General features: G+C 41.5%; 13 protein-coding genes and 2 long non-coding RNA genes across 26 annotated transcripts; 6 read left to right on the top strand and 9 right to left on the bottom strand.

Moving 5' to 3' along the window:
- The first annotated feature begins 5,669 nt into the window (after positions 1-5,669).
- Positions 5,670-23,625, top strand: LOC147200371 (uncharacterized). Its single transcript, XR_015101882.1, has 3 exons — positions 5,670-5,868; positions 9,749-9,822; positions 23,329-23,625. It is a non-coding gene; the product is annotated as an uncharacterized LOC147200371 (long non-coding RNA).
- Positions 23,626-39,220: 15,595 nt separating this feature from the next.
- LOC147200370 (sphingosine kinase 1-like) lies at positions 39,221-55,252 on the top strand. The gene is made up of 5 exons (XM_086121009.1): positions 39,221-39,755; positions 47,106-47,255; positions 50,407-50,501; positions 51,138-51,253; positions 53,706-55,252. The coding sequence occupies exons 1-5, from the start codon at positions 39,263-39,265 to the stop codon at positions 54,547-54,549; spliced, it is 1,698 nt and encodes a 565-aa protein (XP_085977135.1). The 5' UTR covers positions 39,221-39,262; the 3' UTR covers positions 54,550-55,252.
- A 3,320-nt stretch (positions 55,253-58,572) lies between these two features.
- ube2o (ubiquitin-conjugating enzyme E2O) lies at positions 58,573-79,690 on the bottom strand. Of its 5 annotated transcripts, none has more exons than XM_086120259.1 (23): positions 79,106-79,690; positions 72,819-72,878; positions 72,113-72,223; positions 71,866-71,963; positions 71,732-71,795; positions 70,512-70,655; positions 69,320-69,429; positions 69,043-69,193; positions 68,823-68,880; positions 68,189-68,402; positions 67,494-67,649; positions 67,060-67,214; positions 66,707-66,819; positions 66,439-66,567; positions 65,499-65,588; positions 65,117-65,429; positions 64,284-64,633; positions 64,016-64,196; positions 63,048-63,184; positions 62,416-62,619; positions 62,226-62,283; positions 60,665-61,400; positions 58,573-60,454 (listed from the first exon to the last, which is right to left on the bottom strand). In XM_086120259.1, the coding sequence occupies exons 1-23, from the start codon at positions 79,619-79,621 to the stop codon at positions 60,445-60,447; spliced, it is 4,158 nt and encodes a 1,385-aa protein (XP_085976385.1). In that variant the 5' UTR covers positions 79,622-79,690; the 3' UTR covers positions 58,573-60,444. The 5 variants fall into 5 exon arrangements, with proteins under 5 accessions (XP_085976385.1, XP_085976386.1, XP_085976388.1 ...); XM_086120260.1 differs by having other exon boundaries at positions 64,284-64,630; XM_086120262.1 differs by having other exon boundaries at positions 68,246-68,402.
- Positions 79,691-81,303: 1,613 nt separating this feature from the next.
- Positions 81,304-84,085, top strand: aanat1 (arylalkylamine N-acetyltransferase 1). Its single transcript, XM_086119771.1, has 3 exons — positions 81,304-81,872; positions 83,072-83,226; positions 83,419-84,085. Exons 1-3 carry the CDS (start codon positions 81,725-81,727, stop codon positions 83,722-83,724), a joined length of 609 nt encoding a protein of 202 aa, XP_085975897.1. The 5' UTR covers positions 81,304-81,724; the 3' UTR covers positions 83,725-84,085.
- Positions 84,086-84,563: 478 nt separating this feature from the next.
- Positions 84,564-107,934, bottom strand: LOC147200367 (inactive rhomboid protein 2-like). 2 transcript variants are annotated; one of them, XM_086119770.1, is made up of 19 exons: positions 107,785-107,928; positions 101,930-102,022; positions 96,746-96,895; positions 95,001-95,152; positions 94,715-94,898; positions 94,339-94,539; positions 93,732-93,860; positions 92,873-92,982; positions 92,160-92,378; positions 91,873-91,984; positions 91,666-91,740; positions 91,420-91,581; positions 91,064-91,149; positions 90,854-90,917; positions 90,656-90,750; positions 90,469-90,544; positions 90,299-90,399; positions 89,665-89,818; positions 84,564-86,317 (listed from the first exon to the last, which is right to left on the bottom strand). In XM_086119770.1, the coding sequence occupies exons 3-19, from the start codon at positions 96,881-96,883 to the stop codon at positions 85,886-85,888; spliced, it is 2,490 nt and encodes an 829-aa protein (XP_085975896.1). In that variant the 5' UTR covers positions 96,884-96,895; positions 101,930-102,022; positions 107,785-107,928; the 3' UTR covers positions 84,564-85,885. The 2 variants fall into 2 exon arrangements, with proteins under 2 accessions (XP_085975896.1, XP_085975895.1); XM_086119769.1 differs by lacking the exon at positions 101,930-102,022 and having other exon boundaries at positions 107,785-107,934.
- Positions 107,935-108,407: 473 nt separating this feature from the next.
- acox1 (acyl-CoA oxidase 1, palmitoyl) lies at positions 108,408-121,418 on the bottom strand. 3 transcript variants are annotated; one of them, XM_086120721.1, is made up of 14 exons: positions 121,188-121,418; positions 119,515-119,674; positions 118,547-118,707; positions 114,977-115,084; positions 114,710-114,829; positions 114,510-114,625; positions 113,584-113,753; positions 113,287-113,449; positions 112,900-113,090; positions 112,531-112,710; positions 112,342-112,447; positions 111,975-112,118; positions 110,649-110,855; positions 108,408-110,549 (listed from the first exon to the last, which is right to left on the bottom strand). In XM_086120721.1, exons 1-14 carry the CDS (start codon positions 121,294-121,296, stop codon positions 110,499-110,501), a joined length of 1,986 nt encoding a protein of 661 aa, XP_085976847.1. In that variant the 5' UTR covers positions 121,297-121,418; the 3' UTR covers positions 108,408-110,498. The 3 variants fall into 3 exon arrangements, with proteins under 3 accessions (XP_085976847.1, XP_085976848.1, XP_085976849.1); XM_086120722.1 differs by lacking the exon at positions 118,547-118,707 and adding an exon at positions 116,382-116,542; XM_086120723.1 differs by lacking the exons at positions 119,515-119,674; positions 121,188-121,418 and adding an exon at positions 116,382-116,542 and having other exon boundaries at positions 118,547-118,639.
- Positions 121,419-121,434: 16 nt separating this feature from the next.
- Positions 121,435-122,893, top strand: ten1 (TEN1 subunit of CST complex). The gene is made up of 3 exons (XM_086120724.1): positions 121,435-121,665; positions 122,294-122,451; positions 122,573-122,893. The coding sequence occupies exons 1-3, from the start codon at positions 121,577-121,579 to the stop codon at positions 122,728-122,730; spliced, it is 405 nt and encodes a 134-aa protein (XP_085976850.1). The 5' UTR covers positions 121,435-121,576; the 3' UTR covers positions 122,731-122,893.
- On the bottom strand, positions 122,894-138,161 carry evpla (envoplakin a). The gene is made up of 22 exons (XM_086120720.1): positions 137,984-138,161; positions 134,135-134,234; positions 133,898-134,052; positions 133,580-133,703; positions 133,359-133,490; positions 133,195-133,236; positions 132,495-132,656; positions 132,304-132,411; positions 131,427-131,522; positions 131,211-131,321; positions 130,256-130,402; positions 129,593-129,747; positions 129,414-129,511; positions 129,155-129,327; positions 128,623-128,795; positions 128,326-128,464; positions 128,042-128,235; positions 127,803-127,953; positions 127,197-127,280; positions 126,988-127,095; positions 126,812-126,904; positions 122,894-126,722 (listed from the first exon to the last, which is right to left on the bottom strand). The coding sequence occupies exons 1-22, from the start codon at positions 138,016-138,018 to the stop codon at positions 123,333-123,335; spliced, it is 5,970 nt and encodes a 1,989-aa protein (XP_085976846.1). The 5' UTR covers positions 138,019-138,161; the 3' UTR covers positions 122,894-123,332.
- Positions 138,162-143,364: 5,203 nt separating this feature from the next.
- srp68 (signal recognition particle 68) lies at positions 143,365-155,288 on the bottom strand. The gene is made up of 16 exons (XM_086120581.1): positions 155,120-155,288; positions 154,652-154,718; positions 154,431-154,544; positions 153,981-154,176; positions 153,160-153,242; positions 152,947-153,056; positions 152,760-152,839; positions 152,537-152,677; positions 148,640-148,738; positions 148,444-148,508; positions 147,032-147,185; positions 146,847-146,941; positions 146,649-146,775; positions 146,470-146,545; positions 146,338-146,390; positions 143,365-145,814 (listed from the first exon to the last, which is right to left on the bottom strand). The coding sequence occupies exons 1-16, from the start codon at positions 155,205-155,207 to the stop codon at positions 145,587-145,589; spliced, it is 1,776 nt and encodes a 591-aa protein (XP_085976707.1). The 5' UTR covers positions 155,208-155,288; the 3' UTR covers positions 143,365-145,586.
- A 2,038-nt stretch (positions 155,289-157,326) lies between these two features.
- Positions 157,327-161,902, bottom strand: polg2 (polymerase (DNA directed), gamma 2, accessory subunit). 3 transcript variants are annotated; one of them, XM_086119403.1, is made up of 8 exons: positions 160,982-161,902; positions 160,697-160,795; positions 159,783-159,883; positions 159,508-159,693; positions 158,810-158,947; positions 158,637-158,717; positions 158,461-158,561; positions 157,327-157,658 (listed from the first exon to the last, which is right to left on the bottom strand). In XM_086119403.1, the coding sequence occupies exons 1-8, from the start codon at positions 161,457-161,459 to the stop codon at positions 157,493-157,495; spliced, it is 1,350 nt and encodes a 449-aa protein (XP_085975529.1). In that variant the 5' UTR covers positions 161,460-161,902; the 3' UTR covers positions 157,327-157,492. The 3 variants fall into 3 exon arrangements, with proteins under 3 accessions (XP_085975529.1, XP_085975528.1, XP_085975530.1); XM_086119402.1 differs by having other exon boundaries at positions 159,783-159,888; positions 160,687-160,795; positions 160,982-161,901; XM_086119404.1 differs by having other exon boundaries at positions 159,783-159,880; positions 160,982-161,901.
- A 1,140-nt stretch (positions 161,903-163,042) lies between these two features.
- LOC147200361 (putative ATP-dependent RNA helicase DDX5) lies at positions 163,043-172,327 on the bottom strand. The gene is made up of 13 exons (XM_086119401.1): positions 172,159-172,327; positions 170,526-170,706; positions 170,053-170,149; positions 169,252-169,385; positions 168,935-169,000; positions 168,035-168,176; positions 167,366-167,526; positions 167,086-167,258; positions 166,885-166,995; positions 165,943-166,004; positions 165,571-165,630; positions 163,927-164,148; positions 163,043-163,841 (listed from the first exon to the last, which is right to left on the bottom strand). Exons 1-13 carry the CDS (start codon positions 172,197-172,199, stop codon positions 163,381-163,383), a joined length of 1,911 nt encoding a protein of 636 aa, XP_085975527.1. The 5' UTR covers positions 172,200-172,327; the 3' UTR covers positions 163,043-163,380.
- Positions 172,328-172,567: 240 nt separating this feature from the next.
- On the bottom strand, positions 172,568-175,636 carry LOC147200360 (uncharacterized). The gene is made up of 3 exons (XR_015101835.1): positions 175,516-175,636; positions 175,205-175,294; positions 172,568-173,940 (listed from the first exon to the last, which is right to left on the bottom strand). It is a non-coding gene; the product is annotated as an uncharacterized LOC147200360 (long non-coding RNA).
- A 1,548-nt stretch (positions 175,637-177,184) lies between these two features.
- LOC147200359 (C-type lectin domain family 4 member M-like) lies at positions 177,185-181,242 on the top strand. The gene is made up of 6 exons (XM_086120236.1): positions 177,185-177,431; positions 179,013-179,102; positions 179,548-179,646; positions 179,782-179,924; positions 180,021-180,115; positions 180,884-181,242. Exons 1-6 carry the CDS (start codon positions 177,338-177,340, stop codon positions 181,023-181,025), a joined length of 663 nt encoding a protein of 220 aa, XP_085976362.1. The 5' UTR covers positions 177,185-177,337; the 3' UTR covers positions 181,026-181,242.
- A 610-nt stretch (positions 181,243-181,852) lies between these two features.
- LOC147200358 (centrosomal protein of 95 kDa-like) lies at positions 181,853-193,895 on the top strand. 2 transcript variants are annotated; one of them, XM_086119243.1, is made up of 21 exons: positions 181,853-182,046; positions 182,684-182,812; positions 183,754-183,861; positions 184,018-184,128; positions 184,553-184,676; positions 184,946-185,064; positions 185,841-186,061; positions 186,138-186,195; positions 186,289-186,350; positions 186,438-186,634; positions 186,728-186,875; positions 187,443-187,560; positions 187,643-187,845; positions 187,952-188,047; positions 188,139-188,277; positions 189,013-189,182; positions 189,263-189,337; positions 189,423-189,575; positions 189,677-189,823; positions 192,524-192,595; positions 192,673-193,895. In XM_086119243.1, the coding sequence occupies exons 1-21, from the start codon at positions 182,022-182,024 to the stop codon at positions 192,847-192,849; spliced, it is 2,652 nt and encodes an 883-aa protein (XP_085975369.1). In that variant the 5' UTR covers positions 181,853-182,021; the 3' UTR covers positions 192,850-193,895. The 2 variants fall into 2 exon arrangements, with proteins under 2 accessions (XP_085975369.1, XP_085975368.1); XM_086119242.1 differs by having other exon boundaries at positions 185,769-186,061.
- Positions 193,896-194,038: 143 nt separating this feature from the next.
- LOC147200357 (E3 ubiquitin-protein ligase SMURF2-like) lies at positions 194,039-240,396 on the bottom strand. Of its 2 annotated transcripts, none has more exons than XM_086119245.1 (20): positions 240,010-240,396; positions 220,140-220,178; positions 219,032-219,140; positions 215,557-215,690; positions 213,539-213,604; positions 213,299-213,383; positions 212,902-212,985; positions 211,269-211,480; positions 209,949-210,033; positions 208,344-208,502; positions 206,867-206,923; positions 201,276-201,489; positions 199,732-199,835; positions 199,518-199,632; positions 199,237-199,415; positions 198,211-198,348; positions 197,570-197,690; positions 197,268-197,469; positions 197,056-197,131; positions 194,039-196,547 (listed from the first exon to the last, which is right to left on the bottom strand). In XM_086119245.1, the coding sequence occupies exons 1-20, from the start codon at positions 240,059-240,061 to the stop codon at positions 196,448-196,450; spliced, it is 2,331 nt and encodes a 776-aa protein (XP_085975371.1). In that variant the 5' UTR covers positions 240,062-240,396; the 3' UTR covers positions 194,039-196,447. The 2 variants fall into 2 exon arrangements, with proteins under 2 accessions (XP_085975371.1, XP_085975372.1); XM_086119246.1 differs by having other exon boundaries at positions 206,867-206,920.
- Positions 240,397-241,737: the final 1,341 nt, after the last annotated feature.

Raw genomic sequence — 241,737 nt, 5'->3', positions numbered from 1 at the left:
CCTCACCGTCATTTAAATGCAGAAACGAGTCAAGCGCTTCACCGTTCACATTGATTGCACGGCACGGAGCACGACACGGTGACATAAGTGCAGAGGGAGGATTACTGTGTACTTGAGGTGAGTCGCTTTGCCGTAAGGCGTAAGCCGTTAACCCTCCATGCAGAAGTGAATAAGGAATGTTGACGTAACTGCTCACCATTATATATGCACATGTGCCACTTCTCGATGTTTCACAAAGCTTCATTTCCAGTTGTTCAGTCCTTACCGTATTTCTACCTCTTCGCAATTACTGGTACCCTACTGTGGTCGAATCATAAAACACGCACGCACACACACACACACACATATCCATCCATCCATTTTCCGAACCGCTTGATCGTCACTAGGGTCGCTGGAGCCTATCCCAGCCGTCTTCGGGCAGTAGGCGGGGACACCCTGAATCAGTTGCCAGCCAATCGCAGGGCGCACAGAGACGAACAACCATTCACGCCCACACTCGCACCTAGGGACAATTTAGAGCGTCCAATCAGCCTGCCATGCATGTTTTTGGAATGTGGGAGGAAACCGGAGCACCCGGAGAAAACCCACGCAGGCCTGTGGAGAATATGCAAACTCCACACAGGGAGGCCGGAGCTGGAATTGAACCCGGTACCTCTGCACTGTGAAGCCAACGTGCTAACCACTGGACTACCGGGCCGCACACACACATATATTTAGTGAAATACTCCCCACTTGGCTGTTTATGTTTTGGCCAAAGCCCCGTCTAATACCAAAGTATGGCTTTGGCGCCATCTTGGAAATACGTTAAAGAGAGCGCAGGAGCTTCATTTAGTCAATCCTTTGTGCTGTCGAATAGGAAATAAGTATTTTGTCACCAAGATGTTGGCAAATGACCTATATAGTCAATAAACTTGTTTTTTTTCTCTGTGCGGAGGGTAATAATTTACTCACAGATTTTCGCTGCTCAAGACAGGGCTCCGTCCTTACCTCCCAGTACAGACGGGGAACATTGAGCACATAATCTGGCCAAAATATAAAGATTCTGGGATACTGGTGACAAAGTCACTGGGATGACACAAGCAGAGAGCTGGAGAAGACAAAATGATGTAAAAGGAGCTGATTGGCGGACACAAGGGAAACTGCCCCCACACCGAGTTTTTCTGCCCATGACTTTCAGCTAGGTTGGCCATTTCCAAGTCACGGTAGGAGCGCACTAAAGATGAAGAGGAAAAGCACATAACATCTGTTTTATCACACTGCAGTTAAAATTTTGTGTCTCATGGAAATGCTGACTATGCCCGCAGCACAAAACAAGTGTAATTCGATGGCGATGGGTGGTGATGAAGTGTTTCCACCACAAATTAAAACCGAATCATATTTCTCTGAGCTTTATGAGACAATATGGTCAAATGTATGGAGTAAACTTCTACTCTGGAGTCAGTTGAAGAGTCTCCATGAGACTCTAATACTGCTTTTGCTTTTTTTCTCCATCGCAAGGCGTGCTGTCGGCTTTTCGGAAAATTGATTGCTTTTCGGTGCGCCTTAAAGTGCGGAAAATACGGTATTTGGGTCTTACCTTGTGATTCCATTTAACTTTGAAAATAATGAATTGCTTGCTTGTATGCATGTAATGCAAAATGTGGTCGAAGGTTCCGACAGGAAAGTATTCACAAGAAAACTCTCAAGAAGTGGATGATTGGGACAAAATATTAGTCTCATGAAACAAAACAGTTATAAATCTTCTCTCCTCATTAACGTTGAATGTTTGCCCATTTTCCGCTTGATGCTGTAAGCGAGCGGTCTAGTGGGAGGTTCATCCAGGGATAAATACTTTGATTTTTATCATCGGCCTCGTATACAAGAGCCCGAGGCATTTATTTTAGAGAATTATTTCGTTTTTAGTATGCATTTGCTCAAGTGCCTGACAAAAGTTGTGGTGGCACAATTTTGAGCAATACTACATAGCAATGTGAGCATTTTGTATTGATTATGTGCATGTTATTTCTTGGAATGAATGTCTTTTAGAAACATTCATTTTAAGTTTAGTTTTTTTTCTTGTAGAAGACGCTGATGCGGTTCCATAACGGTTAGCACATCTACCGTTCTGCCTCTCAGCCAAAGTCAGCTGGGACAGGCATCAGCACAACCTGGACCCTAATGAGTATAAGCGCTATAGAAAATGGATGGCTTGATGGAGTCATACGAAGAGGTGAGGCTGGTAAACGGCAATACAGCAGTCAGAAAATAGAGCAATTTACCAATGAAGGCTTAAATCAGGCGTGCTGCTCGACCGTACGCTAAACTGTTACCATGGCAACATACTTCCCATCACCTGATATTGTAATTCCAGGGGCGCGCTGCTAACAGGGTATGCGCATACCACATGAGACTGATGCACAAGTGACACAACAAAGTCAGTCTTTACAATGAGAGGGAAAAACAAATGCGCTGTTCACACAATTGCAACGTTTTGGTGTCATGCTGCTTATTGAACTGCTTACATTTTTTGACGTCTGAGACAATGATTCAGCTGCAGGACACCTTGTAAACAGTGGCTTTGTCAACATCTCCATCAATTAATTTTTATAATACCGAGCCCATTCTGGGTCACGGGGAAGCCAAAGTCGCCATGAACCACTACATTATCAATGACCTCTGCTTTTGCAACTCGTAAAAGGGAGCACATTAGGGAAAATTACCTTATTAACTGCTGACAAACAAACAGTCTCTGTGCCTGTCCAACCGCCAAGTTTGAATTTAAACACCTTTTGTTAGCTGCCTAGTTCCAAAAATGTGCATGTGAATGTACAGGACATTAGCATTAGCTAACTGAGTGAGTTCCAGGTAAGCAGCACATATTAAGGAAATTTGACTTGGTGGAGGTGGTGGGTATCTTTGCTTGCTTTGTGAGCATTGCATGTGCCATATAGACGGATCCGTACACTAATTTGCCGAGTGTAACTTGGTGGTTTGGTGAAGAAAGTGCTGATTCACTGAGGGATAATAGAATCCATGCTGTCTTTGTGCACTTGGCAGTCTCCACTCCCTTTTTTTAAATGATTTTTTTTATTTCTTAGAAAGTGGCTCAACATACTGTTATGTTTCGATCTGGTTACGTTTGGTTTTGATTCCTCATGTGCCCTTTTTTCGCCACCTGTTCTCGTTATCAGTGTTCCTTGTGTGTAACCAATTAGCTCCCTCAACCCTTTGTGTGTTGTCCAGGTGTTTCTCATTGTCTTGTCACTTAGCTTGTATTTAGTTCCCTGAGTTTCTGCCAGTCTTTGTTGGGTCATTGTGAGCTGTGAGTATGTGAGCATATGTGTGCTCCTGTCATGTTTTGTTTCCTGTTGTAGTTTGGTTTGATACTTGTGATTTCCAGGCATTGTTTTTGAGTACTTCGACTTAGTGTTTTTTCCATTGTACTCTTGTGTGTATTTTTTGTTAAATACATTTTGGTCAATCCACCCTGGTCCTCCCTGCCTCCCTGCTTTTTGGGGTCCTACAACTACCATCACGCAAAACGTGACAATGACCCAACCTACTGGACCCCGCAGGACTAGAGGCCTGGTCCCACTGCCTCTTTTCTGTTTCCGGCAAGGCAAGGGTTGCCGTCGCCCTCTGTCACGATTCCCAGCGAGGCAAGGGTTGCCGTCGCCCGTCCCTGTTCTTGGCGAGGCAAAGGATTGCCGTCGCCCTCCGTCCCTGCTCCCGGCGAGGCGAGGATTGCCGTCGCCCTCCGTCCCTATTCCCGGCGAGGCAAGGGTTGCTGTCGCTCTGTCCCTATTCCCGGCGAGGCAAGGGTTGCCGTTGCCCGTCCCTGTCCCCGGTGACGCAAGGGTTGCTGTCGCCCTCTGTTCCCGTCCCCGGTGATGCAAGTGTTGCGTCCCGCCCTCCCGCCCTGTTTCCACAGAGTCCGGCCACTGGGTGACTTTGGGACGTCTGGGATCCGTCCCTTGAGGGGGGGGGGGGGGGGGTACTGTTATGTTTCGATCTGGTTACGTTTGGTTTTGATTCCTCATGTGCCCTTTTTTCGCCACCTGTTCTCGTTATCAGTGTTCCTTCTGTGTAACCAATTAGCTCCCTCAACCCTTTGTGTGTTGTCCAGGTGTTTCTCGTTGTCTCGTCACTTAGCTTGTATTTAGTTCCCTGAGTTTCTGCCATTCTTTGTTGGGTCATTGTGAGCTGTGAGTATGTGAGCATATGTGTGCTCCTGTCATGTTTTGTTTCCTGTTGTAGTTTGGTTTGATACTTGTGATTTCCAGGCATTTTTTTTGAGTACTTCGACTTGGTGTTTTTTCCATTGTACTCTTGTGTGTATTTTTTGTTAAATACAATTTGGTCAATCCACCCTGGTCCTCCCTGCCTCCCTGCTTTTTGGGGTCCTACAACTACCATCACGCAAAACGTGACACATACAGCCACCCCCAGTTCCACCTATAGTAGTAAGTCCAAAATGGTAAATGTCATATTAAACCACTTGAATTAAAGTTGAAAGTCTACGCTTCAATCACATGTTGATTATTTTATTTCAAATTCTTTGTGCTGGTGTAAAAATAAAATCTAAAAAATGATACGACTTTCCAGATATTTCGGGACCCTGCCATAGAAAGTGTTTGATATTTCTGGTGCATAATTAGAGCATTTACATGCTTTTGTCTCATGCAAATATGCTCAAGCGCATATTAAGATAAGATATCCTATATTGTCTAGATTCACATAGGAATTTGTCTCCGTAGTTTGAATCACTCTTGCATCACAGCAAACGATCCTTTAAAATATACAAATAAATAAAAATAAAACTCCTTTAGCACATAACACATAAGGACAGAGTCATTAAGCAATGTTTCATAACCAATCGTGTTTTGTGTTTTGACCCCAAATTGACTAGTGTGGATTGCATTTTAAAATCAGACCGTATAATGGGTTAACCCACATTGGAAAACCAATCTTGCCTGAGCATTTTAATAGTGCAGGAGAGCACAACCCTCCGGATTTTTAAGCAATGGCAATATTCCACGCCACACTCCATCAACACTGCAGAGTCAGCCTGCAGAAATGACCAATTAGGTGTGTGCGAGTGTATATATCAGAACACAAGATTAGATGCGCAGCCACATTGCTGCAACTTGACATTCGTGACAGCCACTTGTGCCAACTTCCATCTGTGTGCTGTCCACGCACCGGAGGTTTCATGACAGAGTGGCGTCAGCAGAGTCACACATGTCCTTTTGACGAATGGCATCACAGGATTTTCAATATCCATGTCTTGCTCACTGACCCCATATAAATTGGGCATAATGAGACACAAAATGTGCCAGGCTTTGAATTTCATTTGGGGCTGAGTATGGGTCCGTGCTGTATTTAGTAAAAATGATCATCATTAGATTATACGGCTGCTTTGTGCCACATAATAAAGGTCACAATCCTAAACGTATCTAAATGATCTGTTAGATTTTAAATGTGATGCAGTTGGCCGTTAAATATTAATTGATTCACATGTATGAGTAAATTACATTGAAGAGGTTTTTTTTCCCCTTGTTTTGGAGCTAGTCATTTCTATACACTCAGGGAACATTAACCGTGCATTGTCATTGAATTAAGGTTTATGTCACCTTGTCTAATCTGGGATTGATAATCCCCTGTCACTGCTGACCCAGACAGACGGGCAGGGTCGGATAGAGACAGACACCTACACCAACACCTGGACGGCATTTCTGTTATGCAAAGTTATCTTTGCTGCAGATACTTCATATTCTGTCTCTTTGTGGCTGGACTTCGACGGGCTGTTGGGACCATGTGCACCACCATCATGGTTGTCTCCACTTTGGCTCTCATACTGCGCCAGCGTTTCATCAGCCGAGTCAAAACGTGAGTTCTTTCTCTTCGCATTCGTGTTATTCCAGTTTAATTTCCCACACTTGACAGCACAGCAATAGCCTACAATATACTATCATTGGAACGACAATCAATTGGTAGTCCCAAAAGCCAATTAATTAAAAAATTAAAAAAAAAACTACCACAATTGATGAACAAGGTAATGACTATGTGTTATCATTACATTTCACAAAGTCAAGGAACCTTTATGCAATAGCTATTTTTGAGCTCATCAACATAAATCTCCCACAGAGCTGCGTTTCATTGGAAATATAATTAACAGGCAATACTAAATGTAGTTAAAGCGAAAATATGTTCCAATCGCAAGCATCGTAGTCAATGATATCCAGTGGATTCTATTGTCCTTTAAACATTTTATTACACTGGTCAGCAAATTTTTACTGTCAAGTATGGAAAAAATAAAGTATAATTAGCGTTAAAAATACACTTAGGGATACATAAAGCCACCTCTAATTACAATTTGCTCACCAGCATTACCTACTATTAAACATATATATTGTGAGAAAAAATATAATAGTATAGTCCTAACTTTTGCGTGGATTCAGTATCCACTCAGTGACAATGTGAAAGATTGCCTGTCTCTACATGGGCCCCTACAACTGATTTGAGATCATTAAAATGTTTAGTCTATGTTTCACCCAAAGTGTCATGGTCTGTATTTTTGTTGATTTGGTTTCGACTGGATCTAGTTTTGTCATGTTTTCCCCGTGTCCGTTTTTTTTGCTCTCATATCTTCACGGTCTCATTAAGTTTTTGTGCCCATCTGTTCTCATCAGCCCAGTCCCTCATGCCCAACAATCAGCTCCAATCAATCAGCAGGATTCTTTCTGTCTTGCCGGATCTTTCTGTTGTGGGATGGGATTTTTGTGGTGCACTGTGGACCCAAGTGCAGGGAAGCAGGGAAGCAAGATTGGGGAGCAGGAGAAAAAAACGCAAAAAAAAAAAAAAAGTATTTTCAAAAGACTAAAAAGCCAAAACAAGGTATGTGAATTTATCCAACCTGCAAAATTAATAAAAGTCTTTAAAAATATACAGTATACAATATTGAAAGTAACAAAACACTGGAAGCAGAGTCAACAAAGCATGACTAGGGTACTTCAGAACAGACACAGCAACAGACGGAAGAGAAACAAAAGAAACCATGGAACCAAATGAAAAAATGAGAGACACCTGGACAAGACACGAGTAGCTGAGGGACCTGATTTGGGACTGGGCTGATGAGAACAGGTGGACACAAAAATCTAACAAGACAGATAAGACACGAAAAAAGGAGCACAGGGAAAACATGACAAAACTAAATCCAATCAAAACCAAATCAGCAAAGACACAGCTCGTGACACGGCGTCAGATGGAATAGGCTCCAGTTCCCTGTGACCCTGAACAGCAGAAGCACTAAATGGATGCATATGGAAAATATCTGAGAGATTCGGGATCATTTACATGGACAGTCTGTGTCTCAACCTCCCCCCCCCCCCCATGATATTTCAGTTTCTAATATATGTTTTCGAAATGAGGAGGGTGGGGCCAAAGCAACCGGCAAATCACTCACCAGCGTGGGGGGGGGGGGGGGGATTTGCAAAGCCCACAGTGGAAGGCCAGAGCCAAGATTTGAATCCACAACCTCTGAACTGCGAGGCAGAGAGGCTAACCACCACTCTGCTGTGCTCACCGAGATTTTGCACCATATCCATTGCGTTGAAAGAAGTCCGTCAAGCCCCACCCACGCTCGTCTCATTTTTCAGTGCCCAACCCTTTGTCTTGTTTTGATCATCTAACGCTACCGATGATCACCCCGGGGCTAGTGATCGCTAGTGTGCAGATGTTCTCATACATTAAGACTGAAGATGCTGCATCGTTGAAATTCATTGCCTTAAAAAGATAAATGTGCGGTCCTTTCCGACCTGTCAGTTATTGATCTGTCACGTGATATTAGGGGAGGTTCTTCAGCTTGAGGTCAGCATCTCAAACAAGAGCTTGACATAGTGTCCTTTCTGTGAGTCATTTTCACATCGCCATCGCGCAGTCCGCACCACGGTCTATCCAAGGTTCTTGAGCTCATTAGCGCAGGAAACATCGATAAAGCAACGTTAATACTCAAAGACCTCTGACCATGTTTGACATTTGTTACCTCGGAAATCAATGATTAAAAGGCCGGAGACTTGGATCATAAATGCTCAAAAGGAAGTAAACATTTATCATGCGATCTTCTGAAGCCAAGGGAATACATTTTAACTGCTGTGCAGCCTTTTATGTCAAACGCCTTTGAGATTGGATTTGGAAAAAAATTCCAGTGGAAAATTCATTTTTAAAACTCGGCCTGAGCAGCGAATTCTTGCGAAGTTAGCAATTCTTGATTCGTCACCTTTTCTGACAAATGGTGAAAATCAGGGGGTGACCTCTGTCATGAAAGACATTTACTTTCACGGTCAAAGAAATATTTCAATAACATGGAAATGAATTCTGTGCAACTCATAAAATGTAACACGAAAAATATTATTTGAAGATTGACGCAGGCTGGTTGTGGTCTTCAAATTTCTCTTTCATAAACTGCTTCTATGTCCTTAAAGTCATTAAAATAGGAATTGTAAAAAAAATGTTACTTCGGCCTTCCTCTTCGTGCCTTGTTAACTCTTGCCTGGCATGATGATCACTGTGAAGAATGGATGTTCATATCAGACAGGCATTTGGAACCATGGGCATGTGGTCTTTAGTATTGGTGAATAAAAAAAGAACTTTTTCAAATGACAGTTGTATTGCAAACATTTGCCAAACAACGGAATCACAAGGAAATCTTGAGCATTTTCAAAACGTATTCAAAATTTCCTTGTAACAAGAAAATGTTTGTGACAAGTATAACCGTTTGCAAGCTTTTTTTCCAACCTTTTTACGAATCCCGATGAAACAAAAAAAATCGCTGCGTTCGCCCAGTGAGATACTGGCTTAAAGTAGCACAAAAACATTGTTTTGAAATTCAAACAACTTTCACATCATGATGAGCGATCATAGGGATACAATGCTCAGCATCAGAATACGATGTATGGAATTTTCAGAGTTAGAATTCCTGACAAGTGAGCAAAAATGGATCCGTGTCAAATATCCATGGTGATGTGTCAGTTACCACCTTAGTCAGGAAACGAATGAAGAGCCGAACATTTAACGATGTGACCATATCCTCTTTGGCAGGGGTGAGGACATTTGCAGACATAGCTCACCTAGCCAGCTTTCATAATTTGTCACTCAAGGGAATCCAAAGCTTTATGGCATGCTGTGACAGCCAAGATGACAAATCTGCAATTGAAATGCCAAGTTCATTATGTTGTTGTGCAGCGGCGGCACTGGCACGTTGAAAAAGGCTGACACTTGGTTATGATGCCCTTTGAGGAAATTGTTTTTGATTACTGCCAAAACAAACATTTTCCATCCAGATGGGTGTTGTGTTTGCATGCTTGCATTATTTCGTGCTATTACTTTTGTTCCTCCTTTTTAATGTAAATAGACTGAGGTTTCACATCTGTTCAATGTATAATGACAGATCATTAAAAACAAGTGATACCATGTAAATGATGAGATATTTGCAAGAAAACATTCTCGTTTCTTAATCCTGATTGCAAGCAGCACCGAATTGATATTCAGTCACAACATTTTTTTCACAAGATGTCACAAACAAATGCTAGCTCACGCCTCGGCTGAATCTCCTTCAGACCTCCAAGCCCCATCTTGCTCATTGCCTTCATCCCCTCCTGCCGACACCCCTGTTATCTCATAATACGATAAAATGCAAAGTAACGTTTTGCACAGTTGTAGCCCTGACCCGCTGATCTCTACCATCACCAGCTTCTGTTTCTCTTCTCAGCTTTCCAAAAGATTCCAGCAAGAAGGCAGCAGCTAATGTGCACATCAGTGAGGCTCCGATGTGAGCCCGTACAGGTAAATGATAAAACTGCTTCGCATCTGAATGTCATGACCTGTTGTGTTTGTAAATGCTTCTAGGTGCTGTTTCCTTGCTTGTGTAGAGCACACATGAGAGAGAACGTCATTTCCATGTAAGACGCAGACGCCACACAAGCTGACGTGCACTCAAAGAAAAAAATGAAAAACAACAGACACACACACACACACACGCGCGCACGCATAAATAAAACCAATATGGGACAATGTCATTGCGGTCTGCCTGTCAGGTGTGCAGCACCTGCCTGTGACGTAGCACTGATAAATCTCAACGCCATTGGATGTCGCCGACAACTCGGACGAACTGGGCTGGCCTGAAATACCGACTGCTGGTTACATATACAGTCAATTGGAGGCATTGAAGGCATTTTTCACAATAAAAAGGACCTATTATAGCAGGCATTTTTTTTATAGCCAAAAAGACGACCATGTATTGTCAGGTGTTTTGTGAATTGTTAATTGGTGTGTTAGTAAGGCGTTTTTAGACGAAAAAAACGACCATATACTGTATACAGTAAGGCGTTTTCAGCGCAAAAAAAGACCATGTATAGTAAGGCATTTTTAGACGAAAAAAACGACCACGTATAGTAAGGCGTTTTTAGGTGAGTAAAAACGACCATGGATAGTAAGGCGTTTTTAGACTAAAAAAACGACCATGTATATATAGTAAGGCGTTTTTAGACGAAAAAACGACCATGTATAGTAAGGCGTTTTTAGCCGAAAAAAAACGACCATGTATAGCAAGCCGTTTTTAGACGAAAAAAACGACCATGTATAGCAAGGCGTTTTTAGCCGAAAAAAACGACAATGTATAGTAAGCCGTTTTTTGCCGAAAAAAACCCAACCATGTTTAGTAAGGCGTTTTTAGCCGAAATAAAGGACCACGTATAGTAAGGCATTTTTAGCAAAAAAAAACCCGACCATGTATGGTAAGGCGTTTTTAGCCGAAAAAAACGACCATGTATAGTAAGCCGTTTTTTGCAAAAGAAAAAACAACCATGTATAGTAAGCCGTTTTTAGATGAAAAAAAATAACCATTTTTTTATAGTAAGGCGTTTTTTGCCGAAAAAAAAACGACCATGTATAGTAAGGCGTTTTTAGATGAAAAAAACGGCCATATATAGTAAGGTGTTTTTAGACGAAAAAAACGACCATGTATAGTAAGGCGTTTTTAGCCGAAAAAAACGACCACGTACTGTATAGTAAGGCGTTTTTAGCTGAAAAAAACTACAATGTATAGTAAGCCGTTTTTAGATGAATTAAAATGACCCTGGATAGATAGTAAGGCATTTTTAGCCGAAAAAAAAGACCATGTATATTAAGGCGTTTTTAGCAAAAACAATACTACAATGTATAGTTTGGCCTTTTTAGCCGAAAAAAACGACCATGTTCAGTAAGGCGTTATTAACTGAAATAAACAACCACGTATGGTAAGGCGTTTTTAGCCGACAAAAAACGAAAATGTAAAGAACGGTGTTTTTAGCCGAAAAAAAAAATGAAAATGTAAAGAACGGCGTTTTTAGCCGAAAAAAACGACCATGTATAGTAAGGCGTTTTTAGACAAAAAAAAACGACCATGTATAAGAAGGCGTTTTTAGCTGAAAAAAACGACCATATATAGGAAAGCGTTTTTAGCCGAAAAAAATGACCATGTATAGTAATGCGTTTTTAGCAGGAAAAAAAACGACCATGTATAGTAAGGCGTTTTTAGCGGAAAAAAGACCATGTATAGTAAGGCGTTTTTAGACGAAAAAAAGACCATGTATAGTAAGGCATTTTTAGCCGAAAAAAAACAACCATGTATGGTAAGGCGTTTTTAGCCGAAAAAAACGAACATGTATAGTAAGGCGTTTTTAGATGAATAAAAATGACCATGGATAGTAAGGCGTTTTTAGACGAAAAAAACGACCACGTATAGTAAGGCGTTTTTAGACGAAAAAAACAACCATGTATAGTAAGCCGTTTTTTAGCTGAAAAAAAAACGACCATGTATAGAAAGGGTTTTTTTAGCCGAAAAAAATGACCATGCATAGTAAGGCGTTTTTAGATGAATAAAAACGACCATGGATAGTAAGGCGTTTTTAGACGAAAAAAACGAACATGTATAGTAAGCCGTTTTTTAGCTGGAAAAAAAAACGACCATGTAGAGTAAGGCGTTTTTTGCTGAAAAAAACCCCGACAATGTTTAGAAAGGCCTTTTTAGCCGAAATAAAGTACCACGTATAGTAAGGCATTTTTAGCCGAAAAAAACCGACCATGTATGGTAAGGCGTTTTTAGCCGAAAAAAACAACCATGTATAGTAAGGCGTTTTTAGCCGAAAAAACGACAATGTATAGTAAGCCGTTTTTTGCAACAAAAAAACCCCCCAACCATGTATAGTTAGCCGTTTTTAGCCTAAAAAACCCGACTATGTTTCTAAGGCGTTTTTAGCCGAAATAAAGGACCACGTATGGTAAGGCATTTTTAGGCCAAAAAAAGACCATGTATGGTAAGGCGTTTTTAGCTGAAAAAACCCGACAATGTATAGAAAGGTGTTTTTAGCCCAAAAAAATGACCATGTATAGTAAGGCGTTTTTAGCCGAAAAAAACGACAATGTATAGTAAGCCGTTTTTTGCCGAAAAAAAACGACCATGTATAGTAAGGCGTTTTTTGCAGAAAAAAAACAACCATGTATGGTAAGGCGTTTTTAACCGAAAAAAACTACAATGGAGAGTAAGCCGTTTTTAGATGAATAAAAACGACCATGGATAGTAAGGCGTTTTTAGACGAAAAAAACGACCATGTATATTAAGGCGTTTTTAGCAAAAACAATACTACCATGTATAGTTTGGGGTTTTTAGCCGAAAAAAACGACCATGTTCAGTAAGGCGTTATTAGCTGAAATAAACAACCACGTATGGTAAGGCGTTTTTAGCCGAAAAAACCCGAAAATGTAAAGAAAGGTGTTTTTAGCCGAAAAAAAACGACCATGTATAGTCAGGCGTTTTTAGACGGAAAAAACGACCATGTATAGTAAGGCATTTTTAGACGAAAAAAACGACCATGTATAGTAAGGCGTTTTTTGCCGAAAAAAAACGACCATGTATAGTAAGGCGTTTTTTGCAGAAAAAAAACAACCATGTATGGTAAGGCGTTTTTAACCGAAAAAAACTACAATGGAGAGTAAGCCGTTTTTAGATGAATAAAAACGACCATGGATAGTAAGGCGTTTTTAGACGAAAAAAACGACCATGTATATTAAGGCGTTTTTAGCAAAAACAATACTACCATGTATAGTTTGGGGTTTTTAGCCGAAAAAAACGACCATGTTCAGTAAGGCGTTATTAGCTGAAATAAACAACCACGTATGGTAAGGCGTTTTTAGCCGAAAAAACCCGAAAATGTAAAGAAAGGTGTTTTTAGCCGAAAAAAAACGACCATGTATAGTCAGGCGTTTTTAGACGGAAAAAACGACCATGTATAGTAAGGCATTTTTAGACGAAAAAAACGACCATGTATAGTAAGGCGTTTTTTGCCGAAAAAAAACGACCATGTATAGTAAGGCGTTTTTTGCAGAAAAAAAACAACCATGTATGGTAAGGCGTTTTTAACCGAAAAAAACTACAATGGAGAGTAAGCCGTTTTTAGATGAATAAAAACGACCATGGATAGTAAGGCGTTTTTAGACGAAAAAAACGACCATGTATATTAAGGCGTTTTTAGCAAAAACAATACTACCATGTATAGTTTGGGGTTTTTAGCCGAAAAAAACGACCATGTTCAGTAAGGCGTTATTAGCTGAAATAAACAACCACGTATGGTAAGGCGTTTTTAGCCGAAAAAACCCGAAAATGTAAAGAAAGGTGTTTTTAGCCGAAAAAAAACGACCATGTATAGTCAGGCGTTTTTAGACGGAAAAAACGACCATGTATAGTAAGGCATTTTTAGACGAAAAAAACGACCATGTATAGTAAGGCGTTTTTAGCTGAAAAAAACGACCATATATAGGAAAGCGTTTTTAGCCGAAAAAAATGACCATATATAGTAAGGCGTTTTTAGCCGAAAAAAAAACCCATGTATAGTAAGGCATTTTTAGCCGGAAAAAAAACGACCATGTATAGTAAGGCATTTTTAGCCCAAAAAAACGACCATGTATGGAAAGGTGTTTTTAGACGAAATAAACGACCATATATAGGAAAGCGTTTTTAGCCGAAAAAAATGACCATGTATAGTCAGCCGTTTTTAGGTGAAAAAAAACGACCATGTTTAGTAAGGCGTTTTTAGCCGAAAAAAATGACCATGTACAGTAAGGCGTTTTTCGATGAAAAAAACGACCAATTATAGTAAGGCGTTTTTAGACGAAAAAAAACGACCATGTATAGTAAGGCGTTTTTAGCTGAAAAAACCCGACAATGTATAGAAAGGGTTTTTTTAGCCGAAAAAAAATGACCATGCATAGTAAGGCGTTTTTAGATGAATAAAAATGACCATGGATAGTAAGGCGTTTTTAGACGAAAAAAACGACCATGTATAGTAAGCCGTTTTTTAGCTGAAAAAACCCGACCATGTATAGTAAGGCGTTTTTAGACCAAAAAAACGACCATGTAGAGTAAGGCGTTTTTTGCTGAAAAACCCCCGACAGTGTTTAGAAAGGCCTTTTTAGCCGAAATAAAGGACCACGTATAGTAAGGCATTTTTTAGCCGAAAAAAAACGACCATGTATGGTAAGGCGTTTTTAGCCGAAAAAAACAACCATGTATAGTAAGGCGTTTTTAGCCGAAAAAACGACTATCTATAGTAAGGCGTTTTTAGCCGAAAAAAAATGACCATGTATAGTAAGGCGTTTTTAGCTGAAAACCCCCGACAATGTATAGAAAGGTGTTTTTAGCCGAAATGAAGGACCACGTATAGTAAGGCATTTTTAGCCGAAAAAAAAACGACCATGTATAGTAAGGCGTTTTTTGCACAAAAAAAAAACAACCATGTATAGTAAGCCGTTTTTAGACGAAAAAAACGACCATGTATAGAAAGGCGTTTTTAGTCGAAATAAAGGACCACGTATGGTAAGGCATTTTTCGCCGAAAAAAAACGACCATGTATGGTAAGGCGTTTTTAGCCGAAAAAAAAACGACCATGTATCGTAAGGCGTTTTTAGCCGAAAAAAACGGCAATGTATAGTCAGCCGTTTTTAGCCGAAAAAAACGACCATGTATAGTAAGTTGTTTTTAGCCCAAAAAACTACCACGTATAATAAGGCGTTTTTAGCCGAAAAAAACCGACCATATATAGTAAGGCGTTTTTAGCTGAAAAAAACTACAATGTATAGTAAGCCGTTTTTAGATGAATTAAAACGACCCTGGATAGATAGTAAGGCATTTTTAGCCGAAAAAAAAGACCATGTATATTAAGGCGTTTTTAGCAAAAACAATACTACAATGTATAGTTTGGCCTTTTTAGCCGAAAAAAACGACCATGTTCAGTAAGGCGTTATTAACTGAAATAAACAACCACGTATGGTAAGGCGTTTTTAGCCGACAAAAAACGAAAATGTAAAGAACGGTGTTTTTAGCCGAAAAAAAAAAATGAAAATGTAAAGAACGGCGTTTTTAGCCGAAAAAAAGCAACCATGTATAGTAAGGTGTTTTTAGACGGAAAAAACGGCCATGTAAATTACAGCGTTTTTAGCCGAAAAAAACGACCATGTATAGTAAGGCGTTTTTAGCTGAAAAAAAACGACCATATATAGGAAAGCGTTTTTAGCCGAAAAAAATGACCATGTATAGTAATGCGTTTTTAGCGGGAAAAAAAACGACCATGTATAGTAAGGCGTTTTTAGCGGAAAAAAGACCATGTATAGTAAGGCGTTTTTAGACGAAAAAAAGACCATGTATAGTAAGGCATTTTTAGACGGAAAAAAACAACCATGTATGGTAAGGCGTTTTTAGCCGAAAAAAACGACCATGTATAGTAAGGCGTTTTTAGACAAAATAAAGGACCACATATAGCAAGGCATTTTTAGCCGAAGAAAAAAGACCATGTAGAGTAAGGCGTTTTTAGATGAATAAAAATGACCATGGATAGTAAGGCGTTTTTAGACGAAAAAAACGACCACGTATAGTAAGGCGTTTTTAGACGAAAAAAACAACCATGTATAGTAAGCCGTTTTTTAGCTGAAAAAAAAACGACCATGTATAGTAAGGCGTTTTTAGCTGAAAAACCCGACACTGTATAGAAAGGGTTTTTTTAGCCGAAAAAAATGACCATGCATAGTAAGGCGTTTTTAGATGAATAAAAACGACCATGGATAGTAAGGCGTTTTTAGACGAAAAAAACGAACATGTATAGTAAGCCGTTTTTTAGCTGAAAAAAAAAACCGACCATGTATAGTAAGGCGTTTTTAGACAAAAAAAAACGACCATGTAGAGTAAGGCGTTTTTTGCTGAAAAAAACCCGACAATGTTTAGAAAGGCCTTTTTAGCCGAAATAAAGTACCACGTATAGTAAGGCATTTTTAGCCGAAAAAAACCGACCATGTATGGTAAGGCGTTTTTAGCCGAAAAAAACAACCATGTATAGTAAGGCGTTTTTAGCCGAAAAAACGACAATGTATAGTAAGCCGTTTTTTGCAACAAAAAAAACCCCCAACCATGTATAGTTAGCCGTTTTTAGCCTAAAAAACCCGACTATGTTTCTAAGGCGTTTTTAGCCGAAATAAAGGACCACGTATGGTAAGGCATTTTTAGCCCAAAAAAAGACCATGTATGGTAAGGCGTTTTTAGCTGAAAAAACCCGACAATGTATAGAAAGGTGTTTTTAGCCAAAAAAAATGACCATGTATAGTAAGGCGTTTTTAGCCGAAAAAAAACAACCATGTATGGTAAGGCGTTTTTAACCGAAAAAAACTACAATGGAGAGTAAGCCGTTTTTAGATGAATAAAAACGACCATGGATAGTAAGGCGTTTTTAGACGAAAAAAACGACCATGTATATTAAGGCGTTTTTAGCAAAAACAATACTACCATGTATAGTTTGGGGTTTTTAGCCGAAAAAAACGACCATGTTCAGTAAGGCGTTATTAGCTGAAATAAACAACCACGTATGGTAAGGCGTTTTTAGCCGAAAAAACCCGAAAATGTAAAGAAAGGTGTTTTTAGCCGAAAAAAAACGACCATGTATAGTCAGGCGTTTTTAGACGGAAAAAACGACCATGTATAGTAAGGCATTTTTAGACGAAAAAAACGACCATGTATAGTAAGGCGTTTTTAGCTGAAAAAAACGACCATATATAGGAAAGCGTTTTTAGCCGAAAAAAATGACCATATATAGTAAGGCGTTTTTAGCCGAAAAAAAAACCCATGTATAGTAAGGCATTTTTAGCCGGAAAAAAAACGACCATGTATAGTAAGGCATTTTTAGCCCAAAAAAACGACCATGTATGGAAAGGTGTTTTTAGACGAAATAAACGACCATATATAGGAAAGCGTTTTTAGCCGAAAAAAATGACCATGTATAGTCAGCCGTTTTTAGGTGAAAAAAAACGACCATGTTTAGTAAGGCGTTTTTAGCCGAAAAAAATGACCATGTACAGTAAGGCGTTTTTCGATGAAAAAAACGACCAATTATAGTAAGGCGTTTTTAGACGAAAAAAAACGACCATGTATAGTAAGGCGTTTTTAGCTGAAAAAACCCGACAATGTATAGAAAGGGTTTTTTTAGCCGAAAAAAAATGACCATGCATAGTAAGGCGTTTTTAGATGAATAAAAATGACCATGGATAGTAAGGCGTTTTTAGACGAAAAAAACGACCATGTATAGTAAGCCGTTTTTTAGCTGAAAAAACCCGACCATGTATAGTAAGGCGTTTTTAGACCAAAAAAACGACCATGTAGAGTAAGGCGTTTTTTGCTGAAAACCCCCCGACAGTGTTTAGAAAGGCCTTTTTAGCCGAAATAAAGGACCACGTATAGTAAGGCATTTTTTAGCCGAAGAAAAACGACCATGTATGGTAAGGCGTTTTTAGCCGAAAAAAACAACCATGTATAGTAAGGCGTTTTTAGCCGAAAAAACGACTATCTATAGTAAGGCGTTTTTAGCCGAAAAAAAATGACCATGTATAGTAAGGCGTTTTTAGCTGAAAACCCCCGACAATGTATAGAAAGGTGTTTTTAGCCGAAATGAAGGACCACGTATAGTAAGGCATTTTTAGCCGAAAAAAAAACGACCATGTATAGTAAGGCGTTTTTTGCACAAAAAAAAAACAACCATGTATAGTAAGCCGTTTTTAGACGAAAAAAACGACCATGTATAGAAAGGCGTTTTTAGTCGAAATAAAGGACCACGTATGGTAAGGCATTTTTCGCCGAAAAAAAACGACCATGTATGGTAAGGCGTTTTTAGCCGAAAAAAAACGACCATGTATCGTAAGGCGTTTTTAGCCGAAAAAAACGGCAATGTATAGTCAGCCGTTTTTAGCCGAAAAAAACGACCATGTATAGTAAGTTGTTTTTAGCCCAAAAAACTACCACGTATAATAAGGCGTTTTTAGCCGAAAAAAACCGACCATATATAGTAAGGCGTTTTTAGCTGAAAAAAACTACAATGTATAGTAAGCCGTTTTTAGATGAATTAAAACGACCCTGGATAGATAGTAAGGCATTTTTAGCCGAAAAAAAAGACCATGTATATTAAGGCGTTTTTAGCAAAAACAATACTACAATGTATAGTTTGGCCTTTTTAGCCGAAAAAAACGACCATGTTCAGTAAGGCGTTATTAACTGAAATAAACAACCACGCATGGTAAGGCGTTTTTAGCCGACAAAAAACGAAAATGTAAAGAACGGTGTTTTTAGCCGAAAAAAAAAAATGAAAATGTAAAGAACGGCGTTTTTAGCCGAAAAAAAGCAACCATGTATAGTAAGGTGTTTTTAGACGGAAAAAACGGCCATGTAAATTACAGCGTTTTTAGCCGAAAAAAACGACCATGTATAGTAAGGCGTTTTTAGCTGAAAAAAAACGACCATATATAGGAAAGCGTTTTTAGCCGAAAAAAATGACCATGTATAGTAATGCGTTTTTAGCGGGAAAAAAAACGACCATGTATAGTAAGGCGTTTTTAGCGGAAAAAAGACCATGTATAGTAAGGCGTTTTTAGACGAAAAAAAGACCATGTATAGTAAGGCATTTTTAGACGGAAAAAAACAACCATGTATGGTAAGGCGTTTTTAGCCGAAAAAAACGACCATGTATAGTAAGGCGTTTTTAGACAAAATAAAGGACCACATATAGCAAGGCATTTTTAGCCGAAGAAAAAAGACCATGTAGAGTAAGGCGTTTTTAGCTGAAAAAAAAACGACCATGTATAGTAAGGCGTTTTTAGCTGAAAAACCCGACACTGTATAGAAAGGGTTTTTTTAGCCGAAAAAAATGACCATGCATAGTAAGGCGTTTTTAGATGAATAAAAACGACCATGGATAGTAAGGCGTTTTTAGACGAAAAAAACGAACATGTATAGTAAGCCGTTTTTTAGCTGAAAAAAAAAAACGACCATGTATAGTAAGGCGTTTTTAGACAAAAAAAAACGACCATGTAGAGTAAGGCGTTTTTTGCTGAAAAAAACCCGACAATGTTTAGAAAGGCCTTTTTAGCCGAAATAAAGTACCACGTATAGTAAGGCATTTTTAGCCGAAAAAAACCGACCATGTATGGTAAGGCGTTTTTAGCCGAAAAAAACAACCATGTATAGTAAGGCGTTTTTAGCCGAAAAAACGACAATGTATAGTAAGCCGTTTTTTGCAACAAAAAAACCCCCCAACCATGTATAGTTAGCCGTTTTTAGCCTAAAAAACCCGACTATGTTTCTAAGGCGTTTTTAGCCGAAATAAAGGACCACGTATGGTAAGGCATTTTTAGCCCAAAAAAAAGACCATGTATGGTAAGGCGTTTTTAGCTGAAAAAACCCGACAATGTATAGAAAGGTGTTTTTAGCCCAAAAAAATGACCATGTATAGTAAGGCGTTTTTAGCCGAAAAAAACGACAATGTATAGTAAGCCGTTTTTTGCCGAAAAAAAACGACCATGTATAGTAAGGCGTTTTTTGCAGAAAAAAAACAACCATGTATGGTAAGGCGTTTTTAACCGAAAAAAACTACAATGGAGAGTAAGCCGTTTTTAGATGAATAAAAACGACCATGGATAGTAAGGCGTTTTTAGACGAAAAAAACGACCATGTATATTAAGGCGTTTTTAGCAAAAACAATACTACCATGTATAGTTTGGCGTTTTTAGCCGAAAAAAACGACCATGTTCAGTAAGGCGTTATTACCTGAAATAAACAACCACGTATGGTAAGGCGTTTTTAGCCGAAAAAACCCGAAAATGTAAAGAAAGGTGTTTTTAGCCGAAAAAAAACGACCATGTATAGTCAGGCGTTTTTAGACGGAAAAAACGACCATGTATAGTAAGGCATTTTTAGACGAAAAAAACGGCCATGTAAATTACGGCGTTTTTAGCCGAAAAAAACGACCATGTATAGTAAGGCGTTTTTAGCTGAAAAAAACGACCATATATAGGAAAGCGTTTTTAGCCGAAAAAAATGACCATATATAGTAAGGCGTTTTTAGCCGAAAAAAACCCCATGTATAGTAAGGCATTTTTAGCCGGAAAAAAAACGACCATGTATAGTAAGGCATTTTTAGCCCAAAAAAACGACCATGTATGGAAAGGTGTTTTTAGACGAAATAAACGACCATATATAGGAAAGCGTTTTTAGCCGAAAAAATGACCATGTATAGTCAGCCGTTTTTAGGTGAAAAAAAACGACCATGTTTAGTAAGGCGTTTTTAGCCGAAAAAAATGACCATGTACAGTAAGGCGTTTTTCGATGAAAAAAACGACCATGTATAGTAAGGCGTTTTTAGCTGAAAAAACCCGACAATGTATAGAAAGGGTTTTTTTAGCCGAAAAAAAATGACCATGCATAGTAAGGCGTTTTTAGATGAATAAAAATGACCATGGATAGTAAGGCGTTTTTAGACGAAAAAAACGACCATGTATAGTAAGCCGTTTTTTAGCTGAAAAAACCCGACAATGTATAGAAAGGGTTTTTTTAGCCGAAAAAAAATGACCATGCATAGTAAGGCGTTTTTAGATGAATAAAAATGACCATGGATAGTAAGGCGTTTTTAGACGAAAAAAACGACCATGTATAGTAAGCCGTTTTTTAGCTGAAAAAACCCGACCATGTATAGTAAGGCGTTTTTAGACCAAAAAAACGACCATGTAGAGTAAGGCGTTTTTTGCTGAAAAACCCCCGACAGTGTTTAGAAAGGCCTTTTTAGCCGAAATAAAGGACCACGTATAGTAAGGCATTTTTTAGCCGAAGAAAAACGACCATGTATGGTAAGGCGCTTTTAGCCGAAAAAAACAACCATGTATAGTAAGGCGTTTTTAGCCGAAAAAACGACTATCTATAGTAAGGCGTTTTTAGCCGAAAAAAAATGACCATGTATAGTAAGGCGTTTTTAGCTGAAAACCCCCGACAATGTATAGAAAGGTGTTTTTAGCCGAAATGAAGGACCACGTATAGTAAGGCATTTTTAGCCGAAAAAAAAACGACCATGTATAGTAAGGCGTTTTTTGCACAAAAAAAAAACAACCATGTATAGTAAGCCGTTTTTAGACGAAAAAAACGACCATGTATAGAAAGGCGTTTTTAGTCGAAATAAAGGACCACGTATGGTAAGGCATTTTTCGCCGAAAAAAAACGACCATGTATGGTAAGGCGTTTTTAGCCGAAAAAAAACGACCATGTATCGTAAGGCGTTTTTAGCCGAAAAAAACGGCAATGTATAGTCAGCCGTTTTTAGCCGAAAAAAACGACCATGTATAGTAAGTTGTTTTTAGCCCAAAAAACTACCACGTATAATAAGGCGTTTTTAGCCGAAAAAAACCGACCATATATAGTAAGGCGTTTTTAGATGAAAAAAACGACCATGTATAGTAAGGCGTTTTTAGACGAAAAAATCGACCATGTACTGTTTATATAGTAAGGCGTTTTTACCCGAAAAAAACGACCATTTGCCCCACGGAGCGTTTTATGTCAGACAATATTTTCACGGACCGGCATTTAAGGTGTGGCGAATAAATTCTACAAAATAATATGCTAAGAGCTGCATGAACACTGGGGTGTTTTCGAGATAAACACGTGGAGCGTCCAATTTGGCCGCAACACTGATCGCTACGGTCTTAATGCCTTCAAAATACGATACAACACAAATTCAAAGTGCATGAAAATCTCAACTCACCACAATGCTGAATCAGTGCGAGCGCCGAGCTTGATTTTCTGCAAGCGGGTGGTCCCATCTCGGGGTAATAGGAGACAATGACACCTGAAGTGTGCACTTCATGTCGAGTCTACTTCCTCATTTTGTTTTAGTCGCTGTTGCTGCACAAAACCCCCGCCTCAACACAGGTAGCATGTCGGAAATGGCAACAGTGCTATTGTGGCGATCTCAGAGTTTTCAGCCATAACTTGAATCCAGAACACCGGCAGAGTTGTCGTCTCGAACGTACTTTTGAGGCCGCCGTCATTTGCGATCTCCAGCAGTTTATTTTACTCATTCAGCAAGTTCTGGTGTTTTGTTTTTAGCGTAATCAGTCACGTGACGGAGAAGCGTGGTTTGACGTGTGTCAAGTGACACAGCCGGATGTAACGGAGAATGCGGTAATTTTTCAAAATAAAATATCTTTCGTATTTCAAAACAAAAATACGATGGAATCAATGTAAGTTCTTATTGTGCGGCCCGGTACCAAATGCCCCGAGGACCGGTACCGGGCCGCGGCCCGGCGGTTGGGGACCCTTGATGTAGGTGATTGAACAGTCAGAGGTGGTGCCAAAAAAAACCCTTTCTGCACTGAAATACAATGAAATTAATTTTGATTCCGTTTGCTGCAATACAAACCGGATACTTCATACTTGACCATAAAGTTAATTTAAAACTTAGTACCTCAATTCAAAAACAGAATCTGACGTTGAAAAAAACGTCGTTTTGTATTTGTAAGACTGAATATGAAAATAAACAATTTAATTTTCAGTGAGGATCAAATACAATTTCAAAGAAAAAAAAAGTCTATCGTTTCAAATTCAGATTGTACAATTCAGAATCAGCTATTCAATTTGATTCAGAGTAAAATATACAAATCCATCCATTATCTGAGCCACTGACCTTCAATTCGTGTAATTCAAATTCAGTATAAACTATTTAAAAGTTATTCACGTTTAGTTTTTGGTGGCAAATATTCCGCCCCACAGCGTCACACCTAGTTTAGTTTTGGTTGTAAAGTGTCCTAGAGTGAAAGTGGTTGAAAGACGCTTATAAATGAAATGTATTATTATTATTATTATTATAAGAAATTTCAGGGGTTATTTTTACTGACCATTCATTGTTCATGACATGTACAAATGTTTGTTTTCCTAACACACTGTCCATTCTTGTTTTCTTACAGTTCTTACAGCCGCTGTGAGACCTAACAGCCTAACATCTTGGGCCTCAGACCAGGAAATTGATGTCATAATCAAAAGATGGCTACATCGGGCTCCTGATCGGGGTGGTGACAGGAAGGAGAGCATGAGAAGAAAAGAGGACATGGAGAGCGCAACAAGTTGATGGACAAAAAAATACCGTTCAAGAGTAAGCTGCATCCCAATTTGGACTTTGTGTTCACTGTTAAATAAAGAAAAGTTATATGGAGTAATATGTGAGGTTCACAAATTATGACAATAAACATATTTTTATAACAGTCGTTTTTGAGACATTTTTTAAAATGTGGGTCAAATATGGCTCATGAAAGATGTGGCTTAGTTGAGGTTGAATTCAGGCTGTTATCAGGAACCTGTTCTTGCCCAGCGTCGGGCCGGAGTAGGGCCAGATATGGTTTTACAATGCGGCTCAGATCTGGGCCGAATGCGGCCCACATCATGGATGCCTGACGTGGGCCACTGCAGGACCGTCATTCATTGAGGTATGTGGGCCGAGTGTACGTGCCATGTCTGCCCCAGAGCTGGGCCAGACCAATTTTGATGACTGGGTGGGTTCAGATAATTGGTGAGACACATCAGAATTAAAATGCCTAGTATGGCGAGGTTCCCTGGCCTTAAAACATGTTTTGTACATTTTAGTTGGACGGATGACGGTGGGGATGGGGTGCAAGCCTACACCAGGGAGCTGTGTAGAACAGGATCCATTTCTAGAATCAAATAACAATATAGTGCTTGACACTGTTGCGGTCAGCCCAGTGGCCAAGGACACACTGTTAGAGAGAGCCTCATGACAAAGAAAGGAGGCAGCCCGTCCCTTGACGCAAGTTTACCGCAACACTGGAGAGATGGGCGAGAGTGGAGCATCGAGAAAAGATAGGACCCCAGAGTAAGACTATTAGGCCTGAACATCTCTTCTTCAGTTGTTGTTGGGGGTTTTTTCAACCTTTGGAAGAACCACTAATGTGAAAAAGATCTGCGTTATATTCTGTGTAAGAGATCCTCTGGATAGTTTATTAACCAGACATCATCTATCTATCTATCTAGATAAAATATCTAGATAGATAAAGTTCTCTTTGTGCTGAATTGTGGTTGTGATCAAATTAAACACCATATCTTGCCTCACATACACTTTTGACCGTAATAACTAACTCTTATTTCCACCTTCAGAGAAAGGACATTGTAGTGGTCTATTGATGTTAGACTTTATCCATCTCTCGACTGCAGTTGCGTTTGTCATTCATACATGATAAAAATTCAATCGTTTCAATTAAAAGCACTCTTGAAATGTTGCAATACACAAATAATTATCTCCTTTAATGAACTCATTTTTCACGAGACGCCCCCAGCAGTGTAGGCGTTAACTCAACATCTTAAATGAATTGCTCAATAACTCTCGTGCTTGACTGACAGCTTTCATTAGATCGATTATTTATTAAAAAGGGGTCACCGATGGTGTAGTGCATAGGTGTCAAAGTCAGGTCCAGGAGGGCCGCTGTCCTGCATGTTTTCCAAGTCTCCCTGTTGCAACACACCTGATTCAAATGAACAGGTTCAATGTCAGGCTTCTGCAGAGCTTGCTGATGATCTGATCATTTGAATCAGGTGTGTTGCAACAGGGAGACTTGGAAAACTCAGCGGCCCTCCAGGACCTGAGTTTGACAGCTATGATGTAGTGGGTGGGACAGTGGCCTGACGTCAATTCAATTCGACTTCAAGATGTACTCTGTGACAGACTGGCGACTGGGGTGTGGTCTTTAATTCTCTCCAAATCATCCTGGGTAGGCCCCAGCCACTCAAGTGGGATTGAAAATTTAATCATGGCCTTATTATCACGACAAAATGTTGATATTGTCATGACTTTTTGTTGCAGTCCAGTCACACACATGCACTATTCAAAAGGTGTCAGTGCCACCTTTAGTACAAATGCGCATATACTCAATGGGCCTCATTCACGAACAAATGTGTAGAAATAATCTTACTTTGTTCTTTCTTCCTCATGATCCTATTTTCAAAAGCTTGCTGAACGCAGAAACTGACAACATAATAATGAAGTCAATCATTTTAAATGAATTTCTTAATTAAGTGAAATTAGAAAATGCTGCACCCCAAACATGCATAGGGGAAGAAATGAAGAGCGGAGAATGAACAAACACTGCATGTGTTGTTAAAATAGATAATAATGAATAAATAGCACATCAAAGAAGCAATTGTGGTCGTCCCAACTTCATTGGCATTGGGGGAGGTATTTTATTAGACAGTGTTTAATAGTGGTCATCTTATCGGGTTAGTATTACATTGGACGCTGTTGTCGAATGGCCATCAGGAGAATCCTTGGTCAGCCCTACACTGGTAATGACCTTGTTCAAAATCCTCACTCCTCGTCCCGTGCAATGACCAAATAAGAATTTAATTTGAGGCTTCAGCAAGTTGAGCTGCTCCCCAGACAGACTTTAATTAGATCTATAGAACGAAATAAGCTTTGTGTTTATATACCAAACGTTTGCACTTTTACTGTAGTTGAAAATAAATGTGAGCAGGCTGCCATCAGGAAAGCAAACAGAAAGTGAGGTTCAGTATTTCATTATCTTAGAAAAGTCAGCTCGCAGAATAAGTGGGTCTGGTGTAAAAAAAAAAAAAAAAAGTTCGAAATTGTTGAATTCTCCATTTTGTTTGACCCACTCTGCCCACCTGACCTTGCCTCCTTCTTGTGCTTGAAGATGTGGGTATTGGACATGCAAGCTGCCACAGAGAGAAAACTGATGATCTCACTCAGGTTGCCTAAAAATGACCTCTTTTTGCTTGAAGAAGATGAAATTCATTAGTTAGCATAAAAAAAATATATACTGTATATGTAGGCTGCACAACAAGAATTGTAGTGTCGGTGTGAGTACTGACTTGAGAATTGTGTTCATTTGCATTTAGTTGTTTTTGACACTGTGAAGCCTTTGTTCGAAATCCTCAAGTGATCACCAAACAGGTGTATAGCTGCAAACTTTGGGTGATGACTATCGGGCATGGATTTTCTGTTGCATCTTTGTTTGAAGAGAACAAAATGACCCAAAGTAACACGGCAGCAACCTCCAAGCGACTTCAGTTTTATGAGACATTTCCTTTAATTAACGGCGAGTTCAACAACACTTTCAGTTGCATTCTGGTGAATCATGACCGTTGTGTTCCAATGTACAGAATATTTGCAGAAAATGCTCCTTTTCATATTTTCTGAGCAGAAAACTGAAAAATGACTCTTGTTTTCTGCCACATTTCCTAAATGCTTGACTCCTTATTGTGATTCAGGTTGTATTCCTGTTTGCTCTCCCTTTGTATTCCAGGGTGCATTCATTTCACATTCCGCTGGAACCAAAAGGCAGAGTTATTTCTGTAACAGACAGAAAGCACCTCTGTGATCTGAAAAAGGACCGAGTGCCGCGCATCTATTAAAAACTCTATTATGGCAAATGTCTCTGTGCCACTATGTACCAAGTCCCGGTGCACTCCTGGCCGAAGCCAAGGGAGCTAATGTGGCTAATGATTCCCCAGGAACATCGCCTCGGCCAAGCATGCACTCTAATCATGCACTGTGTGATCGAGGCGGTATGAAACATGAATATCTATCTGTCGTGCTCAAATTACAAGGTGAAAGCGGGACTTTGGTGCATTTGAAGGTAATGAGTATGGCCTTCCTGAGAATACTCGCAGAGCACAGGAGTTAATCTAATGATGGGAGAGGCCCATGATGCCTAATGGCTTCCTAGAGAGTGACACGGGGTGATCGGGAGTGATGGAGGGTTCAATGCAGAGTCCTTTCGCTTGTATCCAACGCTTGTATTGCAGACTTACTTTGTCATCTCTCCACCGGACTTGAAGACTCCGAATGAGGACTGGAGGGCATTAAAGCCACAACAATGATTTTATTGTCTCCTGCGAGACTAAAGATAACTAGAGCTGTTGACTGTCGAGGAAGCGTAAGCATTTTGTCATCGATTCAACAATGTGACCCGGACTAATATTTCCTGTCATTAATCTGCACTCATTACAAATCATTTACAAATACCGGTTGCGCTCATGTTGCTGAAAAATCTGCGAAAAGTGAGGGAACAGTGTATATTCATTTGAACAAAAACTGAATGGCCCATATGGTAAGGCTACCTTTTTTTTTTTTTTTTAACCACATTTACAATGAGTTTGGTTAGCCTTACTTCCAGCCTAACATTCTTCTTCTTTTTGGAATTATTGTCAGAAATACACCCCATGGTTTCTAATAACATAAAATGAGCCTTGCTTCTAATTAATGATTTCATTCACGCTATTATTTATATGTATTGTCCATTAGATTTTTTGATCTAAAGTGACCCCCCCCCCCCCCCCCCGCCCCCCCCAACAGTTACATTTCAATCACTTGTTCAAAAGATTGGTTCTGCAGAGAGATGTTTAACTGTGAGGTTTCTCTCACGGCATATTTAGAAGCCAACATTATTTCAAGAGATTTTAAAGCCATATGCTGATAGTTTCTGAAGTTGAATTTCATGAGCAACTACATCAAAAATAAATGAACAGTTCTTGTCAAACATCTTTTTTTTGTTTTGTTTCTGACAGTCTACCACACAGCGCATTTTATTTCTGATTATTTCCACTTGGTTTTGGTATTAATTATTGAAATAGTTTGCAATCTCGACATTCACCTCAGTTGAATCAGTACTTGTCTTTTTTTGAAGAAATACATATAGTTCTCTTTCAGGTATAGAGTGTGAGCATTTTGCCACCACTCTTACTCTACATGAAACATGACTTATGCGGAGGTGATCAGTGCCTGGTAGGTGACGAAATAGCCATCATAGCCAGCATAATTACCTGTCCTCTGTCTTTCAAAGAGTCGGATTAATTTTCTCATGGTGTCTTTGTCTGTGACCTTTCTTCAAGTTTTTTCTTTTCAATCTTGAAACAGGTGATTTTTCTCTTTCTGGGCATATACCGTAGTGTTGCTTAGCAACTTGTGAAGAAGCAACACACCTCACTAGAAGTCAGTTCAACCAGCATCAAAGGATTAATGCTGCAAGTGCTTTGCTTCTTCGCTTGGCTTTTTGCGCCACTTTTTCTCAAAGGATGACAAGAACAGAAGAAAATATTCCCCAGAAGGTACTGTGAATTAACCAGACTCACAGTCTGTCACACAGACGACTAGATGTACAGTGTTAGTTCTCTGAAGCTCTCGATAGATAGCTCTAGATATCATTGGATAACTGAGCTGTTTAGCATTGTTACTTTTAGTATGCCTTCTGAAATTGTTACCAGTGGATGTAGTCGATCACTTTTGTATTAACGGCAATACAAAATTACCTTGACTTGATGCATTTCAACTTTCTGTTTTTATTTCAATGCGCTCATCAAAAGGACATTGATTTTGATCTTGAGACTGTTATTGTGCACTTGCGTCGCATATCTACTTGTGATGTTTGACAGAGCACCGAGTGAAGATGAAGAATGCTTGTCACTTGCGATCAAAAGTAAAAGAGTTATACTGTATGTGTGAATTGTGTTTAGACAGTTTACATGATCACATCTTACATTACATTACATTACATTTTGGAAATAAAGGTATGTTTGGATTTAAAGGGCCCATTTTCCTGCCGAACAGAAGTATAATGCAATGTGCAAGCTTAGAGTTTTATTTCTTTTGGTATTTTTGTAGACAGGTGCAGTTAGTAATTGGAGTTAGCGCTGTTGTGGGAGTGAACAAAACAGATTTGATTCCCGGCCATCCAAAGCGGCTCATTCCCTTTTTAAATTCAGCGCAGGAGAGGTGCGCGGTGTTTAGCTGATTCACTGGAGTCCATGCAGAAGTACAAAGTACCTTGATAAGAAACTGAAAGAAGACTTCCACTTGTGTAGGATGCAAAGTTGGCCCCTGGGCACTTGGAGACTGCTTTCCACCCGCGATCATGCGTCTGTGTGTGAACACCCACTCCACCAACACACACAGTAGTTGTGCTGCAGTCGGGGGTGCTTTTAAAAATATATTAAATAACAATAACAATGTATCCAATGAATTGATTTCTACAATTATTTAGATGGTTCGATGCATGCGGAAGTCATATTTATAAATAAAATCAGACGATATCCACCACCTATATCACAGGTGTCGAACTCCGATCCTGGAGGGCCGCTGTCCTCCATGTTTTCCAAGTCTCCCTGTTCCAACACACCTGATTCAAATGATCAGATCATTAGCAAGCTCTGCGGAAGCCTGACATTGAACCTGTTCATTTGAATCAGGTGTGTTGCAACAGGGAGACACCTGTGATTATATCAACTGAGTGTAGAATCTGTCTGGCTGCGCTTGGATCAAATCCACCAAAATCACGTTACACCACCTCCGCCGCAAATTAGACCTGGTTTCACCTATTCTGAAGTCTAATATACTTTCTGTCGCCAAATTCTCAGCTGTGCCAACAGTGTTTAATAGGAAACGCCCTCGGTCTACCAGAAGATCAAGTGACACCAAATTCCCAAACACGATAAACTAGACTTGTCCTGGCATGAAAATCAACCGTCTTTACGAAGCGTGCACGTGTCTACAAAAGTAGGGCCCAAGATATCATGCAAAAAAGTGTGTTTTTTATTTTTCATGATATTTTTAACAGGGCACAGCAAACAATTTGATTCCCAATGTGGAGGAAGAGAAACTGCGTGTTAAATAAAGGCTAGCGTTTAAAACGCAGCTCACGTTTATGAGAAATGCCATGGCCCTTTTTTATCATTATTGTCAGACAGACGTTCAGAGAGAGCCTGACAATGGCTTTGATTCTGTGGAAGTGAAAATTTCAAAGGGTTACACAAGAAAGCGTAGCTCTCAAGGTATGGAACTATGGAAGGCACCGAGTGATGAAAACTTTCTCATATTATGTCATCACAACACAGAAATAGAGTACATCCATCCATTTTCTATCCACACTGTAGAAAATTGAACTTGATAATTATTTAGGCTGCCCACAACTGTAATAACTTTTCTCTGTGCAACAGTGATTCACAATCTCTGGATCTCTAAAAACAACCGTCACGCAACATGGTATCTTGAGACATACTTTATTTAAATGCATAGTGGGAGACAAACAAATGTACTGTATTTAGTTTTATTCTCTTTTAAATTCACAGGGTACAACCACTATTAGACACATTAACACATCTGGACTATTTAGAGTTTCCATTACCCTAACATGCATACAAGGAAGGGGAGAACATCCAAATTCCATACAGGAGGGCCTGAGCCGAGATTTGAAAGGTATAATGTACCTCACTACTGCACAATCAGATGTGTTATATACATGACATTTGGGTTGAAGTAAAATCCTGGAGAAAAAAAATCTAGATGTGTTTTACTCTACTAGTTTCAGGAAACAATCCCCACTATTGCCTTTGCGGCACAGTGGCGGCTCACGATGTTTTTGTATGACTTTTGACATCCCTACAATATATTGCCGTTTACTTGAGAAAGACATTTTGTGCATGAAATATTCTGTCTGCGTGGCTGGAGAAAACATTGGAATAGAAAGCATTGGGCAGTGTATTTTTTGACCCACTTTTCCCTGTGGATGGCTTTACAGTTATTTCACAGTTGATGAGAGCGTATCTTCATCATAATCGCCATCCACCCTGCTGAAGCAAGCGGCGGCCTCCTGCAGTGCAACCAAGAGTCTGATAAGACACCATTCACGCCCGCCGTTTTGGATCAACAAAAATAGCCCTGCAAAGACATCCACATGTGACCACCTACACACTGTCTGCTGGTTAAAAGGGTGGCTGTAGTGCATTTGGAAAGGAGAGGAGAATAGCAAGGCGCGCCTTCCGAAGACTTGATATGTTTGTTCTCCTCTCTCAGGCCCACTTCAGGAAATGAGCAACGGCATCTATGTGAAGAGGTCACGCCCAGAATCATGAGCGCCATGACTCTGTGGTTGACACTATAATGGTGGTAATGAGAAAATGGAGAACACACAAACACAAGCCTGACTCTCAAGTCCATGAATAACCCATTCATTTGATTGATTTTGACAAACAAAAGAAAGCTGTTCGTTAGACTTTAGAAATGAAATTCTTTTAGGTTCTTGAGTGAGACCCACCCGTGAGAAAACTGTCGAGAGACCATATAAATATCTTTTCCCCATAGATTTACGCTTCCCTGCCCATTAAACAAACATATAACATCACTTGGAGGAAATGAAAAGAAGACATGCTCGCACAGCTATCCAAATAAGAGGCACGGTGTGCTTACTTCAAACTGTTTATTTGTCATTCTCCGTTGAAATTCACTGCGAAACTGTCACATAAAATACAAGAAAATTAGACATTGCACATTCATCCGACAGGACACACAACCCAACCACACCATATTATTTTGTCTAAGCCCACCTACTTTATGATCAAGTACAATGCAAAATGCCACAGATGGGCTAAGGGAAAGTAGCATCTGTTGTGGTCATTATAAATGTTCCGAAAACCTATTTTACCGTACAAGAAGAAGCAGCAACATATACAAACAGAGCATCCAGCAATTCTCACAGGCATGCAGGTACAGTACGCTCTCTGTTCTGGCTAGAACAATCAGAATAAAAGCATCAAAACATGACACTGTATTCCAACTAAGGGGTATTTTCTAGTTCAAGTTGCTAATTACAATGCATCTCTTCAAGTAAAGCTCAGTGCCATCCAGCATGGTGGGGCACCTCGTGGTGCTACAATGAAGTTGTGCGACTCAAAATTCGGAATTGCCTGTATACCATAGAAACTTATTTTAAAAAACGACAACTTAAAATCTGCGATACCATGGGGTCAGGCGAAGTTCTAAATTGTTAAAGTATTAGAAATTAAATTCAGCATTCACTGTGACATTTTGTTGCTCGACTGATAGTTTATGATTAGATTCTCAACAAGGCGTTCTTGAAATTTACAATGGTGCAAGTAAATGGGTTTAAAGGGCATATGCATTACAACTCCTCAGCTTCCCTCCATCTCCAACGGTTTGCAATTGTACTAATTGCACCTATTATTCATGCAGGCAGCATGGTTCTTGTGGAGTGTTGCGTTCGAGCGAGCACAAAAGTCAGCACTAGGCAGTAAGAAAGAAAGTGAGCGGGGCAGGGGTGGAGAACAACTCCATAGAGGGCACGCAGGGAAGGACCAAAAAAGACAAACAATTAGTGACTGATCTGAAATAAACTCAATACATTTAGACTAGGGGTCTCCAAATCCGGTCCTCCTGGGCCCCAATCCGGCCTGTTTTATGTTACTTTATTCCAACACACCCGATTGAAATGATCAGCTCATCAACAAGCTTTGTGCAAGACTGAAGGCGGATGTTTTTGCAGATGTTTCTCATGGCTGTTAAGATCTGTGATATAAATCTCGAAATGGATTGATTATTAATTTCCTATGAGATCTGAAAAAAAGGAAAATAAATGGTTTTTATGTACTTTTAAAATACTCTATTAAGAAAATTGAGTTGAGTTTCAACAGGTTCGAGTGTTCAAAGCTTTCACTGCTGTTCACTAACAAGGAGCTGAAGTTCACATTTGCTGGTTCAATTAAAATTGCTATTGAAGCATCCTCTTCATCATGCTGTGCTTATTTTGACGACCTGAAGCCAAGACGATACCCAACAACTGATCAAGAGTACCTTGCCATTGCGAGGCTTCAAATCGGATGTTCTCAGCGGGTGATACCGTAAGTGGCCACTGAGCCAAGTGTCATCAGTAGGTTGCAACGGAGAAACCACAGAAAGGCATCTTTATTGCCATTCAGCTCCTTAGAGATATTTCAGGAGAGATTCGGGTGACCTAATCCACAACTTGAAACAACCCAGGCACCCACCTGCAGGCTTTTCAAGGCGAATGCATCCACAGCGCACCTTGGAGATGTGTGGGTTGTGTTGTATAGTCAGAGCTAGCTAGCTGATGCTGCTCTGTAAGTGCCAAGTAAATCATTTTCCAGGTTTCTACAAGACAGCCAGATACGGTGTTGGACAACCAATCGTCACAATGTCCTGTTTTGCTTGAAAAGGCCATCTTGAAAATATTTTTTTTAATAACGTCCGACATTTTTCTTTCTTGTGGTCACCAATACATCGCAAGACTTGATAGCATTGCTAATAGCGTGCATGTGCTAACAGTTGGGATTGTGAAGGCTCTGGGCAGATTACACTGACATGGTATCTCACAGAAGCCCAAATCTGATTGAACAAAAAAAAATGGAACATACACATGACTGGTAGATGGGCAGCCAGGACATGCTATAAAATAAATAGATTAGAGTGCCGGAAAATCATCATATAGGCCAGTGCTTCCGAGAGCGCAGGCCTTGACTGCATGCAACAGACAGGTTGTGCAAAGTGTACTGAAACACACAGCTGCACATTGGAATTCAAAAGTTTACAAAAGGCCAATTCAACATTACCTGTAAAATTGAGATAAGAAAAAAAAACCTTTATTAGTCTCGCAATGGAGAAATTCCCAATTCACAGCAGCAAAGTTATGAAAGGAAGAAGTAGAACAACAAAATATAGGAGCTGCTGGAAAGGCAGCCACTCACGCGGCGCCATTTTGAAGTCAAAATAACAAAAATAACACAACACAACACAACACATAGGACACAGACAGTCGTGCAATCTTCACCACTTTTCTGCATACACTTTGTTGTCTGAAGCAGTTATAGATGAAAGAGGAGAGGATCAAAGTGTCCTTTCACCAGTGGATCAGAGACGTCATGCTGAAAATGTGCACACGTCTGCTACAAGCTAAGCTTTGAAAGCAAACACGAAGGTGTAGCGTCCATTGACGAAAAAGAGATTGGCTCACATCTCCTGTCCCATGTAAATCCACTTCAATTCCAAGCCGCGACTCCCAGTTCCACATCCGCATCGGCGCTCCGCGCTAACGCTCCTTTCTTCTCATCGTCGGCTCCTCAAGCCTTACATCCATCCAGCCGCAGACCGTTCAACAGCACCGATCTCTCCGCTGAACAAAGCGGGGCTGTGAAAAATGCTGCCCATTACAGGCGCAAGACACAAGCGCCCCGGGACAGTCCAGCAACGACAGTCAAATGGCGCCGACATTCCTCCCAGGCAAAAAACAGTGCTGGTATACCCATGCTGCCGAGAAGGCGCAACCACCAAGCACAGAGTCTCCTCCTTGATGAATGTCGTGGCCAAAAAATGCTGAAAAAAGTCCACATCAGGTCCACACGTAACAACAAACACAAAGTGACAAAACAAACCAAAAAACAACAAAAAAAGCAAAGCTCATGAGAGCACTTGCCGACGGCTGCCTACTCGGGCGCCATCTTGACTTGATGGTGCATCTTAAGTTTTTCTTGAAATGCCCAACTTTTTGTGAGTGGCGTATATAGCTCACAGAGCAGCGGGTGTGATTTAGGATGACATGAAAGACCACAGCTCTCAATTGTGTTGAACTTTTGATTTTATTTGGCGGTTTGTTAACTGCCATATTTACTTTGTAGAAGTACATTGGCAGCTAACAAAGCCTCAAGCCATTCGTGAAAGATGCAACAGGCAAACCTCAACTTGAAGGTTCTCTCCTGCAAAAATCTGTCAAACTCTTTCAAGTTGGAAAAGCAACTTTGATGGATGATCTATTTCGGTCTCCCCAAAGACGTCCGATTGGGTTTAGGGCTCTCGTGTTGTCTTGGCTGTGTACTTGGGGTCAACCATCTGCCAGGTCTGCCTTTCTAAGCGCCCTTGACAAGGTTTTCATTTCAGAATTATTATCCCGCCATGTTCATCGCTGTCATAAGTGTTGAGGCCCTTCATTTAAAGTGCTTTGCAGGATTTCACGAGTCTTTGCTTTCTGCCCTACAACCAACATTTGCGGAGGATTACGGCACGTCTTCCTCTTATATAATGAAGTCAGCGCTGTGACAATGGGGGCGGGCATGCGAAGAAACAGAGCAGAATTAAGGAGCAAATGAAGGAGAGCCGGGCAGACAGGCGAAACCTTTCTGCAAGCCTTCAATGCTAAGCGACCCAGATGGCCAGTGTGTCATGTCGGATGCCAATTTGATCTCAACGTTGAGATCTATAACATCTCAACCGCCCACTTGGTGATCCGCCACTGTGCGTATGGGTGTGCGTGAGCGTGTGTGTGTGTGTAAAGGCCCACTAATTTGTATGTTGCACACGCACTTTTGAATTAGCAATTGCACTGACATGCTCTGAGTTGACATCTATGCTGCATAACCCCTTCAGTAGAAAATGGCATTTTAACCATTCTCAAACTCGTGGCAGATAAATTGTTAGAAAGGCCTGCAAATACAGTGAAACTCCTCTACAACGAAATCATGTTTGCCGCAAGAATTTTTTCACATCAGGGGGTTTTTCACTGTAGCAAATTTGATCTCAGATGTAAACACATTTACGATCGGCATTCACTTTCACTTACATCAATTTCTTGGATAATGTCTTTTATTTTGCTTCCTCTGTCTTTCATTTTGATCACTTTTACCTTCTCTTCCAGCGTCAGAGCTCTTCTTGTCTTAGCTGCTTGACATCCAAAGGTCCGTGTTGTAGCCATTTTAGCAATACAGCGTTCTTGCTGCGTCTGAAACTAACAATAACAAATACTTCCAGGACTACTGCGTATGTGTAAACCAGTGTGGTGATTGCTGTTGCCGTTTCCGAACAAAGCAGTAGTGGTAGCTGTTGGATTAGACTTCGTTGTAGTGAATCTCGTCGCGAAGCAAGAGCAGAGAAAAATATTTCGTATAACGCAACAGGGCATTTTTACGTTGTATGGGGGGCAGGAAAGTGGGAATGGTGTTAATGCATGAAGATTATTTCACACTCAGGGGTATTTTCGCCCATGTAGGTTTCGTTGTAGAGGAGTTTCACTGTAGTGCAAACTTTTTAAATCAACCCCCTCCAAACTATGAGCGTGTGTGGTCGTGCACTTCCATGTCCCCACTTCAAGGCCTTCAAGGCTCCAATAGAGCTCCCAGCTGGAAAAGCGTCGAAGGAAAAATCGTCTTGTCTCCTTTCAAGGCTGCTCCTCAGCTGTGCCATTTTCAATCAATAGCTTTTAGGGAATCGGCATCTTCCCCGCAGCTTGGAATGAAAAGACTCTTTTGTTGGAAATTCCATAGTGTGCGGAATAATCTAACACTGAAGACGCGTGCGCGTTTTGAGATGCTGCAAATGACATCATGTGTTCATGTTCACATCAAGCTGAATGGCTTTTAGGGGGAAACGCTGCATTCTTGGCAAAGGAAGTAAGGTTCTGTCCACCTATGTTCTGTTGCAAGGGGAACTCTTTTTGCACCGATGTCGTTTGTGACACACAAAGTTGCATGTGAGTCTCATTTCCCCTCTGGCCCCAGGTGTTTATTGCGGCCGTTAATTTCCATCTGCATATATGCATACTGCCTCCTACTCGTCCCCTTCCTCTTTTCCTCTCAGTGAATGATATGCTTGTGCCTGGAGGATCTTCACAACAACACACTGATGACTTTGATGTGACCACAGCAAAGATGAAGAAATGAAATTATGTTTCAACAAATTATGTTTAACAAAACATTATGTTCCCTTCTCTCTCCTGATAGTATACATGAGCAAGAGAAGTAATGTTGCCACTTGATGAACGAACCCATTGTGTTCGTGCAAATGCTGTTTATGTACGTTTAATCAACATTAGCTTGATTTAACTTGGAATCAACAAACAAATGAAATGCTCATGGGAAATGAAAGCACATGTTGGTATTGTCTTAAACGTTTACGTTTTATAGTTGATTCATGTTCATGTTTATTAAAAAAAGAACAATTTACAACAACTCGTCACGTGATGAACAGTAGAATACAAACAGATCACTTTCCCTATTAACTGACTCGACGGAGTAGTTTAAAGACACTGGACGCTGTCTTGAATGAGAAGGAAAACAGTTGAATGCAGCCTGTATTTTAAAGCCACCGTCATTATTCTTTCTAACATTGCCATCTGTTGGTGTGAGAAAGTAACCAACAGATGGCAATGGTGTTATGTGGAACCAAGGGTGCAAAACAGAGAACCTCTGAAGAATTATTATTATTATTATTATTAAACTACATTCATATTATTTGGATACCACCAGACTATTAATCAGATACTAATTGTGATCAATTGTGATTTTTTTTCCCCCTCTCCCTACCCAGCGTTTCCCCTTTCTGAATTCTGATTGTAATTTCCCCATTGCGGGACAAATAAATGATATCTTATCTTATCTTATCTTATCTTAACATTAAGTTAGAAAGACTATATGAAAATTATTTTTAGGGCTGTTTTTGACAATACATTATGTTGGAAGCTGCATGTAAATCATGCAAACTGAAATTATCCAAAGCCATAAGAATACCACATAAAGTAAAATACATTTTAACCAGAATTCTTCAGTTGTTTCTTAGTCCCATAGATGAGTTATTATGTGCAGGTCTGGGACACACTTAAATCAATAACAATTGCTGTTATTATCCTACAAAAGATGGCAATCAGGATAACAAACTTTGCAGATTGTCGTGCACCCACCATTAATCTATTTCTAAAATCACATCCTGTATACTTAAATTCTACGATCTAGTGGACTTTAAAACTGGCCAATTCATGTTCAAAGTAAATGGTAATATGCGTCCTTAGTGTTCAGCTCTTTCTGCACAGTGAACTGAGAGGAGCATCAATGTTTAGAAAAACGAAAACCAGAACGAATGTCAAACAGAGATGTAGTGCATCTCAGTAAAAGTGGCTGCCTGTGCAATAACCTTGACTGTGAATTGAAAAGGTGCAAGTCAATTAAAAATTTGAAATACGCGTACAAAAACGTGTTAATAGTTATTTTAGTGCAGCAAAATAACCATAGCAAAATTAGGGACAAAATTATGTGCCAAAAAAGATATGACTGTGGAAATACGTGTATGCATCTGCAAAATGTTTACAGAAAAAGAATTGTCGATATTACCGGTATATATGTATACATGTTTGTGTACAAGTGTACATGTTTGGTTGTACAAAACGGTGATGGTTTCATGTTATGTGAAGCTTTGGCTTAATGCTACCCCTTTTGGTCCTTGTTTGGCTTTTATGTAAAGTTTGTATTTTGATTGCTAATATGATTTGCCCAAATCAAAAAACAAATACACAGATTGACTTTTGTGGGGAAGGCAATTGGAATACAGGTCCGTGTGTAAAACTACCCTTTGCATTGGTGCATTGGTTTAAAGTTCAAACCAATGCATTGTTTTGATGTTTCATCAGTAAAAATAAAATAAAAAGTAGCACATGACGCTGCCGAATTGTTGCAACCGATGAATTTATGCTTCGAGCTGTGAATATAAAGAAATAATGTTTCATCACAGCCAGTCGATGCAGAGTTCACCTCGTTTGGAGAGTATTCATTTTAGGTGTCCTAATTTCATAAATAAATAAATAGGATTAAATATGTCTCGTTGTGTTGCTGCATTGTTTGGCCCAATACTTTCGCATTTTATAACCCATTTGCAGATAATCACCGCTAGAGGGACCAACATCACATCTTTTTCGCTTAACAAAGTTGTGCGTGAAGTGCGGCTAAATTTACGTGTGAAGTTGACAAGAATGACTCCCAAAAACCCTGACAAATGTGTCTCTTAAGAATAACAGCGCACTACGGCTGTTAAAGTGGTTCGCCGTTGTTTCTTAAGAGCGAGACATTGTTATATTAGAAACAACAGCGAGGTTAAAAATGTGATATCTGTAGCGTGATCCTCACTTGGAGAAATGTGTCCAAATATCGGAATGGTTTGAGAATTGACAGATTCCTCTTATTGTGAAGTTAAACCGGATTTAGTACCAGTCACTCCAGTAGTTTTACAGTAGTCGGACCGGTGGCAGCTGTCCGATGTCCCGGAGTGTTCCCTGGCCTCGGGGCGATGTGACCGTGAGGCCACCACTGTGTCCGGACTGCCGCGTCCAGGTCAGGATGGACCTGAAGAGAGCCGAACATGGTCACAACATGAACACGCTGTACGGGGAATTCACGGCCACCGGTAACCAAAAGGTCAGGTGCGCCGTGAGCCTGACTGACAGGGAGCTCGTCGTCCAGCGGCTCACCTCGATACCTGCGGGCCGGAACCGAGTGGTCCTCAGCTTGAAGGACTGCGTCGGATGCCGGGCGTACCGGGAAGATGACAACGCGGACTCGGCGGCTTACCTGTCCGCCTATTTTTACCCGTTTAAGCGGCGTTGGGTAGGCTCCGGGCTCTCGCGGCAGAGAGTGGAACAGTGCTTCCGTCTCGCCGCGCTCCAGGACCCGCGAGCCAACCTCGACGAGGCGGAGAAGTGGGCTCGCGCCGTCCGGGAGCGCTCAAACCGGTGTCGGCACCATCGAGACGGTAAGAGATAGGCTGTCTTTGCTCACCCTTTTTTCCATTACTTTAAACGCGTCAGAACTTAATACATGAACTGTGAGGATTTTATTGTTTGTTGTCAGTAACACGGGCCAATTAAAATTGTTAACATGTTTTCCATGTTTTGTGGCTGCCTGCGTCATACTGACCACTAGTGTCACATTCTGAGATCATATTTGGAACCGGCACTAATTTAGTCTTTAATTGGAACAACACATGGCAGCTCTGTGGCATTGTGGATATTAACACATGTGCATTACAGTCAAGGGGTAATGCAGTAACATCTGGACCCAGGTCCACTGGTTGCTTGCATTCTCCGGGTACAGTGAACCACTGTTTATCACAGGGGATACTTTGCAGATCCACCTGCAATTGGTGAACATCTGCAATCTAGAGAGACCTTCAAAATAGTTGTGGGTTCAAATCTGCACTCCGGCCTTCCTGTGGAGAGGCTTTCCCCCAAAACATGCATGTGTGAACACAAAAATATAAATATTTGGAAATAGGAGGGTAAAGAGTTGTTTTTCTTAATTAGGGGCACCAATATGGTGCACGCGGGGAGCTCACAAAGACCTCGAGAGCAGCTCAAGGCGCGTTTTTCATAAGAGCTCACCAGTGGTGTGACATTGTGATTTCCTCAGAATGTTGTAGAAATGATCATTTGAAAATGTGAACCACTGGCAAAGATTTATAGATGTAAAGTGCTGCACATTGATATGTATCTGAGAAATAATGATCTGTTTCCTTACTTAAATCACCTCTTCCAAACTCAAAGCCTGGGGGCCAGATATGGCCCGGCCACATCATTTTCTGTGGCCTGCAAAAGCAAATTATTTGCATCAACTTTATGCCTTTGCTAAAATACCAAAATTGCAAATTGCCTTCACTTTTAAAAAATATTGTGATATTGCAAGTATTCTTTTGTTACCAGTCCCACTTTTAAAATAAATATCCTAATATTTGAACATTTTCTACCAGCCCCTAATTCCTAAACTAGTTATTCATTAATTTCTTGTGTATATGGTACATGAAGCTATTATGCATTTTGGGGGGTTCATAGTCAGTCGAGGTCCTCTGAAGGAAACCAAAACAACAATGCGGCCCCCTGACAAAAATTTGTTTGACACTTCTGACGTAAATGAATGCATCAGTTATTAATAATAGTGTTTCTCTGTGAATGAATGTGCCTTTAAGAGGCAGGGCTTGATGGAGTGGAATGTGATGTTGGTAAGTCTGTGTGATTGATCAGCTCCTGCGCAGATGTGCTCATTGTCTTGATGAGTTTTACTGTTTTGCGAACATTCACTGCCATTTTTTTGTCTCTCTGATTAATTATTATGTATTTGCTTAATCATCTTATAACTACATTTTGACTGCAAAAGTCACCTGGAGGTAAATTACGATATTACATTCCTGGAATCCTAACAAGTGCAATTACTCCTGTACGGAATGCTCAAGACCGCCAAAGATAAGCAAGATATATATATATTGTCCTATATTCAGACAAGTTATCAAAAAGCATACATAAAGAGGATCACTGGCACACTGTGACCCAGATAGCATCTCACAGTTTGTACAGATGGTTTTTATTTTTTTATTTTTCTTCAAAAAAAAAATACTGCAACTTAATACAGCTTGCCATTGGCAGAGCAGGAAATAGTAGATGTGAGCAACTTAAATGACATGGAAGGTTGTAGTCATCGGACAGGTTTTGTACCCGCGGAAACCCAAGAGTAAACCGGCTTTGTTGTCGAGCAATGCACTCCACCCACTTCATTCACATTAAGCCTCTTTGAAACTGCAGCTTTTAACCTCTTCAGAATTTAGATGAGAAAGCCCGGATACTTGTGAGAATTGATTTCAACACTGACATCTTTGTGATGCCTAAAGGTGTAAATCAATGAGGTTTTCTTTTTTTCTCACAAGAAAAAGGATTGGGCCAGAATACCAGAATAGTGCATCCGCATTACCCACTCCAGCAAAGAAAATGGTTGATTAGAACTAATTCAGTAGTTCGTTTTGCTGTATGTCTATGGGACAGGCATGACCACGTGATTAAAGGGGAGGACACATTAAAAAAAATCTTCACAATATGTTATATGTGCCTCCACTCATCCAAAAACGGTATTCAGATTAATATTGTGTTAGTGGAATATGAATTAAGTCCTAAAATCCACCCGTTTTTATCCACCTCAGTGGGCGGCCATTTTGCCACTTGATGTCAACTGAAAATGGCATCACAGTTGCTCACAGCTGAGGGAATGACCAATCACGGCTCACCTGTTTTCGGGGTTTGGTCAAAATGATTGTCCACAAGCTGAGCCCTAAGTCACTGCGATGTCATTTTCCGTCGACAGCAAGTGGCCAAAGCTCATCCGCACCCCGAGTGAGCATTGGCAGAAAATGGGTGGCTGGCATTTAAGTCTCAAAACTATATTACCAAATTATGTATCACAGCCTATTATAATGAACTATGCAGATATGCGTACTTAAGGTCCATTTTTGTTTATGGTCCCATCTTCGATTTTCTCATTTGCTTTTTTGCCCCACGTTACAGTGGCTGGAATTCATGGAGAAATGATCATTCTACAATGCACCAATAAACCCATCCTTCCATGCATCCATCTATTTTCTAATCCATTTATCCTCACGAGGGTCGCGGACGTGCTGGAGTCAATCCCTGCTGTCTCCGGGCAGTTGGCGGGGGTACACCCTGAACTGGTTGTCAGCCAATCGTGGAATACACATCAACAACCTTTCACATTCACAATCACACCTAGGGACAATTTAGAGCATTACGGTAACCTGCCGTGCATGTTTTTGGAATGTGGGAGGAAACCGGAGTAACCGGAGAAAACCCTCGTAGGCGCGAGGAAAACGTTAAAACTCCACACAGGAAAGCTGATCAATCACACACTCACGGACGTCACATTCCACCCAATGAGGATGAGTCCTGTTGTCAAATATTTTTATACAACTACGCAGGTCCAAAAAGAGAATTTGGCAGAAAAATGGTTTTGTGTTCCTTTTGCAGGTTTATTTGAAAGAGGAACCAGTTCTCTTTTTGGTCCGCACTCGATCTGATGTGATGTCTGTCCTCTCTCTGCTTCACACTAGTAGTTCCTCTTCACTTGTCTCGAATATCTACTGAGTCATGAGTAACATGTCATTTGTCCTTTTTGTGCATCATTATGTTTTTTCTTTTGAAGTACCAAATCTTCTTATGTTCTTTTTAGCGCAGTCTGAACATCTTCAAACACTCAAACATACATACCGTATGTGATAAACAGCAATCAGTTGCCAAGTCTTCACACATAACCGTATATTATGTGGGTGAAGACATGAAAAGGCAGTTGTGGGGGCGGCGACTATCTTGTGGTCATATTTTGTTTTATTGTCAGCATCGGAAGATTTGGACTTGTATGGTTCGTGTTGTTGTTGTTGTTTTTTTTTTGTTTTTGTTTTTTTACTGGCGTACTGTCTCAGCAAATATGTCCACATCAGAAGTTAGAGATTGTGAATAACAGAGCACACAAGGCAGTGAGGAAGGCCTGGAGAGTTGCGTCCGTGGACATCCCAGTAGAGTTAGTACTCACTGCAAAAAAAAAGCAAAAAAAAAAAAGACTCCGGTTCAAGAAAATGGTTCATTTTCATCTGACGTAGCTGTTGCTTACACTCGCCACTCCAGCAAGTGTGGTGACTGCCTAAGTACGATTTGAGATGGCTAGCGCTGATCTTGCGCGTGTTTCCACCTCAGATGTGCGGGTGGGTTGGTGATACCAGGGTCAAGAAAGTAGAGGAACACAACACAGCAAACAGAATTCGCTACAGTGGACGTCATGTATTATTTTCTTCAAGGGAGAGGGTTGTAATTATATAACAATAAGATAAGCTTTGTTTTTAAAAGAAGACATTTTTTGTGTTCGATTTGGGTTACAATGGGAACGAAACACTGAAAAAAACTCATCAAATGCAGAAGTGCAGGGTTCGATTCCCTGCCTTTTCATGTCTTCACCCACATAATATACGGTTGTGTGTGAAAACTTGGTGACTGGTTGCTGTTTATCGCATACGGTATGTATGTTTGAGTGTTAGAAGCTGTTCAGACTGCGCTAAACAGAACATAAAAAGATTTGGTATTTCAAACAAAAATAAATAAATAAATAAAACAACATAATGAAGCACAAAATTGACAAATAACATGTTACTGTTGCAACACAAGAATGTTGTAATGCATGTATTGCAAAATTGAACATGAATTTGTAACACCCTTCTTACTCTTAGAATCGATAACATACAGTTGCCTCAAGCGCACTCTCTTAGGGCCATTTTCTCAGCCAGAAAGAACAATGCAAAAATGTGGTCATTCCCTGTCAAAATTTGGCCGTGGGCATATTCTTCTGTCGACTTAAACACTTGTCCTCTTTCACGCTTCAGAGGATGGAGTAAATCAAGCACCCCGGGGAAAGTGAATCATCATATTGCACATGAACATGAAGCTACAATGTACTGCATACATTGACACGAAAGCTAAGCTCTACAGTCAGAGCAATCCCATGCCTGACCGGTGCTTCAAGGCAAGCTAATAAACGTCAATAATCTGGAGGAGGAGTTCACAACCACCGTGGCCACACAGAGACTTTGAAAAAAATTCGGGATTCACAGATTTTCTTTCGAAAGTGAGAGACAGTTTCAGCCTTCACAGAGCGCGAGATTTGCTTCCGTTTACAAGACATGTTTTCAGATCATGCCCGTGCTTCCGTGAGTGACGGCAGGAAAGTACAACAATGTAGCGAGTCGATCAGAAGCGTTGCTAAGCAACGGAAGGGAATCCCGCACTGTACAAGGTCACGGCGGCAGTTCGCTTCCCACGGTTCGTTGTAACGAAGGCATTTCAATATTTAGTGATTAAAAAAAATCCAGACTCTGAAATGTAAACGTCAAAGCAGTGGAAACATAAACAGGGTACGTTGAAAAGAGGTTCGACTGTATAAAGTAAAAGAAGCTCAGAAAAATGTTGCTTTTGACTTTGATTTGTTCTCCTAGATTATGAGTGTGATGGAAATCGTTTTAGAAATGTGTTCATTGTATTACATGAGAAGCCTGACTGTGGATGGTACGATTAAGAATATCAGACGAAATAGCTTCATCCCCACTGCTTGTGACCCCCCCCACAGCGGGGAACTCCTCCGTGTTACTCACAGTGGCCTTATCTTAGTTTGTTTTTCTAACTGACGCGGAGGAGTAAAGTTTGCGACCGGTATGATGTAGATTCGCAATCATCATACAGAATGTGTTTACTTTGAAGGTTGCCGTCCTCTCTCATACTTTCTGACTGTCAGTTCCGTCAGTGGCATATGCGTCTCCTGAGAGCAAAGCGTCCTGTATGATACCAAGAGCTAAACACGGCCCTATCAGATTTGGATGCAAACCTCAATGCCGTCAACTCTCGGCCTCGGTTAAAATAGAGCTGCAACCATCTAACCACCAGCACCTCCTCCTCCTCCTCCTCCTTCTCCTCCATCTCCACCCCGCTCCACATCCTTTGTGGTCTCTTTCAGCAGAAATGCGCTTGCGTGCACCCAAAGCCTCCACTTGCAGTATTTTACAAGCAAGATTATGGAACAGCACATCTATTTGCTGCTGTGGCCGGGCTGCTCACTGCTGCCGTCTGCAATAAAACTGTCAATTAAAAGGCTCGGTGAAAGTGTAATGTTCTGGAAAAGACATTAAAATATATACAGTATATAGTTGTAAAAAAAATGTTTACTTGCTTAATTAGCAGATTTTTGAGAAATGCTGTGAAAAAATAGTTGAGAAACATACCGCACACATTTGTCAGTGATGTGTGAAGGAAAATAGAAAGAATCCCCTTCAGGGCCCAATAAAATGTTTTCTTTGTCCTCCACACGCGGCTTTAATGTTGATGCACGATGACACGCCATCAATTAACTTTAAACGTTGGAAAAGCTGCACTATTTAGTCTTCAGCAGATCGAAATTGGGTCTCTATGTCATATTACCAAAGGGAGAGATTCCCAGCAGGTCAAATTCATGTTAATCCGTTAATCCCTTTAATGTGGAAACTGGATTCCCTCCTAATGTGTGTTAGTTACGGCTTAAGGGACCTCGTCACAAGAGAGCAACAGGCTGAAAAAGGAGCCCGTTGGTTGGTCCGGGGCATTCACAGAAACACAGGAGAGTTGTTTTTTTTCAAACAACTAAAGATGATGACTTGAACTATGTGTTAACCCCTTCAGGGGCAGCGGTTACTTACTGACAGCTCATCATGTTATCAGGTTACAGGGTGAATGAAAGGGTTAAATTCAAGAAACGGATCCGCTGCTGAATATCGTGAGTCCTCCTCGTCTATTCTCAGACTCCCAGACTGTGTGTGGCTCTCATAGCTATTATAAGATCACTTTTCCGGCTCGTGGGTTTCCCCCCCTTTCAATTAGGACGTAGGAAATACTATGGCGGATACCTCAATATAGTGATTACTCCATTAGGATTTGGGCCAGTTCCAATGCTCGTGGTTGGAAGAAAGCAGATGAGATGTGTCTGCAATCACATATCACAAACACAAATTTGGCCGAGAGGTTTTGGCATGTAGTTTGGACTTTTTCTGACAATGTGGACTTTCAACTTTTCCAGCCATGAGAGGCTTAAACTACTGAGTGAGAACAGCCAGAACTGTTAAATACAATATATGTGGATGTTCAAGGTTTAAAAAAAAAAAGGAGATGAAATGTTGCTCCACCCATTCCCTTGCAAACAAACCAGGCTTATTATCTTCCGCCATAAACTCACTAGTCCTCTTCTGTGCATGATGCGGAAATAAATCTCCAACATGTGTCAGCGTTTGGGCCTGTGCCACAGTGGCACTGCAGCTAATGACGGAGGAGGAAACTGGGAGCAGACAGAGGCCAAGAGATAATTCACTTGGAATGTCTCGGGGAGGGAGGAGTGGCACACAGGAAGTGGACGGGATTTGAATGTGGCCGAGGAGGACACACAGACAAGCCGGGTCAGGGCGTCCAGCGCCAACTGTCACGCCTTCTGATTCACAAGGCCGCTTAAGTGGCACTATCGTTGCTAGTTCCGCTCAGAATTCCAGAGGAACATTCTTTGGTGTTGTGTGCCAGAGCACATACATGCGAAGAATAAGTTTGGTCTAAGCTGTCATAATGCCTGTGTTCAGATTTGCACAATGCCTTTCTTACCTCCACCAAGGAGGTTGTTTATGTCCAAATTCCTGTCGACATTCTTTTGGATATACTAACTCAGATGTTTAGTTGTTGTATTTTTTTTTTTATGATTACGATTATACTAGCAGGGGTGGCGCCGAGTGAGCTGTCCCATCCATGCCGGATGATGCTGCTGGTAAATCCGCACAGCGGGAAAGGACAGGCGCTCGTGCTCTACAACAACCACGTCCAGCGGATGCTCAACGAGGCCGGCGTGCTGCACACGCTGGTCATCACCGGTGAGTCGCTGGAAGCACGAGAACGCGCCACTAAGAAAAATCAAGAACAACACTTTCCTTTGACTGTTGAGGTCCTTGCCGTAACATGAAGTTGGAAAAAAAAAAAAAGCAAAATAATTAAGAAGCAGATTGTCATAGGTGCAAAACAGTCTTTTTCCAAAATGGAATCAATTCTATTCCCCCCCCCCCCCCCCAAATTTTAGACACAGCATCCCATTACAAGTCAGTATATATATGTAACATTTGAAGCTACTATTCCAAATCAAATTGATGCATCCTGTGCCCCTAAATGACAGTTTTTGTTTTTCTTTTGTTCGATCTGTCGTTGAATCCAAGACAATACTTATATGGCCTTCTTGTCCAAGAAATTGCACCACAATCTCGCTGATGTCATTCAAAGTTGGTAAACAAGCTCACTAACAGACATGACTGGCCCCAGAGCACCTCTTCTAAAGGAAACCCTCATGTTTTCATGATGTCACTATGCTGAGAAACTGCCTCAGACCCACGCGCACGCACAGCCACCTACATGCACAAAATACGCTCGCAGACTGTATGGAGATGATAAACACACACATTCTCGCAAAATCCCCTTTCAGCATGATTTGATTTTCTCATCGTCATGAGCTTCCATACAGGCTGGTGATGATTATCCAGCACACACGGATTTACGATTAACTTGTGACACGAATTTTACCCCTCAAAAAAAAGGATCATGATAAGTCATGCATCTGTGTGGGTGAGGAGAAAGAGAGAGCACTAGACTTGAGATACTGTTGCTTGAAGTGTCTAGTGAACAAAAACTGGACAAACTGATAATGGGATGCTTGGCTGTGTGGCAGCTTTGGCCACAACTGGAGGGGTGGAGGATACATGAGGCATGACTGCATTGCAAGAGTGTGTGTGTGTGTGTGTGCGTGTGCATGTGCATTTAACCATGTCTTGGTCAATGTCAGCAGCGTCAGTATAGATGGCGCGGCAATGTTTCATCTCCCTTAGTGCTCAAGTACCCAGGGATGTCTGTCAGGCAGCAGCTCCACGCTTGTCCTCCTTTTGTGTTTGAAGAAAAACATGTCACTTATCGTGGAAAAGTCCACCATCGATCTCAGTCGTGTTTCTGTTACTTGCATTTCAGGAAATATTCACAGATGATGTTAAAATAAGAGCTAGAAATCCATCCTTAGCCACCTGTTGGAGGAACCGAAAGCACCAAAGGCTGACCGTCTTTTGTCGCAATATGAAGCATTGTGAAGACACACACACACACGCACAACTCAAAAGTTTACAAGACTAAAGGTTCTGTGAGTAAGTAATAGATTGTGTTCATAAAAAGATTTCACTGCCTTGTTCTCAGAACAGAGTTGTTTTAGGTTCTAAATTTCCTTCACTTACAATACAATACATGCTGATTTATATAGCGCTTTCACAACAGCAACAGCTGTAACAAAGCGCTTCACAAAACAGTTAACGTTAAAGTAAAATAATAAACACAACACATAACATAAAACACGGACAGTCGTGCAGTCCTAACCACTTTTCCGTCACACGCTTTGTTGTTTGAAGCAGTTTGAGATGAAAGAGGAGAGAATCAAAGTGTCCTTTAACCAGTGGATCAGAGACGTCATGCTCAAAATGTGCACACGTCGGCTACAAGCTAAGTTTCAAAGTCAACAAGAAGCTGTAGCATCCATTGACGAAAAAAGAGATTGGTTCACTTCTCCTGTCCCATGGAAATCCATTTCAATTCCAAGCGGCGACTCTCAGTTCCAAATACGCATCGGCGCTCTGCGCCAACGCTTCTCTCTCCTCATCCTCAACTTCAGCAGCCATCCATCCAGCCGCACTAACGCCGACTGTCCAACAGCGCCGACATAGCCACTGAACAAAACGGGGTTGTAAAAAATGCTGCCCATTACAGGCGCAAAAAACACAAGCACCCCAGGTCTGTCCAGCACCGACAGTCAATGGCGCCGACATTCCTCCCAATCAACATCTGTGCTGGTACAGCTCAGCTCTTGATGATCTATAAATGTTTCACCGTGTTCAAAACACGCCCTTGCCAGTTTCCAAATTGAGCGATGCGGAGAACCTTCTTTGTTGAACTTTTCAATGCTCAGACTTGGATTTAAAACAGGAAGTTTCCATCGGCGCCTCCATCTGCTGCTACGTTCTGGGAGATATTTCATAGTTTGAGACTGGCAAAATATTTTCAATCCATAATTACGAATGTTGGGAGTATCAACGTGAAGATCAGCGGTAAGGTGGTTGAAACATTGAAACAGTTGTCAGATCAGTTTTCCCCCAGACAAAAAGAGCAGAAGACAGTTTGGGATGATAGATTTATTTTTTCCGCCAATCGTAATTATATCGAAGAATGTCTTTTGTGCGCAACTTCGGCATGCTCTGACTTGTACGACAACAACACAAGTGAGCGTCTGAATTAATACAAATGTAATTATACGTGCAACAGTCGTCTGTTGGCATCTGATTAAACGATCAGGGCGGTTGGTGTGGTATTCACACACACGCACGCCACTCTTACCGAGCCGGTGGAGCACTGCAGCGAGGAGACGGCTCCTTGCTGCAAGAGCGCACATTCATCAGGCGCCGCCTGCCTCCAATGAATGATGCACGATCAGCACATTAGCGTTGAAACTCTCGGGATGGCGACATTTCACATTCGTCAACGGTGACGTTAAATAGAATCCAACGAAGGCTTTTAGCATATGTCTGCCATCAATTTAATTTGACTCATTCGTTATTCATTAAAAGTCAACCGTACATCTCTTTCACAGCAAGTCTCCACTTGAGATTTTCTGAGATAAATTCTCAGACTGGAGATAAATCGTTTGGCTGAAAAGGACACTGTTTTTCACAAAGGCGAGCATGGAGCGCAAATGCTGGACCCATACCAAATTTGAAAAGTTTCATAGCTCTTTGGCAGGGGTAACTAGGCCGAGGACTGCCGATTTTGGGAGCTTAGTTCCTCCTTCCTAACGGTCCGCAGATCTATATTTCAACCCAACGGGACAATCTTAGTCAGCCAAAACGTAGACGTGAATAAGAACCATCAGCAAAAGATGGACTTTTAGGACACAAACTGGCAGGAGGGTGACATCACTAACTGTACTTGTTACTTGTGTGTTGACAGAACGTCAGAATCATGCCCGCGAGTTGGTGAGGGAGGCTGACCTGTCCCAGTGGGACGCTCTGGTCATCATGTCAGGAGACGGTCTTCTGTTTGAGGTAATAAAACGTGCGCTCCGGAGCGATTTCAACATGAAACATCGCAGGAGTAAAATAAAGAGAAGGGCAAGGATAAACACATTCCAAACTACATTTTACGACCTCAAATTAAATATAATGCTAGCAAAAAAGTCCTTCTTTTTAATCTTCGCTTAATACATGAGCTTTCGGGATTCATTTGAAATGTGTTTATTTGATGTTGCCTTACATTCACGCGGAAGATGAAAGATCAAACCATAGTTTAATTTATGAAACAACACTTAGTGATTTTTTTTTTTTAATCTTGCTCTCAACAAATAAGCCATCCGTCCATCCATCTATTTTCTAAGCCGTTTCTCCTCACAAGGGTCGCGGGCGTGCTGGAGCCGATCCCAGCTGTCTTCAACTGGTTTGCTAGTCAATCACAGCAAATAAGCCATATATGAAATAAAAACTAGTAAACGTGCTCTCGCTAATTTTAACGATCCATTCCAACTATTATCCAAACAGTTTCATCCTCACGCGGGTCGCGAACATGGCATAACCTAGCCCAGTCGTCGGCGTGGTACACCCGGAACTGGCGGCCAGTTCCGAGTCTAAACGAAATCCAAACTAAAATGAAAAATCCCAAACTATAACTCTGCTTTGGTGTGTTAGGTGATAAATGGTCTCCTGGACAGATCAGACTGGAAGGAGGCGATCCGAACACCGCTTGGTATACTTCCTGGCGGCTCAGGCAATGCCTTGGCTGCGTCCATACATCACTACGCAGGGTGAGTGGAACACACCGCAATATTCACATTCACTACTAAGGAATGTTTACACAACAAAAATTGACAACCAAAAAAAGGGGACTTGGACAACATCAAGATGGTAGTGACAACAAAGCTGCGGAGGATCCAGGAGTCCTTCCAGGAACAGGAAAGTGCCTTGGACTTCAGGGTGATTACGTCCGAGGCGGAAACTTGAAGTTTGGATTTGAAATACTGTATTCGGTATCTTTGTAATGCCAGTCCTGGATCTCGCAATGCCTATGCATTACAAAGGAGCCTCCCTGGGGTCTTTTTTTCAAAGGTTCACATTTGATTGACTAACTCGCTGCTGCCCAGTTGCACCAGTTCTAAACATGCATTCCATCATGAGCACAGTATTCTAATTAAAGTGCGTGGACTGGATTTATTTTTTAAAAAGTAACAGAAACACACCTTTCTAGGTTACGCATGGTGGGTATTTCCCAAGTCCGAATGGGAGAATTCCAGCACCGTGAAAGTTTGCAAGGCATGGGGAAAAAAAATAAAAAATACTTCGGCACAAATGACAGAATATGGCCCAAAGTGATTATTACTCTCGCGTGACTACCGTTCGTAAGAGACTGCGGTAAAACAAGTGCAACCAGCTTGGGAACGTGCTAATTTGAAGTCTCACGTCGATGATAAAATGACAATGAAAAAGCGCAAACAAAAGAATGGCAAACCGAATGACATACTGCAAATAAGATGACAACTGATAGTTTTGCTCATGAATTTGAATTCGCGTGGGGACGTTGGATCTTTGTTTTAACACTCAAGCCTACAAAAATACATTTATGTTAAAAGCTCATAGGGAGCTGAAGTGTCGTGGGGTTACAATATCGATTGGAATCATAAAAAAAATTGCAATAATAATAATATTATGGAATAAGCATTACAAGCACTGACGTTTAATATTTAATTGTTATCGGAAATCAACAGTGTGGCTGAAATTGGTTGTGACCTTTCATGCAGAAAATACAAGTGGATAAGAGCAGCACACAGCTCCAGAGATGTCCTGGAGTTGTGTGTGTGTGCGTGTGTGTGTTTGAGGAAGAGAGAGCGAGAGAGAGAGATGATGACCTTCTACCCTTCTCTGCGTTTCCCCAAATGGGATCGTCTTTGTTGTCTCACTGGACTGTCATTTCTGAAATCACCACCCTACACACACACACACACACACACACACACACACACACACACACACACACACACACACACACACACACACACAAGCACGAACACACACACAGCATCATCCATCTGCCTTCATGGCTTTATCAAGCTGCTGTCTCCCCTCAGTTGCAATGCCCCCGTACCCCCAAAAAATTGAGATAACACAATAACTCAAATTTGAATCTCCAAAACACATTCAAACAACAGCCTCGACCCATTTCCCAAACCTTCCCAAATAGTAAGGGCACCTTCAAGTGTTCATCTTTGTCTGCATATTTATTTGGAGAAGATCATTTTTAACCAGGGTCTAATCCCAGAAGATTGGTGTCGCTTCCACAAACATTTACATCTTCTTACATCTTGTAAATTTCCCCAGTGTGGGACAAATAAAGGATATCTTACATTAATAATTTATGGAGGAAAAATGTGTTTCACTGATTTTCCAAAATGTGAAGAGCTGTTTGTGACTCCTCACTTGGATTTTATTTTATTTTATTTTGGCTGTTAGATTATTGTTTTGATTTTAATCTGGAAATGTAATTCTGGCCAGTAGACATTTTTCTGTAATTCAGAATCAAATTCTTTGGGAGACATCATTGAATTGGTGCACAGGAAAGTTGAGCCCATTGGAGACGTTGGTTCACTTCTGAGTTTGTTTATAGGAACACAAATGTGTTAACCATCTAACAGACATAAGTGGAAATGAAGTAAAGCACTGTTGTGCTTTATTAAAACTAATTGTAAGAACATAATTAAATATAATGTGAAAGACAATTTGGGCATCACGGTTAATTCATTAATTATTTCATGACATTGCCCGTCTATAGATGCTATAAATAGTCGCAGAACCTCTTAACTCAATTATCCACTTATTTTAAGTGTTCATTAGCCTGTCTGGGTTGTTTCCCATGATGCCTTAGCGTGAAGCTGGCGATTTTGAAGACAAGCTTATGTAGTTGTTTCACTTGGTGACTAAGCAAGGTGTAATTGCCTTTGTTTGATGTTTATTATGACAGTCAACTTGAACTAGGAGTGGCATTCAACACCTTGAAGCCTCTTGTATCGGCATTAGTAAACGTTTTTGTTGTAGTTCCTTTTTTTTTTTTTTTAAGGAGGGGGGACATAATGGCCTGCGTTTCCTGATTTTCACAGTCTCTTTCCGGTTGGAATAGTGAGGCTGAACTGTTGTTGAGGTTCCGACTGCCTTTGAAAGCGTCCTGAGACGTGTCTGTGCCACGTTAACCTGCCTGATTTCCCGCAGTGCCTCGTTGGTGTCCAGTGAGGAGCTCCTGGTCAGCTGTGGCTTCCTTCTTTGTAAAGGTGTGGTGTCCCGCATGGATCTGGTCTCGGTACACCTCTTCTCGGGCACTCGCCTCTTCTCCTTCCTCTCGCTGGCGTGGGGCTTCGTGGCCGACGTGGACATTGAGAGCGAGAAGTACCGTCACGTCGGAGCAGCTCGCTTCACCGTGGGCACTCTGGTGAGGTTGGCGTCTCTTCGCGTCTACAAGGGCAAGCTGGCCTACTTGCCCCTGGAGGCAGATTGCAACCGGGTGGGATCCAGAAATAGCGACAATCACAGCGCCACCTTGCACAACTCCAGAGACTGTCCTTTGCAGAACTCTTTCCACAACTCCTGCCACTCCAACAACTCCCTCAAGGCGAGGAGATTCGAGCGTTTACGCAGCTCCAGCAAAACTCAGACGGGCCTGTGGGACTCAGTGCTCCCGCGGCTGGAGGAGCCTCTCCCAGGGAACTGGGTGGTGGTCCCAGAAGAAGACTTTGTCCTGGTGCTGGCCATATACCAGTCCCACCTGGCCGAGGACCTGCTGGCTGCGCCGGCCGCCACCCTGGACGACGGCGTCATTCATTTGTTCTACGTCAAAGCAGGAATATCCCGCACCGCGCTGCTCAGGCTCTTCCTCGCCATGGAAAAGGGCACACACGTGACGTCAAGCTGTGCACATCTGGTGCACACCAAGGTGCGGGCGCTCAGGATGGAGCCATATTCTCCCAAAGGGATTATAACCGTGGATGGAGAGGTGGTGGAATATGGGCCAGTGCAAGCAGAGGTGCACCAGGGCCTCGCTAGACTCATCAGTGCATGAACTTGAATGACCTGACACTTATACACACACACACACACACACACACACACACACTTTTGCTCCTACCTGTAGGTAATTTCCATCCATTCATCCATCCATGCATTTCCATTCTTACTAATATTGTATTTATTTGTGCGACTGTTTACGAAATAGCAACAACGACAGCAAGGAAGCTAGAACCCCAAAACATGAAAGAAACGTTCAGAATTCATTTTCTTGCCCCTCTTCATTTAATCATGCAAACACGTGCTCGTCTCTGTGAATTCGGTCTTGCCGCATATGGAAGCCTGTTTTTAGTCCAGCTTCCAGCTCATTGCTGTCACATTTCAAAATGTTTAAATCTGGTTAAGCAGGGTTCTTCTTTTCTATTTCTCAATTGAGATGCACATATCATGTACATGCATGTCGGCATGTTTGTAGAATGTTTCTCTTTCGTTACCCCGCCAACAAGGACGAATAATAATAATAATAATAAGAGAGCAATAGCACCAAAATAACCCCGAAACACACATTAGCAATTCTCACCAAGGTGTCCTTACTGCACTAATGATTGTAAAACCGACTGTTAAGTGTGGCTTTTGTCTGTTTTATTTGATTCCAAAGATCTCACGTGAACACAATTGGATTGTGATTCCTTTCCGATTGTCATCAACTTGAGGGACCTGATGATTGGCAGTTAAGCGAGGAGGGGTGCAGCAGGGTATGTGTGTGTGTGTGGGGGGGGGGGGGGGCTGTATTGACTTTTTAAATGCTGCGTGAAGAGAGCAGCAGACTGTGGTGTTTTGCGCCTAACAGGCACACTAATTCATTCTTGTTGTCACAAGAGGAGCTTTGGGAGCATTAGCAGTGTCCTGAGACAAGGGGGAGACGTGTTGCATTTCAAAAGACACAACCGCAAAGGTGGACTGAGCATGCTTCCCTGCCTCATTAAAAGAAAAAACAAACAAACAAAGATGTCCACATGAGGGTTTAATAGAAAATTTTGAATTGTGCAAAAAGAACTATATCATGGTCATACACTCCTGAACACATACTGCACTGAAAAGCCCATGTGTTACCAGTCCATCAAAGTGTCATGACGTTACTAGAATTTAATAATAGTGCTATTATGATTCATTATTATGATGACGATGATTATTATTTTCTTTTTACCATAATTACGTATGTAGCAATACAAAAATAACAGCTAATGCCTCAAAAAGGATTCGTATTGTTGATGGTCACTAAAAGAGTGATGACAAAGAGCAGAATTTTCAGGCATATTTTTAGAAAGGACTCTAAAGTGAAGGAAGGGAAGGGTAGAAAGTCATCCTAATGGGGGCTACACGCATACCGACAATCACACCAAAATTAATTAATGTTCAACCTGTACAATATTTAGGATGGCAAGTCCTGATATGGGTCTGATCAAAACCGGGTTCATAGACTTTCATGTATTTGAGCGTGTGTCTGCGCACGCCCGGACAAGTAGAAGTCCATCACAAAATCAGAGAGCAAAGATGAACAACTCTCCTCATCATCAGCAATATCGTTGTGATCCTGTGCATCTAAAAAGTTCGTATACGTGTATACAGATATTCCCGAAACATTTTATTTTCGTTATATGATGTTAGCCTTATTCAAGGTGACTGTATTTTCAATCAGCGTGGATGCCCTGTAGCGGCCTGCTGCCTCCTAGTGGTCAGTCTTGGCATGACAAATTTTAGTGAAGGAGAGTCGTCATTTACGTAAGCCAACACTGTGAGAGAACAGTGAACATACTGTATATCTGGCAGTGGCGGGCCGTGCATTTCAACCTTAGGCCTTCAGTGACGTCACATACATTAACACAATACAGTATAGGCTCGTCAGGCAGCACTTAATTTCAGGAGCATTTAAAACCATCAAGTATGCATTCATAGTTAAGAGCAGGAAACTAAATTTATAGATATTGTCAAAAATAAAAAGATGATTTTAAAATACTAAAAATGCCACCCAAATTACGCTGAGTGATCTTAAACAAGTCTGTCCAATAAATTGCGCAATGTCGCAGTTTCATATAAGACACTAACAAAACAAACTATTCTTTGAAAATAAAGTAAACAGATCATTTGCATTTTGAGAATCGGCTATAAAACAGCAAATAACTGACGATGTTGAGCAGCTGAGATTGAACGAACTTTTGTGCACGAAGGTGACTACAATGCGCCATTATAAATTGCAGGTGAGCAGATTTTTTTGATACATTTTTGTATCTTTGTCATTTTATTTCGTTACCATTAATTTAATACTAATGAAATAAAATGACAAGAAGAAATGTAAAATAAAATGCATTTACTCACCAATGTAGTGCCTGTTCACTGAGCTGCACATCTACGCGAGTGTCCCCAAACGTATTTAAACGCACCGTAGTTTGTAAGTGCCCAGCCGTGCTGTGATGTTTCCTTGCTGCCTTGGTACAACAACTTAAATGGGTAAATCCACTGTGGCTCCAAACACCAAATCGGTCCGTTGCAAGCAATAGGCATTCCCAGCAGTACAATTTGCAGCGTTTCTCAGAGGCTGCGAGCCACGGGTACCGTTCATAATTGCTCGTCTGAAAATGACGGACAAACCCTTTTCTTTGCTGGGACAGGCTACCTAGCGCAGGAGTTAGGCGACATCTTTGCACAACATCCAGCTTTTCGTGGAATGTCTGTCTTGAAAATTGTGTGGAAAGTAGTTCTGCAACCAGATCAACGTCTTCTTCTTTGGCCATTTTGGGTTAAAATGCAGTGATAGCTCCCTCTACAGGCGCTAATCCAATCACCGAACGCTCACGTCCAGTCTCGACGTAAACCCTTCTGGCTGGCCCTGGTACGCAGACTCGTGATCTGATTGGCTATTGCAACCTGACTGTGCACGTTCATTTACAGCGCACCGGGGCCTGCTCTGTTTAATCTGAAGGCCCCGAGAAAGTTTAATTTACCTGGCAACACAAGCTAGTTGAAATATGTTTGGTTAAAAACTCTACCATAATAAATAAGTTATTTATTGAGTGTTTCAATGTTATTTTAAATAACATTGAAAGCCACTCGACTAAGTGGAAATAATATGACGTAAAGAATAGAGAATAATTTTGCTTACATATTTATGAAAATAAAATAACATGAATTAAATTTATGTTATTGTATGAATGTTTAGGCCAGCAGAGAAGGCCTTGCTGCCCCTGAGGGTCCGCCACGAAGAAATATCTCCAGATATTATCTGGAGATATTTTTTTCCGAGTCAAGTGTGTGGTCTTCCACAGAAATAGATAAATACATGTCACAAATGGCAACATTTTACTGGAGGTTGCGCCCATAATCGTTTCTCCGCGAGAGCCCTCAGAAATAAAGTGGAGACACATACGCATACACACATAGCATTGTTGCTGCACGTCAGTGAGGTTGGTGTCTAACACTGCTCAGAACACTTTCGTTTTTTTCTGGTTCTGAGCTATTTAGGTTTCTTTTGTTTGTTTGTTTTAAGGGAAGATTCCCTTTATTAAACTAGAGAGATTATTTTTCCATGATGCAAATGTCTGTAGTTTGTCAACTTGTTTTATGCTATGATTGACAAATAAAAAGCCTCTTGAGAAAGTCTTGGGTCACTTTATTTCTGGAAAATCCATCCTTTCATTATTTTAAAAAAAAAGCACTTGTACTCAGCATTATCTCAGTCCCAAATACACAAAACAGCCCTTCAACATTCATTGAACTGAGATCTCATCTTTTGAAAGCATGCCGACAGTTAATCCTTTGATAACCTAACTGATGTCTTGCAATGCAAAACAAACTGCATTTTAATTTAATCAGTGTCGTCATTTTGTGTGTACATCAGAGCAAAGTAGAGGTAAATAAGTAAAAGGCAGTAAGATGCGCACATTTCTGGCAATGACCTAACTTGTTAAAGACGTCTATTTCATCAAATGCATCAACGCTGTGGCGTCATCTTGGTACGGTGTTCTCAACTTCTCACGAGCAGACACTAACACAACCAAACAAAAGACACATCACTACGGTACTGCTTGCAAAGTTTAATATGTTATTATACATCTGTCTCAACACAACAAATGTAATTTAAAAAAAAATCCAAAATGTAATCATTTTGTACATATGCCCCGAGCATCTGCACATCATGTGAGTATATACATCCATGACATCTGCACAGAGGGAATCCGGCTACAAATAATAACTTTAACTCTTTAGGTATGTGTGTGTGTGTGTGTATATATTTATATATATAATTAATTTATTTATAAATAAAGCAGGCCACTGTGGAAATGACATGGTACAGTCAAGTCTGTGTTGCCTGTCAGAAAGGCTAATTTTAAAGCAAAATGTTACATGCTTTGGCTTGGGTAGGAGGAGAATAACAACACATAGAATATTGTTCAAAAGCAACGGGCTTGATCAGATCTTTGACAGCTTCACAAGCAATGGCGTCAGTTGTATGCGGGTGCTTGTTTGCACTCGATGTAGGAAACTGGCATTGACATCTGACATTTACAGACAGCAGCGTGGAGGAGGGGGTTGGGGGGGTCAAGCTAACACAGGCTCTGTGCTACAATGAAGATCACTTCTTTCTCTGTAGCAATAAAGGCAGCAAAATTATGTCGGAATGTCAAGGAAGCTTGATTGCCTCATCCAGCGCAGAACTGTGTGTGTGTGTGTGTGTGTGTGTGTGTGTGTGCGCAACAAATCCATCTATCACTTAAACTCATAAAACAACTCTCAGCTCTCGTCACCAAAGTAGTTCAACAGCATACCGAAAAGCCCATGTTACAAGCATAGCATCTTCTCAGTCAGAGGGAAAAAAATAAACATGATTCCATTCGGGTGTTTGTGCAAAGCAAAACAAAACAAACAAAAAGATGTGAACAAAAAACCTCTCTGCTCTCCCTTGGAAGCACAAGTATCACTTTCTTTCACAGTAAAGTACAGCCTCACCTGTCACCGGGCAGAATAAACCCCAGAAAGTGGGGGATAGTGGGGAACTGCTATACCGATGCTGTTTATTTATTTATTAATTTGGAACCAGATGCACATGGCCAGGGGAGAGCAATTGTGCCAGATAAGCAGCTGTGTAGTTTGGTGCCATTCATGCAGTGAGGAGGGCTGAGGGAGCAACGGAGAACACTGCAATAAGGTGGAGTGCTATTCAAACAAGCAGCTCTGTCGAAGATTCCCAACCCCCCAAGTAAGGCAACATTTTGATGAGATGATGGAATGGACGTGAACATTATGTGACTTAAGGTAGACTTGAGTGATGGCGGCTGGATTTAAAATGAACTTCAAAAGTTCCATTATGGTAATACAGTGGCACCTTGGCTCACAAGTTGAAATGTTTTGCGTCCGAGCTCATATTGTTCATTTATTCGTATGTCAACAAAATGCAAGGTGGTGAATGCTGGGAGGGGGATGTGAGGTCAAAATCAAGCTAGGACTGTAATCTAAATAAAACAGCGTTATGAAGTGACAAGCTGTTGGCAGTTTGGTGACATCCAGTACATTCTGGAACATGTGTGTGTTGGCATAATTTGGCAGAAAGCATACAAGAAGTGGGTTTGATTGAGAAGAAGAAAAAAAAGTTCCCATATGCCTCGTTGACACATTTCAATGGAGTCATCAGTGCAGGATGGTCCACTGTTGAAATCAGCGGGGCTACAAAGTGGCAGCAGAACGGCGTTTGAAACAGGAACCCGGTGGTCTTAACACGTTGTCAGCTTTTCAAGCGAAATTGAAACACGAGGTGGTCATCAGGTCCTTGGCACTGTTCTTTCCACTGTTTTCATTGTCCACCATTGACAGAAGGGGTTGGGGGAACGTTTACCGGCTTAATGTGCAGATAAGGGTCTCTGTGACGCATTGCAGCTGAGGTCCTTTGTCCGTATCTTTATGTGTCACTGGAGGAGAGCAAAAAGACAAGAGATCAGGTGACCAGGCAAAGGCCAGGCCCGCATGAAAGGCAGCTCGATCAGAGATGTTAAATATGCCACTCTTCAGCACTCAACACATTGCACTGCACTTGGATGCAGGTCAAGAAAATGCAGCATAAAGCTTGTTGGAAAGGAAAGAGAGGAGCAGACAATGGAAAGGCGTGGGGAGGCGCTTACTTGGCATGCTCGGGGATGGCGGCGGCCACCAGCGCGGCTCGATACTGCAGCAGCACGCAGCGGACGCTCTTCACAAAGCCTTTAGAGAGCGGGAAGAGAGGGAAGCCGATGTCCGGGTAGCCGCCGCCCTCGGGGAGGAAGCTCCGATAGCTCTTTCTCCGTTTCTTGGGTCGCACCACCAGCTGGGCCAAGGCTCCGTCGCCACCGCAGGAAACCGGTTCTGACGAGACAGAAACTGCACCCTTGTCGTCGGGGAACCCTCGGGAGCTGTCGCCGCGGTCCGCGATCTGGCCGGTCTCCCCCTGAAAGGCGGACGTAGTGGACGGACTGAGTCCCGAATCGTCTGGCTCCTCTTCAATAATATTGCCTCCCGCCTTCCTGGGGGTGCTGTGGGCCACGGCCACAGGCGCCTGCTCCTCCAAAGTCTCCACGCAAGAGGGCTTGGCGTGATGAGCCCTGGAAGCGGCGTGCGAAGCGTGGCCCCTTTCGGCGACGTCATGCAGCTCCAGCCACATTTCCAGGCGGTGGACGAGACGCCAGCCGTTGGAGACGAAGTGCTCCCGGATCTCCTGCTTGAACACCTCGACGGGATTCTGGAGCAGCTGCGTCATGGACTGGACCATTTTGATCAGGGCCATCTCGTTGTAGCAGCGGCTGTTCTCGTAACCCTCCTGGAGGCCGCGGTCGCTGTCGAAGCCCGCCTCGTTGTAGTAAGGCTCGTTGACCAGGATCAGACCTGCCGGTTGACATGGTGCAAGACCGTTGCACTTATGTGCAGAGATGGGCATTCCGTCCCTGGGACAGAATGGTCCGTCCGTCGCGGATGGATGCCAAATTTTCAAGACCGAGGAAGAGCAGTTTTTTTAATTGAGCAAGGACGTAAGTGGGTTTTCGTCCGTCCCTTTAATTGTCTCTAACCCGGTTAAGTAGGTGGTTTCGGGAGGCAAAATCACAAAGCCAGAATGTAGCCAAACACTATACTGTATTTTCTTAACAAGTTATTTAATCTCAACAGTATTTCTACTGCAACACCGCCACTTAGTGTACAGTCAGAGAACACGAAGGGACACTTATTTCACTCACAATCAATCCAGCCGGTTAGCTGGCTGTGTTGTATGTCTCTCGGTACCCACCCACCATCCTGATGACTAGGATTTCCAAAAGGACGCATGGGGACGAAGGACGATTATTATTATATGAATAAGGACGGAGAGATGATGATGGAAGGGTACCCAGGTCGCAGACGGAGGTTTGAGGACAGACCGACAAAATAGGTTTGCGACAGTTTTCATTTTGAATGTTTGTGTCCCATTCAATAAATGGCTTCAAGTGCATTAGTGACTGTTGTTTTCCTTGTCCATGTGTGAGGGCATAAGAGGATGTGAAGTGCAGAAAAAAAATAAATGTATCGATAATGGGTATTCAACATGTGGCCCTCTGAATTTTAATTGTGTGGTGAGGTAGCTAGAGCTTCCAATTGCTGTGTGTCGATCAAAATCCGCTGGAATATGCTCCAGTTTACCTAAGTGGTGACGGATGGATGGATGGATGATGTTCTAACCTTGTATGGAGATGAGGACTTGCAGTAGGCTGGACTTGCTGGTCCATCTCTCAGTGCCCTGTTCATAAAACCAGGGATGAAATGATGAAGGGTGCAGCTGAGTATTTCATCTGCATTGAATAATATGAACCGAATTTTCCCCACACGGTCCTAAAAATATTTCAACGACTAACACGCAGTGGACGCTTACCTTGCCGATCCAGGTGCCCAGCAGACTGACGCAGACCTTGCCGTTGTTGTAGAGGTTGGGATTGAGGCGGCCGCTGCACTGAGACAGGTAGTGGAAAAGAGGCGGCAGTGCTGGATAAATGTTAGGCAGCTGGATGTCGAATAGGAACAGGCCGTCCTCGTAAGGCGTACGATTTGGCCCCTTGATCAGAGCCGAGAAGAGGTCCTGTGTCCATGCAAACAAAATGCAGTATTATAAGATAATATTACAGTGCAATGCAATTTCTTGCTTTCTTGACCAAAAAAAAAAAAGCACCATGCACAAGTTTTAAGCCACAACTAGTTTTGCCGTTTTAATCAATATTGAAAGAATCATTTTGAAAAAGTGAAACAGCGAAATTATGGGATGGACGGTGTGAGTAAAGAAATTAAAATAATTCTAACAATTTTGAATTGATGGTGGTTTGCACTCCGCTGAGAAACATTTGAGTTAGATATCACCATTTTAGAATCGCTTAGACAAGATATTTCATACCGTCTCAAAAATGTCAACAGTCCCACAATGGTCCCACAGTTGATATGAGCTCAAAATTGAAAAAATAAAATAAAGACTACTATGAATATAAAATGGTCACTTCTGGATTGTGAACCTACCATACGATCTTCAAAGGTTTTGACCATGATGCCGTCTGGCAGTGAGGTGGCCAGCAGAGCCATTTCCTTCCTTACAGTGCTGAAAAACCTTTTGGCCTCAGCTGGCTGAAATTCCATTTTTTGAAAGGAGTGCGTTTCTGCAAAAGACACAAAGCTGGAGTCTCATCAGCCGACCAAGACCAGAGGCAATCATTTTGAAGAGAGTGTGACGGGCTGTATGGAAAGGCTGAATGGATCACAAAAAACGATTGTTGCAATATGTTTTGCCATGAGGCATTACCGGCACCGTTGTACGCCATGCACACAGACATTTCAAGGCCAGGAATTGGGGTCCCGGCCTACCCACCAGGATGTTCTCATTCGTGACTTGACTATTAAGTGGCTGTAGATTTACTTCACAACATTAGCAAACATATGACATAAGACTGCAATGACGTGCAAAGATATATTGACGCCCGGTCTTTGTGGGAAATACTCTTCTTGGGGAATCCACTTGTGATAATTTGATATAAGAGTAATTAGGATGATTAATTCTGCAATAGTGGCAGCCCGATTAAGCACTAAAACATGCAATTTTTAGTACTTTTATAGCATAATAATTCAAACTGCTCAAATTGAAAATGCTATTGTCTGAAAAGACAAACTATGTTGGACTTCCGAAAAAAGAAAGTATTTGAACTGTTCATATTTCTGTCTAAACATGATTACATCTGTTCCTGTAAAAAAAAAAAAAAAAAAAGCTGTTTTGTGTGTGTGTGTGATCCGTTCTCTTTCTGAACTGATGTGAACCAAAACATAAACCTAAATGCCAAACGGGGATTTTTGGTGCACCCCTACATCACGACAGGTTACCCATTCGCCTGTATAACAGGTCCGCCTGAGGACAAGCATAACTGCACTGTAGGCGGCGTCGAAAACAAGTTGGACAGAAGTTAAAAAAAGAAAAGGAGAGAAAAGAAAATGTGTACCTGGCGCCCAATCCAACACAGAAAACACTTCACCCTTGGCACTGGTAAAGGTGACGCCAGGTTTGCCGCCGCTCTGTTGGCACAGTACCGGTGTGTCACTCAGAAAGTCACTGGGCCATTCCTGTCCAGTCACCGGTGTCTGAGGCTCATGGTGGGGCTTCTCCTCTGCAGGTCTCTGAACCTGAAAAATAAGGAACCAGTGGAAAGGACAATGACAGAGGAATCAAAATCAAATCAGCACTGGTGACCGACATTACGATTCTCATACCTTTGTCCCCGCACCCCCGCCTGCTTCTACTACAGCCTCCATTTTCTCCTCGTCTACGATGGCCACATTATCCAGCGTCTTTCTCAGGTTCTCCTGCAGCTTCTTGAGGTCATCAAGGAAACGCTTCTCCTTGTTGGGTTTTTCGGGAGCCGAAGGTGGCGCCGGACTTGCAACGTTAGCTGCCGAAGAAGGTGCGACGGAGGTGGGGGATGTCGGGGAGAGGCCGGTCCAAAGCTGCTCCACAGTCATGTTCTTCAGGCTCTCCAGGATCCTCAGGGCTTCCTTCAACTCCCGGAAGCCTCGGGAGGCGCAGTCTTTACCTGGCTTCTCAGCTCCGTTGACAGCGCCTGCTGGAGGGGGCCATAAACAACATTTGGTTAGAAAGCCACCAAAATGCGCAGAACCAACAAGTCGACTGTTCTGTGTGGCTTGTTGTGGTATGAATTCTATCGGGCTTGCCATTCCACTTTGTACTACAGGGTGGGTCACGTGACAGCAGCAGCTGCATCAGTTACATAAGTCACAAGACATCCGCAAATCCATTCAACAAAGAGGAGGAATGCAGTATAGTCCAGTAGTATTTTGAATCCTCGCCCGGTGTTTATTGGCATTTCTTTCCTACTGTTGTATGAAGATGGCTATTCTAGCATCTCCAATCACTGAACTGCAGTGTGCCTGCTTCAACTCGATTATATCTACCGCTATGTTGGATACTGCCAAAGAAAGTTTCCGCAAAAGTTATGGTACTGCTATTTTGGTAACTGTTGTCAGAGTCAACAAGTAAACACAAACAAAATAACAATAAACACGTACAAGTAAAAATAAGCCCTCACCTCCACCAGAAGCTGAACTCGCCACTACCAATGCCTCGCCCTCCTTTCCACCAGCTGATTTCGTGGGACTGGTGACCACGACTTTGTCCCCCTCTTGAGGGGGAATGATGAATGTGGAGTAACAGGATGTAGGGGTCACCGTCTCTGTGACGTCCATATTGTCGACGTGGCTGTCGTCCTCTGTGGTGAGGCCGTTATCCGTCTCCCAGCTGTCGCTCTCGTCCTCCCATTCTTCAGTGGACAAGCCGCTGCTTGTCTCATCCGCCGAGTCGTAGTCCGCCTCCTCGATATCAGACTCCACACAGTAAAGATGCTGTGTGGGATTTGAAGAATCTCAGCAACTGTGATGGTAAGAGCTTTCTTTCTTGTCATTTTAGCGCACCTGTGGGAGGACGATGGTCATGGAGTTGTCTGCCCACACCACCTCCACTTTGCTGCTCACATCCACCCTGGATACTTGGCCGACTGAAGTCTGAGGGGGGTGTGGGGGGTCAACATAATCAGATGGAAAACAGCATGAGAAGAAGAACGTTTCAGGAGAGCAAACAAACACAGTATGTGATATAGCTTATTAGCTCGGGTGTCCTGTAGGCTCCATCAGGCCCTTGTTGTCATTTTATGTAGCCCGTGAAAGCTGAACATATTTGGTAAGAGTCTACAAATGTAACTATGCCAGACACGTACACAAAAACATTTAGCTCAATTGTGGCTAGCAGACATCCTTGCTAGCCATATGTTTAAAATACAAAATGATGACAATTAGCTCAGCACAAACGCAACTTCAACTGGCATTCGGACTGAGTCAAAGCCAGAACAAATACCATTAGTTGTATATTATAGCATAACGACTCACACTGGACAAACTATTACTGTCCAAATCCTTCATTTGCTAAAAATACCAATTTAGGATGTGTCGCTTTCCTACAAAAAAATTAATACATAAATATTTTTGAGTTTATGTTGTTATGTTTGAAATTTAACTATATCTGTTGCGGTTTACACAAAACATGTTTTATTTTTGTTTTGCATTTTGTTTCCTTACCGTAGGAAATGTGAACCGAACCACAATTTTCGGCGTGCCGTTACTTTCCTAGCTATTACACAGTTACGTAACACAAGTTTAACTGTTATAACCACCCACCCCGAAGGAAACCTTCACTACAATGTGGCTCCTTACGAAACCAAATTTGAAACCCCTGGCATCAATAGATTGCCTCGTAGTTGGTCATTGTTTAGTCATTCAAGTTGGATATACATTGGGAATGAGTCGGAAACACCTTATGACTGCTGAAGAAGCTTCACATAATTCGAATACATCGTACCTCATTTTCACACTCATTCTCGCCGACTTCCGAGTTCCATATTCTTATGACAATGTCAGTGGTGCGGAAATGGAAATCTGGGTGGTCCGCTATGTCATACACGCTGACATCTTGCTCCACACCAATAACCTGGAGGCCAAGGAAGAAAAAAAAAAAAAAAAAAAAAAAGAAAAATTATCCTCATACATTCAACAATGTGAACCTGCACGATGAGGACAGGAAATAGTATTTGTGTTGTTTCAATCTGTGCTCTAGCTTCCTGACTGACCTCCACGTCGTCACTGGTGGCGTTGAGTTTGATCCACTTCACGACACACGTCCTGTCCTTGTGGTCACCAGACTGGATCACACCATACACGCCTGGGTCCTGCAGGGCTTGGGCTATCATAAAAAACATTTTAGAAATATTATTACCATAGACAATATTAAGACTCAAATTGATATAATGTATCCAAAAGCAAACAGCTTCAGGGATGTTATGTGTTGTGTTTATTATTTTACTTTATATTAACTGTTTTGTTAAGCGCTTTGTTACAGCTGCCGCTGTTGTGAAAGCGCTATATAAATCAGCATGTATTGTATTGTATTGTATGACTTTCAAAACTGTGGACTTTGGCTTACATCGTTTGTCCACAACAAAGTCGCCAGGGCAGAATTCATGGCCGTCTAGATGCTGGATGGGGATGAGGTCATTTGATCGTATCCCTTTCTCCACATGTCCATCCTTCCACATTACATCAGCTGTGGTCTTGGTCGATACAACTTCCACAGCCACACTAACACATAAAAGTACATTGTGTCAACCAAAACTATATTTTGGAGAGGAAAAAGAACTATAATCATATACATGAGAGGCTTAAAGCTACGAGATATACCGCTTTTTTAGAATACCAACCAGATCTTCAACAATATCACACCGCAAGGGGGCCTAAGGTGAAGATATCAATTTTGCACTTCAAAAAAACAAGTTGGCCCTGTAGAAATGAATACAAACTGCAACACAAACAGTGAAAGTGGTGACAGCCGAAACATAACATGAATATGTTACATCCCACCTATCTCCTGGTTTGAACTCGCGGGAAAACTTGGTCCTCTTCTTCTTGTGTTTCTTCTTCAGGTTGCGTATAGAGAGTGGGATGCTCTTCTTGCGGTTGGGTCTCAGGCCTCCGCTTTGTGAGGACGTTGTGGAGCTGGCCGATGATGTCAAAGAACTACAACACGGGTAGAAACAAACATTTTTTTCTTTCCACTCACTCTACACTGTGACAGATTTAACAAATCAACGATGGCGAGACGGTGGTTGCTCGTGCAAAAAATATCTTTATGGTCTAGGTTTCTGTTGAGCGTAAACTTTTTTACAATTTGCTGCACATGTTAGGTTAGTTAAGATGTGTTGTGCGCTTACAGTACCAACCTGTGTTTTATTTTTGACATATTTTATGGGTCATTTAGTCGAGGGAAATAATTTTTAAACTACTGTAGATTGCTCAGCATCAATGAGTACACCCCAAATGAATTTGTCAGAAAATGATTAGATTGTTGAGTACAAACAACAATCTAATCATTTTCTGACAAATTCATTTAATGTGCAAAAATGAATATACACCAATGAAGTCAAGCAAAGTTATAGTTTGGAATAAAAAAAAAAAATACAATTCACAAGGATTCAGCCAAAGCCCAGTCGAATCAACCAAAATTATTCACAGAGGAGTATATAAAAGACTTCCTTGTTCAAAGGGGTTGTACTCACTTATTTTGCACTCCACGTATGTGTCGATAAAGATAAATGCAAGAGGAGCTGCCAGACCTGGTGTCGTCCGTGTCCTCTGCTGCCTCGTCATCAGCGTCGTGCTCGCCGTGTTCAGCAGGAGCGTTGTGAGTAATCTGGGGGTCGGGGGCGTTCTGATTGTTTGGGCAGTTACTGTCGTGATGGGAGGCATCTGTCTGTTCAGAGTTGCGCTCGCCTGTTGAGAGATATTTGGGGATAGGTTCACAATTCCATATTGTTTTACATGAGAGTAAATACCATAAATGAAGGGACAACAACAACAACATTTCAAAATGTGCGGTGAGAGAAAAAAGTAACATCTTCGTCTGTTTCTCTGGTTATGTGGCAGACTGTGCTGCACTTCAGCACCGTTTATCAACAAACTATTCCCTCAGCTCAAGGCGTCATTTGTGGCAAGACTGTCTGGCAGACTGCTCGCACAGGAATTGAATGCTCGCTGACACCGCAGATGTTAAGTTCCCAAATACTGTACGTGACGGAAGACGCGTGAGGAACGTGCTTCATTGTCTGACCTTGACAAATGAATCTGTATGTGTGCACGGAATGAGAATGGGAATGCGCTTTATGTTCCTCAGTAAACAGCGTGGTTTAGCACCTTGCGGATCGATGTTCTCCGTCTTCTTGCCAGCATCTTTCTTGAAAAATCTTTTCAACTGCAACACACACACACACACACACACACACATACACGCACACACACACACCCTTGAGTGAGTTTTGCAGGGATTATTTTTGTGCGAACGGACAGTTTTACTTTTTGTCACTTGTCCAAGGTAATTGAAAGATACTTAAGAGATGCCTCGTGTAATCGAGACCTTTCTGCCCACAGGGTCCTCTTGCAGGACTGGGGTCCCTTCAGGTCCTTCGAATGTAATGCGCGTGGCATCCCCATTAGCAGGGAACACATAGAGCCCCCTGTCTCCAAGCTGCCTCTGGGTGTGGTCATAGTGGCCTAAGCGCCTCACTCTAAAGCCAGTGAGGAGAGCAACATTACTCACACAGAGCAGGGCAGAACAAAATATTCGGATCTGAACCATTGATCAAGTACGAGACAGTATGGCTTCTTTTGCATCAGTGAGGATGCAGACAAACCTGCAGAGGTTCTCTTGCGTGATGGTGCAGGGCGGAGGATAGATGCTGTCCGAGCCTTTTGGGGAGTAGCTTTTTGTGATCCACGTCACATTCAGCTCAGAAACCTTGACCTGAGTAAACCACATTCATACATATGTGACAATGGCAGACCCTTCCAGTCGTAGTAGAAGTTAACAGACAGAGTATGGAAGTTCAAGTCACTAACGTGCTTAATTAATGCAAGCGAAGCTGTCTTTGTGCCGAACTGAAGCACACTAGTACGTATGAAGTGTATTCACATTCAAACCGGCATGAGCCTGCTAACCTAGGTGGCAGAAGACAAGCAAACATCTTACAATAGTACCTGGTGAGACCTTATACCACAATTTACACCTACATACACAAGTTTAATCAGCTCAATGTTTTCGTATCGCTTGTGCACAAGTGTTTACCTTTGTGACATGAAAAGGCAGACACCAGCTAGCTAACACCAGCCAGCATGGCGCCATGTTTGTTCCATTTTAAGTTATTCACTACCAGCCATTTTCAGACCTTCCTTTGCCATAACATGTGACAAGAAATTTTTATTTTTTTATTATTTTTTTTTATTAGTGAAAATACAAATCTGGGGTTGAATGTCTGGATTCTTAAAAGCCATAAATATGCCATCGGCAGTGAATTAATGAATCACTGTGTAATGAATTTGCAATTTTGTTAGCATTTTAAAAGTGAGATTTTTTTTTGCATATTAAATTAGCGTTTTAACGTAATTTGGAGGCACTGATGTGTTGATGTGAGCATGCATTGGTATGTTGAAGCAATAAAAGGTATAATACCCACTTGAAGATTTTTTTTTACCTGCAAGGTTGTCATTTTAGAGGTGGAGGAATGCCACCCGAGAGCGATGATAAACAGATATATAAAATATCAATAAATACTGGAATTTGTGTGTCTAGTACAGTTTACTGATTACCAGAGCATTCAATGGAATAATCGATAGGATACTCGATTCTAACCTATTAGTGGCAGCCTTAATTCATAGCGTATGAAACATGTGGCGGCTAATAGTCCAAAAATTATAAAACAGACTGTTGTGATTGAGAATTAAGACGAGTCCTGATCACAAAATGAGCTACTAAGTCAAAAATCGGCCCTCCGTACACACTGTAGACCCTTTAAGCATGCAGTCAAAATGGCCAAGGTACCCTTTTACCTCTTCCACCACTGCCCTGAACTTGCAACTCCTGCAGAGGACAGGTTTGACCCCTGACAGCCACTGGACATTAGAGAAGACTTTAGAAGGACCAATCAGCACCTGGCCAGGATAGAACCCATACTCCTCATCAAAGAACAGACCCTGAAATACAATGGTGAATGGTTGACACAAACAGCATGGTAAATGTTACAATCATGAAATAACCATCGAGACAATGTCAGAGCAGCTCATAGAGTCACAACAGCCAAATTAGGGTTAATGAATATCTGCACGCTACTTAATAAGCTGACATTTAGCTTTTTCGGATGGAGCATTACCGTATTTTCCGGAGTATAAGTCTCAGTTTTTTTCATAGTTTGGCCGGGGGTGCGACTTATACTCTGGAGCGACTTATGTGTGAAATGGTTAACGCCTTGTACACATCACATGTTATTTTTACATTAAACCGCAAGAGGGTGCTCTCGGCCTGTGTTGATATTTTCCACGTTGGCGGTAACTGAGAAAAACAACTGACAATGACTCTGACGTAAGCGACGTAGAAGAGGAAGGGCTGCATCTTCTACCCCCGGAGTTGGCGGAGTTGTTTAAAAGTGACACAGAGCATGAAGATTTCATTGGATTTCGTGATTTGGAGTGACGCTGCTCAGCATCAACGAGTACACCCCAAAAAGGTTCCTTATCGAATCGTAGCATGTTCTTTGTGTTATAGGTGTCTAAATAACTCTTATGTGAACATACCAGGCACATTCACAGTTCGTTGTTTAAGCGTCATGTAACGTTAGCATATCGTACACTTATTCAGACTGTTCTCTACTGTTATTTTTATTTTAAATTGCCTTTCAAGATGACATGTATGTTTTTGGTGTTGGATTTTATCAAATTGCTCTAAATTGTCCCTAGGTGCGAGTGTGGGCGTGGATGGTTGTTCGTCTCTGTGTGCCCTGCGATTGGCTGGCAACTGATTCAGGGTGTCCCCCGCCTACTGCCCGGAGACGGCTGGGATAGGCTCCAGCACCCCCCGCGACCCTAGTGAGGATCAAGCGGTTCGGAAAATGGATGGATGGATGGATTTTATCAAATAAATTTCCCCCAAAAATGCGACTTATACTCCAGTGCGACTTATATATGTTTTTTCCTTCTTAATTATGCATTTTTTTGGCTGGTGCGATTTGTAATCCGAAGCGACGTATAATCCGAAAAATACGGTACTTTCATACCGGATCACATACATGAGGACTGACATCATACAGCTTGGCTCCGTCTTCCACATTCATGGAACATCTGGAAGAAAGTGCAAAAACATCAGTTGACACAATCCGAATCGCACCGAATGGCACCCAAATAAGCATACCTGGCTCCATTGGAGAGTTTGAGGACGATATGACTGGTGAAGTCGTACACTTTTCCGAGCCAAAAGTCATAAACTATGTAGTCACCGTACATGAAAGACTGGGGAGGAAAGAAACAACAAACAGTTCCAGAATTATCTCAAGACACACGCTCACCCTAATGTGGACTTACATGAATATGTGAGATTGATTTAACACTGTCAGGAGTAATTGTAAATGAATTTCTGGGTCATATATGTGAATGATTACCCAAATATGCTGTAGCTCTTTGCTGTTGACGGGATAGAGTACACAGTTTGTGCCCAACAGTTTCACTGCACACTCAATGTTCACATTGGTCACAATGCCACACTGGTTATCCTGCAATAAAACATGGAGACAAATAAAACACACACTTCTTTATTTGTAAATTAAAAAAAAAAAGGTATATCATGCCAAAAAGCTCATTTCAGTCTTGTCCATTTCAAATGAGTTCAGTGACTGTTGTGTTTTTCTGAAACAGAAGGATACCAAACCACACCCCTCCCCCCATTGTACATGGAACAACACATGGAACAACAGCAAAAAAAAAAAATCAAATGAAATAAAATACTGTCATGAGAGGAATTGGGAAGTTGAAGAAGCAAAGTACAGTCAAACCTCGGTTTTCGAACGTCTCTGTTCTCGACCAAATCGGTTTTCGACCAAAAATTTCGAGTTTTTTATGCCTCGGATGACGACCGAATTTCGGTTCTCGAACAAACTGAGCGCACTTGAATGCGTCACTTGACTCCTCTCTTACACGAGGAAGTGACGCTTCCTTGTGTAGCATTCCATTGTGAACAGACGTGTTCAATAAAGATTTTTTTTTTAAAGAGCATGGTTTCGGTTTTCGAACAAATCGGTTTTTGACCAGCCTTCTGGAACGGATTATGGTCGCAAACCGAGGTATGACTGTATATGGTGCTCATCTTACATTTGAATTATTGCGTCGAACTATGTCTCTGATCACGATGGATCGATCTTCAAGCAACAGCTGTGGGGAGAAAAAAAAAAGAACAGAATGTTAACTTACTGAATCTTTCAGATATTTTGATGCAATTGCCAAAAAGCTGAGGTCAAGTAGCAAGACAGTAAAATGAGCAAGAAATAACACACACATTTTATCAGTTCATATTTTACCTGCAGATTTATTTGTTGGATTTTGTTTGATTGGTGTAAAACGCTCTGAACACATTATGAAAGTCTCATGGTAAAAAAAAAAAAACAAAGGGACCGTCTCGCTAGCTATCTCACTAGTTTAGCATGAGACATCCACCACAACAAGGATCGACTCTGTACAGCACCAGAAGGCGCAACAACGGGCCGGGATTCTACCTATGGCCACACTGCAACAAAAGGATTCTACTTAGGTAAACCATTTTACACCGAAATGAAAAGAAAAAAAAACGTAGGTAAGAAAGATAAGATAAGATAAGACATCCTTTATTTGTCCCGCAATGGGGAAATTACAATAAGAAGCAAGAGTTTCAAATTCCAACTGGAACACATTTGCTGTCATTCATTAGTACGATTAGGGAACAAGGATTTGGGGTGCCTGTTCAAACTAAACTGATCTTGGTTTTTATAAAATAAGTTTCCCCCCAAAATGTGAATTGTAGTCCAGTGGGACTTTTTTTTCCTTCTTCATGGTGCATTTTTTTGACTGTTGCGACTTCCAGTTCAAGTGATTAATCATTTGGAAAAAAAAAAAAGAAATACAGAGCTGTATAAAAAATAGTATGACACAAATGTTAGTTATGTTACACCGTGTAATTTTAACAAACACCCTAATGTCGTGCAATGCACTGAATCTCTAAATATCACCTGAAAGAGTAAGTGTGAGAGAGTAGCTTCATTCTGACACTCCTTACACAAAATAGGCCATCCGGACACTTTAAATGCAGCTCTTCAGCTGTGCCTGTTATTTCTTCATCTTTTTTCTTATTGCTAAAAATACAATTTAGGAAAAGTGCTGCAAGGTGGGAGCAACCAAGAAACTATAGAAGAATGACTCACGACAACATTGAGCAAAGAAACAGGAGTTCATACGTATATGGCACGGTATGCATATGCAGTGTAGTGATCTGATCAATTACATCATTTCGCATTTAGAAAAACATGACCTACAACCTACTCTACACAATTACATTGAAAAAGAAAAGTTCTATATTGTGGTGGCATGGATTAAAATAAATATATTGCACATACTAAAAACCTATTTTTCAAAATTTACAATACGATGGTGGCAGAGGTGTGTAAAGCCTAAAACAAATAGTTTGCTGACGCGTCATTTGCTTTAAGGATAGCCATGGTTCATTTTGGGTAGGACATTACCAATATCTGACGATTTTGGGTAAGACTGGTCTGACTAAAGCCCTCTTTCAAATGAAGAAAAACAAGGCATGATGGACCAGCATTGCGATGAGCATGCTGTTCTTTCATTGATGCACAATTATTTTTTCCGTCAGAAAAAAAAGGTCCAATTCCAAAAGGATACCAAGCTAATGATTGTCAATGTAACAAGTTGATAATCAATCACACTGACACCTTGATAGCTTGTCAAAGCCACCTCAGGACGGGCCAAGTGGTGGCAGGCTATTGATTGACACGGACTTCCAGGAACTACTGAGCCAATACAATAAAACAAGGGAATACAGCACTTGTGCCTAACATCAAGGCTGTTCATCGCCTTTCTGTGTCAGGCAAGACAACGTGACGAACCATAGAAATGAGGAAGTAGTGCATCAACCAGGGCCGTGAGGAGGATAGGGGTGTGGTCGCTAATAAACGGAAGATGAGCAGCAAATGTGGCACGGAGCAGATGTCTGGGCAGCCCATTAAGTGGGAGATCCAGACCAGGGGGTGGGGTGGGGGGTGGGGGGGGGGGGACAAATCAAGAAGCACCAGACACTTGAAAAAAAAAAAGGTGTGTGTGTGTGTGTGTCTGTGTGTGAGGGGAATCGACAATCTCCCTAATGGGCAGGGCCGAAACTGCGGATAAGAATGAAAGCAAGCGATCAAATGAGATCCATTATCTCAAGGCAGTACAAGCATCCCATCCAGTTAGCAGCAGATTACAACAACATTCCCCATCACTGACCAGCTGGGAAGTTAATGGGGGAATGGGTGAAGGTGGCAACCGCGGAGGGGATGGACGGGAAGTTTAACTCATTCAGTACCAGCCGATTCTAGACCAAGTCTGAAAAGACGTTTAAAAACGTCTTTGGGAGTGAATGAGTTAAAGGTTGACTTAAACGGTGGACGATGAGGGCGACAACTGATAAGGAAGAGACAAGGAAGAAAGGGGAGGTTTCGATTCAAAGTGTCCATAAAGGTCCTAAATGATCACATTTAACATCAACTGCCAGCTCGCTGCTTGTCATCAAAACAGCACACGGCAGGCTTGTTGAACATGGTTTAGAGCTAAACTAATAATGCTGCATTATAAAACACAGACAATAGTACCTTATTCGGCTTATTTGTAATCAGGATAATGATGAGCCACAAAATGTAGTTAAGGCAAAGAACAGTGAACGTTAGATGCAGGACATAAGTGAGTATACTGCTTAGTCAGGTTATCATTTTATTCATTCCATAACTTTGCGAATATTAACCCTAAAAAAAAACCCAGATGTTGCTTACTGGCTCTGCTAGACACACACTCATTAAATGACACCACTCTGAGTTTTGCTCAAAGTACCATTACCCAAAGTGACCTAGCAAAAAATCCTGCCGTTATATTGACTCAACCCTCTCCTTTCAAATGCGCATTAAGACCACCACTGCAATTGCATTTTTGTATCTGTGTTCACAACATCGTTAGTCTTTTGGTGACTGAGAGCTAAAAAGAAGTCTGTCATTCCGAGTGCATTCTCAATTTGGACTCCAGCACTCTGGATTGCCCTGCCCAAGGAAATTTGAGCAGCTACCTCAGTTGAAATGTCTAACTCCCAACTCAACCATTTAGGCGCCATTTATTTTTACTATAATTTATAAAATATTCAGCTTTGATTTCACTATTTCAAAAGGTTGTTGCTTAAAAATGGTTCGAGATAAAGGCATAATGTAAATGTTGCTTGGTGCAATTTTGAAAAGGGTTTTGTGAAAGGGTTAAGACTTATTTTTCCAGGTTGGCATTTCGTTAAACTACAGTACAAGTACTTTAGGCCTGTTTTACTGCTGTTTCTCCTCCCTCCCCACATTCTCTCTTCCTTAGTGAGGGGGATGGTTGGCAATGACCAAATCTGAAGCTGTTGCTGTATGGATTCTGCACCAACAGACCAGGCCAGGTCCTGACAAAGAACCACTTTACCGAAGGCATCTACCTTTGAGCCTCTCCTTTTCATCTATAACTGTTTCAAACAACAAAGAGTATGTAGAAAAGTGGTTAAGATTGAATGACTGTCTGTGTCTTATGTGTTGTGTTGTATTATTTTGTTGTTATGTCATTATGACTTCAAGATGGCGCCGCGAGAGCAGCTCCTACACTTTTTGTTCTTCTACTTTCTTCCTTTCATAACTTTCCTGCTGTAAATTGGGAATTTCTCCATGGTGAGACGAATAAAGGTTTTCTTATTCTTATTCTTAGCTGTGGCGTGTCATCTCATTAAAATAACTCTCATGCTTTTTTTTTTAAGTTAGCAGTGCATAGCACCATATAATATGTTAAATGTTGCGGCCTGGTCATCCCAAAAGAGGGATTCCCTCCATCAGTGGATCCGGTATAATTACCAACTTGAACAATGTTGTGTCTGGTAATTCAAATAAGATGGCTTTTTTTCCCCTGAGAAGTAGTGATTTTGGATGTGCAAGGAATTCTTCCAGACAGCCACCACTGCCCAGGGCGTGGCTCGCATACCACTACAACAATCCCCCTCAGGCCTGACACGAGCTCCAAGGATACGCACCTTCATTAAAAAAACAGACAATCTGGTCGCCATCGACCTGCCGTGTCAGGCGGGCCGGGAAAGATGGTACACAACCTCTGGGAAGTCCTGACCACACCCATCCCTTCTGCTGCAATGCACCTCTGCCGTTGACTTGGGCTGCATACGAGTCACAGGCACTGAGATGGAGATCTATGACTAAATGGCTGCCTCTGGAGATGCCTATTAAGATTTTATGAAAGAAAACGGACCGTGGAGGAGAAAGGTAGTGTGCAGAACACTTTCCCACTCTAAGTAGAGTGTAACTGAATCACTCTTCAGAGATGCAACATGAATTCACATCCTGTATATTTCTTTTGGAGAGGGTTGTACAAAGAACAACACCAGCTTTCTATGCATGGCATTACTTGTGATCCAAACCACTATACAGACACTGTGAGCATTTCTATGGCAACATGAGCATTAACAAATTAAACACCTTTACCACTTGGTAAGTTCATCCGCCTCATAGTTCTGAGATTCAGAGCCTCAAATCTCTGCTCCCGAGTGGAGTTTACATGTTGTCCGCTTGTGTGAGTTTTGTCAAGGCACTCCACATTCTGAAAACATGCATGTTGGGCTCATTGAAAACTCCAAATAGTACAGTGCGTGACTGCTTCTTTCTCTCTGTGCTTTGACTGGTGACCGTACCAAGGTGAGCCCCACCTTTCACCCGGCTGGGAGGACAGGTGTATAGAAAAAAAATGGATAAATGAACTAGAATAGAAGGCTCCATAACTCAGTTAATTGTCTGAGGCATCATTGTGTTCAATATAAAACACATCAATATTATTGTAGAGAACTACCGGTACTTTTTCCTCTCAAGAAAAATAAGTCAGTTCCACTAGTTAGCTGTAAGCAGCTTTATTATAGCAATATTTTCACCACGCAGTAGTACTCAATTTATTTTGGCATTGGAGCCTCATAACTCCACTCTTAAATAACGACTGTGGCATTTTAGGGTCTCCGCAGGCACTGTCAAAATATTCTTTCTTGGTGAACTAAGCGTACATCAGTCTGTTCTGTAAAAATATGAGTTTCGAGTTGCATTGCAAATGACTTCTCCAAGTCTAAGGTTCGGAAATGATCAACTTCAATTTTTCTTCACCAAAGTTTTGTTTTGTTTCTTTTTAATTATTTGTATTATTATTTTAGGTTCTCTAGTTTGACATCAGCACATCCCATGCAAGATACTTTTCATGAATGATTCTTATCAGCAGTCCCCCCAGCTATCCAGACCATGGACTGGGATGAATATTGCTCTGTAGTACAGATCGCGGCAACTATGTTTATTCTCAGTCATTACAGAATACAATCTCATTTTAAGATGGATGACACACCATCTTAATAAAATAATGGATTGCAACAGTGGACAAAAAGCAATTGCTGGTGGTGACAGCTCATGAAACAGAGTGCCATAAGGAAATTATCCACAAGACAATTTCTTTGTCTAGAATTTGCAATTAAAGGTTGCCCGCTGTTGCTGCTCTGAGCTCTGAAAATCCTTGTTTTTCTGTGAAGATGCTAATTTTATGCCACTTCTGGGTGTAGTTACTTGGGGAAATCGTTTTCAAAATGGACAGTCTATATCATGCAGTTTAATCATTGTATTCTAATTGTGAGATTTAACGAAGGCAGATTAACAACAGACCATGACACATCACACAGGCTTAAAAGGCACACAGGCAACTCAAAGGGACAAAGTGAGACAATGACTGAAATGGACTTCTTCTAGGCCAGTCTCATCTCTCTGACACAAGCCTCTGTGTTCTCTTTCCAGATCAATTCTTGTTTTGGGACCGCATGCTTTGACAATAGTTCTACATGAAAGCAATGTGACATACATGCAGAAAGGAATGTTCTACGTGACCACTGAAAACACAGAAATGCCAAACAAGGTCTGGGAGCAGGTCATCTTTAAGCACAGGTTGAGTCCCACACAAGATGTTTACATCCATCAAAGCCAAGTTGTGGCTATTCTTTCTTTACCGAGTTGACAATTAAATCATACCCTTTTCCAGTCTGTGTTACCCTTGATTCTGGAGGTTTTTCACAACAGCACCAGCTCAGCAACTTCGGGTGAGGAGCTATGCTGCTAGCTAGCTTGTCTGCTTCGCATGCTAACTAGTTAGCCATCGAGGATAGGCGTTGAAGCAGATGAATAAAACGCAACGAGTGAAAAAATAAGTCCACACGGACACTTGCCTACGACCAAACGCGGCCACTTTGTAGAAGCGTATCAGACAAAGAAACCCGTCAAGGGTCAAATGTTTACACATTAGCTGTGATGTGCTACCTGTGTTTCCCCGATGTCTTGCTTCCCTCCATCAGGGTACCATAGGACACGGACAAATCCGCGACCCAGAGGCCGACTGTGTATGTCACACGGGACTCGTCCACCTCCACCGCCTTTTCCTCCGCCTCCTCCTCCTCCTCCTCCTCCTCCTCCACCGCCGCCGCCACCGCCGTCTCTCCCTCCACCATCATCAAGGTCCGAGTCGGAGTTGAATTCCTCCTCGCCGTGGATCATCCGTACGAGGCCAAACCGGACAGATCCTCTATACTTCCTGGAGACCAAGTCGTGGGAGAAGAGCAGCCGCTGAGAGCCGTCCGCCGTGGGAGACAGGGCCATGGATAGCGGCTCGGAGCCCGGGCTGGCCGCGGGGGAAAGGCCCGGGGTCGAGGATGGAGGCTGGGCAGCGGCCATCGGATCGTGTGCTGTGGGCTCCGCCATCGCTGCTGTTGTCAGGGAGTGATGCTGGAGCGCGAGGACGACACTGTGCGGTGAAAAAAAGTGCAACCTTTGAAGCATGAGACGCACGCGTTTACGTAGCTACGAGCAAACTGCGTAACGTGCGTAACGGGAGAGCGTCATCGCGGAGTGCCGTCTTTCGCCGATAGATGTCAGTCAATTGATTTTTTGCATACACAAATTCTCGGCAAATCTGTCCCGTGGGCAGTGTTGGGGCGTAACGAAGTACCCATACTTTGTTGTTGTTTTCAAGTTTGTTTTAAGGTAGTTTTTGAGTTTTCATATGAAGTCGTCATTTTTCTCACGACTTCTTATTATAGACCGATACTACTTTTTTCAACCTCAAGTGATAATGGCACAAAATAAATTCACCAAAAGGTATTTATTGCTTAATTATTTTTGTATTCATTTATCTGGTAAATGTATTCACTAGTTTTATTTACTTATCCTATAACCGTATAATGGGTTTATTGTGAATGACCAAATAAAAATAATTAAAGAAACAACTTTGTCGATATAAATGTAACAATTAGTCTTTTATTTTATTAAATCTTGGTTAATTACACTGGTAAACGAGTTTTGACCTTTTTTTTAATCCAGAGATGTAAATAAGTTTATCTAGATTTTTTTTTGTTTTGTTTTGTTTTGCGAATCTGCCCTAGTTTTTACTCTAGCTCACTAGGTTCTAATAATAATCCAACCATCCATCCATTTTGTAATCTGTTTATCGTGACGAGGGTCGCGGGCGTGCTGGAGCCTATCCCAGCTGTCTTTGGGCAGTAGCATATATAATCATCATTATGAAACATACTTCTAGGCCATAAATATAGAGAAATCAAGTAACTAACAGTGAGTAGGCAGTAAGTGAGGGTGCCTTACTCTGTCCTGAAGGTGCTATTAGATTGTTTAACTAAAAGTCAGTTTATATTCAAAGCATTGTTCTTGTTGTCTAGTTTCATTTTGACTATTAGTTGTCCCATACTCTTCCTATTTACTGGAGAATAATTACCGGTAATTAAAAAAATGTAAACAAAATGTATGCAAAAACTGTAAAATATCCTAAAATTCAGATTCACTGAGTGGATGCAATTTAGGTATCTTTCCATCTGAAAGCTACTTTGATTATTTGGTGTATCAAACATATACTGTATGCATTTATCACATTAGATTACAATAAGTGACTAAAGCTGAAACAACAGCAAGATATGTAGGTTTAGTTTACACATGTAATACGTGACAGTGTGGGTAAACTAGGCCCATATTTGACAAATGAAAAACACGGTCATGGTCTATTTTTTCCCAATTTAAAAATGAAGACAACATCCACATTTTGTATGAAATTCAATGTCACTTCTTTAAATTCTTAAAATTGTTTGTTTAAGCCTGAAAAGGTGACATACAACAAACTTGTATAGATCGCACAAGGTCTCATCTTTTCTCTATTACGGTATATCTAGATAACAAAGTGTAAAGCAAACAGTTATTATCCTAGTGCTCAAAAATTTCATACAGTAGAGGAAACCCCGTCACTCGTCAGACATTCTGTAATTGTTTGTACTAGTGCAGCCTAGTTGTTCTATCAGTGTACAGAAATGTGATACAGGATCCTACTCGTAAGAGGGGAAAACTGATTTTGACTGAATTGTCTTGCTCCAGGTCAAATAACATACTAGTATAGGGACAATGCAATGCAGTCAGTATGGCAATGCTCCAAGGGCTTTCCATGAAAGTCCCTTCACATGTTGTTGTTGACATGTGGTGCCAAATCCAAATGTGATGCAGTGCTCACATCGGCGGTATGACGAGGAGAACGTATATCCTCGTCATACCACCAACTTATCCTGGATAAGTCACAACCAACAAAAAAAAAATACGAAAACACCCCTCCTGACCCCGTCTCAATATGATTATTGTTCAGCTTCAGCTCACTCACGTGTTGGAAAGGTTTGCTTATCCAGCTGGCCAGTTGAGGATTACCACGCGGGTCTAAGGTGCGCCGCGCGGAGGATATAAAAGCTGGTGGTGCGCGAGGCTGGTTGTCTTTACGCACGAAGCCAGCGGGGCCATCGGAGGACAGCAGGGAAATAAAATCAGACAATCAGTGTTTCGTTCCCACGAGAAATTGTCGAATTGTAGGACCCTCTTGAAAGTGGTTTTGAAAGCATGTCAGTCGTGAGCTCCCTGTCGTTCCCGAAGCCGCTCCACATGCGCTCTCCAGTGGCGCAGGGACGTCGACACACTTTGCCCGCCAGCGAGTTTCGCTCCCTCAGCCCGGAGGATGCCATCAGTGTGTTTGAGATCGAGAGAGAAGGTAACCGAATAACGTTTATCTTGCTTTTAACGCAGGTGTCCAAAGTGTGACTTGGGGGTCATTTGAGGCCTGCTTCCATATTCTAATAGGCCCAGTTACCAGGAAACGTTGAAATGTTGAAAGCTTTCACACTAGTTATCAAAATTCTAAATAAGCATGTCAAATATGCTGAATCTTAAAACTGCACTATTTTAAGAGATTTTCTACCGTAAAGTTGATGAAAAATGTAATTTTTTAATACAAGCTGTCACACACTTTCCTTCAAATGTTATGAAGTCCATTATAATTATTTAGATACTATACTAATAATGATAACTTTTTTGTCATTGGCCATTCAGGTTACATGTTTCTTTCTCACCTCACATGCAGTATGCTTCTTAGGTTCCCCGAAGACTCAAAATTGCTTTCTGTTAACGTGTTTTTTTTTTTTGTTTACGTGTCTTGGGTCCAGGATATTGCCCGCCTGTCACCCAAAATTAACTGGCCTTGGCTTGAGCTGACCTGCAAGACTAATAGGATAAGTCATATAGAAAAAGAATGGATGGATGTTTAAATGCTGGGCATATGTATGTTTACCTGAATTGGGTTTATTAGTCAAGGCAAGTCAAGTCAAGTCAACTGTATTTATAGAGCACTTTCAAACAGCCATCGCTGCATACAAAGTGCTGCACATGGAGCAATTTAACATGCACAATAAACAGTAAGACAAATCGGTAATAAAGGCGGTAGAACGCACCAAACAGTAAAACCAAGAACAAATCTAAGTCATGCTGAGTCGAATGCCAAAGAATACAAGTGAGTTTTGAGGAGGGTTTTGAAGATGGGCAGCGAGGAGGCTTGCCGAATGTTCAGTGGGAGGTCATTCCAGAGAGAGGGAGCAGCAACAGAAAAGGCTCGATCCCCTCTGAGCCCGAGTTTAGTTCTTGGTACTTCTAATAATGTCTGGTCCACAGACCTGAGGCGCCGGGCAGGTGTGTAGGGGCGGATGAGCTCAGAGAGTGGCGCGAGATTATTCAGAGATTTGAAAACAAATAAGAGGATCTTGAAAATAACTCTAAATTATTAGATTCACACGGTGAAGTGGGTTCCCTCTCTTCCTTCCATTTATCTGTGGGGCCATATGGCCCTGAGTGGGAAAGGTTTGGACATAGTTTATAATGACTATTTGCCATAATTTGTTCACGTTTTCACACACACAGCATTCATCTCCGTATCGGGGGAATGTCCTCTCCTGCTGGATGAGGTACGTCATTTCCTCACGCTGTGTCCAGAGTTGTCACTGGGCTGGTTCGAGGAGGGACGTCTGGTGGCTTTCATCATCGGCTCACTGTGGGACCGGGAGAGACTTAACATGGTACGAGATCTGTCCAAATCACTTCTGTTTACTCGTCGTATTGTGCATGGGCATGTCTATAAATTGTGATACTTTAAAAAAGTACTTTTATTTCAGTAATTAAATTTTAAAAACTGAAAATATATGAAACATTTATTATAGATTATTATGTTCACAATCTCATTCCCAACTGACTTGTGGTTGTTTTTCCAGGATGCTCTAACCCTCCACAAGCCGCACGGCATGACAGTCCACATCCACGTCCTGGCTGTCCACCGCACCTTCCGTCAACAGGGCAAAGGTTCCATCCTGATGTGGCGCTACCTGCAGTACCTCCGCTGTTTGCCGTACGTTCGGCGGGCTGTGCTCATGTGCGAAGACTTCCTGGTTCCCTTCTACAAGAAGTCCGGCTTCAAGGTCCAGGGCCCCAGTGAGATCACAGTGGGGCCGCTCACCTTCATTGAAATGTTCTACCCGGTCAGAGGTCATGCCTTCATGCGGCGCAACAGTGGATATTGACACTTGGGACTTGAGACTTGACTTGGTATTTCTCAGGATGGATACCAGTGGCGGGCCCCTGGTTGGGAAAGAAACAGTTGGAGTGGACGTCAGGCTCAGTGATCATCTCTTTTGAGAGCTTGAGCATGGTGACGAACTCACTGTGCCTTTGACGAGGAATAAAGCGTTTGCCAATGAAGCGAGTTAAAATGGAGAAAAAAAAACATTTGAAAGAAATCCAAGGTTAAAAGAATGTACTCATTGGGAAAAATATTAGAAAGGTTTTATATTTTGTTTGTCATTTTAATGTTTTCATGTTGCATTTTGATAAATGCTGGACATTACTATCAGTCTAGTAGGTATAGTGGACAGATGTTGCAATACTTTTGTCAATTTAGTTTACCTGAGAAATGCAGCCCACAAGTCTATGAAGATGCTGGCAAATTGAGATTTATTTAAAAAAACCCAAAACCAAAAACTCAATTAAAGCTTATAGAAAGGAGCATGATAATCAATATGATCCAAGTAGAACTTGCATATCTGTAAAAGTCCTTCGAGAATCTTCCCTTCTCCATTGAAGATATTCATCATCGGTGCCTCCTGAAGTCTTGAATCAAGACAAATGTGTGACTATTGTAAATGTTTCATTCTTAAAATAATAAAAGATATATTTTTGAGTTTGTCAGTGTTTTCGTGTTTTGAAAAACTACCTTCTCTGCATGTTGTCAAAAATGTTTTCGGGTATGGAACATTTCTGGAAATTCATCAGTTTGTCATAGGTACATAATCAATAATTGATATAAAGTATTTAGTTTAAATTACAAACGTGTGCAACATTAAATAAAAGTTTTTACATACAGTGCATTTCATAACACACCTTATCAAAAGTGTCATTTATTTTTATCATGATTGCATTAACATTTATTGATTTTCAAATCAATTTAAAGAAAAAGCAGAGCTTTGATGACAAAATGTTCTTGTTGCCTTTTTTGTTTCTCACCTAAGAAGTCATTTGGTCCCAGTGTTTAGCTGCTATGAAGTCATGACAGTTTTCAGGGTTTCAGTAAAAACATTCACATGATTTCAAGTTTTAAAAAAAAAAGCACATTGCAGAGGCTAAAATGATTGTCAGCCACCTTAATACACAAAGGGCTTTTGAAAAGGAGTTGTGTTAGTTGCTATTAAAACAGGTTAAAACTGTGTTCAGAGTAATACAAAAAAACATGTTCAATAAGTTATTACATGTGTATATATCTCATGATTTGTTGTGATGTGAAATGAGCTGCAAGTCAACTGATAAATCTCAGAACTCACTTGAGCCCACTTGTCCCTCAGCACGACCGCTCACAGCAGTTTCCCTGACGGCTGTGCTCAGACTCATGTAAGAGTACCGCTCACAATAAACAGAGGATTTTTAGGCGGAATAGCGAAAACGAGGCCAACTGTATCACTAAAACTGACACATTGCCATTTGGGACTGGATTTACAGAAATAACAACTGTAATCGTCCTATTTTGGTAGCTTGTATGTATATGTGTGTGTGTGTATGTGTAAATATATATATGACATTGATGCTAACCTTTCATAACAAACTGCAGGTGAATGAAATGGCAGCGAATGTAAGGCAACAAGGGGTTTAGCACATTTACCTCAGTCCACCACTGTTTCACTTTCACTGCATTTACTTGTGTTAACCTAAGCAATGTAATTTTTCCAAGACTATTGGCATGCCAAAGGGACCTATCCAAGGAGAAAGAAACATACTGTAAGAAACCCATTAAAACAGCAGATTTGTCCAGAGTGTTTGACCCAATGTCACTTTGTTATGCGAGGCATCCAGTCCACCTCGCCTGATTATGGTGGCCCCTGTTTCTGCTGGACCGGCTCTTCTTATAAACCCCATTACATGCTGAACAAAACCTGTGAAGCTTCTTTGGTTTCATCCAGCTTTTTGCATTGAGGTCCTGAGTTCGCAGGATCGCAAGAGCCAATGGATCAGCAGCAAGTAAATAGTGGTGGATCCAAACTTTTATGGAAGTGTGTGAATCATCAGACTCTGCTGGGTACCTTTGATAATAAACCGACCATAACAAGTCACGATTGCCAAAGATTTGAAGGACACTTAGAAAACCTGGATTATCACTGGTTAGCTTGGTCACAGAGGCCATCAGCAAGCTCATGGCTAGTGCACCACGTGATTAATATCGTGATCAATGTCGTACTTTTCACAGAATTTGCTCGTGAAGGGCAGGCACGTGAGATGCTCCAGCCAGTGCCAGTTAATGGGATAAATATAAAACCAAACAATGAGTGAAGAGAACAGGCCAATGTAGGCCAACAGTGAAACGACAATGAGGACGCGTTTGCGGTACTTGTCAAACGTTCCAAATGTGACGTAGGGCAAAAAGGCAAAAGAGAGCAGCATGCCACTGAGGAAGCCAAAAATGTGGGCTATGTTGTCCATCCAGGGCAAAAGACCGCACAAGAAGAGGAAAAAAACAATGCCCAAGAGTTTTAAAAAAGCTTTCCATGGTTTCTCCAACATCTGCCAACCTTGAAGGAGCTCAACAAACAGGCACGCCAGAAGGCCGAACTGAGATCCTGCTGGACCCACCTGGAGAGACACAGAGAACAGACTTAGACATCATCCATCTTGGTCTTGCTCACATCACAAGAAAACAGCATCGTGAACACTCAAATCTGGATCTGGCTTCAAGCTTTCTGCATTAACTTTGCACGTTTTTTCTCAACGTTGGGGCATGTTTTCTCTGGGTATCGTACCTCAGCTTCCTCAGTCCAAAAACGGACATGTTAGATCCCTCAAAACGACAACACACAGCTGTTAAAAAGTCAGAAAACCCTTTCAGTGAAGAATCCAAATTGTCAATATGTGTGGGGACGATTATTTTCCAGCAATGCCTCAACCTCCGTTGGCATCCGGTTCACCAGAGCTTTTCAGCTTGCCATGGAATCCTCTTCCACTCATCTATGATGACGTCACAGCAATGATGGCTATTTCAGAATGCCACAAAAAAACAAATACATAAATAATAATGCTCAATAGGATTTAGGTCTGGAATAGATTTGGCCAGTCCATATCACCTTTACACTCAGCTTCTTTAACAAGGCTGTGGTCATCTTGGAGGTATGTTTAAATTTGAGTCCCGATTTGAACAAGAATCTGTGAATTTGGTACAAATTATTTGCTTTCACAGCCCACATAAAATAATTTGGCAGGCCAGATGTGGTCCCTTGGCCTTCAGTAGGACACCTGTGACATTGAGCAACAACTATATTTTTCAAATTGTCGTTCTTTGCCCTGGGGTGCCATACTGAAGTATGGAGCCAGTCTAATCACTATAACATCAAACTAATGTGTGAATGAGGAACAAAGATTAATTCAAAGTACTTAGAACACTCCTATTGGAACAATAATTCCTAATTTACTGAAATGAGGAGTTTTACTATCATGATATGAAAATAAAATTGTCTGAAATGGGACAATACATCTTTTGAGTAGCTCAAAATATGTACAGAAATTTAAGTGTATTTTCAGACAGTTACAGCACACAGGATGTCCACTTTCATCCAACTTGACTCATGGTGAACACCATTAGGGGGATCTAATCCTGAGGGTAAACATGATTTTATAAAAAAATATATATATATATACTGATCATGGGATTAGAAACTGATGAGTAACTCCATGCTCATGATATCATGCATATTTTAAACAGAAGTGCAGCATCGAGAACAGTTTCTTAATGACTTCACTGTTCATGTGCACGGGTCGGCCACCACACAGACTATCTAGGGGTTTGGTACCGCGGCAGGGAGAACACGTCGTAAAGGTGAGAGGATTAAGTGTAAATGACGTCAGGGCTGATTTTGGAGTCTTGCCTGGTTGTAAAATGGCAGATGGCTAATCTGTGAAGAAAACCAACTTGGACAAACAGACACAAGAACGATGCACAGCACGTCACCCGCACGGCCCAGGCGGCAAGGCTGACATGTTCCAAAAGCACAAGATGGTCACTTGTCATTGGCTGAAATCAAATTTTTAGAAGAGATTTTATTATGAGGCTGCAATGTCCATCCATCCATTATCCAAAACTCTATTTGGGGTAAAGCATGGCCTCAGACTCTCACTTTCTCTACCTGAGTTCGATGGAAACCTTCTCAAAATTCGCAACACGCGTGAATGTTAATGGTATCTACCAAGTTGTTATTCAAGCCATTTCTGCTAGAACCACAGGGTCTTATCACCACAGTTAAGGTGTAATCCACTTAAACCGCCTCCTTAAGTGGCTTTACTGTCGTGTGCTGTGCATCCGGCGAGTATTCCTGGTGTCTGAAGACCAGTGAGCTGGTTAGTTTCTAGGAGAATTGGACAGTGGGATTTCTGACTCTTACATCAAGGCACGTCACAATCCTAACTTTATCATGTCACAACAACCTGCTGAGGGAAAACAGGGCTCACAACGTCGCAATAATGAAATGTGATGGAGCAAAAATACATGACGGGTGATTCATGCCTGCTCTGGTTCTAATTGGTTCCCATAGTTTCCAACGTGGGGCAGTTCCAAAATGCCGCAGCTGAATGCAGAAGAAAGTAAGAAATAGTACCATAAACCGGCTGTGCAACAACTGTCTCGGCTTAGAACAGTGAATTATCCCACTTAGCAATGGCATTGTTTGGGCACAGAATGGTATTAGACTAATCCCGAAAAGGGAGAAAGTGGCCTTTTGCGCACGCACACGCACACACACACACACACACACACACACACACACACACACACACACACACACACACACACACACACACACGCACAGAAGAAAACAGCCATGCCAATAAAAAGTAGGTAATCTTGAACGTGCTCTTTTCCAACCACACAGCTTTCAGATCAACACGTTGCAGCATTTATCAAACTGTCATTTATCATTTCTCTATGTAGGCTGTGCGTGATAGGCAGATGCAATCTGTCAACTTTCAGGCATATCCAATAAATTGATTAAATGTGTATATAATGTGTTTTGTTAAACATTTAAGGTATGCTGGTCATGCAGTAAAATATTGTGTGTCAACAAACACAAAGAGGTATCTTTCGTTTTCAGTGCAAGGTGACAAGATTAGATACATACTGGGATCTTATAGTGTGAATGATTGTGATTTGAAGGCTCATGTGAGCCCCTGGTATAAAATGATTTGCAATACCGGTATGTACTGTATCCCTAGAAGTCACTTGAGTAGATGGAAGGTTAAATTTGCTTTCATAATCCTCAGAGTGGGAACCCTTCTCCAGTAAGTGACCTAAGCCACGTTAAACCAGCGAGTAGGAACACCAGGAAAAACACCAGACAACAACAGCGGATATGAAGCAATGGTTCCACCAGTCAGTGCCAGAAAAAACAAAATACTGTTGTGCTATCACACATCAACATGTTATGATTTGTGACTCATCTTGTTTTCATTTTTTAGCTTTTGGGAAATAAATTATTTTTAAGAACCTCCTGTCATGCCTTTCCACTTTCCTGCACTTGGGTCCTACCCATAGCAAAATCGTGACAGTTAGGAAGTGCTCAGCACATTTGTTAAAAAAAAATTAATGAATAAAAATAAAATGAAATAGAAGAAATAAACACCTATTTTGTTCTTACTTAAAATGGCATTTTCTTATACATCTGGCTAGGAAGTGTGCGGTCTATGTGGACCCCCAGTTGCGCTGACGAAAAATTGCCACCCACGCCATCGTTAGTTATCCATCCCTGCACTGTACAAATATACAGCGTACATAGCTCCACATTTAGAAAGACTATCTTATATTTTAGATGATTACATAATCTGAATGGGCAACACAAAATAATATATTTGATGAAGCAGGTCAAGGAATAATACAAATCAATCATCACAAGTTGGATCTATTTCTGCGTGCGTTCACTCAACGGAGAGAAACCTACCTCAGCTCTGTAGGGCAGGAAGAGGGCAGAGGCAAGGTTTCCAGTGATACCACTAAAGATGTAAATGATGGAGATGCGCACCCAACCAGCCAGCTTCTCCAGGTCTCTCAATATGGTCATCTGAAACACTACTGATACCACGCAGTGTAGTAACCTAAGCACATACAAATATTAATCTCTGGACAGTGCAGCTAGATACACCAAAGTACATATACATTTCTGGGTCTTGATGAATTCATTAAAGCATTGCATATTCAGCAATTCATTTTTAAATAAGCTATATGACTCTTCTTAAAAGTAAAACACAAGGGTATTCCTCACATGCTAGGAATTATGAGTAGTTAAGAATCATGCCAATGACCAGTTTAAGGAATATGGGAAATTTAAAAATATTGCTTCAGGTTATAATGCTGAAGGATGCTGATTTGCTTTGCTAAGAGTCTTTTACACTGTTTGAGAAATGTGAAAGTTTACTGTTTGCAATCAAGCAGTTGTAAAAATGTATGTGGATTACCTGATTTTGTAGCAACATGACAAAAAAAAGCTAATTTTTGACTCGCACACGCACGCACGCACGCACGCACGCACGCACACGCACACGCACACACACACACAGTATATAAAAAGCGCATACCCAGCATGGAGGAAAAGGGACAACCAGAAACGGTAGAACTGATCAGGTACATCAGGGTTCAGGAAAGGAAGCAAGCCACAAACATCATCCAGACAATGGACCTGCAGAAAGTTGGCACATGACTCAAAATGTAAATTGTGCACACTGACTCACTCATTTACTCACGCTACCTGTGAGCACAGTGTGGCATCCTCATGGAAGTAGCCATGCATGAAAGTGCAATACTCCCTGGTTGTAATCTCACACCTACAGGAGAGTTAAAAAATAATTGCAGTTTGTCAAGCATTTCATCTCCTAATGATACCAGCAGGCATTGAGGGTCAGTCAAAAGGTACAGCAGATGTGCCAACATCTCACCTGCCCTTCGTTCCAATGCAGCAAGGTCGCCCCTTGATGTTACAGTCCATGTGTCTGTAGCCAGTATGGTTCCACTTTTTGGGATATGTACACACCTGGACACATGCACACAACCACGGATGGCCCCAAAATAGGTTAAAAGTGTGCATGATTTTTAACAAGTAAACTAATTTCCCCAAATTATTAGATTTTCCTCACCGGCCACTGGGTGATGTTATCTGGCCATGTGTGAGGCTCTGCAGATGCAGGCTCTTCACATACTCTTCACAGCACGCCACACAGTGAGGCAGAGAAAAGATTTGAAAAGATACAGTCCAATCTTACAAGCTCATTTAGACAGTTGTGTAGGTTATTATGAGACACTGGACTAGTAATGCGATCTGGACACAAGCACAGGTGTATGCTCACCTGGGATCCTGGTGGCAGACAGAGCCAGAGGATCTGCTGATGTCCACAAGCTCATTGTTCCATTTGATAAAGGTGGCAAGTGTCTCCTGTAGAGAAAGTTTGTTTTAAGATCCAACACAAAAATCACAAGATAATTGTCATGCAGAGCACAGACTTCATGAAAGAATGTAACAAAACTAATAATTGAAACCATTCAGTGGCATATTTTGAAAGGGCATGTTGTGATTGATTAGTTTTGTAAATGGATTACATTCTTAAAGATTAAATATGCACGTGCCAGAATTAGTTCAGTGCACGCTGGCATATTTGCAGCCAATGAAGGTATTTTACGCAGATGGTGAACGTGAACAACTTACAGAGCAGTCAGAGTTGAGAGTCTGCACACATCCAGAGTTGTCATTTTGAACACAACATCCAGACTCTTTCTCCAGATCTTTGGCCTTCTGGATAAAATGGACTATTTGTCTGTCCTGACGGATACATGGAGAGAACTTGGCTCCTAAATGAATCAGGTCGTCCTGAGAAGAGAGGAAATGACTTTCTCATTGTGAGTGGGGCTTCACTCGGGATCAGTAATATCCAGCACATAGACTGACGCTTACAGATCTTGGACCTATCCAAAAGTTCTGCTGTTGGATGTACTTGACACTTTCATAGATGCCTTTGTTCTTCAGCACCTACAGAGGGCGATAGAGGGCTGCATGAATGACACCAGACAACGTGAATACAACAGACGAGACAAGGTACACTAAACAGACGTGACCCTCGGTCAGTCGTGAAAAGAAAAACATATTTGAGTGTACACTTACTAGGTCGGTTTTAGAATGCTGTGCAAACCCCACAGGGGCAAAACCATAAGTACAACAGGACAGCAACGTGATTACAACATGGACAAAGGTGATCCAGTAGGTAAAGTAAGGCCTGAAAACACAAATGACTAATAGAATGAAAAACATCTTCAGTTAAACATGTCTATTTAAAGTGCATTGTACCATCCAATACTACAGTGACCTTGTTCAATTGCATTTTCTTTGCAAGTGGGGTCTCTGCATGTCAATTATTGTTACTTTATACAAAGTAAGCATTCATTCCAAACCTATGGCTGTGGAAGTCATCCAGCTGTTTTTGGATGGTACTGCTGAGGCTGCGTCGGTAGTGCCGGTTGAGCCACTTGCCCACGACGCCCATTCCATAGTGACGCTTTTTGTTGTCAAAAGCAAAGTGCTTAACTTGGGAAGCGATGCGACGGCCACGTCGAGGATGACTTTTCTCCTGCATTGCTGTTGGTGTGCGGGGTGTCCGAGATACATCCTTACTGGGAGTGGAGGTGGTGGCGAGAGGAAAGACCAAATAGGATTTAAAGCCAGAAACAAACGTGACATTGATGCATACAATACACAATGGATGTAAGGATTAAGTATATCACACTTTAGGGCCATTTTCGGTGGCCATGATGTAGAAATTTGTTGGGGCCCAGTCAGGCCAACATCTGTTAGGTCGTGGTTCAACACACCTGCGTAGTGGCTATGGGCCATAGTTAATGTCAACCCCCATGCAGACATAACCCTACTCATCACCAAAGCAGCACAGTCTCCAGTGAAGTAACAGCATCATGTTTTGAGGCAGTTTGTCATTCCCAACTTAAAAAAAATAAATTAATAAGATAAGATATTCTTTATCTGTCCCGCACTGGGGAAATTTACAGTCAGAGTTCAGAAAGGAAACCACTAGGTAGGGAGAGAGAAAAAAAATAAAAATAAATAAAATATCTTCTTTCTAAAATTCTGGGGTTATTGTGGTTTTACTCACAGGCTTGAGAATTTCTGGTCTGGTTGCTCACTTGGGGCAAAAGCAGCAGAAATTGGTGGAGACTCAAATACGTCATCAGTCATAGAGTACAACTCATCGTGGACATCGACCTACAAAAAGTGGTATGGTGACTAACAAAATCCTGGATAAAAGGGACAAATCCTTCATACTTCTAATAACAATTTTGGCCAAATGTTAGTCATTTTAATTAGGGTTGTCCCGATCCGATTGACATGATCGAAAATCGGAGCCGATCCTATGACTTTCAGCTGATTGGTAATGGGTGAAAAAGATTCCATTTTAAAATTTTATTTTCTGAGTCTATAATACAGTATAGTCTTTTTTTAGTTCTCAACTTGGTTTGAACCACTGCTAAATTACTACCATATAAAAAGGTATCATCTGAGGATAAAAAATAAGATAATTGAGACTATTTTTATGTGGTCTAGTTATTCTTTATTGCACTGCTTTCCATTGCATTGTGGAGGTATTTGTTGGGACTCGGTATCGGCAGATACTCAATATCAAGTGACTTGGACTTGAGTGCAAAAAAGGTGATCGGGCCATCCCTAATTTCAACAGGCTAACGTCTATTTTTAAATCAGTTATAGTTCAAGCAACTGAATAATTAATTAGTTGCGATAATACAGTTTACTCAGCAAGGGGTATTGTTATCGAATTGTACATGAAGGAAGATCTTCCATGTGAGAAGCCATTATTCTCCCTGTCAAAATGATTTTATTGTCCAGAGAGGAGAAAAAGTAAACATTATGCATACGTTTGCAGCAAAGTAAGGAAATAAATAAATAAAACTGAAATGGTGGTCATTACTAAGCATTTATTCAGTGTTGGGGCTGACCTTGCTAAAAAAGAGTGACTCAGACATGTCTGCCGAGTCCACAGTTTCATCGTCCAGCCAGCTGGGCCTGATAAAGCTCCTCCTAGGAAAGCTGCGACCTGTAAGAGAACCCGCTAAGCTGCTTCGGCCCTGAGTGGGGCACACACACACACACACACACACACACACACACACACACACACACACACACACACACACACACACACACACACACACACACACACAATCATAATTTTAGTCATCAATGTCACCATTATGAAGACGCTTCATCTTCTGATAAACTGTTCTTACTAATATTTTCTCGAATATAATGACATAGTGAATGTGAGCTACAGAATTCGGAAAATGTATTACATTATTATATATTATTATGACTGTCTCATTTGACCTTTGTACACCAGCCTGACTGATTTGACTAACCTATTTTAAGTGTAAGTGTACGGCATTGAAATGCATCAAATATGTAACAGTCAACTCTGTGACTACTAAATGCAGTTGGACCACAACGGCGCGAGCGCAACACCCCCCACCCCCAACCACCCACCCACACCCACACCCACACCCACACCCACACACACACACACACACTTTCTAGTGTATTACGCACCCTCAGCAGGTTATTTGCAGCACGGATGCTCATGCGAGCGACGGACTCCCTTTTACGTTTGGGGAGGCGACTGTACCCAGAGCGCTGGCTAGTAAAGGAGCTGAGTGAGGTGACCCCAGGTGTGACGGGAACCTTGGGGGAGCGAATGTCTATGTCCTCTGGGTAACGGAACGCTCGTCCTCGTGCCAGGGGGTCCACAATCTAGCAAATAGGAGGAAGAGATGAGAGACAGGTATTGTTGACTTTCTCGAGGAAGATGATCAACAGAAAGCAAAACAATATTAAGATATTGACTCGGGTGATCCATGTTTGCCACAGTAACCATAGTCTTGATCAGTATAAGTTATATTTACATGTATTACTGACAACAGAGTACCTTAGGCATCTTGGATGGGGCTGGTGATTCCAGGCTCTGCTCGATGCTTGTGGCTGTGTCGGGCTCTCTGAATTGTGGCTTGAGCTTGCCATACCGTTGGCTGCAGTGGCGCAGGCTCTTCCTCTGCCAAACCTGTTGCTTGGTCTCACAGTCTTCTCCCACCCCAAACCACTGGGCTGTATTCCTGCAGGTACAGAGAAAAGATGGCGGACAAATCTTTACCTGTCAGAGTCCATCAGACAGGTCAGAGATTGAAATGGTGAAGAAACAAACAATATGAACTCACTTGCGAATACTTTGTGAGAGTGAGGTCTGTCTTCCAAACCTTTCTCTTCTCTCAGAGGCTGACAAGTCTCCATCTGGGCCTCCGCTGATGCTCTCTGACACAGAATTGGTTCCTTGGCCACTCATATTCTTCTTCAGAGACGGTCGAAGGGGCTGTCCCAGCCCGAAACAAAGGCAATACATTTTATATAGTTTTTCGAGTGTATTTAAAAATAAAAATAATAATAATAATAATCATTTAAATCATTCTTAAAATCTCTCGAATTTGGGGAATGCTTGAATTAACTTTAGGGGTGCTTCAACAGCCACAAACCTGGGCTGAACAGGCCTATGAATATTTGTAAAAGTCATCTATATCATTTACATGTTTAAGAAATCAGTTACAATTGCAATCGATAGAAAGTGATGCAGTCCACTGAGGAGGAGTGAGTTTACAACCATGAAGTGAGTCATTTAGATGGTGAGAATAATGGACTTTTTCCGACTGCAAAGTTAATGGGGCTAGAAGTGGGCTAAAAGTAAGTTGACGGGGAAAGAATCCACAAGAAAATAAAAGTAACTATTCATAGAACAGCAATTAATTGGCACTCAGTAGTTAAAACAATCTCACAATCCAGCAAATGTTAATGTGTATTATTTAGCTAATAACCGATTATTAATGAATGCACACACTTTTAGCACAAACATTACAGGAGCCACTTTTACAATGGAATATTTTTTAACAGTGAAATGTGAGCTACTATGCATGCATACATGTTCAAATTTACAGCATGTTTGGTATGAATTTGTGTCAGTGGATTAAACGAACACATTTATCAGGCTGAGAAGATACTCCAGTTGTATTTGTTTTGTGTTGCGCACATGTAAAACATTTTATGAAAACTGTATTTAAAAATGGGGAGAGTACAATAAATATCTAATGGATTTAAGAATAATACCACTCAACTAATATACAACCTAAAGTCCAGTACGGAGCACGGCCTTTCCAAGTTACACTTCCCTGCCCTTTTTTTAAGTAATGAGAGAGCACGGTTGCTTGGTTGATTCTTGGTGACAAATGTATGCATGGTTTCCACAGTAACTGACCTTCAGGAACACTTTAAGAGGGGCCACTTGGTATAAAACAGTTTACCTTCTACTCGGGGGTACTGAAATGACATGTTTGTATTGAGAGCAAGGGGACTGACTACAGGGGGGAAAGGTTCGGCCTCCCGCCTAGAAACTTGAAGGACAGCTGGCCAACATGCCCCTCTCTCGATCATGAGATTAAGAGATGAACATACTTGACTGTGGTATACCTTTTCAAAAATACACAATTCTTGTTTTTATTCTCACTAGAATGATCTCTGTCCTGTATTATTAGCACAGAGATTACAATAAAATGGTCTTGCAGAGGTGTGATGAGGTAAAACGTTCCTATGCGTGATGATTAAATCGTACTCTTAACAGTCCACGAAAGAACACGAATATCGCGTTTCGCACCACAAAGAAAATGAATGAGCAATAAAAACTGATTGATTCAAAGTTTGTTCTGGTGAGGATGTGGTAATTTCAGACAACTTCACTGGGACTCCTAATACATATGTATAGAACTGTCATGGGGCAGCATCCCCTGGAATTTATAAAATGCAGATTTCACATGAACAGCAATTATGCTGTCATATTAAAGGTGAAAGGTAAAAAATATTAACTGTGCATAAAAGGCTGGGCGGTGAAGAAGTGTTGAGGGAGAAGTGGTCAACCTACCTGTTTAGTGGGGTCATGGGACATTATCTCTTCAGGTTTAGGTATTGCTATGACAAGAGTGGGTGGTTTCTTGCTCTTTAGGCGACTGTCAGACTGCTTTCCATTCGGCGGCGGCTCTTCCCCCTCGTGAGATGGCATCCTGACAATGTTCTGCAGAAGAGAACATTTTTGAAAAGCCACTACTTTGGTCACGTCTTGGGCAAATAAATGACTATGAATGAACTCATTAGGCCTACAAACTCCTGTGGCCTCTAAAATAACAGCTAAAGTGAATAGAATTTCACATATAAATGCCCACTGTTGTGTAAGAATGTGTAAGAAACCCACACGAAAAACTGACTTGTCATCAAGCAATTCAAAAGATAATGGAAAAGCAAAGCCATAAAATTTCATTTCCATTAGTATCGAATTCAGACATCTCTCTCTCTCTCTGTCTCTCTCAGACGCCCATAACCAAATGATGGCTCTCAAAGCAAATAATGCCATTTTAATGTACGCAGACATGCACAGCAGCAGTCATTGGCTCTTCTCTGGGTTGACCCCGCCCCCTCCAAAAAGGGATGCCAACTTAACTTTTTAGGCAACCTGTAAGGGGGCTCTTAAAAAAACTTGCTTTCACAAACAGAATAATAACATCGCACATGAGTGATCAACAGCCACCCGAAAAGCAGCATCACATCATGGCTAAAGCTGCAATTTACTCAAATGTATTAGTGTTCATGCTTGGTTTCTATTCTAGGAATGGGATACAATTAAATATTTAATTTCAAAAATATCCTGCTGCCACGAGCTGTGTTCCACTCCGTCCATCACTGGTTTATTGGGTTAGCTTTAACAGGGCTGGAAATAACTGCATATGTGTATGATTGATCTAATTTGCCAGTGGAACAAATAAACAATAAACAACAGCTCAGTTAAGCAACTAATTACAAACTGTCTATTTGTATCCAATGAACAGATATCAGCTTGTAAAAAAAAATACAACTGATAGAGCATCTGTAGTTGAGGTGACAGCAGATGAGATTAATGAAGTGTTGGCCAGCTGGTTAGGGATCCACATCCCTCTTCCTCTGCATTTCCTGCTTCTAAAATTACCAAAAGCCAATGGAAAATATTTGCGACTGTGATGACATAGTTTTTTTAAGAAAAGACAGTCAAATGTGCCAAATGGAGATGAGGCATGCACTCATGGGAATCCTGCTGAAGGTGTGAATATCCTGCACATGAATTGATTCATATTGTAATTTGTCCGCTCATAGGCAGGGAATTATGGCCACACTTGACACTACTTTCCATCTTCAGTCTTGGCCCAAGTCACAGTGACAGTCAAGAGAGGAACAAGTAGTTAGCGAATGTCAGTATGTTCAAAATATCTCAAAGCAAGACACCGAGTACTTCGGCAGTAATCAAAGTTAAGTATAGAAGTCACCTTAGAGTGTCCCAAGCTCATCCATTATGTCATTATGGCCTGGACAGCTTTGACATTGTTGTTGAGTCGTGTTCCATAAAAGCAATGCGGGGCTCAGGGTGTGTGTGTGTGTGTGTGTGTGTGTGTGTGTCATGAGTGAAAGCAGCACGGAAAGTTGACACCAGCTCAATCAATAGCCGAGTTTCTTCTCGACGAGCCAACATTGTTTCGCTGATTGTGCACGCCCACCACCTATTTTCCTTTTTAATGACACTTGTGGTTATGTTTCAATTGTATCCACTTCAAGTAGACAAACATTTCAAGCTTGAGCTAAAATCGTAATTCATTTCCCTTTAGAAGAGCAGATGGAGGAGCATATACATACACCCAACCACTTAATAAAATAGCTTCACTAATGGACAAAGCACTCAAGTGGTGGAGAGTAGTATTGAAGACCACTGTCTATAATCTCCCTCCTCTCAAATGATAGCGAATGATGAGAATCTGTTCTTGTGACAATTAAGAGATCAGTTTACAAAAAAAAAAATAATGTACCAATTAGAAAATGTACATACTTAGGTATGAGCAGAGCACCCTGAAATGTTAATTTCAAAAATAACTTAACACAATTAAGGTAATCACAAACACAAACCAAAAAAAAAATTATAATAATAAAATACAAATGTGAAAAATATCACCAAAAAACAAGCAAAAGAAAATTAATTGCAAACAAAAACACAGAAATATTGTAAAAGATGAAACAAAGATAAAAGATAACATTTTTGTTCAACCATTTATTTATTTTTAATTATCATCATTATCATATTTGAACTAATGAAATTAAATTAGACTACAGATTTACTCCGTTATAATGAATGATGACTATTTTACTAAGCAAAAAGGTAAATTTTATTTGCTGAATGGAAATTAATTGTTCTACTGCCCGAGAGAGATTGGTGTTGGGACGAAAATGTCTATGTCACAATTTGTTAAATTGAATATTTTTTCAGGAGTATATACTATTAGTCAGTCCAGATGTGGGGTGTTCTTTTTATTATTCGTTTATTTTTTAAACACATTTTTGACCAATCTAAAGTGTTGAAAATCGCTCGAGCTCTTTTATGATTAGGGGGTGTCCTGAAAAGTGAGTGGACAAGGATTCTGCAGACGTAGACATTTTATCAGGCATATTTTCCAGCCAGAACTGTCTTATAAACAACATACAGAGCTTGGTGCATGATATCAATGGAGGGCTCTGTCGCAGGGGGGAGAGAAGTCAGCCACCCACGAACTGAGATCATAGATTCCAAACAGTCACATGTCATTGGCATCATCAATTTCTAACCATGTGACCTGGAAAGTTGCCTTTCCACCAAATGCCCAAATGGTTCGTCCAAACACCTTCACAACGTGGCCTGTGCTGTGCTCATTTCATTCACAGCTGTTACTAATGCATGCTTCTTTAAGTAACAGCCAGCCCCCACTTGACTAAAGGCAAGGCTAAACAAGCGTGCTTATTGTAAATCGGTCGGCAAAATGCGGCCTTATCATTTCATAGATAACAATATCTGTGTGGAAAACAGGGTGCTAAAACACCTGGCTGGCAGAAGAGGTGTTATTTTTCACTACTTTATAGTAAGAATATCTGATGGTATTACATGGATAAGAAAAACTAAATGGATAGAAGGCATCACACATGACTGCTTTGAAGACATCCACATTTCACCCAGTGTATTTTTGGCATGTTTCACACTCTGACTCAAGGTTGAGAAACGAAGCAAGGCGCCTCCACATCTTTGTGCATTTCGGCTCAGTTCCTCAGTTTTACTGAACTACAACTTCCACCGTTGCCAAGATGCATGTTGACATGCGGGCCGAAATGCAATACAATGACAGCAGTTCAGGAAGAATCAGGAATGAACTTCAATCAGGGATGATTTCCACTTAATGTGTGTGTGAGACGGTGGCCTTGTCTTCCAATAATGCACAGTATTTCTATCCAAAGAGCGTATATCCATGCATCCATCTTATGCACTATTTGTACTTATTGAGGAAGCAGGTGAGCTGGTGGCTAGTTTTTGATTACCGGTAATCAATTCATTTTGACACATCTAGACAAATGCATTTTTTCTATTGCAGATGAAATCAGGAGGTCATATATATATATATATATATATATATATATATGCCTATTCTACCGAAACATCTGTGCGGAGTATGGACTGGAAGCCCCAAGGTCAAAATGGGAAACACCTCCGAAGGTGGTGGAGAATGACAGAGCGAAGATCCTGTGGGACTTCCAGATCCAGACTGACAAGATGGTAATGACGAACCAACCAGATATCGTGATCATAGATAAAGGGCAGAGGAAAGCCGTTGTAGTGGATGTAGCGGTCCCAAGTGATGGAAACATCAGAAAGACGGAACATGAGAAACTCGAGAAATACCAAGGGCTCAGAGAGGAGCTAGAGAGAGCCTGGAAGGTAAAGGTGACAGTCGTGCCTATGGTGGTCGGCGCACTCGGGGCAGTGACCCCCAAACTAGATGAGTGATTGCAACAGATCCCGGGAACATCAGACATCTCAGTCCAGAAATGTGCAGTGCTGGGAACAGCAAGGATACTACGCAGAACCCTCAAGCTTCCTGGCCTCTGGTAGAGGACCCGGGCTGAATGAGGGACGGACAGCACCCGGGGGGTGAGACGAGGATTTTTTTTTATGCCTAAAATATTTACGTATAACATGTATGAGTTCCACAATTGAGCACTAATTACTTTTAACAAGTATATTTTATTTTTATTTGACTCACTTCCATACAATAAACATTTTTTTGATTCTGTATAGTAGTCAACACAGTGGTTAACTTTTCTTTATACTTGCACAATGATTGCCCATATACAGTAGTTGAAGCTTTCTGTAGGGAGCCAAGAATGAATACATCGGTTTACATGTATTTCTTGTGGGGAAACAGTTTTGAAATTATGACAAATTTGAAGACGTTGGAGCTTCCACGGTACATTGCAATAACTATCATGGACTTAGCGAGACATCATTTCACAGGCTACAAACTAGCACTTCTGATGTGGGTATGCTGTATGCGACCGTGTGATAATCAACGTCATTGCACAACATCCTTCCTCCTGTAACACTGCCTTATTTACACTCTTCTGTATGTGATCATCACTAGCATTTACCAAAGATGTTTCTCAAATATATTCTGGTAATTCACGTTCTGCTCGAGAAACCATCCTCATTCCTTTATTTAACCTCATCAGAAACGGCCATTCAAGCCTTGTCGTTAGCTCAATGAGGAACTGATCCTCATCAGTACTTCTTATAATAGTCATCACTTTCCATCAGAGACCTTGTCAAACAAGTAGGAGGGCCTTAAACGGCATTAACAATGTGAAACTACTACTAGTCACTGTAAATCCAGTCAGTGCTATTTGATGTTTGATCCATGAATGTCTCAATATTTGCATGAGGAAAATCTCAACTAAGATCAAAAATTGCCGGGGGCACATTTTTTCCAAATTTCACTGATTCTAATCTTGCTTGTATAATGCAGAGATAAAGTAAACAACCTTGTACGGAAATGTATGCTGCTGTTTGTGTATGACTGTATTTTAAGTAGTAAATTATAACCGCCACCACTTCTCCCCCATCGTGACATGCTGACTACCACCATGTAAATAACAGCCCTTTATACCCTTAAAACATATTGGTTTCAAAGACAGTTGTTAGCAAGAAAGAAAGAAGGAAATTACAACACAATACCGTTTAATCGAGTTCCACGCTGTCCATGATGTGACGATACGTTGACAGAAAAAAATTCCGCTACGGTAGTTTCATTTTGAGTCCACGAGGTACCTGCAATGGTCAATAAAATAAAAGTCGTAATATTATCCACTGGAATTATTTAAAAAACTAAAACCTGAAGTTCAATTGTTTCACGGGTTTAAAAAATTATGTTAACGTGTTGAATGATGTTTTTTGTTTATTCCGTAACAACCGAGTAGATTACGCATCGTGTGCGGTTTATTGGATACATCTTTTCATATTACTTGCAAACACTATTTTTTGTGGAATCTTGAGGGTGAGACAGCAGGATTTGAAAAGGGTGCAGTTCAGCATTTGCCTATTTTGCGAAGCAAAAAGTAATCAGTTGATGGTCTCAACCACGATCATCGAACGCAACGACCGTACATGACAGCCATTGTTTCCATTTGTTCACCATTAAGGGGTTAACGTTCCACGCAGAATTGATCATTTGCACCAGTTTATCAATCGAATATATTTTTATGATGGTAGTGAAGCTGTTCAAGTGTAAAAATAATTCATTTAAAAATAATTTGGTCCTCGAGAGCTCTGTGTTTTGTGTCCACGTAACAACCGTACCGATACACAACAGCAGAGCAGACCACCACAATAGATGATCTCCTGCTAACAAAGAGCTGAATGAAACATCTTTATTAATTCATAGCACACAACAGGAAGGTTTGATTTAAAGTGTATATCATTTTAAACAGGTTTTTTTTACAAGTTCAGTTTTGGGCTCACATGTCACACTCCTAAGACCACATTTTCTGAGAACAACCAATTTGTGCTTTGCTATGTTTAACAATATTGTGATAATACAGATAATAGTAATCATTTTGGTCACTAACTACAATCACGTCATGTTATTTTTCCTAGCATTTCATATCCTGTGTGAGAGGACACTGCAGTATGGGACCAGCTGGCAGAGTGTCTCAAGAAAGGGAATACTGTGCTTGGACAAGACCTTTTTAAGACAGTCAGTCACTTGTTAGTGAAACAACAGCCGGCCTCCTGATAAATTTCACACTGAGTCTTTTAAAATGTGGCTAAAATGTCAGCACTGGTCAGTTGGCATCACGTGACCATGACAGAGAACGCAGTTATTAGGCCAGCAGGAGTGCAATCAGAATGCATCGAAGACTGTGGGCGTGGGTGACTTTTTTGTAGTGTTTCAAACAATCAAATAAATCTACCCTGTCACTCTTCACATCCAAACAGACAAATCTCCATAAATGAATGACTCAAAACTGGGGGTTTTTCTTCTTTGGCTGACATTACCACACAAGAACGCCAACAATTAAAAAGCCAGAAGCCACTGGTTTTGTTTCGCTATAGAAGTATGGAAATACTCCAGATTCTACTTAACTACGCCGGAGGCAGTGCAAATTCATTTCAGTGCACCATTCCCACAAGCGCTGGCATGCCTGAACCTGCACACAGGCAAGGGAGTATTAAGCAAAGCAGGAGCATTGTTTTTAATCCAGGAGCTTCTCAACATATGAAGGAAACAACACAGTTACAGTATCCCAATTTGGGAAAAAATCCTGGGGTGTTTATTGTTGTTTAAGGATTCAGGTGTACATTAGCTGTATAGAAATGTTGCTTCTTTTCGAGCATTGAGCACTGTTGTCTTCAGTACTGCTACCGAAGCACGACCAGCGTGACCCAGGAATAGTTTCCCTGCCAACAGAAGAAGAGTAGCAGAGCGCTTGCCAAGTTCAGATTTCCATGGCTTCTAAAGCCTTTGAATGGCTATGTTCATGCCACATAACTTCCTGTCTTAATTTGAGAATGTTGAAGGTGTGATTTACACTCTACATGTCTTGACTGGGCAGTCATAGTGGGTCAGACTAGATGTAGACAGAAGTCATACAGTGGAATCTCTGAGGTCAATCAAACCCGTCAGTGTGTTGTTGATGCTCTTTGGCTAAGAGTAGCCTTGTGATATTTACCATTCCCAACATCCCAAAAGTAAATTTAAAGTATCAGATTAGTTACAGGTTTCAGTAATTTATGATACACCATTCTAAATTGAGTGACTGGTGTAGGATTTATTTTGAAGAGTAAATTTGAGGTCTGTGAGGCTGGTTCAAATTAAAGACACAACTGAGCTTTTAAAATGTTGAATTTTCAGGGAAAAAAAGTGTGTAAATTGCACAAATCCTTGGAGTGTTATGCTATGCTCAGACCAAATGTGAGTTGAACTATTCTCACAATGAGATGACATATAAAGTCAATCCAGTTTGTGCGGATGGATAGGAAACCATGGTGGACGGAATGACTGACAAGTTTGCGGAATGGGGGAAGAGCACGTTCGCTCAAGTCAGTGAATTTAAACCGAAAGACGCACATCGCATCACGACAGCCAATCTGCATTGAGATTGTACTTTCGTCTCTCTCACACACACACACACACACGCACAAACACCCCCCCCCCCCCCAAATACTGTTAATGTATCACATGATAATCATTGCGGTCTGTCTGCACTGGTTAGATGAACAGCACAGCCCACTTACGATACCGGCTGGAACTGAGCCAAAATGGAGCAGGACTGGAGAATTGGAAAATGAGCAAGAACGGTGGCTTATTTGACAAGTGTATTTTCATGTTTACAGCTGTGTATCTGTGAACCAAGATAGCAATAGTATTTGGCATTAGTTGATGGATGGATTGTTTTGTTTTGTTTTCTGTCTCTGTTGTGGCATGGTGTGAATAAGGCAGCCACATTCGTATACCACAATCAAACTCAGGCAAGGCACACCGGGCCAAGAGACATTTTGTCTTCCCGCTGAATGTAGCATAAGATGATGCAAACAGCCAACTGCATTAGAATTCAGTGTACCTCACCTGATATGAGCTTCACAGGATTCATTATAGACTGCTTTTTCTATAGCTTTTTGTGGTTTTCTTTTAAATGTCTAATAGAAGGATTAGCCTCAACAATAAGGCCTGTTACAAGGAGAAGCATATTGAGTGATAGTTTAGATAGATCAGTTTCCCATTCAATGCATTTATTGTGAAAGTTAAGGTAGCGTGTTTTCCTATTGGGTTAGTAGCTATTGTGATGGTGTCGTTGTTTAAGAATATTAATTAAGATGTTAAAAGGGTGCATCTTTGACATGTCAACATTATGCCTTTGTCATTTAAATCATGATGGAGTGTTGTGTTGGTTGGGGTTTTTTTTAATATACTTAGGCTGTCGCAGTTGTATTACGCTATTTTCATTATTGTGGGACATTACAGTTAACTCATTTACACCCTTTGACGTATAAATACGTCAATTTGCGCATAGCCGTTCCCTCCCCATGACGTATTAATACGTCAATCACGTGTTTTCATGGGGGAGGGTGCAAGAGAGTCCGATGCAACTTCTCACCACAGGATTAGGCTTGACGGCAATGTTAAATAGCAAAAAAATGGCCATCGGGTGGCAGTGGTGCAAAAATCAACCAGGATCACGCAGCAGAAGTAGTAGAAAGGGCATACAGTGAAGGGGGGGCATATGTGGATAGTGGATTGGAACATTAGCTACTAGCAACGATGGAGAAAAGGAAATAACTAACTAAAAATGATTTTTTTTCCGGTATAAAAGCGTCCTCGAAACAAAACAACAAAGGAGATGGTGTTTGTGTGGAAGAGAAAATGACGCTTCGGTCACTAATCGAAAGCGGCACCCGTCAAACGAACGTCGGCCTGCACAAACATGGCGTGCTACACGCGGCCCGTATAGCTCACGCCGAGTTTCGAGTTCATCTGATGAAGATGAACTTGCTCCACGTCAGCGATCATCGCTTGGCAGAGCATTTTGTGCCTCCCGATGCCCCACGTCGCCCACAAATCGTCTCCCCGGCGACTTCCAGCGATGACGGCAAAGAGGCTGCATTGCTTCGCATGGCCGACGCCGGGCACACGTTAGCGATTCGTTGGAATCGTCTCGTAAAGACGACGGCGAAAACGATGAATTGGAGAGCGATTTGGATCCCGATGTCGGACGAATAAGTGCCTTCGGACATAACGGAAAGCAGCTGAGAGTCCTCGCCAGAGCCGCTGGAACGAGGAGGTAACTGCTGACTAGCTTGCAAGTTCCTATTCAAAACTTCATCACTTCTTATGCCTCCTCAGTCACTTTTATGTACCGCTACATTCCCTGCTATACTATGAGGTTGCCAGTAACACTCATCATTTATGTACGGTTGATGCGTCTCGTAGATGTGGATGAAAATATGCGCCATAAATGCGCTGACTTGCATGTCGCCATAGGTTTTCAAAAAACAAACAAACAAAAAAAACAGGACACATTTGGTCCGCTCAGCTCTGCTAAAACCACTAGTGTTAAATTCATATTCCATTTCAAATTGGATGCTGAGCAACATGGAATGAATGGTGTAAATAGCAGTGTGCGAGCATGTATGTGTGAGAGTTGCTGAAATGTAAGTGGAAAGCAACAATAAAAAAATAGAAAAATAAAAGTGTGGTAATTGTACATACTTCTATACATTACAGATTGTCCAACCAGAAGCCAAAAGATGATGACTCCTCGCTTTGGTGGTGGAAAGAAAGGTAAATAAAATGATTGTACCTCACTCTGCAGCAAGATATATTTGCAACTTTTTATGTTTCTATAATTTATAGGTCGTGCATCTGGACGTGGTGGGATGAATCGATGTGGTGACAAACTGGATGGAAGCCAAAAACCATCTTCTCCACAGCTGCACTTTTGTTCATAGTTCAATAGTTTTGTTGTGTGCAAATAAATTATTTTGCTACAAAAACATTATTTGTAATGTTCTTTTGTAGGAGGAACACATTATGGAGGTATTTGAGCTGTCACAAAAGCAAAAAATAGTGTAAAACTTGAAATGATGCTTGAAATGCATGCTTTTACAAAAAGCTCATTTTCTCTGGATTTCTGCAGAAAATCGGCATTTTCCATCAAACTTAGCAGTTTTCTAATGCTGATTGCCAACGAACGGAGAAAGCTAGAAACAAACTATTTTTTCTGCTGAAGGAAGAGATTCTCACCTTTCTTTTGACAGGTTGCATGTATATATAGCCATAGAACAGAAAATTCTGTGGGCCTTGCAAATCAGTCGAAATTCAGTAAAATGTGAGGGATTGAGGGGGTTGCTCCAGTGAAAAGGGGTGGTATTCAATGAGTTAATAAAGCTTTTCCTGCTAAACAATGAAATCAAATTTGATCTTCCAATTACGTGTTTATTCGAATATAAATTGAGACGACGTCAGTCTTTTTTCTGTATTCATACGTCTCGGTGGTTATGTGATGTGAGATTTTTCAAAGGTAAATTGGTCAAAGGTTGGGAAACACCGAGCAACAAACAAAACGAGGGTAAATGGACATGAAACTAGTGTCTACTAGCTTCTAGGTCACTTGGCCGTTTTTGAATGTTGCCTCCCGCATACTTTGGATAACAAATGGAGGAGTTGTCACACAAATAAAATGTCTCTCCACATGGCAGCTGTGATAAGACTCGAAAGGAGAAAACAAGAATAAATTGTGTCGTTTAGAACACGGATAACAAGCAATGCTTTAATTGGACATAAGGTGGTGGGTGTGGAACGTAATTATTAAACGGACAAAGTTGAATTAATAATTGTTTTCTGAGGGGAAAAATGTGCCGTTAGTTTATTTAGTTCGCCAGACTATGGTGGCGATTTGTGATGTCACGGTTAACTACTTTTCCATTTCCACGAGTAGCCCGCAATGACACGAGCAGTGCTAATGACGCTAACTTTTTTCCACGCTGTTACTAAAGCATTGCAACCTTACCACCTAAAGCTATATTCGGCTCACCTGTGATAGTGAATGACCGACGTGTTCTTCATTAGCAGGTGGAATTTATCAGGCAAAAAACGTGGCGTTGGTCGAAGCGTCCGCCGGTATGTCGGCACTTCCCTCTTTGTGTCTTCCAACATCCTTGGCTTGACTCTCAGCCACACCACATAGGAGCGGGAGGCGGAGTTTCAACTGACCTCATCCGGAGACGGCGAGACCGGATCGACGCCGGCTCCGTCACCACCGCCTCCAACCGAAAGTACTGCTTGGGTATCATGATCCTTGCCGTGTTTTGACAATACTGTACATGTCAAGTTTGTTGCACGTTTTTATTTAACGTCCCTGGATATAGCGAACAAATATTTTTGTCAGACATTTCCATTGCTTGAAATGCAGTCAAACTTCATCTTGACTTCTGCTAGTTAGATCTTAAGTCGTATATTCAGCGCTTGTTTTATGCATTTGTCTCAATAAATAAATGTTTATTGTAAATGAAACTCCGGACATCCTCTGAATGTTAATGATATACAGTAATACACAATCATTAATGTACATTACTTTTTCTACCAGCTTCCAATAAAGTTATTAACAGTTTATGGCTAGTCATTTTAAGCATGTCATCCAGTGACACAGGACAGATGCACACTGCTTCATGAAAATTTATTTTGACATGTCAAAATAACAATACACTATTGATAAAAACGAACAATTATCCAACCAATTATAGTTAATAAACATCTGGGCTAATTGTTATCATGCCTTTACAGTATATACATCAGTAAATACAGAGAGAAAATACTATCCTGTGAAGGCAACAATCTTAGTTTGGGAAGGAACATTCCTCAAGCAGACAGGCACATCCTGAATTCCTATAATGATTTAAGTTATCTACATTAAAGACTTAATATTGAATATATTTCACTCTATTTCGTCGATACAAAACATCAAACTAAATAAAAAAATAATTAATTAAAAAGCAATTCTTCATCAACATTTGTGTACGGTATGTTAAATCTATGGATCGATTTTACAGAGGAATTTGGACATTGTAGCATAATTTAACATGGGGAAAGAAAACTCCTGAAATTCGAGCTTGGCTAAGATGTGAATCCATTGAATTTCCTCACTTTTAGACATCTTCTGTTTACACCATGTCATAATAAAGATGTATGTGCTTATTTTCTCATTAAATAAAGAATGGACTCTTTGCACATAGCGCCATGACACCAAACCAACCGAACCACAACAGCCGCGTAGTCATGATCTGGAGTAAACAGTTGAGTATGATCCTTACAAAACATTGATTTCTTTTTCTGAATTCCAAAAGGAACAAAACAATACCATGGAAAAAGCCCCATCACAGCAAGCGGAGCTACATTTACACTGATGTGAATTTTCATGCTGCTTTATGGATATGAAGCAGATAGTCTGGACACTCCTCATGTCTTTCAGGTTTTATATACAGTAATACAAAAGACATTTTAAAGAAAACCAAAATATTTAGAGAAACAATGGTAGACATTTTCTGCTGAAATATCTAGAAATGTGTTTGCTTACAATTCAATACACAGACATATTCTATCACTAACGGTGATTGTTTATTAGCATATTGACAACCGAAGTCTAGCGCAACCACAATGTTCCAAAAAATATTGACTTCTACCTTAATATCTGTGGATGGAAGAAGAGGAATACATCTAAAAAGCACTTGCCTAAATCACTGATGAGGAGTTCCAAAGACGATGTACTGTACGTCTGTGGTGGTGAGTTTGGAAAAGTCCCTTTACCAGCTTGTAGAATAATGCCATTTTTTAAACCCGGACAAAAGAACAAATTTCATTTCTGCAACGTGAGTCATTATATGCAAAGAGCCCATCAACAACATAACACCTCATGACCCTTTATTTATGAAGTGGTTCTCCTCAAAGCCCCTATCTGCATCTTCTCCAAGACCTTTTAATTCTACATTGAGCTCGGCTTTCTATGCACACAAGCAAAAATGTGGTAATGCTCATTTTTGTTGTGATGATACATGCTAGTGTGCATTGTAGACTCACTGGCCAAATAATTTTGATGACCCCAAAACACAGAGCCACAACAGAAGATGTGCCAACCTCAAAGCCCCAGAAATTACACACAGAATTTAGGAAGTAAAAGAGCAATAGTTTCTGAGGTGAAGTTGTTGTAGTTTGCTTCAGGTCTAAGATGCACATCAAATGTCTGAATTTAATGTGCATGTACGAGGAACGCAATAATTCTTTCTTTCTTGTAAAAGAATGACAAGAAGACCAGTAGCCTACGGAAAATAACAAAATGAGATGTTGGTGTGGATTGTTATGTAAGATTACTCGTTGCATTCTGTTCTTGTTGGGAAAAACTTAACTGGCACACAAAAGAGCGCCATCAGGCTACAGCAGAGAGGATGGGAGTTGAGGACATATTACATAACTTTCAAGTTTCACAAACATACATCTGATGTGGATGTTTTTTTATGGCACAGCAATCTGTAATTCCTAATCATGTAATTTAAAACTATTTTAAATCAATTTATTGAAAAAAACACATTTATAAGACAGTTATAAACCTCTCTTCGCCTGATTGTCTTAGAGACGGACTTTGTCTTAAGGACACAAGTGAATCTAAATGAGGTGAGAGCAAACGTTTGAAATTATGCGCTAGTCCATTTCTTATTCACAAGCCAAAATGCTCGCTATCATTATTTGTGGTTCATCTCACAGCTTGGACCTCAGTGGCTCCAGATACTTATGATAGGACTCGTGGACCTGCAGAAGGGAGAATGCAATCGTTAATTGAAATGATGAGCAACTGTGGGTTTCAATTACTTGTCACCATTCTAATCCCTTCCAGTGATATTTCCTGACCTCTGTAGAGTTCAGCGGTGAGCGCCGGGCCCATTCAAACAGGTGGTCGTAGACATTCCCATCATATCGCCCCAAGACGGAATTTAACATCCTGTCATGGAAATCAAAGGCATCGACCAGCGCCACAGCATTTGGCCTCAGCTCAGAAAGCAGCTCTTTGATACGAGTAGTAATCTCCAGCAGCTGGGACCCCTTCAACAGTCCAGCCTGAGATAAAACAGATGGAAATGTGCAGTCGGATTAGTCAATTACAGCTGCCAATTTGCAGACAGTGAGAAAATCTGAACAGTTAACAAGTGACAAGACAGAAGAAAGGTGCGAACCGTGCATATGGATCAAAACCACCCAATATGAGCAACTTGACTTAGAGTTTTTTGAGACTCAAGCCATCGTGGAACCCACTTTTGGCTTTGACTTGCAAGCGCAGACGTGCTATTTGGCGGCAGTGACTCAACTCACTTCAACAAGCAGCAGTTTGGCAGATACATTTAGCGAACAATTCCTCAAAAATAGACTTCAAGCTGTTTATTGCCACTCCCAGTTAAATTTAATGTCAAATTGAACATAAAACACAAGGAATGACATCTTGTGTATTTAAAAACAAACACATAGCTTAGCTTTTCAGTCCGCAAGCTTAACTCATTCAGTACCAGCCAATTCTGGACCAAGTCTGAAAAGACGTTTAAAAACGTCTTTGGGAGTGAATGAGTTAATGCAAATGATAGATAGTGTCTATGTTGGAATACTTTAACCCTTAAACAATGGACTGAACACAATCGATACAGTAACATATGTAGACAGAAAATAACAGTACTCCGTCTAATATTCTATATGCTCTCCACAAACAACTAATATTTGAGCCGTACTGATTGGAGCTTAACGGCATTTGCTCTGTGGTTCATTGTTATGTTGGCGCATTTCAGGAGGACAGTACATAAAAATGTGGCTTCACATTTATTATCTACAACATACTCCAGTTTTTGTGTCGCGGGTATCATTCATGTATGTTATATTTGTTATGTGGGGTGTCTGTTGGATGTTTAAGCATAGTGACCAGATGCAGCTAGGAGAGGTACTTAAAAATGCACAGTGGGTTCGCATTTGTTGTAACCACATTTCATGCAGGAACGTCCCACAGCCTATCCTCATTAAAACCCATATTACAATATATTTATTTTGCTTGGGGGGAATCGCTGGAACTAATTAATGGCATTTCCGTTCATTTCAATGGGAAAAGATTTGGGGTGAGTGTTTTGTGTTACGAGCATGGTCACAGAACAAATTAAAGTTGTATCTCAAGGCACCATTGTATGCATAGATTTGCACCTGAAGGAAGTCTCCAGAGTTGTTTGAGATGCCATGAAGGGCGTAGAGACGAGCAAGCGTCAAAAGCACCAAGTGTATGGAGGCAGCATCAATCCCTGCCAACTTGTCAGCAAAGAGCTTCACTACCACATAGTGACAGTGGGCCTGGAGGAGGTCAAATAGAAGACAACATGGACTTTGATGTCAGACAGTCAGGGAAACAAACCAATACAGTAGTCAACATGCAAGAATGTTTTGCTGCATTCAGTGTAGCTTATCCAAAAACAGAATTAATTCTTTAGTTTGTTAACATTGCATGGAAATATAAAACGTACTGCTGAAATTCATATTAACTAAACAATGTTGGTCACACATGAAATGGTCCTACATCAGAGGCCCGGACCAGGTCGATGGCACTATTATTCCAGGCATCCTCTTGGCTCTTGTTGTGTTGCAGCTCCTTCTGGATGCTCTTGGCTGCCAGCTCTACCAGACTAAACACACAGAAGGATCATTTGCATATATCAGAGACGAATCAGCTGCTGGCTTGTGATAATCCATCGTTCTTGTCTCGTACGTGGCGGCCCGTAGCTTGTAGACCTCCACCAGACTGGACAGGTCATTGATATCGAGCCCAGTTGCTCTTGCGGTGACGAGCTGTGGCTGGATTCTCTGATGCTCTGTTTCATTAAGGTATGACACAATGCCATGCAGCTGCTCACCAGCTCGAGCCTGCCTGTAGCTTTTCATCAAGTATCTGCACGCACGCACAAAATGTAGATCATCACAGATTTGTTGAAAAGGTCAGCAGATTGTTCACTGTTGAGCTTTTTTCAACTACCTGTACTACTAATTCAAACAACAGTCCTCACAAAAGTTACATGAAGTCTCTCAAATGACTTAAATTTTGGAAACTAACACGTCCGCCTGTGCATTTGTGACACACCTCGCAGTCTGCAGCATCATGACTGTGTTCTCGCCTTCGTAAGTGCAAGTTGGGGTGAACTCAACATATATGTCTGGCAAGGCACTGCTGCGGGAGTAGCCGTGACCGCCGCACGACATGCGGCACACCTCAATGGCAGAGTTGGCTGCCCACGTGGTGAAAGCCTTCAAACCCGCAGACAGCGCGTGGAGCTACACATTGGAGAAAGGTGAAAAGAAAAACACAAAGGGTGGAAATCAGCGCATTGGGGAAACAACAAACAAAACTACATGCATCGGGAGGCATTGTGAATGTCCAGACATCAATTAAACATCATTCTCAAGCATTTCTTGATATTTTGCTGCATCAGGTGTACACATAGACTGTTACTATATCTGCGATCAGCACCTCTGGCAGCTCACTAAAGTCCCCCTGGTGGATGTCTCCACTGATGCGGTGATATGTTTCGTTCATGTACTGGCCAACAAAAGTGAAGGCATAAGCCATAGCAAGCACAGGGAACAGTTTGTATTGCTGCGTCTGGTAGTCGAGGATTTGAGGTTCTGGCGCTCTGCAGGACAGGAAAATTTTTCAGTCTGCTTTGTTTTAATGAACAAGGACATGTAAAAGACGATACAGGCCTGTGTTTGCGCATGATTCAAATTGTTTGCTTAAGTGACTCCAGTGAAGCCAGGGGTGACTGACCCAGGCCGGATTTCAGACTGGTGGCGGACCACACTGTAGCGGATGGCGATGGTGCTGGACTTTGCGAGGGCTTGAGCGGACTCGCCTACAATCATGGAACGGATGAAAACCATGGTGCCGTAAGTCAGCTTAGCACTGGGTGGCTTGACGTAGGTGCCGTCTGGGTCCACCTAGTGGAGAGACAAGGACTGTTCAGCATTTCCATTGATGATGTTGTTCCATTTGAGATAAATAAAAGCCTCCCCTCAAATAAAATCCTCCTATTATGCTCCTTCAGGGTGGGGAAAAAAAAACCCTGTGGTTGTACAGTAATTGTCTCATGAGATCTGATATCGACGTGTCTGCTGGATGCCATTTCCAAATTAATTAAGACAGTGGTCGTCTTCTTAACTCAACCTTTAACCATTTGTACAAATATAACTATTACTAACTACAATTAACTTCATAATAGATGCACTGGTTTGCCATTTTTCAAGTAAATGTAGAGAGATAGAGAATATAAAGACACAATATATACAGTACATCAATTAAATTCTGTTAAATTTCAATTAAATTCAATTAAACTTTTGGAAAAAAGATAAATTTGTAAATATCCTATATTTTACACATGTGAAATCAGATTTGGGCAAATAGTCCTCTCCAATAAAAATTGGATACTCTCTAGTGTTATGCGAAGAAACCATTCTGCCACGATTTTAAATATGCCAACTAAAAGTTTTGTAGATAGGCTGCAGCACCCCCGCGACCCTTGTGAGGAGAAGCGGATCGGAAAATGGATGGATGGATGGGGAAATAATAAACAGACCTTTAGAAAATCAATGTATTTCTTTTGGCACATTGTAATTAATGGACACGATTCATTGAAGCAGAGAGCTGCTTCAACAAGAAATTACTTGCGACTGTGCAATTTGTGTCGATCATCTGACCTTAGCGTATTTCATGAGCATGTTCTCTCGTGGTATCCGCACATGGTCAAGTTTCAAAAAGCCGTTGTCGACTTCATTAAAACCAAATTTGGGTCCAATATCCCCAACAACAATACCTATGAGAAAAGAGTTTGATTCTGTGCAATAAGAAAGATGAACATATATGACCATTTACATAGAACAAACATTAAAATACTTACCTGGTAGTGGTTTGTGTGTGTTCATGTCACGGATAGGTACAATGAAAGCATGAAGACCGTGGCAGCTTCCCTGAGTATAGAGCTGGGCAAGTACAATTGCATGGTTTGAGGTCTTCCCAACTAGAATAATAGAAGTGCAGAGATTGTATGAAGTCTGTTATGCGTTTCAAAATACATCAGTACCTACGATTCAGGAAAATGCAGAAATCTCAAAAACTTTTTTTGGAGGGGGGGGGGTAGTCTTTGAAGGTGTGTACTTGTACTTACGACCTCCAGGCCACCATTTGATTGAGCTGACAGTGGGACTGTTTAGAATAAACTCCTGTGTATTTGGGTCATATGTGGCAGTGGTCTCGAGTCCTCTGAGATGTGTGCCTGCAGGAAAAGCATAAAGCAAATACCACCAGAAACACACACCTACATAAAACACAATTAACATATGAAATGAAATCAAACAATGTCAACTTAGCAGAATAAACTAACAACACCCAGCGTAATAAGAAAATGCAGAAAGTATCTTGGTCGAAAACAAGCCCATGAGAGTTGCCATAAAGTCACTTGCTAATTCATTCGGTACAGTAAATATATGCAATTAGATCACTGGAATATGCCTTTGAGAACTACTGAAAATGTTCCATTGCAACAGAGGAATAAAGCAGTGCACCTTGTAAATGTTTGACAGATCCAAATACATGTTAACAACTCTAGCTTATGCTAAATCCTTTATATAGTAACGTGCATTACCGAATAATTTTCCAGTCTGAACAACCCACCAAAACTAGAATATGTTGGAGAACGACCTCAAGTAAATTTTGATGGGTTTGAGTGTTAGAAAGCCTTCCGGGAGAAAACCCGTCTGAAGTCACGGTAAATGAGCCTTCATATGTAGGGGATAAACACTATTTGGCAAGCCACACAAAGCCTCGCATCATAATGCAAAGCATGATGGCAGCTGGGTTGGGGATGGTGGAAGAGCACATGGTAGTTCGCTCACTCGGGAAATCTGTATTGGCTGGTGACAAATAGTAATGCAAGTTCTTTTTTTTTTTTTTAGTCCCTGGTGGACATGAGACTAGGCGTTTACCCTTTGGAATCCATGAGGTGGGCGGGAAGGGAGGGGTCGCAGGAAGTCGCAGGTGGGTCATCGTTTTATGTTTAGCTGAAAACGAGGGGGGGGGGGCGTTGAGTTTGTGACAGCTCATTTCCTACCTCAGCCTCATTCTTACTATTAATCTATTTGTGCTTGCAAATTGAGGGCTACACACCTGTTTTAAAATTCAAGCAACAAGTTTCTCCTCGTGAGATTGTAGCTGTCACCTGTAGTGTGGACTGAATAGGGTGGCAAAAATGGAGAAACGCAAGTAATTTGAGGGTAATAGCTCGCAGCAACATATTGTTTAATAAAAGAAAACACCAATGAATTAGTTCATTTTGGAAATGTTGAACATAGTTAACAATTTTGAATTAGGAATTATAAACTGAACTACTTGATTTTAAAATTTGTGAATGGAACTTTGAATGTGCATGCGTCAAACATAAACACCACCATTAGCAACCCAGACATTTGGAAATCATAACGGCCATTATAAAAGCAGTCTACATTTTGTACACCTTAACACAGCTTGCCTCAAACCAGAAGCTGGACTTTGGGCCATACTATTAAGTATTTTACCGTGGCCCATCTCAGTCTGAGCGTAGGTGCCGATGATCTCTAGGTTCCAGGCGGGCATGAAGAAGCGGTCCATTTGTTCTGGAGTGGCCTGGTTGAGCAGTGTGGGCAGGAACATTCCGAGATGCAGATCGAAAGGCTCGGGCCTGCCCGGGTGCACGCAGCTAAACCACAGAAGGCAGAGGCCAGTAGAATAGGAAACCAGGTGGTAATTTTTTGAGGCAAAGACAAGGGGTGGACAACACATAAGCATTTTTGAAATTATGGAGAGTGGAAGCCAAATGAAGGACAAATGCATGGAGGAATTAAAATTAACATGGCAGTATAGAAAGTGAAACCACTTTCTATACTGTTGTTTCTTCATAAAGTGAAACCACTTTCTATACTGCTTAGCCATGAAGAAAGAAGAGCAACCAAATAATTTATTCAGCTTGTGATCTTGATGTGCAGATTAAAAAAACAAAAGAAATATTACAATCATTTTTGCATAATTTGTGTTGAAGCGCCAGTTGTCACAGAGAAGAGGAATAAGCAATGCTGAAGGGGTGTGAAGTGTCACACTTCTCCCATCCGGTTGTGCTGAATGCAAATCCAAATAGGTATTTAATTTTCCAGGTCCTGTCGCATGCTGATGTCACTTATCTAGTAATGTGATTCCTAGATGCGGTGTGTCACTTTGTGATAACGCCCAGGGTTTCAGCAGTAACCTATTTTACTGGAAAAGTCAAAGGTAGATAAAACCTTCTGTTACAGTGCTGATGGGCAAATTCTGCATGATCCATGATGATTCCAAATCTAATAAAGGCTCTAAAACATCAATTAGTTCAATGTCTCTGTAGTCACTCTGTGAAACACCATTGGAAAATGGACATTCACTGGGTAACAACAAACAATAACTTGACCTACTTTCTTCTGAGCAGGTTTCTCAGCCGTTCAGAATGAAAAGGGATAAGGAGTTGAAAGCAACAACTCAAACTTGTTATGAGCTGTTAACATCCATGTTCTTATACTGTACTGTACGTGGTGTCCCGAAACGCCCGGCCCTGGCCCAGTGCAGGTCTGGATATAATTTGGTTCCAGACCAGAGAGAAAGGAGAACAAGAATGTATTTATAATTCCTGCAGTACTTTTGACAACTATTTATATATTTATTTATTGGGGTGTGTGGGGGGGGTGGGGCGTTGCTGTGTGTCTTTCAGCCACTTGACTTGTCTTGCTCCAGTTAGCCCACAAGTTAAAGACAAAGCTAAAATAAACAAATATAAACCTTGCTCAAGAGTTTCTTTGTACTGTACTTCGCAAATTGACATCAGACCAAATTCAACAGTAAATTTGCAGGTTTAGAATTAGGGATGAATTTAGGTTTAATTTGCAGTATATGCCCAGTTCTCAGGCAAAAGCCTTCAAATGTCAGCCAACCAATACCTGTACATTCACATAACGGTATGGAATGGGGAATTAAATTAATGCAAGCCACACACTAAACAAAACAACCAATGGTCCTGTACGGGCTAAATTTCAGTAATTATTAACCTCAATCTTAACTTCCAGACATTCACTTTTTAAACACATTTGCCCGATGAAATGGCAAAATAGGTTTTGTGTCGCGCAATAATAATTAGTTTTTATTTATAAACAGCGGTCAGGTAGCCTTCTAAGTTGTATGTGTCAAAGGAAAGGAAATTATTTGTAGTTTAGCGAGAAACAACCAATTGTTGGAGTTGCACCAACGGTTGATCTAAGACCCGCCTGAAAAGGTGACTGCTGGCTTGAGGAAGATTCAATTCCAAGGGGACTTTTGAAATGACTGACAACTTGTGTTTTCACTATTTCCTTCTACATGATGCTTACTGAGTCAAGCAATAGGTTCTCTTAAAATGTATGTGTGGAAGAGACGGTTTATTCTGGAAGGTAGCTAATCACAAAAATACATGACTCATAGCCACCGGTACTTAAACCTACAAATGAAATCACTATTATCGGTATTCGGAAAAAATATTCAATCTGCATTTGAATATTGATCTGTCAAACACATACTGTACAAGTAAACATTGTTTATGTCCACGCTTCAAATGGGCCTGTTTTCACTGGCCAAAAATGCAAATGTAAATATAACAATTTGTAATTATCTCCCAAAAAGAATATAAAAGGTGCACTCAAGAACTGACCGTGACCTAGCTCAGTTTGAGCATACGTGCCCAGGACCTGGTAGGACTCTGCTAGAGGTAACCATTTCTTGGACTGCTCAGGGTCACATTGGCCATAGAGGGTTGGGATGAACATGGCAAAGTGTAGCCCCATTGCCTCCTGAAAGTTGCCTCGAAACATTCTGATTGAATGGAAGGTACACAATTATTAACTGATTTGAAGGAACTAATGTGAAGGTAGGTAGGTTGGTAGATAATGTATGAACCCTGAATTAAATTCTGGAAATGACAGGATTTTTACATTACTTGTAATATTACCTTCTATCAAAAATATATTTGAGCAGTACAAGGACTACATTGGACAAGAGGCAATAATGTGTGACATTTTTTTTTTTTTTTTTGCTGATGTCATACAAAAAAGGACATTTCAGGGTGGCCGCATGGTATAAAAACAGCTTCTGGACAACTGAACGGGGGCTTGGCTGGCATAGTAAGAAAGGCCCAGTTGTTTTGTGTTCTCGAGAGGATCAATGTCCCACACTTTCAAAACCAATGGTCTAAACAGTGTGGTCGTCACTCAAACTGAATTCTTAGAGTTAGGGCTAAGCATAGAGTTAGGGCTATGCATAGCAACTACGGTTTAAAAAGTGTAATGAAATATATATAGTTCATAGATTCGGTTTTAGAAAAGTAAATATACAAGCAAATACTTCACATTGTTGTTTCCTATATTAAGTTGTATTCTATGCACCTGCCAGCTGGAAAACACATGCACCCTTTGACATAGTTTTAATCTCTTAATGTACTTTGCTCCAACTTTATTTGTCCATACAAAACTACAATGCCCGGGGGGGCATTTACATAAGGCTCTTTGACACTTTTCCGAAACAACAACTAAACGTGGGGGTTTTGCCTTGCAATAGAAAGGAAGTGTTGTAAGATGTATCACTCTGTGGGTGTGTGATCCGTTCAGACTTGTAATCACATACCGCTTATAGCAGTAGATCTCCTCTGGGTCCGCAATGCCATACTCCCTCAGCTTGAGGATCATTTGGGCACTCTTTCTAACAGCTTGGTCATAGCGCTCACTGCGGGACAGGAAGTTTGGGTCCTCGTACTTAAAGTCTGGGTCATTCAGGACCATTGACTCTGCAGTGGAAAGAGAAGGAAATGAAGAAGCAAGATAGAGAACCGTCACTATACTGAGTACATCGTTTGTGATTGTTTTTGCAGTAGGCTACACAGGCAATGTTGAATGTTTAGAGTTGTGTGGCAACAATGTTGCGTTGCAACATGTTAGGCAGCAGAGAGTTCTGGTGAAGACATGCAGTGATGCAAGGTCACATTTGGTGTCTTATTTTGGAGAGTGAAAGCAGGTGTGGATAAACATTTTTAAATGTGTTTTAATAAGTACAAATATGTTTTAAAGCATGTGGGAGGGATAAGGCTATCGTGTTTATTATGTGGTCTCCATATCGCAGTTTTTCACTCATCATAGGTGGGTCTGACACATCACCCTTCCACAATAAACACGTGGAGGTTTCTTACAGTTTATTGTGCAGTAATTGGTTCCTACTCTGGCTGTGTAGCAGTCTATACCGTACCAGTAACCTACAGAAAAACGAACTTACAAACTGCACCAGGACCTGTACTGCATGGTCAAATAGTCTAGTTCACTGGGTGAATGGAGAGGTGATACAATCCATTACCCCCCACCCCCTCCCGCCACATTAATCATTTATTGTTTAATATAATCTCAAGTGATGAACATGCCCAGTTGCTCTGCATTTCTACATAGGACGAGGATAAAGAAGCTTCACAGACTGAAGTAGGCTGGAATTCATTACTGATCAACCTAAATTAGTTGTCCAACTGGGCATGACTACAATGCAGGGTGGTGTCAGTCATTCTGGAGCTATACAGCTCAGCTTTGGGACCATCTGAGACCTTATCATTCAAATGTTCTACATAGCCTCTATGCACAAGTGATTTGAGCAAAGGAGGACTTGGACAAACTTGTCAAGAGCAGTTTGCTGACTAGTGATGTGATTCCCAACCATTGTGCCATGGCACATTATTCTGGTGTGGTGTAAGAGATCAGCTGTGCTTATGGTAATAATTTTACCGAATATGTAAAAAAAAAAAAACATTTACTGTATCTATCCCAGTGGTGTGCAGTAACAAGCATAACGATTACATTCTCTTGCACAGGACGTCAAAAGGTGTATAGTTTAAGCCGTGCAACTACTTCTACTACATGGCATTTGTTTAGTAGTATACCATGATATTTTGGCTATTTTAAAATATGCTCCTTGGCTCAGGAAACACTGGACTAGTGTGTTGACAGTTTTAGCTCCAACGCATACGCTATTTACACAAAGACAGAGAAACAGTGAGTCGCACGATGAATTTCTAAGAGAAAATACATACAGAGACCTAACGTTGAATCAACTCAACGCAACATCGACCCCGTTAATATTAAACATAACAAGCTGCTAGCTAACGTCATAGCCGCTTAACTTGTGCCTCGTTAAACTTGTCACAATGATTTAATATTCCTCGACGACAATTTTAGAAACTGTAGGATACAGGTTATAGATTGAAAGTAGGTTAGAGTTCAGTGTCCAAAATGACCTGTCAGAACACACTTGTGGCAAGTTACCAATTTCTCTTCTTCTCTTGGTCTTCTCGGGGCCTCCGTTCAAAATGTTGGTGAGTTTCTCGACGTCAAAGGTTGCCTTCTGCCTCTCATTTAGTATGTCAGGATTCATGTTGGACCTCAAAACGAATTAAACAGAGAAAAACAGAATGCCAGCGACGCGTGTTTGCGTGGTTTTGTCCTGAACGCAAGTGATTTGTTCACCGTTTGGAGTGGTCGGTGACATCGGGTCACGTGACACACACCCGGAAGTAAAGGGTTTTTTTTCCCCTTGGGTCATACCCACTTTCACTTCAACGCGTCAACAATCGCTGCAATAGGACAGTTATCCTACGTAACCCAAATTTTCTACGTACCGTGGAACGCGTCGTCGTCTATCACCACAAGAAGCGATGCTTCCAGCTGTTGCGGTGTATTATTTCCCTTGGGAAGTGAACTCTGGAGCCTTGCAAGATGGAGAGTCTGTGCGAACATTTGGCAGGTGGGCTCGTAACTCACTTGAGATATTTACTGTTTCGCACATTGTTTCATGGCCATTATTGCTTTTAGATGTCCCCAAGTACAAAAGTAATTCATTACATACAATAACATCTTTCACACAAAAGAAACCCTCGACACCAGCGGTCACCAACCTTTTTGACAATGAGAGCTACTTCATGTGTCCTGATTGTGTGAAGGGCTACCAAATTGATACACCTCTGAAATAACATTTGTACAAATTACATTTAATAATATTACAATGTGTTATTTTTAATACTTAATTATTTTTCAGGCTCTGATCATCTTAAAGATGTCTCACAATACTGCCAGTGTTTGCATTTTTAAATCATAATTTCTACTAGCAAATCACAATCCTAGCAGTGGTGGGCGACTGGTGTGGTCCTCATGGGCTACGTGGTGCCCGCAAGCACCACGTTGGTGACCACTGCTCTACCCACAAAATAGTTACCGGTAACCTCTTTTATTAACTTGCATAGTGCTAATTAGTTGAACAAAACAAAATAACTATCCTCACCTTTGCAACAAGATGAACTCTGACAGGATATATGGGACTTAATTTACAATATATACTGTTGGATGAGCAAAACAAACTTTGCCTATTTTTCTAGACTCACCCAATATGAGCCGGAGAAGTCCCGAGCTTCACTAACAACTCAGCATGATTCCAAAGAGCACCATGTTGTCATCAGTACCTCGTTTGTGGAACCATTTAATCCCATAATTGGAGCCCAGTATATAGTTCTGGGTGAAATAGAAACAGCTCAGGGTAAGGAAACACTATCCAATGTTGTCTTCTTGAGTCACAAACATTATTTAATTTTGAAGATGACAGTGTCCTCTTTGTGTTGTTTGTTTTGTTAATAATCAAACACCTTGTTGTTTGACAGGAGTTGACGGGGTGAGGGTCTGTGCGCGTGTCCTCAACTGTGTGGACGGTGTAAACATTGCCCTTCTACAAAAAGTCATCAATGAGCAGAGGAGCTTCTTCAAGGAAAGGCAGAGCCATCTGGAGGGTGCTGCAGTGCAGGATGCAGACGCAACTTGATCTTGAACTTGCTCGTGAATTGCTGACAATTTGGACATTTAAATTGTTGTGGCACTAGTTGTACTGTCATCTTGTTTGATCGGTGATGACTCCGTTGATGTTCTAACCATGGGATCTGTCTGTTTTATCTGTATGTGTGGTTTATTTAAAAGACTACACAAGAGACATTATAATTTAAATTTATTGATGTTTCTTCATAAAGTATCATACAGAGTTAAAAGTGAACAGTATCAAGGATAGCCCACAAGTACTACATAATCATAATAATCTTGGTAATTAGCATTGCACCATGTCCCAGTATTCCACAGTAGTATTATCAGGTAGATACTTCATTTGCAACATTGTTTTATTTAAATCATAATAACATCTGCCCACATCTGGCATGTTTGGTAAACAAAGGCAATTTGGCAGCGTTTTCTTTTTTTTGGTTTGTTTTTGTTTTGTGGAAGGGGTGTGGGGGTGGAGGGGTTGATAGAAAGCTTGCCAGATTCAAAAAGACACATTATATGCACTATTTATGCTCGTATAATATCCCAAATGTATAGGCACATTTTTTTAATCTATTACTTCACAAAGCATATAACTCTAAGCTGTAAACACATTTAGAATCTCGCATATCTGTTGAATGCTGGAGTGTATCCAGACTCTTTGGAGGAGGCTGGCAACATTAGAAGGCCGGACTTGTGGTCTCTTTTACAGCGTTCCAGGGCCTGTTTGTAGTTGATCTTCTGCCTGGTGAGGGGATCGGTGATATCCTTCTTGTAATTGGTTTCAGCTTGAAGATCTCTCATCATGGCGCTGTTGATCACTTTGGATCCAATAGCATCCACGATGCTGATTCTTTTGTTGCTGTTGGGATCAACCAGCCCTCCAGTCAGGTGCTGCGCTTCCATGTACCAAGTTGCACTTTCCTTTGGCATCCATCCTTTCTGGATGGCCTCTCCCACAGACAGGCGCTCTTTGGTCACGGGGTCTTCCACTCCAGTGTAAGCCTTTTGAGCGTTGAGGAGCCTCTGGAGCTGACTTTCATCAATGAGGCCTCTGGAAGCTGCTTTCTGAACCGAGTGTCTGTCTTTGGTGGTGATGTCAATGATGCCGCCGGTTGCCGCCTGGGCCTCCAGAAGCTTTTGGGCTGTGGTGGCGTCGATAAGTTTACGCATGGCAGCGCTGCGTATGCTGAAGCAGGTGTCTGTGTGTGTGTCCATGATCCCAGCAATTGGATACGCCTGTGTAGCAGCAAAGTCAATTGGGGCTGACTTCACTGCGCTGTTGGTCCTTGGGGCAAATGAGTTGAACTGGTTCTTTGGCTTGCTTTCACCAGCAACGAGCAAGGCAAACTCTGAGATGTGGAGTTTGCCTTGTTTGTACCTATCCAAATCATTCTGTGTTAGTCGGCCTTCCTTCAGGGCATCTTTAATGGAGTACTGATTGCCACTCTTGCGATCCTGCAATAACGATGTCTCGCCATCGGGTCCCACAGAAGTTGTCTCCTCCCAGTCACACTCAAGCTCCTGCAGATGAATGTACTGTTGGCGATCGATTAGCCGCTGCAGGTAGGCATCATAGGGAGACATGTCTCTGCCGGTATCCGGATCCAGAATGGTGATTTTGGTGGACATGTTGGTCTCCTTGGTTCTGGTTTCGGTGTGTTCCTCTTTCTGCAGGTTCAGTAGGAGGTCGCGAATGGTGCTGTCACGGATATGGATCTTGTCTTTTTCATTCAGGATTTCCCTCTCGATTTGCTGTATGTCAGAACCCATCTTCATGCTTCTGTGCCTGCTCATCTGTGTTCTCTCGCTCATGAGTCTGCTCTGCTGCTCGAAAGAGATGCTGATGTCGTGTTTCTTTGTCTCCAGTGTCCTGAGCTCGCGAGTCAGGTTGTCCTTCTCTCTCATCAAGCTGTCTCTGTTCATCGTTAGGGTAGTTTCTTCTCTGGAGCTGCTGGACTTGCTCGTCATCAGATGGTTTGTTTTAGCACTGAGGCGTTTGATTTGATCCTCGATGTCCTGCCTTGTAAATTTCTGCTTGGAAACTTGTTCCCTCAGGCGATCCCTCTCCGCTTCCACAGCCTGGTCTTTTTCAACATGGACTACTTCTTTGTATACTTTCTTCTCAATAGACTTTTCTTTCTGGAGGACCTCAAGCCTAAGAGTGATGTTACGGATGTCTCTCTGAAGACGCAGGATGTCGCTGGTTTCCTTATCCATATCGACCCGCAGACCATTAATCAACCTGTCCAGTTTGGGGTCTCTCTCCACTTTCAGTACCTCCTCAACAACAATATTTTCTGAAACAGCAGGCGGCGCATGTTCAAGCTGGTGGATACGCAACCTGATTTCCTTGAGTTCGGACTCTGCTATGATCCTCTTTTGATGCTCATCACTTGCTCTGAGGAGCCGCTCCTTCTCTTCCACCTTGGTTCTGAGCTGCTGCTGCTCTAAATCGATTTGGCGTCGAGTCATCACTTCTTCATCCAGGCTTCTACTCAGCCTCTCATGCTCAAGCACTTGCCGCGGGTCCTTCTGCAAACGCACAACCTCCTGCACAACCACTTTTTCTTCCGGTTTTTGTCTTTCCAACAGGATGTATTTGTTTTTCAGGTCAAACACCAGCTCCTCGATAGAACGGCGCCTTTGGGCCTCGTCCCTCAAATCTCTTCTCAGACGGTCGGCTTCTTTCTCTAAGAGCGGGTCCGATTCATACTTAATGACGTCTCTAGTGAGGACTTTGGTCTCGATCTTAGACTTTTCAGCCTTCCAGCTATCTCTCTCTTTCCTGAGTGTCCTCACTTGATCTTGGATAAAGTTGTAATTGTTGTGGATGAAGTTAATCTGCTCATTTAACCTTAGAATCTCTCTCTCATTTTCAGGGCTTCTTTCTTCCTTCACCACCTCTTGAAGAACTTCCTTCATTTCTACCTTGGGCTTCTGTGAACGAAGAAAATTCACCTCTGAGCCCACCTTTGTGATATCCCTATCGAAGATCGAACGCTGCGCATTGGCCTCTTGTATGTCTTTCCTGAGGCGTAAAATTTCTACCTCTGTATTTGGATCGATCCGGTAAATCTCATTAACAATTTCCTTCACCTCAACTTTTGGTTTCAGAGCCTGAATTTCCCTGTAGCGACTGTGAAGTTCCATCACCTCTTTGGACAAAGAGTTGTTTTCGATCATATCATTCTCCACAGATGTTCGAATCCTCTTGGATTCTGTGATGAGTTCGGGATCTTGTTCAATCCTTTTCACTTCCTTTGTGATGATCTTGGGCTGGATGTTTACGATCAGTCTTTCCAGGGCATTAATTTGGCTTCTCATTTGGAATATTTCATCATTTATGATCTTAACCCTGCTCGTCTCCTCGGAAATTTCGGTGTCGAATTTCCGCACGGATCTCAACATTTCTGGGTCTTTTTCTACTTTCACCACTTCCTTCTTAACCACCCTCTCTTTGATGAGTGGTTTCTTCTGTTGGAGAATCTCAAACTCCGTTTTTATCTGTATGTACTCCGAGTTTCTCAGGCGAATCTCATCTCTTATTCTTGATATTTCATCTCTCAGCTTGGCAGCATCTACATCTAGCTGAGGGTCTTTCTCAAACTCGGTCACTTCTCTCGTCAACAGTTTTGGCGCAGTGTTTTTGAGGTTGTCCTCAAAGAGGCCAAATTTCTTGTTATAAATGTCAATCTCACTGTGGATGGTGGTCCGTCTCCGTATCTCTTCATGAAGTGTCTTCTGAAGTTCGATTAAGTCAGTCTCCAGTTTTGGGTCACGGTAGTACTGAAGCACTTCTTTTTCCTCAACACGTTCTACTCCTCTGCGATTCTTCAGTGACATGAGCCTATCTCTGAAGGCCTTTAGATTAGCCTCAATGTGAAGTGTCCTCTCCCTCTCTTCCTCCAGCTCCCTGGTAAGACTGCTTAACTCAAAAGCACTCCTTTGCTGGCTTTCCAGCTGCACCTGATGTTGTGCCAGCAGCTGGACTTTCTCATCATTCTACATCAAAGGAAACGACAATGTGTCAATAAACCATACAACGGTTTGTTTTGTGGTATTACTGCCTTTCTCGTGGTCCGTCCTCTTACTTGTGCAATGAGATTCCGGGCCAAACCCAACTGTTTTTGCCGCTGACCATTTTCAGCTGACGCCTCGGCGTAGCGGTTAACCAGATCCCTTTCCTGTCACAGAAAGAGGGTAACCTCTGCAATGTTCAAGTAAATGGTGAATATTACCAACAGGATGTTGGTTAAACTTGTGATACCTCTTTCTGAACAGCTTCCGCAAGTGTGAGGGTATACGGTCGCTTTGCAACAGTGACACCTGCATCTTCCAGCGTACTGTTGAATTTGCCGATGTTGGCATCATACTCCTGCATGTCGAGAGGTTGGTCTATTAATATTATTGTGCCTTAAATTCAAATGAATGTATTTTACAACTAGAGTGTTTTGAACATGGCATGTTATGTCTTACAGCAAGTAGATTCTGCAGGTCTTGAGACAAGTCGGACAGTCTGTCCACTTCATTGCCTTTCCGCTTCAGGTCATCCATCACCCTCTGCAGTCAAGTGTCAGTTAGTGTTAACATTCTGTCACACTACAATTGGTTAGGGAGTGTAAAAGCAGGGCACTTAAGCAAAGGTTTCAAACAGCAACCTAAATAAGTTCCATCCATCCATTTTCCATCCTACCTGTCCTCATGTCCTCGGGTCACAAGTTCAGCCGAAACTGGCTGACTTTGGGCGAGAGGTGGAATACACCTTGCCACGCATTCATAGGGCACATATAGACAGACAATCATTTACAGTCATATTAATGCCTATATGGACAATTCAGAATCTTTATTAATTTTTTTTATTATTTTTTGCAACGTGGGAAGAAACCAGAACACCCATATAAAAACACGCGCAAGCTCCACACAGGTAGACCAGAGTGAAGATTCTAACCGCGAACCTCAGAACCATGAGGCAGGGGTGCTATTTGATCACAGTGCTTTTCCCCTGAACGAGTTATAATTTAATAAGATTCATCAAAATAAACAAAGCAGAAAGGCAGAACCGGGAGTAGAGAGTCCTCTCACCTCCTGCGAGCTCTGCATAGCGGCGACCGAAGACACATCATCACTGTAGTTGATCTTGTTTCTCGGCAGGTTGTTCAGGAAAAAGTTCAGGGATTTGGCTGAGCTTTGGAATTCTTGGTTTTTGGCACCAGCGTCTTGTAAGATGTTCTCTCTGAAAAGATGTGTCTATCGTTAAAGCACTGTATTGTTTGTCGTGGTACTTTTTATATCGGACTGCATGTGTCTGGTGGGATTTTTACCTCTCCTTCAGCTGGTTGTCGAGGTTTGCATAGCGGTTGTGCAGCTGTTTGACCTCCCATCTCTGCCGTTGGATGTCGGGACAAAACTCCTGGTATCCCTGCTGCAGAGAGCTGCAGAGCTGCTCAGTGGCCTCCAGGTCCTGACTTAGCTTCCTCATCTCGGGCTGAGCCGATGCCACAGCCTTTCGCTGTTGCTAAAATGGGGAAGAAGATATGAAAAGGAGGTTTTTCTACACTGATGCCATTTTGAGTGGTTTAAAAGGAAAGTGTTGTTCCTTCCTTACATGAAGGTTCTCATTGGCAGTTTGAATCGAGTTTGGCACATCGAGTATTGGGCCATCTTCACTGAGCCTCTTTTCAAACCCTGAGATTATGCCATCCACCTTCCTGATCTGATTCTCGAGGTTGAGGGATGCATTTGTCCTGAAAGAAAAGAAACACCCAATGTTTAAAAAGTACTGCTAATGATTTACTATTTTTTCGTAAAAAAAAATAAATAAATAAAATAATAATAATAATAGTAATTAATTAGAGAAAGGAATTTTATTCCTCGGTCATCATCCAAAGAAAACATTACTTACTTTTTAGCATTGAGGTCAGCAAGTGCAGAGAGGCCATCATACTTGTTTTCGGCATTGTTCAGTTTGAGTGGCAGGGCAAAGGAAGCATTAGGATCTTTGGACAGGAGAGGCTGCAGGTCAGCCTTAGCCGCAAGCTTCTCCTGCTCCAGACCTTTTAGTGCCCTGGCAGCTTGCTGAATTTGAAGAAGAAAAAAAAAGGAAGAAACATTTTTAAGCCCAAACTAATACAATTCAAAATATTCATGTGACAAATCTTAGACGCACTTCTATATGGTCCCGCTAACGTGTAATATCATCTGGATTCAAAGGCATTCTAAACAACTACACATTTAGAACATTAGATATAATATGGAACCACACGTCAAAATGTAAAAGGTATCGTACTCCTTTGTCTCCACCAAATAAAAATCCACCTGAGCTCAAAATGTGGCCAGGATTTTTTATTTTGTATATATGCCGTATTGTTTGGTTTTACTATGAATTGGTTGTTAATGTAACGGGTATATGTTCGTCCTCTGCTCAAGTTCCTTACTTCCTGTTCCTTTATCCTGTTGACCAGATCTCCAGTGGGATTGGAGCGGCTCAGTGGGGATCGAATGCGGTTCAGCGTGTCCTTATCAGCATTGTCCAGGTCGGCATTCAGTTTGTCCAACCGGAGTCCAAGCGCTGCCAATCTGGGATCCAACGAGGGAGTCGACACTGGCGCTAAACCGGTAAATAGGGAAGTTCATTTATTACAAAAGTGAGCAGCAGACGAGGGGTCGAGTTACAATATTTGGGTTGACAGTGACCTGACTGCAGGGATCTGGCCATCTCTGACTTGTGATTCTTGAGGGATGCTGCAAGAGCGCCTCTCCTCTTCTTTATGTCTCCCAGTTCACCACCCAAACTAGTCAGTTCAAAAATGTGTTGCATTGTAAGTTGACTACATTACTGACTGACATATTTTTGTGAATGTGCCGTTACTTACAGGTCCACTTTGTTGATGGCCTCTGGGTCAGGTGGTGGGATCATGAAGCATACCCCTGGGAAGGTGTTAGTGACCCCTTTGTTGGTTATAACGTCCCAGTTGTCATTGTCGGGGTTAGATTTCAAGGTGCACTTCTCGCCTCTTGACAGAGGTCCCTAGATGAGGAAAGATGAACTGTACGGTGAAACCCCGTTCATTGCAGGGGATGCCCTTTAGACTCATCCATCAATGGTGGAAATCCACAATAGAGAGAGAGAGAGGGAGCATCTTTTTTTACAGTCATTGTACCTCACCCAAACACTGTAGACATATTTGAACTGATTGAAATACACTTTTCTGAAACACGTAAACGCATTTCAACACAAAACAATTTCAAGCATCAAATGTATGAAATGTATTGTATGTATTGTGGTATATGTGGCAAAAGAAAGGTGCCCCGGCGTGTGACATAGGCCAGTTGACTCAAACCGAGTCCGCATGTGTCTGGGCTCCGACCTAAATGTGCTCATTGTGTTTACGTGTTTTACCCTGGAAAGTGCATTGAAACTATAGCTTTCCTTTCCACATTCGTAAAAACGTAACAGTCGATATCCTGCCACTTGTATGACATTTCCTTGCCTTTTCTGCCTGATAACACTTGGGAGTTACTCAAAATTGCTCTACCCTGGTAGACTCCCAATCACAGAGGGACTCCAATGTGACCGATCTGTTTGGGGGAGTACGACGATACTTCAGAGGAGCAATGCTGGTACTGCGTCTTCTCAGGTCTGCCAGCAGCTGCTCACTGTCCTGCACAGCTTTTTCTTCCGCCTGGTGGGAAAAACACACACACACACACACACACACACACACACACACACATACACAAATTAGAAACAAATTTTACAAGTCATCTTGCAATTACTACAAGGTACATCATGTACAATACTGTATCCGTAAATGAAGATTGACTGGTATACGGGTATAGAAAGGGAAAAACATTTTCCGTTCTCTGATTGTTTTAATTACTTTACAAGCAGTTTACTGAGCAGAAGAGGAAGAATGTCAGACATGATCAAAAATTAATTTTCAAGGCGGGCCTCTCAAGCAAAAGTGGACATTGTGAGGACAGGTCGGACAACACTGTCGCTGGCTGGCTTGTTTTCAACGCAGTCAGAGGATTTATATTATCCAATCGTGCTAACAAAGGATGGATTTTGTTTATAAAATAATAAGCACCTCTGGTGAGTATGATTTTTTTAAAATTTATTAGATAAACATTGAATGTGACTTGCTATATTGCAGTGTAGTGTAGGACTCTAAGAATTAATTTTAATATGTTGAATACATCAATGCTCTCCATCACTTGTCCTCATGAGGGTCACGAGTGACCGTTTGTCTCGACCAGCTGTCCTGAGAGAGCTGAGGTACACCTTGGACTCGTCGCCATTTAATCACAGGGCACATAAAACACAGACAACCATTCACACTCCCACTTATAGACAATTTTTCTCATGTGAAATGTGTTTGCCTTCGCTCATAATAAAGATTGAGAAACACTGCACTTGTCCACAGGGCTGTCAGCTTGTTTATAATCTGGGGCTGTGACATCAGACTATTGAAGCATCCTCTTTCATACCTCAAGCTGCAGCAGCATCTCCGAGTTGCTCATCCTGCCGGCAATCTTTGGGTCCAAGCTGTGGTTGAGTTTGCTCAGATTCTCTGACAATTGTTCGGTGTCCAGTTGGTACTGCATGGTAATGCGGTAAACAGTAAGTTTTGTGTCAAAGACACAGGAAGTTGTGTTCAGGTGGATACATTGTACAAGTCTGGTGAGTCATTTCCCCATCATTACCTTTTTGTAGTGCTCCAAATTATCCAGGTGTGTCTCCTGACAAATGCACAAGTGGAGGAACTTCTGCCACTCGTTGCGTACGGTGTCTCTTTGAGCCTGCAAGTGTAAGGTTGCGAGAAATGAAATGAGGACTCTGCATTACGTTTTCTTTCATTCAGAGTCGTGCTTGCGTTACAAAACAGATGCACCTGGTAGTTATAAAGTCTCATCATCCTTAAAGTGTTTTTTGGGTATATTCTTATGTGTTCCATGCCATACAGTAAGCGGGATCACATACATGCAGGCATGCAAGGAGAGCGTGAAGGCAGCGCAACAACTGCCATGACATTGTATGTTTAAAAAAGGGTGCAGTGGAAGGTAAGAAAGAATAATTCGGTGCTGTTTTTCTGCCTCGCTTATAGAGCAGGGGGTCACCAACGTGGTGCCCCCCCCCCCCCCCCAAGAACCACATAAGTAGCCCACTGGCCTTTTGTATCTCAACAGTGATGGGACAAGGTGATTTTCTTGGAATGTTGTCGAAGTAATACAGTGTTGTCTTGATTGACGTGATTTGTTTCCGAATTATTGTGAGAATAATCTTCACATAAATGTATAAAATCACATATACAATAATCACATTATTTTAAAAAAAAAATTGAGCACACTTATTTCATAAGTGCATATCAAATTGGTAGCTCTTTGCATTAATCGGTACCCAAGAAGTAGCTCTCCATTTCACAAAGAGTGGCGACCCCATGCTATATACTGTAAGTGGACCATGCCGCACTATTTTTTCATTCAGATAAACCCAGCTGGAGAATAGCAAAAATAGAAAAATGTGTTTCTGTGAATGGAACTGTAACTATTTATATGTAAAATAATAGCATTGGTTGTGCACCTGTATGAGAGCGCTGGCAGGGTGCTTGTTCTCAATAAGTCTGTCTCCCTCGTCCTGGAGTTTGTTCACCTCGCTCTCATGTGACAACAAACTGTTGTTCTTGAAGTTCTGTAAATGTCGACACATTTAACCCGGGTTAGCGCACACAATGTCTCAATCCACACCATTATCAGTTACTGGTCAATTCTGACCTCATACTGCCGGCGGACATCTGGAGGATCCACCATTCGGTCACTCCAGTCCCTCTTCATGATCTTATCCTGCTCCTCTTCCAGGAAAGTCAGCTCCTTGTTGCAGCCCTGCATGTACTCATAAAGGCTGCCCAAGTAGTGGCCACGCCACTTGGAAGTTTCCTTTGAGAGGGGAAAAAACACGTGTGAGACACGTCCCCTTTGTACACCAATGCACTAAAGCCTTCCGAATAGCAGTCTTGGCCAAGTCACTCATGGAAAAGAGGTTTTGAATCTCCATTTTTTTTCCAATCAAATATTGATCCTGAATAGGTTGTAATTGGATTTACTAAGCAGATAGCAGATTTTCAACTGGATTTTGTATAAATATGTTGCAGCTCCAAAATAAAGAGAGCTGTCGTGTTGGTTCTTTTGAAACATGCACTTTATTAATTCGTTTTACTCAAGCACCAGCTGGTACGTCTTTCTCTTTCTCCGTCTTCGTACCTTCTACTTGAGGGGCGTTCAATGACCGCCTCCAAAAACGTAAATCAACGATGACTTCAATAACACTTGGAAAAGCAAAAGTAATGCAACAAAACAGAAAATCAAGACAGGAAATCACAAAATAAATCCTATGGGGGGGGTGGGGGGGGGGGGGTTGAACACACAACAAAGGTATACAGTCCAGTCTCCTACAAATACCTAGCAAGACACTCACCAGAAGATTGTTGTACTGCTTCTTGAGGGCCGTGTAGTTCTCCTGGAAGACAAGATGATATCATGTCTTTTACTACAACAAAATGGGTTTCATGAAGTTAAAGAAAAGGGGGGGGGGGGGGGACGCGTGAACACATTGTCAGGTGTTTGGTAGCGTTAGTTCACCTTGGTACCGGCAGAGCTGACACACAGCTGTGGGTTGTAGGCCTCAATTTCCTGGTGCAAGAGTTTGTGAGAAGCAATCTGCTTCTCCAATTCTGCCATGGTAGGTCCATACAGGTTACTGCTTACTTGTGCCTGAAAACGTACAGACGGGAGCAATTGACTTAACGCTGCTGCCATTTTAATTTGGTTACGAGGCAGGAAGACCCTGTTGTGAAACCTACTTGCTTGGCGTTAAAAACAGGTGCCCAGTCGATCCTGGGCATCAGTGACACGTCGTCAATCTGCTCATAGATATCTCGATAGAAAGTACAGTCCTTCAGCCAGCGCTCGTGGAGGTGGAGGACACTGAAAACAAAAGTTAGGCTTATATATGTGTATAGATATGTCTCTTAAAAATAAGACCACAAAAATCACGGGTTGTCATAAAGAAAAGAAAATAACACAGCCCATCTATAGAGGGAGCCAAAATGTCATCTCACGACGCAAAATGTACTGACATCACCAGTGGATTCGCGTGGCTGTTGTAGAGAACAACTCACTCGCTCTCGATCTCTCTGGCCTGCGGGTGTTTGAGCTTCTTGGCTGTGTCCACATCCAAGAAGAGGTTCTTCAGCAGGCTCTCGGCTTCACCCAGAATGTCACAGAGCTCATTCTGGTGCTTCAAAGCTACGTCATTGCGGTCATTTTCTCCATCCTGGTGGGAGAAGTTGTGGCAAGGGGCGGTGATTAAAAAAAAAAAATCAACAATTGAGAGAGGCCTTTGTATATCTTCTTACCTCAGCCAAAAGTTGCTCAGATCGGAGGATGTTTTTCTCCACCACGTCTGCATTCTTTTGCATCTGAGCAATCAACATGGCCAGGTTGGTGGGCTGGATCCTGCAACGTGGGGACAAAATGTTAAAGACCGGAGAACAAGCCTTATGAGTTGTCAGAAACTGCCATGATTGCTGATTATGTTTAACTGCAAGTGCATGTGATGTGGCCCGCTTTTCAATTCTAAAAAACACCCATTTGTAAACATTCCGAAGAAGTTTCTCTAAATGGCAGACTTCTCTGTGTTTTCTTGAGATTTTTTCACATGTCTTCTCTTGATCAACCTGCCAAACAAATGTCGTGTTCACTAAGTGAAACGGGCTTCAGGGGCTGCATTTTCCACAAAATGTCAAGTGAGTGAGTCTATTTCCAGTGGTTACACCTGCAACCCTTACCAGCAAGATGTCATCAGAAAAATCATGTGTTTTTGAGAATGGGAAATCTCTTAAAAGGTTATTTATTAGGTCTAAGAATCAACACAAACAAGATTTGAAGCGTGAAGAGAAGTTTTGGCATTCACAAATCCATTCATTAGCTATTTTTATTTTTTGGAACCTAAACCTCTTATTCAGAGAAAATCTTGCCTGTTTGTGAGTTTTCCTCTTGCCTCACCTTGTTTTATATTTTATTTGTTTTTGGGGGCAAAATGCCATTGTGTTGTTGCAACTCTTTAATTAAGATAGCGAACAGTGATTATCAAATTTTAAAACATGCCAACAATATTACAGGACTAGATATGATCGCTCAACCATATTTCTGCATCGAAAGGAGGTGGCGTGTGAAGGCAGAAGTTCAGACGTTTCCTCCGGCCTGCGGGATGGCCTCTGCTCTTGAGGAAGGCATCATCTAACTCCTGCATTCTGCCGGGCAGTCAAATTGTTTTTTTTTTTTTTTTTTTAACCCAGACAGCACTGCTGCAGTTATTCGTCATCATCAGCAGCAATTGGGATGACGAAGATGATGATGAAGAATGTCAAACACCTCCAACTCTTTTTAAAGGGGGTGGCTGCGTTGAGAACAACTCGTCCTCAGCCACTCCCGAAACGTTCTTCAAATGCTCGCCATTCCGCCAAGACCCACTCATGTCTGCGTTGATGCCACTTGTCAACACCGCACGACGTTTGGCAGCACGTATGTTAAGTCTCGCCTTGGCAGACATAAAAGACCGAACAAAACTGTCAGCCAGCCGATCTGTACAGTAAATTGGACAAAACAAATGGCGAAACCAAAAGTTTGCATTGTAGATTAAGTTAGTAGAGTTGTGCAATTGCATCCCAATCTTTTCGGGCTAAAGGGAAATGTACAATTTTCTAATGAAAATTAATTTTGCGTCGATAAAAGGTCAAGGATTAACTATTCGAAGCAAAACCACCACCGTCGATTTAAATCAAGGATGTTGTCTGTGTACCCTGCCTAAAAAAAAAACCAAAACGTGCATCAATGACAACCAAAGAAGTTAGACAAAGCAGCTGTATAGTTTAGAATAGGGAATTCAAATGTTTTTTTTTAAATCCAATATTCCAAAACTTTTTTTTTTCATCTAGCTGCTTCAATTACAAACAACCTACATCAATCAGAGTTAAAATGATAAATTCAAAACATTAAATATAATGATAAATCAGAACTAAGTTGATAAATAGAGAAAGGTATATAAATACCCATTATGAATACAAGAGAAAATTGACACAAGAGTGTCAGGGTGTGGAAGTATATAATCCCGATACAAACCAAAAGTTGTAAAAATATCACGGTTAAGGGTAAAGTATGAGCCTTAATGGAGACTTCTTTCTTCTTACTTTTTTCTTTTCTGATTGATATAAAAATGATTTATTAGATACAATCACATAACGGGGTAGGACTAGATAAGTTTTTTACTTCTTCCTACTCCCTTGAACATAATAACTGTGTTGAATGAAGATTGATTTCTTTCTTTTACTTTTTTTTATCTACCTTATTTTCTGTCAAATTATTACTGTATATATGTTTTATGTTCAATAAACAAACAAACAATTCAGTCTGCATGAAGCACAGGCACATCACGCCAACACCTTGCATGCCCTTTCTCATTTTTAACTTCACGAAGGTGCCGTTAAAACTTATCGATTGCGTCAACAAAGAGGCCAACATTCAAAATAAGCGCATTCAAAATACATTGGATGTGTTTTGCTTTTATGAAATGAATCGTTCACTCAGTGATTGCTTTGTGGTATAGAGTTAATGAAATAGCTTCTGGTACATAGCCACGTATAACTGAGTCAGTACTGTAATGAGGATCGAGGATCTGATTAGCTGCCCTGATGAACTGGATTGGCTTCATAATTGAGCAGGGTTTGTCTGCATTCTTTGCCAAGATCACAGCACTGCAAACACACCCTCATTCAAATGTGAAAACGCCCAAAAGCAAGGATTTCACTGCAACATCAACATTATAATACAGTAAACAGAATGGTCAAAATATGATCAAACACTGCAAAATGTACGTGAAAGAAATGAACATGCTTGTATGTTCAATTTTCCTTTTAAGATCTACAGAATTTGCCCAATGTCTGATTATCATCTCCGTTTGAAACGATTCTTCATGCTGCAGTGTGTGTGCATTTTTCTAAGTCCATTTTGGGAGAAGATTGAGATACATTTCGGGAAGTGGTTGGGGATGACAATGAAATCTGAATCCAGAATCCCCAGAAATTTGAGAAACCCCAAATATAGTGATTGTTGATTTTGCTCTGATACATTTAAGGGTTGTCACTGCTGCCCGAAAAATAAAAACGTTACCTCCTGATTTCAAAGCAATGGTTGACTCCAGTTGGAATGTAAGAAATGTTGGCCAGGACTGACGATCATGAAAACTTTAACAGGTCATGGTCATGCATTTAGGGTTAGAAAGATGCTTCAACTGGAGCTAAAAAAAAAATGTATTTCTCTTTTTTTTTTTTTAGGGATACAACTGGCCTTTTGCATTGATGCGGGGTGTAAATAGTGTCATATATTTGTAAAAGGCTCAAGTACAAAAACAAAAATGAAATCACCATTTAATTAAATTTCCAAGTTCATCTATGAAGGATCGAATTAAATACAATTGGACCATTTGAAAAGGAAGCACAATTTCTTCAATTCGCTTCATGGGCTCTTTGAATCATTACCACCCTCCCCCAATGCGCTTTATGGCACCTCTGATGGGAGTACGTGTACAACCACCATAGGCGTGCGTCTCTTTCAAAGCATGTACTACAAAGACCCGTCGATCTGATGCGTCTTATTAAAATGTACCACTGACTCATCGTCTGAACTGAATGAACTGTTGAGTATAGTTACAGACCCACGCCCGGACACTGTAAATAAAGGACAGGAACCAGTTAAAGGGCCAAGCCCACATGGAGCCACAGCTGACTGACTGCGTGCGGGCGCGCACACACGCACGCACACACACACACACACACGAGTGACAAATCAGTGTGTACAGAGACTCAGTTAGACTTTCTTTGCGGATTAACTGAGCCCCCAATATGGGGATCCTCCTCTATGACTTTTCCCAAAGTGTGAGAGCAACTCCACTATTCAATTGGAGAATTTCAATTTTTTTTTCCTCTCACTTTCTAACCTGAGCGCTAACATGGATGTTGGGTAAACACACCATCTCATCCTTGATGTGTCCTCTCATCAGAACTGTTGACAAGCCCTGATATCATGTGACGGTACTAGGAGGCATACACACATCCACACACACAGAGTAGGCATGCTGAGAAACATGACACACTCCTGGGAAATAAAATTGCACACAGAGAAGAAAAAATATTTGTGGCAAAGCATACCTGGTGATGACCTTGGTCGGACTTTTCTTCGACATCTTGGCGGCAGTGTGTGGGGTCGACTGAGACCGACTCTGTGCCTCTCTTACTCCTCCTTTGTGTCCGACTCACTCGCCCCGTGTCTCCCACTGCGCCTCTCCTCTTCCTCGGGGTCCCGCTGTCAATGTTAAACACAGCAAAAGACTCACTTACACGCGTTCATATCGACACAGGCGCACCTCCTCCTAGGCAACCTAAGAGGCGTGTCACCGCCCAGACATCCATCTTGCATAAGGAGGACCGGACTGACCAGTTTTGCCTTCCTGTCATTTTGGGGCCTTGCCCATCCTTTTCATCGCGGACCCATTCACCACTACCGAGAAAAGTCCTTGTTGGGTGTGTTCATATTGCTTCTGTATAAGTGAAGGCTAAATACTACACCAATCAAGGACTTTTATGGCACATTTCGCACTAAGACTCTTTTTGTAGGAAATTGAATGCATACAAAACACACACACACACTAAAGTCATTTGAGAGGTGGACACACCTTTTATTCATTTTTGTTACTGGACTGAGTTGAGCTGCACCTGTTTGGGCCTACTTCAAATGTAATTTAGCACACATGTACCCTGATCAAGGGGCGGCACGTTGCACAACTGGTTAGCACGTCTGCCTCATAGTATAGAGGTCGTGGGTTCGATTCCGGCCCCGGGCTTCTTGTGTGGAGTTTGCCTGTTCTCCCCATACCTGTGTGGATTTTCCCCGGGGATTCCGGTTTCCGCCCACATTGCAAAAACATGCGTGGTACGTTAATGGTAACACTCTAAATTGTCACTAGGTTTGATTGTGAGTGTGACTGATTGTTTGTCTATGTGTGCCCTGCGATTGGCTGCCAACCAGTTCAGGGTGTACCCCACCCCCTGCCCAAAGACTGCACGGATAGGCTCCAACACGTCCGCGACCTTTGTGAGGATAAGGGGTTCCGATGATGGATGGATGGATGTCACAGATCAAAACAGCAACTTTGGAAGACTGTATTTACATTGAAACAGTGAAAATAAAATTTCCATGTCAGGCCTTTAAGCTGGCTCAGCTTCAGGTTGCATAAGGTTGTACAAGCCTAAATGTCAACCTTCTTCTCCTACTTCTACTCTTCTTTACAGGCTTTTATTTTATTTGGGTGCCTTTATCCTTCAAAAAGGAGTGGACCCCTGGTCTACGCAGTGGGGAGCGGGCCGGCCCTCGAAGAGTGAAAATTCATGTATAATTAATTGATAGGCAATCATTTTTCTTCATTGTTTTTTTTTTTTTGTAATGATGATAAACAGACTCGCGGGCCAGTGCAATTTGAAACTGACAAAAGCGCAGTTAAAATAACATGACGAACTGACTGACTGATGATGATGGTTTGGTTCGGCTTGAAAAAAATGACGGACTGACGGATGGAACGGTAGGCAGGTCGCTGGCAGATGATGAATGCCGGACCAACAAAATGTTGTCAACGATCCACCTCTGGTAATCTGGACGTTGCGTCGGTTTCCCAATGGGCCAGCTGCTACATGCATTTCAGCGACTATTCCAACCAGCACATTAATTTCCTCCGGGCTTGTAACCATTTTAAAATAAGTAAATAAGAAACCGTTGTGACATTTTAATCTATGATAGCCTTCTTAAACAAATGTACTCAAAACACTCATAGATAGGCATTTTATACTGCGCGGCAATGACTGACTACAGACTACCTTTGTTATTAAGGGTGTCAACAAGTTGTAATAATTTAATACACAAAGACAAACAACATCACTGTAACTCTATTAGTGTTTCTTCTACACAAGTGTCACTCGTAACTACAACAAAGCATGCTGGGAAAGCCAACATGTCATTGTAAAGTTATGGCGTCAGTCCCCAAAGTAGCCCACCGGCAGCGGTGTGAATGGGTTTCAAATACTAGTAAAGCCCCGATCCCATTAAGGGGGTGAACAATTGCGTCAAAGTTCGTCAGGGTGCAATCAAGGTCGCGCATGTTTGAAAAGGCTCGCCAGATGTTCGCCAACAGTTTTTGTGAAAGTGCATGCGAATGTATGGCGAACATTTGCAAACTTGAACGAACCCAAATGAATCCTGATGCGAATTCAACATTCGCTGCCTTCGACAACATGCATTTATTCGCCGCTCATTGGGATAAGGGCTGAAAAGCACTGACAGGAAGTGCCATATTAGTTGCCCTAAATGTTGTTGACATAACGTTTGCTAAATCTGCCATTTTAAGTGAAAAGTGTCTTACTCCATACTATGTACACTTGTATTTATGTACACCTTTTTGTCCATTCTAACTCTTTACTGTATCCTCTCTGAATTGTTCAAATAAACACCGATCACGATCTTGAATTACACATTCAACTGTAATTTGGATTTTTGATCAATTACAATATGAACATCTTTAGAGGGAATGGTAAGCTATTTTAAATTGAAACACTATCGAGAGTAAAATTCTTTATCATCATAAAAACATTTTGAACCAAAGTCGCCCGGTCAAGCCTGAAAAGGACACATTAGATTGACATGGTAGCCCATGGCGTAGAGCCTGAAATTTTGACTGGACACAAGCAATCTAACATCTTCACACACATACAGTAGCATATGCGGTGCCGGCAAGAGAAACTCACAAAATACTTTAGTTTCTCTTTGCCATCACTGGTAAATTTCTCTGCTTGCATCGAAAGAAGAAGTAAAAGAAAAAGCAAAACACGTGTGGAGATCATTTAGTAGATGCTCGCATAGCAGCATTTGAGCTATATTTTCAGAGTGTTAGAATAATGTCAACGACTACGTTAACTCTTCTCATGCTCCAGTCCAAAGAATAGAAAGTGTATGAAACCTGGCACGGCAGACAATGATTGGATCGTACAAAATGTTCAAATTTCAAACGGTAGATGTCTCAGAGGAATCATTAGGAACGACGAAGAGTTTGCAAAGTCCCATCCTAGAGGAATGTGAGTCACTGGTCTCGGTACAAAAAAAAAACTGAGAAACAACAATACAAGGAATGCAGCAGAGCAACTTTCTTTGCAGCTGAGCAGCAGAGCGCAGTCATAATTACGCATACTGGGGTGCGTCCTCACTTTTGTACTACACTATTTTGTCCCAAACTGAGGCTCGGCTATTCAGTAGATGTACTGTGCCATACAGTCGAGCAAATATTGATTTGTTCATTTTCTGAATTTCAATGTTTGCTCATCTATAAAGAAAAAAAATCAAACTTAAAATTGATAACATTTAGTGTTATAGTAACACTTCATAACAAAAAAAAAGTGCTTACAACCTAGCAACTGTGGCTAACTCTGTTTGGTTAATAAATGCGAATGGAATCTAACATTGCTAGCGCTGCCGTTATGTTGAAAATTAATATGGGCCATGCATATTTGTCATGACTACCAGTAACCACTTAAAAAAATATATACTGTATATATATATATATATATATATAGAGAGAGAGAGAGAGAGAGAGAGAGAGAGACAGAGAGAGTTGCCTTGATTCAACCAAGTAGGTTAGTTGAGAACCATTTCTCATTTACAATGACTACCTGCTCAAGAGGCAGTTACTTAAAAGTGATAATCTAGAGTAAAACATTAAAACCAACATCATAGTTTTTTTATGAAGTACAAAGAAGGATGCAAGAAATTAGTTTAAAGTTCTGTTGCAGATGATTCCAGTCATCTCCAGCAGAAAACTGAAAAGAGGAGTGAAGTACGGGCTTTTGGGATTATAAAGTGAATGCAGCTACTGGATTGTAGACTGACAGCAGTGTGATGGAATAATGACTGTAACGAAAAAGGATTTTAGCATTTTGTAAGGAAAAATAAACCAGTGAATTTGTCTGCGAGAATGGAATGAGGGCAGGGCCATGGCCATGGAAAGCACATTAGCCTCACAGTAGAGGTGCATGGTTCGATTCCGGCTCAGGCCTTCCTGTGTGGACTTTGCATGTTCTCCTCGTGCACCCTGGGTTTTCTCTGGGTACTCCGGCTTCCTCCTACATTCCAAAAATATGCATAGCAAGTCAGTGTGTGTGTGCAAATGTTTTTTTTTTTTTATCTGCGTGCGACCTGCGATTTGAAATGGCATTTTTCTCTTTTGCCACCCCACAATGACCAAATTGAATCTCGAATAAAACAGTTCAAATGAGGTAGTTCTTATTTCTTTGCTTTTAAATGTCTTGGACTTTTCTGGTTTTTACATTTCTTCAATTGAAATATTTTATTTTGCGTTTAAATGTTTTGTCACTATGTGAAGCACATTGTGTTACATTGCATATGAAATGCGCTGAAGCTACCTTGCGAGGAAAAAAAATTTCACCTTGGATTCATTGGAGAAACATTTTCCGAATTCAACGCGAGTTTGAATGTGATTGGTTAATTTGGAATTCAGCCACATTCCCAGAATGAGGGTGTGCGCACTTGTGTAACCACATTATCTCAGTTACCTCTACTCCCCCCGTCTTTATTTTGTTTGTTCTGTAGCTTATAGGTCCGATTTATGGTTTAATCCCGCAAACAGACTGTATTTGAACAGGACCATGCAGAGTTCCGATATTTACTGCAAATAAATTGAGATTTTGGCTCCTATTTATGATAAATATCTTAAACGGATGGTGTTAAATTATTTTTCCTAAACAGGTCAAGTGACCCCAACACACACACACACATTTTTGTGTATATAGCACCCCTGCAAATGCTTTGAAGCTATGGTTGCCTCGCAAACAACATCAGGAAGTAAAACTGAAATGTATGAGGTAGAGTCTCACGATTAAAGGGCTGCGGAATCATTTGGGAAAACGAGAGTAACCCAAGTGATGCGGTATCTCAGCTCATTCTGCATGACACACAAGAATCCTTATCTCCACCTCAACCATCATCGCTCTACCCAGGCAGGGCACATTCTGCATGACGCTGGAATGTGTGTGAAGCGGGTGAGCCATGCAAGCTTGACGGGGTTCCTAGAGAAAGTTCTGGTTGGACCACCATCATGTTAAAAATGCAAGAAAGACCACAGTTTTTCAGCGCGCGACAAACACGCCTTTGCGGCCGATGCAAACTAGTATGTATCCGACAAACCTACACACATCCACGCCCAGCTGAGGCATTTCAAACACTGCACACTCCCACCGCTACACTTTTTCAAAAACTTTGTAAATACACACTTTCCAGTCACATTCTAACCCCGAGAACAAAATGCCGCTGAATTTAAATGAACCACAGCAAAGACTAGGTGCAAATATACTTTATGTCTTCAAATCACTCAGCTCATTTATTTTGCTTCCAAACAAATTTTCATTTGGACCAAATCTTTTCGACTACGACAGGGGATGGGGGTCAGTGAAAATCAACTCAGGAGACAGAAAAATAGAGTGGGTCCTCAATTTATGGTCGCAACGTAGGACATTTTCAGGTTACAAAGAACACACAACAGACAAGTTCACGCAAGGGGGCGAAAGATGTCACCTTGCAACACAAGGCACCCTCAGTTCACCTGGCGCAAACTGATTTCATTTCATTGTTTTACATCCATCGCCCAGAAGCGTTTTTCATACAAATACTGTATTTACTGGCTGTGATAGGACTTGGTTATGTCACCACCATAGAATGGAACCCCATCATAAAACAGGGACCCCCCCCACCCACATCATATCGCAAAAGTAAATAACAGATCAGCGGTTTATTGATAAAATATCCAACAGTATATTCTGATGGGCTTAAGACGTACAGTACCGTGCAAAGGTCTGAGGAATCTTTAGATTTGATGTTTGCTATAAGAATAATAATGTTTAACGGGATAATTCATAGAGCTCGTTCAGGAGAGGCCACATTTCATGAACAATAAATATTTGAGTGTCAATTTTCTGTCGACCTGTTAGTTTTAGTGCTTCATACTAGTTACTCTTTTACTGTGTCAAAATTAACCCCTGCCCCACACACAAAATGTCAGGAACGGCATACAACTGGAACTTTGCCAAACAAAGGGTGAGTGACTCACTGTGCTGCAAAAGGGTCAGCAAAAAGCTTGTGCTTGCCTAAGACCTTTGCACAGTACAACATTTCTTGACAGGGACGATATCTGTGATTTAGAAAACAACATTTAAAAGACTCCAACATGGTCCTCTGGAAGCAAACAGGGGGTTAAGGGGTTAAAAAAAATAGTACAACTGTCATGTTTTTGTTAATTTTTTTCTTCATGATAGAATGCTGTTGAAACGACACACTGCTACAGTGTAAACAGTGGGCAGCTTGTATAGTAGTCGTATACTGTATACTGTCCACCGCATTACTCCGCACACGGCCACAAATGTCTAAACCACTGGCAACAAAAACGAGTAAACCCTGAAGTGAAAATGTCCACGTTGGCTTCAATTAGCTATTGGTACACACCAGTCCCATTTGGCTAGTTAGTGTTCCAGTTTTTCAGCTGCATTTCTGAGGATCTGTAAGGAAGGGGTTGGGGCGGTGGCATTTTAGTTGTATAGAGATAACTGAGGCTATATGAAGACAGCTAACTACCTCAAACTGAGCAGCGGCGTGAGACCTAAGTTGAACAAAATGACAATTACGGATGCTTCACTTTGGAGTGTAATCCTGTTGCCAGTGGTTTAAAACTTAAAAGTTTTGTATTGAGCTATTTTCAGAGTTTAGTAAATTTCTGGTATACAAGCTGTTTAGCTGACTGTCATATCTTCATCGTCCCATGAAAATATATGGTACTAGAATGTGAGGGGTGTACTCATTTATGCCAGATACGGCAAAAAGTGTGACATTTGGAAAGGCTGAAACAGTTGGACCATCATCTCTGTTTCCCACATGAAGACACAGCAAGACACCGTGAATCGCTTATCTAAAGACTTGACTATCCAGTGAATCTTTTTCTTTCCTTTTAGATAACGGATGGATGGACAATGGTCACAGTGCAAATCAAGAGTGGTGAACTTTGTATGCGTTTGAAAATTCAATCTGACACCCCAACTCTACTTGGAGGGTGTGAGTGTTCCATTACATTCCAACAACACTCTTTGTTCCCGAATGGTCTGAAGTGTACCAGAGCAGGCCCAGAATCCTTTTTGGAACATACCATTATATTTTCCCTATGAGCTCACCTAAATTCAGAGAGGAAGCCCCACTGCACTTGACTTGAGCACCATCTTCGTATCCGGAAGCAACTGACCGCCTTGTGCTTTTTACCGGTACATTGATCGCCTAAACCAGCGGGTTGGTTCTACATTGATGATATGTGAACCCTGACAATTGAGAGACGAAAACAAACAAATTAAAAATCAGGGCGGACCTGGAGGGAAGAAAAGGGAACAAGCAAACCAATGAGGTGCTTGAGGTCACATGATTGCAGGTATTTCATGAAGTGTACTGTGTCAAAGTGGCTTTCTGAGATAAACAACATGGATGTAAATATTAAGACATGGCAACTGGCTTAACCATGACAAGTCATTAAAAGTTGGCAGGTGGATTTCATGACATTCCTTTCTCCAAAACTCATCCGGTTGTCTCGCGCGGAGGCACTGAAAGTAACCAAGAAACATGATTCTAACAAATGCCACGAGGGAGGCTTTTCTTCTTTACGTTTTAGCTGCCGAATCCAAAGATGCCCTTGATGTAGCCGGTGAGGCCGCCCTTGACCTTCTGCTCCACTTTGTCATCCAGGGGCGGGAAGGCCACATGGTTGAGAGCCAGGTCAAAGAAGAGAGGCTTGCAAGGGATCGGCTGGAAGTCGGGCGGAAAGTGGACCAGGTTGGGATGCTTGCCCACGAGGGACGGGTCCAGGCGGAACGTCTCCAAGCGATCGCACAGAGGCTGGAGAGTCACGAGGATAACGTTACCGTGTTGACAAGTGACTCATTAGCGGAAATTGCTTCTTCGGACATGTCCACACAAATGTAAGGAGTGTTTAAAACCCATAATATCCTACATGACTGTCTCATTTCCACATATATGGCTCATGGTTGTGCTTAAAAACTAAGCATCTAGAAAGAAAAAAAAATGCTTTTAACTCAGGCTGAAAAATGAATCAAATGTAGTAAAATGAAATGTCAAAATCATAAAGGCTGCAAGAAGGCCACAGATTTGTTTGCATTGTTGTTGTAATCTGATTTAGGATTTAGTGATTTAGATTTATGCCATAGTTGTTTGGTCAAATGTTGTGAAGTTGTCATTGTACTCTTTTAAAAGACTGCAAGTTATGTCAATTCATGGTTCCAAATCAGGCAATGACGATCATTAGCATCATAATGTAGAACCATGTTGGCTCCTGTTGTATTTTTAGCCAAAATGTTTTTCAACTATCTGCATAGGTCTAGACCTAGTTGTTTCCTTTTACCGTGTTGTCTTTGATGGGCTGTGGAGTGGGAACGTCAACAGTCTCGCCAGTGTCTGAAACAAATAAGCATTTTGTCAGCTCCCTCAGGTAGCCCAAAAAAAAAAAAAAGTGAGCAGCTTTAACAGTCGTTACCTAAAATGGCTGCCGCTTGAAGAGAGTATTTTTCTGCATTGACTTTAGCAATGAGCTCCTGAACATCAGGCAGATCCTGCCGAGACCACAGACAACGTCAATGATTAAAACGCAAAGGCTCAGTGAACGCTTGGGTGCCCACGTTGAGGCTCGACTAGCAACATGCTGCTGCTCCCAACCTTAAGGCTGTTCATGCTCTTGGCCTTCGACTGCACCTCCTTAGCATACTTGAGCACCCTCTCGTAGAGCACCAGAGCCTCGCTCCACTTCTTCACCAGAACATAAGACTGGGCAATGTAGAAACACCTGCAAGGCACACAAACATAGTAAGTGTCAAAGGTGTGCAACGTATTAGTCACACATGTAGAGTGGCTGACCTGTATGCTTTGTAGGCCAGCGTCTTGAGGGAGACCTCTTTCTGAAAGGTGTGGTCGTCCTCCAGCCCGTGCAGGGAGGAGAGTTCAGCCAGACTCTGCGGGGACAACAGAGAGACCGCTTAAGCTTCCAGATGCGGTGTTTAGAGGAACGACACAGCGGTTATGTTCCACGTCCACACACTTGCCTGCAGGATAATGTCATAGAGGCGGATGAGGTCCTGTGGACGGGGGCCCCTCTTATTCTCATCCCCCTCAGGCTCCTTCAGCTTGGCCTGCAGTGTGTGCGCCATGCTCTCGTTCCTCTTCACCAGCGTGCACAGCTTGATGTAGCTCAGGTAGCTGGCAGATGACACCAGCAGCTTAAGCAAACGTTTGACTTCCTATCATATCTATGCTAATGATTCAAAAGTCACAATCGATACATTTGTCATCGCCTGATTTACAAATGGAAATGGAAAATTCCATCCTGACAACACTGGCTGGTTTATTTAAAATGATCATTTCTCTATGGGATATGGCGAGGGCTACTCTGGTTACGACGGAGTTCCGATTTTACAGCCAGATTAAGTGAGCAGACTTTGCAAATCATGAAGGGACCACCAAATCCCATCCGCAGCTGGGCCGTAACATCGGAAGGGAGAGGCGGTCTGTAGGCCAACAAAAAGCGTTGATCGACAGGGTTGTGGTTTGCCTTTGTGTGATGATATGTGTGTGAACGCGCGGGTCTGTGGCCTCTGTCCCAGTCGGCACACTAACACATGGTTTTGTTGCCATCGAGATGACCTCAGCTGGGATGCGGTGCACAGGAGAATGAGATGGGGGGGGGGGGGGGGGTAAAAATTCAAGCTGACGGATGTTTTGGGAATAGGCCGACAACATTTTCAGTCCGCCTCGAGTGTTTCACTGGAGCTCTCAATGGGAATCAATTGGCCGAGATAGTGATTAATTCTAGGAGTTGCTGCCAAAATCTCCACGTTCTCCGTTCTTATGCCACTGTGCAAACTATTGCCTTCAAATGTGACACATTGGGGCCTTCACAAACCAAAGACCACTTGCAGTGCATTTAGTACTTCATTCCAATTGGAAACGAAGAAATCTCCAATTGGGCCCATCCCAATTTCTTAGAAGGATTGTTTGCTCGATTTACGGTCCTGTTCGCTCAGGTAATGTGGAGCAAGACACACAGCTGTCTATTGATTGGTTGCCAGAGAATTTTTACTTGTATGAAAATGGAATGTAAGACTGGAATGCGGCAGCGATTGCGACAGAGGATCAAAAGATATGGTGTTCAGAGAGAAAATGTCAGCACACTACACGGAACACGTCCAGTTGATTCTCTTTGCTTAATTTATGAGCAACCAACATGCCGTGTCATTGTTGCTGTCATGCTAATTGTGTGGCTATCGATTTTCCACCTTTACATGTTAGAAACTAGACTTTGGTAAGCCACAATGAAAAATTCCAACATAATAGAGTAAACTATTGTTGGCTTGCACAAAAAAAAGGGGGGGGGGGCAGAACTTGAATACAGTATAGCAAGATTGAAACGGTGGCTGCGAAAATTACTCTGTAGATCATTGATGAAAACAAAAGCTACCTGTGCAGAAACTGCATGTTGGACACTTTTCCATTCTCAGCATCAGAACTTCTCTCTCGCTGCTTCTGCAAGCACGAGTAATGAGCAAACATAAAACATGTTAATTTTCGACATTTCAGTCATAGGAACACCCTGCAATTGAGCTATTTACAAAAAAAGAGAGAGAGAAGCTACTTCTTCGGTGAAATAATCGTACCGCCTCAGTCTTGAGCTCCTCTCGCACCGCTTGGATGGTGTCTCGGCACTCGGCCAGCAGTGTCTCATACAGATGCTCTTTGGTCTCCTCATTGGCTGCCTTCTCGAGAGGCAACAAGGAGATGAGATTAAAAGCAATCCAGAATCCAGTGCCAAGAAAACAAGAGGCTGGATCTACATTTTGTTAGAATCAATGTTTCCTTTGCCTAGATTGCATTTTCACGATGAGATGACAGATCAATGTGCTTCTGTTATAACATGTCGACGACGCCACAAGATATTTTCCGAAGAGCTGGTGACAAAGTTACATTTGATTATTACTATGAAGTTTGGACAATAAGTGCGATATTGTTCCCCAACGACACCCTGGTGATCAAAGAAGCGCGTATTTGCAATTTCCTCAATCCCAAGAGCATCTTGTTTTCATTTATATTTAGCTTCTCTTTAATTTACCGAAACTTGTGTGAATGCGCAAGTGCAAAAGGACGTTTGTCAAGCTTGGAAGCGTTGATCGAATAGAGCTGTCCACGCTTATGTTTGTTGCTTCGTACTATGACTGCGATACAACAGTTTTGGGTGTTCCTTTTATTGTTTGTTTGTTTTACTGTGAGATAGAAAGACTGTATCGTATTTGGACAACATATGTTTGTTGAAAATTGAAGACAAAGATGTATCCCCAAAAAGCAACCAAGGTGCTGCAGAAGAACAGGCCGTGAATTAATCCACGAATAGTGTTTTATCATATGTGAATGTGTGTAAAATGTGCAGCTTATAAAGCAGCACGGGTGGGAAAAGCTTCAGATTTTTTATTGAGGTGGTGCACCTTCGCAGACAGAATTTTGCAGTATTCATCGTCTTACTTTTTCGTCAACCTTCAAAAGAATGACATTGACATAAGTTATTTCACATAGAAAACATCAGGTGTAGATTAGAAGACCATTTTGATTTCGGTCCACATCTGCTGACATTTAGAGGTTGTCCCTTTAAACAAGCAGACTGAATCAGGGCGAATGCCTTCAGAGGCGCTGGAATTTGGGAGGCGAACGATCAGCTGCAATGCTGGTGTGTTGCTCAACACCTGAATTCGACACTTGCATTCACTTTCCGCGTGATTCAAGTCGCAAACTTGGAAGTCAATCGTGCGCGCGTGCACGCACACACACCTACACATAATAAGTGTGAGACTCCAAGGCAAGAACACATAGTTAGAGATATAGGTGAGAAGAAGATGGAGGTATGTGGCCCAGCAGGCTATTGATGCATTCCTGCACTCTACTCTGGTATCAATGATGCATTTTCTTCACCGTACAACCTTGAATTACTCATCTATACAGCTGTAAAATCAAAAAGCAGTGAAGGTCAGCAAATATACGTTATCAATACTTCCCTATGATGTGTGTTTAAAACCACATTTACTTTTAAAAGCACAAAAATTGACGAGGGAGCTGAGCGATGCACCTCAGGGGTCATGGTGGTATTTAAAGTCCCGCACTTGCGTGGCAACACCTTGCTACGCCCAGCATAACCGGCGCTGCCTGTTCTACATGCTCTGTGGTTGAGGAGGAGGGCTGCATGCATGCAGACTGACACATACAAAATGGCCCTTCGGTGCACGGAGCACGTAAGCTTGTATCAATGATGACTTTGTGTACAGAACATGAAATCTTGCGACTTTTACATCCATACCTAGCGCTATGGGAAAAAATAAATACATTCTGCAAGGAACAGAAGTCAGGTTTTAACTATTTCAAGTAAACGGCAATACAATTGCATCTTCACGCACACACAAACTGGGTGTTGTCCTGCATTTGTGTGTGTCCTGATATGCTCAGAATGTAGTTGTACGAAGAGCGGAGCTGAATGCCAGAGGGCCTGATGGGAGTGCGCACGAGGAGTGCTTGCGACAAAACCCACAGGAATGAATGGAGGTGGCTCCGATTAGCCAATGGAGACTCAAAAGAGTACAATGACACCCACTGAACGTTTGGTCAACTACAGTATAGCCAGAGATTTTCACAAAGGTGAGAATCAGGTGAGGACAAGGTGTCGCAGACTACAGTGAATCTGACACTGGTTGACTTCCAAGTTGTTATAATTCCACCTAAATTTCACTAAATAAATTACTATAATTGTCATTTATTCGCGGCTCAAACTGTCACCAATAAATAAATAAATAAAGTTGTACAAGCATACTTTCACACCTTAAAGAATATTAAAAGGTTATCTACAGTATAAAAAAATTGTTCTGTTAAAGTACTGAACAGGAAGGGTTTTGCGGAGTGATGATAACGCCACCAAGTGGTGTTTTAAAGGTGTTGCTGGAATTGGCACAGCATCTGCCAAATAGTCATTTATTGATTGATAGACTGGTTACACTTCGGTTCCAGGTTGGCTGCGCCCTGGCTTCATGGATTAGTGCAGCATCTGACTTCCTCATCATATGCAAATCCATCTGTAAGAACCCAAGCCCTGATTGGTGGACTGTTTTCATGCTCGTTTCTGATTGATGGACTGGTTTCACGCTTGCGCCTGACTGGATGGTCAATCATCTATCCCCACTTGTTGGCTGGGATGGGTGAAAGCAGGGAGTTTGGATGCGATCTGAAACCAAGTATTACCTGGGCCAAATATCATGATACAGATATCGACACCAGAAGTGGATTTTCTTTTCTTTTAAACACAAAACTGTGGACAATATTCTACATGCAGCATGACGTCTTTTATCCACTGGTGAAAAGGACACTTTGATTCGCTCCTCTTTCATCTATAACTGCTTCAGACAACAAAGTGTATGCAGGAAAGTGGTTAAGAGTGCACGATTGTCTGTGTCTCATGTGTTGTTTTATGTTGAGAGGGAATACATTTCATCTGTGCTGTATGTTACACATACAGTACATTTGGCAATAAAGTTTATCCAATCCAATACATGTGCTGTCGTTGCCCTCACAACTCATCAATTGAACTAATCTACTTCAAACTATTTTGTTCCCTCTTCCATGTCACCTTGAGGTGTAATACATCTGTGTGTACTGTGAAATATAGGCAGTAAAGTTGTGCTTTTACAGTTTTTTTGATTATTGAACAGGATAGGAATGCTGCTTTTCACCAATAAAATGTATAATATTCTATTACAAAGCATATTCAATCGTGCAAAATTATTTTTATGTACGATGACAGAAAAACTGTACCGCCATATTTATTACGGCTGGACGATTATGGAAAATAATCTAATTGAGATTTTCTTTATTATGACAAATAACATGACATGTATTGTAGTATGGAATATAAACGTAGAGGCAAATAAAGCAGTAATTAATATCAATGTTCATGACAATTACAGGCATAAACTTAATAAATACTTTTAAAGTGTTATTCGTGGAATACGTCTCAATAACAATTTATGGTGCAAATCCACTTTATGCTTTTGCAATTTGGTAAACAAGGGATGCAAATTGAGACCATCCAAGCTTTGAGAAGATACAGTTGTGATGGATCTAATTTTTGAAGCAAAATTATGCAGTCCACTGACTGTACTTCAAAGTATGTGGACTGTTATACAGCACCTGCATTGAATTTGTGGATGGCTGATTTTAAAAAATATATTTTGGTTGAATTTTTACAACCCAATACTTATTGTGATGTGGGGTTTTTTCCATCTTGCAAAACACAAAATACAGAAAAATTGACCCCAAAAAACTAAAACTAAAACTAATACCAATATATATATATATATATATATATATATATATATATCAGGGAAAATGCTCTTGCTCTTACAAATAAAACAACCCCCTCTGAATAAAAAATTAAAACCAAATTTTTCAAAAAATCTCAAAATGAAATCAAAACTAACAATAATGAAACTTCAGAAACAATTATAACCCTGAGGGATACTGACCTGAGCAATGGCAGCCTCATTGTCTGCTAGACCCAACAAGAAGATGCGAGCCTTGTCAATCTTGACGGGCACACTCCTCCCACGCCACTCCACCTCGCTCATGGTGGCCGCCTGCTTGGTTCTTGCCTGAGTGATCAGGGCCTGGGGATGGGAGATCAATGACCGTTGGTAAATTTGGGAGCAGTGATTCTTTAGTTTGTGAGCAACATCACAATGTTCTCACCTCTAGTTTCTCAGCCATCATGCCTCCACCCCCTCCTGTCAGTCTCATCTGCATCAAGTCATTGATGGCGTTCTGGTCACCTGTCAGACAGCAAAACCATGAGTGAGGGGAAAAGACAAGAAGTGAGATGATTACAGTTTCAAAGTACAATCTGTTAATTATTTTCACTATTGTCTACCACTCTTACCTATATTGTAAGCACAGTATCGGATGTTGGGTGATATTTCGTCCACACGCTGGCGATACAGCGCTTCCAGCTCGTCAGTGAATGCACTTGCAAGCTTTTCATAGATGGTCCTTAAAATCAAATTAACAATTTATCGTATTCCTCGACTATGATAAAAGGAAAACATTGAATAACTGAACATTATTTAAAATAAATGAGTGAAACAAGGCTCACTTGCACTTGTTGAAGGCCTCCATGGCGCACTTCCACTTTTGCAGTTCAAACTCTACCATGCCAGTCAGATATGATGTATAGGCCTGGAGTTACAAACAAGATGCAACATCAGTGACAATAAAAGTGCAGACACACACACACAAAAATATCTTTGGTAGTTCTATGGACGAGGAAAAGTCTTACATTTTGTAAGACGAGGTGGTTAATAGATTAAGTTACAAAATAACAACACTGTGGAAATCTTGGTATATGTGCATTGTAAATCATTGTCAACGTTGAAATCACTTACAACTCAATGAAAGAAATGTACTATGGGGATAAAACAAAAATCACGTTTTTTTCATATGATCCCATATTGATTATTAGAACCATTTTCTTTTATCGTTTTAAATTGACAATTTTAATGCATTTGTACTGAAAACTAAAACTATATAGTAGTTGAAAATTTAACATGAAGTTGATTTTAAAAACAAAATGAAAAGGATGAGGATACAAAAATATTACAACAATTTTTTACTAAATAATATAGAATTGGTAGAACAATGTAAAATAACAGGTGAGGCGTGACATGTGCAAGCTGAGCCCTTGGGTACTGTGTGATCTCATTACATTAGGGCAAAATAGCAGACTCCTTAGATGAATAAAAACAGATTTATTTTTCTGCTCAACTCATATTCCACGAACAAAATATAAATCAGATTGACATCACTTGTCAATGCAAATGGGATTAAAAAAACGATCTCACGGTTTATTGTGACAGGGGAAAATATATTGTCCTGACAGGCCTACGCACGGCACCATCAACAAAGGGTTGAGAGTACCTGTGCTTCCAGTTTCGTCTTGGCATCAACAGAGGGGCTCTCACACAGCTTCTCCAGCTTCTCACTGTGCTTGGCAGCTTTCCGGAGCCGTGCCAGCAGGTGGAAACGCTTACGCGGCTCCGTGTTGGCCTCCTGCTTCAATTGCATGGCATAACTCCATGCACGCTCTGCTTCCATCAAAACCAGAAGCAAGTACCTAAAAAGGAGGAACAAGTTGCATCAACACTCAGGGATCATCAACAAGTCAATTTCCCTCTGTGGATCCCAGAGGGCCATTTCATTTTCACCAAAATGATAATTTAATGCCCACAAATGCATCTCATCTATCTCTGCCTGCGACAGGCAAAATGATTAGATCTTCATCTACTAGATGGCAAAAAGTATACTTAACCTGTGTACCCCTCTGTCACCAATCATAAATTACAAAACAGCAATAATATGATTCCTTACCTGCTGTCTGAAAGCATCTCGACTGTTATTTTCTTCCCAACAAACTTGTGCCGGTTCCCCATCTTGAATCCAAGAGTCTTGCGTAGACGGCGCAGTCTACGAGAACAGTAGCCCCTGCAAAAGAGTAGGTACAGACAGCTTTATGGCAGGAGTCACAAGGTCATGCTTTTAATCTTCTTACAGCTACAATTGCGCGACTCGAGAACCAGACAGGCGCTTACCTGTATCTTTGGTAGTCCCCATGTCTGAGACCGTGCAGCTGCTGGGACTCCTTAATGATTTGCAAGACTACGATTCACAGATAAGGAATCTCAGCTTTACACACAAGCGCACTAATATTTCATCCACTTCTACACATTCCACGTGCACCCACCATTACGACAGTATTTTTACAACTGTTGGGTGTTTCGATATAACACGATGCGCGATTACTGGGCAACAGGAATAACACACTAAAACACACTCACACGTGCGCAATCACTTCTCATATGGATCTGACGCTCTCAATCATTTTAAGGCGAGATGGCAAAAGAAGTTGAATTGTCTGTCAGTAACAGTCTTCAGTGTGACACGTAGCCTAACATCGCGAGCCTCGAGACACGTAGCTGATATGCGAAAGTTAGCTTCGAATATTGGCAGTCTTGATTCGATAAAACACGCAATGGATATAGAACGCTGCAAAAAGATACTTTCAAGACCAATTCCTCCGCCCGGTGAATTTTCCTTATTTTCCTCCAAAGAAGAAGCTTTCGCTTCATTTTGCTTGGCTGTGGCCATTTCTAAATGCTAGCAAAACCACCGAGCACAACCACCGAGTGCAGACACGCTGAACAGTTCACGAATGGACCAATGACAGGAAAAGACAGTCTGGGAAATCTCGCGAGTTCCCCGTGTCTTCGTTCTTTCTCTTCTTCTGTTTTGTCATAGCGGTTTGCCAAACAACTTAATTGTGCATTACTGCTACTACCTGATATAGCGAGTGAGTCCTAATTTCCTCAAACGCATCCGATATTCTTTCTTGCTTGTGCTCATTCTCAAACCCACCGACTGCGCTATCAGCCGGTAGTCAAGAAAAAAAAATCAAAACTATAATACTTTGATTATCTACCTAGCCATTTTTCCCACAAACACATCTTAAATCAGGGGTGTCATACTCCTTTTTGTCACGGGCCACATTGTAGTAATGGTTTGTTTCCCTTGGAGGGCCGTTATGAATTTTGGGAAACCATATAAATGTTTCATCCTCTCCACATCTTACATACATAGCGCACAACAAATTGATGAATAATTAGTTTTAAAATCAGAAGTCAAGAATAATGACTTGTGGATTACATATGACAATTTGAAATTTTGGTTCAGACTTTAGCAAGCATCATGGAACTTGACATGTGTGATTTGCTTTCGCCGGCCACATAAAATGATGTGGCGGGCCAGGTCTGGCCCCCCGGTCCTAGACTTTGACACCCATGTCTTAAATCATCTCCCAATTTGTTTTCTAATCAAATTTGAGATTTATTCAAAATCCCTAAATTGTAGCAAGACTGAAACATATGAAAGCATTTATGTCCGACTGTGTTTCTTTCTCGAAAGGCCTCAGAATAGTGTAAGATAGAAATGCTCGTGAAGTGCTCTTCAAGAGCCTTGCTTTTTTGTTCTTTTTTTGGTATTTTTGTCTTTTGTTTTGTCACATGTTGTTTGTTGTTTCATCGTGTGGACCTGATATGGACTGTTTTCAGCGTTTTTTGGCCACGACATTCGTCAAAGGAGAAGTATCTGTGCTTGGTGGTTGCGCCTTCTCGGCAGCACGCCTGTACCAGCACAGATGTTGATTGGGAGGAATGTCGGCGCCATTGACTGTCGGTGCTGGACAGACCTGGGGTGCTTGTGTTTTTTGCGCCTGTAATGGGCAGCATTTTTCACAACCCCGTTTTGTTCAGTGGCTATGTCGGCGCTGTCGGACAGTCGGCGTTGGTGCGGCTGGATGGATGGCTGCTGAAGTTGAGGATGAGGAGAGAGGAGCGTTGGCGCAGAGCGCCGATGCGTATTTGGAACTGAGAGTCGCCGCTTGGAATTGAAATGGATTTCCATGGGACAGGAGAAGTGAACCAATCTCTTTTTTCGGCAATGGATGCTACAGCTTCTTGTTGACTTTGAAACTTAGCTTGTAGCCGACGTGTGCACATTTTGAGCATGACGTCTCTGATCCACTGGTTAAAGGACACTTTGATTCTCTCCTCTTTCATCTCAAACTGCTTCAAACAACAAAGCGTGTGACGGAAAAGCGGTTAGGACTGCACGACTGTCCGTGTTTTATGTTATGTGTTGTGTTTATTATTTTACTTTATGTTAACTGTTTTGTGAAGCGCTTTGTTACAGCTGTCGCTGTTGTGAAAGCGCTATATAAATCAGCATGTATTGTATTGTATTGTATTGTGATCTCAAGATCAAAGCTTATGTTCATACTTAATTCAAACCCTTTTTTAAAAATGCTTTGTTTGTGGCAAAAAAAATTCCATATAAATAATAGAATGATTTTGATAGAAATCTTTCTTTGGCTCTTTGGCTTATGGGCATGTTCCATTCCTGCAGTGGCGATGGAACAATCACTAATTTACATTCATGCAGTAGTGATGTTATAGTTACAGAAAAAACTACATTTGTATGTTAAACGCATCTAAGACAGAATATGAAAACACTCTGATACAAAACAGTAAATACTGCAGTGACTGTACTGTCTTGTGCAAACCAGTTCATCACATGCCTTGTAACCTTCAAAACCACATCTGCCCTGACCGACGCAAACGGCCCGTGTCAAATCTGGGAAAGAATTGTAAATACTGTGGTGTCAATGTACATTCTGAATGTCTTGAATGACAAAATGTGTTCAAAAAGCTCCTTGATGTTGCCAACGTAGTCCATTTATTACCATCTTGACTATACGTAATACTGTATCCAAAAAAAAATAAATAAAAAAAAAACAAGTCATTGGCAATGGTTTTGTACCTACAGCAACACAAAATTGAGGGACCGAGTGGACATCCAATTAGGACACGGATAATAATTTACATGTTGCCTGCAGCAGAAATATATCTGCAGAGGAAGTTGGTCAGTTCCGAGATGTGCATGGTCTCCTTGATGGTGGTGTCTCTGCTGCGCAGCTGCAGGAGACCGCTCTCCAGCGTGCTCTCACTGATCACCGCAGTAAAAAGCACACCCATCTCGTCATACCTACGATGCACCAAACACCCACATCAAAGTGTATTTAGTACTCATTAAGCAATTCATGAAGACAGCGAAACATTCTAATATACACTGAAGTACTTACAAAAAGCTAAGGATAGTGTTTTTTCAGGTGAAATTTCCAGATGAACCCAAAATGCACGACAACCTTTAAATCCTGTATGCACTTTTCAACGAGCATGTCCAGCTGTTCAGTGGTTTCGTACTTTTTATTGCCGTGTTCCAACAAAAATCTGAATAGCAGAATTCACAACAGTTGTTTGTTTTATCCCAACACATTTCCTGGTTTGATATGAATGGATATCAAACAGTTTGTGTTCATTGTGCTGTTCACTTTTTGATGTCATAAGAGCGAGAGGACACCTAACAATTGATCAACAGTACCACATCATTGTAAAGCTTTAAACAGGATGTCCTCAGGTGGAAGTAGCCAGTGAACTTGGTGGATCACAGATTGTCATCAGCAGGTTGCAACAAAAACTGGAGGAGTCACAGAAAGGCACAGAGATGGATGTCCTTGGACATGTATACTTTGCCAATACATTTCCAAGGACCAAAACAACTGTTGTGGATTTTGCCATTAAGCTCCTTGTTAGAGACTAGCAAACTGGCTGAATACCCAACAGGAAAACATTTTTTTAATTATTATTTAAAAAAAATTAAGGTTAAATCAAGTTCACCAGTTACGGTTATGGTGCATTTTAGTTTGATCCTGAAATTTAACACGGAAGCTGAATATCCCAAACTTTTTATGAGTCGTGCATTTATTTCTTTTTTATCAACTTATTACTTGGAGTTGAGCTGTTCCATTGGCATGGATGATGATTCAAGATATCCGGGCCAAGCAGAGATTTTGGCCTCCTTTAAATCCTGCAGCAGGCCATCACAAACCTACAGTCCATAAGCAAAGTAAATGGCAAATGACACACAGCAAAGGTCAATAAATCTATTAAGTGTTTCTCTGACCTGCCTCAGCTCCATGGTGGCTCCTCTGCCGATACCTAAAGCCACTTTGACTGGGGCCAACAGTGGATGCAATTTCAGAACCTAAAATAAATCAGTGACATGATGAAATAAGGCATGACAGAAATGTTTCAAAAGGCTTGTAAAAAGAATTACACGTTTACAGATGGCGTTACCTTTCTCTGCTGTAGCTTCTGTTTGGTGTCTTCTCTCTTGTGCAGCTGCAGCGAGTTGTACAAAAAGGCCAACAAACCACGATCGATGTTCCCCGTAGTTGAAACTACGTGCGGGATAGACTTGCGCCCATCTCGACTCTACAGGATGTTTGGAAAGACCAACAATGCAAACAAATATAGATTGGGGATGTAGTGGAGTATTCTCCATCAGCACAAAGCATTAATCATGATGTGATTTGAAAACTGCATTCTACTACATTGCAATGTCAATTTAAATTTCATGAATTGTTCATTCATCATTGCATACCAAATGATATGGAGGGCAGTGGGCTAATATAACGAGTGATGGAGTGAGTAGACACACTGGAAGATGTGTGTTTTATATAAATAAAGATGAGTTAAGTCAGGATTTGAAAAAAGTTTGTGAGTCTTGGTTAGGGTGGAGCTCTGTGCCCCATGGTGGACTGATTAGCAGAGGGGAGGTCGAGGATCTTAAAGAGTAGGGGGCTATGGCAGCATGAAGGAGGCCACAAAGACATGGTGGCATGAGACAGCTGATGGGTTTGAAGCAATGACAATTTACAGGGGCATTATTGAAGGTGTCGTGTGCCAGCAATGCAACCAGATGCAGTTATTTGGACTCCAGCACACTAAAAGAGCACGTCAAGAAGCCATAAAGCGCTGTGGATGTGCCTCACCTGGAGTATGGAGCGGATTCCTTTGTGCATCTGCAGCAGTTCACCGTCTCCTCGGCTCCACAGAACTTCCAGGGGCTCTTGACCCCAAGGGAACCTGTAGAAGATCTTCACACCGCGCGACGCCGCCCCCTCTAGTTCACTCTGAGGGACGTCACTGCTGCTGAAGTCTGACGGAGCGAGGGCGAACTGCCCCGCCACCCCAAGAATTGTTTTTTTTTTAAATGGCATCAATTTAACCAAAACATATTTTGGGGAGTTTTCAAACAAGAGCTCACCTTTCTCCACCACTTGAGCCTCTGTCGAGCCCAGTGGTCCATCCATTGCGAAGAGGTTCGAGGGGAGCAGAACCAGACAAGAGATGCCTCTGTGACTTCTGCTGGGCTGACAGAAATATCATCTTGGAATTTAAAATGCAAATGGTAGAGTCATTTTGTGCTAAACTCACTCCTAACCAGAAAGTAGCCTGTTAACTTGCCACTTTTGTTCAAAGAATTATCTCCTTGACTCAAAATGTTAAGCGTCACTATACCAGAATAAAAAATGCCTAGGTCTCATCCTCTTATCTTATGTCACATTCAAGTTATTGAGTTGTTAGTCGTGTTCATTTATTTCGCGATTTCTGTTGCACCAGTTTGTAAGTACAAGTACAGAGATTCATGTTCCTGTTTTGTGATAGATTCTTCATAAAAAAGACAATCACTACCTCATTATTGTCAGAGTACATGTTTCTGATTGCAGAAACTGTTGCTCACATCACAGTGCTCCAGACCGTCTGCACTAGACAGTCTTTGGAGAAAAAAATATCAGACCACCCTTGTTCAGTTTCATGTTCATTTTAAATGCCTTGTGCAACGAAAGGTACATTTTTTTGGGCCAATATACAATAATAATAACAGTAAAAAGAAGCACATAAAAGTTGAATTTAAGAGCTGATTGAGACATTTTCCAAAGGTTTTCTTCATAATAACCAAAATCACCCACAAGTTCCCCACCAGTAATCAAAATGATCGAGAAATTGTAGAAAACATGGCAGTCTCAAGTTTTTTTTTTAGAGTTGTAGAGGGATTTTTCTTTTGTGGTGTAAATTGGGGTAGGTAAGACAATATTCCAATTTCTGGGTAGTGCGACCATTTGTAAGGCGCACAGACGAGGTTTGTTGGAGAGTGGATGAATTCTCACCAGCCATCACCTTCTTTTGAGGGCTGGAAACATCTACCAGTCTCAGCGATGCCAAATGGGAGCTTCCTGTTCACCAATTCAAATATGGGGACGAACTGCTCCAAAGATCCTAAAAAAACAAACAGAGGGCGCAACAAATGAATTCAGGATTTATGTTTCAATATGTTGATTTGTCATGTCCACAGTATAACAATAACATTATCTATCTATATATATATGTAATTGTATTTCTCTCTCTCGATAAAATTCTTAATTCTTAAAACTATTAACAACAAAGAAAGGGTTGGAGTACTACCGTGAAAAAGGCTAGTTCTCAGCAAAGGTGATGTCTGCAGAAGCATGTGGAGATTCTGGACGAGCTGCTCCCGACTCAGCTCTGTCTCCTTCAGTATTTTCTGGAGGGCATCAGGTTCTGCGACCCTCAAGTGTCCCCATCGTCCCCCAGTTGCATTCCGACTACCGCTGCTGCTCGGCGTGTTTATCCCGAACACCTGATCTTTGGAACCAGACATCGAACGCCACCACTGGTGCAGCACATTCTCCCTGAGCTCGGTGCCCAGTGGCCCGTAGCTGCAAATGGTCCCACGCTTAAACAGCTCCACGTTTCTGTGTCCAGGTGAGATAAAGTGTCTGTCCACAAAGTTATCCAACAAGGTCCTGGCATAATCCAAATTGTCTGATGGATCGCAGCGTCCTCTTGAATGTTGCCAAACATTGGGTGTACATCGGATTGAATACATGGGCAGGACGTTTTTTAAAACGTGGTTGAACATGAGCAACGAGTTGATAAAACGCCAAATCTGTCAAAACGATGGCTACGTCAGGAAAACATAATCCGACCGGTTACGCGCCTACACATACACCTAGGTTGACATAAACATATTTAAAAAGTTTGTGAAAGGAGTTGAGGAAAAAAAGTTAAGCAGAGTGACAGATAGCATTGTTAACTAGATGTTTTTTTCGTCTGTCATCGCGAAACTATTTATTTCAAACTTTTAAACCATTTATCGTACGTGCCAGTGTTAGTCTTTCAACTAGTAAATACAGAATACACTATCACGTTATATTTCAAAATTGTTGGCTGCTTCTAACCCGGAAGTGTTTTTTATTACTTCCCTTTGCTTCTTCGCCCACAACGCCATCTATTGCACGGTTTGGGTACTATACAGTAGCTAATTATTTTGACCACGGCACGTCCTTTTTTTTTTTTACCTGCGATTGGCTGGGCAACCGGTTCAGGGTGTCCACCGCCTCTACCCGAAGACAGCTGGGATCGGCTCCAGCCCCCCCCCCCTTGTGACGATAAGCGGATCGGAAAATGAATGAATGAATGAACGTCCTTTTGGCTCGACAGGGCCTGTCTGTGTTGAAGCTGTTTTATGAGTGGGACTCTCCTCACTTTGGGGTTCCTGAGACGTGTGCCTTCTAAATTTAGCTCCTCCTCATATAACCTCTGTGGAACGCATTAACCGTGACGACTTTGGACTGTGGACGAAACCGATTGAACAGTGTTGAGTCTTATATACGTGTTAAGTATAGAAGTGACAGCCCATTTACGCCTCGGTGTTCGGAAATTAAATTAAATTCAATTTATAGAGCACTTTCGAACAGCCATCGCTGCATACAAAGTGCTGTACATGCGAAAGTGCGGAAATGCGAGCTTCAGAAGACGCAGATTTGAAAAGTAAATAGATATAATTCATGTTTCATTCATTTATTAGAGTTTTAATATGCACATTTTTACCGTGTCAGTTCTATTTGGGGAAACCAAAATGACTTGATTACACTGGCTCATGGTTACTACCCTGACCCAAACCTGATTGCACTGGAGTAGGTTGCTATTGCGCAAATGATTTCTCCACATAAAGACAATTAAAAACGTTTTGATGTTTCTTCAGCTTTTCCCATTGTAATGCATCAGCAGCATATCTACATGTTTAATATATTTCCAAGTCATTCCAAATACGTACTTGGTGCATTGGGTGTAACATATCTACATTTTAAACATATTTCCAAGTCATTCCAAATACTGTATACACTCCGTGCTTTGGGGATGGCGACGGCGGGACATACGCACTTGGGACAGACCAATCACGCTCGTCTTTGCATCTGCAAAATCGTGAACTTTAACAGTGTGGATATTTGACTTGAACTTAATCCCACTTGAAACAACGCATAAAGTGGACATTTGTGGTAATAATCCTGACAAGCAGATGCATTTGTGACACACGTAAATGGCGCGTCACATTACCCTACAAGCAATAAATATCCCAGGTGCATAGACTTCTCATACCCACATTCCTCAGTATAACTAATGGTATGTGCAACATCACAGACTCAATTTTCCCAAAACAGACAAGTTTCAACCTTTTATTTTTATTGGAAAAAAGGGACCTATGCACCATTTAAATATTGATCACATCCCTTTCACCATTTATAACACAAACAAAATACAAGGCATCACCTAGTTAAATAATTAAGGAATGTAACAAAAAAACAATCAAGGAAAAGTAAAGCACATGACTGTTGCACTGTAGGAGACGCTCTGGTATTACGGAATTAATCGCAAAACCTGCAGTAAGCAAAAACAAAGTTAAACTTGGAAGAATATAACTTCAAATATAATCAACGTGTGACTTTTTGTCGACTAAACTAAGCAACAAAAAGAAGTGGGTTCAATATATCGTGTGACAACTATTGTGGAAAGGGTGGTGGCATGGGGTAGGGTGCCATTGGAGGTGGGGGTGGTGGCTGTTGAGCCTGTGGAGGTGGTGGGGGCTGAGGGACATAAGGAAACGGGTGGTTCATGCCATTCTGGCCAGGTCTCTGCATGCCCCCAAACTGAGGGGGGCCCTGACCCTGAAAGCTTTGGTTCCCAAAGGCTCCCCCCTGATTGGACGGAGCACCAAAGTTACCCTGGCCATTGGTGTTGCCATAATTGTTGCCATAGCTACCACCAGCATTACCGCCGTTGCCTCCATAGCCGCCCCCATTTTGCATCTTGCCCCCAAAGCCACCCTTTGGCCCGTTGCCAAACCCTCTATCGTTGTCCCTGTCCCTGTAGCCGCCACCACCAAAGTTCTCACGACGCCCACCTCCAGAATACCTATCTCGACGGTCATCTCTGTAGCCACCTCGGCTCCCCCTTCCACGACCTACATGGGAGGAAGAAGAGGTGCAGCCCTGTCAAATCGTACATTTCAGTCAATTGTCACCATTTAATTCAAAGTGTTCTCATACCTCCTCTGTCCTCCGCCATTTGGATGAGCTTGGGGTTAATGGCCTGGTTGGCCTCGCGCAGCACAGAGATCAGGTCACTTGCCTGTTTCATGTTGTTGGGGGTGAAGAAGGTGTAGGCTGTGCCCGTTTTTTGACTCCGGGCTGTGCGTCCAATGCGGTGGATATAATCCTCGGAGGAGTTAGGGTAGTCATAATTGATGACAAATTTCACATCCTCCACATCTGTGAAAGTGTTGCAGTGTGGCAAAACGAAACATGGAGGCCACACGGTGTTTTTGCACACCACAACAGCCAGACCAAAGCAAACCATTAGCAACTGTGAAGGCTGGGGAGGAAGGTGGTGGGTCAGCTGTGGAGAAAAGGAGTTAAAGCAGCATCATTTGACATCTACTCCATGGGACTACTACTGTGGGAAGAGAGAAACGATGCACACTCCCATTGCTTACCATCGTCCAAATGATCCAAAAAAAAAAAAAGGCCTTCACTCCCCCGTTTGTTACCAAGGGAGAATGCAAATGGTTTAAGGCTTACCACATAAGGAGTATGCATTCACTAGTCCTTTCCCAATGCAGCCAAATCCCCTAACATGTTGTCAAGTGACATCCAGGAGCTTCTTCTACGCAGTTGGGCCAGGATATGCACTGGGGCCTCCTCATGTGCCAATATCAGACCATTCAGCTGTCAAAATTTTGCAGGTTGGTTTTTCCCAGTACACCCTCAAAAGAAGCCACACTGCACATCTTGCCAAGACCAAATAGATCAGCTCTTCAATTGACAGGGGCCCCCTTTAAAATATACAGCCTTGCAGGACCCCCCCTCCCTCAGCAAAAACAAATCCCTCCCTTCATCAGTGTCATCAAGGCAAGATGTCCCAAGAAGCCAGTGTTCACTTGAGAAAATGTCTCTCATTGGCAGGTCTCGACATGACTTCTAAAATACAGGCGAGGGAGGAACTTTGGTTTGAGCTGTCTCTCACTCTCTCCTCACTAACCCCTAAGCACATGTGCCAGGTCTCATCAATTTTCAGAGACATTATACAAGTTCTCATACTGCTCTCTCCAGTTCAAGGAATCCAGCACTTTGACGGGAACAGGCGGTAACCAAAAGCTGCGATGAGCACCCACGCTAGGCTTATACAAACTCCGAAAGGTAACTATTGTTCCAAATCTCAAACGGACTTGCAGTACTGTAGAGCGCTTTCAGACACAACAGCATACAGCAAGCATTTTTTTTTTTGAGGGTGGGAGGGGGGGTGTTGGAGGTGGTGGTGGGGCGGTTACGTTTGAGTCGGAAACAGCTGGATGGCAGTTGTCGGGCGAAATCCACGGACAGAGAACAGATGTGTGTGTATTTCAACATGTCGGAGACAAAGGCTTAGCCACAGAGCCTTTTGAAAAAAAATCACTGGCACACAAGAGCTTTCACCTCTCTAGGCCCACTGGGTGGCAAGCCAGTTGAGCACTTCCAAAATGTCATCCTTCTCCCTCTCCAGGCCTGGGACTGTCATGCCTAGTGCCTGCCACAAAGACTCCACCTTAAGGTGAGAAAAACTCAGAAAATGCATAGACAAGTTAAAGAAAGCAAAAACACTTTCTTTAAATTACATGTGTCACAGGAAATGGTGCCGCTTAATGACGAACTGACCTAAGCCGCGGGAGGCCACGTCTGTGGCGATGAGTATCGGTGCTTTGCCGTATCGGAACTCTAAAGGGAGCAACGTGGAATGGAATTAAAGAAGAGGTGATTACAATGGTTGCTTTTCCACTGCATAGAACCTGCTTGGCTTTCCAAGGCAGACCAACAAGGTAAGCTAACTTTAGCATGCGTTTATTTTTCTCATTTCTAGTTGTGTATTCTCAAAAGTCAAGATGAATCTATGAATCTGCACGACCACTGAGTGAGCAGCAAAGAGAGTATTTGCTTTTGCCAATTTCTAATCACCAATAGCAAGTAGAGCTGTGTTGTGCAGTGGAAAAGGAGCATCAGAGAGCTAAGTTCCCATCATGTCATTCTCACCATTAAGGACCCAGTCTCTCTCCTGCTGGCTCTTGTCTCCATGAATTCCCATTGCTGGCCACCTGTGTGAGACACACACACAGCATGAAATGCAGCCAAATGAGCTTGGCAAGGCAATTCTACTTGAGTACAAACATTGCACGAAAGCAGCGATTTCCAATGACTGGTGCAGCGCATGCGATCATCAGGTGTTTCATGGGAAATTATGCAATTGCACAATTGATCAGGAAATGATTATGTACGACAAATAACATAGCATTGTTCATCGACATATGGTGACAGGTAGAACAACTGACTGCTGCTCACACAAAGTGAGAGTCTTAGAGAAGAGTAGCTTCCATATTTCAGAGATTAGGTTTTGGGAAAATAAAAAAACAGAATTATCTCAGCGTTGCAATGATATAGCAACCATTGCACTATGCTACTCATGATATCGTTATTACTCTTTACATTACCACAGATATGAATAGATAGATATGACATACCCCTCCCTCTTTGAGCTGCGTGCCTATTACGCGCCTTGAACAAAAGGCAACAGACCAATCACAGGGTCATGAACACTAAAATAGCAACAGTTGCTAAGCTAGACTTCAAAGGGGGTTTTTATGGAAACTCCTGTGGATTCACACCCCAGTGTGAGCTCATAATGACGTAGAATTTTAAAATAAAAGCAGTAAAGTGAAATGGTCAGCTTGATACTGATACCCATACATTGGTAATTACCTGGGTGGATAGCCACGACAATGGCAAGGAAAGGAGCAATTGTTTTGCAACATTTTAATATCATTCCTGACTTGATTACCTTTTACAAAATGCAATTTTTGACTTCAGACTCATTTTGCTATTCTGGGTCACGTATGCGCCTTGGGGGAGAATTGTTTTTAGCTCAGATATAATCATCATTAACACTTGGGGAAATAAAATGGCAACAGGTGTACTAACCCATCCCTTCTCATCCTCCGGGTGATCTCATCGCAGCGCCTTTTTGTCTCCACAAAAATAATTGTCTTGTTCTCCTTTTCACTCATTATCTCCTCCAGCAGCCGAAGCAGTCTAGAAACAAGATAACACATTGTTCTTTAGCTATAAATATGAAGTAATATTCAATAAATTACTTAAACTTTCCGCTCCAAAATGACTTACTTGTCTTCCTTCTCCATGTCATTGCAAACGTCAACAATCTGCAGGATGTTATGGTTGGCGCTGAGCTGAAGCGCTCCAATGTTGATCTGTACATAATCTTTCAAGAAGTCCTCAGCGAGCTGCCGAACTTCTTTGGGCCAGGTGGCGCTCCACATCAGGGTCTGACGGTCTGGCTGGTAAGGAGATGAGCGACACTTGATCAGTTTCTATAAGCCTTACAATAATACTCATTTCTAAACACAATGCATCAACAAGTCTCAGTGAAAGCAAATGATCTCACCCGTATTTGGTCCACGATCTTGCGGATCTGTGGTTCAAATCCCATGTCGAGCATGCGGTCGGCCTCATCAAGTACAAGGTAGGTGCAACGCCGCAAATTTGTTTTCCCACACTCGAGGAAATCAATCAGACGACCCGGAGTAGCGATACAAATCTCAACTCCTTCAACAAAACCACAATTTATACATCATTACTTACATGTGAAAAAATGACACTTTTCTATCGACTTTTTGTCCATGGATAAAAGAAATACAGGGGTCTACCTGCCAAATAATTTGTAATAAATTAGATAGAGATCATTTTTACTTTTTCAAAAGTTAGTCGTACAATTAGTCCGCCCTTATCTTTGGGCCAATTAAAAGCTCTGCTATGACAGGTGACATATCATGTCAATCTGTCTACTATCACCCTGCCAGTCACTTGTGAATCACTTGGCGCACAGCATTTACAGCTACTGACGATGGCGAAAGATCTAAATACATTCACTTTAGGTGGTTGTAAACTGAGGTAATTGGTGGTACACATTGTAGCTATGTTTACTTTGGTTTTAGGAATATGAGCGGGCCCTTGGGGTAAGGGGGGGGGGGGGGGGGTCCTGCGTAGTGCGGGTTCAACTGGACCCAAAAAATGTGAGAACTCCTGGAATAGAGAACAATTCAAAGCAGCATACCCCTCTCGAGATCCCGAATTTGGGGTCCTTTGGGTGCGCCCCCATATATGCAGGTGCTCTTGAGACGGGAGGCCCTGCCGTATTCAGCAGCAACTTGTTGCACCTGCTGGGCCAGCTCACGTGTAGGCGCCAATACCAAGCACTGCAAAAGAAAAAAAAAGGAATTTGTTTCAAAATGTGTTGAAGAGTTCAAATGAAAAAGCCATCAAGCACTATGTATACAAAAATAAAGCCACACTCTCTATCACAGCATAATTTGTTGGTGCATTTAATAATCCTGCAAAACCAAACAACTATGACAAAAACCTTTAAAAAATAATGTTTAGTTCCAGAAACCACAGAGTTCTACACACATTTTTGTGCAGGTGCCACCATCTCCGCTTGAGTCAATCTCGAGCCCATACATGTTTACGTCTTCACAAACTCATCTCTGGTCATTTATGTCCACAAACATAGTCGCGCCAATTGTTTCTTGTTACATCACTGCTGATATACCTTCAATGATGGTTGAAAGTGAGCAAAAAAATGTGATAATTGTGTGAAATAGCCCAAGTGAAAGGTTCTCATGAAACTCATCGATGGCATGGGATGACATCATGAATACTGAAAGGTACATACCAGATTTGGACAATGCTGCTATCCAGGAAACATCTTTTTCATGGAAGGCCCTGCTTATTTTAGCGAGACAATGCCAAACCACATTCTGCACGTTACAACAGTGTGGCTTCGTAGTAAAAGAGTGCGGATACTAGACTGGCTACTAGACTATTCTGGTTTTATTTATGTTTAACACAACATCCCAACCTCATTGGAATTGGGTTTGTAGTTAAAGTCAATTGCTGCTTTTGAGGAAAAAAAAAATCAGTCATACAAATCACCTCGCATGGACGTTTTACTTACGATAGGTCCATCGCCATGCTCCAGGAAGGGTTGATGTTGGATGTGCACAATAGCAGGCAAAAGGTACTGAAGAACAAACAGGGAGTGTACATTTTAGTAAATCTCTGTGCTCGGTAAGCAACGACCAGGTTGCTTGTTTTTTGGTCAGCAAAACATTTAGGTTGCACTGTCAGGCCCTTCTCAGGCTACTGTAATTTGTCAAAATGGCTGGAGCCTTGTTACCAGCAAAACTACTTGTCTTTACATGCATTCAAGCGTCCTTCGGTGTCTTTGAAGACCCAATATAAATGTAGTTGTTATGACGTTTTAATACGTACCGCGAGAGTTTTCCCAGAGCCAGTTTGAGCAATGCCAACTATGTCTTTGCCACTGAGAGCAACTGGCCAGCCCTGAGCTTGAATAGGGGTTGGTTCAATCCAGTTCTGTTTTATGATCACATCCATGACATAGTCTACAAAACAGGAAAGGCAAGTTAAATGGAAGCAGAGCTTACACAACCCTTGTGTTTTCCCCGGTCTTCAGTGTTGCAAACTTCCACTTCGGCCTTATAGGACATCAATTGGACATATAGTCATGGAAAAAATATTAGGCCACCCTAATTTATTCAGTTTCTTGCTCATTTGAAATACCTCATGCAACTAAAAGGTATATTTGTTTGGATTAATGTAATTAATCTTTAACGTTTTTCTTCATAGTAACCAAAATCACTTAAGTTCTATACCAACAGCTACTGCATATGGCATTGTACTGCCAAAAACAGGGTTTCCATGTTTTGGTTTCTGTGTTCAACACATTATACACCTTCAGTGGTGTCAGGCATTAAAATGAACAAGAAGTGTGGTTTAGTATTTTTATTCATGACTGTAGAATTAAGCAGCCATAGAAAAGCCTTCACACAATAAAATATTATGGACTCAATTATTTGATGCAACAAATGCTTTTTATTTTACTAGAAATTTCTCTAGAATATATCTCAACATACCATACACACTGTATTTTAAATAAACTTTTATTTGCCCCTATATTATCTCAGACCAAATACCCGTTTATGGCAGCTAATGCAAACCCTGGATTGAATGGGTTATCAGGAGGGCCCTAGAGAGAGACTTTCAACTCACTTGGAAATGCCGCTTCATGGAACCTTGCAATTGGTTTGGGGCATTCTCTGCCTTTGACTGTAACTTCTTTGCTGCTTCTGTACTGTTCAACCTCTTGCTGGAAAAGGATCACACATAAACAAGAATACACTGATGACTTGTGAGATCTTAGACTTGGGTACAGCCATTCATCCATTTTCAACAACAGCTTCTGTTCAGGACCGCATGTGACTGGTAGCTTATCCCAGCTGATTTTATTTTGTAAAACGGAATATATGTACCGGTACATCCTGGACTGTGCGCCAGTCATTAACATTGAACAAATACACGCACATCCATTCATGCTCAGTAGCAACCATTAACCTAGAAATTTTGTTTTGGAATGTGGGGTGAACCCACAGAAGCACAAGGAGAGAATGTCAAGTCATTTTCAACCCATGTGTATGGAAATGCAAAATGAAGGAGATAAAAAAAACCCCACAGCCAATGCTTACAAGCATTCTTTGGGTGACATCGGGGTGTTCCTGATAAAAGTCCTTTTGAAACTTGGGAAGCTCATCAAGGTTCCAGTGTCTCTTTCTTAGCCTTTCACCAGGGTTGCCAAACTTTGCTGGGGGAGGTCCACCCCTGCTTCCTCCACCACCACCTCCAAAACGAGGAGGTCCCCCACCATATCTAGTGAAGAGAAGACACAGAACCCATTTCTTCTATGTGGAAGTAAAACAAGGGCTGTGGTTGAAGGAATCTGTCTGTTTTATGTGTTGTGTTGTATTATTTTGTCATTTTATGTTAAGTGTTCTTTTGATGGCGGCGCGGGCGCCCGCAGCAGCTCCTCTTGTTTTCTGTTTAAGAGGGAGGAAATTTCATCTGTGCTGTATTTGACAATAAAGTTGTACTTGACTTGAATAATACATCTAGTGGAAGCTGTCTCCTGACTCCTGACAATAGATGCCACACCATATGATTATCAAAGGGACACTTGAGTGGGAACACTGGCTGGCAGCTATATAATAGATGTGTTAGCGTGTGTGCGTAGAAATTATGTCAGCACAACCCCACCGCGCCCCCGAAAAAGCTCAGTAGTGATTCAAAGCGGTTTTTATGACTATATTCACCACATCTTCATTTTTTTTTGAATGGGCAGACTGCTTTTATTTTTTTTAAATCTCAGCCTGACTAAGTCAGTAAAGGAAGGAGGCAACCATTGTAATTTTGTTTCCTGGCTTGCTTTGTCACATTCTGTTGTCACCTAGCAACTGAAAATGCGTATGCAAAGGTCTATCCTGTGGCAACTTCAACTTGTGAAAATATATGAAGTGCTTGGCACAATATTTTGGATTTTATTGACATTGAATGTCAATAAAGCCATAAAGCCTTCATGTTTTGATAGTGTCATATTTCTTAATAGGCATCTATACACCAGGCTACTTTCATTTTTGTTGCAGTTGCAAATCTAAAAGAGAAATATTTTACTTTAACGTTCAGTTTTTTAAAAAACGAAAACTATAACTATTCCTATTACATTTTTGACAGTGCAAAACTTTAAGTAATAAGACACTAATATTGGGTTTTAAGTTGAAATTAAAATACAAAGCTGATGTACAGTAGCATCAATTTGCAGGAGCTAAACAGTGCAGCCGATCCCTTGAGGCCTTTTGCAGTGTCTGTGTGCATGATGTGACAGAGAGCGATATCGCGATCAGACCATTAAACCCCACAGCACAAATGAGGCCATCAAGTCTAGTCTGTGTTTCGCCAAGACGAGAAGCCGCTTCCTCATACATCCATGTCACGACTGGGTTATCGTGTTGTTGTTTTTTTTCCCGCGTTTCTGGCGGTAAGTGTGGCTAAATATCCACACCGTCCACAGTCAGCCACCTTAACAGCACCGACGAACTAACATTGGTGTTTGACATGCCGCCCAGTATGTTTACTTCAACGAAGAAACAAACGAAATAATTGTGAGGATGAGCGGTTCAGAATAACAATTGATGAATGAATTAAAATCGACGCTTCTTTTCACACCAGTGGAGCAAAAGGCAGGGTGCGACACTAGCAGCCATTTGTAACGGAAATGGGGAAAGGAACAACATAAATTAATAGATAAAAAACAAGCGGGCGACTTACCCTCTATCTCGCCCACGGTCTCTGTCTGAAAATCCCGGCATTATGTTGTTGCACAATTTAGACTGTAAATAGAGGCGAACTTAAGATGTTCAATGGGTTTACAAGCCCGACAATGGCGACTAACTACACACAGCTTGGCCGGTGGAAGGGACGGAAGTGACGCCACAGAAGGCGGCGAGTAACGTCTTATCATTGTGCGTAGGGCGAGCGCGAACGTGCTTTGCGCTTTGGTTTTGTTTTCAACGTTTATACAGAGGTAACGCAAGTAAAAGTAAAAAACATGGTATGAGTAAAATGACATATCCAACTCTGTATACGTTAAAAAGTACAGAGAAAAATGCAGGAGGGAATAAGAAAACACATTTTTTTAATCATTCATTTTTAATCATTAATGAATCATTTTCTCGCACGTTCGTGTTGTTCTTTGCAAAAAAACTTCAAAGCAACTGCCATGTTGAGGTTTTTTTTTTGTTGCTGTTGTTTTCCATTCCTTACACTTTTTCCTGAGAAGGTGATCTACAAGAAACACTCTTAGCTAATGTCATGCTTATATAACAATCTAAACATAGTTTCTGAGCAAAGCGATATCACAGATTTTTTCCCGCGTTTCTGGCGGTAAGTGTGGCTAAATCAGGTGGCCATATTGATTGTTTTCCCTTCCCCTTCCCCTTTCCTTTTTATCTTGCATTTGTGGCTTGCACTTTTTTTTTCTGAGCACGCATGCCAAATAGCATGCTCGTATCAAAGTGCACAATTCAACTCCAAATCCGCACTTACCTGCTCCACTTTTGTCACATGTATCTTAATCAGGTAAAACAGTTGTTTTACACTGTATTTTACTCATAATTGGCAAAGCAAGCCAAAAGGATGGATCACAATGCAGTTACTGACAGCAAAACCGAGCCATCAAAGTGGATTTATTTTACAAAAAGAGCACACAAATGTAAAGTGCTACAAACTAAATACCGAAAACAAAAAAACAACGACCAAAGGTCGCCGCAAAAACAAAAAACGAGATCAGGTAACAAGCAAGACTAAACCGGGTCTATGGCAACAAGCAAGGTAGCAAGTAAGGCAATACTCAAGCGCCTTCCTTCCATTGAAACTGTTGTCGCAATAAAACTTTACACCTGGCCCCAGAATCAAAAATGGTCCTGTCCTTTCCACTGTTGTTGATGTATAATTGAAGTCATCATGATGCAGTGAAGTTCTAAATTGTAACTTGACTTCATTAACTTGGTGTGCATAATGGGGTGGTTGTCAAGTAAATTCTTATTAGTATTTGGTCATCTGCATCTGTGCCTTGTAAAGGTTTCAATTTTATATGCAGTCATTATTGATGCCCAACATAAACAGTGAACATGAGAATATATGCATACATAGAGCTGATTTCTCGATTGTTTCCTTCCAATTGTAGTATTGGCACAAAACAAACACGTAAATGACATTTTGAAACAAAATGAAAATGCAGTTCTTCAATATCCTGAGGATGGTGTCATCAGAAAGACAGAGATTCGAGTAGGTAGAGGGAAAAAAAACTCCAGCCGCATCACCTGAGAAGTGAGCTGTTCCAAAGACACTACACACACCTCCGTACAAAGTTCTTCAATTCTGAGACGGTGTTTCGAAGTGTGTCTCTTTCTTTCTGTAAAGCATTGAATCTTTCTTGTAATCTGTTGCAGCGATCTCCTGGTTTTTTGTCACAATCCTTGTGAGTCTCCATCACATGGCTCTGACTGGTTGCGCAAGTTTTATTGCAATCCAAATGGAATCGTGAGGACCCTGAGGAAAAGGATTCAAATCAACTAGATCATCATTGAGAAATACAATCTAACATGAACAGTAGAATCCCCAATGCTGAACATTAGTCATTCCATGACACTGTTGCAATTTCAAAACAATTTGGTCATTTCTGCCTCGCTTCTGAGTTTGAATTTCGGCTGCGACCTGGCTGGAGTTTGCATGTTTGCCCTATGCTTGTGTGCTCTGGCTCCCTTAGACATTCCAAAAACATATATGTCAACTGGGATAGGCTCCAGGTCACCCACAGTCGGTCATTTTGGGGCTCCATGAATAATATAACACATCAGGGGCCACCACGGCAATTCCACAAATTTAAAATGTCATCACTTTTCTACCGCTGACTGTCATACCAGTATAAAGACAGCTAAACACTGTTTAATGGAACTACTCACCCTTTGAAGATATCTGACAGTCATTTTTTGGGGAGGGAACAGCTCGCTTGGTGTTTGATTACAGAGCAATACTGTCACTGACGTTTTATAAGGATTACTGGAATTAAGTGAGCGTTTGTTGGCAGCCAGCAAAAGAGCACATCCTGAACTTACTGGTTGTTAAGTCAGAATGTACTGTTTAAGTGACTGCAGTGGTGAAAAGTAACCAAGTACAAATACATTGTCGGACATAAGTCAGTCAATAGGTCCATCTTGAGTATTTTTGACAACATTTTTTTACTTATACTGGCTACATTTGAAAACGATATGAAAAAAATATCTTCTGTGCTTTCTACTTCTTACTTAGTCAAAATAGGCTCGTTATATTTTTTCCGACATCTCTGGATGGCAACGTTGCGAAAAGAACAAACCCTCCGACCCCCAACCCCTGACTTTAGCCACATAAAGTCACAAAAAAAATCTCCGGGAAAACAGAAGAGTAATGTTCAGGGCATGTAGCCTGCATGCCATAAAGTATGTTGCGTTACAAATCATGATGCATCGAAGTTACAGAAGAATGTCAGTACTTCCACATCCAAGTCAGGATTTTGATAACCCCTCTTCCTGAAAACCTTTTCATGATCACCAGGTCAGTTCAGAATGCAAGTTTTGTGATGATGGTTCCAAAGCCAAATCAAACGTTTGTTTGACTTTTGAAGGACATTTTCTTGCCAATTATTGTTTAACTCCAAATCGGACTATTCTTGAGACGTTCACCTTGGTTTTCATTGTAATGTTTAAGGTTTCATTCTCAATCCATTTGAAGTTTAAAAATGTGCACTTAAAAACCAAAGAATGAGCAGTCTACTTACAGGCAAGGCGTAGCGAAACATTGAGCGTGACTTGGAGGACACACCCAAGGCCGACGATTAGGAGAAGTAAATGACATTTTCTTTGTTGTCCTAAATGGATACATACAAGAACAAGCTGCTCGTTGCAAAGACTCAGGTCTTAATGCAAATACTTGATTCATAAAGTGTGAATAAATATTTCCCATCAACAGGAATTCCATAATATGTACAGAATTCAGCCTCTTCCAGTGAAATTGGATAGTCGATGACTTTACCGAATTCACACACAAGAAGTCATGGGATTTAAAGTCCAAAAATGATGACTGGGTTACCTTTTAGATTTGCATCCTCACTGGATATCTGCCGTGGCATCTCGAATAACGGATTCACCTTTTCGGTGACAAACTGTGTTTGTATTTGAGAGACCGTGTTCTTCTTTTAAACATCCTGGAGTGTGGGGTAACACTGTGATGGTGAATCATGAACGTGGTTAAGGCAGAGGTGTGGAAATAGTTGTGTCGAAACAAAATGTAAAGTGCAAGGTATGACTGCTTAAATGAGTCCCGCACCCATTAAATTGATTGGAATTACCGGTACACCCCTAGAAAAAAAAGGATGAAATGAAATGCTGGAAACCTTAGATAGAAGTACAATATTGGAACTCCAACTTACCAATATGAATGTGAATCCACTTACTGTATGTGATGTAAATTCCGGTGCATATTTCTTTTCTTCTACTTCTCATATTTTTCTTCTCCTAAAACCTGCTTTAACAACACCACACAGAAATATAGTCAAGAGTCTTAAAATGGGATTTTTTTTTTGTTCTTGTAACAAATGCAATTTATTTCAGAGCATTCCATTGATTTTTGATTCAGCTTTGACATTACTATACCAAACCTTAACTCATATACAGTTGATATAAAAAGTTGACACATGCCTCTTCAAATGCCAGTACAAATTATTTCAAAACTTTCCACCATTCCAACTTAATTAAAATAAAAATCTTTTCGAGAAAGAAGTAAAAATATTTTATTGAAATTATATGATTACAGGCACGGTCAGTGGTCAACTGGTTAGCACCTCTGCCTCACAGTGCAGAGGTGCAGGATTTAAATCCAACTCCGGACTTCCTGTGTGGAGTTTGCAAGTTCTCCCCGTGCGTGGGTGAGTTTTCTCCAGCTACTCCGGTTTCCTCCCATATTCCTCAAATATGCATGGCGGGTTAATCGAACACTTCAAATTGTCCCCAAGTGTGAGTGTGAGCGCGAATGGTTGTTCGTCTATGTGTGCCCTGCGATTGTCTTGCAACCAGTTTAGTGTGTCCCCCGCCGACTGCCCGAAGACAGTTGGGACATGTTCCAGCAAGCCTGCGACCCCTTCGTGAGGATAAGCGAATTAGAAACTGGATGGAAGCGTGCATGCTCTCCTAACTGGAGATGTGGCTTTGTTCAGAATTAAACTATCACATTCAAATGCCACCATTTAAAATGCCTCTTGTTAACCGCTGAAACAAATCTCAGATGGTCTTTCTCCTGACCTGGGGTCTTTAGAAAATGTGGAAGGAATTATGAACAGAAATAGCAACCAGTGTTAGCACAATGACTTCATGTTTCTGCAAGGATGCAATGAATAATTAAAAAAGAAGAAAAAAAACACCAGGAAAAGGATACAAGAACATCTGAAATGTTAGGGGTTAGTCAGAGAGACTTTATATGAAGTCTCTCTGGTGGTAGGCATGTGTCTGAAAAGGGCTGCCTCTGTTTAGATGCACAAAAGCTCCCTATTTTGATCGAATATTAGAATCTTTCGATCTTTCGACAATCACGCCAAGAAAACGTGTTTTAAAAAGGTTTCTTCAATGCCGAAGAAAAGAGATTGAGGAAATCGTCAAGTTTCAATTTCATCAAATGAGTTAAAAAAGGAACTAATGGAGGCTTAAGCTCATCTCTTTCTCTCGCTCTCTTTCTCTCTCTCTCTCATGTTCATACACATTAACAATTTCATAGTCACATGCTGGGGAGAAGCAAAAGGGGAACAATAACCTTGCTAGCTGACGGATATGAATTAAAAGGCCAAGAAAAGAAGTGGTTGTCGCATTAATGTGACAATATAAAACATCCATCATCATTGTTACTCTCCAGGGGATGCAACATGGTGAGATTTGATCGTAGAAAAGTTTCAGTGCAGATGGACTATTTGAACGTGCCTCAAGCTTCAAGCAAAGGAGGAACAGAGCCAGTGACAGGTGAATACAAGAAAATTTGAGCACCATTATTATTGTTATATTAGATAGTGTTTTGGAATTTCTGCTTTAGTTATTTTTTTATTCAAAGTTATTTTTTAAGCCAGAAAAGAAGCAGAATGAAGGGAGAAAATGTTTTATTTTTTTGTAGTTTCCTGAACACACATTCACCTTGAAAACGTTTGTTGTGGAATGATTATGAACTGCAGTTTTGTTTTCGTACTCTGAGTAGTGTACCAGGAAAAATAATTGGTTTTGTTCAAGAATATTTTTTTTTACTATTGAAGAAAAAAAAATCCAGATTTGACACTTTTCTTTTTCTTGTTTTTTTTTGTGCAAAAAACTTACAACTGTATTTCCTATAAAAAACTAGAATAAAACGTTGGCAAACATTTGCTTTTACTTGATCAACATTTTGTTTCTAACATATTACAGACCAAACAAAAACTGAATCTGAATTAAGTTTTTGCATTTTCTACATGATCAATTTGAAACAGTGTCCTGTGTTAGAATATAGGCATACTGATTAACTAGCAAATAATCATTAACTTAGAATTTTATGGCTGCAACATGTTCCAAAAATGCTGGGACAGGTGGCAAAAAGACTGAGAAAGTTGATGAATGCTCATCAAAAACCTGTTTGGAACATCCCACATGTGAACAGGCTAACTGGGAACATATGGGTACCATGATTTGATACAAAAGTCATTCACAAGCTAAGGTGGGGTGAGGTTCACCTTTTTGTCAACAGCTGAGTGAGAAAATAATCAAATAGCTTAAGGACAATGTTCCTCAACATAAAATTGCAAGGAATTTAGGGATGTCATCATCTACGGTCCCTAATATCATCAAAAGTTGCAGAGATGCCTGTGACCTTCGATCCCTCGGACGGCACAGTGTAAAAAACGGACAATGTGTGAAGGCGATCAATATATGGACTCAGGGACAGTTTGCAAAATACGCTGTAAAAGACAACATGTGTCAAATATTAGCTGGAACCAGAAAATGCCTCCAAGAAGGAGAAAAGTGAAACTAAAACAGAAGAGGAAGACAGCAACTCAGATTTCCATAAAAGGAAATGCAAGACGGACGGAAGACTGCTTTGCACCACAGAGCTGCTCGGTGCCCGCCTTGTTTGTCCATGCTTCGGTTTCTTGAAGAGCCTGTATTACTCATGAGATGGTGATGAAGACATTATTTCACAACACTGGACTTTTATTTGAAGAACATCATTTCCACTTTTTAGGATAGATTTATAAAAACAGTGCAGGGAGCCTTTAACAGTGATAATTTTATCATTACCGGTATGTTGTGGTTGTCGTGCTGTAGAACTGGACAGCATTTGTTTTGATCACTGGACTATTTGAGAGCAGCAAATGCGAAAAAAAATAAATACAACTGCAATAATAAATATATTGTTCAAGGAATACCTCTCTCACAGTATCACGGCATACTATCTATATTACTGCATTTTTTACAGTTAAAATCTTATTGTTTTTTTATCCCACACATTCAAAGGTAAATTCACTACGATAACTTCCGTTCATTCTCTCATTGTGTTCATGACGGTGATACCCTCTCAAGCAAGAAATGTGTACAAACTAGTCGCCGTGAGCCTCGGACTCTTGTGTGTCCTGCAAGCTGCTCTCAACATATCACTTCGTCTTACCACTCGTGAGTTTGAATTCTTCTCTTCTTTTTTCTTGCAGGTTACCCACATTGTCTTGATCATTTTCAGTCAATTTAAAATCATGACATCAATGTAGAATACGTGTCCCCCCGCCCCCACCCCACCGCAGACAGGCACTTTAAATGTGTGTCCTGACACCGGTTTAACATTGGTTTCAATGTTATCGTTTAATTCTGAATACCCCCCCTACCAGTTAAAGATGTTGTGAACACTTGTGCAAACACTTTGGTTCGGGTACAGCATTTACTTTTGCTACCCCTGTAAAAATAAAAATAAAATTATATTAAGTTAAACAGTATATGGGTAACAGTAATAGTGGAAAAATGTTGAAATTATTTATCTTGGTCTCATTTTTTAATATCACAAAAACCTGACATTTGAACAGGGGTGTGTAGACTTTCTATATTCATTGTGTCGCTGTCTTTTCAGTGCATTCTGCCAGTAAAAAAGAAGAAATTGCAACAGATGCTACTTGCACAAACTCCACTCAAGAGACTGAAGAATTGAAAAGAAGAATCTATACTATTGGTAAGTATGACTCTGAATCGAAAAGATCATTGATATTATTCATGATTCATTTAGACCTGACTTGTTTGACACAAATTGTACTCAATTACTCTGCCTTCTTTTGTATTTGTTATTATGTTTTACAATGCTGAGCAGATAGCTATGGTCGGAAAGGATGGGTATATTTCCTCTCCAGCTTGTATTACATCTCTTCCACAACCAGAACTTGGTTCGGCAGTCGAGCTGACTGCCTGAGGAGAGGTGCAGACCTGGTGGTGATCAACAGCAGAGAAGAGCAGGTTGCACCGTTTTTGTGTGCTTCTCATTATTCTGACAAATTTGGGGAGTTCAATCTGTAAAACTGAACATTTTGTGTTGTGTTGTCTCTTAACAAGAACTTTGTCGTGAAATTCAACAAGCTGCTGTGGATTGGGCTGAAAGAGCAAGAGGGCACATGGAAATGGGTTGACGGGTCTCAGCTGAAAACAAGGTTCACACTTTTTCATGCACACATGCACCGCCTTCATTTCCTAAAAATGTTTGCGCTTCATGACTGAATCTGAACCACCTTTGCGGGTGTCACGGTTGTAAAACTACAGTGGAACCTCCAAAGTTGATGTTCTCAACCCACAATTTCAAGAAATCTCATGTATAACTTGAAAATTGCATTAATAAAATTGACATTTGATGCTATAGCAGCAGATACCGCACAAGGCCTCACTTCAGCTATTGTCCAAGCGCTCAGCTGCTAAACTCGGCATAGTGCCGTTCTGTGGGTATCAAAGGATGAGCCCTTAAGTGTGTGTTTTGCTTTTCTATGGCTTTTATATAAAGGTAGGATTCTTGTGATCATTTTGTCCGCAGTCTGAACGTCTTTTTGCGTAACTGTGGTCAACTTTACTCTACATATATTATACCTGTATTTGCATTTACAGGATATGTGGCATTTTGGTCATTAAAGTTAAGAAAACATTTCAACTGTGTTTTATAGTTAACATTCCCCAGTTATTATTTTGCCACTTTTATCGCAGTTAAGAATATTGAAAAAAAAGTTATAGTTAGACCTGGATGGTTTATAATGTCTAATTCTGTGATTTCTATGGGATTTTTTTTTGTTTCCAAATCCCGGAACGAACCCCGTTCCAATGTGTCTCTTATCTGTTGCTTCTGAACGTCAGGGAATAGTTCCTATTTGTCAAAGGAATAGGAGTACTGATGTTAAATGAAAATGACATTTGTGTGTGTTCTTGTGTTTCAGCTACTGGACTTCAAATGAACCTAATAATTATGAAGGCACAAAGGAAGATTGTGTACAAATACGGTTTCATGAAATCAATAACAGCTGGAATGATGTCATATGTGAAGAAGAACATTTTTGGATCTGTGAAAAAACGGTGTGATGCAACTTTTAGGAGATGATACAACTTTATGAACTCTGAACCAAGTTCATTTTACATATTTGTAATAGTTTGTTGAGGAGCAAGAGCTCATTTACAAGTAGATGTCAAAAATCATCTGTTCTTCTGCTTGTGCTTCCTTCTGTAAACAGTGAGTGTCTGTGGAGAAATCACTGGGCTGAAAAAAAAAAAAAGAATATATCTTCTTTGTGCCATATGACATCCGTGCGTTCATTTTCTGTGGTGCTTATCCTCATTAAGGCACAGGTGAGCCGAAGCCTATCCCAGATAATTTTGGGCGAAAGGCAGGGTACATACTGGACTGGTCGCCAGTCAATCGCAGAGCAGACAATCAACCATTCAAACATCCAACCGCACAAGATGTCTCGAATGAACTTAACATGGATGTTTTGGGAATGTATGAGGAAGTTGGACGACCGGAGAAAACCCACGCAAGAGCAGAAAGAATAGGCCAACTCCACAGAAGAATCCCAGAGCCAAAATTTTAACCCTGAACCTCAGAACTGTGAGGCAGATTTGCAAAACAATAGTCAAATGAGAAAAACTAAAAATGTGCTTCACTCGAGTGGCGTCGCTACAACTATTCTTATTTTCTGTTTTCATAACAATATGAGTAAAATTCAAGACAATTTCGGTGTTTCAGTGCAGGTTTTTATTAGACTGCAGTACTGTACTATGGAGGACCCAAAGTGTTGTACAAACGAATATGACCTGCACTAACAAAAGAAATCCTGCAGGTGTCAGTAGTCACAGGTCAACGTTATTTCCGGAAACTAGCAACAAGAGCATCCAATCAAACAACAGTTGAATTTTAAGTCAGGAAAGACAGTTCCTTCTTTCTCATGTTGAACACCACACTACTAACACACCAACGGATCTATATTGTCCGCTGTGGAGTTTCCGTTCGACCAACACAAACCTCTCCGCAGAAATTGCTTCGCTTTTGAACCACATCTGCCTCTCTTCAACAGCTGTTTCATGGGCTCCCCGGAGGAAGAGAGAGGTAGGAGCGGAAGGCAACGTTCACTTTTTACGTACGATATGTAAGCTAACGCTAACTTTCCATTGCTAACTTTGGTGGCTAGCTCTATTTCTGTTGTTTAGGGACGTTTCTCACGGTGTGAAGAATATAATCGTGTATCGCAGATTTCCGAACAATCGGTTACGATTAGACTACATTACGACAGTCCTTGATGTCGGTGCGAAGCAAAGTGACTTTTTGCAGCGCTTCCCAGTCGAGATGTTGGGTTGAGTCAAAGTTGCGGCATAAAAATTGGCATTTGTCTTTGGTATCGACACATATCAATCTGAACTGCTGCTTTCTGTACGGTACGAGAACTTGTACGTGTTACGTAACGCTGTGTTTGTATGAATCAGCAGGAAAAAAACTACCCGCTTCCTAACTTCACTTTGCCGCCCCAAAAGTCCAATCTACCACCAATTCTTAATTACACTCGTTGTTACACGACAAAGTCATTCGTTGTTACACGACAAAGTCATTGACTACGTCCCAGGAATCTAATATAAATAACTAAGTTACCCAGAAACTGTTTAGATGGCGCGATTTCATTTTTTGTGTACCGTCATCTCCCATTGGAAGCAGTGTGCAGTAATGCCCCTTTCATGATTTGTCCCTCCAGACTGGGTAGATGTGGCAAATGAGCTGCTCGTCAAGTGTCGCATTGAACAGAAGCTGACTAAACTCACAGACTGTGACGCCCATGTGTTTATTAGTCTCTATGAGAACATCCTGAGAGAGAAAGTTCCAGGTAAGATGACGGCAAACTGAGTGCATGCAGCATCTGTTTGGAATGACTGAACAGTTTAGTTCGAAAGTTGAATTCGAAACAAATATATCGGGTTAGGGTTAATAACAAGTATTTCTCTCTGATTATTAAGGGGCCTTACCCTTTTGTGTGGGCCAGTGTATGCGTTGTTTTTTAAGAGAGAAAGAATAACCGAATAGGGACTGGTAAGTGAACCCAAGCATAGCATTTGTAACAATAATCAAATAAGTACACTCATAAATTATACCGATCAAGAACAGTTTGCTACAGCACTAATTACACAATTAACATAGTACTTCCTCTCTTGTACTCTTATTCTGAAAGAATAAACACCACCTCCGGTAATATGTCGCTTGCCCGCGACGTAGCAACTAACACCTGTTACTTTCAATTATTAGCATCACATAAAGCACTCAAATAAAGCAACAAATAATGGGTACTGCTAACATGGCGCTTATATTTGTGTGTCACTACTTTGTCGTTGCCGAACACAGATAAATAAACCTTTTAATTCCCAATCAATTTTCAACCATGTGACGTAACTGCCCATGCACAAAGCACATGAGCCGGGCCACTTGAATGACAAATATATAAATAAATCCAGAAGTTATAAAGGTTTGACGGGTTTTTCCCCACAATACTATATAATGTAGATCAAAATACTGATTGGATATTTTACTTTGTTGTCATTCTTTTTTTTTGTTGCCCCCACATACAACAGCCTTGCATTTCATGTTAATGACCTATTTTGCTGTCTGTGAGAAATGTTTTCCTGTGAAGATTTCTGAGCATGTCCATGAACTGTGATTGTGTGTTGATGTAGCTTTTTGTCATTGCTGACACTATTTAGTTGCCCTGGGGTTGACATGCATCTTTTCTTTTTTTTACATTTTCACATGCATGAGTGTCTTTGTACATTTTAGATTATATTGCATCACCACGGAGCCAGGAGGATGATGTCCATAATGTTCAGTGTGTGATTGACTCGCTGTCGCTGGATTATCTTCAGATCAGTCTCTCGCATATCACAGGTATAAAAAAAAACAACATTTTTGCGCGTCTATGTAAACGTCAGTGCGATTGAATGTTCAGAGACAGTATTGCACCATCATGTTATTTTTTCTTTTTTGTGGTGTTCAGACTAACAATGGAAGAGCTTGAGTGTAATAACGAGTGTATGCTTACAGGAGAAAATGTCATCCGGGGAGACAAAGAATCAATCAAGAATCTTTTGGATATCTTTGATGGTCTCTTAGAATATCTCAGCGAGGAGATAAGTGAGGAGTCACAGAATGATGGTGGGTACATCGAACAATCATCTCCGTTTACTTTCCTTGTTCTCAGTATATTGACAAGCATGCTCTTATTACATAAATGTGACATCTTTCATATTAAAAGCAGCTATGAAAAACAAAGGCTCGTCTCATTTAGGAGAACTGAGCACTGCTTGTTAGTGTAGCTTGAACTGCCCCTCAGACCATATTATGTAACTTCATCTGCACCTCATGAAAGTCACGTCCCAGATAGAAAATCAACAGTAAATTTAGGTGAAATTGTCTGTTTACTGCGATGCAAGTTTTGACTGCCTAACATGTTTCTTGAACACAATTGTGGTACCACAACTATGGTAGTTTCTTCCTTCATTATCACTAATAATACAACTTATCATTTTTCTGTTTTGTTGTTGTTGTTTTGTTTGTAATAATTCGTATTCAAAATAAGGATCATCAAATAGTGGTCTCCAAGCGGAAGGTCTTGGTGAAAGCAAGGCGCCAACAACCAGCAATGTCATCAAGCAGATGGACACAAAAATGGACGAAGGGCATTTGTCGCCTGATTGTGGAGCGTAAGTACATTCCTGTAGCTCTTTTTATACTGCCTGTTAAAACAAGGATATTTCTGGGTAGCCGGGTACAAACTGCACAGACATGAACTTGGGGGAACCAAGTCGAACCAAGAGGCTATTCATAAGCCCTTAGTTCGAAACTACAACCATAGTACGTGTACTCTTTTCTGTCTGTCAGCAATAGACATTTCAATGAGTCAAGTAAAGTGCACAGTAGTTTGTGCATTCCAGGGAGGAACCTCTGGCTAATCAGGTATATTAAAATGCAGGTCCACTATGCACTCGAGTATGAATTCCCAACATTCCATCAAGAGTGAGCAGCCTGGATCACCCAGTGAGGTCATCGGGCTCGGGGTTTCAGCACGCACGTTCACAGATCAAAAAGAAGGTGAGATGTGAAAACACGTGTTTAAAAATACAAGGTGGCCTCGGTTTCGGATGGAGTTCTGTTCCTACGCTGCCTTTATTAACCAATTGTGTGTAAAATCTGAGTTGAATAAATGGCCGCGGTCCATTACTAACCTTTGCTAAGACTGTAGCAAAGTCTTAATTCTAGTAATGTCACTTTTCGTTTTGCCCGATTCCATACTGAGACTTGCTTGACCCCGAGAGGTTGCTTTCCCAAACTATTTGCAAGGTGCTTCTAAAACACAGGCCCAATGGGGCCATGTCGTCACTGTCATCCAATTTGCCGTTGTAGCAAGGAACTCTACTGCACACGCCCATTTCCTCGTTATACATGAGCGAGACAGAGTCATTGGTTCGATTATTGCAGATTCACTCTATTACTCGCTCTATGAATGTGTTACGGTTCTACCGCTGTATTTTACCATGTTTTCTCACTATTTTTCATCCTTCTAAGTCAGACCAATCAAAAAAAATCTCTTCATGCCTTTTGATATTGATTAATGTACGTACCGCTTGTCCATTGATCTTACAAAAAAATGCACGATATAACCAGTATGCCGTTATCATACGATATATATCATTGTATTGCACAACTTTAGGTGGAATAGACAGTTTCTAGACGTGCTGTACACTCACTGTCGTATCCCCCCCCCCACCCCCCATCATCCAATTTGTATGGTGCAGAGTGGTTGCAGGGTGCTCAAGGTCAAGAAAAAGAAATGCCATGCAACTACTCTTTAGCCTTTGACTCAATAGAATCAACTGTCCAGCCGTTAACTTCGGATGCAGTTGCCACCTCTGGTACCGCAGAGGATCTGGTTGCACGACTTTCTGTACTGCCGCACACCGCCATTGCACTACAGCCACCCACCCAGAGCGATTCCCCCCACCACACCGACACAGACACGAACTCCATCGACCGAGACCCAAATGGTGCTTGCTGTGTCGAAGAGCAACACGACCCTGCCATCATCCAGGTATGAACATGCCCTTTTGCCTTTTAAATGTTGTATTCTAGCGTTTCTTTTGTCCAAATATCCTCTCATCTTCCAGGGAAAGACCTCCAGCACTGAAGCAGAGAGGCCTGTCTGCAACGGCCTGCACTCTCCGGGTGGGTCAGAGAAACGAAAACACAGTTGATCCCCACTCTCTGGATTGTACATCTTGAGATTTATATTCTGCTACCTCTGTGTCCGTTTCGTAGCCGTGAGTGAAATAGATTCAGCCAGCCAGCAAAGGGCCGAAGTTTTGGGAGAGACACTGCAGGTAGGAAAGCAGCAAGCCGCCACTTTTAAATGAAGGGCCCTATTCATATTCCTTTATACGTTTCATCAGCAAGTATGATATTTTCAGCCCACCAAGGGAGGCCCCAGGAAGGTTTTATTCCACACGCAACCAGATGTCCTCCTCCTAACGCTCCAGGATGAGGCGTCGGCCGCCACCCCGATTCTGCCAGACACGGAGGAAGTGAAGCAAGAAGCGCAAGAGGAAGACCTGTGTCCTACGACGAGACCACAGGAGGGAAGCCTCCACGATGAGAAGGACCTCGGGTATCTTCGTGAAACTATTTCATTCTACCATGGTTGCGTTTGCTTTGAGCTCGTCTTGCTAACCCCCCCCCCCCCCCCTTTTCTTGTGAACAGCAGCTGGTCAGAAGACGACGAGGAAGTGGAAGAGGGGGAGGACCTCAAGGAGACTCATTCTCACTGCAGGAAGAGAAACAGGCGAGCAGAAAAAGAACTGCATCACATTTCTGAGAAACTCACCCATCGAATTGATGAACTGGATCAGGTGAGAACAGTTGCAAGTGTTTCGATTGTTATTTTAGTCATTTTAATGTGTGGGTGTGAATACACACAAACGAATCATCGTGTGCGGGGGGTGGGTGGTTAACCCCAACCCACCCATCCACATTCTCAACTGCTTATAATGACTACAGTCGCAAATTACTACTGCTAATACCACCAAAAAAAAAAAAAACACGACTCAGGGGGAAAAAGTAGAAGGTCTTTGACTGGCCATGTCAATTAGCCGGACCTTGAAACAATATAGGACGCAGTTCATCTTCACAGAATGAGACTGAAGGGAGAAACCCCCAGAAACTGAAAGGGGTGGCAGTAGTGGCCTGGAAAGCATTTCAAATGAAGAAGGCAACAGTCTGGTGTTATCAATGGGTAGTTTTGATCTGAAACCCAGTTGTCTGTCGAAAAACAAGGAATTGACCTTGCTGTTCAAATACTTTCAGAGGGGACCCTTAATAAAGCTGCCTTGCCTTGTCTTACTATATATTGAGTTCAACATTTCACCTCCCCAGCCCAATTATCCTGTTTTTTTTCTTGATTTTTGTCTTTTCTTCAGATGCTGAAACGACTTTTGGGCAACAGTGAAGAGCCTGGAGCTTTTGGAGATAAGGAAGAAGAGTCTGACCTCACTACCGACATTGAGGCGCGTAATCGGACCTCCAGACTACACACTGGTGTGTGAATTTGCCCAAATTATGCTTTTAAGCAGTTTAGCATGACTCGGAGCGCCTTTACAAGAATAATTCATAATTTCAGGAACACCCGAACCCAAATCAGCCCATAAGAACTTCTCATCTTTTTCCTTGCCTGCACGAGGTCATCACTCCGTGCTGGAGCACTCAAAGGATGACGACGAAGACGAGGCCGTGAGCCTCTGTGGGGATGGCCAACACGCAAACATCCCGACCCGTCCTCTGATGTGGCAAAGTGAGCCGCCGCGCCGTACTAAACACAAAAAGGTTGTTCTGAATTTTACATCTGTCTCGTGAATAGAACTTGACTTCCAACTTTCAGATGCTATTTATGTGTTTTGGTGGGCTTCACGTCATTTTTTTTTCTAACCAGACTGTGGTGAATCAAGCTTACGAGGCGGAATTGATGAAACTAGAAGGGAAAAAACGAGTTGATCTTGACAAGGAACGGCACGAAGCTCAGGAGGCTGTAAGTGGTCATGATGCATATCATCAAGCATCAGGGCGTTGCGGCTTTTGCTGCCACTGTCGCCCAACACGACTTTATTATGTGTCTGCAGGAGCGAGAGTACAGAGAGGCCATACTCAATGACTTTCCCAAGGCGCCCACAACGATTCCATGGACAAACAAGTCCCAGCCGAAGGTCCACACACAAAGCACCTCAGGGCGACTACGAACACCCAAGAAAAATCCACCACGTACGATTCATTTCTTTCATGGTTATATGAATGAATGTCATTTTTTGATTGTCTCATGGTAACACAATTTAAGTCAGACATTCGACACAGTCTGTGGTTGTCAAGAATATTAATAAATTGACTCAATGGCCAGGGGGAAAATACCAGACCTCAACTGAGCAACCTACTAACAGAGCACTTTGAAACCACTTATCCTGAAAGACCGGAATTAGGTGCCTAGTTGACTGCAGGAGTACACTTCACGGGCGTTTTGCTGGAACAGCATTAAAGCGGGGCGTATCCACCTTTGGACAGCAAATTAATAAGTCTCTGAAGAGACAATACAAAATAATGCTACACACACACACAGATTTTTTTTTCTTCTTTCTACCCACAATCTTGCTGCTGTAGACTGTAAATTTCCCCAGTGTGTGACAAATAAAGGATATCTTAATAAGAAATGTTACGGCATCTCGTACATCAACCAGGAATAGTGGCTAAGCAATTCAGAATGGATGCATGTAGTATACAGTATATAGAACACATAACACACACTTAATATTTATAACACAAGCACACACCCAAAAATTCTCTATAAAAATATTATACAGTACACATATATTTTTTAAATTTCAATGCAAACCACTGGATGTTTATACAAGGTCTGAATTGTTTGAGGTTATCATCTGCCCTTGTAATTCTGCGCAAACAAGTGAGCGAGGCATGATGTTCTGGGGGTCCATTTTGTATGTCCAGTTAAAATGAAGGAGAACGAGCTCCTGCCTGTGCTCCTGGAGGAGCTGCCATTCCTGCATATCTCCTCGCAAGACCTGGGCCGCATGTGGCAGCAGCAGAAGCAGCAGGTGGAGCGAATCCGCGCCCAAGCTGTTGCTCAGAAGCAGCGGCGCAGCCGATTCTCCCAAGAGGTGAGTGCTTGATTTTGTTTGTTTACCGAAGGCTATGAGCAAGTGAACCATGGACCCCCCCCCATCCTGCCATGTGACAGTTTGAAGAAGCTCAGAGGAAGCACGACCTGCTGGCGGGAATGGTCCGCAAACAGCAGGAGCACAGCAGACGTCTGGTGGGTTCACATGCATTTGTTCCAGTGTCTTTCTAACAGCGAAGAAAGAACAGACTTTGACGTCCTTATGGGCTTGATCCTCCAGAGAGACTTTAAAGAGCACAGCCAGCAGCAGAAGTCCACCCAGAGCCGACTGAGAGAACAGCGGCAGCAGATTGCTCGGGCCAGGAAGTACCACCACGACTACCACGTCCAGCACCGGGCTCGCCTCATGAAGGCTCGCATCAATGAGGAAAAGGTGGCCCACCTGAACGCCCTCCTTGTAACTTCTAAAGGCTCTTAACACACTCACTGTCCACATGCTGCATGAGCATCCGGCGTGTCCTTGTGTGTGCTTAGATGTTTCGGCAACTCTTTGAAGAGGGTTTGGAGGTGCAGAAAGCCTGCCTGAGGGAGCAGAGAGCCTTCGCCACGGAGCAAAGGCTTGAGCACCAGAAACGACAACAGGACCATATCGAGTCTATGGAGAAGTACTACAAAGATCAAGTAGGACACACTCAAAAATAGTGTTGGGCGCTCTGGGAGAAAAAAAAAATCTGTACATTTTCAGTTAATCTGTTTTTAAAAAACACAATAGTGACGGGAAAATGAAGCTTCATGAACTAATAACATTTTTTGACTCATCTAGATGGCACTGTTGGGTTAAATAAAAGGGTTTAAAAAAAATGCAAGTTAGTGTACTTTCAGTGCAATGTTGAACAGAGAGGCTTCATTTTCCCATCACTATGACTGCTGCTCTTGCTCACTGTATTTTGAAGTGACATTAAACCGTGCACCCAGTGCTCCGACAGCTGATATATAAAATTATCAAATGTGCAGAGAAGTAGCCCACACATTTATCAATGTCTCTCTAAATAAGAGTCATGGAAAGTCATGTCATGTCTCTGACAGAAATCGATTAAAAAAATATTCATGAAATATTTTTAAAAAGGACTCTGCTGCAATATAATTTGGAGATCTCAAAAGTGACAATCAAAACTCAGGACTGTATTGTAAAAACAGATCACGTTTCTTCATATTATATGCATTCAGTACTATATGCATCCATTTTCTGAATGTTTATCTTCAGGATTAATATACTTATAACCAGTGGCAGGCCGTGCATTTCAACCTTAGGCCTTCAGTGATGTCACATACATGACAACAATACAGTATAGGCTCGTCAAGCAGCACTGAATTTCAGGAGCATTTAAAACCATCAAGTATGCATTCACAATTAAGAGCAGAAAACTAAATTTATAGATATTGTCAAAAATAAAAAGATGATTTAAAAATACTAAATAAAATGCCACCCAAATTACGCTGTGTGATCTTAAACAAGTCTGTCCAATAAATTGCGCAATGTCGCAGTTTCATATAAGACACCAACCAAACAATAACAAAACAAACTATTCTTTGAAAATAAAGTAAATGGATCATTTGCATTTTGAGAATCGGCTATACAACAGCAAATAACTGACGATGTTGAGCAGCCGAGATTGAACGAACTTTAGTGCACGAAGGTGACTACAATGCGCCATTATAAATTGCAGGTGAGCAGATTTGTTTGATACATTTTTGTATTTTTGACATTTTATTTCGTTACCATTAATTTAATACTAACGAAATGAAATGACAAGAAGAAATGTAAAACAAAATTCATTTACTCACCAATGTAGTGCCTGTTCACTGAGCTGCACATCTACGCGAGTGTCCCCAAACGTTTTTTAAACGCACCGTAGTTTGTAAGTGCCCAGCCTGCTGTGATGTTTCCTTGCAGCCTTGGTAAAACAACCTAAATGGGTAAATCCACTGTGGCTCCAAACACCAAATCGGTCCGTTGCAAGCAATAGGCATTCCCAACAGTACAATTTGCAGCGTTTCTCAGAGGCTGTGAGCCACGGGTACCGTTCATAATTGCTCGTCTGAAAATGACGGACAAACCCTTTTTCCTTGCTGGGACAGGCTAGCTAGCGCAGGAGTTGGGCGACATCTTCGCACAATATCCAGCTTTTCTTGGAAGGTCCGTCTTGAAAATTGTGTGGAAAGTAGTTCCGCAACCAGATCAACGTCTTCTTCTTCGGCCATTTTGGGTTAAAATGCAGTGATAGCTCTCTCTAGCAGGCGCTAATCCAATCACGGAACGAGCACGTCCAGTCTCGATGTAAGGAATTCTAGCTGGCCCAGGTGCGCAGACTCGTGATCTGATTGGCTATTGCAACCTGACTGTGCCCGTTCATTTTCAGCGCACAGGGGCTTGCTCTGTTTAATCTGAAGGCCCCGAGCAAGTTTAATTTACCTGGCAACACAAGCTATCTGAAATATGATGGGTTAAAAACTCTACCATAATAAAGTTATTTGTCGAGTGGCTTTCAATGTTATTTAAAATAACATTGAAAGCCACTCGACTAAGTGGAAATAATATGACGTAAAGAATACAGAGAATAATTGTTTCCATATTTATGAAAATAAAATAACATGAATTAAATTTATGTTATTGTATGAATGTTTAGGCCAGCAGAGAAGGCCTTGCTGGCCCTGAGGGTCCACCACTGCTTATAACCTTTTAGGCCACTTCTCCCGGTTGATAGACGAGAGGGCGTAATCCGTTGAACAGTGTGTGTGTGTAGACATTATTTTACAATTTCTCTCCTGACACTTATTAAATTGCCTGCAATTTTTGCTGATCAACGTTGGATATGTTTTGCATTAATGCAGTTCCAGCAAGACGTCTGTGAGTTGTGCTTTGTCACCCAAGTGCTTTAAATTCCAGTCTTTCACGATGACGTTATTTTAGCAATTAGTATGGCTTCTCCATCCCTCCCTTCGATAATTATTCTTCGTAATTCCTTGATGAGAACGACATTTGTAAGACATTTTGTGTAATTGCCACCATGGGGGCGAGTTGATGCAGGCTGTGATTCCCGAATTAGGAGGGAAACCGCAATGCGTTTCCAAGCATTAGTCGAAGCTGCTAAACTTGCTTCTCGCTAGCTCAATGTTACGTCGCCTTGTGTCAACCTGCCGCCGAAAAATACTTTCGGATACAAAATGGTTCCCTGCAAAAATATCTGTATAAAGTAAGATTTTATGATGGAGTTCTTGTTGGTGTAGCTTAAAAAAAAAAAAGGTCAGTCAGTGTGGGTTCTAAGACACACAATTATATTGATATTTTGTTTTTAATCTTTGAATCTGTTCTATTTGCAGTTTTCACTGCTGGCTGAGAAACTTGCACAAGAGCGCCAGGAGATCCAGATTCGTAAAAAAGCTCAAGAGAAGGTTAAAAATGTTCTCATCAAATCATCTTTTAACACCACCATCAGCGTGCAGCATAATGAATCAGTCCGCTTATACAGGTGCTGCTCAAGATGAAGCGCGAGCTACGTTCCAAGATGGAGCGTGAGATCGGCGAGCTGCAGAAGATCATCATTCAGAACGACCAGGACGACCACTTCCAAGAACTGGAGGTCCAGAGGTTACGCAATCGAGTCCGCATGGCTTCTTTCCATTGCCGCAACAGCTGTCTGCACTGACCTTAGTCATGGCTGGAGGAACGAACCCAGAGGCTCATCCTGACTGTCGCTCATATTTGCACATGAGCAGAACGCTTCCGCAAAACTTGATGGGGTACGAAAGGAGGAACCTACATTTGATGAACTGAAAGCAGTCCGACAAATTGTAACGAACTGTTCCTTCACTGTGACCTTCTATTGTAGCTGGTTACCTGTACAAATGTTCCTTCTTTTGCTAAATGACCACAACACTGAGTTTTAACTTCCTTTTACTATGCTATTAAGTCTTCCTTTCATGATCGGTGGTTTATTTATTTTTTTTAATTAAATTTGGTCCTTTTTTTTGTAAATACTAAGTAGATGTTGGTGTGCTCTAATCCATGGGAGAATAACAATCAAGTCTTAGGAGCCAAAGCTAATGGATTTATATCTAACTATAAGTGTGATGAAAGGTGTGGAGGTAGGAGGAAAATTAACTTCTACGAAGCTTGTGATAATATCCGAACCACCTCAAATGACATGAACAAGACTAATGCTCTTAAATTGTGGCTAAGATAGTCTCCGCTTGAACCAATAAACCTCACGTTGCTATGTTCGAACCCTATCGAACAACACAAATGCAGATCTATGAGTGTGAGTTTGTGTACAACAACACAACTGACAAAAACCTACACATACTTAATTCTAAACAATGTGGTACAATGCTAAACATACTTAAAACCTAAAAGGAACTGCTATAAAAAGCCCTAAAACAATTGGCAAATGCATTCATTAAAATTGAAGTGGGCCCTGATACGAGATAATTCAGTTGTGTTTTAGTTGTGAATTTTGGGGGGAATGAGCATTTATGTATTTCTGGGTAATCCAAGTAAAACCTATTTTCTTTTAGTGTGAATTTAATATCAACAGTTCAATCTGCAGTCAACGCACTGCCGTTTTTCAAACAGAAGTTTGCACACCTGTGTTCATATGCCAGGTTTCCATTTTTTGATATCACAAAGACCCGTGTATTTGAACTGAACTGTAAAATTTTTATATCCACTGTAAAACTCAGATTGAGATTGAGATTATATCCTTCAGGGGTTTATGTTTCAGCAGCATGACATTCATCCACCTTCAATTTGTCAAATGAAACCGATTCATCCTCAAATAATCAGTAGTGGGGATCAATTTCAAAATACTGACAAATAGAAATGAGTTATACACGTGCTTGTATAAAACATAATGCTGTCAACATCCAGACAGCAGTGTTTTATTGCTCCGCTTTCTGCAAGTTTACAAGAATTAGTTGCCACCCCTCACCTCTCTGCCATCTTTTTGAATATCTTTGCTTCTTTATTGTCAATTACAAGCTCACAGAGCAGCTGAGGTGAAAAACAGAATAGTTACTGTAACAATAAATACAAAAACCGTGGTAAAATCGGATGCAGAATTAATTGAAAAGGATGGTTGTTTTTACTGGGGACAATTTGCCCCCCTCCCCTAAGTGTTCACTTGCACTAGTGAGCCAGCCAGCAAACATGGCAAAGGGAACGAATGAGCTGTGGACAAACGTGCGGCATAGCGGGAACATGTGTGTGTGCATATACGTGGTCTACATCAAAAATCAGTCCATTCGTATCTGGTACATCAAGGAAAAGTGTCCAAGTATACATGACGTGTGCAAATAACACTTGCAATGCATTTATAGTTGTGTTAGAGATAACATGAAATAAATCATCTGTAAATGTTCATAGAACAATTTGTGAGCGCTTCATGGTTGTAGCCGGTAAAGAAAACAGAAAGGGTGGTGGGGGTGGGGGGAAGATGAGTCACAAGTCTCAAAAAATACACACGGCTATGCAAAACAGGCTTGTTGAGAAAAGATATCAAAAAGTTTGTCCTCTGTGTTGCTTGGAATTTAGTGGAAACATCCCCTGTAGCAAATGCTTTTATGTGTGGATGATTATTCAAAAGTAAGGTGTCTTGTTTTGCATCGAGTCCTCCTCATGTAATCATGAAAAAAATAAAATAAAATAATAAAGCACAAGTTCTCCTGAGAATGCAAAGAGGTCTGTGACAGACACGCTGCATTTGCACGGAACACACACACACACACAAATCATTTTTGTACAGATATACTCGCTGCGTAGATACGTGTTCGTCTAGTCCGTATACTTGTAAAATATAGTAGAGCAAAGTAGACATGAGAGATTTCAAAATAGGGGTTCCCAGATTGAGGCAAAGAAAACGCTCGAAACCTATTCTATTGATCGTCAATCAGGTATATCATTTCTTGCAAAGGGCTTTTGGATTGGCTGTTTGGGTCCAGCCAATCCAAGTTTGGGTTGTGAGTGAGGAACCTGTGGTTTCATTGAACTCGTTTGAGAAACCCCCTTTTCATATTGGGAAGCGGGGGGGGGGGGGGGGGGGGTACTCCTGACATCATCGCTCACTTGCTAAAGTGCTTGACAGTGACAAGTGAAAATAAACATCTGTCTGCAGCAGCGCACACTTTGCGACACGTGACGGGACAGCAAGCGTGCGGGGGTGGCCGGGGTGAAGATCGCATCCATACAAAATGTGGATGGGATGAACGGGAAAACGAAAACAAAAGACAAAATAGGCTCGGCGGTTCATCTTGAGCGGCTTGAAACTTGGAACAGTAGAACCTCCAAAGTGGAACAATGTGGAACCGAAACCGACTGAGTGACTACGGGATGTGTTTTACTGTTTTGTGATGTGAAGAAAACATTTGATAACCACAAAAAAATGAAATGGAAGTATGGTTCACTAACTTAATATATGTATGTCAGTTCGGAGTGTTGCAATGTTACAAAAACACATCCCGTACAGTAATTAAAGACCAGAATCTGGAACAAATGAATGAATAGATTTTTTTTTTTCAACTACAACAACAAAATGTAGATGTTCAACTTTGGAGGTTCCACTGGAAGGTATTGCAGGGGGGAAAATGTGAAAGACCAACTTATCTCTGCATTCAAACATGAATTTGGATTCACGCACACAGACAACTTCTTCACCAGAGTCCGTTTTCTCAGCACCTGACATGCTTGACTTTAAAAAAAAAACAACAACAAAAAAAAAACATAGCACGATCCAAAAACAATATATTACCTTTATAGGGCTGCTATTAAAAGTGGACTCCCCTTCCCCAATGAGGGGCTTGAAAATACATACATACGCGCATACACACAAGTTTGGACTGAGGTAGGATGAAAGTGCAGCTCTCCACTAAGACGTGTGGATTTGATGAACATGGAGAGCTTGGGCAAGAAGTGGCTACCTGAAGAAGACGCGGCGACAAGTGGCAGGAGCGTGACGCGGGCCGAGCAAAACCGATTCCTGTCCTGCTCTTAAACGCCCGGAAGGAGTTTTCGAATGAGCGGGGGGAGCGCGGGGTGGTCTCCAAGTCCGCCGGTTGGCTCGTAGCTATGCTACAACACAAGGAAATATTGAAGAAAGGTGCGCTCCCCGTTCGGATTCAGATACGGGAAGAAAGTGGGCAGCAGCGTGAAAGAAAAGAGGAAGACTGCGGGATGCTCAGTTAGGCTGCATGGATGAATCCATAGTACAGTTTCACGTCAACACACGCGTACACACACTCAAGGGGCGCGCCTCATTCCACTGCGAATCCACATGTCTCCTCGATGGCGGTCAGCAGCTTGTCATAGAGCTTGTCATAGCTCTCGTAGGGCGGAATGTCGATACGATTGAAGCTGAAAAAAATAAGCATGTATGCGAGTTTAAAAAAATAAATAAACAAAACAGAAGATACAGTACAAAGAAAAGCACAACATGAGGGGAGGGGCCACATACACACACACACACACACATGCACGCACACACACGTAGTATATACATGCAAATAACTGTTGTGAAAGCGCTATATTAATACAGATGTATTGTATTGTAAATTTCCCCAGTGTGGGACAAATAAAGGATATCTTATTGTGTATATAAAGTGTACTCAAAACAATTTTGTATGCAAATGATCCTATTTATAGTTGCTTCGAGGATTTGGATGGGGCACAAAACAGTTTTATACTTTCTGGGGGGGAGGAGGGGATTAAAGGAGAAACACCCGTTCAAAGGCAGACATAAATGCTATTACAATTATATGGATTAGACTTCAATGATGACAAACATGTCATGTGTTTGTGTATGTATGTGTGTGTGTGTGTGTGTGTGTGCGTGCGTGCGTGCGTGCTTTTGAGTGAAACAAACCAGGTATGGGCTTTGGGCAAATTGTTGGTGTTGGCATCAATCTGATGAATGGTGAAAAGTCGTGGCCCCGCAGCACCTGCAGGCAAAAAACAGCAAGAAAGCAAACAACCGTCAGCAGATGTTTCAACTTTTCACGTGTTATTTTCAAGTCTCTGAAGCTTGAGCGATGAGGTCACACTTTGTCCACTCTTGGGTGAAAGCAATCTTTGTACCTTGTAGCGCCTTGAAACCCTGCAAGGGCACCCTGGAGGAGCCGGTGACAAATTGAAGCAGGCGTGCCCTCCTCTCCTCATCAAAAGACTCCACCGCCTTCCAGAACCACTTGACAATGTTGCTGTCGGGCGTGCAGTGCTTGAGACGCGTGTTCGACTTCCAGTCAGAGACGTCGATCTTTCCCAGGCCGCACACGATCAGCTGGAAGAGAAGGCGGAAGGCTAACACCGTTAGAGAAATGACGGATGGGCGTGATGATGACAACGACGATGGACATAATCTGATGTCTTTACTCTCATACCTCCAGCTCCTTTTCGTCAAAGGATTTGAGTAGATGTTGTGGGATCACTTCATTGAAGCCTTTCTGCAGGGCCAAAAACTGAGCCTCGATACCGTGTAGGAAACGCCAGTTCACATATAACCTTCAAAGTGTGGAAAACACTACTTAGGCTACTGCAAGTTGACAGTACAAACAGAGAGCAAAGTGCTGTAATATGCAAGAAAGGCCAGCAGAGGGCATCCCCTGTAATAGAAACTGCTGGGTCCTCCTGAATCTCATCTGAAACCTTTTTTTTTTTTTGCCCTTTTCCCGCAAAAATAAATAAATAAAGGAAAACGACAACAACGTAAAAATGTGGTTTACAATTTGGCCTATCAAACTAATGCAACTTTGCTAGATGAAGTAATGACATAAAAGTGCCCTCAACAAACAAACAAGCAGCCGCCTTGTGGCCCACCGTTGTTGTTTTGTTTACAACACTTAGTACTCTTCTTAGTTACCTAACCATAAAAAATAAAAAAAAATCTTCCATTTGGAGGCTTTGAATGGCCTGCACTTTGAAGCTCCAAAACTAATTTGTTTTCTAAACGGACAGCCACATGATCAACGGTGAAGACAACAATTCGACTTCTGAATGACCATCTGATGGTCCACCTTCATACCTGACGTACTCCTTTTTGGTATCCTCGCTGACAGAGATGCTCTTTCCGTTGGGTTTCAGCTCATGCTGGATGATCTCTCCATAAGCATTGTGCTCAACACAGAAGGTGTGGTCCAGGACTCCGGTGATGTCATTGTCCCTGGGGAGAGAGAAGAAAGAAAAAAAAAAACGGTCACGAGCTGGTAAGACTCAGTTCTTCAGGAGATGACTCATTCGAAAATCATGGCAATTAAAAATTAACACAAGTACGGTCGTTACTATACTGGCTCGCTAGGGCTACTACAATATTCTAATACCTTATTTGGTATGCTGAGTGAAGTAAACATCCTACTTTTACACAGGCGCGCACGCACGCCTCCACCCACACACACGGTGTGGCATGCAACAGGCATATGACTGGTTGCCCAATATGGCAATCAAGTGACAAATTTCAAAAACGGATTATAGGCGGGCGTCAATTCATTCACTGTTGTTGGGAGGCAGCCACTGTGCATCAATAGCATAAAACCGGAAGGGCTGGCAGTGACCGAGTTTAATGCCTTGAGAGCTACCGACATCCCCTTCGTCAGCTATTGGGAGCTCACGATCTACTTTATGGGCAGCCCTGGTCTGCTGGATCCTAGTCAATGTTATGTATGAGTGGTTGTCCTTTTTACTCATTTACTCCATTATTATACAGTAGGTTGTGCTTATTATTTCGCATATTATGCACAATGTATATGTGATTTAGCATAAGTGTACTTTGTATTGGTAGTTTCATTCTGTGTACTTGTTTCTGCTACAGCTATCCCAATTTCTTAGTGCAATAAATGAATATAAAGACAGCATCTGACAAAAAAACAGCAACAGAGGGCGCCACAAACATTTCATTCGGTTGAGATTTAGCTGACCTCTCACTGTGTGATTGGCAACTGAAATTACAACAATTTACATAAGGTATGTAAAGCAGCTCGAATGTTGCTGTCATTGGCAAATGACTCGTATAGTAAAAGTACAGAACTCATGTTTGGAAAGAAAGACGTCTTACAGGATCCAAACGAGACTGTTGTGGAGATCGGGGTCCACAGACTCCATGTCATCCAGTGTGATGGGTTTTCCCAGCAGTTGCTTGTAAAACGGCAGAGTGAAGCCTCCGTCAATGTAGTGGCCGTGAAACACTGCCATGCCCATGATGCGACCCACAAAGTGGAAATAGGATAGGTGCTCCTGCAGATCGAACATGACATGGAAGTGTATGAGCGTCGTTTTATTGGGAAGGCGATTTGTGGCGGTTGGCCAGGTATGTTTTTCAGATTCCAACGTTCTTACGGGGTTGACGGCCGAGTCGGGGTTAATTTGTAAAGTGTAAATGTCGTCTCTGGAGTACTGGAACAGGCCGTAGTACGGGTTCAGCATCTCATGGGACAACAAGTACAACCATTCCCTAAGAAACACACACACATACACACACACCCCAACGTGAAAAGCATGACATCTCTAATTTCAGTCAGTATGATGTGACAAGAAAATGTTTGAGTAGAACCTTGCAACCCCGCCATAATCGAGTCCTTCCTCTCCTCTAAATTTGATCATCAGTCTTTTCCATAAATCCTTTGGTCGCATCTTCATCACCTGCCGGTACGATTCCTATGGTTTAACGCATACAAGTACAATATTATATAGTGCACAAAACAAAAACAGCACATCGCCAAAATAACAAATACTCAACTTCTGTGTGATGTACGGGCTTCAGTGGGATTAAAACTGATTGCTTAAATGCTACTATGTTTCTCAAAGCAACCACCCCAGCGTCAAAATTGTCTTTTTTTTTTTTTTGTCCAAAAAGTGTTTCCTTTTGACGTTACGTAAGAGTGGACCTCTTGGGGGAGCCCAGACTCCGGAGGCTGTCTCAGTAAACATCCCTGCCCACAGCGCCGGCTCTGCTGCAAAGTCACGACAAGAGCTCCGGCGCTTTGAACAACATTTACACTGAAACACTTCAACGGAGCCGACCAGGTTTAGCCAGAGAGATGAAGAGCCAGCACCAGCTGTTCAGGAGAACCAGAAAGTTTGTGAAAACACCGCACCTTCAATCGCATGCATCATTTTCTTTTTTTTTTTTTTTTTTACAAATGTGAAATTTGTATGGGTTGTGCAGGACATACCCGTAGCTCAATACAACTCATAGAAGCTGTTCTAAGTATGCGCCCTACACAGCACGGCCCAGACAGACAGACAGGCCAAAGTGGCTCTGCGGTGCGAGTGTTTCACACTTCCACATCTGTCATGTCGAACAGGGATGAAGTCATATTTTTCATTGCTTAAACTTGAACTTGTGAAGTTACGTCTGGCTCCGCATCGTTGCCTTCATTTCCCACCCCGCCCCCCACCCCGAGGCTCCTTAGCTGCTGAAATCATCCAGAAAGAATGCCTAGCCTGCGTCGAACAACTGATTGGGAGACGGAAAAGGAACAGAACAACTGTGAGGGCCTTTCTGCTCTGCTTTTCCCTGGAAATCATAAAGTGGTTCCAAGTACTGGTACTGGGCTGCCCCAGGCCCCTTTTCTGGGCCACATCGTAAACGCTGTGAAAGTAATTGCTAGTAAAAGATCTTGAGAACATTCTATTGTTTGCATGGATGGTTTGACTTTGTCCTTTGCGAGGCATGTAATCAATGTTCTCTTTTCAGCTGTGCGCGTGCGCATTTGCACATGGACCGTGCTCTCCGCCCGAGACGCCCACTAGCTTAATTTGGCTTCATCTCGGGTCCTACATCCAGGTTCTTTTCCATGATATTAATTAATATTGATATACCTTACTAAATATAGCATTACCTCTGTGGAGTGCTTGGTCTTTGTTAATTACATGACTACCTTTGTTGAATTGTGGCTTGTTTATTACCATGGTAACATGCGCTATATGTTACGCCCGCTACGTGTAATGCTTAATATTAAAATCAAAATGCAGGTCCGCCTTCCCCTCAGATGAACGTGCATTTCGAGCTTTCGATAACGGAGGTGGACCTTCACTTGAAGTCTTTCTTGAATGTGAGAGGGACACGTTTTCAGACATTTCGTTTGCGCTTACCTCAAAGATCTCCTCACGGCACACCTCAATGCGGCAGTGGCCTGCTTGGGGTTGTTGCTGGGAGAGCTCCTGCCGTAGAATCTTGAGCTTCTGCACCAGATCTCGCTTATACCTGGGCACCGTCAAGCACTCGGCCTCCTCCGGCAACTGGGCTGGGGACAGAGTTTGCTGGAGGCCACTGGAACCTCCCTGGCCCTTCATCTGAGCTGGATGGCTAGAGGGAGTTGAGTTGGGGAAGGGGGCAGGGGGGGGGGGGTTAATACTTTAACAACTCGTATTATGAGCTTGCATGTTGTTGTGTGTGAAATAACGGTCAGTGGACTTCCTCGCTGTAAGAATGTCTTAACTTTTTATTATTGTTCAGCATATGCACAAATTTGGAATGACTTTGTAATTTCAGCTCAATTAAGTGTTTTAACGTGACTTTTTACCATCCGTCAAGAGACTACAGATGGAAAACAGCTTTTTGGCTCACTCGAGCTCTGCCATATTACAGCAATGTTTATTGAGGTAAACGAGAGGGCCATGTTTTGCAGGGAGCTTGTATTGAATCTGTACACTTCTGTTTGGTTTGGAAACGCCTCTGTTGTCTTGTCAAAATATTTGGGAAAATATCAGCAAGTTAGCAAGCCCGGATACTATCTGTCTTATAAAATACAGGTCCTGAGAAAGGCTGATGCTCGTTTGAAGACCGGTAGTCCTTATCATCCAACCGTGAGTTTGAGCTTTTGCCTTCCGGCTGTCGGTTTAGGAGGACACAAAAAGGCTCCAGGTTGTGTGTGTGTGTGTTTTTTAAACTACTTGACAACTAGCTTTTAGGTTGCTCATGTTTTTAGTTACGATTTATTTTTCTTGCACATTTGCCTGTTGCATTTTTTTAACTGATAACTGACTATTGGTGCTTTTAGCTCTGGACTGAACGTGTGTAAGCAATCATGTGTACTAGTATAATGTTTGATGTAAATGATGTTATAAAAAAAAAGAGTCTGGGTTTTAGTTTTTCATATGCTATGGATAAGCGGTTCAGAAAATGGATGGATGAATATTTTTGACCTTTTTTAATGGGTACGAGCGACAAGTGAAGAAGAAAGTAGTGATGCGGACAGAAATACAACTTGGTGTGGAACTTATTGAAATGCAGCATATGAATCTTTGCCCTGGCTCACCTGTACCATGTGACTAAAACAAACAGATGTCAACATCAATCATTAAAGAACACCAAAATGTAGAAGAAGTATTTAGTCTTGCCTATGAATTAATATGATCTTCCTCTGCACGTCAAGAAGTACCAATGACTAGTACACAACTGATTTTAAGGCTTTAATATACAGCCGGTTACTTCTGCTTACACTTGCATAAGCATATTAAAAACCAAAATATTGTGCGATCGACCCGAGAGGACCCCTCATTCTGCACTGCATTATCCAGCACAAATACGGTCAGGCACGCAATCATGTCAATCCAGACTTAAACATTACCCCTTTTCCATCTTCCATCTCTTTTCCTGTCTGTTGCATACAGAAGTGGATGACCGAGGTGTTCCTGCCCACCACCAAACCACAAGTGGAACTTCCATGACCCAACCACAGGAGTGGCCACCCTTCCACATTGAGGTAACGTTGGGGAGGGCAAAACATTACTTGGTTTTTTTTCTCTTTGTCACTCCAGACTCTTCTTCCACTGCTACCACTGAGGTTGTGTTAATTTACCACTCTGCCTCGGATTCATCTTTGCATGGTCAGTTCAGCAGCCGAAGCGCCGTCAAGCCCTCTCTGCGGTGTTGGTGGTGGGATGCCTGGGTGGCCCTCATAAAAACATAATCCATCTCTCCATTCAACAGGACAACAGCCCACATTCTCCAGTGAGGAGATGTCGAGTCAGCAAAGACCTTCACAAGAAGCTACTGTTGTCTACTGGGAAATGGGCGTGGGAGTCGGGTCAAACAAAAGGCTTCTCACCACGAGGTCGACATTGACACTTCAAAGAATGGGAAGCCTTCAAAGCACCCACTTATCCCGACACCTCTTGTACACTTGAGCGCTCCGGTTCAGCGGCTTGAGGAAGGCGTCGTGGCCGTTCCAAACTAAACGGGTGCAGTGTTTCACGGCTCTATCCCTGTAGAATCAAGTCCACTGTTATTTATTTTTCTGGCAAGCACCGGGGCTTCTTGCATGTCAAAGGCAGGATAGGACTGCAGCAGTGCAGTGCTGAAAACCATTTTAAGAAGGGGGGGGGGGGGGGTGGAAAAAGAGGAAACGAAAAGATGGCCTTTAAACAAAAAGGAATGTGCTGCTTCGACTAGGAGGCTCAAGAAGCATATAATATAGCCCAAATTCAGCACACTTCTTTCTTTGGACGCCACAATGTAATTTAAAATACATTTTGACATAGTTAATGGTCTCTGGTTTACAAATGAGGAAAGCCCTGCATATTTGTTGGTAAATACAGTGCAGCAAATCTGAAAATTCACCACCGCGACAGTATGGATCAAATATGCTGACTGGAAAACAATCTAAATTCAGCAAACATTCATTTGAGGAGCCAGAGGATATTATTATGAATACCTCTGTGCATGGTCAAGGAATGCAGGAATGAACGTTTACCAGACATGTCACCCGAATTTGCAGTCACCTGATCCTCATTCCTATGATTGACACTGAGCTAGGCCCGGTGAGTGTGGAAGCTGCTCCAGCAAGGCAATGTCCTTCTTGGCCCGGAACTATCAGGTGCGTAGGGCATTGTGAGCAGGAGCGTTTTTGTGCCGCAACGCTCGCCTCTTCTCGCTCACTGAATGAAGCCAAACACTGCAGGATTTCTTCATAGACATGCTGGTTGATTGTCAGGCTCACATTGACGGGGTAAACATATAGTTTGGGTTTAAAATATATCTTGTGTGACACCAGTATTGAAACTCTTCTGACACACCTCGTAACCAGAAACAGCCTTTTCCATGGCATGTGGTTGTGCAGGGCAGTACGAAGTGTTGAGTGGGTGCAGTGGTGTTAAAGCCGCACCCACCACCATCACCACCCCACCCAGCAAACAGAGTCAAAAGGGCCTTTATAAATCGGTCTGCAGAGGGTATCAGCTGGTGCTACTGCTTTATAAGAGAACTGGTGCAAACAATGTCATGGCTTCTGACTCTACAAAACGTTGTGCGTGTGCTGAAAAATTATTTAATTTGACTTCACGGCAGCCATTTCCACCATATTGCATTTTCACACCTTCAGAACGGGTGACCAAAAAAAACATGCTGGCAAAACGATGTTTCCATAGGAGCAAAAGAGGAAACTAAAGGTTATGATGACGAAAATGATATGACCTGACAGAGGAAATACAAGGCTGATCAGAATTGATCATTTCAAAACATACCACCCAAACTGCCATTGCTGCACCTGACCTTTTCATATATTTTACAGCTTCAAGATGCCCGGTGGGGGGGGGGGGGGGGGGGGGGGGATGATTGAGAAGAAACGTGCTCTATGTAGAAACGCACTTGAGACTGCGTAGCTTTCAAACAATTCAGGTAGTTTGGCGCTATACAGTATGTGTATGCATATATGCTTTCTTTTAAACCCAGCCATTTAAATCTACAAGCAGATATGGTCAATTAATGATGGCGTGGGCGATTCAAACTCTGAAGCCTCACTACTCAAAACATCAAAAGCAAATATTTGAATCATATAAAAAAAAACTGCTTTCCCTTGGGGAAATACCTGCTTTTGCCCACTAAATCCTGAATCCAACAAAGGCTAAAAATACCTTCGGCAAACAATGACGCAACCTCTCAGATATACACTATTTGCTGGTACATGGGAGGAAGCAAACTGTGTGAGAGACAGCGTGGCAGACCACAGTGGCCTTGTCTGACTGTCTGACAAGTGTCTCACAACGGCAGTCCTCAATGGCCTAAGACAGATGCCAGACCCACTGCCAGAAATATGCTTGAAACAGATCCATGTCATGTTCATGTCCAGGAACACTGAGGTGTCAACAGCAGGCACACTTGGCATCAGTTCTGTTCTGTACAGAACTAGCTATGGCATACGGAGGATAGAAAAAAAATCACAGAGCAGAAACAGTAAAAGCAAAAGACTCGCTGATAAAAAATGGCAAGGGAAAATAGCCCTATATGGAAGGCATTCCATAAAACATATTGTACTACAGATTTATGCATATTTGTTGCTCGATGAGGTTGATGCACGCAGCATTATACAACATTTCATTCAAGAGCATTATGTCAGTCAAAAGTGTTCTTATGTATGGTATAAATCCCCATGCACGCTGCTGTTACTCCCGGAATCTCTTTTCCTGGCAACTTGTGATCGATGAACAAAACAGGTGTATTTTGGCCTCCACTACAAGCACAAGGCAGTATCCTGGTTCTGACAGACACCCCCGTCAAACATATTCAAAAGTAATTGCATCTCAGCGGTGCTACACTTTAGCTGGGTCACGGTGTGCACGTGTGAAAGACGTATACCAGCGTTGGGTGAAATGTACCCAAATCTGCGTGATAAAAGACAGATGTCCTGACAGTGAGACGGCTGAGAGGCTTATAACTTGAACAGTTTTTGGAACAGCACAGAGGGTGAGGAGCAGTAGAGAGATTGAGGACAAGCGCTGATAAGGGGGTTGGGTTGATAATAATAGAGATGAAACGGTAAAAAGAAAAAGGCTCTCAAAGGACTTTGCAGACAGAAAGAGAAGAGGAGCATCCATAAAAATTGTCAATGTTCATAAAAAAGGTATGCGGATGAACACTTACATTTTTTTTCCCCACACTATGCTCATCAGTTTGCTGCTGCTGTTCCACGGCTGTTACACTAACCATTTTGAGTATCTCCCAAAAGGTAAATAGACCAGATCTCATTGCCAAAATTTGCAAGAATAAGCTTCGAGTTTGGAAAAGGGAAAATAATGTCCGGACATTGAGATGTTTCACAGCGCTAGCTGACTTAATGCAATGCACGCCGTGAAAAGCTAGCAAATTCCAAGTCAGCACATCATGCATCTTTGTCACTGGGAACATTCATCGAAATGCAGATGCGGAAATGCATTTCATTTAACAGTAACCGGTGAACAACTGACAGCAATTTTGTCTGTTATCATGTCTGTAAAAGGTAGACTTGGATGATGTCATGCAAGCAAGCCGACTCGCACAATGAGTGAGTATAAAGCTGAGATTTCTAATGGAGAGCATCTGAATCTTTTTATTTTGACTAGTCAATACAAGCAGAGAGCGGCACCATTAGAAAGTATCTCCAGTTAATTTGGACTTTCTGGACCTAGTCTGGCCTCTGTTAGAGCTCCCCTAATAAAGAGCCAAGACAAGCAGCTAATGACGCAGACTAAAGAACATAGTTGAGCTCTGACTTCCATCCAGAGGCGGTTCACACGGGGCGCACGCGCACGCGCACGCGCACGCGCACGCGCACGCGCACCATTCGACCAAACGGCCAGATGCTGATTTCCGGACATTCATCGCAATTCTTTTCAGGTATGTCAGCAATGTATATGTGTGTGTGCTGTGTCTGGATGCAATTCCTGAGTTCAGGCTGTGCACAATTCAGTGTGTACGTGTGCGTTACCTGTGGTTAGTGTTTTGGATCTCTGTGACCACACGGGATCCATTTGGACTGGGGCTGCTGGAGGAAAGCAGGAGGGGAGAACGCGGAGAGAAAAAGAGAACAGGAAGTGAGCCATAAAAGAGAAGGTGAATGACGGAACAGAGGGTTGAAGCACAGAAACAAGTGGGGACAAAGTTAAAAGAAGGAGCAGTGAGACAGGACATCAAAATAAGACTCAGACCAATATATGAGAGGAGTAAAAAAAAAGGCAAAGAATTACATTACCATGTCTAAGGTGTTTTTTAAGCAATTCTAAAATTACCATAGGCTGCATTACAACACTCTGTCATTGATACTATAGTGCAGCCAAACATAAATTAATGAATGCAGCCGCATGTTAATCAAAAGCATCACCAAAATTTTTTGGGGCCATTTTTGTGCAACAACTCTTCTAGGTTGTGTAGAAAGTGGTTTGTATTTTTGGCACAATCCCGCTAACTGTATCTGTACTAGTATTTACTGTTTTACTATGTCAAAATGAAAGCTTGTGCCAACCCAAGAAGTTAGCCTCATATTGAAATTACAATAAACTGACTTTATACACAATGATATTCTTGAATATGTGGACTAAAGGCAAAAATATACATATTCTGAACAGATAAGGCAGATGGTTTGAAAGAGGAGTGACAGATAGGCCATCGACTTTAAGGGTGAAAATCCATCTCTTAAAAAAGGGGGGGCGGGGGGTTGGCTTACAACATCACTGATCTCCCACAACAATGCTGTCCTTTCATTCATTCATTCCAGAGAGACTCGATAATTTAGCCTCTAACAAATAAACAACACAGCCAATTTTGGCTTTCAGGTGCCTCTCGTACCGTTTTTACAACAGAATGGAATATTAACGAGGGTGGTTCCACCCAAATGACTGTGGTTGGCGGGCACAGGTCTCTCTTCAATGCTCTCTTAAGAATTGTTACATCCCAAAAGAGTGATGCGATTCCTGGTTTAGGCCTGGTTCAAGCCTGTGTGATTAAAGTGATGAAGCCTGCTCGCATTACTGGCAGGGCATCTTCTCAGACAACCAGAAGAGTCCACTTGCAATCGATTTTACGCTCTGAGATTGAACCTGGATGAATGGAGGAAAAAAAAAAAATCACAGGCATATTTTCAGTGTGGATAATTTTGATGAGAATTTGATTGTCAGGCTCGCATCGATGGGATATATCCAATTTTGAAATTATGCACACTTGTTTCTGATCTGAGGATGTTTGATTCCATGCCTTTATTTTCCTCTTCATGCTGCCATAACACATATCAGAATTTTGCACCTTGGAAACAAAACATTGCAATTGTGCCACTTGGTACTTCTCACTTTTTTTTTAAATTAATACAGACGGCATTAAAAATTCTATCGTTACATTATCATGATGTATAAGCCACGTATACAACACCAGCCTGAAAAGGCTCGAGTTGGGCTGACGGTTGCTTCACTTACTTGAGAACCCGATGCAGGTTAGCAGACAGTCTCGGGTCTGTGAACTGGGTTGTCCGATTGTTGTGGTCCACAAAGTAGACGCGGCCGGTAGCAGTGTTTCTAATCTCCCAGCCTGGCGGCAGAGGACCGAGCTCCTCGCAGTTCACATTACTCAAGTCCCTGGATAACCATTAGAAACCATTAGCAGCAGCGATATAAATGAAATGTTTATTGGTATTGTGTTTGAGCTACTATATGCCGGGTGGTTCAACTAGGTCATGTAAAGAAAAGTGGCTCCATCTGAGTTGCCATTAACATTTACACAGGGCATAACGGTATTTATTATACAGGACCTTTTCAACTGACACTCAATAAGATCATATCACCATGGCTTTTAAGAGACCTGTTATCCCTCCGGCAAACTACTTGCTCCAATTTCTTGATTCTTCTCTCTTGTACATCGACCGTGATGAGGACACCATAGCCCTTATGTGTGTGCATGCATGCTCTGTCCTTTTCCTGCGACAACGCATTAGTCATGGACACAGAGCACATGCCTCGCTGCACGCATGAACATACTTGGTCATTTTCGTAACCTCGTCCACAAGGAACAAACGCAAAAGGTGGCATCTATGATTTTGGTGTTTTACACATGTGCTTTGTCTATGAGCTGCAGCTGCAAAAGCGCAATGCTCATAAATGTAGTCAGCAATCCAAAACAAGTTGGAGCACTTGTGCGATTGTGAGTACAAATCCTCTTGCAGGTGGTGTGGGTCAGCTATTCAACTATATTGTTTCAACTGAAGAAAGGTTATTCCTTTTGCTGACACTGCTTGAATGTAACATATGCTAAAAATTCAACTGGTTAGCATGATCGAGCCTTTTCCGTTGCTGGTCCCTCTCTCTGGAATGACCTCCCACTGAACATTCGGCAAGCCCCATCGCTGCCCGTCTTTAAAAACCACCTCAAAACTCACTTGTAGTCTTTGGCATTTGACTCAGCATGATTCACCTTTGATCTTAGTTTTACTGTTTGGTGCCTTCTACCATCGTTGTTACTGATTTATGCTTTATTGTTGTATATATGTTAGTTGCTCCTTGTACAGTACTTTGGATGCAGCGATGGCTGTTTGAAAGTGCTCTATAAGTACAGTTGAGTTGAGTTGAGTCCTCCTCACTGTGCAGAGGTTGTGGGTTCCATTCCACGCCCTGACCTTTCTGTGTGGAGTTAGCATGTTTTCCCCGTACTTGCATTGTTTTTTTCTCCAGGTTACTTCGATTTCCTCCCACATTCCGAAAACATGCATGGATACATAAATCAATCACTCTAAATTGCCCGGAGGTGTTGATGGCTTTTTGTCAAAGTGTGCTCTGCAAATGGCTGGCAACCAGTTTAGGGTGTACTCCGCCTAGGAGGTACCCCGCCTACTGCCCGAAGTCAGCTGGGATAGGATAAAGTGGTTCAGATAATGGATGGATGGATGAAAATAACTAAGGAAAGACAACCTAGTCCATGTTCATGAATGTGATTTCTGACTGCATTTACCATTTGTGGATGCAATTCGATACAATCAACAGAAAGGAACGTGATAAGGACAAAGAGTAAATATGAATATGTTTGGCTACCTGGGAACGCGAGGGTCATGCCAGGTGCTGACTCCGGTCTGTGTGTGCAGGAAGTACACCTGACCTTGTTGAGTCGTTCTTTGCTCTAAGACAGAAAAACATTAACATTCAAAATGGCATTGAAAGAGGTGAGGACTCTCAAGCTGCCATCATCTGGACAGGGTTGAAGAAAGTATGACTCATTTAGTGTACTTTGGGGAGGGAGAGGTCTGTTTAGAATTAATGAGACGAGTAATCTGTCAGAATCAAAGTTGACTTTGAAAGTCTTTTTTTTTTTTTTTTTAATATGCCAATAATTCATTTTGAGGCCTACCCCAACAGGATGGGGACATTTAACATTTTACTTGGTTGGAGTCAGTTACTTGTGCTTCCTGTTGCCCTATTTGAAACTCAGGTATGTGTTTGTGTTTGGCTCATCACCCGCCGCTATTAATCAACACAACCAGGGGAAATGGAAAATCGTTGAGTGAAATTCATACTGGCGCGCGCGCGCGCACACACGCGCACACACACACACACACTCACACGCACACACACACAGGTGAGACCAAAGACACCAAGAGGAATTCTATGGCGGTGGGGGGTGCGGGGGAGGGGTGGGTGTGTTCACATGCAATTTTCTAACAGCTTGTAAAACGTCTGTTGTATCATTTTTCTGCCTCTGTAGTTCAGAGGGTTCAGTTTAATAAAAGCACACCGACTAGCTTCTGAGCATCAGTGACTCATTTTGTCCAAGTTAGGCCAGCGTGACACACAAGAGGGAATTTCAAAGGGGGCACACATCCAACAGTGATACCCTAAATCATTTGAATACAGCATTGCATTTTGAGGAATAATTCATTTTGATGACTCTCAGCATTAATATTTTATGGTATTTGGCTTTTTAGGATCACTCCCAAACAAACAGATTTCACGCAAAAAGCTGATCAGAAGCATAAAAATAATCAGAACACCAAATGAGCATTCAGATGCCCATATAATCAAACCAGGCTGCCTGCTACACAGTACAGTTTTCTGCATTTGTCAATAAGATCGAAACTGAAAATAAGGCTGTTGAATGAAAAAACGCCACACAGAGACCAGCCGCAACTTTGCAGTGGTGTACAACTGCACTTTTATTATACTGCAAAGTGTTTCTAATATTTTAATGCTGTCGCAAATTTAGTGGTCATAATGCTGTGGCTGATTGCTGCTTATTCGTTGAATGGGCCATACAATTCCAGACTATTTCGTGATCGATGGAGTGAAACATTCAAGACCAACAGTTCTCCTTCAACACCGTGTGCATGTAAATGAGCACATGTCTCTGCAATCTCTCACCATAACCCTCGGGCAGGTCGGGAGGCGTGTGCAGGTGCGTTCGACTCATGTAGTTGCGGTGCCGTTGTGATCGCACCCGTCTCTCTTGGAGCCGCTGCTCTCCTGGTGGGCCACTGGCCTCTGCCCCATTAATAGGCGTCATCACTGGTGTGTTCTCATCCACCACACAACTCAAAGGACGCCCGGATGGGCTGGAGTACTCTGAAGCTGGCCTGGAAGAAACCAACAAGTTTATTATGCTGTTTTTAATTTCAGTTTGCCTACTTTCTACCTCAACTTCTATATGTGCTTCACTTTTAAAAATCAAGCTGCCTAAGCACAAAAACAACATTCAATGTCACCAACGAGTTTTCAATTTGCTGTGACATGTTTAATTGGTTGCATGTGATGTGGATATACTGTGCATGATGGTCAAACACAAGTTTATGATGGTGCGTGTTTATTTGCAAGGATGGTCGAAAGATGTGCAACTGTGTGCTGGGAGTGCAAGCATTATTTCTTGTCCTGGTGTCTAGACCAACAAGTGTGTCATTACGGCTTCATCATCCCTCGAAAAGCGAGATGCACTTTAAAGGTCATAAATATTTAAGCCATTTTAAGTGCTGAACAGAAGGTTCTCACAAGACCAAGTCTTTAGCGTGTTTGTCAGCTACTTAAGAGCAGGATGTCGACAGCAGATATCTGATAAGCAAACACAAACACAGACTGGCTGGCTTACTGACACTTGTGTGTGTAACAAGTCTGACCACTGTCTGGCTATCCGCAGTACGTGACGCCTGGGTTATCAAGAACCTCGGACCCCCTGTCTGTCAACCCACCTCCCTCCGCACTCTTTTCCTCCTTCTATTTCCTCTTCCTCCTCCCTGCTCACTACACACTGCCTCCTTTTCCAGCACAGCTTAGCACGAAGCAGCACAACAAATTTGCTCACTAAAAAGGATAAACAAAAATCTGATATGAAAAGAAAAACTAAATAGATTAACCATCAAATCAAATGAAAACAAGCATAGGAACAAAACTTGACGACATAACAGAAATGTTTTTCAGTACTTCCACAACCATTTCCCTTGGATTTTTGCAAAAAGATCATCTTCTGCTATGGTCACTATTCACATTTTTCTTTTTCATTTAACTGCTTACCTTGCTTTGTTTTGTGCTGTTCACTAGAACTGCGTTGAAAGTGCAGTTGAGGTCGAGGTACTTTGTTTGCTTACTCCCTGACGGCTCCGCTGATATGGTTCAAGAAGGAAGGCGACAGTCGTTCCAGTAGGAAAATGGGCCAAGTAAAACCTTGCTGTTCGACTGGCTGGCTTGCTGGCAAGCTTATTTTGGTGTTGGTGTGCATGTGTGAGCCGGAGTAGGGTGGGGTGGAGTCAAAAGAAGTTCACTTATTACCGACACCGTGAGGGGTAATTGTAAGCCATTTCTATAAAGAGCCTCCTTATTGCTTTTTTACATTAGCATAACAGGCAAAAGGTGTCTGTTGTGATACTATGTATTAATATTGCATTATTTAAAATCATACTGCTTCATGAAGTTAATAATGTTAAGTATATAAACCCAATTAGATCAAAGTAATATTTTCATTTCAGTCTATGTGGCTCAAAGTACAGTGTAAAAGCAATGTGTGTACCTGGTGGGTCTCTCCCATTGTGTGGTACGTGTGATGTGGTTCAGGTACTGTATTCTTCCAGACGCTGTTCTTCTCTCTTCCCATCTGTTTTACACGCAAATTAAGACAAGAGTCATTTTTTTTGCCTTGTATTACAAAAAGTGTAGTGTTGATGCCATACATTGCATTGCCTTCAACAAAGATCTAAGAAGTTGGAAACTGCGGCAAGTTAAAAATAATTTCTGATACTGTTATGACACGCTAATAGTAACATTTCTTTCCAAAATTATTTTTCTTCAATTTATGAATGAAAGAAAATACATGTCCTAAGACACAGAACGAATGTTAACAATAAACTGCAACTCATCAAGGGACAGAGAACACATCTTCCTGCCGATGCACTACTCATAATACTGACCCATCGGGTAAGTCATTGTCAAAGAGACGACTGCAATCCACCACTGGTCCTCCGGTACCTATGCGGTCTCTTGACTGAAGACTTACTATAAAAGACAAGGAAAATGGCAGGTATACACTTGAAAGATGGACTCAGTTTTATGGCGCATAACACCTTTACATATAATGCCACCGACGCAAATGCCATATAAGGAAGAACAAGGAATGGACAGATTTTTTTTGTCAGAGAGTGTTTCTTTACCAACTATCTGTCCTCTGACTGTATCATTGTCGTTGGGGCCAAGCTTATTGAGGTCCAGTCTCTGATCTGCAAGAGGTAAAATGATTCCCATTAATTCGGCACCTCTCCCAATGTCACATTGTTTGATTGGAATGTACTGGCGTAACACTCAAGAGTTTGACTAGCGTTTTCGAAAGTTAAAATTTTTTAAAATTATATGTATTTGGATCAATCTCATAGTCAGACATAATGAGTTGCAATTCAAATATTATGGTTTCTTGTCGAGTCAAGAATCAGTCCTACCAGGGACAGTACATATTTGCCTTTCTTTAACATGCATGATTTTGTTTGCGTTTGTTATGTGTATTTGATATAAGCACTTGACAGCCTAAATAACTAACAGCTCCAAGTTCCGAGAAGTGTCTAAGCATCTGTTCCGTATGCACATCTAGACTAAACATACAGTTTCTTCCGAAATAAGAGGCCACCAATGAGACAGTACATTTATAGTTTGAAACCACAAGCGCTCACCACACCATTTAGCTCCTAAAAGCTATGAAAAATTTTGCAGAACTGCACTGTTGTGTGACTGTAAACTTCCACAAAGGTGTGGCTGTTTTTCTCTATCTGACCATGAATGTTGTGTGCCTGTTTTTTTTCCAGTGCGCAACACGATTTAAAACAAAATAATAATCTGTAGCATCACAGTCACAGTTTAAGAAGCTATCTGATGAATGCTTGTGTGATCTTGAAGTGAGGCGGAGGATGCGTCCACAACAACAGGAAGAGGAGCTCAGTAAGATTTCTAGAAATCCAGGACAATCCCATTTGGGGTTTTGTGTAAAAACTGAAACTGTTTTGTCCAACTTTGTGTTTTGTGTTGGATCACAAGTGAGATATGGCTAGGAATAAGCCCTCTAGGAATCAGAGAGATTCCAGAAATGTGTGTGTGTGTGTGTGTCTATGCATGTTTGCCTCTTGGTCAGACCACAGAATGAGTGTGGTTCGCGTCTACTGCACACTGTACAAGGACAAAGGATTTATGTGCAAATTGGTGTCTTGTAATTGCTCATGCTTCCTGTGGCTCTGATTAAGTATAGCGTCTAGAATGCTGGCTATACAATAACGCGGCCAGTCTGGAGCCGGACAGGATAATATAGTGTTTGTTTCAGACAAGTGTGTGCAAATCTAATGTGCATGTCCTTTGGCTCTGAGTAGGTGACAGTGTCGTCCTTGACTAGCACAGTGGGAAGACCGTTTTGTGGCAAAACTGATCCTGCTCTATTTTGGGGAGATTACAATCTGGACTGAATTAAACAAAACTGCCGTAAAGTATTTGGAGTTGGCGTAAGAGGCTCTTAATCTTCCACTGCATTAATTCAAGGAAGCCGAGGCAGTTAACATAAAAGGCCATCAAGCTTTTCATGTAACAGTAGTATCCCGAGAGGTACGCCTTACTTGACTTCCAGTGTTTTAATGCCCTCCTTTTGAGATAAATGAGCCATCGTGCAGCGCATATGCATGGGAAAAAAATATTTTTTGTTATTTTGTTTGGAACATCCATGGCAATGATGAACAACGTTGACTTTTTGACAAAGTAGACTTTAACTTTAAAATGGATACAATTATTTCCAAAAAATAAATAAAAAATACCAATAAGGCATAATTTTGTGAATAACTCGGACATTGCTTATGGATGTGATGGAAAAAATAGAAACAGTCGAGGGTAGTTTAAACCATTCACAAAATGCTGTAGTTTAGTGGTTCTGGTATGCTGTATGTCTGCATGTGGGTCAATGTGAGTGAAAGCGCAAGTGTGTGTGTGTGTGTGTATATGTATATTGAAGGTGAAAACTTCAACATACAAGAGCTCGGTTCCATTGATTCAACTCCTGAAAAGTAGGTAAGAAGATCAGTGAAAACCAATTTAATCGACTGTATGGGTAGGGGAGGGGGGCATGTCGCGAAATGCCAATTTCATTCAATCAATTGAGAAAAAATAGGCAATGGATGAGCAATTTTCCAAAGTCAAAACTTACAGCCGGTGTCTTTAAGTCTGTTGATGGCGTTGGAGAGGAGGCGGACGCAACCAAGAAAACCCGCACCCTGCTTTTTGTGGATCTTCTTGTGGTTCCACACACTGATGGTGATGGAATCTGCCTTTCCAATATATCTGGAAGCAGGGGGAAAAAAAACCATACGGAATTCTTAGGTCAGAAATTAAAACCAATTATGACACAACACAAAGTCCAAGGAAAGCTTTAGTACTTAGGCCTTCGTGTACTCATAACAAAAAAATGGATCATAATTATGCTGGGTTTGTGGTGTAGACTTTCAGGGTGAGCAATAAGAGTAGAGAGAGAGGGGCAGAAAGACAGACAGAGACAAACAGAGAGAGACAGAGACAAAGAGAGAGAGAGATTTTTAAGTAAATGTGTGTAAATGTGGTTTTGCTGATTTTGCACAGAGGAAGCCAGTCTAGTCAGTGTTAAAAGAAGAGAGGAAATACACACAATGTGCTTCACCATCATATCTGTGACACAGACAGATGTTTGAAATTACAGTCAACATCTCTTCCCTTGGGTTCACACTCAAATTCACAATAACAAATATGGCTTGACCCACAAACAGTGAACTGCAGCATGTCAGCCTTGCAATATGTCATCTGGCAAGGTAAGGTGTTCCGCGATGAAAACCGCTTCAAAATGTTTATTATGACAACTAAATCTCAGCATTTAGAAATAGTCATCTTAAAAATTATAATTACAACCCCTGTGGCTTGTGATTCCGACCAGGATGCAATGGCAGGGCTTGGCAGCCTTGCTCTGTGCTGTGTGGTACACTGTGACCACATTGCACATTTTCCACTTTTTTATGACAAATGAATGACAAGTTATTTGCTTACGCAGGTGAGTTAATTAACAGCATCTATGCCAAGAACTGGAACCGGTGAGAGAAAAGGGCTGTGAGATTAATTAAAGAAAAAAAAACATGGGATTAGACTGTTTAAGACAATTTAGAAACAGGGACAATTCTGAGTGTATATGTCATATTACACACACGTGGGATTTGAGACACTTTTTAATAAAGTGAACAGACTACTGTATGTGCTTGCTGTTGATGCATGAGGCCATCAGAGAAGAGACACAAGAGCGTCACTGCTGAAGCTGGAGGCTGGCTATGGGGGTGTGGCACATTGGAACCCCACCAAGCCCACAGTCCCATCTGCTTTCTGTGGCATGTTAGCCATTTCCTGAAGCAGAGGAAGAGGCCAGGGGTCGCTGGCGGGGGAGCACGCTTCACTGAGAAGGCGACGATCCAAAAGGGGGAAGAGAAAATTATGTAAAAGCAGGAGGAGATTTGATGGGGACAGATGCAGTCAGTGACAAAGGAGCATTGGGAACATAGTTTAAATGCCCGACTGGGGAAAATGGAGCTAAGCAGGGTGCCGTCTGATAAAGGTTAGAGTTAGTTCTCATGAGGACAGATCAATTCAGTTAAGAACAACCGCATTCGGACACACCCAAATGGCATCATCAAACTCAAGTGTGTATTGAATTCGTTATTCAGGGTTAATCTGTAGCTGTAAAAAAAAAAGAAAAATACAACAACAACTGAAAATCAAAATTTTGTTCTTTTAGCCTTCTTTTTCTTTCAGTTAATGCATTACTCGTTAATTTTTGTCATTTTTAACAATGTTGACATGATAGGGTGTCCGCGTTTCAGATGTCCATTAACGTAAACATTTTTAAAATGACAAAAGTGGACCATTGTGTTTTTCACGGTACAGTGCCAATATGGTGATACGATATGCATTTCCCAAAATCTCACTCTTCCGGATGTTTTGTTCATATGTCACACAGCTTTCAGCAGTGAGAACATGACTTCATCTGCATTCCTGAAACACTTGCATAGCAACAAAAATACAACAAGTTCACATTCAAACTTTCGAGGACCTCTGTAATTGGCCGAGTATTGGCACTTTTTTTTTTTAATAGTTCTGGAATTAAAAATGATTTCTGCATTAAAAACCTCACCCCTAATAGACTCTGTGGTGATTTTAGGCATGTTTTCTGACGGTTTTCAGTAGATTTTCAAACACCCCCATTTAGGTTGAAAACTGCAACGTCAGAGGCAGAGGATGAACCCATTTCCCCATCATCGGACTTGTGCGTGTCCACACTTTGTTTATTTCTGTGTAATAATAAAAACCAAATTGCAGTGGTGAAAACAGCTTAAGAAATCTATGAATCTTTAACATTAAAAAGATATGAGAAACTCCGCCTATTTGCTAGTTCTGTGGAAAAAAAACATGCCATGTAGTTTTTGCCTGTATTGAACACCTGGATTTCTTTTTTAGACAATAATGAGAAAAAATAGGGAGAATAGATACATTTGAGTAGGCTTGTTTTGTTAAAAGTGATGTGCAACTGTAAAGCCAATCAAGAATAAAGAGGAAATGCCCGGTCAGTGAGGAATGAGCCACATCGCGCTGATTGATAAGCTTGCGCACATATTCGCCGGCTAAGCAACACTGGACATCGTGAAGTGAGTTTGTGCAGATGCATTTCTGACTTTCTAAGCGGGATTAATAAGCTTATTCTTGCATGTATTGTATCACTCATGGCTTTGGAAAAGAGTTTAGGAAGAGGACATAACCCGGGAATGCTGAGTACTCATTCCAGGCATCACTATGGGTTCAATACCGGACTTATTTCAAGGTATCGAGTACTCGAGAAGGGTGCCAATCCCAGTCACCAATACCAGTCACTGGTGACCTCTTGTGGCCATTATTAATGTGTTGGTACCAGAATGTATAAATGTATTTGCTAAATTAATTTCTGCATGGTTGCCAGTGGATTTTTCTCTTTTAAAAAAATCCATCGATATCCATCCTCTTCTATGCCCATTAAGAGGCAATTTCTGAAACTATATGAGTGTTTATCAGGTTTTTAATCAGAGGTGCACACAATCATTTTGGCATGGTTCTCAAATAAGCATCAGGGTTGTACAGTGCTCACTGTGTTCATACAATTTGAATCAGTGACAGCTCTCCAAAATAGTGGGTAATTTAGCAACGCCAAAACGGATGGATGGCTTTTTTTTTTTAAACATTTGTTTTGGATTTGGGGGACTGACAGCGACGCCAAAAACGGATGGATGGCTTTTTTTTTTAAACATTTGTTTTGGATTTGGGGGACTGACAGCGACGACCTATAAAAATATGAGTAAACACTACCGCTTTAAAGTACAGTAGATGACTTTGTCCACACCAGCTATGCAGCAAATTTGGTGTCCAGTTCTGTTGCTGACATGTACACCATGGCATGAGGGCGTATCGATTTTGGTGATGAAAAATGGCTGTTCCAGGGGATATTAGTTAAATACAAATTGCTCCAAAACTGACTAATATCATTGAAAATGAAAGCCAGTTTCATTTTCCAGAACATAAAACTATATATAGTAAGGTTGGTGTGTCCTGAGAAAACACAAGTAGCATTCAGGTCTACTTACAGGTCATAATGTTGATTCCATTTTGGGTCCAATGTATTTCTCACAGTATCTGTAGAGTGGCACTGTCCAGAGCCATCCACTACCACTTTGGCAAAGGGATCGGGTAACCCTGTTGAGACAGACCAACAGAGCAGTCAGACAAACACTTTGTGAAGATGTTTAACAAATGAACACGTCTACAGCTTTCAAATGGAATATTTGCATGAATAAACATTGCAAGTATTTTAAAGCTGTGATTGCTACAGAAACATTTGGATGCGTGTTCTCCTATGTTTACAGTCTGACAGAGATGCACAGGTTAAACTAAGTGAATTGGAAGCTAAAATACCAACTGTTAATCTCAATCCAATTAAGGAAATAACAACATGACAATCTACTGCCAACAAGAAGTCCAAACTGACTCCCGGAGAGGCGAGAACTGCAGACGTCACAATAACTGCAGCTACAACTGCACAAATAAGGTCTTTCCACCATATGACATTTGAGCAGATATTTGATGAGGGATCCATTTATGACTGTGCAAGCCTTATAGTCAGTCACTTGTCGTTTCTTAAGGCTTAATAGCGAACGACTCTGGGTACAAATAAACCGCAGGCCAAACCTGTTTGGTAGCTTTGTATGGGCTTCCCTCTTATATATTGTGTTTGTGCAAGAAGAGAGGAAATTAAGCCACGATAGTTTGAATCAAGTTTAAAGGAGGAACCTGCATGTTGGGTGAATGACATGCTACAATTCCAAGTCACAGCAGTTTGCAAAACCACAACTGACAAATACGGAACCTGTTTGGATAGTTTTATTTTGTTGCTTGTTTTGTTCTTGAAATCCCATCTTCTCAAACGAATGCCAACAGCACAGGATGAAATAATTATTTGTCCTAATTACCTAAAAACAAAAGCTAATGCGGAATACAGTATTGGCAAAAGTAGCAGCATGAAAAAAAACCCCATCCTGTGTCTTTCCTACACACACAAAAATGTTGCTTCAAAGTTACCTAATTTAGCGAGAGACTTCAAAATATAACCTCTTGCCTCCACTGACAAGACCCACTGAAATGCACAAGGGATCTGTGGGACGAGAATAGCAACGCATCAAAATGGGTTTTACTTACGGAAGAAGTCTTTCTTTGCCAGGTTCTTTGCGCACAGGACTGCAAGAGAAGAACAAAGAAGAAAAAAAAAAGATTTAAACAACGGTAAAACTGAGTGTCCATACACAAGGAGACCACATCACTGTGTGCCCCTCTGTAAGACTGGTTAGACCAGAGATCTTCAACCTGCAGCTCTTTCATCCATCTGCTGCGGCTCTCTATGACTTTGGAAATGATTACATATTTAATTTTCAATTACTTTGTTCTTTTTTCTAAATTTGAAGGTTGTAACATTCACTTTTAATGCTACACCCTACCAGAATGCAATATGTATTCTATATTTTAGAAAATAAAGGCGATGTGATCATTACATGCATCCACGACGTGCTGACATCTCTAAAAATTCAAAAAGCATTTGGTCGTACCTCTTTATCTAATATATTATGAAAGCTCCAATTATAAAATTACTCACATCAGGTATCACAACAATAATGTCCGATGTTTCTGGCAAACCGATCTGTGCCAAAATTAGCAAAGAAATTCCCAAGTTATGATTAATTTATTGGCTCCAAACATAGCTACCTCCATACAAGTGAATGGATAAGACAGCCAAATTCCCCTTTAAAGATGGCGGCGAGGTATGGATGTCCTCAACCAACTAAAACCTTCTTCTAGTGGTTATGTATAGAGTACATGGGAACAACGCCATGCTTCATCTCCACCTTGCCACGGTTGGAGCACAGCACTGTCAAATGCCAGCAGCAGCACTGTCCAGTAATTTCTTGGCTCGCTGTGCTTTTCTGGATGATCAAAAAGACAAAAATTGTCACACGCATTCATCAAATATATGAGACAGACTCTTAAACGCCAGCATGTGCAGTACATGAGTGATAAAATGTATATTGGCGACAGAGACCAACAAGCAATATCTCGCGTGTGAGGGCACGTGACAATTGCATGCGACGCCAATTAATGCGTGTGTGGTCGCATGAGGCACCAAAGAGGCTATGACTCATCTGAGCTGCTCTTCCTTTCTCACTCAGAAATTTGAACAGGAAATACAAAATTCAGTTACTTTGTTAATATTAATGATGATTAACCAACCATTTGACTTGGTTAAATTGAGAAAGAAAATCGATATGAAGGACGGACCAGCAAACTAAAACACATTTATATATGTACTTTATTTATTTATTTTTACTCTCTTGGCATGTGGTGTAGGAGGCTCTGCCTCCCCTGTCTGCCTGCCCTGACCACACATCCGTTTGTACGTGAGTCCCAAATATATCATTGTTCAAGCTGCACTGTTGATTTGTGACAGGTATCACATAACGCTCACATGCATTAGTGAGTCAATAACATCTTCACGTATCTGTAACATCAAAATCTATCTCTATATTTAGTGACAGCGTGGGATGGATTTGACATATATGGAATATTCACCAAAATTTGTAACCAAGCACATTAATTATATTGAATGTCATTTTTCTCATGCAGCTTGTAATGACATGCAGGCTATCCTCAAATTAGGTATTTATGACATTATCAGAACCTAAATTATTCCTTATTGTTCCTTTAGTCTTGAACCCTTTAATCTTGAACAGTCTCGATGACAAAAACTGCTCCATGGTGGAGACATGTAATACATACAATAGACATTAGATGTACAGTATCATGGTTGAGAGGGACACATCTTAAAAAAAAAAGAAATCATCATCATCATAATCATTTTGGGAAGCAACCCTATGTTTACAGCGCTGCAACAAGGAGATCTTCACAATGCCCAAAATGAGATAGCCAACAAAGAATCGCACTGCAACGGATGTGGGACACATGTGAACACGTCTCCACACAAATCAAATTATACTGGCTGGGCCTGGGCTGGGAACGCTAACCATCAGCTTGTTAGAAAAAAAATGACATTGCCAAAGCCGACAGTATGGGCGCAGGCCAAATCCGAGGCCGCCAGGACTGCATCCTGTGGGACAAGCAGACACCATGTTGTCGGCAGACGGGGGCCTACAGTCTTGGCATGACGTTTATGAACGACAAAAAGGATCACTTATATTTAAATGGGTCGTTAGCCTAGAGTTAAGTTGCATGATTTTCCTACTGAATTCCTTCATAGCCGGGGTATAACCAGGAGACTACGTGGCACTAACTTGGCGGCACAACAACCAGTCTCACTCAAGTTTCATAAAAACGAAACATTAACACACCCACGGGTGGATAAAAAGGAGCTACATTTTTAAAAGTAACTTTTAGACAAATTGAAGAATAGTTTTAATGCTTTAGCTCACTACACTACACTTGGCTAATGAGGATTATGAGATTAAACTGTGCACTGCTCCAACAATTCAGTCACAAAATGCACAGTGAGAAAGCTATCTTGTTGTCATCAATTGCCTCTGCACTTGTGCTGGCACATACCGGCAAGGTTAATAAACTAAACCAATTCCGGGAGTATCCCCACTTTATGCTTTTATTGTTCATTACAACCTTGGTGGAAAAGTATTTTGTATTTCCTGACATAAAAGTTAACTCTAGCTGAAGTTAGACAACAGGTTACTTAGTATAGCCTAATGCTATGTGTGAGGTAAAGCCATTAAGACACGGGTCTGCATTATGAATGAACTGATGGCTTTTTCATACCTAAAACAGGAAAGGTGCCTCAGAAGGCATTTTGTTTTGTTACCTATTCAGCAGAAGTTGAACGCAACAGCAAAAAGAAATTAGGGCTGGACGCCGTCACCAGGCACAAACGGAAACTGGTTTTAATAAATACAACATTATAACAGATAGATGCATGGCCAAATGTTTTTTAGTTTCATTAAGCCAGTTAATGTTGGACAACCTATGCCAACATTTCTTATTTTACAGAGGAAACTGAAATAGTACGATATATTATCCGTGGAGAGTTGTGCGTGTTTTCCTTTCTACCCTTTCAGAGCCTAACATAGAAGACATTTTTAAAATTTGTGACAAAATGTATACAATAAAAAAAAGGTTTCATAAAGTGGTCAATTGTTGCCGTGTGAGCAGGCATTGGGCGAGCCAGGTCTGGCAGAGGACCAGAGTCATTCCAATTCTATCAGGAAAGATAGGTCAACTGGTACTGTGTTAATGATCAGGAAGCCCTGGGCTGGGTGAAACAATATCCCTGTCTGTGGACCATCACCCAAGTCCTCAAAGTCGTTTACGACCCAGCTACTGGTAGTAGGCTAATGACAATAACTTCACAAAAGCGAAATCAACTTGGCTTCATTTCCTTTTTTATCTGCTCTAAAAGTTTCTTAAAAGACACACACACACACACACACACACACACACACACACACACACACACACATACACACACAAACTGTCAGTCTCAGCAGGAAGTCTACACCACTTAAACCGCAGAAGCCCGCTAGAGAGCAGCTGTTTTTGTGTCCTTTTAGCTTAGGAAGAAAGAAGTGGAACGGTTGAGAAAATCCACAATACGGTTCGTAACTCGGTTTTGTGGTCACAATTTTCGGTTCGGTTCAAATATATGTTGACTCTTCGGAAAATCAATTGTCATGTATAGCTAGGTCAAAAGTGAAAGAATACTTTTGGTTTGTTCAATTATGGTCAGGGACGTTTTCTACTGTTTATTTTGGTTTGGAAACACAATTAAAAGCCGTTTTCAAGAGTTAAATATATTCATGTCTTTATGTCTTTGTTATTTTATTCAGTCTATTAAAATTATTTGAAAGAAATTTTTTTTTGCTTTTTTGGAAAACTAGCATTATTTGATTAAAATATGATTAATCAAGATTACAAAGCCTCTAATTTGACTTTTTTTTAAATCATCGAGTCGGTGTGAAATGAGAGAGAAATAATAGCCATTAATTTCATGTAATTTTAAGTAAAACTACTATATTGGAATACATAGTGTTGCCGGGATAGAAAACTATCTCTGTTGGGACATAGAATTTTATCCATATCACATAGCTCTGACTTGGGGTATAAAATATTTCTTGTGCAGTGGATTTACATGGGGGACCAAAATGTTAACAGTTACCAATGCAATCTAGTCCAAACATGACTGGTTGAGAGATACTGGGTTTGAAAATTAAAAAATAAAAATAAAAAAAGATCAAAGATGAGTGTTTGTAAACAGAAAAATGAGCAGTGGTGTCAAGGGATTTCCACTCGCTTTCTCAGTGGGGCTTCCAATGTCAGTATTTTCAATAGCTGCTCTGAGTCATGCCACTTATTCAGAGAAGAGGCGGTGGATTACATTTATGGCTGTGAAAGTCCCAAAAGGGTGCTGCTCGCTTTGGAAGCTGGCCACAGATTGACAGATCAGGTAATTGAGACCATCCCACATGGAATAGGAGAGCATAGCATAGAACAAACAAACATGCAAACAAACAAAACATGTCTTTGAAAATGGAAGGAAAGAAAAGAATGTTATTCGACTGATTATGTATTCTAAGTCGAGAACACTGGTATGGTTTTCATTGTACACTCTCCTGAACCACCAGCATGCACGGCGCCTCATGTGCTGTTGGTAACATTTATTAGACCGTGTCCCTAGCAGCTCTGTCCTAGACCAAAGGCTTGAGGTCACTAACTCCAGGAGACAATTGCGTGAGCATACAAAGCCAACTCCACGGTCAAATACAGCCTTTTTGTGGTCCATTTGTTCAATTATTTTCCTGGCAGCACAACAAGGACATGGCAGGCTGACACGTACTGCATCAGAAATAAGTTGTTGGCTGGTTCTACTGCTGGGCCAAAAGAAATCGTGTTTGTCTCTTTCCTCCAACAGTTGGCAAAATTAACGTTGTGGAGGGGGAAAAAAAATCCCTGTGTGTATTTAGACATATTTGTGCTTACTGACATGTGCATTAAGTATTCTTGGTTAGCTGTGAACGGCCTCAGCTTCACCATACCAACATGATATGACATGATTTTTCTCCCAGGAACCAAAACTATATGCTGAGGGGAAGCACTGTCTCTTTTCAAGATACCTGACAGATAGTAAGTCGAGAAAATATTGAGGAGAAAGAAAGCCCCAATCTAACGAATACTACTTGCGTCCCAGGACATGAAACACAACCCGGTCAAGCTCAATTAAATGCAACTCAAAAAGGTGGTGAAATACACACATGCACTTTTGGATGTCAAGTTTAATCGGTCACAAGAGCTGTCTCAAAAGAGTTTGGTGGTACTGGGACATCTGAAAAGCTGATCTTTAAAATTCAATATTTTTCAAATTGGCCTGCAGCATGGACAGACCCAAGAGTGAGACCGAATGCAGTTCTTAAACAAATTGTGGGGCCCCAGCAAACATGAATTGTGCCAAAACACTATCCAAGTGGGGAAATTGTAAAGTTTTTACGATTTAAACCAAAAACTACTTCTAATTGTAGGTTGCACTTCATCTAAGAATCCATCCATCCATCCATCATCTGATCCAATTTATTCACCAGGGTACGTCTTTATATTCCTGTTGGCTCTGTATAAAAACCCAAGCTTCTCGACACCAGCACAGCTAAGGAGAGTCTTTTATAATACTTTCCAAATCCCCTATTTGAGAGACGTCTTAGTTATTAATGTCTATTTACATTTACATGAAGGTCTTTATATTGTTTTGACATTGAAGATTCTTAGGGTTATATACAAAAGGGAATTGGAATTTTATTCAAAAGCTAATGCCCAAAATCATTTTGCTATCAAAAGCTGAAGCCAAATAAAAAACAGTTGAAGGACAAAGCCATTGGCAATTGTACAATTTGTGAAAAATTCAGTTCTAAACCAGAAGCGGCAAATCCAGGTCCAGAAAGTAAAAACCCCGCCACAGTCTGGTTGCTTCTACTCCCTGCGGAGCTCGTCTACCTGCCGGTTGAGTAGATGAACGGTTGAGCAGAAGCACATGTGGCCAAACCCTAACTGTGGCAAGCTTTTTATTTTCTGCACCTAGATTTGGCACCCCTGATGAAAACACACTCAAACCGCTCTCCTTGCCTTACTTGAGAACTCTGCATATCTTGCGGTTCCGCTGTACGCTACATATCTGATGTAAAAAGCGTGTCAAATGCTTTCGTCTTGAGTTGCAAACTCATGCATCGCATGAGTCACTGGTGAAAAATGAAGGCACACGTCCTTCACCTTCACCGTATTACTAGCCACACAGCACTGTGCTGTCTCATTCGCAGTATTGTTCGACGGTTAAACAAAACACTTCCTCCTCCATTCCCCACGCCTGCCTGGAGGCCTTGTTCACCTACTACAACACACAGGGAATACATGATGGCAAAATGTCAAGAGCAGAAGGCGGCATGACCAACTTGCTTACACTTACACCTGTGACAACATCGAGGTCTAAAACCATGGAACTGAAATGTTGGAAATATGTGACCAGAACTAGTGAGCTGAACCTGATTGCATTGACTTGATTTATTTCTCCAGCCTAATAAATGCTCAGAATTCCAATTATGTCATTCCTTCAGAGGCCAACAGTCTACTGTTACCCCCGAGGAGATGACAACACTCTAGAGTCAGTCATCTTTCTTGTGCAAACTTTAGTCATGATGCTAAGCAGGAAAATGAGATGGTGACCAACAGTTTTGGTTTTGTTTTGGGTTTTTTCATCTCTGGGAGAAATCTCCAGTGAAATCAGTTGGAACGTGAAGAAAGGGAAAGTGACGTCTATCTTGTGACACAAATCTGTGGAACGCAGACCGTCTGGGAGAAGGAAGGAAGAAGGACAGGGGAGAGGATCATTTGCACCAAGGAAATGCAAGAGAGAACATACTTGCAGCATAGAAAGACAGGATATGACACTAAAAGGGCGGAGGGGGAGACAGGGCACGTAACCCCAAAATAAACGTGACATTGAAATGGTCTTTATGATCAGGTGTGAATGTAAGCGGTGCGCCGGAGGACTAGAAATTGAATACTGTGCTCCAGTCCAAGTCACCGCACTTGCACGCATTAAGAATAGGTCAGGCTTGCATCAATTCCAAGTCAAGTCAGCCGCCACTACGATGTCTTCCGAATGCCAACTTCAAAATAAGAGCATTATAAGTAATGCCTCGATATCCATGTACAGCATTAGCTATTTCGTGTTTATTATGAATAGCAGAAGCCTTTGAACAACCGCTGTTGTGACAGCTGGCTCCCCGCTGGCAGCTACATTCGCCGTGAGATGGTGGCCAAACACATCGCAGGAGGGCCGCCGGCAGGGACGATTATCTCCATGTCAATGCACAGTTAGTGTGTGTGCATGTGTCTGCTTCCTCACAAGGAAAGCAAGGATTAAATTGGTCACCTCCTCTGGAGGGAATGGCAAGGATGAGCCAGGGCCAAAATAACATAACTGCCATGAGTATGACGAGCAAAACAGTTTTCTAACCTCTGAATGTAGGTGGTGGGTGGTCATGCTACACCGAGTAAAGGATCACTGCAGTAAAGAGGATAATTGTGATAATGGAGGCGGAAGAAAATGAATGAAACAGAAATAGTTCTTAAAAAAAAAAGACTTAAAAATGTGTCCAACGAAGGGGAGAAAGCTATGAAGAAGGAGATTTAGGCATTAGGTGATAAAAATGTCCCGAAACCATATGGCAGCGTTGTAGGCAATTTTTAAATACCAAATGCCGATAATATCATAATACAGTGGAACCCTTACGGTGGTAAAAATTAGAAGATGATCATAATTTTATGTTAGTTAGTAAACTACAGTGTTTCACCTTTTGTGCTTTGTGGTGGTTGTTTTTTAAAGAATTATTCCAAAAGATGGTGGACATTGTGCATGACAATTTCTATGGTTAAAATTGTTGCGAAACCTGAAAAAAAAAATTAAAACGGTTCAATGCATTATGACTGTGTTCAACTGCAATTTAACTTAACTATTATTGTCTTAATAATTTTACAACAAATAAGGGAAGTAAAAAAAATACCCATTAGTTCATGGCGTTGCGAATACAGCAGAGGGTAGTTTCGACATAATTATGGGCTTGATAGTGAGCATATGTTTGTCCATATGACACTTATTTCTATAAAGCCCACTCCGCGCAAAAAAAAAAAAAAACATGTTACTGGGCCATCACTGAGCCATTCTAACATATATGGCACTAAACACACAGTCTCTTTTGGAAAATGGAAATATCAAGAGATAAAAGCTGTTCAGAGTCATTATGACTTGAAAAGCAAAACTGACCAGAACATTTAATTGAAACAATGTCATCTCATGTCTGTCAAACTTAAATAAATCCGTTACTGTGCCAGTACATAACAATAAAACAAACAATGACAAAGGAACTCCAAATAAACCCTAGAATATCAGTCCTTGAGAATCATTATGAATATGTGGTGGGCATGTATGTGGTTGTGTGTCTGTACATTTTATATATATATATATATATATGGAAGATCGCCACAGTGCGGATTGCCATTTTAAGGATTAGGAAGAAAAAACACCTCAGCATGCCTCAGGCTGTCTTCTCCCACACTGAAACTGGAAACAGCCTCACAGTAAGGAGGATGCAATTTAAGTGTTCGTAAAGTCATACTGAATGGTCTACCAGACACATGCGCGCGCGCACACACACACACACACACACACACACACACACACACACACACACACATGCACGCACGCACGCACACACACACACGCATAGCAGTGGGCTGTTTGACCACAGAAACAGTAGCAGAAGAAAGGGAGGAGAGAGTGATCCCTCAAGACCCCAACCTGGTTTATTGCAATTGCTCAGCAATCAAAATATAACTGGGAAAGCTATTTGGATTCACTATAATTTCAAAACAGATCTATTCTTAAGTATATCTTTGCAATGTGAGAAAAGGCCTTACATGACACCTCAATAGACATCAGTGATGTGTTGAATAAACAAGACAAAAGCTCACACGGCACAAAAGTTAAGATTAGTACAGATAACAGTCAAATCTAAACCAAACTAGATACACACCAGTTGACTCATCTGTCAAGTGTCTGGACCAGATTCCTGTTTGAGGGAAGAAGATGAACGAGGACAGACAAAAAAGACAGCGTAACAAAAGGGCAGGGATGTGATGAGAAACTGCAAAGAGAAGAAGTGCGTTGGGACAATCGCATAGTGGAGTCAAGTAAGACACCATAAACTATGTTTCTCATGTCACGGCTCCAGACAAGAACACAACTCTTCATGAATCAACAGACCGGTTCAGATGTACTGAGAGTTGGGGAAAGATTAACATGTCTAATTAATGAAGTGAAGTTTTACTTCCAGTGTAACTCTACCTGAAATAAAAGTAACAAGGGAAAGTTCTCTAACACACGCTTGCAGGAAAATCCTCCCCCTCTTCTTGGAAAGTTTAAGGCATACAGCATGCTAAAGCCCACCTCCTCTCCCCGGGTTAGATTTTGTTACGCAACATTGAGGTGTTCAGTCTTTCCATTTTCCTGCTCAGAAGTACACTGATGCCACCAAGTTCAAAAGTAATTGGAAAAGCAGATAATACCAACGGCCGACTTCAACAAGCAAAGGCTCAGGCTAGCGCTTGCGAGGAGAGCAAAACAAAACTGCCATGATTATGGATTATGCTTGTTAGTACAATTAACGGTGAGAGCATTGAAGCGACTTGAAATTGAAAATGTGCATGAAAGGGTGCTAAATACAGCAGAAGTGAGAAAGGTAGGGGGGGGGGGGGGGGGGAGTACCGGTAGTGGGCTTTACAAAGACAAAAGACAAAGGTGTGTTTATACTTGAAAGGTCTGAATTGGTTAAAAAACTAGTGTACTGTCTGTGATAGTGCAGTTTATTTGATTGAGTGAACATTGTCACCTGAGTGTTTAAAAATGTCGATCAAACACAACGGGAAGGTGTCATCACTTTCGTGATGATGAGTCACGATCATCAACTCTGCTTCATACATCTGCAGTCACGTCACAGTCACATTATTATAAATCAAAGGCTGTTTGTAAAAGGATTGTGCCAAAGGTGATGAAATAAATAATGTAAAGAGCACCAGAAAATCTAAACTAACAAAAAAGTGAATACTTTTACTGTGATGAAAGTGAAAAAGACACAGAATGAAGGTTGTGGGCTAGAAAAACAAGACCAAGCGATTGCTTCTCCACTCGTTAGCGAGCACCTGACAGTTCCTGGCTGAGAAGAACATTGGCAGCCTGAAGCAACCTCCGGAGTCACTCACCTGACATGGCCCTGTGTGATTTTGTTTCCTCTTAGCCACGCATAAGGGGTCCCGTTTTGAAGATGTGGATGACATCAGGATGGCTTTAATGACGGCGCTGCGGAGGATCCCGGCAGAATCCTTCCAGTAGTGCATGAAAGCGTCACCGAGAAGGCTCATCTCCAAACTTTTCTAAAACATCTAATAACTGAGGAAGGTTTTTTATGACTCGTTTCAAATCTTAATTTTGTACCATTTGTTGTGTTCAGTGCCGCCGATATCTTTCTATAGATATGTTTTTCATGATTTAGGCTGGGCCATTATTGGGAAAACATCCAGTCCACTGGAAGCTGAAACGATGAAATTGTAAGCATACCGTATGGTGCAGCAGTAATGGTTTGTGTCCTGTTTTTGGGAACACAAAACATACGTGGACAGAAATGGCGTGAAGCTGAGAAAATGCGCACAACTAACCTGTGCTAAAGCTGGTAACGGAGCAGATGCTGAATCTTTATCTTAACCACCCACTTCTAATTCCTTCTAGTCCCATGAACGCACAGACCAAGCACTGGTTTCCCCAAACATTAGAACACACGCGAACCATGACAGTCGATGAAAAATGTAGCTGTGTGTTCCCTTGTCTGTTGCACGCTCACCGAGTACAGGAAGACGATGCTTCCAGTAGTTGACTGGCTTGCTGCACGCCAACTGGAGGCTAATGGAGGCAATGGATCACAGAGGCGGACATACCCCCCGCCCCCCTCCTTGCAGCAGTGTCGGCGAGTGAAAGGATTCATCCCCTCATACATCTCATGTCATTCTCCTTTGAGTGGATCCAGATTCCAACCAATGCAAGAAAATGAAACAAAACACATCCTTCTAGACTGTGAGAGCGCATGAACTGTCTTATGTTGACATGCTAGGCAGCAAGTACTGTTGGGGATGAACGACATTCCATTGTCTCATCGGGCAACTAAAAAAAGTTTGTTTTTGTTTTCCTTTTAGATTTGTCTAGGTGTGAAAAGGAAAACTGTTTCAGTTAAATATTTTAGATAAAACTCGAGTTGCAGGGTGAGGTGATGTCAGGACATGTGATGCTCCCAGTCGATGTGTCAACAAAGTCAAGGACTTGATTTTTTCCCCCCAGACCATTTTCAGAGCTAGAAAATGGTCTGTAAACCGAGAAAAAAAAAAAAATCAACTTCCAAAAAAAATTCAAATAATCGCCGTGAGGCATCAGCAAATTTCACTTCAACCTATTAGAACTTCAGCGTAGTGAGCACAACAAAAGTTTATTTGACCGAGTGATAAGAGTACAGTATAGACCAGGGGTGGGCAAACTACGGCCCGCGGGCCAGAACCGGCCTGTTGGTCTTTTTCATCCGGCCCGCCGAAGATTGGTGCACAATTAAGGTTTGATTGCATTCATTTCGTTTGGACTTGTAATGACAGGTATTTCAACGCCAGGTGGCGCAGTTACTTCAAGTTGCAGAGCACAGGGAGGGAGGGGAAGACGAAGAAAGAGGGAGAGATTAATGACCATGGAAGGGAAAGTGATATGTATCTGATTAAACGAAGCGGGTAACAAAGTACGAAACATTCAGGAGACGCCTGGAGTCGGAAAGACTCAAATCTACGAGACTTTGAAAAACAAGGAAGCGATTCTTACTCAGTCCGATTCTGGCAATTTCCATGAGTGAGTGAATTGCTTGTGGCTCGAGTAAATGAACATTTCCTACAATGGTTTAATTGTTATCATGTTAAAAACATTCTGCAAACTGGACCGCTAATAAGAGCAGTCAAATGGGTAGAGCGTGAACAACAGGGGGCTCAGTACACATTCTTGAGGAGAACCGGTGCTGAGTGTGATGGTGGAGGAGAATGTTACATTATAGGGGTGTTCACACGGCACACATTTGCTCCGGCGCTGCACCGATGTATTTTGTTGCGATATATTTTGCACCGCAGCAAATTGTGTGGAGCGTCCACACGTACAAAGCCGCTGAGCGTGTCTGCCCCGGCACAGCGTCGGTGCAGCCCCACTTGCGTTCACACGGCAGTTTCTGCAGCGGAGCAAAACGACAGAAAACAAATGAGCTGTCGTGTTGGTTCTTTTTAAAACGTATACACAACTCAAGCAACTACTGGACAGGCACGTCCTTCTCCTTCTCGGTCTCCGTGCCTTCTGCTAGAGAGTGACCGCCCCCGAAAACGTAAATCAACGTTGACTTCAATGACACTCAGAAAAGCAAACACATCATGCGCCAAACAGAAAATCAAGAGAGGAAATCACTAAATAAATTATATGGGGGGCGGGGGGTTGTGAACACACAACAAAGGAACAAACTACACTAACAACTCCGAGACAGTCCAGTCTCCTACAAAAGGAAAGATGTTACCAGCCAAGTCTTGTGTCGTTATTAAACAAACACATGACGGAAGTCCGACAGAGCACGAAAGCAACGCATTCTCGCCGTACGTACGCTTCACAAGCATTTGCTCTGGAGCAAATTTAACCCAGTTGCATTCACACGTGCAAATTTACATCGGTGCTGCTTCGCAAACGAGCATTTGCTCCGGAGTAAATTTTTAAACCACCTCCCTGAGGTGGATCAAATTTGGTCCGGTGTAAGCCTTTTTCCGGGGCTACGCCGGAGCTAATTTGCACGTGTGAACGCCCCTTATTACTGGCATACAAAGACATTGTGCTATCTTCTTTATTTTCTATTTCTATTTCTAACTTTTGGCCCGGCCCTCCACAATATTTTCTGCTTCTCATTTGGCCCTCCCGGGAAAATAATTGCCCATCCCTGGTATAGACAAACTCGGTTATCATGTTTAAAAGTTTCATTTTGTTGTATACTTGATTGACCTCAAACGCGTGTATTTAGAGCACACAGGAAAAAGGGCCAACTTGAGCTGAATGAAACTGAGGCCTTGTCAACTGATAGTACAAACAGGAATGTTCAACTTCGGGTGGGCTACACGATAAGATGTCCTTGAGTTTGTTCCAGTGTCTCAATTCATGTGAAATATACTGATTGAATTAACAATGTATCCATTGTTTGTACCGAGAGAGGTTTTGGCCTCTGAGGGGCATATCGATCGATGGGCTGGGCTGAGAGGCATGACATGTAAATGAAGAAGGGAGTGTTTTTCTGATACACCACTTGTAATTTTGTTAGAGAAAGTAGACAAACACAATGTTATCATGTTTTAAAGTTTCATTTTGTCACTTGCTTGATTGACCTCGAAATGCTTGTGTTCAGACATCTTGCACCCAATGGAAGCACAGAGAATCAGGGGTCAATTTGAGGTGAAGGGACCCACAAACGCATGGTACCTGACCACATCTCAGAAAGAAAGATTTAACTCTCGTAGACACAGGCGCCTGTTAACTGACAACCTGGAAAGGAAGATTTAACTTTGGACGGAAGGAAGTACTCTGTAGGAGTACTTGTATGCTCCATCATGAGTAAGGGTCACGAGCCAGGTTACAGAGTCTTTGGGGGTCCACTGAGGGGCGACCCAATGGGGCCGTCCAGGGGCGTGGTATGTAAATGAAGATGGGAGTGTTTTTCTGATGTACAGTATTACTCGTAATTTGCATACACAATCAACAAAATGGCCGGCAGAGGCTGCAGGGGTCAGGTGACAGTGGGAAGCGCACACTGAGTGGCTACATGGAGAACTGCACCTCCTGCCGGCAGTGAAAGTCGATCTGTTCCTGCGTCGAGCCTTTCTTAACTGTCCGAATGAAAATCTCTGACAAATTTGCATACACGATCAGTAAAAAGCCGGCAGAAGCTGCATAGGTCAGGTGTCAGTTGGTAAGCGCACACGGAGTGGCTTTGTAGAAAACTGCGCCTCCTGCCAGCAGAAAAGACAATCTCTTCCTGAGTCTGTTTGTTCAACTGCCCGAGCGAACATCTCTGACACGGAGATTGGGCAAAAACACCTGGATGAGAAACCACTATGTTTTTCCTTGTTGCCGGTGTCACCATGATATGATGGCAAACACGACACATAATGGATGATGCTTCTGTCCCGACATCGTTGCTACAGCAACCTGTCAGGTGGGTCAATAATATGGCCCGAGAGCCAGATCTCATTTAGACACTTGTTGATCACACTGTGGACAGTCAGCGAATGTGAGGAGGAATCTGATTGGAATTAGATAGGCCTGCGGTCTGAAAACAGCTAAGAGCTGCCCGAGAGATACAGCTGAAAATGCTGTCCCAAGTCTTTTGCTTAGAAAATTGCCCTGTGCAGTGACACAGACAAAAATTCAAACTATGAGAACACTAAGCAGATAGTGCAGTGATAATGCAGACTCTGGTTGGTACCCAATGTTAGGTTTAAATGTGCACTGTTGCAGACACAATGAGTCAAGCGTAGCCACAACTAAACACTCGTGTCACACTTGCAACTACGGCACAAGTTGAAATTAACAGCTGGGATCGTGAAGTGTGTGCAAGTGAGAAGCAATTCTTCTTGCTCACTCTCATAAGCCCCCCCCCCCCCCCCTGCTAAAACAAACACAAGCCTCTTCTATAGTGGTTGGAAAAGTCACCATTTTTCTGCCTTTGTTCCATGTCACTGTTGGGTATTAACAGACAATTCAACCCAGCAATGTTCTGTCTTCTGACATCGTACTTAGAAGAGCCTTTTATGCAAAAAGATCCTGTACAATTGGCATATCAGAACCATGAGAGATGTTGGGTCAATTATATGCTTTTGCTTTTTATACAAAACGGGATATTGACACAACTGTCTCTCATCCGATAATTAGATGCACAATGGTGTCAGCGGTGTGTCAAAAAGAACAACTGTTTTCAACAAAACAGAGCAAGAGAAGTGAACATTACAATTCACTCCTCTGGGCTATCTTGACGGCTTTGCCTTATACGTAGGTGCTTTTACGAGCACTATGTAAGTAAGACCCACCACACATCAAGCGATGCAGTCGAAACCAAGTGAACTGTTGTGCAGTGTGAGGGAGTTCGGAAACTAGCCTTCATGAGTGGCTGACTGTTAGCCACTGATTTGCCGCAATTCCAAACTTAAATCTTTGGTGATAGACGTCACAACACTGCCGATATAAGAGCCAATCAAAAATGCACATGAGCTTTCACAAAAACAAGCGAGCCGGCCGCCACCGCCAACTCGTACCAATAAAGTACATACTAGAGGTTGAACTGATTATTGATCCTTGATGTTTGAAGCTTGAAATGGACGATTTGCTAATCAGGTGTTTTGATCATCTCGTCTTCCAATCGACCAATTTACAGAGTTCAACTCACCCGTCTGCTGCCGTCGCTGAACTGTAACTCTCTGGGAAGCATCAAAATGCCCGGCCAACAAGATGACACAGTCTTCATTCGTCTGGTCTGAGTGTATGAATATAAGCTGGTTGCGGATGAGAAGAGCTGTTCGCGTTGCTAGCTTTGGCTATTACTATTGCCGCTTGTCTTAAAATATTCCTATGAGTGGGACCACGTGGCTGGTGGTGAAGAACAAGCACAGCAGTGCAAAGTCAAGCTTCATCTTTGTTGACGAAATGCTATGTCATAATGGATATTATAATAATGCTCGGGGAAAAACCACTGTGTAATAAAGAGAACTTTATTCCGACTCCAACATACGGCAACACCATGACACTTGTGGCACTTTATGACATTATGTCTTAGAATTTATTGTAGTACGGGACGTGGTCATGCTATGCTAGAAGTGTGTGGAAATACTTAACCAAAAATGAGACCAATTTCACAGTCATTTGCAAAAACAAGCAAGGCCTTTCCAAAATACAAAAAAAGCACAAATGAAATAGAAGCAGTGAAAGGGGGAACTGCTTTAATTTTTTTTGAAGCCTTGCTACGATGTCTCAGCATAAAACATCATGTGATGGAACAGAACACAAAATGAGATCGGTTGGCTCTTTGAAGCGGACAAAAAATGCACAAACTGCATTCAGATTAATAGTGAGCTGTATTTTTTAATCATTTGGTTTTATTAATTTTTTTACCTGTCCATCGAAACATGCTTTTATGTGACAATGGTCCGTGGAGGAAAAAAGGTTTGGGAGCGCTGTACTAAACTGAAAGATTATCATTGTTGTTGTCTATTAATAGACTTCAACTCGACTTTCATCACATTATTGTTGACTACAACCGCCCCCCATCCCCAAAACAAAACTGTCATTCAATCCTGACTAAAGAGAAAGAGCTCTTGCATAGTTGCCGAAATAGTCAGCAAATAAGAACTTGCTCTCTACTGGTGGGGTGGGGGTGGGGGGGAAACAATTGTCTGAAGAAAATAAAATTAAAACAAACCTGCAAATATATTTTGAGAGCCAACTCTAATGTCATTTGAGTCGAGGTTTATTAAGAGACCACTGCAAAAGAAGGCAAGACAAGGCAAGGCAAATATGGCACATTTCATACACCAGGCAACTCAATTAGCTTCACACAACAAAATGCACAACACCTAAACGCCTTTATTTTGGACAAACAAGACAAGATGAATGCAATACCGCAAGAATGTATTGTGTTTTACAATAACTCGCAACTAGATTTACACTGTCATAAGTACCTGTGGCTAGAAAGTAAAGCTCAGAAAGTCTGTCACAGAAATGCAAAGGTGCAGTCGATCACCACCAACACCCTCTCAAAATATCCACACTCTCTCCTGTTCGACGCCTGTTTCTCTCTTTAAGGCAATGACAATCATGACATGTTTTTATGGTTCAATGGGGTGAGGGGGGGGGGGCGGACAGTACACTATATTGTATGTGGAAAAACATGAATACAGGGTAGCATTTTCCCTAATGCAGCATGTCGACTGACATGCGGCCATAAGTTGGCAACTGTCATTTTTTTCGCGGTGGTCCAATTCAGTCACATTCAGCTACACTGCTCAGTGTGCAGCGGGCCGCCTAAAGTTCATACAGAACAACAACGTGCAAAAATGATGGAAAATAGGTGGCTTTTCCAGGCGGTGTAATAGGTGCTAGAGCCATAAAACAGGCAAGACGTCGCATATGAGTAAGGGTATTTCCAAATGCTGTAACAGTTTGACAAAGGACCCTCCGCCTAGTATTTAATAAGTCTACTTCAGACCCTGTCATGGATTTTATTATCTGGTGGCAGGATGCTGTGTTGCTGTGTGAACAAGCAGGCTGTTGCTGCAACACTACGTTTGGCTGGGTTCTGTGCAAACGACAAAAGCGCATGAATAGCATGTCTTCGTTTACGGCTCAGCAATTTTGCAGGATATCAATGAAAAATTGGGCCTACATAGATATCCTAAAGTCAAAGACAGACAGAGGATATGTCTATGATCGGCAAGACTCACATTTCCTCTCTGAGGTTTCACATTCCTGGGATTCCGTCTTAAGACCACTGCGACCCATTTAAAACCATTCCCCATACGGAGGAGAGAAAAAAAAGTCCGGGGCGCAGAAAGAACGGCTTTAAAGTGTATAGATCTTATTACTCCACCTTGCTGTAATGCACTGGGTGAGGAATATATCAAGGGGACGTGTCATTCATGTGGAGTACAGTCAACATTTATCAGCACACAGGCCAAGCTGAAGGATCCGATTATAGGCAGAATCGCTCCACATTATACAGATGGCAACAGGAACACAACTCTCTGTGCCATAAACCACACACACATTGGCCACAAGCTTAGGTACACCATCCAATGCAAGATTTGATTCAGATATTTTTGCTTAGCGTGACCTAATGGGGTGTTTAGTAACGGCGTGATTAGTCAATGAATACACACACATGCCTTCGGCTTCTACACTATGATTTAAAGTGAGAGGTGGCGATGTAGTTAATATTTGTCCAAATATTTGCTTGGACCATGTTTAATGCAGACTTGGGGTCAAATTATTATTTTATGATTTATTTACCACAAATAACAGATTGCACATCTTTGCTCATGTATTCATCAAGGCAGTGATGAATATTGACAGGCAGAACTATGAAAAGTGGATTGTGTGTCCACCTGTTGCCATTCATACAGCAGAATAACAGCTTTGTCTAAACAGGCCCGAATTTCACACTGAGCACGTAATTTGACATGACTATCATTATTTTCATTAGTGACACCTTGATTTATGAGCAGGGCTGAACGATTTTGAAATATAATCCAACTGTGATCCCCCTATCCCCCAGTAATGAAGTCATTTTCCTCTGAATTTTTTCAACAAACACAAGCAATAAATTTATCTATATTACAATGAACAATAACAGATTTGTCGTTACATTTTATTGTATGTAAATGTTTTGGTCGTACAGGTTAGGCGTATGCTAAAATAAAGGCAAATGAACCACAAATTGATAATCAAGACACTTCAATTTCAATTAGTTGTTAACTTACTAAAAACACTGACGTAGCGTTTTAAGCATTCATTGTGACATCACAAAATTCTACGAAACAAGCGTGATGTTAAAATTTTCAGTTTTAGAACTATCGATATTTTTTAAATGACCTCGTCTGTTGATTTTTTTTTAATGAATTAGATTACCATTAAAAAAATGTTACATTTCTTTCCTTTTATTCTTCTACAGGACAACGCTCCAAATCGACAGTGCAGAAAATGGACAAAAAATTATGATTCAGTTACTATTTTGGTCTGCAGTGTGTTCGAAAATAGGGGTAAATGTAGATCATTATTTTCCCCAAAGAAAAAGCAGCTGGTTACAAATACGCAATACGAATTCAACAGAAAGACAGAAAGACCAGTCACGTTTCCTTAGATCCTGATATTACAATGAGAATGCAATCAAATTACCAAATGGAATGAAAATACTGTACTTCATATCACACATCACAGGGCAAATCAGGATGTAATTTCATTTGGGTTCAAAGGGGGTCATATTTCTGTTTATTCTGAATTTTGTGGTTTTATTATTTACCACGTGCTGTAATTTATGGCTACGAAGTTGGAGGGAACAAAATCCACCTGTTGCTGAACCTAACCCGTAATTCACAAATACTACACATTACTACATGACATATTATTATCAGATTGTTTTACATTGTTATTTTATGATGATAATGATGATGATGCCGCCTTGATACGCTTGAAAAACAAAACAAAAGCAGATTCGGAATCAGGCCCAAAAAAATGTAGGACTTTACTTGAATTTCCTACAAATAAAAAAATAAAAAAAAATGGTTGATCAGTGTAGTCTTAAATCCTAATGGGGGATTTGAAGGAATTTATCTTTGAAGACCTTGTGTGGAGTTGAAATGTAACCTTTTGTCGGTGAAGTTGTACATAGAGGACCCGTTTGCCTTGGGCCCTCAAATGACTAAATACTTCCCTGCTTGAGGAAATGTATGCATTCACTTCAGCGTCTATCGATTTGCATGTTGTTATTTGCTTTACATTTGTCGATCCTGTTGGCCTTTGCCAGAACGTCGTCAGTAAAGACGAGTGAGTGATTCATTGGATTCTTTTCAGTGCGAAAACCTATGCGTTTGAAGGTTTGCTCCCCGCGAACATATATACGTCAATGCCTGCGTTAGTGTTCACAAGGAGACATTCAATGTCTAAAAGTGCACGCCAGGTAAGAAATATGTGTGCCACGCGCTCCACATCGCCAGCTGACCACCAGCATTAGTTAGCTAGGGTGGCTAGCACGCTAACGCTTCACGAGCGGTGCGGGAGGGGGACAAGGGAGAGGGGAGGGGGTTGAAATTCGCTTACCTGTCAACCGCAGCTTTACTGGGCCATTCCTCCGAACTCCTGGGTTAGACATCCCCCTTGGTGTTCCAGCGTGTTGAAAATTAACAAAGCGTACGAATCATTTGCTGAGGTGTTCAAAATGTGTCTCCCAAATCAGTCCCCCCTGCTAGCGTCGTATTAGCTTGTTGTATCACCATAGCACATCACTGGCCTGTGTACACTAGACAGAACGGCGTCACGAACGAGCGCATGGCTGAAAATGGTCATCCTTACGCGAAAAAAACACGTCAGTCAGAACAATCCCAAATACTGTGCATGCCGCAGCAAAATGAAAGGACAAAAAAAAAAAAAAAATCAAGTGAAAGGTTCACCCTCCATCCAGACAAGCACCTACGGCTCGGGTGCTCCGTAATGAGTGAGTGGAGTAGTGCAAGACAGCTACAGGCACGTAAAGCATTTCTTGGTAAAACAACATCCGGTACTTTTTCAAAATAAATCTAAACTAGTGGTATTTATCGAGAAAATATGGAAGCTGTGGGTTAATCTGGGTTTTATTATTACTTTGAAACCCAAATCATAGTGATTCAACCGTAATCTGGTTAATTTTAAAATGGTTCGAAAAGATGACTATAAAATTGCAATTTCTTGACAACTTAAGTGTCCTTTTGTATTGCCAGGTGAAGGGTACAAATTAACAAGAATATTACAGGTTACTTAGAACTTCTGCACTTCTTTTTAGTACGTGTTCTCTAAAAATGATCAAAATTGACGAATGAATTAATCATAAAACGTTTGGGTGGATGGATGGACGGATGTGGATGGACGGATGTGGATGGACGGACGGACGTATGATCCAGATGAAACACGTTTTTTTTTTGCATACACAACAAATTTAAATCAAATCAGTTGAAATATGTCTTAAAATATAATAGTATAATGTTATTATTGTATTGTCCTGAGACCCAGCCGATTAATTAGATTTTGGTTAGATGATATATCTTTTGACTCATTTGAGCTACACCCGACGAAGTACTGATTTGCTCAGTAAAAGTCATCCTGGCCTCGCCAATGATATCTCGCGTGTGTGGATGGGATCAAAGGAACTTTGTTTTCATGCTGGGACAAAATGAAGAGTGCAGCAAAACACAACTGTCTGACCAAGAAAAATATTATATAATATTTTATTAGATACATGTAAACATATATTATTAAGATATTTTGCTATTATTAATACTAATCACTTCAGTAGACATGCTGTAAATCCTTCAGTAAAAATATATTTTAGAAAACCTTAAATTGTGAGATGTTACTTTAGCTCCAAGGAGGTAGGAAATGACAATCAATCAATCAATCAATCAATCAATAGGCCGGCACGGTGATGACTGGTTAGACGTCCGCCTCACTGTGCAGAGGTCTGGAGTTCAATTCTCGTGTCACACACGGCCTTCCTGTGTGGAGTTTGCATGTTCTCCCCGTTCCTGCATGGGTTTTGTCCAGGTACTCCTCCCACATTCCAAAACAGACATGATAGGTTAATTGAGCACTAAATCCTCCCTATGTGTGACTGTCAGTGTGAATGGTTGACGGCTGGGATAGGCTCCAGCATGCCCGCGACCCTCGTAAGGATAAGCACATCGGGTAATGTATGGATGTATGAATTGAAGGTCTCAGGAGGATATGTCAAAAACAATTGGAAGTTACACACCAACAGAGACATAAATACTGGTTGGTTATATGAGGGCGACGTGA

Source organism: Hippocampus guttulatus, chromosome 9 (assembly GCF_054856545.1).
Source record: "Hippocampus guttulatus isolate MCC_2025c chromosome 9, RoL_Hgut_1.0, whole genome shotgun sequence".
NCBI classification, from domain to species: Eukaryota; Metazoa; Chordata; class Actinopteri; order Syngnathiformes; family Syngnathidae; genus Hippocampus; species Hippocampus guttulatus.
Note: the sequence above shows the minus strand (reverse complement) of the source record. Positions and strands in the feature narration are given on the sequence as shown.

Bases quoted from the DNA above. Each gene is read 5' to 3' on its own strand.
- srp68 (XM_086120581.1), bottom strand. From the start codon at position 155,207: ATGGCCACAGCCAAGCAAAATGAAGCGAAAGCTTCTTCTTTGGAGGAA. The intron at 153,243-153,980 runs GTACTCTCAACC...TTGTAACTCCAG, and splicing joins AGACGAAACTGGAAGCACAG to GCCTATACATCATATCTGAC. The intron at 146,546-146,648 runs GTTGGGAGCAGC...TGGTCTCGGCAG, and splicing joins AGAGCATGAACAGCCTTAAG to GATCTGCCTGATGTTCAGGA.
- LOC147200357 (XM_086119245.1), bottom strand. From the start codon at position 240,061: ATGTCTAACCCAGGAGTTCGGAGGAATGGCCCAGTAAAGCTGCGGTTG. The intron at 206,924-208,343 runs GTAAGTGAAGCA...GCTTTCCTCCAG, and splicing joins AACCTGCATCGGGTTCTCAA to CAGCCCCAGTCCAAATGGAT. The intron at 199,416-199,517 runs GTAAGAACGTTG...TTCGATCTGCAG, and splicing joins CCGACTCGGCCGTCAACCCC to GAGCACCTATCCTATTTCCA.
- ube2o (XM_086120259.1), bottom strand. From the start codon at position 79,621: ATGCTTCAAAGGTTGCACTTTTTTTCACCGCACAGTGTCGTCCTCGCG. The intron at 64,634-65,116 runs GTGAGGGCTTAT...GGCCCCCTCCAG, and splicing joins GAGTTCAGCTTCTGGTGGAG to CAGGCGCTGTCAACGGAGCT. The intron at 63,185-64,015 runs GTACACATTTTC...TGTCTTTTGCAG, and splicing joins TGTGTTGGATTGGGCGCCAG to AAACGCACTCCTTTCAAAAA.
- evpla (XM_086120720.1), bottom strand. From the start codon at position 138,018: ATGTCGAAGAAAAGTCCGACCAAGGTCATCACCAG. The intron at 132,412-132,494 runs GTCAGAATTGAC...CGACATTTACAG, and splicing joins ATGTCCGCCGGCAGTATGAG to AACTTCAAGAACAACAGTTT. The intron at 126,723-126,811 runs GTAAGAGGACGG...CCTTTGATGTAG, and splicing joins CCCGGAATCTCATTGCACAA to AATGATGAGAAAGTCCAGCT.
- LOC147200367 (XM_086119769.1), bottom strand. From the start codon at position 96,883: ATGCCATCTCACGAGGGGGAAGAGCCGCCGCCGAATGGAAAGCAGTCT. The intron at 94,899-95,000 runs GTGAGTTCATAT...CTGTACCTGCAG, and splicing joins CTCTCACAAAGTATTCGCAA to GAATACAGCCCAGTGGTTTG. The intron at 93,861-94,338 runs GTGCGTAATACA...TGCCCCACTCAG, and splicing joins CTGCAAATAACCTGCTGAGG to GGCCGAAGCAGCTTAGCGGG.
- ten1 (XM_086120724.1), top strand. From the start codon at position 121,577: ATGCTTCCAGCTGTTGCGGTGTATTATTTCCCTTGGGAAGTGAACTCT. The intron at 121,666-122,293 runs GTGGGCTCGTAA...CTATTTTTCTAG, and splicing joins TCTGTGCGAACATTTGGCAG to ACTCACCCAATATGAGCCGG. The intron at 122,452-122,572 runs GTAAGGAAACAC...GTTGTTTGACAG, and splicing joins TGAAATAGAAACAGCTCAGG to GAGTTGACGGGGTGAGGGTC.
- LOC147200361 (XM_086119401.1), bottom strand. From the start codon at position 172,199: ATGCCGGGATTTTCAGACAGAGACCGTGGGCGAGATAGAGG. The intron at 167,259-167,365 runs GTGAGATCATTT...TCTCCTTACCAG, and splicing joins AGATCGTGGACCAAATACGG to CCAGACCGTCAGACCCTGAT. The intron at 163,842-163,926 runs GTATGAGAACAC...CCTCCCATGTAG, and splicing joins AATGGCGGAGGACAGAGGAG to GTCGTGGAAGGGGGAGCCGA.
- LOC147200358 (XM_086119242.1), top strand. From the start codon at position 182,022: ATGGGCTCCCCGGAGGAAGAGAGAG. The intron at 189,183-189,262 runs GTGAGTGCTTGA...GCCATGTGACAG, and splicing joins GCAGCCGATTCTCCCAAGAG to TTTGAAGAAGCTCAGAGGAA. The intron at 189,576-189,676 runs GTGGCCCACCTG...GTGTGTGCTTAG, and splicing joins CTCGCATCAATGAGGAAAAG to ATGTTTCGGCAACTCTTTGA.
- LOC147200370 (XM_086121009.1), top strand. From the start codon at position 39,263: ATGTCCCGGAGTGTTCCCTGGCCTCGGGGCGATGTGACCGTGAGGCCA. The intron at 39,756-47,105 runs GTAAGAGATAGG...TTATACTAGCAG, and splicing joins GTGTCGGCACCATCGAGACG to GGGTGGCGCCGAGTGAGCTG. The intron at 47,256-50,406 runs GTGAGTCGCTGG...GTGTGTTGACAG, and splicing joins GCACACGCTGGTCATCACCG to AACGTCAGAATCATGCCCGC.
- LOC147200359 (XM_086120236.1), top strand. From the start codon at position 177,338: ATGGTGAGATTTGATCGTAGAAAAGTTTCAGTGCAGATGGACTATTTG. The intron at 179,647-179,781 runs GTAAGTATGACT...AATGCTGAGCAG, and splicing joins AAGAAGAATCTATACTATTG to ATAGCTATGGTCGGAAAGGA. The intron at 179,925-180,020 runs GTTGCACCGTTT...TCTCTTAACAAG, and splicing joins TCAACAGCAGAGAAGAGCAG to AACTTTGTCGTGAAATTCAA.
- aanat1 (XM_086119771.1), top strand. From the start codon at position 81,725: ATGTCAGTCGTGAGCTCCCTGTCGTTCCCGAAGCCGCTCCACATGCGC. The intron at 81,873-83,071 runs GTAACCGAATAA...TCACACACACAG, and splicing joins GTTTGAGATCGAGAGAGAAG to CATTCATCTCCGTATCGGGG. The intron at 83,227-83,418 runs GTACGAGATCTG...TTGTTTTTCCAG, and splicing joins ACCGGGAGAGACTTAACATG to GATGCTCTAACCCTCCACAA.
- polg2 (XM_086119402.1), bottom strand. From the start codon at position 161,459: ATGTTCAACCACGTTTTAAAAAACGTCCTGCCCATGTATTCAATCCGA. The intron at 159,694-159,782 runs GTGAGCTCTTGT...GTGGCGGGGCAG, and splicing joins GGCTCAAGTGGTGGAGAAAG to TTCGCCCTCGCTCCGTCAGA. The intron at 158,562-158,636 runs GTCAGAGAAACA...TATGGACTGTAG, and splicing joins CCACCATGGAGCTGAGGCAG to GTTTGTGATGGCCTGCTGCA.
- acox1 (XM_086120721.1), bottom strand. From the start codon at position 121,296: ATGAATCCTGACATACTAAATGAGAGGCAGAAGGCAACCTTTGACGTC. The intron at 113,450-113,583 runs GTCAGTCACCCC...CCTGTCCTGCAG, and splicing joins CAGTCTGAAATCCGGCCTGG to AGCGCCAGAACCTCAAATCC. The intron at 112,711-112,899 runs GTGTGTCACAAA...GCGTGCGTGCAG, and splicing joins ATGATGCTGCAGACTGCGAG to ATACTTGATGAAAAGCTACA.